This window comes from Perissodus microlepis, chromosome 20 (genome assembly GCF_051167445.1).
Source record: "Perissodus microlepis isolate ML-2025 ecotype Zambia chromosome 20, ASM5116744v1, whole genome shotgun sequence".
NCBI lineage: Eukaryota > Metazoa > Chordata > Actinopteri > Cichliformes > Cichlidae > Perissodus > Perissodus microlepis.
This window is the reverse complement of record NC_140480.1, coordinates 30,976,454-31,197,403: the sequence shown is the minus strand read 5'-3', so window position 1 is coordinate 31,197,403 and position 220,950 is coordinate 30,976,454. Positions and strand designations below refer to the sequence as shown.

Below are 220,950 nucleotides of genomic sequence, written 5' to 3'. Positions count from 1 at the left end.
AAACTGTTGGACGGTCTGCTTGTCTGTTCATTTGAAAGTGTTCCTGCATACCTGTGTCACTGTGAATGCTCAATGTGTGAATGTACCAGAACAAACAGACTAAAAATAGCCGCGGACAGTAGAGCTTCTGAACTCACACTTATGTAAGTATGTAGGTAGGTTGCCAGGTATGTGGAATGACACAGCCATGCAGGCCATTCATGGTCTAAGGTGGAAATAGCTCGAGTAGTGTAATAGTGGTTTTCGTGTGCCATCTAGTGGCGAAGTAGAAACATTGCATAAATAATTAACATTACTGCCACCTGCTGGGCTAAAATATAAGTTTCGTGTTGGGATGATTAAAAAGAGAACTTTATTTTGAAAAGAATCACACAAACTACACTTCAGGTAGTGAACAAGGTAAACAAAGAAAGAAAAAGAAAAAAGGCGCCTTTGTTCAAGTCTGCTGCTCATTTGAGGTATTAACAAGTTATGTTAATATTGTCTTTACATTAAGAGAGGTGTTGTGACTTAATTTAATCTTCTAAAAGTATTACAGCTACTGACTGTGTTCTTATTTTTCTTGCTATATTGTATATTTATTTATTTATCTTTCTGGTAATAACTTGTATTATTATTATTATTATAACCTCAGAACAGCTTGATCCAGATATCAGTCCGCTGTCTGGCGGAACGATACTATTCAGCCAATTAGCGCGGATGAAAACTGGGTTAATTGAAGCTTTGTTGCGCCTTTTGTGCAATGTGAGCGGTCCTTGAGGCTCAGGTGAGAGTGAGTTCCTGAAAAGAGTTCCCGTAGAAGCTCAGGTGAGTGCGAGAAATTACAAAGAGAAAAAAAAACCCAAATAGTGCAGACGAAGCAAATGAGTCAGCAGGAAACGTGCGTAAACAGGACTGAAACACAGCCGAGCTGCTTCATGTCCAGACAGAACTGTGAGTCAGTTTTCACCTGAGCTGTACCTGTTTCAAGGTCCTGGGAAGACAACCTGTCTTACTGCCCTAAGCTAACCAGCTGGTGTTGTGGGAAATGTTAGGTCGGGTCGACCAGGAGATTGGCTTATGTGGTTCTAGATATCTGCTGGATGTGAACCATATCCACAGCTCATCATGGCACCAGGACACGTGACAGTGGAATTTAAAAATATTCTAGCTTCTGTATTTTTAAAGATGATAACTATCAGTTAATGATGATAATGAGATAAAAACACACACACAATTTTAAAAATCCTGACTGTCCTCCTTTTCATGTCAAATTGTCTTAAATCAGCTTCACCTGTCCAGTTTAAAATTAATAAACACCTTTTGAAAAGAGTGATAGCAACACAAAACATTATTTCAGAGGTGATAAAATAAACTCAGAATAAACAAATCTATGGAAACAGATTTGTATCATATGAAATTGATATTAACATAAGATTTTGTGACAATCTGATTGCACTCAAACAGGGTTTTGTAAAGATGTTTCCTAATGTTTGGACTATAAAACAATGATCAATGTGATAAAGAACACAGTTTTTTTGAATAATAAACTGAAACGAACATGTGGAAAATATTTCAGTTAGCTCGAATCAAGATATGGCGCAATTACAAAACTGAAAATTAAATGTGCGGGAAATCGCTGTCAGTTTGGTTTGATTTCTCGGCATAAATTGCATAAAGAAAGGATATTTTCAGTCTCTACAAAGTTCCTCCAGAGCCAGTGAAACATCAGACTGCTGTTTATGGTTTTTCTCATGTCATGAAAAAGGTTGTTTTAATGTGTAACATCTACTCGACTGTGGGGAGGGCTGCACAAGCAACCTTTTTAAAGAAATAAAATCAACACTGAGCAGAATTGAGTTCAGGGTACTGGTGCAGACTTCACAGCAGTCCCAGTTTCTCATGTGACCTTGTGGGGAAAAATTGCCCTGCCCTGCTAAGTCCTATTGAGGCTGTAGATATTATAACATGATGGGAAGGGGAGGTTTCTTCCTCCCTGAATGCAACAATCTGAATAAAGCAGTAGTGACAGGAGGCTCATTGATGATCAGATCATCAGGATAAATGACAAACTGAAGCTGGATCAGACAGGATCCTCATCTGGGAGGATGTCTGTGTCTTGTGACGCGTTTAAACTGGTTTCTGATTAATAAAAGACGGCAGTCATCTTTTCTCTTTCCTAATGACACGCTGAGTCACAACACAGACGCTGATCTGTGCGATGGTTTCATATCTGAAGAGGAGTGTGTGTCTGCTCACACTGTGACATTTCTGTGATTGTGTCTGTGCTCAGTGAGGTAAAGGCATCGAGCGTTACTGAGCACAGACAGAGACTTAAATCTGCTCTGTGGGTCTGCTGTTGATAATCGGCGAGGCATTTTATCAGAAATGGCAATACGGTCCATGATGTTGTCTTTGGATCTCTTGTCTTGTCTGGCAAATGATTCAGAGTTTTAAGAAGAATGTCTTTATGTGATTTTGTGTCGCATTAGTCTTACAAAATCTTTTATTGTGGAAAAACTTGTAAAAGTTTTCTCGTATTAGCCAGGAGAAACGGTGCAGTTTCACTATAACGATTTGTGTTTGGGCATGAATTTTTCACTTTTTTTTTCTCACCTGGACGAGATATTTCTTCTGTCTGCTCCCATATGTACTGCATCATACCCATGTACACAAAGTTCATAATTTTCACTGTTAAATGATGAAAAAGTCTACATTTAGAGGTTGGAGAGATATGTTGTGATGCAAAAAGCAAATGAACACAAGCAAGTCAATGTTTTTTCATGACTCTTCAATGTTTTGCATTGACGCTGGGATGGAAGAAAACATCAGTTTACGATGAGGTGTGTGGTTTTTGTGGTAATATCCCAAAGACTGTCACTCTTTGTTTGCATGACCCTTCCAAGTTTACAACATCGAGTGGGAGTGACTTATAAACATGTCTGCAATGATTCAGGCTTAGTAACCTCACTGCAGGTGAGCCACGTGTTCTTTCCCATATGGACACAAGCCGTCATAAAACAGTCACAGTAATAAACAAAATGAAATGACTTGCATCAACGTTTTGGAAGTTTTTAAAAAAGTGCTTTGATGTAATTCTATTTTTGTTTTTGATTTTTAAATTATTACCCTGGTCGTCACCTTTCTTCTTAGCTCAGCTTCAGCAGCTCTTTCCCACAGCTTCATGGTATGGCTCATCGGGTTTATCCCTCTGTAGTCACTACAGCTCTGCACATCACTTTGTTCTTGAAAATCAGCACCTCTTCAGGCACCCTCTCACTCTTTAAGAGTGTGTATAACAATCTGGTTAAAAGTCCTCTGCTCTCTCTCCAAGACGTCTAAACACCTGCACATACACATCATCTGGACTTCGTCATAGCTGACCTCACTCTCTGCTTACTCACTCTCTACACTTCCTGATTCACATTCATTTTCTACATCCATCAGCTCGTCAACTCTACACCCTAATCTGCTGCACATTCTCTCTGCCCAGCCAATCAGTAGAAGTCCTTTTCTCCTTCCTTAGTGTTCAGCCTCACGTAAAGCTCACTGTAAGCCTTTTCCTTTGCTTTTGTCGTACATTAGATCTTATCCTACTTCTGTCTAAAGCCTTCATCTCCCGGCCTTTCCCACATTTTCTTTGCTGACCTCTTTCTTTGAATAAGTACCTGCGCTTCCTCATTCTACCGCCAGGTCTTCTAGTCCTCTTTCGTCTTTCCAGCTTCTTGTCCGTATAATGTGATGTAAAGCAGTATCTAGGCAACTTGATAACCCAATACAGCATTGCAGGGAAGCCATAAAAATGGGTTAATTTTTAATTACCAGTTTGCCAGCAGCACAAACACCAGTTGCATGGGCATGTGTTAGTAATGATAAAGACTAAATACTTTTCCTGGCTTTTCTTTTTAGCCCACATTTACCAAGAGCAGGGCTTCTCAACGTTTTGAGGACAGAGTAGCAATTTAAATACCCAACTTATGCATCATTTCTGTGTTGTGGTTGCTTTGCAGTTGTGATTTTGTGTGTGTGCATGTTTACAGTTTTATACCATTAGTGAGGTTTCATTTCTTCACAGCAGCTGTGTTTGTCAGTGTTGGGAAAGTTTAGTGAGTTACTGTAAGTAGAACAAGCTGGAGAGAAATGGATCTGTGGCTCTGCTCTGAGCTTCTTGGTAAAGAAAATTAAAAGTGGTAAATAATTGAATACACTCGAGGACCTTCATTTGCCTGCAGGCTGGAGTTTATTTAGAGGTAAAATAGGAAAACTGACAGCGATCAATTGTTCTAAACGGATTTTGTTGAAGTGAGACTTCCCTGAAATAACTTCCCTATCTTCTTGTTTCATTGTTAGTGCTGTGAATTGAAAATGAAAGTTTGCGTGCATGTTAAAGTCATTATTATTCTATTGTTTTCTGTCACAGCAGGTGAAAATCAAAATAGCTTTGTAACCTTTTCAATTTCTCTGGAATCGTACATGCAGGAGTTGTTGGGAATTTCTAAGGTAAGACAAAGTCAGACCCACATCTGTTAGGAAGTGACACTGATGGAGCTGGAAGTCTTTAGGGACACCACGAGGATGAAGTTTAATCATCCCAGAGGGCCTCTGTAATGTTCTACTCCCTAATAGGTCTCCTAATCACGTTTTTCAAACAAAGCTGGAAAACATTAGTTTAAAGGATGTCATGAATTCAGTTGAAATATAAAGTACCGTGACAATCTTCGGTTTATTGATCAATGCTCAGACAAAAATAAGTCTCCAAGTAATGGTTCCAATATACACCAAGTGTGTCAAAAAATTAACCCCTGCTGCAAAAAAAAGGCAGTTGCAATCACCAATGGCAACAGTCTCCCTTAGTATGACCAAAAACCCTAAAATATTCAAAAACCATGTAGAAGAAGGTTGAGGAAGATGATGAAGAGCCCAAAGCCTTCACTCATTCAGACTCCCTGAATCTAAAGTTCATTAAACCATCCTGTAGACCTGAAATTGCAGTTCCCCAAACGGCCACCAGAGGCTGGCTGCAGAAGTGAGTCAGCTTCCACAGACTGCTGTGTTAAAACCTCCAGATCTACAGGAGAAAAGGAGGAAGATTAAAGGCGTCTTCTGCCTTTTCCAGCTTCACTGCTGCTCTGTGGACAGCTCCTGTTTGTGTTCAAGCTTTAGTTATTTGTTATTGGTGTTGCTGCTTGGACTGACAGCTGGATGCAGACGCAGATCGTTTTCTTCACAAACAACATTTGTCCTCATTGTGTGGATGCTTTAAGGCATCCACACTATTGAGTTCCTCTTGGGACTTCCGTACTCTTTTTGGCACTTAACTACTTCCACAATTTTCAGCCGATTTTCACCGTTCAAATTTTAAACTATTCTGCTATTTCTGCTAATGTGTGCTATGTCTTTTGGTATTTTTCACTATTATACTTTTTAAAATATTAAGCTTAATTTGTCCCATTGAAATGAATGGGAAACTTCTGCAATTCTGCTAAAATTTGCTTGTTTTTGAAACTTAACTACTTCCTCATATTTTCACATAGAACAACCATTCAAACTTTAAAATGTTCTCAAATTATTGGGCTATTCAGGTATAAATCAGCTTTTTCAAATCTTTTACCGTTTTACTTTTATGCCTCTTAAAGTTTTCAGTTGCAAAATTGTGATTTTTCACAAAATACATGCGTTGTTATGGTTGCTATGCACTTGGCTTCCAGTGTGCCACTGAAGGTTTTGCAGTCTTCTCTTCATGTCCGAACAACTTCTTGCTACTTGCTCAATTTTCACTCAACTTCCACAAATTATACATCAAAACGTAGGTATTTTTGCTGGCTTTCCGAAAATGTCACTATCATTGTTGTGGGATTTATAGAATTTTGGCAAATCTCCTCAGACCAACACAAAGTCGCAAAACTCTCCATAGAAAGTCAATGGAGAGCTTGTTCAAAATCACCGCTTGATTTCTGTAATGAGAGGCATATTCGAATCGTCATATCTCCTTAACGAAGTGAAGTTAAGACATAAGGCTTGTCCCAGTATATCTTCAGACACTCCTGACACTCACAATTCAAGAGTTATTTTCTCACCTATTACCGTTCTGAAATGAGTTAGACTTGTTTGAGGGTAGGAAATTCGTCCTTCGCTCAGATTTCTTCAGATTTCAAACTCTGGAAATGAACCACTTTTTGATGGATTTCCACAGAGACCTGAAAATTTCCATGACTGTTCACCAAAGCCTGCTGTCTCTTACGGTGAAAGAATGATATCGATACTCCAAATAGATTTAGAGTTACAAAGCGTTGTTTGAGGGCAGGTCAAGGCAGTTTTTGCTTCGCCTCTACTCAGTTATGGTGCATTAGAAGTCAAATATCTTTAATAATTCATATTTTAATGATAAATTGTCAACACTGGAAGATTCCCCCATCTCTTCTGAACAAAACGGTGTAAGAATGACCGTTCTAGCCCCTACGGTTAGGAAATTATGGTCATTTGTTTGAGGGGAGTCGTCATTATGAGAAATAGACTGCAAAAATCCTGTGTCTCTCTGTGCTGCATGCACCTGTTTTGGCGGGAAAAAGTACACAGCCTCTCTGATTGGTGGATTCAAATTCAGCAGCTCCCAGGCTTTGACCTAGAAACTTACTTCTCTCTCCCTGTGTGTGTGTGTGTGTGTGTGTGTGTGACAGAGAGAGAGAGAGAGAGAGAGAAAGACTTTTTATGGGATGATCTCATTGTAAGATTCAAATTCAATATATTTAGACTGGTTGACTGAATTGGATCTTGTGTGTGTGTCTCTCTGTGCATGTGTGTTTCCTTATGTGTACATATTTGTGATTGTGTGGCTGTTATATATTTTTTTGCTGATTTTTTTTTCATTTAACAAGTATATTTGAGCATGTTCAGCATTTTTTCAGCTGTCCATTTTGCTTTTCCAATTTTTCTGTTTAAGTTATTACTATTGTGCTAAATCATACTATTTCTGCTATTTTATAAGATTTGTGCCAAATATAGTATTTCTGATTAATTATAGTTTTTCTACCAAATCATAGTACAGTATTTTTGCTTTTTATAGGATTTTTATAGGATATTTATATTGCTTAATATAGTATTTCTGCTTTTTATAGGATTTGTGCTTAATATAGTCCGCCCCGCCTCTGTTCAAAGATGGTCGCTCACAGTGGACATAGATGGCTTCTTTCACTCCTCTTTCAAACCATCTGTCCTCTCTGTCCAAAATGTGAACATTGGCATCCTCGAAAGAGTATCCTTTATCCTTAAGATGCAGATGGACTGCTGAGTCTTGTCCTGTGGAGGTGGCTCTTCTGTGTTGTGCCATGCGCTTGTGAAGTGGCTGTTTGGTCTCTCCAATGTAGAGGTCTTGCCCAGACCTCTACATTGTTTGGTCTCTCCAGAGGCGGGGGTTTACGACACCAACTCTCTGCCATCTATAATCCAGTTTTGAGATCCCTTCCCAGACGCCTTAACGCCCACTCACATCCTGGGCCATCTGACCTCAGGAATTCGCATGATAAGGTGGGGCCAGGTTTCACAATGAACACACCCGAAACTCTGGCTGATTGGGACCCACACCCAGTTTCACACCTTGGCTCAGGCGATTAGAAGATCATCAGGGGGTCCTTTTGTCCCTCTGTGGGGGGATACTCCCACTAGGTTTATATCTGGGACTCTCCACCATTTGACCTTAGAACTGAAGAAGCTTCTCGGATGAGAGGTGAAATGTCTTCAAGTAAACTTAAAGAAGTCCAGACGCTTTTCTTTGCAAGCTCCTTTGACTACGATGACCTGGATGACTGAGAACCTTCACAGACATTTGTGTATACATATTTGATTTTATGTGTATCTGTTTTTTAATTTGTTTTTATTTCTTTATTTTTTTTTCACAGGTGAACAACAATTAGTTTTGAGGGAACTTAACCATGTTCTGTTTTTTTTTCATCTTGCCATTTTACTTTTCCAATATTTCTACTTCAGTTATTGCTATTCTGCTCAATCATAGTATTTGTTCTAAATCATTGTTATTATGCTATATTGTAGTATTTAAGCTAAATCAAAGTATTTCTACTATATTATATTTTTCTTTCTAAATATAGCATTTCTGCTATATAATTGTATTTCTGCTATGTTATACTATTTGTGCTAAACCAGAGTATTTGTGCTAAAACATAGTATTAATTTAAAATTACAATATTCATAGTTCATCACAGTGTCTCTGGTAAATCACAGTATTTCTGCTCTGTTGTACTATTTTTCTAAATCATAGTGTTTCTGTAATGTTTAAGTATTTTTGGCTAAATATATTCTTTCTGTTATCTTATACTATTTCTCCTAAATTCTTGTATTTTTGAGAAGTTATCATGTTTCTGGTAAGTTACAATATTTCTGCTAAGTTCTGCTATGCTATTGCATTTTTGCCAAGTATTATGTTTCCTCTAAGATATTGCAGTTCTGCTGAGTTATTCCATTTTAGCAAAGTTCCTTTGCTTCTGCAAAGTTTTTACAATTTCTGCAACTTTTCAGCCTTTTCAGCTAGTTTTTGCAGACAGCTTCAGCTTTAAAGCATCCACACTGCATTTTCGCAGGAAATGCAAATTTTTCTAGTTCTAGTTTGTTTTTCTTTCTCCTTTTCATTTTATTATTTTGATGCATCTCTTCCTTTTTTTTCATTCCATACTCCTTTTCCTCCTCGGTAAAGTCGGCGAGTAATGTGAATGAGTCACATCCTCTAATGTCTTGACCTTGTGAGAAAGTGGGCAGCCAGGAGTCACTCAGATTCCAGGAATCCAGTGTGGGAATTCCCCCCCTCCCCCTCCTCCTCCCCCTCCTCCCTCTAGCTTGTCTGCCTTGTCGTTCGACCCACAGCCTTGCTGGTTTCACATACCTTCAGTTTGCTTTATACTGCCATTGACACAGTGCTGTTGATCAGCAGGGGAGGGGAAGCTCATACCTGCCAGGTGGAAGTGAATCCTGCTTCTTATTGGCTGAGAGGAGTTAAATAGGAGTGGTTAGTCTCCTCCTACTTCCCTTTCTTTTCAAAAGCACGAATGAAAGCAGCTGGGAAGTGAAAAGAGAAGGAAATTTTCAAGCAGTGGACTTCTGAAACAGCTGAGTCAAAAACGCAGACAGTCACAGGTTGGTGGTTTTATTTTAAAACTTTTTTGTTCTAAAGTTTTCTACAATTTCAGTGATCAGGAAGGAAAATGCCAGATTAAACTGGGTCATCTTTCTGTATCAAATTTAAAGGCGAGCATCACTGTGGTCTTTGTACTTGTGAAGTTTAAGGTCAGACATCCGGCCCCCTTATTTTCACCTCAGTTTAACTCTGTTCTTTTTTTTTTTTTTCTCAACTGTTTTTATTGCTAAAGTTCAGCTTTGCATGGGCCACCTCTGTTTTACAAGCTGCTTTGTTTGTCATCTGGCAGCAGCAGTGGTGACCTGAAACGCTCTGGAGTTGCTATCGCCCCTCATTTGTATTTTAGCAGGGAGCGCTGTGATCACATGACGTGACTGCAGCATCAGGCTAGACTAAATCCAGTGGTTTACCATTTGACTGTTATCACCTCAGTAGGGTGACGGGATGCTGCTTTTGGACTGTTTTGTTGGGTGTCTTTGAGTTTTCGAGTCACTGCTGGGCGAAACATGACATTTAAAGACATCATAATAAGGTCGACCCTGTTATTGTTGGGTCTACATTACAATATAAAGCACCTTGAGGTGACTGTTGTTGTGATTTGGTGCTGTATAAATAAAATTGAATTGAATCAGGTTGATTAACCTGGAATAGTCGCCCTCGCTTTTCTGACTTTTTAATGTAGTGCTGTGGAATTGTTTCAGTGTATTCATTCAGAAGTCTAAATCTCCTCACACCAGACTGTGCCAAGGTTAGATCAAAAAATTATAATCAAAGTTACTGGAAATTCACTTAATCATCAATTATATATATTATTTTTTCTTTTGTCAGTTTAATAAATATCCTTTTTTTCATTACTGTGATTTTAATATTGACCAAAATCAATGTGATTGGTGGGTTTTTGCCATATTTAAGCTGCCCTACATTTGTTAATTTCATTTATGTGACTTTTTTTATTTTGGTTTAATCATTAATCTAATTATTTGTTAATATTAGCATAAGATCTGAATCATTGAATCATTAAATGTAGGAAAGTTCTTAGTTTATAATGACTGGGGAAATGAAACAAGTGATTCTAAATAAGAAGCAACAGGTGACTAATGTTTTGGTAATGATGTCACAAGTTTGATGGTTTGAACCTGAATGGGTTTTTGGATGATTGGAAACGATGCAAGCTGTATCAGTATTATGGGATGGGCCAGGCATGACCCAAGCAGTCACTGCTGAATTCCGACAGGTTTTTAAATCTAAGCTGATTTGGGAATGAAAATGATAATTACCCACATCCCATTGTAGCAGCTTGGAGCACCTGCACCAGTTGTAGCAGCAGGAGGACAGTGATGGAGTCGCACTAACTCCTGACTTCACTTATATATGTTTGTGTCTGTGTCTGTCTGTAAAGGTGGTACCATTTACCTCTAATTTCTTTTATTGTCTTTTATAGTGAGTTGAGCCTAGTGTCCCCTAGTGTTTATATACAAATCCCAAGTTTCTTTGGGTGTTGCTTAACAATTCCAGTTACACTCAACAGTGTTGCAGTAATGCACAAACTTTTCCTAATATGGCAACATCCCACTATAGTCCACCTGTTGAGTGACGTAGAGACCCCCAAGGCGGCTGCGTCACCGGTCTCATTCTTTCATTCATCCAGAGCATGGATCGCTCTCTTGGATGACGTTATTAGTGGTGACGTGCCGTTACGGCTGCATGCAGTCACATGCCCACGGCCTTCAGGCTGTGATGTTGCAGAAGAGGCAAGCAGGTAGAGACGTGTGTGTCTGTGTTTCCTGTGAAAGGGAGTGTGTGTACAAGAGGGGTTTTTTTTGTATTGCAGGCGTATCAGTTGTTTTTTGTCTGCTGGTAGTCGCCCCTGGCGTTCAGTCAGAGCAGGGAACAGATGGTCAATGGCTGTGTGACGCGGTCTATTGACTTTCTGACTCGGATGCAGAGGCCGCTCCGTGCTGCAGTGGTAACATGGACCAGCTGTGCAGTGTGACAAAATGTATTGATTCTCTGTGAAGTTTTACACATGAACAAACTGCTTCCCTTGATATAAAAGCCTGTATTTAAATGCTCAGACCCAGACTGTTTTTAGCACCATGAGATGAGTGTCATAAAATTTTGAATGCACAGGAAGGGTGTTCCTCTGAGCTGGATTTAGAGTGGCAAAAGGAAGCAAAGCTGGCACCAGACGACGCGCTCGTTTGCCTTAGCTCAGTGTTTAATTGGCTGAAGGTGCTCCTTCTATTTGTGTCCCCTCCTCTCAGAGGTACGACTTGTGTTCCTGGAAAGCTGACAGGCAGACCGATCACTCAGACCTACAGCAAACATGGCCTCCGTTGCACCGTTCAGCCGCAGGCAGTGGGCATCCCAGTCGCTCAGGGTCACCGCCAAAGAGCTGTCAATCGTCTCTGCCCGGGGTAAAAACACCGCCATCGCAGAGCGCTTCTCCAAGTAAGTCCAACCTTAAGTTAATAATTTACCAGCAGCCACTCAGCAGATCTGTCATGACTTTTTACACTTCAGAGTTTTCTGCTCTCGTCATGAGCACAAATTAGGTCATAGGTTTCCTCTCAACGTTTTCTTGCCATTCAGCTTTTCTCAGTTTCCCGTTTTCTTGAAAGATGTGACTATCACATTGTCGACCTTTAACAAATTGCTCCAGTTTGACTCATCCTGTCTGGTTTTCAGACTTTACAGAGTAAAACAGGATCAGATTCTTTATGGAGGCCCCTCACCATTCAGGGCATCCCCCTTTACCGCATATCAAGTGACTAACTTGGAAAATGAGACAATGCACGGTAGTTGATCAACTTGACCACTAGGTGATAGTAGTAGTCTGTCAGTTGGTGGGGAATATGCAGGTTTTTGTGTGTTTCTTCCTGATTAACATTAATGGTGTATTTAACACTTATCCTTGCTATGTACAAAAACAAACTTTTAAACCATTGAAGTCTGCAGCCCTCTCACATCTAAAGTCAGGAGACCTTGCAGGGTCACTCTTTACGACAACCTCCTGAGATGGTTTTCCATCATGCTACTGGTGTAAATTTACATGAAGAAAACTGCTGATCAGCTGAAATGGGAGAAGCTTTTGGTTAGAGCTGCCCTTTGTGTGTGTGCAGTGGGTCAAAAGAAAAAGAAGACACTGTAGACTGTGGACAAGATCAGATAAGGAAGTGAGTGCATTTACCAGTTGTTGACAATCTTCATGCGAATGAACTTCACTATTTGCAAGAGCCATGACGACAAAAATGAAAATAATCAGGGGTTGGCAGGTAAAGGAAACCTGAGATCTGCTCTGCAGCAGGCGGAGGAGACCCACTTGGAAATAAGCCCACCACCTGCCTCGATTTGAAAGCAAAAGTTCATATTACATGAGCTATCCTATTATCTTGGCAGCTGGAAATGAAGAATGTCATCCAAATTAATTCTATGGTGGCATTATCATTTCTTCATAAATGTTTGCAGTGTCTCATTTTTCCCCTCACCAAGTAGGAGTGGAAAAAACAAACAAACAAACCTACATAACCAGCAATGTAAAATCTAGTCTTTAGGTTCTGTTAGCAAAACTTAAACATTCAGTGCAGGACTCAAGAGTCGGTCTGTAAAGCTGGCTGTTGTCCTCATTGATTAGATACAATGTCTCTTTTTGCTGTTGGCTCTGTGCAGAAACAGCAACATCTGGCTTAATAGTGTTAATGTTTCCTCAGCACAGCTGAGAGGCTTTGAGCCAAACTTAATTTGGACTCACTGTCCCAAACATGATTTTTGTCTCCGGGTAAAAACACCTGTGAAAGACAGCAGTGGTTCAGCTACGAACTGGCCGTGTTTGTTGTCAGTTTGGGGCTAAAATGTGTGGTGCAGCCAGTCTGAGGCTGAAGATCTGAAGTGTTGAACAATAAAAAGTGTCCACTGTGGAGAATTTTGTATTTTTCATTCCACATTTATTCATATTTGATGTTTTATTTGAACTTTCCCGGCGAAATCCGCTGCCACTGTTTTCCCTGTTCTAGCCTGCTTGTCAACAAATCAACTTTCACCTGACACACACGAGAAATGAGAAATTAAGCAGAACGAGTCACTTGGTTAAACTTGTAAACCTCTCAGCAGCAGACACATTAATATAAGACAGAAATTAAGGACCAAAATTCCCTGAAAATGATTAGTTTCACTAATTGTGTGATGATGTTTGCCCTTTAAAAAGGATTAGTTGTGGGTTATTAATTGATGGCTTATATTAATTCACATAGTTTTTGCTGCCATCCAGACTTGTAAATTCCTGCTGGTTATCGGGGTCCAGAAACAAAAGAGGAAATGAATCTTCAATCAATTAAAATACTTTATCTTAAATAAAACCTGGCCAATAAAATCTGTTTCACTGAAACAATGAATCCACTCCCTCTGCGTACTTTTTGCAAGACGACACGTGATGATGTTTTTCCAAACAGTTTTACTTTAACACATTAACTAATCTATTGTTTTTGGAGCGGGAACATTTATTTATTTTTCTAACGAATTTCCTGGGAAGCGGTACTGCTTCTTCCTCACTGGGCCTCATCCTCTCAGTTATTGTTTATCTGAAGCAGTTTTTGTCCTCCACAGGTACCAGATGGCAGCAGAAGAGGGCAGCATAGAGAAGAAGAAAACGGTGCGTACATTCAAATTCACTCCTGTATGTCTGTGAAGATTCGTTGCTTCCCAGCGGTGGAAGAAGTGTTTTCTATCATGGCCACAATACTTGGCCTCAAGTTAAATTTCAGAATTAAAAACAAAGTGCTTCACCCTCTCCACCCTAGTAGTCCCTGCACCAGAACCACCAGTATCTATATTAAAACACAGCCTGCTGCCATGTTTAGACCTCAGTACCTGCTAATTAATGCTGCTGCTGCCGTTAACACAGACCCACAGAAGTCGAACTCCATTCAGTGAGTCCAGTATCCCAAATGTGCCACATTTTTTAATCTGAAAAGCTTCGACACTTTCTATTTTTAATTCACAGAGGGGAAAACCTCACCCATCAGCAGCATCTCATTCCCCATATTCATACGAGTATAAACTGTAGATAAACTACTGCGTAGACCCACATGCTCTGCTGCCAAACATCTTTTCTTAACATTTTCCCAAAAACTATGTGGACATGCACAGACCAAACCCTCGTTCTCTCTCAGAATTTGGAGTTCAGTGACCTCACTTGCTCTTTGTTTACTCTGTTTCTGTGTGGAAATCTCGACTGTAGTAATGTGACTCATTCTGAAAGCTGATTAAAAGCCTTATTAAGGGAACTCCAGCTGTCAGCTAATAACAGAGCAGTTGAAAGGATAATATTTGGCCTTTCAAATGCAGTGTTAAAATATAAACCCTAAACTGCTCTCAGTCTGGCGGAGACTCAAATAACTGCTTGGAGACGTTAATCTTGGAAACATCTCCAGCATGCAGCAAGCTCCAGCAGTGAAATTATTCTGTTATCACTTTTGGCATCAGCTGTTCTGCAGCCCTGATAACAAGGAGCCTCCGTCACACCTGGTCAGTGTGGTGACTCGGGCTCTCTCCACACACAGGAAGCCTTTTCTACACTTTTGACCCATTTGTTTCTTTTAACTCATTGAAAACGAAGTAAAAAAAAAATTAAAAACCTTCTAAGTAACTCTGACATTTTTTTTTTCTTGCAGCATCAGAGGTGTATGTCTCTTTAGTGTAAGGGCATTTTCTGTAGTGGTGGATGTGAACCAAATATTGTTTCTTTTAATCTTATTATCTGCAGTTTTTACATGCTTTCTCACAAACACACACGTGTTGTTGTTGTTGTTGTTGTTGTAGTAGTACCACCACACTGCCTGTCCAAACATCACTTACTTCTTCCCCTCTAAGCTGTTGACCTGATAATATTTTCTTGCTCGGCTTTGATGCTGCTTTCATCATGATTTGTCACTATATAAAGAAAATTGAATTATTAATTTCTGTAAAGTTGGTTAAATCATCACCTGTTGCTTTGTCATTTTGTTTAGATGTGGATGGAGATATTTTTCACAACGTATCCTTGTAGGTGGGATGTTTTTAGAAAGTAAAGTGGATGTAACAGATGTAACTGTGGACGTAGCTTCAGGTTAGGACGGTAAACGGGCGGCTTTATACGCCGGTCACTCTTTGCTTTGAGTTTACTTCTTAACCAAATTAAAGGCTCATTAAATATCAAATCAGAGCCACTTTTTACAGCAGGTCTCACAGTTACTGTGTATATCATGTGGATTAGTTCTGCAAGACTTTGGTTTGAGCTGCTTGGTGTTTTTTTTCTGTTTTTGTTTTAAAGTTCTTGTAAACAGTAACAGAAAAGTGGATCCAACTACATGGTCACTATGTTAGGGCTCACGACTGTAAAACTGCTTTATAACTACGTGCAGCCAGAGGAATTATATAAGCCAAGTTTTCTTGTTGATCCTTCCTGTGCGATGAGGTCCAGAGAAGTGATCGGTCAGTAGGTGGTGGGTTTTGCTGATCTCCTCTCTCACACCTTCCTAACCCTGAAAACTTGAGCTTAAACCTGAAGTTGCCTTGTAAAGCCAAACCCAAACCCTGCCCCCTCTCCCTGGTATTTTCTACCAGGTTGCACAACATCTCATCATTAAAGACAACCTTGCATTCCTTCCCCACGTCAAACTTCTCAGGGTGTCAAATCTGTTGTTGTTGTTCGTGTAAATGCTGAATGGCAGTTCTGTCGAATTTCTCTGGCAATCCCTCATTTCCTGAGAGGAAGACTGGAGCTAAAGGTGTTCCTATCAAATCCAATCTCTAAACTAAACATCAGATGTAGATACCAGCCCGGGAGGCTTATCAGGAGATTGGTATTTATCCAGGTTTAGTCTCTGTGCAGTTCTTTGTGAGAGGTTTTTATTTTTTTTAAGGTTTCCACCTCCCTCCCCTTTACCTTTTTCACATTTCCTGTCTTTATTTTCCCTCCTTTCCCTCACCGACTGTCTGTTTCTGATTTTCTCTCCCTCCTTCCTTACCTCCCCGCCCCCTCACCCTTCGCCCCCTTCACTCCCTCTCCTTCCTTCCCTCCTTCCTTTCCTCTGTGTCGTAGAAGGGGGGGTGGGCTAGTTGCTTCATTCTGATCACTTCTCAAGCCTCTCACATCTGGGACAGCCTGTAGCACTTCCAGCCGGTCAGCAGACACCAGCACACACATTTTCACAGCATTTTCAACTGGACAGCCAGGTCGTCTGCCTCACTCTCAGGTTTTTGATACACACACGCGCACACACACAAAAGGAAAAAAGTTTTTCTAGCTTTCTTTTCAGCTCCAGGTTTATAGATGCGCATGCAGAGCAACTCACGGCTCTTTTGTCTTTCATGCAGGACTTCCTGTTTCCTTTTCATGTCTTTTCCTTTTGTTACCTAGCTCAGACTGTGCACACTCTGCTTGCAAGAATGTGAACATGTAGTTTAATGTCAGTGCAGATGCTGTTTGATTTAGTATAAATGTTTTTAGCGTCATTCAGAAATCGGAGAGTCAAAGTGGCGTGTGTCCAGCATTGATGGAATTTATTGACTAAACTAAAAACAGACTGAGAGAGCAGCTAGCATCCCTCAGTGGGAGTCTCCTCTGCCAGAGCCTCAGAAATTGTGAGTCATCGTAGTTTGTTGTGTGAGTGTTTGTGTGGTTGGCAGTAAAAATGAAGGTTATCTTCTCTGTGGTCTCTGCTGTGTTTGAATTCTTCACCCAGCAACCTTTTCATCTCATTGCATCTGCACGATACACAAAACTAGAGCTGGTTAACTCTCAGAGTTAACCAGCAAGGCACGGATGGAAGGTTTTGTGAAATGTATGCATGCAGAATTTAATTAGATTGCATTGTAATGTTTTGCAGTGAACCATGGAGTATTAAGATTTCCTGCTGCAGAAGCCTGAAGGCAGATACTTGGTGCCCAAAGTGACGATAAAAACGTCTGAAATGACAGATAAGAGCTGGACTAACTCGTGTTTAGAACAACCGTCATAGATAAACGAGGCATCTGAGTCATAAATGACCAAAACAACAGAAAGTCCAGCAGAGTGTGTGCAGGACATGTTTTACAGTTGCAGTCGGGTCAGTCCCAGGTTCTTGTAGTTCTTGTATCTCTTCATTCTCGTGCGTTAAAGTCCAGATCATTGGGTGATTTTATTTACTGAGTGGAAACATTTTTATTGCTAATTCATTTTTAAGCAGACACTCAACAGGTTTTCTGATTCAAGATTCTTAACATATAGAGTCTATATTTGTTTTTTGTGACATTTTTCAGTAAATAATAATAATTAATAGACTTTTTATGCTCAAATCAGTTTTTTAGGCTCTTGTGGCCTGGAGGGTTAAAGCCAAACTCGTCAGGTGATTTAACAGTTGATTAATTTGCACAAACATCAGACGTATTCTAGCGTGTACTCCCTCTAATAAATGTGATGCTACACTTGTTTTGAATGGTTATCTGGACAAAAATAAGACTTGAAGCTTACCATCAGATGACTTTTTTTTTTCCAGGACTTTCTTACAATAACAGAAAACTGCACTTGCACTGCACCGCATTACAGACTTGTGCATCTGACCCACATCGAGTTGTCTTTTCAGATATGAATCTTTTCTTGTTTCCTGACACAAAAACAAAATATGACAGCAGAAATGGTTTTGGATGTATAATCAGAAATGCTCTGCATTGTTTGGAAATATATTTCAGTCTTTGTATATCCAATATTTTTATGTCCATATCTGGTTTGTTTTTTGAGGATGGGAGGAAAATGAACCTAGATGATGTTAATTAAATTGACATTGAGATAAAGAGTCTTAAGATTTATTGAAACTGACAGTTATAAAACTGTTTTACCTTTGATGCTACAGAGGTAAAAAATTTAACTGAGTGACTGTTTCCTGTTCAGGTTGTGGAAGCTCTACCCTCGACACTGTGTGGCGGGAACCTGAGTGCTTTAAAGAAACGCTGGGAGCAGCAGCAACAGCAGGAACCGCCGTCCATCCAGAGATCCCAATCTCAGGCCCCTCGGACTCCAGTCAGCACGTTACCAGGCTCCAGATCTGCACCTTCATCCCAAATCAAGCTTCAGCAAGACTCCCTAAAAACTACAGTACTCTCACAGGACCAGGATACAGAGATCCAGGTTCACAGAGTAACCAGAGAGACCAGCCAGGACATGACGGACATGGAGGCGAAGCCCAGCAGAGATTCAGAGGAGCAGGAGGGAGCGGCGGCATCGGCAGCTGAAGTGCCCGAGTGCGAGAAGCCCAGCATCCCCCTCAACAGCCTCAAGATGATGTTCGAGAAAGGAGAAAGCCCAGAAAAGGCAAGTACTGCTTCTCAGTGAGTTTGCCCTCATTTCAACTTTTACGCGTTTCTGTTTCAGTGAAATATATTTTTATATTCAGTCTTAATATAGAAACTTTTTATTCCACAGCTTACTCTACTTACAATCTTCATGAGTACCTAGTTTAGCTTAGTGTGCCTACATCTGATGAAGCATCATACATTAAAATGAATCAGAAATTGAGAAGATAAGTTGGTAGTCTGGACTTCCTAAAACTGTCCACTTGTTCTCAAAGAAGATCCCCCCCAGTGCCGTCATGCTGATAGTCACATGGTGTAGCCCCACTTCACATCCTCCTCCTTTTAAAAGAAACACACACACTCAGCTGACTCGCACATTTCCCTCTGCAAGGATCCCTGAGAGATCTCTGCTTCATGCTCCCCGAGGCAGCTAATTGTTGTTTGTGGAGCATAAAAGTCGAGGAATTTGACGTCCAGTCATGCATCAGCTCAAGGCGTGTAAAATGAAAAGTGCTCGTACTCCAAAGTGTGACACATTAACAAGAGCCACGCTGTGTTTCCTCAATAGAGAGCGACCATTTTATGACGAGCCACTGTGAGGCTTTCAGAGGTGGACTGATGAGTCCGTACTCAATGTGCTTTACAAATTTAAATTTGGGGTTTAGCCTTTAACTACTGTGACCTCCCAGTTATGTAAATGTAAAAATACTGAAATAAACATGACCACTTATAAATACACCAGCAATAATAAAAGTAATAGTTAGAAATTCTAAAATACAAATGCTAAAAAAGACAAAAAAGGGTTAAAATAATAAAAATACTAATATAACAAAAACACTTCCAGTTAAAGGGCTCATTACAAACTGGAACAGTAATTAAAAATGTGGTGATTAGACACTAAATATGGAAAAAACTTCATATGTGTGAGCTAATGAGTGCTTTAATAGTGGTGAGTTAAATATTTAAGACATGACCACATAATATTTATTAATAAAGATGTGGAAATGAAAGCATGTATGACCTTCTCAAGAACGCCACTAGAAAGGGAGGAAAAAATGCATTTCATTTAGACACGGTATGATTAAACAGCTTATTTGGAAATGAAAGCTGTGTCCAGCTCCCGGGGGGGAGCAAATGCACCAGGACATAGGAAATTTTGAGACATCTGGCTCTAAATATCAGAGAGATGAGATAAGATTTGATTTAGATTACTGGGAAAATAAGTGAGTCATCAGCATAACAATAAAATGGGCGTTCTGTTTTTTCTGATAATGGGACCCAGTGAAAGACGTGTGCTCTGCAGTTCTTCTCAGTCCTACAAAATCAACAACTCGACTTACTGTTGATTCACTTTCACTCAGTTTTATTAAATTTGATTGTTTGATGTTTGTGGTGCTCAGTGGAAAGAAGAACTCAGTATTTAAAAATGTTACAAATGTATAAATTGTCATTAGGCCAGAAAGGATAAAGTGTTGACAAAAAGGTGAAAATGGTGAATTTGTTGGCTTTCTTTGGTTTATTTCTTGTCATCTTGGTTACCCCAAGAGGCTTGGTTCTTCCCGAGGTTTCTTCCAGTTTTTCCTTCCCTTTATCTCCATGTGTTTGCTCATTTTTTTCTCTCTCAAGTTTCAGCTTTCGTGTTCATGCTGCTCCCAATATTTGGAGGAGCGGGTGGACGGCTCAGTTTTCAGCTGATGCTAACATGCTTTAAAGCAGCGGTCCCCAAACTGCTTATGTCCGACAATATTTTCAAGGACTGGGCTTTAAGGTGTCGCGGATAAATACAACAAAATAAAACCAGTACCGGTACAAAAAAAATAAGATTTATTCCAAACACACGGGAAAAGATCCAGGGAAACAGAGTTGACGATAAAAACGATAAAAAAATGATAAAAACCCTGAAAACCATAAATTTCACACCTGAGCCTCAACTCTCGCGGCCTGGTACCTAACGATCCATGGACCGGTACCAGTCCGTGGCCCGGGGGTTGGGGACCGCTGCTTTAAGGTGCTTCCATATACTGATTCTAATTCTGTTGTGAAATTGGACATTTTATAATGTAGGTCAGTGGGGATGAACTCCACCTTCAAGTGGCCATTTGAGGAACTGCAGCTTTGGTTTTCAGTCCAGGAAGAGATTAAATTAATATCCAGGTGCCATTAATACAAATTTAAGGGCACCTGGATATTAAGGTCTTAATGTGGCACAGAGGAGGAAGATGCACAGATAATGCTGAGCAGGATTGACTCTCTCAGTTTTGGTTTAAAAGAGTCTGATTCTTCATGGAAACTTTTTTTTTTTTTTTTTTTGTTAACAAAGGACAAAGAAGGGGTTGTAAAGAAACATGCGATGAAGAAACGTGCAGTAAAACGTGGCGTTTAAACAAAGACATCCGCCACTCTCCTCTCCACACCCGCCTCCTATGTGGGCTTTTAAAAAGTGAGATGAAGGAGCACTCTGGGGAGCTGGAGGGAAGGAGTCTTTTTATTGCTTGCTGCATAGTTGTCCTTCCAAAGGAGGGCTTGTTTGGGGAAATCCTCGAGCTGAAATACAGGATCTATACAGTTCTGTAGACACAGTGTCCGGGGCTTGTACAATAGGCTCCACTGTAGGGCTGAGGCGGGCTCTCTGCTTCTTTGTTGAGCTCCCCTTCACGGGGCAGATGATGTCATGGTGCAGCAGGCTGGCAGACTCATGACTGCAGACAGCTGATCTGCGCTCTGAGCCTCGTCAGACAGTCTCCCCCCAAGGCCGTCAAAGCTCTCCGCCTCCCCTCCCCACCTCATCAATCATCCTTGTGCTCCACTCTCTGCTCCTCAGCCCTCCGTCCACCTCGCCCCTGTTTTCTCTCTTAACCCTCACTGCCACCCATCAAAGACCTCCACCCTTCTTTTCTTTGAAGTCATGTTATCTCGGATGGCAATTCCTTTGAGGTGAATGGTCTAATACCTCTAATGTCCACTGGCTTTTTCTCGCACTGTCATGAGCATTTTCATAACAACTACTGAATATATTTAGTATGAAATCATGGACTGATATCAGCAATCACTAAAGCTTTGACCAAAATGTGTTCTCCGGACACCAAAATGTTAGTTTTGCACTTAAGCATTCAAGTCCAGGTCAAAATCATCACAATCTCTCCTTTTACAGTCTTAAAAGTGTTACTTTATTTTTATTTTTTTAAGTACATATATTATAAATTTCCACTGTGTGCTGACTGGCGCTGACATAGGAAAAGTGTAAAAGCAACAAAAACTTGGCTTTTCGGCCAAGCATGACGTGTGGTGTATTTTGCACAGAAAGTGTTTCAAACAAGCAGCAAAATGAGTAATCCCAATGCTCCTGGACTCGGAAATTCCCCAAATGAAAAGACGGCTTATATTGGCAAGTTTGGATTCATTTCAGATAAATCTCAGATCATTATGGAGATGCTAAGCGCTCTTTATCTTGGACCTAACTTTCCTTTGGCTGACCCTGTTTGTTTGTAGTACTGCTATACTATTAGCTGAAATTTGATGTTGTGATGTTTGCACATGAGGTGGTCCTCAGCGAAAATTAGTATTTAGTACTTTTTTTCTGCGTAAATTGATGCACGATAAGTTTGTTTTTGCAAATATGGTATTGTGAAGGTTGTCTGCCAATCAATCACCGACTCCTTCATTCTGCATGCTGAAGTTTTCTTGGAGTTGCCCCTTATGAATCAGTGTGAGTGGATGTTAGAACACTTGGGCGTAGATAAAACCGTGTGCTTTAAGTGCTTAACTCTATAAGTACCACTCCATTTACCAGTAAATGAGTCTGAATTTAATTAAAACCTGATGCATGTCCTAGCATTCTGCTAATGCAGGCTGATTTTTGTGGAAATTGTCTGCTGCTGCTTGCTTCATGCCTCATATCAAAGGGGTGGGGATGCCTAATAATAAAAGGAAAAAATCTCTGCATTTGTCCAACTGTGGACACACATTAGCAAAAAATATCACCATCGTGTGAATTACTAGGAGTCCTAGATGGTGTGACAGACAGACGTAGCTTTGGGATCTGACAAATGAAGCCAGTGTGGAATTGCTTTCATTATTTTTATTTAACCCCCGTAAATATTTTCCTGATGATTTTATGGGCTTGGTCACTAGTTTTGAGTCTGAGATTTAATTAGCCAATATGTGACATCACGGTGTTTCCGCCTATTTTTTTTTATACCATCTTTAGTAACAGAATCGACATTCACTACCTATAATTTGGGGGAAGATTTACTCAAACAAAATCTACTTTCTCCAGCCTCATTTGTCGTCTGTGTGACGCACGTTAGCATCATCACTGTGAGCATGCTCACATTGGCCTCTCTGAGCTAAAAGCTAAACGCACTAACAGATCGGTAAAGAGTTTGTCTGCGTTTATTCCTCCAGCTCTTATCTAAACACCCCCCTCTACATCCACTCCCCTCTCTGGGCCGACTCGATGCACTCTGAAATTAATTGACCCTCACCCCTCCTCCCTCCCACACAGCCCAGCTCAGCCCCAGCCTCCCTATCCTCCCTGAGTCACCTCCCTGAGTCACCCCCCTTACTGCACCAGCTGCTGCTTCTCCGCCTCCCTCCTGCCCCACATTGCTCCTCTCTGTAGGCCCAAAGCTTTATTCTGATGCTGGGGGGCCGTGAAACACTTAAACAAGAAAAAAAAAAAAAAAAAAGAGAGACCATCTGTAAAACCACGGCACACTCCCGTCATCATCCCCACCTTCATCCGACCACACCCCTCTTTGAGCAGCACCCCCTAGGAACACCTGCTCCTTGTCGCCTCTAATATTCCCACCCACCCTGCCCTCCATCCTCCTCCCCCTCCCCCTCCCCTAAAGCCATCTCCAGAGGGTCCTACCCCACATCTCCCCTGCGATAAGCCACAGTCTGTGCCTCCCTGCTCTGGAGCTGCAGGTCTTGCCGGTGCTGGATTCAAACACACGATCAAACTCCGTGAGAACCGCCTTCCCCTCGGTCTCGCCGCCGACTCCTCATCCTCTGTGGCTTTTTTGTCCTCCCTCTTCATTTGTCTTCGCGAGAGGTAGCTATGACATATGGTGTTTGTGGCTTTCTTTGTTTGGCTCTGAGACAGTCTCCACTTTTACTTTCCCTGCTTGTCATTTTATTGACTTCTGTGTTGGACGAGGATGTTTGCGCAGCAGCTGAAAGGGGCCTTTTAAGGCTTCTCAGAGTCCACTTTATGGACTTTATCAGTAGCTCCTTTCAACTGTGTCAGCTCACTTTAAAAACAGTGTTATTGTGTGGCTTGAACTGGGTATATTAACACCTTTAAAGGGTGTTAACTGATGCCGCAGGTGCCTTCCTGCTCTTTGTTTGGGTAAGTCTTAGTGTAAGAAGAAGTCGTTGTCTCTGGTAGACTCTGGTGTGTGTGAGGTGGGGTCATGAGGGGAACTGAAGCTCGCTCGGTCTGTCTGTTTAGGAGCTTTAATAGTATCAGGATTAGATTCTTTGTCTGGCCCACTGATCCAGCCTTTCGAGACACAACCTGGCCTCGTATGCTTGTTTACATGCCACTCAACCCCTCATGCACACACATGCATGCAAACCAGTCTCGGACCCCCCTCCTCCTCATCCTCCCCTTCATCCACAAAGCTGCACCTCCGGTCTGTGGAAGCTAATCCACCCGGGGGAATAGATCCATTCTTATGAAGATGACTGTTTCCTTTGTTGTGATTCGTTTCTGTTCTTAACGCCCCACTTAGGGCCTGAGTGTTGGTGTGTTTTCCTGTTCACAGCAGATGATTCAGTTCTTTCTTAACCATAATGTGCATTATTAATTATTGAACTCACTCCTGACTCAGACTCTCAGATTTGCCCCTTACCCGCCCTCAGATTACATCATCTGTGATGATCTGGTTGTCACTGCTCAGTTTTTAAAGGGGTAGAGGTTAAGCCTAGAGGTGCGAGCTTTGGAAATCCTGCTTCTTTAAGCTGTTATAATCTTAATTTTTTTTTATTAGAGTCATGTGAGTTATTCAATGTGAAGAGAATTATCTGATTTTGCAGTTTCTCTAATTTTGCTGGAGGATTTAACACCTTTCCTATCACCTTTTGTTGAACTCTCACCACTTTTTTGTAATTGTGACATTCTCTGGCACCATTTAGTGAGCAGCAGTTGAACATTGTGAAGGTTTTCCCACAAAGAGTGAACACGAAAGTTTAAAGGAGAGGCTGGACTTTCCCAGTGCAACACTTTTTTTTTTCCTCTCTCTCAAAAGTAGTGAGTTTTGGACGCTGTCTCCACTTTCATTTACAGTTTAAAGATGAATCGCCTCATGTGAAACGTGATCTGATGCTATGAACTTTAGACAGGGTGGACATTTGCACTGAGTTGACCTCAAAAATTAAATTTTCTAATGTGTTTAATGTAAACATCCATCTGGGTCCACGTCACAGGGCCGTAGTCTGAGCAGAGATGCTCAGGCTTCCCCCAGGTAGCACAGTAAGGTATTCCCAAGCCAACTAAAAGACAAAGTTTCTCAAGCATGTTATGTGTGTGCTCCGGGGTCTCATCCAAGGTGTGCATGCCAGAAATGCCTCACCTGGGAGTTGTCCAGGAGACATCCTAATGAGAATGAGAATCTCCTGAGCCCCATTTCAGTGTGGAGGAGTAGCAGCGTTACTAAGCCTTCCTGAACGACTGAGCTCTTCACCTTATCTCTAAGACTGAACCCAGACGACCTTCTAAGAAAGATCATTTCCACCACTTGTCAGCGATCTTTCCTTCTACACCCAGTTTGAGGCCATAGATGGTGGGAAAGCGATCGACTGGTAACTCGAAGCGTCACTTCCACGTTCAGCTCTCTTCACCAAAACGGATCACTGCAGACGCTGCACCAACATATAAAGTCTTTGAAGACCAAAAACTCTCCAGTGTGTAGTTTAAGGAACGCATCTGTCATATCAGGAGTTTAGCACTTTGTTCTAAAACATCTTTACACAAACACAGGTTCACGGTCAGTCTAACTGAAAACTTGTTCTTGTCTTTTCAAAATACGTACAGTTCCCACTCACTGGGGACTAGTTTTCAAACGATAGGCCTCTGTGGCACATAACGAATAAGATGTACAGATAATGCTCGTTGGAGGTTTGAACGCTTGTTAAATAAAGTCTTCTTTCACCTTCATGCATTTATTTTTTTGAGAAGATAAAGTGAAAATGCATAATGTGTTACACAAATGAGGTTTAACTTGTCTGAAACATACTTTCATCCATTTTTTTTCCATGATGTAAGGCCACTCTGCCTCAGCTTTATGTTGTGAAATGTTCCTAAGCTCGACTTGCCGAAGCCTGCAGACGCTCCGAGCCTGTCAGGACTCGGGCCGAAGCCAAAATCCTCCCCGTGGCCCCCGCAGCCTAAAGGCTAAATGTGCTGTGCCGCTGTTTGTCCCGTTGCGTAAGCCGTACCTTAAATGGCATGAGACGGATGATTTTGTGCCCTGAAGTTTGGGGGAGATGTCCGACTTGGGAATTCCCCACGTTCTGGGCAGATGCTCCTTTGTTATAAAGCAGCAGGTGTTCTTTTCTGCCCTGCAGCAGAGAGGTGATCGGTTTGTTTTCTGGCTGGTGGCTGAGGACAGACTGTGTGTCTTGTCTCAGACACTGAGCTCATAAGGGGATTAAAGTGGTTTGGACTGCACAAACACTACGCCGCTCTTGACCTCTGTGATTCTCTTACCTTTGCATTTCCTCGGTCTCTCTTTGATCTTTCTGATGGTTGGGCTTTAGCTTCCAGGCTGTTGGCTCTACCAGGTGAAACATGTGAGCATCAAAGGACTGCATGTGTTTTTATCTCTTTGCCTTATGTCGGTTTGTTTTCTACATCTGTCTGTTTTTTGCGTTGCAGGCATCCAGAGAGCAGACAGGCCGAGGAAACACTGGCAGCATGGACCAACTACTAGGAGGTACATGCTTCTCTTTAATGTGCTTTCAGGGTTTTTAGGGGGCAGTTTGTTTGAGAGGTGATCGACAACACACACCAAATGACCTAGACGGCAACGGCTGATGTGAAATTAAACCTATTAGTGTTGGATGTTTCTTATTATGTGCTTTATTCTATCTATGAGCGAGCCTCGCATTTCTTTTTAGATGTGGACAAAATTTAAATGTCATCAAATACCAAAAAGTAAGCGACAGAGTTTTATTATTGGCAGAATGGAAACCTTCTGTAATACACATCTCAGCTGAATGTAAGTCGGTGAATGGCTTCATCTTCACAAACTGCTGTCGGTGGATAAAAAGACAGCTGTGCGCTACTTCGGACCTCTGCCGAATCTTAAAATATCCTCCACACCACATGCGAATCAGACGGAGCACTCAGTCATTTCATTGGCTAATGGTTCATGGTGGTTTTAATTTAAAGAGGAAGTGAAACTCTTTCCTTTTTTTTTTCTTTTTCTTTTTTTTTTTTTAAATGATGGAGGAGAAACCTGAGAAAACGAGGCCCTGCATGTGACCTTAAAGGGCTCATTTTTAGTAAAACCAGAATCCGTGACATAACCTCCTCCTCCTCCTCAGTAGAGCGAAAGCTGCTGACTCTGCGGTCCACTTCAGCTTTATAGAAGCGTGTTGTTGCTGCTCTTCTCATTGTTTAGGTTCATGATTAGCTGTCTTATTAGTCTTGTATACGAATATAGAATTCAGGTATAAACCAGAAGTGTGGCTCTCTGCTAACAAATTGGTAAACTCTGAGATGATCGTGATAGTTTTGATATTTACTTGTAGCTGAGTAACATAAGCACCAAATAAAGTAGATGCTTAAGTGACCTGATGAAGCAACAGCCAATACTTGGATATCTGCTTCCAGGCTTTTTGTTTTGCACATTGTTTTGCTCAGCTTAAAGCTTTATTATTGTCAATAGCCGTTAGGTATCTGGCGCATTTTGGCAAATGCCCTCCCTCTATTTTAATCTCTTTACCTGCATGTAATGCAAGCCTGCTCAAATGTACTTTCTAGGCAGAGCAGTTTTGACCAAACAGAATCAAGTAGATCCCTTTGAGTTCTGTTTACAGAGATTATTTTTATTCTTGAGCATCATGCTGTCTGGCTTAAAAAGAGGCTGACTTTAAACAGCTTGTATCAGGAAAATGATGAAGTGAAGGTCTGCAGTCAGTTGGTGAATAATGCGTCGGTTTTAATGTTTGGAGTCACATTTGAGTCCCCTGATGTGATATAAATGCAGAGTTCAGCTTCTTTTAGCTCAGTTTTGGTCTCCATCAAGCTCAGAGGCAAACATGGCTTCATTTTGCTCAGCAGCTGTCTGACTTTTGTGATGACAGCCAAAAAAGGCACAGAGGCCTCGTGTGCGTATGCAGTCATTTTAACCACATACAGTAAAAACATGAGCGATGGAAAAACAAACGGAAAGACATCTGCTATGTCAAAGGTAAACTGGAGCTCTTCGTTAACGGTGTCAGATTTACAAAGTCTTTGGGATTTTTCTTTACAAAGAGTCTCTTCCTGCTATCTTCCTGGATGGATTACATCCTACCCCGAAATGAAAAAGCTCAGAAGTGACGACACGGGCTGCTGTGTAAGCGCTGTGATCAGCCCACTGCTTAAGAGAGCACAGGAAGAGACAAACCCACAGTTTCCCTCCACGCTGCACGCAGCTCCTGACCCCGTGTTCCCGTCATCAGCCTGCATTCACAATGATTAATGAACTGTAACAAAAAAGTGGCGTCTGCAGGTTACAGCAAGCACAGAAAACACTGTTCAGACATGATGTGCGCACAAAGATGAGTTAAAATAGCTGAAGTGTTTGTTAGGCAATAACTTCTCAGTGTTGTGTGTTTTTGCAGATGGAAGCCTCGCCGAGTCCACGCCTCTCCGTGATCGGATGGCCCTCTATCAAGCGGCCATCTCCAAACAGGAAGTCCCTTCCACTTCAGTCAATGTGAGCTTTTTGTGCCTTACTGGAAACTTTTATTAGAAATTTATAAACCAGAAATGAAAGTGAGATTGGTGGAGTATTCATGGTTAGTGAATTTGAAATAATCCTATTTAATTGTCTTGGAGCTGAATATGAAATAACACAAATCAACCAGAGAATTAAAAAAATGTGCCCTTAAAATATCTGCATACCTTCACATTATAAAATAATTGGGTTAAGTTTCAGAGGATGGGCATTCACTGGCCTGAGCGAGCCCTGCTGTGAAAAACATGCTTCAGCTGTTATCTTTTCCTCAACGTGAAACAGGAAATGAATCATGCATGACCTTTGGGTGCATGACGCTTGTAAAACGAGCCTATTTATTATTTAGACAGCGCAGTTAAGATTGCAGAATCACACTGCCCGCTGACAAAAAGCCAAAGTATTTCCAAACAAACAGTGTAAATCGGTCTCTGTGGAGCCGAGCTGGGTTGTGAACTCTGTGCCATCACCACCACACCAATGTTCCTGAATTATTCCAGGCCTGAATGGACACCCGTGGGGTAGAGCACTGGGGAATTTTGTATTTTCTGGGATGATTTTTGGAGACAAACTAGCTAATGGAAGTGAGTTGAAACAAAATGACTCCTTACATGTGATCCCAGCAAAGATATTTGCATGATTAAAATGCACATGTAGTAATTGTGTTTTTGTGGAGCTACTTTTTCCTGGAGTTGTTGTTGCTTTTGACCAGCTGCATTATTGGTCAACAGGCAGTGACTTGTCTAGAAAAATCCCTGCTCTCTCTGATATAGGTTTAAACATCTGTTTTGTATACTTAAAAATTACTTGGAGCCAAATGGTACATATACCTAAGACACTGCAGTCCCACACAGTGTGCAGTATTGTGGATGCTCTGTTAACAATAACCCTACAGGTGATACCCAGTAGGTTTATCTCCTATGAAGCAGGTGATGCCGATGGCTTATATTCCGTTGTTAACTTTACGCTCGTCCTTCTTGATTTGCTCAGGATGATCAGCTGGATGGTTTCAGTGGGAAGCAGAAGGAGAACGTCCCCCCGTGCACTCTGGACATGGTGAGAGTTTATAGCCTGAAGGTGTTTTTGTTCCAGTGCATCAGTTTCGGCTCATCTCGACACTCATTTATCTAAAAGTGTGTCAGTGTGTGATGTTTTTTTGTTTTGTTTTGTTTTTTTTCACATCTCTTCTCCCGTTTCAGAGTCCAGAGTCTGAACCGAACACCAGGAGAGTTTTCACCTCAGAGACCAACGGTAAGTTCTGCAGATAATTCGTGATGAAAAGTTGAAGTGAGGTTCTCACGTCTCTGTATGAACTGTCCGTCCTTGGCTTTAGTTTGTAATCCTGTAAGTGGAAGGGCTTTATCAAATATGCAGATGGCTCCCTCTAGTGTTGGTTCTGCATTACTGCCTTTCTTCATTTTTAAAAATTTTTCTTATTTTGCTCTCTCTCAGGTTCAGGACCCGGCACTCCCGCGTCCTCCAATCAGAAAGACTCGTCCCAGTCAAAGACTCCCAGGGTGAGTCCTCACAACAAACATTTACACCTCTCCTGTGCACCCTACACCCATCTCCATCTCCTTATTTTTATTCTTAGACTTTAACAGAGTAGCTTTGGGGAGGTTTGATGGGCTCAGCAGTCATTGTTGGTGTCCATATGTGACTAAAAATGGGGGGAAATCATGTTTATGCGTGTGCAGAACTTCCGTCTGCCGGTGAGGGAGACCTGTGCATCGTGCCTGAAGACGGTCTATCCTCTGGAGAGGCTCGTGGCCAACCAGAACGTTTACCACAGCTCCTGCTTCCGCTGTTCACACTGCAACACCAAACTCAGGTGAGGCCACGGCAGATCGTGTCAGACGATACACCCACGCGAACATTTACAAAGGACTTTACTGCATTTAAAGCTTTTCTGCAGGGTTACTTGGAGAAAAAAAAAAACCCCTCTAAATTAAACTTTATCTCGAGGTCCTGTGTTCCCAGTAATCTAAAGAATTTAAAGATATGTTCTGCTGTTTATTTTGATTCTATTTATTCCATCAAAAATATCCAATAACCTTCTCAAAACTACTCAAAAGTATAATTTTAACCTGTTATGAACCCAGGACGTTAACAATCTCTTTCAAACCATTCCTGATCAAGACTTTGACTTCTTTTTAGAAGAGGTCTGTTTTCTCTAAACTGTCCTTTGTTTTGGTCTAGTTTGGCGAATTACGCCTCCCTGCACAACAGCGTCTACTGCAAGCCGCACTTCTCCCAGCTCTTCAAGGCCAAAGGAAACTACGACGAGGGCTTCGGCCACCGGCCGCACAAGGAACTTTGGGAGGGCAAAATCGAGAGTGCTGAGGCCTCGCCGACATCTGTAACCAAGCCAACAGCCCAGAGCCCGGCCACACCCTCAGACCAGGAAAGCCCCAGTGTGGAGGACTCACCCTTGGCTAAAGTCAACGTCCTGATGGCCACCATGGAGGCTCTGGGACAAGGTTCCTCAGAGAAGGCTGACAAACCCACAGAGACCCGCAGGCTGAAGATCTCCTGGCCACCAAAAACTGAGCCTGAGGACACGCCCAGCCGCGGTGGAGCTGCCGCCAACACAGAGGTGGTCTCCACGGGTAAACCAATCAGAGCCAAGTGGCCTCCAGAGGAAGACTCCCCATCCACACCCCCAGAGGAAGCCAGGGGCTCACCTGTTCTGCGTCAAAACACCCCCCTGAAGGAGCGCAGCATGCCCTTCACCGCAGCAGCTCAACCTGACAGCCCTCCTGCTCCTGAGCCCAAAAAGCAGAGTGCACCGGTAGAGCGGCAGCCGAGTCCTGAACCCGCCAGCATGGACCTCCAGCACGGCGGCCAGTCGTCAGACAGCCAAACCCCTACCGAGGACAGCTGTGTAGATGTGCACACCAGCTCCGGAGAGGAAGAACAGGAAGAGGAGATGAAGAGTGAAGATGCTACAGACCATCATCTCCCCACAGAGGAGGATATCGATGACGCTGCAGGAGGACAAGGTGAAGAGGAGGAGCAGATGGAGGAGGAAGACGGAGGCGTGCTGGAGGAAGACATGCCAGATGCTAAACTTCAGGAGACTCCAACTGAGCCGACTGCAGTCTCCTCTCCGGAGGCAGAGGTGGAGGCCAGCCGGTCGTCTCAGGATGTGGGCTTCTGGGACAGCGAGGAAGAGCAGGAGGAGCTGACGGTGGAGGAGCTGATTAAACGTAACCGACACTACGAGGAGGAAGAAGAGGAGGAAGAAGAGGACGTATAAAGTGAATTTTCTGCTCTCGGCCAAAACGACGACATCCACGGACGCTTAACTGATCTTCTGCCATTCCTCCTTTTTCAGACAGTTTCTTCTTCTCTTCTTGATATAAAGTTGCAGCCGTGTCCAGAGTGAATTTTATTCGTGCCTCTTTCACGACATTTAGAATAATCAAATTTTTTTTTAAAAAGATATTTAAAATGATTCCCCTTTAAATAAATATTTTTAACCCAAATGTTATGAGTCACAGAATAGATGTTTTATTTTTTTTTGTGTACGCGACTTTTGTAATTTTGTATTTTCATCGGATGCTTCATTATCAAACTGCTGTCATGAGAAACCGACTGCACGGTCTTATTAGACTGCAGCTCAGCTGTGACTGAAAAGTTTCTGAATTAAGACAAAGTAGAAAATAATAAGTTTGGTTTCTTTTTCTCAGAAGAATCCAGCTGTGACTTTTGAGTTCTTGATCCCACAGATGGATGACAGTTAAAGGAAAAACCTACAGCTTTAATGCACCTTGGCATTGACTCAGGTAGCCTAATGGTGAGCGAGTTGAGAGCACGGTCTAAAACGCTTGTTCAGAATCTCCCATAGGCGTTCATTTGGCTTGAGATGTGTTGATTGTGAAAGCCGCAGCCTATGAGTAACTTTATTTTCACCCTCAAACTGTGAGCCCTCGTGTCCAGGTGGAGGCACTGTCACCCAGAAGAAGACTTCCACCAGGATGGAAATGTTTCAGGTGGACCCAGACTAGCACACAGCCACCTCTCACTGCGTGGGTCAGGTTTTTGGGTTTTTTTTTCCCCTTTAATTTGTCACATATGTAACCATGAACGCATTGAACTGTAAGAGACTAATGATCATTTGTTTCCACTTCTGACAAGTTAAAACTGGACATGATTATTGTAACATTTTAAGCCAGGGGACCAAACAGCCTGACCTGCTACTGTATAAATAAACTGTTAAACTTTGAGTATCTTTTGACATACTGCTTAAGATTGTTTTCAAAAACTGTGATGTACTTTTGTAATTTCGCATTAAAGTTTGGCTGATGTTTTATTTGGTTTCATATTATTCAGACATATCACAGAAATCCTAGTTATAGCAACTCAAATTCGCTTGTAATGGCATCTATACGTGGGAAAGACGACGCAGTGTCAGAGGCAGATGGGAATGGCTAGAGAAACTCCCCTCCTACAGTCTTCTGCATCTGTACCCCAGACCAAAAGCTAAGATCCTAATCATGCAAGAATGAACTCCTAATTCAGGCTAGTGAAGTCATTGTCCAGGAGAACTATCACTGAAACACAAAAAAATATACATACATACACAAATAAAAAGGGACCACTGTTTAGCCCAATCAGAAAGAAGCAGGGTTGTTTCCAGAAAACCACAATAGTTGTGTTGTAAGAGTCCACAACACTGATTTAAAAAACTGTGGTATTATTTTCATGTTTATGTGCACCTCACACACATTAAGTTTGCATGGGGTCTTTTATTTTGAAATCTGACCAGACTCTCCTTGGACCCTCCTCATCTGTTCTTTGCAGCTTGACCTGGCGTCAGTTGGGGGGGGAAAATAAACAAGACCTGGCACCGTTTAAAGTGGTGCAGTGTGAATTGCCACTTCTGGGAAGTGTCAAACTCACTGCGGTGGGTCTGGTGGGACTACAAGCGATCTGCTTTAGAGCCATAACGCAGTGCAGCTGCTCCAGGTGCATCCCTGAGGTTACGTGAAAAAGCAGCACGCTTCAAGAACTTTTGACAAGTGGTCAAACAAGGAATTTAGACTCTTAAATGAAAGTTTTAATCTAAACTAAAGCAGCAGCCTTATTGCACAAAAGTTCACATTATACAGGATCATATGCAGTTATGAGGAAAGTACATCTTACTGCTCCCATTAAGAGTGTAAGTAGCAGTCAGATACTAATCAGTCACATGATTAATTGATCACCTCTAAAATGTGGAGGTTTTGGCAGTTTGCTCGTCTGGAATATGGAGAAAATCCATCAGCATCCACCTTAAAAAAGTAGTTGTTGCTGTCGGTCTGGGAAAGGCTATAACCAAACAATCTGAAGTTCATCATCCTATGCTGAGAAACAAGTGAAAAACATTCAAGACTGCTGTTAATCTTCCCAGGAGCAGAAAACTGAAAAAGCAAAAGCTACAAGTATGGCTGCCAGGAGGAAAAAAAGAACACGGCAGCACGGCTTAGTGGAGACTTCTGGAACAATGCCTCTTTAGAGACCAAAGTGGAGATGTTTGGCCATAATGCTCAGTGCCCATTTGGCAAAACCCAAACATGGCATATCAGCACAAACTCATACCAGCTGTCAGCGTGGCGGTTTGGGCTTGGTTTGCAGCCACAGGACCTGGGCACCTTGCAGTCATCGAGTCGACCATGAACTCCTCTGTGTACCAAAATATTCTAGAGTCGAATGTGAGGAGATCAGTCCAACAGCTAAAGCTGGGCCAAAACAGGGCCGACAGAGATCCCGAGCACAGCAGCAGGTCTGCAAACGAACGACTGAAAAAGAAAACGTCCTCCACAAGATTCATGTGAGAGCTTCTTTAACAGGACTAAACATTATATTACTGGATTAATAATTACTGATTCATGTATATAACGTGTATATCACTGTAATAATAGAGCTGGAGCTAAAATACTACAACATAATGTTTTAGATTTATATTTCAAATAAGTAATTAAAGCTTTGCAATACAAAACATTTGCAGGAAGCATAATATAAAAATACTTAAAAGTAAAGTAAAATTACTTGCAGGACAGGACATTTCCCTTCATTGTAACACTAACATTTTACATTTTTAGCCCTTAATAAATAACTTACCCTTGTTCATTAAACACTGACTTACCTGAGAGTGACACCAAATCCACTTATGGACCACCACCATGGAGAAATCAAAACAATCACTTTGTTACATTACTGAAACTTTTATTGACGTTTAAACATGTTTGAACAAGGCCATTATAGTGCAATTCAACAAGGCAAAGAATTTTTTATTTTTTAAACTGGTACATAAATTCTTGGTGAACACGTTTGGAGACGCTACAAAAACTTTCACTGCATTTAGCTCTAATTTGGTTGAACCGCATAACTTTTTTTGTAAACTGATGAACTGAGTAAACGTCAGTATAAGCGACTTCAAAACCCTGGACGGAGATGTGGCTAACATTGCCCACATTGGTGTCTCATTTGTATCTTTGCGCTGTCTAGCTTTACAGTTTTTAGTTATAAGTCTCTATCCAGCCCTGCATGTGAAGGAAAAAACATATCTGATTACATTTTTATATCATTGGCTCTAAAACAAACAAACACGTGACGACTAAATACAAACACGCACTCTCCAGCAGATGTGATTTAATAGGTAACCCTGTGTATTAGTTTTACATCACATTAGATTTCTAGCATCACCGTCTGCAGTGACCTGTGGATGATTTTGTGTACATGCTAAAGAAACCTGCTGCTTGCACCTTTTATGAAGGCGCAGAGGAATGTTTATTTTACAGGGATGCGGATGTTGTAATAGGAAGATGCAGAGGAATTCAGTTTGATTTGGCTGATACAGAATAACAATGATGACTTTTCTCCCTTTAACCATAAATTAGAAATGTGTGGAAACCAGCTCCGACAAACTCGACAGATTGCTTCAGCTCCGGAGTCTGTGTCCCAAAGTGCAACTTAACCTGGGTCTCGTTCTCTTTGGATAGCCAGCGCTTACTAATCCAGTCAAACATAAGGTCCGGGGGCCAGATTCGGCCTGGCAAAAACTCCAATCTGGCCGTCTGTACTTCTTTGGAAGAAGTGGAGGATAAAAGTTTTGGACTACATATCCTTTTTTCTTTTTTGTTTTCAGACTTTTACGACTGATAAAGACCTCCCTCACAGCCATTCATACTACATCAAAGTAATTAACTGATAGATAAACAATTAAATTACATAAAACTTTTGTTTTTTTTTTATAATTACAGGACATTCTTTTCTGTAATTTTACACATTTCTTTCTTACAATTTAACCTCAAAGGGTTGTGCTGACTGATTTCTTTCAATTCCTACTGTAGGATTTCGTTATCAAGTAGATAAACTGAGACATACTGTTGACATCACCCTTCTTTTCTTATGATGTCTGAGGGATTCAGTGTGTGGATAAACTAAGAAAAAACAAAACTGATTGCAAAAGTGAATTCTCCTGGATTTGCACCAAGCCGTCAAGAAAGAAATGCCAGGAGTGATCTTTCACTCAGATTTTAACTTTAGTGCTCTGTCAGGTCTGCCACCACATCTGCCTTCTATCACTTGAAAAATATTGCTGAAGTGCGACCTTTTCTCCCTCTGAGCAACTGAGAAACTGATGCAAGCTGCTGCTTCGGGTTTATTTTTTTACTAGCACAATAGAAATTAAATTACATTTAATAGCAATTTAATTAAATTACATTGCTAGATGGTGACTGGAAGGGAAAAAAAAACAATTTGGATGCGCAAAATTAGAAAAAGTGATCGAATCGAATCGAACTTTGTGACACAGACTCCCGGTGCTGCTTCTGCTCTCTGCACAGTCACACAAACACATTGTTAAAGTGCTGGTGGCCACAAACACAAAGACAAAACATTTTTCTTCTGACATGTCGCACAAACGGCAAATAAACATCAATATAGTTAATATTATATCACAAAGGGAGAGAAACTAGCAGATTGTTTCGAAAGATATCACTCAAAACTTTGAGGGAAAGAAAATGAAGATGCTGAATAATTCTTCATGTAGTGGGCAAACATGCAGAAGGAGTACAAAAATATTACATTACAGTACAGTGTGATGCAATCGAATCCAACAGCCCTGCGCCTGATGCTTGTGTGTGAGGTTTTCAGAGTTGGCTTTTCCTTTCAGAGGCGTTTTATTTGTGGTTATTGTTAGGTTTGCGGTTATTGTTATGGCTGTAGTGTGTTGTGTTGCATCAGGCAGCATTTCACTGTTTATTTCTGTTATTTTGTCCACCCGTTGTGTGCATGTGTTCCCTTAACAGCTTCCCTTTCACATAAGTGCAACAAATCGCATTCCCTGAACTTCTGACATAGAAGATAAACTGAAAAGTATATTTCACAGATTCCTCATAGAAAATATACCTGACGTGTTTTTTTATATATATTTTCATTTGTAATCTCACTACAAAACACTCACAAAGCTCTTCATCCGCTCTGAGGAAACGTCTGTGCTGCTCAGTGGCAGCGTCTTATGTTTGGTTGTGTTTACCGTACTTGCAATAATCCAGATTCAAAAAAACAAAAAGCAAAAAAATGAATGTTAATGCACGTCTGAGACACTGCTGACTTGCAGCCAGCTCTGGGAGAGCAGCGAGCGAGGTGGGGCAACAGCAGGTCTCCGATCGCTCAGAGGAGGGCACCCTCACCCAGAGAGAGGATGAGGAGAGGTTGGGAAAGAGAGTGAGAGACACAAAGAAAAGGACAGTGGCAAGGAAAGAGGAGGTGAAGAGGAGGGGGGGTGCCTATTCCCTGACACATAAACTGCGAACGAGCTCTGACTCGGCACAACTGTTGGCCTTGCTCTGCTTTGCTTGGGGTTGTGACAAATAAAATAAACTAAGTGTGCCAGACCTCATGAGAGGGATTTAACAGCTCAGTATTACAGACACACACTGCATGCAGGAGGAGGTTAGAGGAGAGGACGACAGCAGTGCAGATTGCATAGAATTAACAGTTAAATGTCTCTCTGGAGTTTCTCGCTTTGAGGTGCAGCCGTGTATTCCTGCAGCAAGTACTCTGTAACCTACACAGCCCACGTAGGACCTGTCACTGCTTCTTTACAGCCACGAGGCTGGCCGTCTGCCGTGACGGCTGTGAAATGTACAAGTCTTATAAATAAAAGTCGGGGAAGGAAGACGACAGCGATGTGCATGAGTGCAGCTGAAGTGAGTGCGTTCTGGCGAGTGTTAGTAGCATGCTAGGCTACCGTTTGTGAGCTCTACAGCGCAGTCGGCTGTTTGCAAGGCGTCACGAGTCCCAGGCTCATCCGCTGAGGGGATGCAGGTCCACCTTCACCTTCTCGCCGCTGCTCAGCATCCCCACGGTGGGGTACAGGCCCCCAGGAGGGACGACCATCTCCCTCCGGCCCATGAGCTTCCCATTCCTCGTGAAAAACACCTGCAGGGCATCAAACAGTTAAAACACACACACACACGTGAGCCTTTTGCTGATGGAGCGCTCGAATAATTGGTTGTGAAAGGAAAGTCTTCACATAATCGCCGATACTAAAATTTGAGAGCACTCAGCGTGTCAGTTGTAAACAGGAATTATGTGCAGTTAGGAAATATCGTTAAACAAATGGGTGACAGTGTAATGTCTGGATTCTCGATGGGGGGGGGGGGTCAGTGTTTACAGTACATGTCTCTACTAAATCAGCAAGTGATCAAACATTATCCAGCTGCTCTCAAAAGAACATCAACAAGCTTTTCAATCCTAATACCGAGGGCTTCTTTCCAAGTCTGAGAGCAAATACTGACACACTAAACCAACAAGCAAAGTACTGGCGAGTTTGCGTCTTCTAAAAATCAGACTGAGTCACATATCAAACATTTACTGTACCACCCACTCGAAAAAGAACGGCTTAGCCTATTTAATTAGAGATGAAGGCTGAGGGAAACATACTTCGTTAGCCTGAACAACAGCGGCGTGGCGGTGCAGTGTAACGTTAAGGAGCGGTGCATTGAGACTTAAACGTGTCCTGCTGAGTAAACATTGACAGATCCATGGATTACGCCGTTCTATTCTCACCCACTTGCGTTTTCCGTGCTCACACCCGCTCGGTGACCTCTCGGCCTCCGCGTGCACAACGGTGCAGGCGAGCGAGCCGAGCAGCTACGAGTCAAGACAGAGTAAAGAACTGCAGTAATTAAAACAATAAAAAAACAACAATTGGAACATGAAGTGGTTAGATGGTTAGAGTGTACAGAGAGCTGCTGGGTGCACATTACAGTGAGGCGTGGTGAGACGGCGCACGCGTGTGGGTTGCAATATGCAGGCCGCGGCGATGGCTCCCACAGGAGCCGTGTTACACACGAATATGAAAGTAATCATTGTGAGGCAAGTCGCTGCGGTTTCTGCTGTTGTAAGTAATATAAAATAATGACCGAGATCCCGCTGCGAAGTGCGCTCCGTGAAGAGCTGCCAGAAAATAAATAGGTTAAAGGTACCTCGAGGAGTTTTTTGAACGCTGAGGAGAGATATTTTTCTCCTCAGGAATGTTTTCTAACGGTTCTCTCTTGGTTCACACTGCTCGACTGATCAACAGGTGGCGCTAATGCAGCAAGGAAAGCACCAATGTGCCATCATTTCTCTATAATCTCATCCTGAAGGATGTCTTAATTCCTTAGATGCACTCAGAGGAGAGAGGAACCAAAACAGAACACGACCATCATCGAGATGGTGTACTGAGATGGAGTCGCAGGTTAGAGGCTGGGCAGCCAGATTCATACAACACAAACGAGGGACAAAGAGGACGTTTTGGTGGGACAACGTGAGACGTGCTGAGTGTTACGGTTCCAGGGCTTTTTGCAGGAGTTTCTTGTGTGATGGTGGAGACTACATGAAATGAGGAACACCTGGCAAGTGCTCAGGGCTCAACTCACACCCCGTCTCCGCTCCTGTGACGGTGTCTGTGCCGTCTACTGCCGCAGCACCACTGTTTTCTTGATTTGGTTTTGCACATACATCTCCTCTATGCACCGCCTTGCACTGGTGACCAGATGTTTACACATCATGATTGTTGCTAGGTTTAATAAACCTTTGGTAATCCTTATTCAAAAAGACAACGAGTCTAACAAAAAAATAAAAATTCTTTGGATACAGGGAAAACGTAAACGTTTGTACCCAGAAACAAAAACTGACATATTAGATGCTTTAACTATTTAACAGACTTGCATTTATGCCATAGTGATGCTCCTCCTTGAAGTGAGCATCATTTATCTTGATGAAAAAGCCTTGTTGCTGCAAGATGTGAGAGGGGAATTAACAAACTCCTTTGAGCTCATAAGATAGCAACAGCAACTTTAAATAACCACTTGTTAGTACCATTTCTGATCGTGCAACATACTGATCCTTAAGCTGTTTTGCTACAGCAGCAGAAGACCACACAGGGTGTACTCCTGTCAACTGAGAACGGGAATCTAAGGCAACAGTTCACACAGGCTCACAAAAAGTAGACAACAGAAACATCACCTGGTCTGATGAGCCTTGATTTCTGCATTTGGATGGATGGGTCAGAATTTGGCAAAAGCAACATGAAATCAATCCTGCCTCTTATCAGCGGTTCAGGCTGATGGTGTAATGGTGGAGACACCACAGCCGACCTGAACGTTGTTGCATTCCATCATGACCACAGCGTACCCATCGTCTGCGTCTACTTCCTGCAGGATGACGTATTACAAAGCTCGGGACAATGAGTTCACTGTACTCAGATGGCCTCCACAGTCACCAGTTCTCAATCCAATACAGCACATTTGAGATGTGGTAGAATGGGAGATTCGCATCATGGACGTGCAACCAAACAAAACTGCAGCATCTGCGTGACGTTATCATGTCTGTATGGACCAACATCTCCCAGGAATGCATGAAGAATTGGGGCAGCTTTGAAAGGACAACCTGACAAGATTTATGCAACAAAGTGGCAGATGAGTGCATTTCTGGGTCTTTTCTGTCTCTTAGTCGTCTTTGGGCCACCCATTTCTAGTAAAATGTGTTCAACCTTTTAAAAATAGAACCAATCAAAATGTGGGACATTTTTTCTGTATCAATCCCACATAAAATGGGACATTGAGTCACGAACAGGAGAGTGAAGGGCAGAGGAGACGAGGAGGAATACAATCGAGAAAAAAATACAGGACATATATATGCTTTAACTCTTATAATATGTAAACCTGCTCTGCATTTTTTAAGCTTCATGGATATACACGCTGAAGTCCTCAGGGTAGGTTTTAACAAAATATACACAGAAATTTCTGTTTACAAGAGTTCACCAACAATCAACAATCCAAAACACTACACATGATTTGTGCCTCGGTTACTTAAAGAAAATTATCCAAAGCTGTATTCAATTATTATACAGAGACAAGAATAGCCTGAGGGTCTGAACAGTGAACCTAATGTATATTTAAATAAACTTGCATTCTTTCCAGTGGCCAGCAGGTGGTGACTCTTCTAGTGGCAAAAAGAAGTTTGTGTAGTCTTAATTCTCATTTGCTTTATGGGTTTGTTAAACACTTTGCTGAAATTTTTGTGGTCTCAATCACTAGTTCACTTCCCCCACCGCTCCACGTATTTATTCCCCCTTGTTTCACCTCCTTTTTTTCCATCTCATTGTCCGCTACCCAAAAACTGAGAGCCACTGATTTATGCTAAATTAGAGTGATTCCCTTTAAGAGAAAAACAGATGACAAGCAGGGCCGCCAGGGCTGATAGCAAAATGTAAAGAAGTCGCACACACACAATAAAAAGCAATCTATATGTTATTTTCATGGACTTGAATACTCATTTTTTGTGACTCTGAAATGGATATATTTCAATTGGAAGCATATTTTGTGTCTGTAGCACATATGATGTTCAGACTATTCACCAGGGAAAAGTCAGCTAAGCAAGCAAGCAGCTCTTTAAAGAAGTGGTAGCTGCCATTTTTACCTTTTTTTTAAAAAACCTAACTGATATGGCTCGAGCAGGGCCTGCTGTGATTTTGCCTTTGTGGGTGTGTCTTCAACTCTTCCCAGCCTTAGGTGCCACCTTTCTGTGTAGCTGATTCTCCTCAGCAATTAGGCCAGAGTACTTAAGGCCAGGGAGGGGAGCGCTCCGGTGCCAAGGACACAGGAAGGGAATAGCACTTATGTGGGTTCCAGCACATGTGTGGATTCCGGGCAACGATAGGTCGAACAAACTGGTAAAAGTCACGATCAAAAAAGCTCACAGAATTAAATATTCAATTATCCATAAGGACAAAGATGGACAGCAGTACAACAGGAAGGAATTTATATTCAGTGCAAAATAAAATTTTTGTAATATCAAGAAACAGTGATCAATAGAAGAGTCAAACTCGTAATTAGCAGACTCTGGATTGGACATAAAAACCGCGAGACTACTTTATTCATGATAAGAAAACATCAATAAAGCATGTTTTTGATTATGTAGCAAATTCATTAAAGAAAAGAAAGAAATGTTATGGAAAGAGAGATTAGGTCAAAAACACAATAATGTAGAAAGTCTACTGAAGTGGACGGCAGAGTTATTATAGTTTTGTATATTGAAGAAAACCAGTAAAGATCTGTCTTGTAGACATCCAAAGCCTCAATCACAAGATCCATCAATACCTAATCAGACAGTTTGTAATAACAAAAATCAGAAATCCCAGAATATTTCCTCTATAATTTTAGTTTTTTTTTATTTGTATTTTCAAGTTCACAAAACTGTTTCAGTTAATTTTTTTCAATGGTCTAGTTTAGTAGTTTAGTTTAACCATAATAACTTTGGCAGGGCAGCAGTGGTTCAGGAAGAGCTGTAATACTGAGCAACCTCAAAATAGCAGAGAAGTGGAGAATCCTTCATTTTTGGTGACAACCACCAAAGAAGAGGAGGCAGCAATGCACCAAAAGAAGACAAAGAAGGTCGTGGCGAGGAAGGTGGCAATAAAGAAAAGGCTGGGGAAGAAGAAGGCGGCGAAGAATAAGGGAACCCCACAGGAGGCAGCTCATAGGTCACTCAGTGGTATCCTTGTTTTCTGTTCGCTTCAATCACTCGCCTCAAAGTTGAGAAAAGCTTTCATTTTACTGACCTTTCATGGTTTTTGGAGAACAAGAGCCAATTTACTTTAAAGGAATTGCACTACGCACACCTGTCCACACTTATTAGGGGCCCGGGTCAAAGGGGGAGCAGCCTGAGCACAGAAGCCCAGCTAATCTTTCAAGCGTGCCCTCTGTCTAACCCGGGCCTTCTCCAGGTAGGACATGCCCAAACCACCTCACCTGAGTCCTTTTGATGTTTAGGAGTAGCAGTTCTATTCTTAGCCTCTCTCTGCTTGCATGTCTAAACTCCTTACCCCATCTCTAAGAAATAGGCCAACCAACCTAAGAAGAAAGCCTATTTCCGCAACTTGTATCCACCATCTCATTCTTTCGGTCACTACCTAGCCTTTTCCTCAGCCGGAAAAAGGATGAAGTGCCCGGGTCGTGGACGAGTTGCTTCCCGACTGGAGGATTTTAAGTACCTCGGTTTCTTGTAAATAGAAAAAAGAAAATCAATATTTGCAGTGGCCACCATCTAATTTATAATCAGTTATCTTCAATATAGACAAGCATTTTTCAGTGTATAAGAGGGTAGGTTGTTCCTCTAGCATCTTGGAGAGTTTGTCACAATGCTTCTGAAGTTTTAGTTTGTCTCAGCATTTTCTGCGTCTTCATGTAATCCATTTGGATCAAACTATCTGCTGCAGCTCTCTCTGCCTCTCGTCCTGTTGCCAAAAGATAGATTTTTATGACTTGGGATCTGCACTTACAAAAGGAATTTGGGACAGGAAGTCCTGCCACAAGTCTAGCTAGTGAGAGGTCATGCGTTATGTCAAAGATGGTCACCACTTCACTGTTCACATTTACACATTCAGTTGGTTTCCCATAGTGGCTGGTTGACATGTGAAATCAGACGCAAACAAGTATATACCGCCTTCTTAATTCCCAGAATCAACATTAATTTAGATCTTACTGCAACAATGCTGACTTTGGATACTTGTTCAGACTTCTATGGTTCTTGCTGGCAAGTGGAAAACATCATAGCTGTGATAAATCATGTATAGCAGCATGAATGCTCAGGCAATCACAGGCACAATACCAAGCTTTTGCAGCAGAGCTCATGATCTAAAAACTCCTCCCAGCACCCACGGTCATCTTCCATTACTGTACTTAAGGATGTCTGCAGGTATAAACAAGTTCAATTTCACACTTTAGGGCATTTAAGATCAAACTTGAGAAGAAAATACAGAAGTGGAAAAAGAAAGTGGAAAATATACTCTGTACAAGTACACGCATGGATGTGAGATAAAAGTAAAAAGGGTAAATTACAATATTTGTAAGAACGTAATATGAAATGTTTATTGATTGTTTATTAAAGTGAAACGAAAAACTGTAAAAGCACCAAATGAGCCCGTTGTTCCATTGAATTGCAGGCTCAAATCAAGCTAGTTAATGTCTATGTGCAAAGGTCTTGACCTGTACTTCATTTATTATTTGTTTAACCAGGAAGTGAAACTCTTTGGATTAATAATCTCTTTTGCAAGAATTTAATGGGCTGATAGAGGCAGCTTTAACCTAGCATGTTAGTCAATAGTCGGAGAAACCAGAGCACGAGAAGTGCTCCTCAAAGAAGATCCCAAAAACTTGATTCTGTTCATCTGGACGTAGGAGAAACATTTCATCACTCATCCAAGTGACTTCTTCAGTGTCAGCTGACTGCAGGTTTCCCCAACCTTATAAACAGTACATTTGCTCAATGACTGAAACTAGCACCACTGACGAAGAACGGGCTGTGAGGTCATGACCACTGATCAACAACCACAGATCAATGGCATATGAAATACTCCTGAAATATGTGTCAGGAGTATCGACGGAGACACATTTTCTCTAAACATTGTCTCTGTGGCTTTTAAACCCCAAAACACACTGCACCAAAAATTGGTCCACCCCAAGGATCGGGTCCCCCGACACAAACAGCGTACCATAGTGTACGCTGTTAAGTGCCAGGAGGATTGCCGTGATTTATACATCGGGGAAACCAAACAACCTCTGGCTAAGCGGATGGCACTACACAGAAGAGCTACCTCGTCAGGCCAGGACTCTGCAGTCTATTTACACCTACAGGACAGTGGACACTCTGAGCGCACACATCATGGACAGGGAGGAACGCTGGTTTGAGCGGAGAGTCAAGGAAAAGGGAAAGACCCATCTCTGAATCGAGGAGTGGGCCTAAGGGTACATCTTTCACCATATTACAATGCTGTGATTGCAGCCATTCCCCAACTCATGGCCATTGGTCAATTGTCATTGATCAGTGGCTGTTGATCAAAGGTCATGACAATTTGCATATTAATGATCAAGAAACTGACCTCACAGCCCATTCTTCGTCAGCGGTGCTAGTTTCAGTCATTGAGCAAATGTACTGTTTATAAGGTTGGGGAAACCTGCAGTCAGCTCAGACTGAATGAGTGATAAAACATTTCTCCCACTGCAAACGCTACTTCCAGATGAACAGAATCAATTTTTGGGATTCCCTTACCTGGATGATTGAGCATGCATCAAGACTCCTCAAAGAAGAGCTCTAAAAACACTTCAATCACCAAAACCTCGGTACAATCCTCGGGGATGTTACTACTTAAACTGCTCCAAAAGGTACCGAAAAAAACCGCGAAAGGTTTTTGTTGCACCTGCATCAGCACAGAGCTCTGCTATTCTATCTGTTCTTCACAACAAGTATCACTGGGGTTCATTAACCAAGCGCAGCACTGAATATCCCCCCCCGCCCCAGGCCAAAGACCCTGAACACACATACCTCACCTTACATATATACAGCAAAAATTAAACAAGGTTGTGTTGTGTTTAAAACTGTTCCTCACCGTGACCTTCCTGCCCTCCTGTTCCTGTTCTCCCGCCTCCTCTCCATCCTCCCCCTCCTCCTCCTCCTCGTCATTCAGGTACAGAACATTCTGGACGCTGGCGTGACCTGGGCGGATGTCCAGTCGATCCCAGTCATCTGTGTCACCTGACGACAAAGCACACACTGTGGGGTTAAGAAGAGGCTGCAGCTTGCTGTACTTCACAGTCATTCCCTCATAAAACCTAAGGTCAGGTAACACAGTGTGATGAGACAGATATGGTTAGATGACATAAGCTGCTGTCTGAGGCCACTTGTAAGTTTGAATATTATTTCTTTCACGTGCAACACATTCCTTAATAGCAGTAAATACAAAAATCCTGGGAAACTGAACAAAATGTAAATACAAATTAAATGCAAAGTTTAGAAAAAATAATAATTTGATATTTTTTACATGAAAATGGTACAGTAAGAAGAACTGAGAATATAACAAAATATAGAAGTTGTAAAACTAATAACAGCTGGCAGAAATCTTATAATGTTTGAAATTAAATTGCAAAAGATCAACAGTGTGATAGGGTGTAAAAACAGACACAAAGAGGGGTTCACCATTCAAACCTGTGTGGGAAAATAATCTAATATGGGATTTCATCAGCAGCAGTTCATAATATCATTAAAAGATTCAGTCAACATGAATCTCTGTCTGCCAAACAGTTACACTAACTGGCTGAGATCCTGAGCCCCTTAAAGCATCAAAAACAGACCTGATTCTGTTGTGGCAATAAGTGCATTTGTTCGTGCATTCTGTTACCTAAAAAATGCACAAAATTGGAATGTTTAAGACTGGAACAGGTGCACGACTGTGAACCAGTCGCCTTCTGCACGCCTGATTCTTGCTCTTAAGAAATACTGTCAAGCAATTGTTTCACTTGTTTATTTAAATAACCTGCTTAGATGACGGCTTCGATACAATCACGGAGGTGTGTTCAGGACAAACAAACCTCTTTAATGAGTGACAGTGTAATTGCAGTTTTCCTCTCACCTTCCCCGTCCAGGATGTAGTCTCGTGGGAACATGATGCCGCAGCCCATGATGTCACCTTTGAAGCAGCGAGGACCAAAAGCATCTCCGACTCCGCTGCCGTGAAAGATCTTTCCATCATCTACGAGAGAGTGAGAGAAATAAACTGTAAGCTATCCATTTAACCAGTTTATTAAGAATTTGTTCCTCTGTTTATTTGTGCTCAGGATTTCTGCAGGATTAATTACACTGAACTTTTTTTTCAAACCACAATCATTATGACAAATTATGAAAGCATGACGTGAAACCAGCACCAACAATACAGCCTATAATTATTTCTTACACAATATTCTAGCAGTTTCCTGCAGTATCCAGCACTTTCTAAACATTTAAATAAATGAACGTGACTCGAACCGTGACGGGTAACTCATTAAAAAGCAATAAATACTGCACAATCACTTGAATCTAAGCAAAAAACTGACACTAGTAGCAGCAGCAGTAATAGTAGCAAAGGAACTTTTAGCGTCTCTGGCTTTGTTACTCCAACCCTTAAACATGCAAGCTGCAGCTTGTAACATGATTTTAGCTTCCTTCACACACCAGACAAGTTTAAGTAACCCAAAGAAACAACCACTAATGAGCATGCATGAGCACTTGCTCTAAAATTTATCTCCAACTTTCACTTGTGGACACCGCCACAGTTTGCAATCCCTTGTAAATAACTTTTGTGTGACGCATCCTGACAGGGCTGACTGCAGCAGTTCATTGGTGAAATGCTTTTAATTTGTAGGTGTTTAGTGAAGAAGTATTTGTAATATAGGCAACAAAGTTTCAAGCTGTAAGGCTGAACTTGAGTGAACTGGACCGCAGTGTTTCTTTTAATGTGTTTACCACAGAGGCCAACGTGTGTACATCCAGCGTAGCGCTAACATACAGGACATCCTGACATTCCAGCAGGATGATGACGTGTAAAGGCGGAAAAAAACCCAGCCACTACTAAAAACACTTTTCTCAAAAGAAGGGGAAAAAAAAGCATCAACAACATCTAAAGGAAATCACCAAAACAACACACACTACAGTTTCGAGCGACAATGGAAAAACGGGGCAAAAGAAAAACATTGCAGAGGTAGCCTGCAGACAAGCTTTCCTCAAGTGAAGCGGCGTGGCTGCTGCTGGTAAATATTTATGGAGTTGTCATGGGACCCGTCCCCGGCTCAGGATACTGTTTAAACAATCTCTATCTGAGCACCGGGAGGCAGACAGAGACACTGTATCATTACGGCTCCCATGCGGGCCCTTGTCACAACACCACACACTAGGCAAACAGTGGAGCCACGCCGGCATGAGGCGCAGCACAGCTAAAAATAGACGAGCAGGGCTTTGGAGAGCGACAAGGACTGACGCTAGAGGTGAGCTCGGGTGTGCAAGTCCAGGTTTGGGGCCCACGGATGGAGCTAGCTGACTGGGAGAGGAAAGGTAGGAAGAGCCTGGCAGAGCATCAAGGGCTGTGGCTGGAGGGATGTTTCCTACAGCAAATTATATATTCTTGCTCACAGTTTGCTGGCAGTTAGTAGATTTGCTATTGCACATCCACAAGAAACATAAAAAAATAATGGAACTGCAGCAGACGCCAAGATATCATAATCTGGATACTCGTGAACTTTATGTGGATGTGTTGTAAGGACAAACATGTTGAAATAAAACAATGAACTCGGCTGGGCGCCATTTGGAAAAATTCAGACTTTCAAAGTCATCGGATCCCAGCCGAGTGTAACTGCAGCCATTTAAGTTAAAAAATCTACCATCTCGTCATAATTATCATGAAGGCTTAACAAAAGCTGCCCCATAAATCAACACTCACACCTTTCTCATATCCTCAGTCCAGTTCTTCTCCATAGAGTCTTACACCTGTGTAACAATCGTTGACCTGTGACACACCTTAAGGTCAAGGTCACTGAGACTCATACCCGTGTGGTATGAATTTGAAACTCCTACGTCACCTCAATCTCAAGTTGTTGCATTCATAAACTTGGATGTCCACGCTGCCTGCCCACCCGCCCAGCAGAGTGATGGCAAAACCCCATGAGGCCTTTACGGCTGTAGTGTAAAAACCATAATCAGCATGACCATCACTCTTACTATATTTTCCACATATTTGCCCCCCAAAAAGCTCTGCTGCCAAAAATACAGGCGCTCAAAAGTACTGCAGTCAGAATGTGAGCAAATTTAAAGGCTCTGGTTGTTCAGGTAACCATTAAACGCATTTACTGTCCCCTCATTTGCCAACCAGCTGCACCCATTGGTAGTTCATCAAACTCTTGGCATGAAAAGTTGAACCTACTTTGCATCATCAGCAGTTATGTCACATGACCTTGGTTGAAGCCGCTCAGTGTCACTGAGTTTGTTTGCACCCTACTTTCGCTGCATGGCGTAAACCACTATTTATTTTACTGGCCATAACAAACTTCTTTTTCCGTGGTCTGTGGTCACTTGTACTGTGTGTCATTGTATTTGTGTGACTGTTTACGTTTGTCATTGTTAAAAGATCTTTTCATCAGGTCACTCTTGAAAAAGTGACTTTTACACGGATAAACATGTATAAAAATAACAGACATATAACTATTACCTATATATACCCATATTAGCGTTCAGTTTTTCAGGTATCTGATATTTCTTATTGACCTCTGAAGTGACTGCTGATGTTTTTTGTTTTTCTTTTCTTCATCTATGAGGTTCAATTTCCTGCGGGATCTGCACACGTGTAACTCTTTTGATGGCCTGATGAATGATAAAATGCTTTTTGGTTTCACTAAAACTAACGATGCTCACATCCCTTTTATTTGCCTTTAATATATTTGCTTTTAACCAGTTTTATTATTTATTTATTTATTTAGGACAGTGCATGTTAATGAACATAAATGTAAAAAAAAAAAAAATTACATGAATATAAACATGCCAGATTATAGCCAAAGGCTAATTTCCATCTGTTGTCCTTAAACATAAAAAAATAGACATAATAATTCATAAAAATTCATCATTCATTCATAATAAAAACTCCATCACCAAACTTACACATACACACCATTCTGTTCCCAAATAAAACATTAAAACTATACAACTCATACATGATCACACACTTGATTTGTCCATAACCAGTTTTTAACCTTTGCCTTAAACAAATTGAGTGTAGAGCATTCTCTAATGGGTTGAGGAAGACTGTTCCACAGATGGCCACCCTTAACAGAGAGGACGTTCTGCCCAAATGCTGTCCGTCTGTGGGGTATAAACAAGTCTCCTCGGATTGTAGCTCGAGTGGTCCTGTCTGAGCTTTCTTTTTCAAAGCTAATTTATGGTGGGTGTAAGTGGAAGTTAATGACCCTTAAAGGGGACCTCATCTGCTCATTTCCAGTTCCATGTTTTTATTCCTGGATCCTTAAAGAGTAGCTTTGGATGATTCACGGTTCAAAATGATTATTTATTTTATAGTGGGCCTTTCACTGCATCTGCTGTGTTTTAGTGCAAAAGAGGATGAAAACTGCTATACTGGAAAGGGGAAAAAAGGGCTGGAAAATAGGCAGTTTAAAATTAGCATAGAGGTGTTGACCAAGGAAGCTAAACAAAGCAGCAGATTGGTGATGCTCTTAAACTGGAAGTCTTGATAATAGATTTAGACTGTCAGTAGCTGTCATCACCACCAGGTGTTATATCTACAGCCAGAGCAACAAGAGGGTGAAAAATGGATCTGGGCTCAGGGTTTGGCGCTGGGCCCTCAGAAGGAGAGCTCAGGCTCTGTGGCTCCTGAGCGACTAAGAGCGCCTGGCTGATGACCGAGACCAGCTGGGAAGAGAAAAACTTTCTGGTAACACTAGAGTTTGCCCGGAAAAGAGCGGGCTTCCCTGCCCAGGGAACAATGACTTCACTGACTCCAAAAACATGAAAAATTAAACCTAAATATTTATGTTCTTTCGTGATCCCACACATGCATGTGCACATGCTGCTAAAAATGTACTTCAAATTCCATTTGCAGATGCCGTGTGGGTTTATCACAAACAAAATGCGATAAGCCCACATGGCATCTGCCGTGTGTTAAAACCGCATGGCAGATGCCGTGTGATGATGATATATGATATGACATACATCCTGGGTTCATTTTCCAGTGAGGCCCCAGTTGATGCATATGTGAACAATATACTTCCTTACTTTCTTGGTTAGAGAAACTGCACAATTAAGCAATACAGGCAGGGCTGCAGAGTCTCTGCACCAGTGAAGCTATTGTATACCTTGGTGGTTGATGGCAAATGTTATGAGATAACACTTGAAGAGGACCAGCTCTTAGTTTAATCTCTTAACAAACAGTACACATAAAATTTCAGTCAGACTATATGTTCTCAAAGAAATAAGACTTAAAGTAAAGTTTCCATCAGGTAACTCCCCTGTTACCGTCTGGTCCAAATCTGAGGCAGAGGGATGTACAGCTCAGCTGATGGTTTGGTGAGCTGTTGGATTACCTGGATCCAAACTGAGCACCCATGGCAACCTACCAAATCACACTTTTTAATCATGCTGCCAGGAATTTATAAGCTAGTGACAGGCTCTAGGATGGTCTTGCCACTTCCTGCTGTGTTTCAAACAGGTGCCTGCAAGTCAGTAGCTTTCAAAGCTTTCGATTTGGTCATTCACGGGTGTCAATATGTGGACCACAGAGTGTTATACTGCATATGCTATAACACAATAACAACAGCATATCAGCTTTTTAACTATTAATACTGTAGTGAAAGAACTGTAGCTCAAGGTTTTTATAACCAACCAAAACTAAACCAAAAATTAAAGACGAACCTGCTAGGCTCTATCCACACATTTTCATCCACTTAAATAGTTAATCATAAGGAGAAAGGTGGGGCACAGTTTGGACCAGTCTATTACAGGGCTAAAATATGATGGTAGCCCAGATTCTTTGACAAGAAGTGTGATTAATGAGCAAAAGAACCATTTTTTGAGTATGAAAAGTACAAGATATATGTCATAGCCCCATTTTTATGCCCTACTGTACACCTTAATGTACAGCAAAGTCCAATAACAACAGTCAGTTGATGATCTGATGTTCTCGTTTTCCTTGTGAATATAACAGTGTGAGTTGTGGATGTGGATTCTTATCATGAAGGTATTTTCTAGATCTTTCCTTCACTGCATAGCTGCTATTGCATAACTGTTATGTACTTCATGTACACTTATTATCAGATCAGTTTAGGCAGTTGTGGCTCAGGAAGTAGAGCATGTTGCTGTCTTACCATAAGGCTGGTGGCTCAATCTCCAGTTCCACAAGCCTGAGTGCTCTTTGGGTAGGATACCCAACTCCAAATGAGTCCTCAAAGGTATAAAATAAAGAGCTGTATACAAGATACAAAGTAAGTACCCACCTACTGTACACAACAATCATCTACTAAACCATTAATAACCAATGTACAGTTAACAGGAGATATTATTTGGTGGTGAGAGTCTCAACTCCACATGTTGCACCGTCTCTAACATGGGACATGGTCTCATGGCTACAACTGCGAGTGTCACCGGTGGCTGGAGGCTCTCCCAGTTGGCATTTGGCGAGAAACTAATAAAAACTAAAAATCTCACAGAAACTACAGCTAATGATGTAAAGTGACAAAGTCCACATAAAGACAAAGCTGTGTGTGAAGGGATCAAACATGGGACTTTTACCAATGAGTCTGGGTTTTGTGTCCCATGTGAATCTAAAAGTGAGCGTGGAGTTTTTATTTTTAGACTTACTGGACTTATTATTTAAAAAAAATCTGTTGCCAAATGAGTATGGTTAGGTTTAGGTAAAAAAAAAAAAAAAAGCTTGGTTAGGCTTAAGCACGAATACTACTTGGATTTGTTTAGGAAAAGTTCATGGGTTTGCATTAAAATAGACTCTTTCACAATCTTACCCATGTATTAAAAAGCCTTTCTGGCTTGGCTTTCAGGCAGAAAGTCCTGAAGGCAAAATTCTCCCACGTGTGGTGTTTCTTCCCAATCGGCAAAGCTATGACATTGCAAAACGTGATCAGTCAGTTCCAGTGACGATACTGTAGCAACGCTGTTGTTGACACCGTTGTAGGGACAACATCATCAACACCAGCACATCTTCAGGTGTTTCTACGATATAATGTGATGTTTAATATTTAGGTGGTTTTTAAGCTGATTAATGGATCAAGATTTAAACAAATATTTTCATATTTTAGGGTACCTTTTCAAATACTATGTGGCTAAATCTTTTCCAGTTTGACTCTCTCTGGGTTTTGGTTGGAAAAAGAAAGAATTTGGAAAATTTTCAATATTTATGACATTTTACACATGAAGTAAAACAACATCTGAAAAACATAAAAGTAGATCATATGTGGTGGGTTAAAATTAGTCATGGCCGCATGAACATAGTGCAGATACTGTACATGCGCAAACATGCTGAAAGGTTGACTGAGGAATATAATCCCCTTACAGCCAAAAACCATGAGTCAGTCAATTAATTAGTTCAAGCACTTTGAGAGAAAGATGGCAACAACTTTAATAATCCCCTGACTGAGCAAATGACTATTCTGCTTTTCCTAATTTTCTTTAAAATGTATAATGTTACAATGGTAGATGGTAATACTAAACATAACAGCTCTTTAAGGCTCAGTTTTCAGGTAGTATTCTGGTCTTGGATCTCTATGATCTCACAGATGGGTTCTCCCTAATATTTAATGGGGTCATTCCATCTCAAATCATCAAAGTTTATCTGTTCAACCATCTCTGATGATTCTAAAAATGTTATTGTCCTACGTTGAGACACATACAATTTTTTTGTAAAATTGACTTTTTTGTCTTATTTTTCTTTTCTTTATTTATCTCACAAACAGCTTCTGTCCCTGGGCCATTCAGAAAGCCATTAAACACTCTCCCCCAACACCCCACCCCTGCTCACCTACCTCACCAATCCGAGCCATGGTATGAGTAACCCCCATCACTTTGGCCAATCACACACAGACTCTATGTAGACCAAGTCTTTTCTTTGCACTACTTCCAAGCACTAAGAACTATTTTGTTCTCTATTGTGTCCCATTCTCTTATGTTTTCTGATATATTTGTCTTGATCTATGCAGCTACCTTTGAAAAAGCCTGGAAACTATCCTAGTAGTCGTCAAAATCATGTCTTTATCAATATATGCTGAGGATAAAACCTTGTCATTACGGGTGCAAGGGAGGTCATAAAATGTTGTCTTTATGGGTGAAAGAGTTAAAGGATGAGCATGAGCTAAAACAGCTTCTTTCAAATAGGAGGAATTCAGTCAACCTCTAAATGTACATTATTCAGGCTTTAGTGCACTCACTTCTCAGTCGGTGTGAATGGAGTGATGTCATACACTATGCTTGCACTGCTCACACTAAAAAGTTCAGCCAATCACATCACATTATGAAAATATCATGGGAGAGCGGTGGGCTTTTTTTGTGTAGCTCAGCATCAAAATCTAAGAGGCATTGATCTTTGCTTTAGTAATAAGCCTGCTCTATATGAACAAAGTTAGTAAGAGGGAGCTAACTAGTCCAACCTAACTGCTAATCAAGGCTTGGCTAGCTTGCCTTATGAGTGAGTGTTTATTGCTCCTGATGATGACTATACCAGCAATTATACTCCCACACCTCAGGTACACCCGCTGTAGTTGAAGCATCAACATGCGGGTTCTGCCTGACGGGCTGCACCGAGGTCGAGGATAAGGATTATTTTGAAATGTGATTCATTACTTTACTACTCTAAGAGAGTCCAAGAATAAAATTATGAAGCTGGAATGAGCAGAATCAAAAACTGTTATTATTATTACGCCCCCCTTGTTTTGCTGTGTATTGGTTGGTTGGTTGTAGTCAATGCCGCTATTATTTTTCAGTTTGCTGAGGTTTTTCTTTTAAAAAAACTTTTCCGACTCCAATCTTCCCCAGTGAGACTCTCTTTTGTTTTTACCCCCTCTGAGCTCTAGCAGATTCGGGTCGTAACATTATAAATATGTCAGATAAATTATTGCAAATGAATTCCACTGTGTGGTATAGCATTTTCTCTGTATTATTGTATGGCGTTTACCTTACAATGTAAAGCACCTGGAGGCAACAGTTGTTGTGATTTGGCGATTTGGCACAATATAAATTGAAATTAACTGAAATGAATTATAGCCACAAAGCCTAGATTCAGACAGTATTTACAAGCCTCTCTTTGTGCCCCTAAGTGGTACAGACAATGCCATCCAAAACTAATCTTTCCCAAGGTAAGAGGGTGATATTATCTCCCTTACGTAACAAGTTGCTATTGAATAATTGTTTTTGCAGAACTTGAGCTTGAATCAGATTAAACCCTGTCACTGAAGTTAGACTGAGCCCTATTATCTTGGTCGGCGTGGTTGAGCGGGATGGATGGTGGTTGTGGTGGTCGGGCACAACCTTCAGCTGCGGGTGTTGAGTCATAGCACGTGTGAGTCACTGATGGAGGGGTGTTTGGAAGAGGGGTGTGTGTGTTTGGGGCGGGGGGTTGATAGGGTTAATGAGGCTTGCTGAGGAGCACTCACTGGTTGGATGGCTGGTTACTCCTGACAGGGCCCACGGGGACCAACAGCACAGGGACCTCATGGCCCATTAATGTGTGGAGCAAGCACGAAGGATGGAGGTCCACACTGGGCAAAATTCCAATGCAAACACTCGTTGTAACACCAGCGTCGGGCATCTCTCAGACTGTACAAGCTGTACAAAGACGCAGTGATATTGTTGGAAATACAGTTTGTGTAAATACCTGGAACTTATCAGGACTAAAATAACAGCCTCAAAAGTCAATAATACACATCAAATGTGATGCAGCTCAGCACTGATTGCGTGTCCGCCGCAATGTACCGTAAATCAGGCCAAAAGAAACAGAGCTCTGGTGACAAATTGTTTATAAAAGTTTATACAAAAAATGACAAATGTCACCCTGCGTGATGCAATTTGCCATTTTTCCTGTAAATCACACAATCTACTGCGTTACCTTCTTCTTAATAGCTAATGATAAACTCCTGTACTGCCAATGCAGAGAAAAACAGCACTGATCAAAGTATAGATATCAGCTTTAAGTGTTTATTTGGAGCCAAGACCTGCCAAGAATAACTTGGCAGATATTTGCTGGTTCAGGTACTGAGGGCTAATACAAAAACACAACCATAAAATAACAGACACACCTCTGTGCAGAAACATGCCCTTCTGTGGAACTGAGCAGACCCTATTTTGTTAGACCTTCATCCTTCTTGCCCGCTACAAACTTAAATTCAATATCAAACCAAGAGATCTACAAAAAAATGCTAAGAATATAAATGAATATAAAACTATTTTTAAATCCCGGTAGCACTGCAACCACATAAGCTAGCGCAATAATTTTTTTTGCATATGAAACCAGAGGAGTTGTACTTACATCTCATGCCATCAGCTTGTGCTAGGTCACGGTTTCCTTCCACATATGGCTTTGCAAAAATTGCATAAAAAGCACTTGCAGCAACAAAAACATAATATTCCAGAAACACACTTTGCTGATCCGATCAGCTGTTCGTAACTCTTCCTACGTTGGAATAGACGTCAGCGCAAACTATCGCATGTCCGCCATTACCTGCCCGAAATCGGAAGTGACGTCATGACACGGAAATGTAGTTGTTTACCTTCAGGGCCTATACAAGCATACTGGTGTTTTTAAAGGTTATGTTTGACTTTATGACTTTCTGTGTCGTTTCTGGGATGCTTAGAATGGTAAAATGGTAAATGGCCTGCATTTGTATAGCGCTTTTCTAGTCCATAGGACCCCAAAGCGCTTTACACTACATTCAGTCATTCACCCATTCACACACACATTCACACACTGGCGATAGCAAGCTACATTGTAGCCACAGCTGCCCTGGGGCGCACTGACAGAGGCGAGGCTGCCGGACACAGGCGCCACCGGACCCTCTGACCACCACCAGTAGGCAAACATGGGGTTAGTATCTTGCCCAAGGATATTTGGCATGCAGCCAGGAGGCAGCCTGGGATCGAACCACCGACCTTCTGATTAGTGGCTGACCTGCTCTGCCACCTGAGCTAAAGCCAGAAGTCAAATTGCAGTGCTGGAAATAGTTTGTTTTGATGCACATGCTGTTTTTTTTGCAAATTTGCATTATAATATTTATTTTCGTTTTTCCTGCAGTATATAAAAATTGGTGTATTTCAAAAATAAAACTATGAAGACACTCAAAATAAATTTCCTGTGGTGGGAAACTATTTTGTGCAACTTTTTTGTATTTACAGTTTTGAGGGATAAGCATCTTAAATTTCTCTAACTAGAAATATATGTTAAAAAAAACAAAAACAATTTTTTTGTAGTTTATTGCACTTTTTTGCAATTTATGTAATTACTATGCACTTAATGCATACATATTATTAAAATTTGGGCTATAATGGTTGTATTTATGTATAGCAACTTGAAATGCTCCCAAAAATGGCACTACAGCATGTAAAAATATAATATAAGCTCTGGCGGACTTGGTTCTATGGTAGGTCTTAAAGGGTTAAATAAGCAAGGTGGAAAGACAGCAGATGATAGCTGTGCAAACCAGTGTTGTTCTGCAGCACTTTGATGTAGATAAGTGTGTCGGCTTTGTCAGAGTAAACTGATACAGTATATATCCACTCAGCTGTAGCCATGTTCTGTACATTCTGACAGAATGTTCATACTAATCTAACACTGCACGAGTGCAAAGCTATGCAAAGTGCAAACATTTAAAAAGTGATTTCATTAAAGGAAAATGTAATTAAAACTTAAGTGATTCTTAATTACACTTGAATGCTATATTTATATGGATAATGTTTAAATTCATGCATTAAGTAGCCCTTGTAAATAGGTCTCCAGTCTTGGAGGACATTCAAAGCTCCTTTTTGGATGCTGGCTGCCTTTTGTTCTGTCCTCTGTCCAGATGATCTCACACTGCTTTAATAATGTTGAGGTCCGAGCTCTGGAGAGGCGAATCCATGACTGATGATGTTACATTGTGTGTTTTTCTACACAGTTATGCTTTTACTGCACTGGCAGTAAACAATAATTTCTAGATGGCATTGAATGGTGGATCGAAATCTGACAGTACTTTTCTACATTCACAACTACTGTTCTGACAAGGCCCCTAACATCACTGAGAAATGCAGCCCCAAACCATGACAAAGCCTCCATCACTACTGATTTTCAGGGCAAATCTTGTGTAATTTGGCATACCTCAGCCCGTTTCCCTTCGTTGAGAAAAGCTTCTTTACAGTCACCATTTCACTGAGACCATTTCTGATGAGGTTTCAGTAAAAAGTTCAATTCAATTTTATTTATATAGCGCCAAATCACAACAAAAGTGGCCTCAAGGCGCTTCATAGGTACAGAGAAAAACCCAACAATCATATGACCCCCTATGAACAAGCAAAGCAGGGAACAACTGATGTATATCTGGTCCTATGTCAGATATTTGCTGGATTGTTTTCCTATTTCATGACTTTCAGATACTGATAATCTGCTGTAGATTTTTTTTAGGTCTTCCACTTCTCCGGTTTCTTTAATTTGCACACATTCTGAGATATGCCAGCTGCAAGTTTCCAGCTAACAGCCCTTTGGAAATCACCTTGTTGTTGCAAAAATACTATTTTATGCCCATAAAACTTTGGTTATCTTTGGCATTTTTCATAGATTCAACAAAAGAAATTGGAGCAAATTCTGTTTTTTGTGACAGGCTGTTAGTAGCAAAGTGCCAAAAGATACAATTTAAAATTTGCTCTTTCCTAAGTTGTCGAGCTGTTATGTGAATACACAATACGGGTGACTCCACAAAGCTAGATGCATTTTTATGTTTAATATTTTGTTTTTTTATGTATGATTCATAGTTCAGTGTTAAGTTGCTTAACAAAGGGGAAAAAAAACTCCTCTGAAAATGGTCAGGGCTGAACTGAAATGAGTGGACAAGCAGCTAATGTCCAATGAAAAACTGCAATGTATGCAACTGGCCCTGCATTGGCCACCAGCACTCCGATGTTGGAAAAGGACAGCAGGAAACCAAACATCTCTTTACATGATCACTTGATCTGAAACTGAGACAAAACTATGAGTTTAATAAGTTGATCGTAGTGTGGCATATGCTGAAGCAGTGGTGACACACTCACTGAAGTGTCATGCTAGGCCAAGTCAGGCTGTTTTAACGTGTCATCTGACAGTTAAAGGAAGAACTGTTCACGTATGAATACAGGTGTACCTGTGAACTTTAAGGTGGAACTTATTATCGAGGACAGGTTAGATAAAGCACAGGATGCTTTCAGAAGGCTCAGCTCCATTTGGAAATCTAGACAGCTTACACAGAACACAAATCTAAGCCTCTACAACAGCGATGTGAAGTTCTACCAACTAATCAAGGTCTTCTGCAATGGGTGTCTTCACTGAATATGCAACATCTTCAGACCAAAAGTGTGCCCTGAGATGGACACAATCAGGACGAGGAAGAAAGGCAGACCACAAACAACTAGAGCGTGAGGATGAAGGTCAAACATTTGCAGCTTTATGTCTCACATTTAGCAAAGAATGCTAGTAAGAGTAGTTTGGTATCCCTAAGAAACAAAATGTTGGAAAACCGTCAACGTACTCTAAAAAATATTGCTTTACTTTTGTCACCCTGCCAAAGCGTATCCATGTACAATTCTTGAGACTGACGAGCCTTTCAGTGAAAATCCTGGATGCGTGGAGACATGAAGAAAAGGCTCTGACTGTTGATTTTGAATTGCTGGATCAGAGTCTACACATTAACCGAAGCATGGAAAGCAAACCTCATATGCACAGCGTGGAAAACCACATACATCATTTTAGTCTGTAACAAATAAGATTAATGCGAACTCTACTGGGGCGTGCACATTGCTGTGGTGTTCAATGCACAGCAGCCAAACCAGGCAGACCGCAGCGCAAGACCTCTGGGACTGGCACAGTGAGCCTCTGTGAAAGACAGGCCTCGTCTGTCACTCAGCAATGAGGCATCATCCACAGACCCTGGCAGGATGCATAGCATCAACTGTTATTATTATTAATAAATCCTAAGTATAAATGGAATCTGCAAAGGGATATGGGGATTTAAGATTATAAACATTAACTCAAAACATAAATGGAATGTGCGGACTGAACAAGAAAATGTGTTTTGATAGCTTATTTGGAGGTCAAATGGAATAAAGTATATAAACATTCCTCTAAAAATAAAATCCTACCCTTTTTGTGGTGGAAAAACATGAACGGAAAGTGACATTTATAGTGTGTTATGGTGAATCATTCAGAATAAGAGCAGCAGAAACCCCCTTTGAGAAAGAATAACAATGGGATGCTTCAGAACAAAATAAAGCAGATAAAAGCCAGCTAGCTCGTAACTGCTTTGGTCAGATAAGGACTAACAAGATCTGAATTGTGACACTGGATTTTCAGATAAAGAGCTGGCTACCCACAGTAGCTTCACCAAGTAATAACAACCACCTACCTAGCTGCTTCTATTCCCATATCATGGCACAAGCGTTTGATAGCTAATCTCTTAGCGCTGTTAGTGAGGGGTGCTGAGGCCTGGAATGGGAACTGTGGGGGTTTGTGCAGATGCCTGGATAGATAATGTTCACAGGCTTGTCGTCACAAACAATCAAGACTGAACGTGTGTGTGGAAGCAAAGGGAGATAAAGATAACTTTAACTAAACTCGGCTTTTGGTTCATCACTTACAAAGTTGACCGAACTCCCACAGAAAAGCAGATAAAGAGAAACAGAGATTTGGTCCGTTTTATCTCTCTGATGCTGTCACCGTATGTTTTATCAGCCTTTGTGTCTACAATCCTCCTTGATCTCTGTTTGTGTTAGGCACCTTAAACATTAAGCCGAGTCGGCCCTCTGTGATGTTGGCATCTAAAGGCAGCAAAAGATGCTTCAGAGGAAGTAAATCCAATTTATGTATTCCACTGAAACATGACTACGGGGGTAATTCCACACCGAGAGGAAAAAAACAAGAAAAACAATCAACACATGACTTTCTTTCTGTGAAACCCAACCCTCTAAGGGGAAATAAGAAAAAAAGAGGAAACTGAGTTAAAATCTCTCACCTGCATGGTAGGCCACTGATCCTCGGCTCCACCCCGGATGTCTGTTCTTGGGGTAGTCCTGCACAAACATAGACACACCGGTCACAATAGATATCTGCACCAGGTAGCTTCAGTGATTAACAGATTAACAGACGAGCTAATGAACGGCACAAACAGCTTCCCATCGACATAAACATACGTTTTTTTTGACAGTTGGAGTTTCAAGCGGTCAGAAAAACAGATAGATACACAGACTTCAAAGTAATAAAGGTAAAACAGACTCGTGGGCTGAGTCTGTTAAAAGAAGTCCTGCTGGCCTCATCACCTGCGGGCTGGGATAAGAATTTGCATCTCAGAACTTAAGGGCTACGGTTCTCATTTACAACAGAATGAAGTGCTCAAGGTTGGGAATAAATTGAGGCATTTGGGAGGGACTGACTGATGAACTGCACTGTCTGCAGTGATGACAAAGCTGTTGCAGTAAAGAGAGAGCTGGGCGTTAATTTAATGCTCCATCTACGTCCTTATCGACACTTGCAGCCACAAGCTCTGAGTAGCGACCAAAAAAATAAGATCACTGATACAAAAAGCGGAAATGAGCTTCCTCCAAAGGGTGTGCTCAGCCGGAGAGATTTGATGAGCAGATAGGTCATTCGGGAAGAGCTCAGAGTAGCGCGGCAATCACTCAACAGTGAATAGAGCCAGTTGATATTGTTAAGAATCTGACAAGGACGCCTTTTGGGTGCCTGCTAGGTTAGGTGTGTGGGTATTTCCAACCAGAAGGAGACCCTGGGGCAGACCCGGGACATGCTGGAAAGATCACATGTCTGGGCTGTCTTGGGAAGGCCTCGGTGCTGTGACACTCTGGTGATGTTTAATAAATGATTACATTTAATGAACTTTTACTCTGTGTCAGCTCCAAACTAACAGACCACTTTTCATGTATTTGCACAGCTCAAATACTTGAAAGACATTAAATTTAAGGTTAAGCTAACTTGTAAGCAACAGCTTAAACTTTTGCTTAAGCTTTGACTACAAACTCTAGACCAGCGGTCCCCAACCTTTTTTGCGCCACTGACCGGTTTATGCCCGACATTATTTTCACAGACCGGCCTTTAAGGTGTCGCGGATAAATACAACAAAATAAAACTAGTACCGGTACCGAAAAAAAGAAGATTTATTCATAACACATGTGAAAAGACCCAGGAAAACCAAACGATAAAAACGATAACAAAATAACGCTGAAAACCGATAAAAACCCTGAAAACCATACATTTCACACCTGAGCCTTAACTCTCGCAGCCCGGTACCAAACGACTCACGGACCGGTACGAGGCCCGGGGGTTGGGGACCGCTGCTCTAGACTGTATAAGGTATGATTACCTCCCTTGTAAACGTGACTCTAAAGTGGATCAGTTTTAAAGTCAAAATTTAAAATGGTTTATTTTTTAATATCCTAAAATTTCCAAACTTTTACATTACCAAGCAAAAAACAGATTTAATCTATCCATCTGGTAATTATCTATGAATTCTTAACGTGAAAATGTCAAACTGTCTCCGTTCTTTGACTTATTGCAGCTCACTTAACTCAAACAATGAAACTTCTGGGGGGAAAAAACACCACTCGGTTTATAAGCAGCCGCTGATCAGTCACCACCTAGATACTGCTATCGCCACGGGCCAATGACAGAAATGCCTCCAGTGTCACTTATCAGAGCTGAGAGGTTTGTTCAATAAGGGTTTGAGGTAAAACAGTGCGTAGTTTATTTGCCATTTAAGCTCCAGAAACTGCTCGACAAAACCCATTTTTGGTCATACTTTTTCAGACAGCAGAGACAATGAAAAACATTGGAAATATTGAAGAGTCCGGTTGTTCTCGACTGCATGAATGCTCTGCTGTTTTTGTGCGTAGCTGGGGCTGTTAGTCTGCGTCTTTGTCTGGCTTTTTTCACGCCTCATTACATTTAAAAACACTAAACATCATGTTGTTTTAAGTAAGACTTCAAAGTAACAAATGAGACTATAATTCAACAGGAAAGTGTGTGCAGAGGCCAAAGAGGAGCAGAACCAAGGGTTGTTTTCCCAATTCTACCCAACTGGGCTCAAGCTAGAAGAGTCGCCTCCTGCTGGTCATTAGAAAGAAGGCGTGCTTAAGGACTTGGCGTCGTAAATGCAGAGTTTCCACTCATCTATTTTTATATATCATCTATGGCATGAACACATCAGAACTGGTATATGTTTCTCAAATAGGAGTTTTTAAATGGCATTCAGCCACAGCTTCACCGGCTCCATCCTGTGTCGAAACAGCAGCTCCACTCAGACTGAGCTGGATGTGAAGCTTCGTCTCTCACCAAGACAGAAAAAAAATGTCTGATTTCACTTTATAATAACAAGGTTAAAATGATTTAATAGGCTGCAAATCCTAGTTTTTTATGTCCGTTTATAATTCATTTATGCTAAACAGGCTGGCAGGTAGCGTGCACGTCACACACAGTGGCAGATTTAGATCTAGGCAGCTCTGCAAAGCCAGCCTTCAGATTTCCAGAGGAGTTTGAAATGGGTTCTTTATCCATGTTAACATGCTAATGGTGTGAGGATCATCAGTTCTGGATACCTGTCAGCGTCTGCTGAGGGTGTGTTGTGTTCTTTCTCTCTCTCTCTTTCCATCTGTCTGCATGTACAGTGTGTGCGCCTTTCTCCAGGTTTCACCATGCCAACGGTAATAACTATCAGGCCAACTTTTGGATAAGATCACAGAATGACTCAGAGGTAATTACTAAAGATTTTTATCTGTTTTCTAGGCTGCACATCCATTACTGTAGAAACACACTACTGAGCAAGAGAGAAAAGAGCCACAATGACATTATGGTTTTCTTTTATCTCTCGGTGGGCAACATCTTCTAAATGCTTACTTGTACATCCTCTCTTTTTCCCTAAAGTAAATTCTTCCCACTGCACTTCTTTTCATATAGTATTAGCACACAAAAGGCAACCTGAAGACCTTTCATTTTCATCTTGTCAAAGAAATCCAAATATGACGAGGATGACGTCCAGAAAAGAAAACAAATCAGCCTTTAGCAAGACGCTGTGAAGGGAGTTGTGCTTTTATTCAAACAGGCTCTGACTGATGACTGATGCAGACTGAATAGGTAATACATTACCCAAAGCAATATAAGCCAGATGAAATTATTACTATTAGCACCTGTGTGGGATGAGAGGTGAACAACGGGGACAGTGCAGACAGACAGCTTGGCCAGGACAGGCATTCGGAGGCCACGACATCAGGGAAACATCAACGATCCCATCTGACAACCCCATTGGGGCTGGAGGAACAGGAAATGGAGATGGATGGAGGGGGGGGAAGCGAGAGAAGACGAGAGTGAGACATCAGCAGAAGAAGAGAGAGACATGGAGGAATGCAGCTACCGCTCCAAGCCTGAAACCCCTTGATCCGCCAAGTCTGCTCCTCTTCCCCCTCGTCTCAACCACAAGCCTGAGGATTCCTCCAGCTGACTGGCATGTGGGTTCCCCGAGAAGGAAAGGAACGTCTGGGTGTTTTCTCCCTGATTGATGAGCCTGATCAGTGATTTCTAAAATAAGGCCCTATTAGGAACAGCTAAGCAAATAAGGGGAAGATTTAGAGTTTCTAATGTAAACCGCAGACATGTGTCTGATAAATGGATCAACCATTAAATGCTTGTTCTCATAGATGTCTTTGTGGTAATTGTTGTGTCCATCATTTCTAATTCAAAACATGTCCTCAGTGTATTCCATCCATCAAAATAAATATGGTGTCCCTTCCACAACCTACTGATTTAACTAACTCTGATTTAATAATGCCTATTGGCTAGACTACCACACATTTTATTCATCGATGAAAATTATCCACATGGGATAAAAAAATTATACTTTTTAGAGTAAAAAGTCTCAACAGCTGTTGGATGGATTATCAGGAAATTCAATAAAGACATTTGTCATCTTTGTGAACTCAGGTGGCTCGACTGATCATAATTTGTTAGGTCAAAGATTGAATTCATCCAACACTTTGGTTTATAATCAAAAACCTTTGACATGTGGAAAAGTTTGCACATACACGTGCACAAAAAAAGCAACCTCAACTGATGTCATCCACATAGACTGCATATGAAAAATAGATGTAGCCACTGTGACATCATCCACTGGTTTCTGGACTTTGCATTGAAAGAGTGAAAGTGAAAGGTAAAGTTTACAAGATGCTAGTGAGGCTCACTGTGGTGTATGGTTTGGAGACAGTGACACTGGAGGTGCTAGGATGGACTGGATTAGAAATGAGCATATCAGTGTGGAGTGAATGGTCTGCGGTGCCGCTGCAGGGGAGGCGGACGCACCTGAGCGGCATCTGCAATCACGCCTCGCCGGCTTAAACTGGGTTCTGTCTGTCATTTAGGGGGGATTAGCTGGGGGATTCCCATGATGCATTGAGTATTTCCTTTTCAGTCACCTTTCTCACTCAACATGTGTTAACAGACCTCTCCGCATTGAATCATACTTGTTATTAATCTCTGGCTCTATTCCACAGCATGTCTTTATCCTGTCTTCCTTCTCTCACCGCAACCGGTCGCAGCAGATGGCCCCGCCCCTCCCTGAGCCTGGTTCATTATTGTAGGGTCTACCTTACAATATTCTGTCTTTAAGTGATGACATGATGAATCCTGCTTCCAGGCCCAAACTACTCTGCCTTTAATAAGGCTTTTGTGTTTTTTACATGTTTTAATGCTTTGTATCTTGTTCTATTGAATCTCAACAAGCCCCTAAAAACAGTCAGTGATCACTGTCGGCCTCTCTCAGTTTTTATTACCGCTAATCATTTTAAAGCAGTATATTGATATCCTCGTATTGTGGATGGATTTTCTCAGTTGTTCTCCTGACTGAATATCAGCCCGTTTACAGCATCCTGCAATGCGATTGCAAATGTACCGAACCTTCGGGAACCCTCACGTTAACTTTTATTGAGTGGAAAAAAGTTAGCGTTCATCCTCCAGCTTCACTGTTTATATTATGCTAACATAGCTAGGGCGATCGTGGCCCAAGAGTTGGCAGCTCGTCTTGTGATCGGAAGGTTGCCGGTTCGAGCCCCGGCTCGGACAGTCTCAGTCGTTGTGTCCTTGGGCAAGACACTTCACCTGATGGCCAGAGGGACCGATGGCGCGATATGGCAGCCTCGCCCCAGGGCAGCTGTGGCTACAACTGTAGCTTGCCTCCACCAGTGTGTGAATGTGAGAGTGAATGAATAGTGGAATTGTAAAGCGCTTTGAGGGTCTCAAAAAGCGCTATATAAATGCAATCCATTATTATTATAGCTGTGATCACGTAGCACATCACTATATACCAGCTAGCTAAACTTCAGTAACCCTACAAACGTCACTGCTGTTTAGTTTCCTGTCTTCATTTATGTTGGAAATGATAGCAGAGCTGTACGTCTTAATTTGTTTCAGAACTCTCTCAGTCAGAACATGGTATATTTAGATGCAAACTAGCGAGCTAACTTCCTGCTAACTTCTAACTCCGTTAAACTTCATAAATTCGTTTTTTGTGGATGCCTGGATGTTAAACTTAATTGTTACACCTGGTAAAGCAGCAACGCTGATCATTTATTACAGATGAAAGGAAAGAGACCGTTTTTAACTCTCAGTGATGCTGCAGTGATCGTTGGACTTAGGGACCTGCAGAGTTTGGGCCCAGGCACGGCTAATGACGTCAGACTTAAAGACCGGATACATCGCATTGAGGCGACTGTTGTTGTGATTTGGCGCTATATAAATAAACTCAATTGAATTTAATTGAAAGTTGTTGGTGTGTGTTCGTCTGGCGGCTGAAAAGCTGCAGCCATGTCTGTAAGACACGGCAACCAGGAATAAAGAAAGTATGCTGAAATGCATTAAAATATGGTCGGGTCTACCGTGGGTTCATTATAATCAGAGGGACAGCTCAGATCAAGCGCTTTAGAGGCAAAGTTATCAAGGCTGAGGTGGTTTGGACGTGCTGAGGAGGGAAAGTGGGTATAAAGCGGACAAAGGATGTTGAATAGGGAGCTTCCAGGCAAGAAGAAAAGAGTAAGAACATAGAGAGGCTTCAAGGATGTAGTGAAGGAGGACTTGTAGAGGGTTGGTGTGACAGACGAGGATACTAGGAACAGAGTGAGATGGAGGCAGATGATTCGCTGTGGTGACCCCTAAAGAAAATTATTGTTTTAGTGCAATTTTTTTAGCTCGAAGTGACCATATTTGGGACCACAGTGAATGATCGAGTGCTAAGTGTCAATCATTTTTTTTTAGCCCTGAAGGTTGATGTTTGGTTATCCAGAAACAGTGTTAAGCTGGCCAAACACTCCATATTCTGGCAGCCTTTTACATGCAATGTTATTTATTGAAAAAATAATCACAAATTTATGATAATAGGAATATTTTTATTTCCTTTAGAAGGATGCTGAATTTTTGTTTGGTCATGCAACTTTAGCCTGGATCTCTTAGCGTGACAGTGGGCTGTATTCGCCCCATTTCCTGCTTCACATTTATTTCTTGGATTGCACCTTGGTGTCACATTTAACCTGTGCCAAGAAAACAATCTGAGCAGAGCCTGATAGTGTTTAGTTCCCCTTCATTTTGGCGATGAGTGATAAATGAATGATTTTAGTCACAGCCTTTGTATAATTCAAACTTAGCCAAGAGATAAGCATTATTCTCTTGAGGATGCCCCACTTCTCCAAGTTTCATTAAAACCATCCTATAGTTTTTGTGTAATCCCGTTTACAGTCAGACACATATGAATACATGAAAATGCTCTAAACATATAACAACAGGGAGTCCTGGAATAGCTGGTTTGGCCTCACGCCGAGCCTTGATATCAACATCAGAGCCAGTCTAGAATACGACATACAGATATATTTAAAAGAAGTTGTTTATTGCACTTTTTAGTGTAAATTAATAAACTATTTAACTTCCTGTGTTAATATTCTCCTACAGCGTTTGCATTCTTACATGTTTTTATCCCCCAGTTAGAAACCATCCATAGATATGTACTCTCTCTGCAGTGCTGCAATTTTGGTATTCAATAAGTGATAGTGCCACTAATCACATGTACACTCCTCTATTGATGACTGGATTAATTAACCAGCTGGTTTACTCTCACAAAACCCAAACTTTTGAAACATGGTCACTACCCCTGTTTGCCTAGAGCAATGCAAAGAACTGTAAGCTCCTGGAAAGAATAATAAACGGTAGACTTGAATCCACAGCATGGAAGAGCAAAAGCCTTCGATATCAGATCCACAGCTGCTATCAGAGCAGCCTGCATTTCCACACTGTGGCAGAGTAAACAAGTCTGAAAAAGTATAACTGGGAAGGTGCGGGCAGAAAGGAAAACCATGTGGAAGCAGATACCCATCACCTACTGCTGCTATCGCACTGACATATCACAGCACTGTCTAAAAATATAACTCAAGCCATGAAGTGCCGCAGATGTGCATGTACGAGTGTTTGCGTGCATACGTGTGTGAAGAAGTCACAGTTTGCGGGAAGGGAAAGTACTGTTTCTGTTTGTACGTGCCTCACCTATAGGGGTTGGACACAGGCTGTGTAGGGAACTAATGCAGGTCTGTTTGTTTAACCCCATGTCATCAGGCTAAAACCTCCAGCTGCCCACATAACAGCAACTGTCTGTCATTAGCCATTGATGTGACTCGAGAGAAGAGAACAACAGCCTATCTGTGTGTATTTGTTTGGGCATGTCCATCACTTTTTATGGATGCAAGTTCAAATGCAAGATGAAATCAGATAAATTGCTAAATTAGCTCTGTTATTGAATGAGTGCCAGAGAGAGTGCATAGCTGATGTTTAGCGTGGCAGCGTATTTTTCATTTAAGACAGGAGTGTGTCACAAAATTTATAGCTATTTTCCCAAGAAATACCAAATAGTACAATACACTAAAGCCTCTGACTGAGGTAGAGGTAAAAGTCTATTTACAAATACTACTGGAAACTACTGCAAATGGTGCCAAGGAGGCACCAGGAAACCAAAACATCTCCTCTGAGAGAATAGAAAACCAGATATAAGTCAGAGGCAGCAGACCTGTTGGTTTGTGTGAAAGCAGCTGATAAGGGGACAGAATTATATGTTAGTGGAGCTTATTGCAAAGCAAATAAATTACAGATATCGTACTTAAAAGCACCTTTATTTGTCAATACAATCAGAGCTCCCGCTATGCCACTACACAGATAACAGAGGAAATGTTCTGCAGAAATGCATTCAGACTTGCCTTCTGGTGTACCTTGGGGACAAAGTTTGAAAACCTATGTTTTAGACTACTGCATTAAAAGTTTGGGGTCACTTAGAGCAGTTATTGTCTTATTATCAGAAATGTTCATAAGTTAGTTAGTGATTTTTAGTGGAGTATCTACATAGGCCCACTTTCAGGAGCCATCACTTCTGTACTACCTAATGCAGTTTCATGCGTTCAAAGTCAAACTGCTCATGTTGGTACAGCTTGCAATCACTGTGCTGTTATAAGAAGATTTTTTTAAAAAGCTTTCATACAGCGGTTTTCATAAACAAGTTCCAGTTTGGGTTTTATGTGTACCATTTGTTGGGTTTACAACCTGCTTCTCAACTTGTATTTATACTCGTCTTCATGTTCAGTTCTGCTCTGACGTCTTCCACTTCTCTTTCTGCTTTAGTTATCCAACTTACACTGCTCATCAATCAGCTGACTCCCAGCCTAAGAGCTTCCTGCTTCTGTCCAGTGGCCAAGAAACTATTCCACATGCCAATGTACAAAAGAAAAGGACAGACTGAAAGTCTGTTCTTCATCTTTAAATGTATCCATTTTAAATAATACCTTTTCATAGTTCAAGTTAACATCTTCAGACATCATTTACGTCTTTTTCCATCTAGGCACCGTCCAAAACCCAAAAGATACACAGTTTAATCCACATTCATGAAGGAGCTGCTGCCCAGTATGTCTGAGACTTGTTTACGAGAAAGGGGAAAGTAGAGCAGGAGACTGAAGATGGATTGTCATCTGTGTTGACGTGGACGCTGTACTGATCTGCTGTTGTAAAGAGAGAGCTGAGAGTGAAAGTGAAGCTTTCAATTTACACTTCAACCCTCAACTAAAGCCAAACACTGCGGGTAGTGACCGAAAGAATGAGATCTTGGATAAAAGTAGTGGAAATGAGATTCCTCCCAAGGCTGTCTAGGCTCAGCCTTAGAGATAGGGTGAGGGACCTGTTCATTGAGGAGGGACTCAGAGTCAAGCTGCCGAGGATGCATCCTGTGCACCTCTTTGTTGAGGTGTTTTGGGCATGTTGAACTTGGAGGAGACCCCACAACAAACCCAGAAGATGCTGTGAGATGACGGAGCTTGGCTGGCTTAGCAATGCCTTGTTGTCCCATCGGAAAAGCTGGGTGGCCACAGCTTAGACCCAGATAAGTAGTAGATTTATGAAAGCATAAAATAGTCAAGTTTTAGAAAGTGGAAGTAGTGATTGTTTTAGCATTGTTGCATTATAAATGAATGATTCTTTAAAGAGGAATTTATACTAAGTAGCATCCCTGACACTGTTGTTGCACTGGTTGTGATCAGAGGCCTTGGCACAGTAACTGATCCTTTGTTTTATCCTAAGTTGACCCTGCTAGAAAGAGATTCTTGGAGCAGCACAAAAAACCCGTTAGAAGGACTGCTGCATCACAAGAGGAAAAGGAAGAGCGCTGTTCCCAGGACCTGTTCCCGGGGCACACCAGGACAGAGGAAACCGTTTTATTTCTTGTTTGTGTGTACGAGCGTGTAGGCTTTGCTGTGTGTGTGTAGCTTTATGACTGGGCTGCTGTACATTACCAGAGACTCAATACAAGAGGGTCAAGGGTGAACTGAGAAAACCATCTGTCTTTTTTAAACACTGATGGCTACTCAATCAAATACTTTCCATTCACTCCTCTGTCATATCCATTTTTCTCTCCCAGCTGCATCTATACTCCCACAGGGTTACCGTCATTTTTTGTAGGATTTTAAGCAGATGGCGGTTGTTTGTTTTTCAAAACATGAGGGCTTTCCTGCTTCGTTTTTTTTTCACCTGTGTTTTTCCCTTTCCCTTGATTTTTCTAGCTCTTGACGTTTTACCTAGCTTCCCCACCTTGCCATCTACTCTCTACACTCTTCCACCCCATAATTAATCCAAGATCTCTTTGTCCCACAGCCTAGCAACCGCTGTGTGTACCGGATGAAAAACAACTGTGCTACCAACCGTATGCATGCTGTACATTCATAAAGACCCTTATCTTCCGTCTTCAGAGGAATGAGAGAGAAAGCGCGGGGGTCATGACAGGTCTAGGAATGGCAGCGGGGTCAAAACAGATCTTAGATTATGAAACACGCTAAACAACAGCATTTACTTTACACACAAAGAACTCAGACTTATCACATAGCCCAAATTCTTCAGACTTTCCCTTTTGCAGGAAACTGGCAATAGTGGCTTAGGGGATTGAAAAATTTACTCCACCCCCGCCTCCTTTTTCGTCTTTTCTTTTGATCTGTTAAGTGTTTTTTTAAAGCTTAAAAAAATTCCCTAAACTTAACGCTTAATAAGGTTTAAAAAAGCGAGAAATGCCAAGCTATAAACATGTTTTTAACTTCTGTTAAATTTTGGCAGTGTTAACATATGAGTCTACGGAGACTGGATCACTTTTGGAGCCATCCTTCAGTGGCCACTGGAGGAACTGCAGTTTTTGGCACTTCCATGCTGGCTTCATTTTTGAGCCAACGTGTGCTTGTTTAGCACATTTGCATGCTAACTTTCACTAATTTGCATTTAACACAGAGTGCAACGCAGGCTAATAGGAATGTTATTAGCTTCAGGGGTATTCTGAAGATCTGCTCAGATAGTGATGCTCAAGTAAAAGTCATAATAATGGATAATACAGGATTCTTGGGGCTGCTGTTGATACCGTAACGTGTATTAAAAAGGGAAAAGCTGCTTTGGCATCGCTCCTGAACTTAGGCTTAAAGCTTTTATACCAAAAACCCTGATTAAACCCAACAAACAAAAGTAATGCAGCCATTTTAAAAAAGATGAGGGAACCTGAAAGCAAGCAAACTGACTTAAGTAATCGCCACTCAACCGCTTCCTCACCCAGCACTGTCTGTATGTGTTTACTTACATGTGTGAAACCCGACATTTGTCTGGTTTTATCTTTTTCTGCATATAAAATAATTCTGAAAATATAACAATAATGTCAACTAACATTTTTGACATGTGTATTTGTTGCAAAATCAGTGTTGGCTGAAACAAAAAAGAGTTCTTATCATCATTTGTGGATTCTGAAATGCTACTAAAATGAAAATTATAATTACTTATTTTGTTACTCCTTGGATCAAAACATTAGTTACTTTCACTGAGTATTGTAGAAACTGTTACAGAACTACTTATTGCACTGATTGTGAAACGAATGAATGAAAGCAATAAACTGTGATACTCCACGCTCTTACCTTTCCAGTCACAAGGCAGGCCCGACCTAACACATACCCTGCTTTATCCCCCTTTACACTCTACTGGAGATTATAATTAACAAAATGAGCATCATGTTCAGTAACTATAAACCCATCAGAAAAGTGTTTAAAGAGGTCATGGAGAAAAGTAGCATCATTTTCCCATATCATTTTTATGATCTTCCCCCTGCTGGAGATTACAAAGAATGTAGATTTAAGGCATTTTACCCATTGTCTTACACTGCATACCTGATGCCTTTGGTTGAAATATCATTAAGGAAAGGCACTGGATAAACAACTGTGTCATGAAATCAACTTTTTAACTTCTTTCGAGTCCTATGCCTTTCTTTTGTGAGTAAACAACAGCTTAACAGTAACAGTAGGCCATAAGACAGACCAACTAAACAAATAGTTGCAGCTTGTGTCTAAAAAAATATCTTTAACTTATAAAATTCCCCAATGTTTTCACCTGACAGGCTGATAGGCTTGCAGTACATGTGCAGAAACTCTGCTAATATCACAACGTAGTCCATTTAAACAATTTTATTTATTTGCCAATTTTAAAGAATTCCATAGCTACGAAGGAAACGTGTAAGTGGAGCACGCATATGCTGTCCAAGTCTATTTTTTCCACTCACCTTCTCCTATACATCTGTATAGCTCTATATCTTCCCGTCGTCCAGTAAGGTGACCTATGCATCCCCTCGTTTCTCTTCTATATAAATTCCCTGTGAAACCTTGAAAGATGTTATAGAAGTTTCATCTTTTGTTTTTGTTATTAAAAGGAGCCGAGTTTTGACCCTGGGAGAGGCAGTGCTGGCAGCTCTCTGTAGGCCTTGGCTTTGGCACTTACTAATATTTCACATCCATAACACTCAAGGCTACACTTAAAGGGTGGGAAAAAACTCACAAATCATTAACCCACATAGATGAAGAAATAGTTCCTGAGTCATCGGAGTTTAATCTTGTCTTTCATGAGGAGGGTTAAAACAGCTCTCTTGAACCTATTACTCCTTTTATTTTAAATCTCTGCAGGTGTGTATTGAAAGGTCTTGACATATTGATCGTAGATTTATTCAATTTCAGCATCTCTTGTCTATCAGTTTCACTATATTCTGCCTGTTTCGTTCTTTAAAGCCGGCCAGCACTCGAAGTGGCGGTGCTAATGCTGAAATTGGAACCGCATGTGCATACTTTGGAAAAAGAAATAGGGGTTCAAACGAGAGTGTTAAAATTTCGTTAATTGTATTTTCCTCTTAAAGGTGTTTCATCTCCCCAAAGTAGGCCATTAAAGAATGGGTAAACTGCTGGATAATGGGAATAAAAATCAATTATAAAGGCACAGTACCAATACATTTACTACTGAACTATGCTCCAAAATCTAAAAACAGTTTTACCAGCTTAGCAACTCATCCTATTTTCTCAATTCACTGGGATCTGCATGTATGTGAAAGAACTTATAAAAGGACAAGAGTGCCGCTGCTCTTCCATCAGGCCAAGATTACAACATTCCCAAGACAGGGCCTGAGGAACATTTTGTACATGGTAATTATCTGCCTAGTTCCCAATTCAGGCTTTTGTCAAAGTTTTCCATCATTAGCATGTTTTTACCTCGACCACTTGTCGAACTATGGGGAACGGAAAGGGCGCGTATGAGTGAGTAGAATCCAAGAATAAGTCAGTGGGAGACGTGTTCATGCAGTCCACATGCTCTGAAACCATTAAGCTATGCTTTTTAATATATTACAATGTGGAAAATAGGCATGGTGGCTAAATGCTGAACACCCCCTCCCCCAAAGAAAAAAGAAAAAAAAGTGAATGTAGGTGTAAAAATGTCAAAAGCTGTTCTTTTCTTAGAAAGCTCACCCTTCTTGCCAAGCCCAGGGCAATGTAGCATTTCTCCCCAGCATCGACTATCTCCACTTCATAGTAATGACAGCGGGTGGTGAGTGGCTGTCGGGCCTGGGCCAAACCCACATCCATAATACTCTTTCCTTTGCCAACATACTCCAAAAGCTGAGAAAGAAAAAAAACATGCAGAGAAGAAGAAGAATGGGGGTTAATATGCTGAGAAATAAACAACAGACTCACATTACCAACCAAAAGACTGCAGGGTTTCAGACTCTGCGTGATTGGCTCCATTCTGCAACTAACTGTATTTATGACACAAGTATTAGCCCCTGAATCGTTGTAGCGGTGCAACCAGGGGAAAAAATATAAAGAAATATGCAGCTGAGGTCTACCATTACTTTTGTAATGGTTGTCAAAGGTACAGCTGCAGGCAAGCAGGGAACTGTGGTAATGTTTTCAAAGCACATACATGTAATCTCCATGAAAACGGACACCCGTTGTTTGTTCAGCTCAGCCACTGATGTCATTGTGTTTCTCTTACTTTCTCAACTCTTTCAGAGTTTGTATTAATGACCAAGTCCTTGCAGAGGACCACTTCAGCCTCTTTGAATTTATACAGACTTTTAGCTTCCATCATTTACGTTTCTTAAACCACACCACTGGGTCATTTTTTGGACAAGACACTAACTTGTTCTTAATGAACATTGACCAAAAGGCACAAGATTTTAGACACCTATTCGGCATGAGTCACAGGCATCATATATAGTTTAGTGTAACCAATGCTCTTTTGTCGTTTTCAAATTTCACCATATTTGGTGAACGTGCAATATAATGTCCACCCTGGATGTATTTCAAATAATGTTTGGGTAAGCATTCATGGCCACTGTATAATGAAGTCTTTGGTCATCTTCTGAGGTTTTCTCTGGCAGTACCAAGAGGTTATCAAGGGGTTTTTTGAAAAATATCGCAGCAATTATTGGTGACTGCCATGAAATTTGGTACTGAATATCCATCGTGTCAAACTGGCAACATATTTGATCCCATAACTTGCTATTGGCACTATAATTGTCCTAAATATCATCTATATACATGCATTGAAATATGGTACAAATATTCTTGATTCCACACCAATGAATCCCTTTGATATTAAATATCCAGATTTTACAAAGAGGACACCAGTTTACTCCAGGTTTTGGGTGTTAGGTGAATTTCTGTTAAGGTCCCTCCTGTCCAGTCTTTAGTGTTGTTAGAGAATTGTTTTCTTTGTTTTCATCTGTGCCACTGTTCCTGGACGGTTCATTGTTAGATGGTTTTGGTGAGTCCTTCAGATCTTACGAGAATTTTCTTCTCCTCACTGATCTTCAGATAAACCTTTGCGTTCTTCAGTGGTCTAGTGCAGCAGTCCCCAACCTTTTTTGCACCACAGACCGGTTTATGTCCGACAATAATTTCACTCACCGGCCTATAAGGTGTCGCGGATAAATACGACAAAATAAAACCAGTACCGGTACCAAAAAAATACAATTTATTCAAAACACACGGGAAAAAAACCCATGGAAACCGAGTTAACAATAAAAACGATTAACAAAATAACGCTAAAAACTGATAAAACCCTGAAAACTATGAATTTCACACCCGAGCCTCAACTCTCGCGGCCCGGTACCAAACGACTCACGGACCGGTACCGGTGGCCCAGGGGTTGGGGACCACTGGTCTAGTGAACTTCATCGTTCATTGCGAAAGAATCAGCCCAAGATTGTGTAGTAACATCCCGTTTCCGCTGTGAAAGTTTCATCGGAAGTTCTGCTGAAAGATTTTGCAGGTGCGGAAAGGGCAGATGATCAAGACCCGTGGGAGTTTCATTTTGCACTTCACTGGAAATGTCTCACTATTCCATGTAATCCTCAACTGTACCAGCTCTTGTTGTTTGTGCAGCTTTCGCCTTCTAAATGAATTAACTTTAAAATGGATAAGCATGAAATCCCAACAGGTATTCATCTTTCCCTCAAGATAAATAAAAACTCTACTTATCCCCTAAACTTTCCACTGGTAGGGCTGACAAACAAAACCATGAATGCCTTAGAGGAGACACCGTTCAAAAATGTCTCACCTGTTTCTATGAAGGCAGGGTGGATAGGAAACACAGCTGATCAAGCTTGGGCAGGACCCAGTGTTGTTATAGAGGCCAGGGACTTAATTAACCACGCAACTAGCTGTTACAAGTGTATCCTAAGTGAGTGGGCATTATGATAGATTGACACTTCCAAACCCAGTCAAACCCTCACTGAATCGCCCACAGGGACTATCCTACAAGTACGAACAGCCACTCCAGACTGAAGATCCATTACGTGATGGTAATACAATTACTTTCAATTCTATTTTGGTCTTAAGCATCTAAACAGGTGAAGATGGGTGGGAACAGGTGAGTAGGTGGACAAAGCCTTTAGTCTGAGCGGAGTTTCCATGTCATGTGAGGGAATGTGTGAGCATGTGCGCAACGAAGAATACACCCCCAGGCTGAAAGTCTAGGATGACAGACGAGGTGGGGGTAGACAAAATTACTTCTGCATTAAGCCTCTGTGATTCTGAGCGTGCAACACCACCTGGGTGTGCTACGATTCCGTAGCCAGCCACTTAAAACGACACACCTGGTGGGAAAAGCTATTCAACATGTATGTCAAAAAAGTCAAGTGTCTCAATTAAGTTATTACAATTTTTTTCACTTTGTTATTTGCTGTTGCTTAGCGATCTGTCAAACTGAAAATGATTCAGAAATGGAGCTGAGGCAATCGAAGGTGATTAAACTGGTTAAATAGGACTGTACTTGTGTAGTTCATGTAGTTACACGCATTTTATTAACAGACATAAAAACCAAGAGTTATTGCAGCATTCCAAGTATGCAGAGACTAAGGAAACCACACAACCAATATCAGATTGTTATATTAGATAACCAATGTAATAGATTGCAGGATATCGATTTCAAGATCTTTTTATAGTGCTAACGATCACTACCTAGGACTTACTTTTCTTATGGGACATACAGTCGACTCTCTGCCAGAAAAACTAAGTACACCTCATGATTCGACCAGTCAGTCGACACATCGATCACTGGTTGAGGACTGTGATATCAGCATAGTGCCATGAACATTTACACTTCATTCGCTGCAGTCTTTTCCTGGCTGCTCAGAAAAAGTTATAGAAATCACAGATTCAATGATGGGATAGGAATCGAACACGCAGAAACAGGACAAAAAAATATCAGTAGTGAAGATTTTTCCGCAGTTTTATGCAGAACCCATGTTTTCCAACTGCTGCAGCAATTTCCCCCTGTGCCATCTGGGAATCCCAGCACTCGCTCTCTTTGATGTAGGATGTAAAAATGCCAGTGGAGACCAACCTGCTCACAGACCTGTGCCTGAAGCCCAGCCACAAGCTGAAATAAATTTTTGGTCCCCACTGCCATACACAAGGACAGCCACAGCAAGCATTCAGTTTTGGGGGCTACCTGGGGATAAATACCCACTGCAGAAGTCCTGCACACAAGGTTTTTCCTATATATTGGATAAATGTGCCGCCCACCAAAGACGTTTTGGCCTTCCCCCAAAGGAAAATTACCAGGACTGTGATTTTAAACAAGTTAAACAACTGGGGATGAATTTGCCCTAAGTGAGCTAATACAGACAATTTTTGGGCCAATCGCCCCTACGTGCTTAGTCAATCCGCCAAAGGCCTATTTTGAGTCAGGAAAAACCCTGACATACCTTCCATGAGTTTTTCTGTATGCAGGAAATCTGAAGTGATTTAATAGCCAGCCAGCAGTTGGTAATGTAACATCCCATCATCTTCTTGTCTTTTATTTCTTGCAGTCTTCTCCATATTGCTTTGGTGTGTGATAGATGCCTAGTAGTGGCAGCAAATATTTCCTCTTTTGTTCTGCGGAGTTAGCATCAAGTGATATTTGCTTGGTTTTATGCCAATTTTTTAAAGTTACTATATTACATACATGGAAATGTTAACTAATATTTAGACTTTAAGGCTATTTTTTGTTGTTTTATTGATAGGGTCACCATCCCAGTCCTAGTATTTCCAACTTGTGTTTGTTGTTGTTTTTGTTGTCCAAGTTCCTCTTGTGCTGAAACATAAAGCCAACACCAAAATCTGCAGTTCCTTTAAAAGCCACCAGAGGCTGGCTCCAAAAAACGACTCCAATTTGAAAATGTCCAACTTTACATCCCTAAAATTTATGCTAACAGTCTGGCATGATTAATGGTTTTGTGTCTCTCTTGATTGTCTCTACCGTCATAAAAATCTCTTTTTTAATTTTGTTATTTCCTTTTTTTTGTCTCATGTAAATATGGTCACTTCTAGGTCCAAAAGAAAAACTAACAAGGCAGGAGCCAAGATGCTCACACTGAAGCTTCAAAATGTAGAGTCCACAAACCAAATGGGTGACAGTGACCATTTTTATATAAAGTCTATGTCCAGACACAAAAATGAGGGTAACAACAACAACAGTTATCGCAACTGAAAATTTCTCATCTCTAACCTTCCAGGTACATTTACTTTGTTTCTTTCATTAATGCACTGTTGTGCACATGTACTATTAAGAAAAATAAATAAATTATTCACTCTAACGCATGTTCCACAGCAATCAAAACGCCACCAGCACTAGATCTGAATTTTACCATCTCTACTAGTGTTTTAAAATTCGATTAGATCTTTAAATGCAGAGTCTGACACTTGGTGCAATTTTTGACTTCACCAATTAAAGTGTCATTTTCTGTCTTCACTAAAAAAAATTAAAAAAGAAAAATCTGCTTTTAAGGGATCAACAAACAGGATTTCTGACATCACAAATACAGTGGATACCAATTATGGTCAAACATCATCTTTTGTGCCCAGCAATTACCTTTTTAAGTTATTCTTATATTCTGGAAATATTGTTGCACAAAAAACAAATTTGTATGCTTTAATACTCATTATTAACTAATGTCTACTTATAGTTTGACAATACTGTTAAGCGCTAACTGTAACTGTCTGCAGAAATGTGTGTGTAATGTGTGTTTGTCAACATTTTAACAGCACAGTATGTGCCTGAGCAGCAAAAAATATTAAGATTAAACGCAAACTTAATCCGTAGTGCTACTTTTTCTGCTTAACATCTATAAGTTTTTATACTTTTGAGTGATTTGCAATCAACAGAGAAGCAGTAACTGCAGATTGTTCGCCGTATTAAAGGCTGAACAGTTTCTTTCCCCTTTCACAAAGGAAATCTCCACAGTAACCGGTGCCAAAGCCTCATTTGTTTAGTCTTTGTAATACCGTGTTGATTAATTGTTCATGGATAGCTTTCAACATTAGCCTCCACCTTAACCTGCTGCAGTTCATGCCTGGACAGCTGCTTCTCCTTTGGGAGAGGAGGAAAGAGTTTCGGTGTGATGAGCACTCAGTCACACCTCTTTTTGCTTCTTGCTGCTGAGTAATGGAAGGAGGAGAGAGACAAGCGGGCAGAAAAAGAGAGATGTAGCCTTGAGCAAAGCATGCCTCACTGAGACAGCTGACAGCCTCCCTCTCCCTTTCTTTATTCTTGCTATCTCACTCCTATAATTCTAAGCGGTGAGAATGGTAATGTTGGTGTGCAAGGCCATGTTTTGTTGAGTTGCTGCCTGGGAAACAGATGTAACACCCAGACATTGGTCTTGCCAGCTTCCTGTCACAGCTAACAGGGAAACGTAAGTAGGAGGTGAAAATGAAATTAGGAGACTGCTTCTTTATCATGTGAATCAAATCTGAAGACCAAATTTTAACCCAATTAAACACAACACCTGCATTTTAAAACAGCCCTGATACTGTCACACCTGTGTGACCACATTGTGTGACCTCAGTATCCGTCAAAATAGAAAGCAGCAAACCAGCACAATTCTGCCATGTTTTTACTTGAGTGGTTTTATGTAGGCTGTCAGAGCAAAACAGAAATACACAGTCAACAAAAGCAATTCATGACTCCCTGAGTTTGAGAACAGAAGTCTGCAGATGAGAGGATTGGAAAGCCTAACAATACTGCAATATTCCACATGTCAGTGACATTTAAAGTAAGATTAGATTTTTCGCTTCAAACTGCTCACTCATCCAAGTGACTTCTTTTTCTCCCACTGAAAACGCTGCGTCCAGATGAACAGAATCAACTCTTTGGGATTTCCTTAACTTAACGCAGTGGTTCCCAAACTTTTTTTGCTAGGCCCCCCTTTGTTTTACAAGAAAAATGTTCGGGCGTGATTATTTTACGTGTAGTTGTTTGTTTTTTTCCCCTGTGTAATAATATTCAACATTGCAATCAAATCAAAAAATGTCTCTCTGTGCAAAATGGGTTTAAAAACATAAACAGCTGTGGGATACTGTTTGTCCGTGATTTGAACCAGGGGACAAATCGTTGCCGGATCAGCCTGATATTATTTGTATCCCGCTGTAACTTTACTGTATAAAGAGCTAACATCTCCAAAATGTCAGGAGTAGTTAGTCATTACAAGAAGTGTTTGTGAACTAAAAATCAAGAATGTGGGATACTGTTTGTCCGTGATTTAAACAGCCCAGCGCTGCTCCCGACAAAGGGAAAACCAATTCTGCAGGGGAGACCTACCTCGGCACTTGTGCAGGTGAAGCCAAAGGGAAGATTTGCTTCACCATATTTTCTAGTCTTTGGCTTAGAATGAAGTTGGTTTGGAAACATATTCAGCGATGCTTCATCTCCTGCTTTGCGTTTCTGTAGGCGCCCCGTGCTAACAGTGTCCAAGCGTTTTGTTTTTTTCCCCCCCTTTTCGGGCGGGCCCCACACTTTGGGAAGTTCTGACTTAATGATTGAGCATGCATCAAGACTCTTCAAAGAAGAGCTCTATTGGGTAAAACACTTTAATCACCAAAGCAATGCTCTGTGATGTTGTTAACTGCTCCAAAAAGTTAAAACAGCCCTGATACTGTCACACAGTTTGATCACCTGCTGAAACATCCTTACTACTTCTTTGGGTTTTCACTGCATTTATATATTTTATTCTTTTCATTCTGAACATGTTTTTCCTGGATTTGTTTGCTTTTCTTTTTATTGCATATGCGCTAACTTATGGACATCACGATGGTGCAGTGTTTAGTACTGTCACCTATATGAATGTAGGGTGACCAGATGACCGGGTCTTCCCAGAAAGTGACATGTAACTCCCATTGCACCCTCTTGGACTGCAGGTAGCAATGGAAGTTCTGCAGCATGCTAACCGAAGCGTGCTACAGGCAGAGAACCCATTCATGTGCCACTACACCGAGGCTGGAAAGTCCTGCTTGCATTACTTCAATAAATTTAGTTGGAAACAGTGTAATATGATAAAAGGCTAAAAGCTTAGGTTAGTTCCATTTTTTATTTATAATGAAGATTTAATTACAGTGGCACATATACAAGGGGCAATTACAATAAATACATATAAATCATTTGGAATCAGCTAAATTGTTATTTTAAAACATCATTATCAATATCTGAGCATCTCCATTTCTCATTGTTTCACCTTCTTTTTTGTGCCCTCTTACTCTCTTCTTCTGTTCATGATCCTTCTTAAAATAAATCCTTGCCATTTGTGTGCTTAAAAACTAAAAAATATGGACATAGAAAGTTGACTGATCCAGGCCAAAAGTGGCACCCTGGTTTGGAAAATATATGAGCTGGCCTTGTCCTTGGAACAGAGGCTGTGATTCCCTGCTCTAATTCATCTCTCACTTGGGTTGGATGGCCTCCAGTAGCTAAATCTGACTTGTCCATCAGTCACTTTTTTAATGCATGAGGTATCCCAGATGAAAACTACTGCCATTATGCTGCAGCTGGTCACAGCCACTCTGTCATTGCTGCTTTTTAATGGGCTTCCAGCCAACAGATTATGAGTACTGAATGCCGACACTGATACGGAACACAGTTAAAAGATACTCTGTCTTCTTCATGTCATGACTCTGTTTACATTACAAGCACAACGCACCACTTTACCTAGGAATAAATTACCTGAACAAAATTACTACAACGTACTACAACCTACTCATTAGAAAGCACTGCAAACATGCCCAAACAATGCTTAGAGCAGGTTTCCCGCTCAATCTGAAAAAATATCTTGTTTGCATTTTTGCAGAAAAACATCTCATGAACGTTCCTTTAGGACAAACTTTTTTTCTTTTTTTTCAAACCGCCTTCAAAAGTTCACTTGGCACCAACTATATGCAAAATCTAAACGCAACCTATAATTACCACAAAACTGACAACAAGCGAGGTGAAGAAATGTGAACATTTACCGTCAGAAGACAAGATGATATTTGCCTGGGTGTATGCAGAATGCCTAAAGGCAACATGCCCACCTGCAGTAACACCCAAGACAGTGAGAGAGTACGCATGAAACCTGAACACAAACCACAAGTTATTTCATGAAACAAGACAGGAAAACAATAGGCACACGCAGTGATTTGACGGTTCAATCAATCAGTCATCCCTGAGAATATTCAGCTGAAACCTTTGCGAGCAAAGACCCACATTGTTGCCCTTCACTGACACCTCATTGCTCACTGGCCACGCGGAGCTTTTCGTCACCTTTTAATACACTCCATTTATTATCACCATTACCACTGCTGAGAAGATGTTGCCCAAATTAACTCGGGGCTCCAGTGCCAGCAGGTATTGCCACCAGTGCTGATTTATTTGGACAAAGTCGTAAAAAGTTAACAGTTTCACAGGATGGTTGCCACTGCCAGAACCCCCCCACCCCCCAAAAAAACCTCAACATTACTCTTGGGTAAGAAATAAATAGAGCCCGAGAGAGGATGCCATGAAAAGATGGCAACACATAGGTTTAGAATAATAAATTCTTAGTGCTAACAATTCATGCTGCCAGACTGCTGCTGTATGTTTGAAACAAGAGCACAATTCAGAGCAATGAGGAAGGTGTTTTATAACAGGATGAGGATCCAAGTCAACACTATTGTCCAAAGACTACACCTTTTCAAGGTCTAAGCCAAACTGTATTCCCCAAGAATATTTCAAGAGAAATAGATTTACTAACATAAATGCATATATAGGAAACATTTGCACTTGAAATCTGCAAATGGGTTAGGCTGCCCTCTAGGTACATTTCATATTTTTAGGTTATCAGTAAGTATAGAAGCATTACTGCAAAGCAATACTTGCAAATGCAAACATTCAAACACATTTTCTCACTTATGAGTTTAGTTCAGCTAAACTTCATTACTTTCAGATGAGTGAGAAATTTAAAGAAAAACCAACGTAAATTGCCCAGGCCATGTGACAAGGCGCAAGACACCTCCACAATCTTTGGTGGAATTTGGCATGTCTCTGGAGCTCTACTACCGGGATTAACACCACTTGTCCAAAAGATATCTCCCGATCTGGTGCTTTGATGATGTGATGGAAAGCACCGTTTAAAACATCAGTGCAGAACAAAGCACAGGTGTTTAAGTGGGTTTAAGATGTGATGACTACAAAAGCCACCGCAGAATGGAAATATCCCCATCTAAAGGACACAAGGGGTCATTGAATGGTTTGATTGATGTGAAAATGACGTGAATTGTACAGCATTTAGATCAAGCGAGATATGCTATGTATGTTTTGTTACATCTTTTCATTAAATAAACTATTGATTTTAAAATCCTTCTCCTCATGCGTAATGTTCTGAATTATCAGTCCTCAAGACGTTACAGTATTATATTGCCCCGATAGAGCACTTGACTCTCAGACTGCAGGCTTACACGTGGTTCCTAACATATCCAAAACTACAACAGGAGGCAGACCCTTCAAGCTGTCGCATCAGCTCCTACTTTGGATTCAGGAGACAGAGACTACCTCTAATTTTAAGGTAAAGCTCTAAACTTTAAACTTTGATAAAGGTCTCTCATTAGAACATGAACCATTCCTTAGTTGTGCTGCCATAGGCTCAAGCTACTGGAGAATTTCCCATGATGCACCTTCTGCATATATCTCGTTTCATCCCATATGTTTATATACCACATGCTATCAGATTTGATCAGAGTTTTGTTCTTCTCTCTCTGTTCTCTCCCTTTGTCTTCGCTTTCCCTTACCATCCAACCAGCCGCAGCATATGGCTGTGCCTTCCTGAAAATGGATCTGCTGGTGGTGTTTTCCTGTTACAACAAAATCCTCTTTCCCATTGTTGCCAATTTTTTTGCTCACAGTGAATTGTTTGGTTGTTGGAGTTTTCTCTGTAGCACTACAGTGTTCTTACCTTACATTATAAAGCGCTTTGAGACGACCGTTGTGAATAACCTGCCTAATAATGCGCACATCCCTCTTTGTGCCACAAAACAGACTCTTCAGGACACTGATGTGGGATTTCTGCAGTGTTCTGCAAAGTCTGGAACCAGGACTTTAACGTGGGATACTGATCTGGCTTTGTGCACTTCCTGCAGGTTCATGATCAGATAAAGATTTCAAGAGTTTTCGAGGCCAGGTCAAAACATTGGGTTCAGGGATGTAGCACTGCCTTGTAAAACAACAGATGAAGAACGACCTTTTGAAAGAAGGATCCCATCCCGCTAGAAGAGTTTCATAGATTCAGAAAATCAGTGCCACACTGAAGCTGTTCTGGCAACATTTGACGGACCAACGCCTTACTACGACATCTTTTTGTTGGCTTTTCCTTCCATTTGACACCCATCTCTAACTCATAATCATCTACAACATCCTTTGGGTCAGCTATAAATCCAGCTGGGTTATCTTGTGTGAAGAGGCTTCACTCTGCCCAGCCTGGATTAAGTTATTCATAGTTTCCTCTTTTCTCACGCTGATCAGTTCAAAGAATGGGAGGCGATCATGATGGTGCCATCATCAGGTTGCAACTACAACAACTTGATGGGAAAGTTGTGAACTTTCATCCAGGAGCAGTGTCATGGTGGCGATTCATGACTATTGTTCCCAGAGGAAGGAAGGAAGGAAGCAGGCAACCTTTGAGGGGCGTTGGTATTACAGCTGGCTCTGGCAAGTGGAAAAGGTAAAACAAGGAATGGAGCAGCGATGGAGGACAGTGGTTCACATTCACATACACTTTGCTGCGTGACAGATGAGGAGATGCTCCTGTGAGGATACTGCAGTGTGTCGACAAGTTTGTTTGCTTTTGAAAAACTTCTGTGCACTAATACAGTGCAAAAAAAAGGCCTGAATATTTTTCCAATTTCTACATGTCGGGGAGTGGTGGAGGGAGATATGGGCACGAGGGGGTGACGGTACACTTGGGAAAACCGATAACTGTAGACTCAGGTGCCGTCCACTTACTTGTCGGCCTGCTCATCCGCAGCTGAGGGGATTAAGCTGGTGGGCACAGTGACTGCTGTGACAACAGGAGGCAGGGGATTGGAGGCTCATGCTCGCACTGAGCCGCACGTACGCAGTGGAAAGCCAGCCAAATGCCTCCTCTCAAGAAAAAACAGCAGAGCAGAAGCATGGTGGCGAGCGAAAAAACATCATTCATGTAGAGTATTAAACATGTTGTGTTTGCCTAAGACACCTGCTGCTGACAGTCAAGAGAAAGGTAGAAAAAAATAAATCTCCCAATGTATGTGTGAGAACTTGAGATCACTTTCAAAGGTACATTAAATTTACCAGTGTAAAACAGGAACCCTGAACCCTGAAGCTAAACAATCAATCAAGCCTTTTCTCAACAGCGGTAAAGGCCCGATTTACCAGGAGAGCCGGTGCTTGAAACAGCTGTTTTCATTTGTTAATGTCAGGTAATCCAATCACTTTCACACCTTCATTAACCCACAGGGAAAAGAAACTAAAAGGTTCATGCTGAATGTTTGTCTCATAATACGATTTAGTCGTGACAGAAGACCATCATTAAACAAAGTTATGAGAATTAAGAATGAATCAAGTAAATATTATATTATTTGAGAGAAGAAGAGAAAATGTAGAGACTCACTACCTTTCACAGTAAATCAGAAATCTGACGTGTATATAAAATATTATTAATTTTATTCATATTAATTATCTGGTACTGGAGGCAACACTTTTCTATTTCATTGTTCCCATATTAACTTTACTTGAACAGGTTGAACAGATATATTTGGCAACCTTTTTTTTTTTTTCAATTTTATTTCTCATCTTGCTAAAAGAAAAATACCCTCTGCAATCAGTTTACTAGCAACCTTTGCTTTTATTTTAAAAGCTCCCTGATAACCAGCTAGTTCTGTGGGTTAGAGATGACCAACATTATTCACGTCACCTGCTAGTGGTTTAAAATATAGGTTTAAATAGGGAGTACTTTCAGTCAAGGCATTAAGGGAAAACTGTAAACTCTACAAGTTTTCATTACATTATTTATCAAAAGGGTTGCACTGTATATGTTGCACCCTGCATGTACAGTATAAACATCAGATATGTGCTTACTGATAAAGACAAATACCATGTCTCTATGATGAAAACATCTTTAGTCAAACAGTAAAGCAGACAAATTCCCCAAACAACAGTGAATGAAATTTGTTACATTTAAAAGTACATGTAACCATGTAAAGCCAAAAACTTATCACGTGTTTGAGTCATAGTTTTACCAGTACATGCTGCAGTTTTTGTTTTGTCTTTGCATTTTATTGAAAGCCTAGATATCTTTTGTATAAAAGCTAAAGCTATCCATCAGGTAAATGATCCTTTAAGATGTACATAACCTCAACTGAAAAGGTAACATCTGCTGACTAAGGCACATCATTTGCTTCCCAAAGAAGAACTGAAGGTTTTTTTGACATCTGGATGGTAAGAAGGATAATGAAAGAAAAAGCCGAGGACATGTGGTAACATTGTCGGCCATTCTAGTCCTTGAGATACCGGTTAATATTGCCTCGTTTGTAAGTGCACTGCACGCCCCATTGCAAAAATACAGAAAGAGGGTTGTCACAACATCAGCACACCTGAGTGACTGGCATTTTCACACATCTGTTCTTGTTTATTAGAACACGTTTCTAAGTTGCAGCTTTGTTAGTGAAAGCTCTGTCAGTTTAAGACAGTTGTCATCATAGTAAGGACGAGGCTCACTTGCAAAAAACCCTTTGTGGGTTGCAACGTCCATATTCAATAAAATAACTGTCAATGACACATTTCTCTTTTTTCAGATGTTAGAATGTACGTCGTGCTACTGGTATGTTTTAATTCCCAGAAACTGATAAGATTATTAACACTATAAATGTCATGATTTGTACTCTTTCTGTAATTTGAAATAATCTAAATAATAACTGAACTTGATTGCCAATATGTAACTATTAAAGCCAACTGTTGATTTAAATTCTCCTCAGATTTTGTTTTTTGTACCTTTTCAATACTTTTTCTCAGGGCACAAATAAAACAGATTCTAAGAAACCAATCATGTCAACATTTTCAAAACTGGTGTTTTTTTGCCCTTGAGCATCGTGATTTATACTATAGTTAAATAGCTCACATACCAAGAATATGATTGTATTTTTTTTTTAATTGTAAGAGTGAGTGAGTCAGGAGGGTTTTTAAGCTTTGTAAGCATATTTACTATGTACTTACTCAACTTGTACCTTCTGTATTGCACATGTAATTCTATTTTATAGCTTATTTAATCTTGCACATACCTTTCCAGAGTCTACAGATGTAAACTGGTGGCTAAATCAAGTGCATGAAATTTTTTCTATTTTGAGATCAATGTTTTTGTAACCAACTAAAAAGCTGAAGTCTGTCTCCTTAAGCTCCTCTGTCCCACTTCCAAAGTTGTTAATTTTAGAAAGTTCCATAATCTGTAAACTTCCCGTTCTTAACAGAAACACGTGCTCATTGGCAATATCACCATTGATTTCAAAGTTTTAGGACTGCGGATCATCACTGATAATTAGAGCTTGGTCCCTGGCTACAACTTCAATCTACAGAGGTTTGCAGTTCCAAAGTTGTAGGAGGTACCATACATCTCAAAACCAATAACCCACTGGACTCTAAAGTTTCAGGTCTGGCTCAAGTTGAGTCAGTGCTGTCCCAACACAGGCACTGTCTGCAAGGCCTCACTTCCACTAACAGGAGTCACTGGACTGGATTTCTGGACTATTTTTGTGATGTTGGTGCTTTCTGGAGCATTTTTAATGGCATTATCTGACAAATATTATGGTTTATCGTGTGGTACAAACCACCTGGCTACCTGCTACCAATCAAATCAATAGCAAAGTTTTATACCTCTCTGCGGTTACCAAGCGGTCCTCGAATGTTATCCAAGTATGGGTTTCACAGAGACTGGCAGCGATCTTCAGCAACTAACCACAATTTTCCCTTGCAGCCACTGGCTCCCAAAGGGTTTCCAACTGGTCTCTGGGCCTGTGTGACTGAAGCTTTAGCATCTATTCGCAGGTTTGAGTGCTACACCCATAGTTTATAGACATAGCTAGCAAATGTTAGCTAATAAATTAGCACTACGCCTTCTAGTTCAAACATGGTAACTTACAGGTACCAAAAAAAAAGTCAATGTCTATGATCTCCTGTGATACCGCAATGGATTTGTCTGTGTTTTATACATTCTGTGGTTTTGATCCTAAAAGGCTTAAAAAAAAAGAAACGTTTTTCATTCCTTGTAAGCAGAATTTTATGATCACACTGTGCAGAAAAAGGCTTGTAGCAAAGAGAGGTCTTTGTTATATTTCCTAAACTGAAACAATTGCATCTGTTGAAAACATTCCAAGTTTACATTTTGCTTAATGACAAAGCTATTTTCGCCACATGAAACTTTCACTGAAACTCCTTAAAGCTAAATTCATGCCCACAAGGACACAGCCATTAAACTATAAGTCACTTGATTTACTTCATTTTTTCCATTAAAAGAGAAGCACGAGTTGAGAGCATTTATTACCCTCAACAAATGGCCTTCAGATGAGTGATAAAAAGTTTGAAAGGAACAAAGATTGCATCAAAATAAAGATTATTCAAAACAGAAAGAAAGAGGCCAGAGCCAAAGCAGTAATCTCTTTTATACCAGCTACGTCAGAGCCATTTCAAGGACATGCAAGATGAATTATGCAAGTGTAATATTTGGTGAAAAGACATAAAATGGAAAGAGTTATAAAAGAGAGATAGAGAGAGACAGCGAGAAACACGTGACTGCATCAAAGAGAGCAAGAGGTCTACATATTTGGCAAGGTAGGTATGAAGAGTGCTCTAGGATGAGAAACCCACCTATTTAAACAGGAGTGGCCATCCCCCTACTGTAAAATAAACAGTTCACAAAGGCAAAGACTTAGCTGCAGACAAGTCACTACCATCGCCATTGTGTTCTGTGCATTCTGCGGCTTTGCACTTCTCATCAAAAGCATACCAGCCAGATAACTCATTTATCTTGCAGCAGTCTTTTCCATCATCCTGCCTCACCACCCATCCACCCACCAAGGATGACCATCCTCCAGAACAGTGATTATCCATACTTGCTAAATAGTTAACATGTAAAAACTATTCCACCGTTTTGACTAAATGTTGGTGAGGTGTTGATGACCAATTCATCTATGGCAACGTAACGGTAGATCCGCAAGTCTTCAGAAACCAGAGACACTGGAAATGTCTGTTGCATAGCCACATGTACAAAAAAGAAAAGAAAAAATTCCATGACCTTTAAAATTTACCTCACAGCTTTAGGCTGCACTTAAAATCTACATGACTATAATAAAAATGGAATAAACAGGAAGAGGAGAAACAAAGCAGGCAAGAGTAGAGGAGAGATGGGAGAAGTAAAGGAGACTAGGATGAGAAACTACGAGAAGAAAGGAGGACATGGAACAAGGAAAGAGGATACACAGGGCAGGAAAGAGGAGATAAAAGTAAAGGCAAGGACAGGAGACAAGGATAGAGGGGGGTATGCGGTACAGTAGGTGAAAAATGAGTGAATAGGGAGAGGACAGGAGACATGTATGGAGGAGATAAGAGAAGGAACAACAAGGAGACAGGAAAGGAGTTGATGGTAGAGGAGAAAAATGAGGGCAGATGACAGGAGGAGAGATAAAAAGGAAAGTGGAAAAAACATGAAAAGAGGAGATGGACAAGAGTAAAAGCAGAATAACTGACTACAGCAGAATAAAGAAGAAGGGTAGAGAAGAGAAAAGCAGGTCCAAAGACAGCTGGAAAAGTTGAGGCACACTGAGACTGGTTAAAACCGCACAATGAAGTGAATTAAAAGTCAAAACCAACAAAGAGATTAAATGAGACCACCTTGTGGCTGACATAATTTTGAAGCATAATCCTGTTACGCAAAGAGTTCCAATGATCAAGACAAAACTGCACTTCTCCAACGAGCTTTTCATTTCCTCTGTCACACTTTCCCTTTCTCTCTCTTGCTTGCTTCCCCCTTAAACCAAAATTTTCACTGTCTTCACTGTGTACACAAAATCCTTGTATGTGTCAGAACCTGACAGCGTTATCAGTCCGAGTATTAGCACTCACTTAAACCCTCACAACGGTGATCACATAATGGATTTTAAAGGTACAGTTCATCCCAAAAACTAGACCATTCCAGTTAAAAATAATTCACAAATTGCTGTGACCACCTTCACGTAGGAGCTAGTTTCCTTTCTGTGCGTCATAGCAAAAAGATCCCGGGTTTGAATCCACCAGCTGGGGCCTTTATGTGTAGAGCTTCCACATTGTTTGTGTGCCTGTATGTGTCGTCTGTGGGCCCTCCGGCTTACTCCCACAGTTCAAAGACTTTCATGTTTGGGTTACTGGTGACTCTAATGGTTATCTGTCTCTCTGTGTTAGCCATGCAGCAGACTGGCCAGACCAGAGTGTATCCGACGTCTAACTCATGACAGCTGGAATAGGCTAAAACCCTCCTGCAACCTTGAATTGGATAAGAAGAAGAAGGTGGCTGGCTGGATGGAGAGATACAACCAAAAGAAGAATGCAGCTAGCTAATATTACAGGGACCTGCCACAGTAAGGCAAGTCTTCATGGATGAAAGGGCTCTTTCTTTTTGGGAAGCCATATTTAAGATCCTGTGTTTGTGTCCTTTGTATAATTCTTGTGTTAGGGAGAGAGAAAGGAGAAGAACTATGGATATTCTAAATCTTGAGCAGGCAGGAAACCACAATGATGAAGAAGGAAAAAAGCACACAATGGAAACAATAGCTGGAGGCGACACTTTCAGTTGTTTTACCATTCCATTCCACTTTACTACAAATACGTTTTTTATTATTACGATGACAGTCTTTTTTTTCCTTGGCCCAAGCTAAATTGAAGGACCAATAACCCAACATAAATATGGATACCAGAAGTTACTTATCCAGGTCTACTCAGACCTCCCTGGCCCAACCTGCAGCTCTGTCAGACCAGAGACATAATCTCCCCAGCATGTCTTGGGTGTTCCAAGAATCTGTTCCCAGGATATATCCAAAAAACCTCAACTAACTCCTTTCGCTGTACAGAAGTGGCTACTCAACTCTGAGCTTCTCACCAGCGCATTTCTGCTTCTTGTATCTGTGATCCTTTGCCTTCACACTTGGCATTCTCTTTACCACAAAAAACCGATAAAGAGACTGCAGGCACACAAATATAGTCCTGAAAAAAAAAAATCCTAAACATTGTCATACTTTTAAGTGCCTACTGTCACCGAGTAGGGGTACAGTCAGCTGCCTAGTGAAAGCTGTAGGTAATGGAGCGACAGCCACTTCACATACTGTGACACTGCCCTTTGTGGCAGTAGACTGTGGGGCGACCGTGGCTCAGGGGGTTGGGAAGCGTATCTGTAACCGGAAGGTCGCTGGTTCGATCCCCGGGCTCTCTGTCCTGGTCGTTGTGTCCTTGGGCAAGACACTTTACCCTACCGCCTACTGGTGTTGGCCAGAGGGGCCGATGGCGCGATATGGCAGCCTCGCTTCTGTCAGTCTGCCCCAGGGCAGCTGTGGCTATAACCGTAGTTTGCCTCCACCAGTGTGTGAATGAATAGTGGCATTGTAGGGCGCTTTGGGTGCCTTGAAAAGCGCTATATAAATCCAATCCATTATTATTATTATTATTAAAATGTATATACATGCAATTCTTTGCTTTGACTTTATAGATTACACAAAACTGTGTCACAGTTGGTGGACGCAGTTCAGTAGAGATAAAATAACTGCTGCTTAAAATTACTCCAGTTGTGATTTAAAGAGCTCTTTGAACACCATCAGTCAAGTGCAATTAAGTTGCAGTATAATCAAGAAAAGGTAGAAATCAATGCAGCTCATATCTCCAAAACCGGGCAAGACACGCCAAAAATAATATAAAGGGAAAAACAGCACTCCATACTCCAGGAATCTACATACATCTGACTTTTAGGTGAACTGTCCCTTTAAGGCTAATGTCTGTTTCTTCATGAAAGAGACTAAGAAAGGGAGGAAGAATAAAGAAAAAAATTATTGCCGGACTGCCGAGCAGCCCACACTGCCAGGCCAGGCAAGCCCAGCTGTGAAAACCTCCAACCACATGAGAAAAAGTAAAAGATTCCTTAGAGTCCCATTCCTGCACTTATTGAATTTTTACAACCTGGTGTGCTGCCAGGCACTTGGCTCCAAAAACACTTTTCGTGCCACTGCCACTCTGCGGTCCAGAAAAACAGAAAAGAGAGACAATGAGCAAGACGGCTGGCTGAATCATCCTCCTCACCCACACACTGGCCTTCATCTCCCCTGTGCCAATGACAGACCTACCTGTAGCCCTGTGGCTACTTGCTGAAGCAGAACAAAGGTGTTATAGACCTCCACTGTAAACAGGTGGGAATAAAGATCTGTGATACCTCTGATGACACAGTTGAGCCAACAATGAGTTCCATTCAAGCCGCCACCACGAACTGCTGAATCATAATCAGATTGTATATAAGAGGTAGCCACATTAACGTCACCCTCTTTGCAGCCAGAAGTTACCGTATCTGAGAGGGTGTGAGTACCAAGTTATCAGATAACATTAGCACGGTTGGTTATAAAGATGCATCACAAACTTTATGGCTGAAACACAGACATACACTGGCTAAGAAAATAAAACAATTTCACTTTACCAATCTGAGGCACTAACTACCCTACCTCACCTTATGATGGTTGGTAGGACTGTGCGATATGACCAAAATCTCATATCCCGATATAAGACAACGATATAAGTCAAAAAAGTTTAACATTTTTCTGTAAATTCTGTGAATCTCGGGCAGCTCGACTTGCGTTTAGTGTTTCCAACTGGGCGTCGTTTAACTATATATTTTTAGACATAAGTTGTAACAGCCGCCGTTTTCTTTGTATTTATTACACGGCATGCTGTGGGGAAAAGCCTGTTCATTTGTTTTTTAGCACCTGACAGCTCTTTTTTGCTTCTCATTCGCGAACACTCGGCATACTCATTCACATGATTTTAGTTTATTTTGAAAAGCCTCAACAGTATCTTTTCAAAATAAGATCCTGTTGAGCTTTATTGTGAAAGGTTTACATGGAAAATAAACAAGCGGACAGCGGAGACACGCGATGGTTTTACCATCATTTTTGCTAACGGCAACACGTAAAAACAGGCGCTTGTCCATCCGTAGTGTGGTCATATTAAATATAAGAGAAAGAGAGAACTTTAAGAAATTAATATAGCCACTACAGTGACCATCAAAATGATGAAAAAATATTGCTGTAAACAGTTTATTTTGCAACACCACGAAACAAACGATAGCGTGATAGGAAACGATAGACGTTTTTATATCATCAGCCGATATATATCATTATATCGAACAGCCCTAATGGTTGGTACGAATAACAGCTCGACCTGATTTAATCTTGGTGAAAACTTCAAAACAATATACTAGGCCTCGGGGGACATGAGTATGTAGGTTGGCTAAGCATTTGACCTTGACCTTCACTGTTAGCGCCCGAGGTCAAAGTTGACCTTGAAAAAAATGTAAAGAAACCATATCGAGTAATCCATGGAGAGAGCTGTACAACACATTTTAATTTTTCAATACCTCGCCCTATGATGTCACAGTGTGACGCCATAACAGGCTGATGTCAGTAATAAAAAAAAAAAACATCGTAAAACATCAAAGTTTTAAAATAGCCCTCGCCTTTTGTTTTGTTTTTTAAGCTTTAACGTCTAAAAGGTATAAAACCTAAAACTGATTATATCAGACAGCGAATAACTGGCCGATCTGCACCGAGGCCCAGGGTAAGATAAAGTAGGACTTTGGAATAATGAATGATGCAAAGCTAGGATAAAAACACAGAGCTAAAAACTAGCATAATAGATCAACTTCAGGCAGCAATAGATGGCTTGTTTCAGATGGTGGCTGAATTGAGTAGCTGTGTGTAAGATAAATAAGGGCAACTTTTAAACGGTAAGTCATTCAAAGCTGGGGTGGTTGAATCCAAGAATTAAAAAGAATGGAGTCTGAACTTTAAGCAGCCTTAATTTTTTTTTTCTTTGTGACTGCAAACCTGAATGAAAATGTGAACACCAAATGTTTTGTGAGTGTTGTATGAGTGGTGGGTTTTTTTTATTTTTTATTTTGTTAGACCGCTAACACAGTACTATTATGTCTGCTTATTATGATGGCAGTTAAATGATTATCATGTGGAAAGCGTTCTGCCACATCCAGCAACCTAATGGAAGTTTTGTAGATCCTGTTCAGATTCATGTGCAGATAAAAAGTTGGTGTACTGCCCTGCTTGTGTGCTTAAGCTCTGAGGGTACAAATGGCAAACTGTTGCATCACCCCAGACTCTGATGCAGCAGAAAGGCAGAGAAAGCACAGCAGACATGACTCCTTTACTGTAAGTTGGCTGTTTATCTTGTTAATGAAAGTGATGTGTGCAGGACTCAAAGGAAAATTCCTGAGCGGATGTCATGAAGCAATCTGCAAAACCCCTCCAAAGGTGACCCAAATCCCGTCACGGCAAGATGATACAACGGCTGAGACAAAATAATTCAAACTGAAGTGGTTGTGTCTGGAGCTTTCCCCGAACTTTAGAGAGCATTAAGCACAGCTGTCAACAAAGAGGGATTTGGTAAAGAACAGGCAGTTGAAGGATCTTGTAAGAGTACAGAACAAACATGGTGGAATGTCAACAACCGCACAGAAGAGCAAGCTGCAGAAAAGCCACACTATAATCTGTCCCATTCAAAAGACATATGTTCAAAAAACCACATGCGACGTGTTTGTTTTCACATACTGTACATGGCCCAAAAGAAGGAACATAAACAACAGGCAAATACTTCAACCACTTATACACGAGTACACCACACCATTATACTTCTGAAAACAGTACCAATATGTAAATAAACATCATCTCCTAAATAATTTAATGAACTCAGAACATTTCTAAATAAGGCTGACATGTTTAAATAAAGAGATTCACTTTCAGAATGCAAGAAAATCTAATGTTTTGTAGCCTTGTTGCTTCTTTTCCAGCTGCTACAACAATAATTCACTTATGTGCAATATGCTATGCAATTTTTTCCATGTATTAGACACTGTTTACTCCCAGTGTTGGAATGAATACTAATGTGGCTTCCTCAGTTCTCCCAGTTGCGTACAACCAGCAATATATTCATTTTTCTTTTTGCAGAGGACTGACAGCAGAACACAAACAGTGTTGTGGCTTCAGATAACATTTTTCTAGTGAAAAGACTCAAAAAAGCAGCGACTTAATGCTAATTGCTGGATGTTTGCCTATTTGCTAATGTTAGCAGGTAAGCTAACAATAGCCAGAGTTGGACAGGCACCAAACCTGGGACTACTAACACAAACTTGGTGTCTCTGTGATTTGGTTGTAAGTAGGGATGGGTACCGGTATTCGGTGCCATGATGGCAGCCTGCAACAAGTGCTTTAAGCTGATACTGTGATACTGTCAAAGGAGGTAACACCTCAAATCCGATGAAACACCTGGCGACGCATAGCGTTTTTTTAAAAGCCGAGAAACGCGCCGTATTTGATAGCTTGCTGCGAGACCTCACACCGTGCACATCTACTGCGGGTGGGTTGCCAGTTATCGGACCCGGAGCAACATCCCCCAAAAACCCGAAGAGGAGAGTCCTGGCCCCTAGCCCTGCCAGAGTAGCAGAAATGATGAGGATGATGATGGCAGCAGCAGCCGTTCTTCTCTGCGTGAGTAGCTTAATGTTGTTCGTGTGTAATTTACGTTGAGTAGGCTAACCACGTTATTACATTAATGCATGTAAGGTGAACTAGCAAACATCATCATAGCTACATGCGGCTGTCTTCTTGTTTGATGGCAGATACTCCCTTCACCCTGGCCAAAAAGGCTAAAATGACCAAAGAAAAAGTGGAAAACAGTTAAACATGAGAGGTTTTTGGACAAAGTTTGTGTTTTTTCCATTGTTTAAGCGCTGCTTCCAGCCCAGAGTGATACCATATATGCCCCATAGCTGCAGAAAAGGCTAACATTGTTATCTTTTTACAAAAAAACAGCTGAACATGAGAGGTTTTTGGACAAAGTTGGTGTTCTCCATTCTTTAAGCACCGGTTTGAGCACCGTTTAAGCACCGGCACCGTTTCAAAAGTACCGGTTTGGCACCGGTATCGGATAAAACCTAAACGATACCCATCCCTAGTTGTAAGTTGCTCTTAATTTGAAGAAACATCCAAGAAAGATGTTGATACAAAGAAACATCCCTTTGTATCAACATAAAAAGTTCCAGGTCTATTTTCTGTCAATAGAATCTGCATCAAGCCACATTGCAGACATCCACAGCACAGAGAATCAGGTAAATTTTCATGATTTTAAGTCACATGCTGACCTATATGCTCTACTTCTCCTGTCATTTGAGGGTCAAAACACAACCGAAAAAACGTGACACCACAGGCACACTGAAGTCTTCTGAGGTAATAGGACAAATGCATTTAACATATGCTTTAACATAAGCTATCCTATTATTATAAAGGATTATAAAGGGGATTTCATAATTATCGTCCTTATAAAATTAAAGAACCACTGAACTGAACAAATATTTTACTAAATTTTTTCAACTAATTGATTTTAGGTCTGCTGGTTAACATTTCTTCTTCACTACGTCTCACAAACACAAAAAAAATGCAGGGCAGCCATCCCATAATGGACTCTTCTGACACTGTTCATCCCATAATTAATGGCTTTGCTCTTCAACTGTGATATAAAAACAAAATTACACAGAAATTAAGTCAAAAAAGAGGTTTTACAAAATCTTCACTAACATTAAACATCAGAGCTGAGAGAGTCGGAGAAGCAGCACACGAGTTCCTTCACCTTCTCGATGTGGCTTGAGTGACTGATCAGTAATGTTTAGGAGGTAGCCCAAGCAAATTAATTAACACCTACGATAACCTTTTTCCACTAAAATTATAACCAAAAGCACTGAACTTCCAATGTTCCCAAACATCCCTTTTAATCAAGCAAAGAAGGAAAAAAAGAACCTTCTCTTACCGTGCCGCTCACCCTGACGTCATAAAGTCGTCCCCAGTCGTCCTCGTGGCTGTCAACCATCATCATACTATCATCCTCCTCCAGGAACCACTCAGCTTGCAGGTCGACCTTCACCTCCTCCCCCATAGAGTGCATCCCCACAGCGGGGAACAGCCCCTCTGCCGACACAGGAACCTCTACTGAACCCACCTGGAGAGAAAGCGGGTGTAAAAATCCTGAATAAACAACCCTGCGTGCCCATTTGAAATGAGCGTGTTATTATTAAAACAAAAATACCTACCTCTTTCCCGTTTTTGGTGAAAAAGACTGTTGTGATACCTGCTTCTATATTTTCTGAGTGTATTCCACAGCCAATGCGGTCACCACGAGCACATTTCGGGCCAAACTGCTGCCCTACCGGGTTGCCATTATACAACCTAAATGGAAAGAGGAGATAAAAATCCTTTTAAGAAAAGTCCAAGCTTCTTTGAACTACAACCGCATACTTTGTAATCTTGTACAGCTTTTACTACGTAAACCTTGTGTTGCCACAGCTGTCGCACTCTACCACAAAACAAGTAAAAGAATGCAAAAATTATTTCAAATATTCAGTAAACGCAGCCAGACAAGACGAAACGTTCCATTATCTCACTTAACATGAAAGGAAATTAAAAATATGTAAACACAATTACTTTGAAGCGCATAATTACAGCTCACTTTGGCTTGATAATTGGCCACACATCTGTCTGGTGCTGAAATTTGGTATCATCAAGTGAAATTAGATGCTGACATATGAATCAGTTCCTGAGGCAGAATGTATTGCTTTGAAAAGTAAGTCACGTGTATAAATCCAACACACAGTATTCATAGGACGAAGCAAGCAAAACACAAGAACCTGCTGCTTATTTACTTGTTCATCAAACAAAAAGAAGAAAATACTCTGAAAAAATATCCTTAAACTACTTCTGTTAAATTTCCTTTTTGCTACTATTAAAATAGTCACACAAAACAAAATATCAACAAACCAAGAAATGAGGAAATGAGCAAGTTAACACTACCGAACCAATATATAAATGCAGCAGCCAAACCATGCAAGAAACCACCACTGCCCTGTAGCGTATAGGCAACTCCAGTTTGACTTACTTGCCGTTGTCAGCGTGATAAGCTACAGAGTATGGCAGCCAGCCCGGCTGGTGGTCCAGCCTGTAGAATTTAGGCACCAGGCCCACAGCAATGGTCCCTCTCACTCCTGTGTCCACTATGGTCACCTACACAAAGACACACACATATATTGAAAACACACTACAGTGGCATCAGTTACAGTTCATTTAAGCCACAGTGCCAATAATGCCTAAAACATCGATAAAAGTCAGTGTCTAATGCCAGAAGCAAGGGTAAGGGTATAATATTCAGATATAAAATCCGCAGCCTGAACTAACTGTATCCAGGTCATTTACAATCACATTAAATTAATTCAGTGCCACCACGTCTCTTGGTGGTCTGCAGTGTCTGTTGGCAGAGGTATTTGGCTATGCAGAGCAAAGAACTATTAGTATGAACCCAATGCAGATGGTGTTTGCACGCTGTCCTCCAAATGACAAAACACATAAACCGACAGCGATTACACTATATACAAGTAACTTGCTGTGTTGCATTGGGATATTATATTCCATATACTCTCAAAAAATACAAAGGTACTTTCATATGCTCCCTATTTAAGCGCCTTGAGGCGACTTTTGTTGTGATTCAGCGCTATATAAATAAAATTTAATTGAATTGAATTGAATTTTCCCAAGGGGTCAGCACCGTGGATGGACCACATGTTTGATTTGGCACAGATTTTACACCGGATGCCCTTTCTGACGCAACCCTCCCATTTAGCCAGCCTTGGGACTGGCACTAGGGATCAGCTACGTTTGTGTCTCGAACCGGGGATTTAGCAAGAATAACTAGCTTGAAGTAATTGTTTCCTGTATGACTTTATCAGTCTCTCACAGTCTCTCAATTTTGTCCTACACTTCTTTAAAATGTCACTTCAGTTCATTGAGGTTTGTGGGCATCCATTTATGCAGAGCTATCTTAAGGTCCCACCACAGTATTTCAATCGTGTTGAGGTCTGGACTTGAAGCCATTGCAAAAGCTTGGCTCTTCATTTTTCAGTTTATCACATTCACCCCACATCACCCATCACCCAATCATGACCCAACTTTGCAAACGTAAACCATGCTGCCATGACCTTTTTAGATAGAAGAGGCTTTCTTCTTGCAATCCTTCCAAACAAACCATACTTGTTCAGTCTTTTTCAGTCACAAGCTTCAACACTTAACGTTGTTTACACCATAACAGCCATAGCCAGCTGCTTTTCGTTTCCCCCACAATGGCCCTTGACATTTTCTACTGTTACTGTTTGTGTATAAAACACTTCTGAATATCAACACTTCACAAAAATTCAGGTTAATTGCAATATTTTATGGGGGGGGGGGGGGTTGTTTGTTTGTTTGTTTTTTTACACCCAAATCACCTCATATGCTCTGGCTGGCATTCATCAGTAGCAAATGCATCCTGCCGGTCTGCAGTTTGTGAACTTTTCTCTCGGTAAACATTTTTGTGTTTTTGCCAGTGTTAGCCACTGTTAACTGGTGTTACTGAAGCTTTCTTTGAATTCTTTCGATCTAACATTGTCAGGCTCAAGCATAGCAAATAAGCTCTATTTCGAAATGAGAATGTAATGAAGCTGTTTATCAAAACAGTGTGATGTTTAAACACTCGAGCCTAACATTAGCTAGCATAATGTTAGCCAGCTATAACAACAACAGCTATGTCTGTTATATAGCTTATATATATTCTATGTAGCAGCTATCCAGAGACGAGAGAGTCGCATGTCTGTTCTGCTGATGGTATTAGTAATTACATAAGCATATTTATGTGCAGTTTTTTGCGTTAGATCCCTGCCTTGAGCTCAGAAGATGAGGCTTGTGATAAAAGAGGAAGAGGATAGGTGAAGATGAGGGAAGAGATAACAGGAGGAGGAAAAACTGATGAAAATATAAATGTACAAATCTTAAATGGTTATGTATAGTTTTTGAAAAACTGATATAACTGATAACTGATACATTCTGTTTTTGTTCAGGAATCTGGAACATTAGAATACATTTGTATTTGGGTATAAAGGGATAACACGCTAACTGGGGTCAGCAGAATCTGCTATAGCTTTTGGGGTTTTTGCACGTTCTCTGAGCATTGCACAGTCTGCTGTTGGGGAGAATTTGCTGGGACTTTTAATCCTGGGAAGACTGTGGTTTTGTTTAACACACACCTGAATGTTCAAACCTGCAAAGTGCAAAAAAACCTGCTTTTTTCCAACTGGTGTTGAAACAGTAAAGGTATACTTATTTTTTCACAGAACTCGATGCAGTCTTGTAAAAAGAATCATTAATAAAAGTTTATTTTCATATGACTACAACGATTTGCTCATATTGCCCAGCACTAGTCAGAGGTTATGCAATCCTAATCCTGTACAGGAAAATGGCCCCATCCGGTTTAAATCTGTATCAGCTCTGTTATGTTATTGGTGAACACTCCAAGTTATTTCTCACCTCTCTAGGTTTCCTTCATCCCACCTGTCTCTCTAAGTATATCAACATGTGAAACCAAACTTCTTGGGTTTCCCTTTTCTGGTCTGATTCCTTTCCAATCTGGCACTTGAGAGATTATAGTGTAGATCACTGGCTTGTTAAAAAGTACATTCTTGGCCGAGGCACAATACCACTTCTGTGCTGTTGAAATATCATTTGTGTCTGTATGATATAAATAAAAGTTACAAAAACATGTGTGACAACTAAGATTAGGAAAGAGCAGGAATGCGCGCATGATGTTCCGTTAAGTTATGATAGTTTTGACTTTTTCAAATAAATCTATTAAAACAAGTGGAATGTTGCAGATGTTCAGTCTGGGCTGAAAGAAGCGATGAGGAGGAGGAGTGGAGAGCGAGCAGCGGTACTGACAACGGAGCTGAAATGGATTCTTTGTGAAAGCTGAAAGATGGGGAAACACGAGGATAGCGGTGACGCAGACGCGCACAGAACCCCGACCTTTATCAGAATAAATTCTTCCGAATTTTGAGATATCCTGGGAACTGACAGCATGTGCGTCACAGAGTGGAGAATAATGTAGCGCAAACCTCTGGGTAATGACCAACGTAAAATCCACTAAATGTCAAAGAAATCCATCCTCCAAATGTGATTCTTGTTTCAGTATAAACATAATTATTGTGAAGATTTTCCTTGCAGGGGAGAGGAGAGAGGTCATATATGAGTTTGACATCAGATTTAAGAGAAATGTCAACTCTAGCACATATCAGGGACACCTCACAGCTATAAGAAATAATGTCAAAGCATGCTGCCAGCCTGCATAGAGTCTCAGTAGAGGAATATTTTAACATATATCTGAAATGATGCTTCTCATGTCAAGAAGAAAAGATGTGAAAAGAAAACTAGAAGAAGTGAATCATTTGAAGAAGAGTATGGTATTGCTGGAGGGTCCTGTCTTAGTATATTTGCAGCCCAGCAGAAAGAGACTGGTTCAGTAGATATCAAGCCCCGTTCAAAACGATTTGCTCGTAATGCATCGCCATGTGGCTGATGTTTGGTTGCTAGTGGACATTCCAGGCTCCCCATTGCGTCAGTAACCCTGTAACATATGTACCACCCCCCTCACATGCCAATCATCGGTATCCTACTCGTGAATCGGTCGCTGCATCAATCCCTCACCTAAAAGCTGATTTTAAGGTTCACTCGGGGCTTGTAAATCCAGTTTTTTCACCTCACTACAGGCCATTGAGATTCTTTGACATTTCATGGTCTCTGGTCACCACATGTATTCAAACAGGACCAGCAACTTCAGACCAGCAAATTCTTGGAACGGCCTCAAGGTGACTACCAGCTCAGTAGTTCCCTGAAGAACTACAGTCCCTCAAGGGTGATTTTTTTGTCTAACTTACCCATGTGGATGCTGGATTAAGGACTATAGATACGTGTGAGTATTAATGTTAAATCTAATCTACTAATAAAATATGTTTTATTATTAAAGATTAAGATTCCCAGTATATATATGTAGTGATGAAAATTAGCTTTTTGTGGGTTGGTAGGGGAAAACATTGGACACTGCCTAACTGGCTTCAACAGTGCTGTGTGCGGTAGTGAGAAGGATGTTCAGACTATAATCTGTGGTGACTGTGTCCACCCCAGGCTACCCCTTGGCTCCGCCCATGTCCGTAAGGATAACAACTATCAGAAGGGACTGACGCATCAGCTTTGCTATATAAATGTATAATAACCTCTCCTGCTGCTAGTCTGAATGCCTTCCTGTCTGCTGAAAAACACTGGTGTGGTAGACTAATCTCTGCGCTTACAGATAACCACCTAACCGACACCCCATCCCTCATTCCAAAGCAGCTGGGACATTTTTGAGGTAGTGGTTTTGCACTGGTGAACTGAGGCTGTAGGGGGGCACCGAGAATTTAATATGAAGTTGAGAAAATTGTCAGCAACTGGATTCCAGGGGATAAAATGGCTGGATGGAAAAGCAATCGCAGGCACAACCAAGGATGGTGGTATGTGGGCTATCGTATAATGAATAACGATCCACTGATTTTATATTGTTCATCCACTTCTGCTGGACTTAAACATTACAAAGAGGAAGCAAGAGAACAAATAAGTCCTGGTACTTGGAATACAATAAAACAATGCTGACATGCAGCATCACTATCCATGTGCATTACCTCAAAGTAGCAATTTCCCTTTGATAAAGGCCGGCCAGCCACATAGCATCCCACTTCTTCAGAGTTCCCTTGGTAACTAAAGAGGAGAAATTACAGGTTAACAATGGGTGATTTCTAGTAATTGCTGTATGCACAGTCAGAAAGAATACATTTCATCTCACACAAAGTCCTCTTGATTTTGATCAATAGGCACACACCGACACATGCAACAGATGTGAGAAATAAGATGGACATTAAAATGCTAATAATAACAAAAGCAGATTTATATAATTCAAATAAACCACACACGTGTAATGATTGCAATTGTTTCTGCCCTTTGTGGACTTTCTTTTGAGACTGTTGTCTGCTGCGTGTTTGATCGGGGGAGCAGATCACTGCTGCTTTATTTCCTTTGCCATTTTATTTTGAAAATTAATAAATAAATATATCCATGATGAAATGTCTCTGCAGACAGCTATACATTTGTGCAGACTCAAATCAATTCTCTTTGGAAATAAGAAGAATTTGTTGAGAACAAAAATGTTAAGCTATGCAAATAAATTAGACATGTCGCTATTCCTGGCTCAAATAGCACACATAAGCACAATGGGGCCACATATACAGTAGTTAAGGCAAGGAGTGAGCTTCCAGATATGGTGCATTATCCTGCTGGAAGCCGCCATAAGATGATAGATGGGTACACTGCGGTCAGAAAGGGATGTACATTGCAACTCCATAAAAATATTGAATCAAATTAAGAGAATCTTGAACCTCCCAGTAGTGTCAACTTTTGCCCCGATCTGCCACAATCCTAGCTTTACGCCTAGTACAATGGATGCTGCTTTCAAACAATGGCCTGTCAAAGGGTTAATTGCTATAAAGGATCTTTATATTGACAATCATTTTGCCTCCTTTGCTCAGCTTCAGACAAAGTACAATCTCCCTACAAGTCATTTTTTTCGGTACTTACAAATTAGGAATTATGTCAAGCAAGCATTCTCAAATTTAGATACCATCCCCACACAGCATGTCTTTTACAATATAATGAACAAACCTTCCACCTCAAAACACTTAATTTCTCGGCTTGTTAACCTTTTTTCTTCGGCAGCCCCCTCTTGCCATATTAAAGAGGCTTGGACAAGGGACACTGGTTTGGTTATCACTGACGATTTATGGGCTGAAGTGTTAAGCCGGATAAAACTATGCTCTGTTAACGCCTGGCTTCAGTTAATTCAATTTAAGGTTGTCCATAGACTGCACTATTCCAAAACCAAATTGAACAAGATTTTTCCTAACGTTTCCCCCAAATGTGATAAATGTAAACTTGTGGACGGTACTCTTGGCCATCTTTTTTGGTCCTGTTCTACACTTACAGCCTTTTGGACTAGTATTTTTAGTTTCTATAGCATTGTTTACGATAGGCAACTGTATCCTGACTGTCTTATGGTGATCCTGGGCTGCTCCAGCGACTCCTTGGCACTTCCCTTTGCTGTTCAACAGGCCCTCATGTTTGGTATGGTGATTGCCAAACGTCTGATTCTGGGGGAGTGGAAATCCGCCTCCCCTCCCTGCTTCAAGAGGTGGCTCGAGGAGATGGTTTCCTGTTTATACTTGGAAGAAATTCGGTTCTCTGCGTCTGATTCCATGGAGAAGTTCAGGAAGATATGGGGGCCCTTTATAGACCACATTAAGAAGGACAGTTCACGCCCTGGGTCCTGACCATGTTGTTTAAACTGCTTTCATTCTGAGCTGTTGCCCATAACTGTTATTGCATAATTGTTATCGGCTCCTCCTAGCGATCTTTGGATTTGATCTTGTGGATTGGACTCACTGGATTGTGAGTTGTTTGACATGTATACCAGTTGCTTTTTTTTCTTCTCTGCTGTTCTTAATAAGTGCTGGCTGTGTACCCTGTTGTGGGGTTTGTTGCTCTGTTTTTTTTTTGGTTTTGTTTTTGTTTGTTTGTTTGTTCCTGTGTTTTGTTTTTGATTTTGTTTTGTTGTTATTGTCTTTATTGTCTGTGTTCCTCTGTCCCGCTGTTTGTGAATGTGTAAAAATTTTGAAACTTGCATAAATAAATACATTACAAAAAAAAAAAGAAAAAAAAAGAAAGGGATGTACATGGTGAGCAACAATACTCAGACAGGCTGTGACTTTGAAATTATGCTCAATTAGTGCTAAGGGGGAAAAAAGTGTGCCAGGAAAATATCCTCCACACCATTACAGCACCACCACCAGCCTCAACTGTTGATACAATGCAGGATGGATCCATGCTTTCCTTGTTGCTTACCCAAATTTCTGATCCTACTATCCAAATGCTTCAGCAGAAATGGAGACTCATCAGACCAGGCAACGTTTTTTCCAATCTTCTACTGTCCAATTTTGGTGAGCTCGTGGCAGTAGTGGCCTCTGTATCTACTGAAGTGTCTGGTGACTTTATTTTGTATAGAAAAACCCTGTGTTTAGAGATTTCAACCAGAAAACCTCCTGTACATCTTTAGTGTGTGAACTTCCAAGCCTGTTAAACTTTCAAGTCAGGAAATTTCTACCATCACCAGTGTTGCTTTGATGATGGTTGTACTGGCCCGTATTCTTCCCTACTTATCCGTCTTAGAGTCACATGGGAGATGGAACCTTTCCCAGGATTATGTTCTACATAAATAAACTGACAAAAAAATAAATTGCCAAACTGACTGTTACTGGAAATGAAAATATTTATCATGGCACTGATAACTGTTCCTAATGTGCATCAGTAATTACAAGAGGCTCCAAAGGTCTAAGCAATACAAAACAAAACAATCCTCGCTTCACCCTGTTCAACACAGCCAAATGATCTCTTCAAGTGAATCCCCAAACAGTGGCATTTAAGAACAGGCTGACCTGAGTGTGTCTCCATCCTTCTGCAGCCTCATATATCGCTCCTGTGCTGGCCGACCATCACCGATGTCTCTGACACGACGCCTCAGATTCAGGAGGCATCTGTGGTGTAGTACGTTGATGTCATCCATCTGAGTAAAGAAAATGGAACTGTTAAAACAAAATAAGCACTTTATGATCATGTACAGCAGGCTCTGTAATCTTTACTATCAAATCACACTGGCCAATCTGTTGTCTAATCTCTTTTACAATGTACTTCAGAAACATGTACACTTTTTTTTTTTTTTGGGGGGGGGCATGTCCGGTTTCCGGTTAATGATGAATTGACTTCATTCTGAGACATGTTTCATACCCGGTTGTAATCTGTTCTCCACAAATTATTCCAAACTCTTTGTTCTTCATAGCCACAACCTGGAGTGATGTTTACATGTGCCTGGTCAAACAAATCTAAGAGTGAGGACAATTTATGTCTCACCCTTCTGCACTTGACCTAAGCACTGCTCATATAGTTCATATATTTAACCTCACTTGAAACAAATGCAAGTCCAAAAATCTGGAACGCTCGCAGCTTTTCCCATTACATTAAGGTTGAAGATCCAAAGCATCTTTTAGGCTACGTTCACACTGCAGGTCTTAATGCTCAATTCCGATTTTTTTGTCTGCTTGTTCACACTACAAATAAAATGCGACAGCAAACGCGCTCTAGTGTGAACGCTCAAAGAGGCCCGCATGCGCAAAAGAAGATGCCACACACAACGCGCTCTGTTTAGACCCAGAGCAAACAGTATTGTTTGACTCATGGCCCTTAATATAAAGACTTCGGACTTTACGTTTCCCAATTTTTGCTTTAAGTTATTTTGTTATTTACATAATAATGTAAATAACCTAATAATGATCCTTATTGCTGTTTTAGAGGAGCGGTGCTTCAAAGGATAGTTGCAGATTTCTGTCAGAATCTGCAGATTATACAGTACAAATAAAATGTTCGCGTTTCTCCAACGTTGTCTTCCCAACAGTTTCACTAACATCTACACTGGATGGCCAGGAAGCGTTCGCGATGTCTTCTCGGGCACTTCTCCGGCGCTGATAATTGGCGTCTGTCTTGTGTCAGTGACGTAAAAGACGGATTTAATGCGACATGACCGTTCAAACAGCAGTCGCTTTCTAAAACATCGGATATGTATCAGATTCAGTACCACATACGAAAGTGACCCAGATCGGATTTGAAAATATCGGATTTGTGCCGTTCACACTGTCATACCATGATCGGATATGGGTCGCATTGGGTCAAGAAAATCGGATTTGATGCGCTTTCGCCTGCAGTGTGAACGTAGCCTTAGTTGCTACCTTATTCATAAGGGGTTTCCACAGAGGGTAGCTCTGCATATTTGATTTAGCAGATTTTTACACTACATCCTCCTCCTGACACAACCCGGAAGGTATTTGTGTCTCCTCCCAGGATTGAACCAGGGATCTTTTGCTGGTTAGGCAAATATGTAAACCACTACACTACAGAGCTAACAGACATCAGCTTGAAGGTTTATTTGATCAACTCTAGCCTCCCATTTTCAGTTAAGCCCCTTCTCACATTGACGAATGCAACAGTTTGACTGTTTATCTTATTTATTCCTTGGAGTAACTGGAAAGAAAATAGCTGAGAAACAGTCTAAGAGAAGTCGAGGAAGTCAGACAGACCTCTCAAATTATATAAATCCTCTTCCAGAGGCTCCCAGAACTCTGGGAGAGGATTCTGAGGGGTCTGTCCAACAATTTAGTAGTTAATAGAGATGGACCGATCCGATATTACGTATCGGTATCGGTCCGATACTGACGTAAATTCCTGGATCAGATATCGGAGAGAAATAAAAAATGTAATCCGATCCATTAAATATCAAAAAAGCACCTCACAAAACTTGCGACACGGCGTAACTCGGTTCATAACCGTAGCACGTCGGAGCAGTGTGCTCACGTGATAGAGCGGCTGTGTGTATTTGTAGCCTCTACCAAACCAGCATTTTATCTCCGAGGAAGTGATCCCAGAGAGAAGTAAAGCAAGTGTGTAAGTTCATCTCTGAATGTTTGTAAAGCATTCCCACATTAAGCTTAACAACCGATATATGGAGCGACTGCCTCTTCTCTCTTCCTCCCTCTCCTGCTGCTACTTCAAACGTGAAACTGATCAATGATCAGCTGATCGGCTTTTCTGTCGCGAGTCCGTCTCTCTTCTTTGTTTATCGCCCACTTCGCGCCAGAAAGAGGAAACCTGCGGCTGAACAACAGCAGCACGTTTAAGCTTGATAATCTTTTGTTAGAATTTATTTAATATTACTTTCTAGACCCGGATCCTTTTCTACGTAGCTGACAGCTGGTAACTCTGCAGGGGCGGATCTAGCAAAGTTTAGCCAGGGGGGCCGATAGGGCACTAACAGGGAAAAGGAGGCACAAAGACATACTTTGACCTTTGGGGTATGAACTAACAGGCAGACATTCACCTTCAGGAATTTCTGGTAGAGAGCAGTATTCATGTTTCCATCAGTTACAGCAAGTCATGCTGAAGCAACAAAGCAACTTCAGACCAAAAGCTGTCGCTCTTCTTATGAAATGCTGTGTTAGTTTTACGCCAAATGTAACAAGACGCAAACTTTTCTTTCATCAGTTCCCAGACTTTTTTCCCCCAAAGTCTTCGGAATCATCAAGATGTTGCTGGAAAATGTAAGGCAAGCCTTTATGTTCTTTTTGGTTAAGAGTAGTTTTCACCTTGGTACACTCCCATAGTTGACATTTTTGCTCAGTCTCTTTCTTATTTTTGAATCGTGAACACTGAATCTTAACTGAGGCCTTCAGTTCTGTAGATGTTGTTCTGTGTTCTTTTGTGATCTCCTGCATGAGTCGTAGATGCGCTCTTGGAGTAATTTTGGAAGGCCGAACACTCCTGGGAAAGAGCACTACTGCTCCAAATTTTCTCTATTTGCGGATAATGGCTCTCACCGTGGTTCACTGGAGTCCCAAACCCTCAAGAATGCCTCTCTAATCCTTTCCATGACTTTGTTTCTCATCTGTTCTTTCTTTTGATTGTGGCATGTGTTGTTTTTATCCTGTTTCACTTCATCAGACAGATTCTATTTAACTGAATTCTTCAGACAAAAAGTCTTGCAGCAATCAGTAATATGGCAAATATAGTGAACTTAAGTTGAAAATGAATGTGATTAATTGCAGTATATTCGTGATTTAACGAGGGGGAATTTCTTTTTCACACAGGGCCAGGTAGGTTTAAAGAGCTTTTCTGCTTTTTCAGAGAACTGTATACACTTAATAACATGTATAAACCGCCAGTCAATCATACAGATGAGTTTCTAAATAAATCTCAGTCTTAATCGTCACCTACTTTCTATAACCATTTTATGAACTATTAAACATGTATCAGCACGAAGAAACAGGTGGGACACACACTGAAGCTAGCCAGAATAAATCATAGTTATGATAGTTATTGACATTTATTACAGTTTTAAATTCTATAAAATTCTTGCTTCCAATGACCCCAAGGCATAAGAGAAACGGTACACTAGAAATACAAACGTAAAGCTTTCGCCGTCACGGTCGCAAGAAGGGGGCGTGCCGATGTTTACATCTGTCATCCAGCTGCCGTGCTAACGAAGATGCTAGTTTTAAGTTCAGGTGATGGTCAAACAGGTAACTTGTGTATTGTTAGCTGAAGGTTACAGGTAAGGGATGATTAAACGAGCCTCCAAAATTACAAACATCAGCTCACCAGACGAAGAGGGGGGGAAAGCGGTTGAATTTGGCCAGGAAGCTAAACGCAGGTTAGCGTCATTAGCGGCTAATGCGATAGCCTCTTTATGCTTCAGCGCAAAGCAAAGAGAACAACGAGAGACTGTTCCCTAAAGCCGGAGAGCAGGAGTTTTGCGTCAGTGTAGCCGTCATTTCCAATAACTCACTCGCTAACCTGCTATCTAGGCAGTAAATGAGGCAGAAACTCACTTTCGTCCATCAGCTATCCATCCATCAGCGGCACACTTGTGTAAACTTTGGGAACGGCGCTTCCCAGTGACGTCACGCCCCATTCCGCTGAACGGGCCAATTGCAGCGAGGTTTGAGAAGTGGTGAGAAGCCACTTGGCCAATCCCGCTTCTGCGATGTATATATCAGCCATGTATTTGGCACCATTCATTATGTTCATGAATCCCTCACCACACACTTTACACTCTGTAAACCTCGCCTTCTGTTCACAGGTTCTGTTTCATTATCCCAAACTGAAACATTACTATAAATATGAATTAGGCAGTTGGCTACCTCAGTAGGGGTCCAGAGGGGATATGACCCACTCCCCACCACAGGGTTTGTGTAGAAGAAGAAGTGGCAGCAGAGAGAGAAACTTTCTGAGCCAGTTGGGACAGATCTGAACTTTTTTGGAGGAATCAAGAGAAGGAAGAAATTGTGTTTAGCCTGCCCGAAGGAGGAAAAATGAATAATCCAGGGCACTGTGGAAAACAGAGCCCCCGTCGGTCTGGCAAGTGTCTTGGAACATTCTCCTAATATGTGGAAAAGGACTAGAAGTGCTGCGGCTTGCAAGCTGATGGGAACACAAGACGGCAGGTGATTTCTGCCCTCCTTGCCAAGATTAATCAGAACAGCAGGCGGCTGATGGCAAGGCCGAAATTGGCCTCATGTAGCCCTGAATTCCAGCCAGTACAGGCCGGTGGGTATGTCTGTCTGTATGCGCTGCAGAGTCTGAGCTGCTACTGCGGGAGCCAGGCAAACGTTTTAACAACTAAATGTCTTAAGGTCAGGCACTGTATTCAAAAAAAAAAAAAGCTAGTGAGAAATGTCATTACCACTCAGCGTTGTTGGCTTAATATGAATATTTATGCCCTGTTTGTTTGCTTTTACATCTGTATGCGGACCAGTGAAAGGCAAGGTAAAGTTATAACCTTGATTATTATCACGCATAAGCACTGTTTGAGAAACAGCACTCCCTGACGGCTGCAGACTCCCCCAGCAGGACAAAGCTCCTGCCAGACTACAAAACCTGAAAGGAACACAATAAAGGCCTAAAGTGTTGAGTTTTGGCCTCCCCCAGTCTGATCAAACATCCCAATGATGTGCCAGAACAAGCCAAAACCACAGAGGTCTCACCCCTGTAACTCACAGCACCCAATCTGCTGAATGGACATCCAGAGAGTTCCCGTGTCCATGCCCTGATGGATAAGAGCTGTTTTGGCAGACTCAATCAATATTAGGCCAACCTCTACCAGTGATGTTGTAATCCTGTGATGTGTTGCAGGGATAGTTGGGCACAAGTGACAAGAGTGGCAAAAACAAAACAGAAAGAACTGCTCCCAAAACATAAATGCTTTTTCTAACTAAATGAGTATACACAAAAGTGCAGCTTTGACTAAGAATGAGAGGTCTGATCTAACCACTTCACTCTCTCAACTGCAGTAGTTGCAAAGTTACTTTTTGCATATGCCTGTAAGAAAACAAGACTTGTGCCTTTTACAGTTTTGTGCGCTGTAAAAACATCATTTAGATACACTGAATAATCTGAATCACATGAGAATATTTAACATAACTGGGCTGAGGTGTCCATTTTATTATGCCAGGGTCAAGTGTTGTACATTGAGAAGAAGCGCAGAGGAATCAGTAGCTGAAGAAAATCCTTACTGAGTGGAGCATAATTCAGTTTGGTCTTGTGCATTTGTCCCTCTCCTCCTCCCTCTAATTATCCAGATGATTACTCTTCCAAGTCAAACACCTGGCAAGCAAAAGCTCCAACTGCCATTTAATATCTGATAGCTACTGAAATATAATCTAGAGGTTTAACAGTTTATGAAAGACTGGATTAGATGTAATGCAATATCCGACATGGCAGTGATTAGGCTGATGCACGCAGTTGGTGCATGGAGTAAACTTACATCAGTGTATGAGCACGCTGTATTTCTTCTGAATCCAGCTCATTCTGTGAACTTTGACACGTGTGACAGAAAGACAGAGTATTACAGGTGTGTAGCTCAGTTTTAGGATTACATGTTTGCTCAGGAAACATTCTGTCATAACCTCAAACCGAACTCGAGCAGGAGCGAACACACAGCTGTGCATTTGTCGTGGCAAATGACAATGCAGTGGCAGCGCCGCCGATGGAAGCTCATACTATACATTTGTGTTTGTTACCATGGCAAATGTTCTTCCAGAAAGGTCTCTGACATTGGAAAAAGTGCAAATGGCTGAACGTGACTTCTACTGTTTATGCATGGGTAATGTTGAACATAAGTGGAAGAAGAAGGACTAGATGAGTGTGTTCGTATATACCAGGAAAGGGTGGGGAGATTTTGATAATTTCTGAAAGGAACATAATCCACCCCCCACTTGCTCTGTCTCCCTCCCTGCCACCTCCCTCTCTCTCTCTCTTTCTCTCTCTCTCTGAGTCCCAGCCCCTGAAGGTGTCATAACTGTGCTCTCTCTCTCTCTCACTCTCTCTCTCTATCACCGCCTTTCAGATCTTTAAAAGCTGGTGCTTTGCCGTGTCTCTCACGATCTCCATTTGTCTCATCTGGCACTGCAGGGGACTCTCGACCGGCAAAGCACCAAGGAGAGCTACTGTATAGAAGCGGGAGGAAGACTGAGGAAAGAGGAGAGAAAGGGAAAGAGAGTAAGAGTGAGAGAGAAATATACATCCAGAAATAGCATCAGCTACATTTAACTGACAGAGAGTGACAGTGTGGAGAACCTGAGACCTGGACAGAAAATGCCTATCCTTTCTAACTTAACAACCGTTGTATTGTTGCTCATTGCTCACTGCGGATCATGGACCGGGGCGAACCGCTTGGGCCCCTTCAAGGTCTGTCCTTCCTGCAAGGATCCACTGGGGGCAGGTCGGCCCCCCAGGGACCATAATGCTGCTGGCAGCACGTCAGTGCTGGCCCAAGGAGAGCCCTGTGGTGTGTACACCCTGACCTGTGCCAAGGGGCTCCGTTGTGTTCCCCCACCAAGGGAGCACAGCCCCCTCCAGGCTCTGTTGCAGGGAAGGGGCATTTGCGCCAAGTACAGCAAGACTAGTCCCACCGAGAGGCCCCACCCCACAGGTAAGATACTGTATTTACACACACACGTGCATGAAATCACATAGGCACGCACCTACAGATGCAAACAGGGGCTTGCACGGCAACTGCATATAGGCTTGATTTGAAGGGGATATATGGCGACAGCCACACATTAGTGTATATACAGTGTGCCTCCCCCAGTATTGCTATATATTGCATGTGATGCTGTGTCACTTACCAGCACAAGAAGGGACAATTAGTATGTGGCATTTAAGCCTGGTTGCATTTTGTGCACCACTAATGAATTTGCAGACCTCTGGCATCTGTTCCGCAGCACCTCTGGCTTCACTGTTGATGAAAATGTCAGTTCCTTTTATGGTGGAAAATCACCACAATCACATTAACAAAGAGAAAACTACACCTTGAGTGAGCTTTCTTCAATTTTGGGGGATCTGTAAGTGAAGATATGCACCCATGAAGTGTTATTGTTACCATCCATTTCAGTGACAGGGTGCATGACAATGATCTGTCCAACAAGCCGGCTTCTCTGTAGAGAATTTAGAATGAATGTGAAAACTGTAACAGTGTCACCTACATTCTGATCAAGCTGCTTTTTATTGCAGTGATCTCCATCTACTGTTCAAACTGAGATACTGCGATTAACTATCTGAAAAGGAGCCGTACTGACAGAAATTAGGTCTCTCATTAAATGGCCAGCACACATGCATGTCCTCTTACTGAAGGTTCATTAATGTACTACGCTAAAAGAAGCAAAGCTATATCACAAAGTGTGAGTGTATTATTTTAAGTATATAGTGTATAATCTGACCATGGGTGCTATTTTACCGGTATTATGCTTCAATGTTCTCATGTCGGCGTGTCATTTCCTCTCAGGTCCACATCCTTCACACAGTGGTGACATTGAAAAAGTAAGTTCATCCTCTTATTGTGAGATAAGCTACTCCATCTTCACCTAAATCATTAAAAATCTGACATTTCTAACCCTGTTGTGGCTGTATGTTGAGCTGCATCTACACAGTTCTTCCCATAGATCCTCTGTCGTTTGGGGTGTTGCAGTGGCATGTACACACACACACACGCACACACTGCTCTGAAGCCATGCATTATGGTGCATGATGTGTGTGCTGCTATGCGGCAGAACTAATTGAGCATGATGTGAATCAGGAAAGTTTCGAGCCGGCCGCTGCCGCTACAGATTTCTCAGTTAGTGAGCTGGTTTGCTGTGCAGTGTCTGAGCCAGTATGGATGCTATAAGTAGAATGCGATAGCCACCTAAATGGTCATATTTAGGTGACTATTGCACAGTTCAATTTCTCAAAGTGACACAAAAACGCAGAGTCACTTCAAACCATTCAGTGACCTGAAAATCAAAAGCATTGTATAACAATATGGTTATATAATGATATACAATATGTGACATCTGATCTATATATATAGAAATGTGCATTTTCTCTGCTTCTGGCTGGAATGCTGCATCACCGTAGCTAATCCTTAGTGATTCACATCGACATGTGTTCTGCAAAGAGGATTTCTGCCAACACAATCACCTGAGGGGGGATAGCAGCTTGCCACTGCCACTCTTCATATTAAGGCAGGTTCTCTCTGTTTGCCTCTGGCGGTGTTTGAAGTCACACTCTGCGTTGCTGTTTTCAGGCACCCTGTCGCAAGCTGCTCAATAGCGTCCTGAGGGGTCTTGAGCTGACAATCTTCCAGTCTGACCGCGACATCTATATACCCAACTGTGACACTCGTGGCTTCTACAGGAAAAAGCAGGTAGAGCATTATTAGTAGAGCTATCGTGAGGCATGACAGTGGAACTTTGTTGAGCTTATGTGATGGGAAAATGTCTCATTGCTGCACTGACTTGGTGTTACTGTACATGTGTCAGAGCTGCACTCCACTGCAGCTTTCTGTTCAGTGCATCCACAGATTAGTGTGTGACCACAGGGGCTGAGAATAACTGACACCTCTCTCTCAGCCTCTCAGCTGTGGGCTCAGAGAATCACTACTGCGCTATGATGACATATCATTTTCTCTCTTTGCCTCCCTCACCACCTTTCCTACCCTCTATCTCGGCGCTCTTTCCCTATAAAAATCTCCCTCTCTTTCCTTTAATTTCACACAGTGCCGCTCCTCCAAGGGCATGCAGCGTGGCCACTGCTGGTGCGTAGACGAGCTCGGCACGCCCGTGCCTTCACGTGCCAGCGAAGATGGTACCATACCATGCGATGGCGAGTGAGGGACAAGTCCGCCTGGTTGCTCTCAGCCTGGAGGAGGTGGAGAAGGAGGAGGGCGAGGAGGAGGTGGAGGAGCAGGAGCACGGGGAGAGGGGGTGGCTTTAGCTTGTGCTAGACACTGCCTGGACAGGAGGGAGCAGGGATAAACCACTTCCTATGGAAAATACACACCAGTTAATGTCCTCTCTATAAGCAAGACAAACACACTCTCACAGTCCAGCAGTAGCAACAGTAACATCTGCCTGAATGTTCAACAGTTGCAGCAATGTCCTCTGCGTCGTGTGGTGGCGCGCTGCATGCTCACATTATTGCTCCGTGAACTGCCTCAGTGATCCAAGCTGTATCTCTCCGAATGATCTCTATATTCCCTGGCTCTTGTCCTGGCTTTCTGGTAGATTTTTATTTTCCCTTTTCACTTTAGGATAGCTGACACTGCCTGTGTTTGTTCTGATCTCAGTGGGCTGAAATACTGTTACGCAGGTGATGTGACACAACCGTTCGAAAAAAAAAAGTGTCTCCCTCACCGTCCTCTCTCCCTCTCTCCAAAGATACACTGATATCAACATACTTATAATTGACAGAATATTTCTTTTCTATTAATTTATTTTTTTTTGAGTATTTCCATCAAGTACTGCTTGAATCTCACAGTATCTTATATATATATGTCAAGTCAGAGAGAAAAAAAAAAGTCATACTAATATGATCCTGGAAGCTTCTGTTCACTTTCTTTGTCAAAATAGCGTTCTGACTGCTTATTGGTTGATTGTTTGTACATATGTTGGATTTTTGTGGTCGACTGTGTGTTCTGAAGTGGCAGACAAAAAGCTTACGGCTGTTACCCTTTTCAAAAAGTTGTAAGGCATATTTTTATACACGTCAATATAATATTTTATATATGAATTGTTGGTTTATTTAATGAACTACAGTACAATGCCATGTATTTTTATATTGTCAGCAGTTTCTTATTTAAAGACAGAGATTATTTTATTTCATGTTAGGGGAAGTGTTGTGCTTTAGAGGCACTTTTATGGCAAAACTCATCACATTCATCAGAGCTCTATTCAACTGCTGTACATCTTATGGTTAGATCTCATGTTTTTAATTTTCCTTTTTGTTTATTTATGCTTTGTTCATTTGAGAATTTAAGAATGTCCATGTTACTATTATGTTTTCTTTTGGCACATCCTACTTTTAAAATTATGATTTCAATACAGAAAAAAAAGATCAAATTTGTTATTGTTATAGTATGTCTTTCCCGAGTCCTTGCAAAAGTCATGAAATTGTGTGCTATTAAAGTGTGATTAGAATTTATCTATTTCTGACCAATCTTGTTGTGCCAATGTGTGTGCCGTGATGAAAGGTCCATGCACAAAGGACCTGTAAGATTTGCAAATATGAAAATAAAACATAATGATAATAAAAAATAGAGAAGAATAAAACATATATTAATATAACAACTGGTGTTGTGTGTGTTTCTTTTGTGAAATATGTCATTTGAGAGCCATTTTAATCACCCAGGGAGTGACCATGAGAAGAAAACAGCTGTAAAGATCATTTCTTTAGGCCCAAATTTTCACAACAAGAACAAGCAATCATGTAATTAAAAAGGACGTAGCTACACTGATTAAAACACTGTACAGTAGACTGAGGTTAAGTCTCAATCTATAAGAAATAATAATACACTATGTGTACTATAAACTATACATAGATGTATGACTGCATAATGCCAGTGTTTGTAGCATTTAAATGCAAAACTAAGACTAATTAGCGCTAAAGCCAAATGTGTGTTTGGACCAACATTTGTTTACTGATAATAGCTAGAGCCAGTGCTGTGTATATAAAGACTTAATTAGGTACACTTGTTCAACAACTTATCAATGGAAATATCAAATCAGCCAATCACATTGCACAAACATCTTAAGTTTATTATCCAAATTGAACATCAAAATTGAGCAGAAAGATGATTTAAGTGTCTTTGAACATGGGATGGTTGTTGGTGTTAGTGTTTCAGAAGCTGCTGACCAACTGGGATTTCCCCACACAGCCATCTCTGGGGTTTACAGAAGGTGGTCTGAAGAAGAGAAAATTTCTAGTGAGCAGCAGATCTCTGGGTGAAAATACGTTGTTGATGACTGAAGTCAGAAGGGAATAAATAGACTGCTTCAAGTTGGTTGGAAGGCTGCAGTGATTCAAATAACCCCTCGTTGCAACCAAGATATGCAGAAGAATATCTCTGAAAGTACAATGTCAAACCTTAATGTAGATGGACTACAGTAGCAGAGACCACACCAGGTCCCACTCTTGTCAGCTAAGAACAGACTTTGGCATATACAACATGCATGCTTCCAGCATGTCACAAAACTCTAATCATCTTAAAATGATTTCTTGAACATAAAGTAAGTAAGAGGTGTAACTTGAGAGTATTTAGAAGACTTGGTCAGAAGCTTTGCGGCAGCATTCTGAACAACTTGCGGACGATCCACAGAGCCTTCACACAACACGTGAACAAAGAATTTCAATAATCCAAACGAGATGAGACAAATGCATGGATGACCATTTCTAGTTCTGAGCGTGATACAATGGGACTCAGCTTAGCAATATTTTTTAAATGATAAAAACAGGAGTGAACCAATCATTTAGCATGAGTGTCCAAAGTCAGAGCTGAGTCAAAATTTACACCAAGGGTCCTGATAGAAGGTTTGGCAAATGTAGCGAGAGGGCCTAAGTTTTCCATAACCATAGGTACCAATTTTTTGAGTTCACTGTACTCAAATGGCCCCAACAGTTCACAAGAAGCAAACAAATCTGCATCAACACTGTGATGCTACCATGTCAATATGGAGTAAAATCTCAGAGGAATGTTTCCAGCAGCCTGTTGAATCTATGCCATGAAGAACTAAGGCAGTTCTGAAGGAAAAAGTGTTAGTTAGGTGTATGTAATAAAGTAGTCAGTGAGTATACACACTGAGGACTAAAACTAACTGAAAATAGATAAGGAATGGGACATCTTATCTTAATGAACTTGTAGTACCATATCACCCCATTAGAGCACTTCGCTCTCGCACTGCAGGCTTACTTGTTGTTCCTAGAGTATTTAAAAGTAGAATGGGAGGCAGAGCCTTCAGTTTTCAGGCCCCTCTTCTGTGGAACCAGCTTCCAGATTGGATTCGGGAGACAGACACTATCTCTACTTTTAACATTAGGCTTAAAACTTTCCTCGTTACTAAAGCATATAGTTAGGGCTGGGTCAGGGGACCCTGAATCCTCCCATAGTTATGCTGCAATAGGTGTAGGCTACTGGGGAATTCCCATAATGCATTGAGTGTTTCTTCTTTGGTCACGTTACTCATTATCTGTTAATAGACCTCTCTACATTAAATCATTACTTGTTATTAATCTCTGGCTCTCTTCCACAGCATGTCTTTATCCTGTCTTCCTTCTCTCACCCCAACCGATCGCAGCAGGTGGCCCCGCCCCTCCCTGGGCCTGGTTCTGCCGGAGGTTTCTTCCTGTTAAAAGGGAGTTTTCCCTTCCCCATTTCACCAAAGTGCTTGCTTATAGGGGGGCATATGATCGATGGGTTTTTCTATGTATCTATTATTGTAGGGTCTACCTTACAATATAAAGCGCCTTGAGGCAACTGTTGTTGTGATTTGGCGCTGCATAAATAAAATTTAATTGAATTGACACAGGTAAAAAGAATCAGGAAACGTGGAAGTAAAAATAGCAGTGGATATGAAAGATACCTAAAACATGTAGTAATGACAGGAAAATACTATTCACAAAGACAAGATCCACACTAAACATAAAATCAGAGACCAGGAAACATTAGAGAATAAATCTGTGAAGGTTCTCAGTCATCCAGGTCATCGTAGTCAAAGGAGCTTGCAAAGAAAAGCGTCTGGACTTCTTTAAGTTGCTTGAAGACGTTTCACCTCTCATCCGAGAAGCTTCTTCAGTTCTAAGGTCAAATGGCGGAGAGTCCCAGATTTAAACCCAGTGGGAGTGTCCCCCCAAAGAGGGACAAAAGGACCCCCTGATGATCCTCTAATCACATGAGCCAAGGTGTGAAAGCGGGTGTGGGTCCCAATCAGCCAGGGTTTCGGGTGAGCTCATTGTGAAACCTGGCCCCACCTTATCATGTGATTTCCTGAGGTCAGATGGCCCAGGATGTGAGTGGGCGTTAAGGCGTCTGGGGAGGGAACTCAAAACTGGATTATAGATGGCAGACAGTTGGTGTCGTAAACCACCGCCTCTGTTCAAAGATGGTCGCTCACAGTGGACATAGATGGCTTCTTTCACTCCTCTTTCAAACCATTTGTCCTCTCTGTCCAAAATGTGAACATTGGCATCCTCGAAAGAGTGACCTTTGTCCTTTAGATGCAGATGGACTGCTGAGTCTTGTCCTGTGGAGGTGGCTCTTCTATGTTGTGCCATGCGCTTGTGAAGTGGCTGTTTGGTCTCTCCAATGTAGAGGTCTGGGCATTCCTCGCTGCACTGTACAGCATACACCACATTGTTAAGTTTGTGTTTTGGAGTTTTGTCTTTCGGGTGAACCAGTTTTTGTCTGAGTCTGTTGCTGGGTCTGAAATGCACCAGGATGTCATGCTTGGAGAAAACCCTCCTGAGTTTTTCTGATACACCGGCTACATAGGGGATGACAATGTTGTTGCGTCTGTCCTTCTTATCCTCCCTCGCTGGTGTCTGATCTTCTTTTCTGTGCCTCTTTGCTGACTTTATAAACGCCCAATTAGGATAACCGCATGTTTTGAGTGCTTCCTTTACATGTGTGTGTTCCTTCTTTTTCCCTTCAGGCTTAGAGGGAACATGTTCTGCCTGGTGGTGTAGGGTCCTGATTACTCCAAGTTTGTGTTCCAGAGGGTGATGGGAGTCAAAGAGGAGGTACTGGTCCGTGTGTGTGGGCTTCCGGTAAACTTCGATGTTGAGGTTGCCGTTCTCTTCAATGTGCACAGCACAGTCCAGGAAAGGCAAACAGTTGTCCTTTGTGTCTTCCCTGGTAAACTTGATGTTTTTATCCACAGCGTTAATGTGCGCAGTGAAGGATTCCACTTCTTGTCTTTTGATTTTGATCCAGGCGTCGTCCACATATCTGTACCAGTGGCTGGGTACTCTTCCTTTAAAAGAGCCAAGAGGCTTTCTTTCCACTTCCTCCATGTAAAGGTTGGCTACAATAGGTGACACGGGGGAGCCCATGGCACAGCCATGTTTTTGTCTGTAGAAGCCTTCGTTGTATTTGAAGTATGTTGTGGTGAGGCAGAGGTCTAAGTGTGCAAATCTGATCGGGTGTGAAGTTGGTCCTGTCTTCTAAGGAGCTGTCTTCTTGTAGTCGTTTCCTGACAGTCTCCACTGCCTCCGTGGTGGGTATGCAAGTGAAGAGAGAGACTACATCAAAGGACACCATGGTTTCGTCTGTATCCAGGGTAAGTTTCTGGACCTTGTTGGTGAAGTCGGTGGAGTTCTTGATGTGGTGTGGGGTGTTCCCCACGAGAGGTGCAAGGATAGTAGCAAGGTGTTTTGCAATGTTGTAAGTGCCATTTGACCTTAGAACTGAAGAAGCTTCTCGGATGAGAGGTGAAACGTCTTCAAGCAACTTAAAGAAGTCCAGACGCTTTTCTTTGCAAGCTCCTTTGATTAGAGAATAAACACAGAAAGACAAGACGAACAGGAAAAAAGACAGGCAGGAAAACACTCAAGGGAGTAAATATGAGAAATAACAAAGTCAGAATGGGAACTAGATTTAAATGAAAAATAGGAGTTCAAAACTAATCACCCTGAAATGCATCCAAAAATCCACAAATACTAATCAGAAAACAGGCTCAGTGTTATGAGAATGATGAAGCATGAAAATCTGAATCCAAAACTGAATGCATAAAAGATGACACCCTGCTTTGTAGACTCAAAAGAATGTACTCAATACCACTCTGAAGTAAAACAAAAAGAAAAAGAAAAAAAGATGAATGGCTGAACAGAGAGAGAGCACAGCGTCACTACTTAAACTGTCAAAAAGTATTTGGATTTACCAATTTATAAAACAAAAAACAGTCCATATAATATGTATTTATCTCAAAACTGCATGCCAGTACTTATCTACCAGTACTATCAACTGCTCGAGACTTAAAATCATGAACGTGATTTTAAAATGTGGATATTAAATACAATTTGATTCTCTTTAACAGCTCTTTAGTACGAACACAGGGAACTGAGTTGTATTTGAAACTTTGATCTTACTGCTTTGCAAATTTCATTGCAGTGCTTACCACAAAGCGCACAGTCACTTGTTAGTGTGGTTTAAATGATGTGCATCTAATGTGCAGGGTAAGAATCAAAACAACAGTTCACCATTGTTGTTTATTGGGGAATGAAATAAACTGCACTGTCCTGAACTGCTTGTGAAAAGTCGCTGGGTAAATTCTAATTCTTCAGTCAGTGTTGAATAGGTCATTTGGCGACTTCCTGTTTCACACTGTATATAAACGATGGACGTAGCTGACATGATGCCAGCTCTTCATTAGTGACATCCTGCTGTGAAACCTTGAGCTGACAGTGCACCCTCATTGCCAAAACCCAGACTTTCCGTCCACCGTGACTCTAATAATAAGAACAATTTACCAAAAGAACATCATGTTTCATTCAGTATGACCTGAAACTAGCAAAAGAGCCCATGAGGTCATCAGGAAAGTTTTTACTGATGCTTCAAATGAAGGAGCTGAAAACTCATTAGACTAAAGCTAAAGTCTTTTAGCCACCACACGAGTCACCCTCTGATGGATATTGAAAAGAATACAGTTTCAAGGCAGTTAAACTGCACTTATCATGACCCTGGGTCAATTTACCCGGTGTTTGTTTGAGTTTTTTAGACGTTCAAGTTTTGTTTATTTAACTACTCTATGTAATTCTTGGTTTTCTCAGTGTTTATATTTTTTACCTATTTGCCCGCATTACTGTAGTTAGTCCTGTTCTTGGTCCATTTTGGAATTTTCAGTAGTCAATCCTCTTGAGTCAAGTTCATTCATGTGTCTGCTTTCCTAGTTTAGTTATCACACTTCCTGCTTTATTTTGTTTTGCTTCTGTGATTTAGTTCAGCTGTCTCTCATTTGCAACAGTCAATAAATGGCTTGCTTGAAATTGAACTCAGTCTACCTCCACATTTCTGCATCCTCCTCTAACACCTGACACGGCCTAAAGTATCTTTCGAAGCTGACATATGGCTTCACTGTCAGACCTGGAAATGACTCCCATCTTTTATATACAGCCTATGAGTAAAACATAGTAAATCTTCAAAGCATTAAAGACTATGCTGTATAAAACTATATGTGCTTCTATCGATATAATTTGAATACACAGTAATGGCATAAAATTAATACTTTCATATATAATGTTGAGTTACACTTCCCAGTGAATCTTTGCAGAAAGGGCCCTTGAATGGGCCCCAGCAGCTTATTTGTTGTTAAACACTCTGCATATTCTGTCCTGATCTCAGGGATGAAGGCTCCACTTGAAAATTAAAACACAATTTCCACAACAGGTTTTTCTGAAAAAAACAAAACAAAACACGAGAAGCTTAAATCAAGTGTGTACCTAATGGCTATAAACACTTAGGCCTGAAAGGGAACAATAAAGTGTGACAAATCAAATCTGATCTCATAAAGGGAAAAACACTAAAGTCTCATTTTTTTGGGCACTGCTACGCAAACATTATGAACATTTTCTAATCATGAACAAGTAAGACTTCTTTGAATCATTACCTGCATGCAAGCATGGTACTGTGTAGTTCTTGGATTTAAGGCTTTGTGCTTATATCCATTTTCCGAGAATCCCCTCTGCAGTCACACTAACCAGCTGCCAGCAGCGAAACAGAAATTACACATTAGAGCACATTAGAGTCATGCTGCCTTTAAGCCATTAGTAGGCACATAAAGGATAATTTTCTTCTGCTTCTCCGCTCAGGGACCAGATACATGCCTGTTTCCAAGGTAACAGCATAGAATATCTCATATCTCTTTATAAATGCATAATATGAATTGAAGGTCTTGGAGAAAATGAAGACGCAAACATGATCCTTTGTAGAAATCACATCTGTGTCCTATTTCTATATTTGAATCAAAAGTCAACTCAATTCTCTGTTTTTAAATGAGATAAAATGATAAATTTTTGTTGAAGTTGTTGGAAACTGTTAATTATTTTCATGTGTTTTTATAACAGATACCTTGCTTGGTCTTAAGCACCTTGCAAAGCACTTCATTTGTGAATTTTAGTAACGCAAACAGGATTATGTCAGGTTTTTAGCTTTTTTAAAAACACATTTGTGTCGCATATTCTAGCTCAGAGTTTGAAAGACATGGATCTTTCATCTCTGCTGTTTAGTGCAAAATAGGATCCAGCAGTCTGGGATCCCATCAGCACATTTCAAGAGACTGTTCTGCACAGATTTGGTCCAACAGGTCCAGAGGCTTTGTAGAAGTACAATATCAATTGGCTGCAGTGTCCCTTTAAAGACAAGCTAAAGCAAGGCAGCTGTTTCTGTGAGATCTCTTAGTGACCTCCACACAAAGTAACCTCACAGAATTTTGAGGTTTTGCTGCCCCCTAGAGGTTACGCATCTAAATATGAAAAAAGGAAACTATAAAGATTACTGTATAGTGGTATAAAGGCAACGTTTTGCATTTATTTAAGTGAGTTACATATCTTTACATAGCAGTCCCAAAGTCAAATGATATAAATACAATTTCTTGTTGGGCCCCTATGGCCCCCATTATACACAGATCCATCACAACAGTAACAAATGCCTGCCTAATACTTATTAGTTCCATCTTGTGCTTTCAAAACATCTCCAGTCCCTCAGGGCATGGACACAGGACCTCTGAGGATGGGATGCTGGAGGTAAAACCTTTAGGTTCTGTTGGCTGTGCGGCTGGAGAATCAGTGTATCAGATCTGTTTTATCAGAGCATTCTACAGATGCTCAGTCAGATTGGGATCCACAAAGTTTGGCGAAAAGAGCACATATTTATGCTGAACAGTGCCAGTGTTAGCAAGGTATCACAACACCAGTTGAGCCAATGACATCAGTAGGTTCAAATGGGACAGGCTACTGAAAGAAATTCTCTAATGATAATCAGAAACAATCCATGGAGTCTGTCCATTTCTAAATTTCCACAGATATTAAGAGCTGAAAATTGTATTACGCTTGGATAAACCCCCTTGAAATGTCCAAACAACATTTATAAAACAAGTGGTAAATTACACTAACTTCTTTTAGCCACAATACATAATGATTGGTTCTCAAACCTGTCAAAATGTGGGCCAGTTCTCCGAAGATATCAACACAAGAACTGATTCTGCATCAGCACTGGCACCACAATGGTGGAATAAATATAATTTCAGCTGGTTTTGAGGAATCTGCTTTATGCAGCAGAACCTGGGGAAGAAGAAAAATCATGACAGAAAAAAATCTGTATGTTAATCTGTGTGTTTTTATGGCAATCACCCACAACTCTGTCTACTACAATTTACACATTTACACCCTTATCAACCAATTAAAAGCCATCATATATTTACTGTGTTTGTTTTATTTTTTATGTCTGTTAACTGTAATTACAAAATCATTTTTATTTTATTTTATTTTATTTTTTATTAAATAGGTAAAGACATTAAAAATAGCAACACTACTTTATTGCATTAAAACAGTTGGGGGAGGCTGTATTATATTGTAATAGCAATATTTAATGTGCCATATTCATATTCACACACACACACAGTATTTTTTGTTATTTGTAATAATAATTATTATTACGTCTTCAACTTATTCTTTTGTTCTCCACTTATCCATTTTTCTCAATTTTCCTTATTTTTTTTTAAGGAAACACTGCACACCTAGCTGAAATATGCCAAGTTTTTGGATAATTGCTCTTTAGCACAGAAGAGGATTAGAGCCACTAGGAGAGAGAAAAAGTGAGGATGTTTTATTTTTTTTCAGACTTCTGAGAAAATATTCTGAAAAAACAAAAAACACATTCCCACCTTTTTTTTCTCCAGGAGCCCTAATCCTCTTCCTATTACTTGATTACCTTGTGAAAAAAATATATAAATATATTTTTTATGTGTCAAATTGTGTTATCTTTGGCATTTTTAAACCAAAGAATTGGAGTAAATTGGAGTAAATCATGTATTATTGTGACAGACCGCTAGAAACAAAGAGCCTAAAGAAACATTGGTCTTTTGCCAGGTCATGTTATGTGTAGACACAATCCTGCTTCATACCTTTCTCATTCTTAAATAAGTCAGTTTTTGCAAACAAAATGTTCAGGAATACTGACTGGATTGAAAATGACTGAAAAACAGACTGGAGAACTGTTGCTCAAAACCACTTGAAAAAACTTTATTCTAAAGTTTGGCTGCCTAGAAGCAAAATATAAAGAAATGAAGGCTGTTTCAAGACTTTTGCACATTACTATATGTCAGTATTAAGATAATATTTACTCTCATTTTCAGATCTATGACAGAGATGAATTAACATTTGATATGATCCAGTTTTTAAGAAACTGTATCCAACTGACGGAGAAATTAATCGTACACTGACCACGTGGTCTATAATAACACAGGTGAGCTCGAGGGGGCGGTGGTGGACTGTCTGTCAGTGATTACATGGAGCTGTGAAGTCACGCTTGGGTGAAGTTAGTAATGATTCATCTCCTCGGTTTAAACGTTAAGCGGTGCTCTGGGGAAACAGCGTCAGTCTGACACCAGCTGAGTGGGTCTGGTGACCTTTAGTTGTTGCGAGCCTGGACAGAACAGCGCGAGGAAAGTTAGCCGCTTTAGCTTGAGAGCTCCGGGTGACGGCAGCCGTCAGGAAGAGGCGTCACCGCCCGCACCAGCGCCAGTCGGAGCAGGGCACGAGGGGGAGACGGTCTGCGGCCATGGCTGCCCTCGGTAACACGGGGGCTACCTCCAGTCCTATGGTGATCCTGGCGCCCAAAACGAAGACGAAGAAGAAGCACTTCGTGCAGCAGAAGGTGAAGGTGTTCCGGGCTAGCGACCCCGTGCTGAGCGTCTTCATGTGGGGCGTTAATCACTCGGTGAGTCTCTGTTAGCTAACGTATCACTAAATGCTAATGTTCGTGCTAACTCAGTGTTAGCATGAAAGCTAGCCAGAGTACAGGTAACATCCCCGGACAGGTGAGGGTGTTAGATCGAAATCCGTCTGGTTGAGTGACAGTACACGTTCACCTGGAGAAAAACACGGATGTTTACAGAGCTGCACAAACGGTGGGAACTTGTTTTGCGGCACGCAGGGCTGAAAGGTCTTTATAGTCGTACAGTTTATTTACAAAGCAGGTAAATGTGATTCTGTCCTGCTGAAGTTTCTCACGAGTGAAAATCATTCACATAAAATCCTGGCTAAAGAATTCCCGGTGTAGTTTAATATTCATGAACTTTCAGATGTATATGTTATCTGAAGGGGTGACAACACCTGTCACAATTTCTACATAACAGATGAATGAATGGCATAAACAAGCATAAAAGACAAGTATACATTAATACAAGAACATTCAAACTTGGCACATACGGGCTATAAGACCACAGAAACCATCTGTGTTTTGACAGCCTAAAATTAAAATGTTCATATTTCAAGATCGGTTTGAATTCCCCCCTTTAAAATGTGTCAAACAGGGGAGATCAGGGTGGTTCTAGTCTGTGTTTGGGTGGGGCGCTAGAAATAAACGATAGGGAACTGATGAGATGAAAACTGGAAGTTTGAGCAGCTGACTACTAAAATAAAGTAATCTCTCTCTGAGATCACTGTCTCTCCTTCCACACTATCCCAGCATCGCTGTATGATGACTTGTATAGGGTGAAGATCCTCACTTAAAGTCTGCATGTGGCTCAGTCTGTAAATCTTTTGTGCATATCTCAAAATGCTTACAAATACAAAAGGTGCATCTTTGTGGGTGGGGTGCACATGACCTCACAGGTTTCCTTCAGTATTGCCACACTGATGGGTCAGGTCCTGTAAACAAAAAAAAAAAAGAACTGTGTAAATGAACAGATTCCTGGTAGAAAGCATTTTTACGTTCTAAAAAACTTCACTTGAAGGTTAAACTTGCTGAATCATGCAGAAAGTCTGACACAGCTGTCAAATAATGACCACATCTTAACAATAAGAGCCTTTAAATTTCAACTAAAATATTGGAAACATGTTACAGCTCAAATGTCTTATTCTTCTTTTTATTCTTGTCCTACTGTTCAATGAACGTGATGGGCTGCTGAGCATTTTTTTCTTGGAGCTATTGGTGGACGCGTTAATTTATAAACTGCACTCCATGTTTTATTCAGTAGGACCTGAAACTAGTGAATGAGCCCATAAAGTCATGAAGAAAGTGTTTTCTGAGGTCACAGAGCAAATTAGCTGAGATCCATGCAGACTTTGTGCCCCCCTGCAACCCAGAGTTTGCCTGTGGTTTTGAGTAACAACAGGATTGCTCCACTCTATACTTCATTTATAAAAGTAGCTCATTCTTAACTACAAATAATAATTTTTAAAAAGTGTCAGATTGACAGAAATTTTTGAAAAGTAATGAAGTAATTTTAAACTAAACATTTGATGCTGCTTTAATCCAAGATATCAGCAATCTGGTGCTTTTTCTCTTCTTACATGAAAGACATTTGATGGCCTCATTTTGGATTCTCTTAAAATGATTAATGAGCCGCTTTAGTTGTGCAACATCAGAAAACTGACAAAAGTCCCCACAGTGCTGTCTTACAGCTTGAGAGTTACAAATGTTTGTTTTCTAAATCTCTTCTAAAAATCTCTTCTTATTGCCTGACTTGTTTTCTCTTCATTTGGCTTGTTTCTTGTCATTTCCAAGTATTTTTAATCATTTTCTTTTGAATGGTTAATGTATTTTTAATCTTTCTGTGAAGCCCATTGTAACATTAAGATCAGTTGTCTTTCATTGCTTGTAAAAACAAAATGATATTTGTCAGTTGTGGGTTTATTTCAGACACTGAATTCTGTTTAATGATTGCCTCTTTTTTTTTTTTTTTTTTTTTTCCCCTGCAGATTAATGATCTCAACCAGGTGCCTGTTCCCGTCATGCTGCTGCCCGATGACTTCAAAGCCAACACTAAGATCAAAGTCAACAACCACCTCTTCAACAAGTAAGACTCAGAAATGAGCACATTTTCACATGGAACAGATTGAAATGTATAACTAGTCAAGTGAAAATGTAACTTGCTGACCCCTTGAAGCTTTTGAGAAACTACAAAAAACCCATCGGGGTATAAATCAGTGATAAGACTGGATGTTTGTGTTGGACTGTAGAGCTGGACAAATGTTTTGGAGCTGAAATTTAGTGAGAAATAAGTCATGTTTGTCTTGGAATGAGTTAAGTTTCCTAACTGCTTCCTCTCACAGGGAAAACCTCCCAGGACATTTCAAGTTCAAAGAATACTGCCCTCAGGTCTTTCGAAATCTAAGGGAACGGTTTGGTATTGAGGATCTGGACTATCAGGTGTGTAAAGTTGAGTCGTTGGCTGATGATCACTGATGATACTGTTGAATGGTGCATTCAAAACAAACATGAAGTTTTTGCCTGGCTCGAGTACATAAACAGTCTGCTCAGCGAAGAGAATTGACCTGAATTTGCTTTGGGCTACACAAAGACAGCAAGTATTAGTTGTAATTCTCCTGGCACCACCGACAATCAGAAATGGAGGATGGCTGTACTGAAGCCATTTGAGAGGCGGAGCTTTCATTGGTGGTACTGCACGTTTGGGGTGAATGCACCATAAGGGATGATCGTAGCTTGTTTTCATAAAAAATGACAGAAATTTCTTCTTGTCTTTAGTACTTTACTAAAGATGAGTGCCTGTGCTAACCTGTGTGACGTTTCCAGGTGTCACTGACTCGCAGCCCACCTTTCAGCGTTGATGATCAGGGAGAAGGCCTGCTCCTTAACTCTTACGACCGGACGCTGGTGGTTAAGCAGATCTCCAGCGAGGATGTGGCAGACATGCACAACATCCTGTCAGAGTATCACCAGGTATGGTTATAGCATGGACGGAGTGTGTGTGTGTGTGTGTCAGGTCAGCCAAACTAGTGATGTCTGCAGGCCATTTAGACGTGTAGAAAGCTTTTCTGGCCTGCCCAAACCTTTAATTACAACTCTGATCAGCACACGTCATTTTTAAATCCCATGGGTTTATTTTCTTAGTTCTTTCTCTTCCAAATGTAATTATTTATAGTATTTTATGACATTTAAAACTTTTTTAAAAAAAAGATTATTTACCTTGTTTTCCTAGCTTGAGATTAAATTTCATGGAAGCACTGGTCTGCATATAGTTGAGGCTTAAGAGTATGTGTTGGCTCACCTTACAGAAGGCTTTGGCTTTTCCTGTTATTAACAAAACTGTATTTAAACCCTCCCAGCTACTTTCCCGGACTTGGATTAAACCTAAGACTAACACTAAAAGAAAGGTTTGAACATTGCAGTTGCTTTTATTCTAGGGTTAGGCTTATGGCATGTCTGGTAAACTAAGCCTATATATTTTTATTTGTAAACCTGAGTCTTGGTGATTTTGGATGACATTCTTTTTTTTGACAAAAATTGTATATGCAGGATAAAAAGTTTATTTATTGTTAATAAGTTTACACGCCACATTTGTTTGTGGCATGTGGCTTGTTTGTTTGTTGTTTGATGGTGTGGAACCAGTAAATGGTAAATGGCCTGTATTTGTATAGTGCTTTACTAGTCCCTAAGGACCCCAAAGCACTTTACACATCCAGTCATCCACACATTCACACACTGGTGATGGCAAGCTACATTGTAGCCACAGCCACCCTGGGGCGCACTGACAGAGGCGAGGCTGCCGGACACTGGCGCCACCGGGCCCTCTGACCACCACCAGTAGGCAACGGTGAAGTGTCTTGCCCAAGGACACAACGACCAAGACTGTCCAAGCCGGGGCTCGAACCGGCAACCTTCCGACTACAAGGCGAACTCCCAACTCTTGAGCCACGATCGCCCCAGTGTCATTAACTGAAGTCAAGTCTGACACAGTTAGCCATTTCCGGTCCAAATGCCTCTTCAGATCATATTTAGATAAATACTTGCACTGGCAGTTAAATGGGTGTAAATTCCTTCAACTACGATCGAGTGATTAGTTACAGGTGTTAACATACCATCTAGGTAACAATGAGAAACAGGGTTACTAGCAGTTAGTTTCTAAGTTTAACAATAAACGAAATCCCAAAAACCAAAACCCAAGTGGTTTATGGGACTATTTTTGTCTTTCTTAAGACACACACGCGTACAAACAGACAAAAGCTTGTGTGGTGCTGTGAGATTAGATCCTCCTGTACCAACACATGCAGAGCCAAAGATGGCTGCATATGTCTGTCAGAAAGTCTGTGTAGAGTTCCTTCAAAACAAAAATGAAAATGAGGTCCAGCCAGGTAAAGTTAGCACAACACAGGTCTGTGACAACTCTGCGCAGCTATTTCAGGTATTTGAGATGAGATGCGATCTTTGAAGAGTTCAGTGGAAATCAAAGTGGTTTTGCCTGAAGTCCTACATTCCTATTGACTATAGCTAATATCAACAAAACAACAATGGCAATGTCTGTTGCAAGTTTTATGGTTTTGGTTAAATGGTTTCAATAAAAATACACTCTGAAGGTCAGTGATGTACAACCCTATAAATGCTGATGAGCAGATTAGCCAATGTATACCTGTGGTGTATCAGAGATAACACTATCCACACACTCAAGTCAGTGACTAATATGATGTTGCATGGTTAGAGTAATTTGTTGCAGAAAAGTAGCGTTACTAGGGAGAGTCACTGATCAATCAGTGACTCTAGTTGTGTGGTTTGAGCTGACCTGCCATGACAGGAGACAGCCGATTAGCCTCTAAATCAGATTCTCATTAGACTGAGCTACGGCCGACATGTGCCTCTCGGAAGCGTGGTTGTTAGAAAGTGTAAATACCTGAATTCAATTAAATTCAATTTTATTTATATAGCGCCAAATCACAACAACAGTCGCCTCAAGGCACTTAATATTGTACAGTAGATCGTACAATAATAGATACAGAGAAAACCCCAACAATCATATGACCCCCTATGAGCAAGCACTTTGGCGACAGTGGGAAGGAAAAACTCCCTTTTAACAGGAGAAACTCGACAGAACCAGGCTCAGGGAGGGGCGGGGCCATCTGCTGCGACCGGTTGGGGTGAGAGAAGGAAAACAGGATAAAGACATGCTGTGAAAGAGAGCCAGAGATTAATAACAAGTATGATTCAATGCAGAGAGGTCTATTAACACATAGTGAGTGAGAAAGGTGACTGAAAAGGAAAAACTCAATGCATCATGGGAATCCCCCGGCAGCCTACGTCTATTGCATCATAACTAAGGGAGGATTCAGGGTCACCTGGTCCAGCCCTAAATATATGCTTTAGCAAAAAGGAAAGTTTTAAGCCTAATCTTAAAAGTAGAGATAGTTTCTGTCTCCCGAATCCAAACTGGAAGCTGGTTCCACAGAAGAGGGGCCTGAAAACTGAAGCCTCTGCCTCCCATTCTACTTTTAAGTACTCTAGGAAGTATTTAAATGTATATAAACCATTGATTTGACTCTGAAAAAAAGGGGGATATGAATTCAGTTGTTCTTGTATGCGTCTTCACATCGTGCTAATGCAGCAGCCAGTACTATCCCCACGCAGCCATTTGCCTGTTAATTTTGCATCTCCTTTACTTCAGAGAAGTCCAGACTCTCCTATGAGGGCTGGTTTTTGTGATCAAGCTAGTTTTGAAAACACAACGCTGCTAAATAAGCCTCATTCTCATTAAAAAATAAGAACATTAAAATGGTGAGTTAAACAAGATTATGACATGATGGTGAGAGAGCCGAATGATATCTCTGTGTGAAAGCTGAGAGATTTTAAGCTGACAGTGTTTGTGCTTTTTTTTCCATTCAGGTGGAGAATATAGTTATTTTATGCAACTAATGCTTAAGATTCGTGTTTTTTTTAAAAATCTTTTTCAAACCCATCCTGTTTGTGGATCACAAAATTGAATTCATAAACATTCTTTTCTGAGGAACAGTTTATTTGATATTGTAAATGTCAGTTAATATTTAACTGGTGACACGCATTCTTAACAAAAACAAACAAACAAAAAATTATATATGTTATTAAAACCGGATTCTTTGATCCCCATGATAGAACAGAGAAAACCCGACTCATAGTGGTCAAAACATTTATAATTCTTTATTCAATCATCTTTCGGAAGAGAGAGCCCTGCACAGCCCAACGCCAGTTGCAGGATCTCTAACATTAGAATCATAAAATGTGTCTCATATAGGTGTTATTTTGGTACTTTACACGTCACACAGTTTCAACAACTCCTTATATGGTACAAGTTCCTCTTTTCTGTCTGGCTTCCCGTATTTATTAATATGCTTGTATAGCTCTACACTAACTTCCTGTTTTTCAGTCTGGCTGAGCACTTAATTTGTGAGTCAAACAGACGGTGTAGATGTCAGGGCCTTTTATTGTGAAAGGAAGAAACAGGAAGAAGCCCTTTCTGGACGTTGATAGAACAGGTATTGGATTTTAATAATAAGAAGACAGCTGAGCGAACACTAATTTTAGTTAAGTTTATGCAAATTCATGTCAATACAAAGTTAGACCGATTAGAAGGCTGACTTGCTTCATATTGTCTTTTTTCCCATCCATCCATTTTCTTTCAATTATCCAGTTTAGGGTCAGGCTTCAACCTTTTTCTAGTGTCATAGGGTGAGGGGCACATCAAGAGACTTTTAACCTCACATCTTTACTGAAAGATCACGTTTCCTTCAACAGTAATCTGCTGAGAAGCTGCAGGAAGAGTGACATTAATAAAAGGGTGACATGCAAGTTGGAGACTGTCCCAGTTGTTTCTTTTTCATCCTGCAGTGCGACTATAAATAAACCTCCCCATGAGCATCTTGAGTCCTTTCTGCCTGCTGCTCATTCAGTCAGCCCTGAGTCTGTCTGTCCATCTCACCTCCTGTCTGCTTTCCTGAGCTGTGTGTCTGCTGCTGCGCGTGTCCTACTTCACGTATTTTCTCTGTCTCCTTCATTTGGACCTTTGCAGCTGAAAAAAAACAAAAGCATTTGTCCTGGAGGTCTGGAAGTAAGCATTTCGTGCAGATTATGAAAAGGATTATGAAAACAACTATTTATAGATTTGGCAGCAGGCTGGTGCTGTGAGTAAGAAAATAATTTCTTATTGTCTTGAATCATCCTTGATGGAGATCCTGGATTTGGTTTAAGGTGTTTCTCAGACACTCAGTCAGGCCGTTAACCTTCTGTGGGCGGAAAGCCCAACTGGAAGACGATATCCTTCCGCAGACCAAAGCATTTCTCATCATCAAGGTTAGCCAAGGTTGTTTTTTTTGTTTGTTTGTTTTTCTGTTACAGTCACAGGACACCTTTGCGCACAGGGCTGAACAAACACGCTATATTGTTGGTTTATTAAAGATATTCAAATGTTCATATCGCCACATCTGTGTTCATGTAAATATCAGAGTACATTTGAAGGGGAGATCAGAGCGGTGACATGCTTTCTTTCCTGTTTTGTTTTTTTACGTCAGGTTTTATTTACCATTTGCCATTCGGCCTGGTGCAGCTGAGTCATGTAGATGATTCAAAACTAGATCTCACTTCAGGCTAAACAGTCATTTGAGCAAACTTTTGGCTGCTTTGGGCTCTCGGTGGAATGTGTAGCCTGTGGTTGTGCAGCCTACATAAAAGTGCGAGGGAGATGAGGAAAATGGCAGCTCTGTTTCAGGACGTTTACTTCATTCAGCACTGAATGAACTCATTGTTTGTGTGTTCTGCATTTTAGTTTGTTTTGTAGATCAGTTTGTTTATTGTGAGTTTTCTGGAGGATATTTAACTTCTGTGCTACATTTTTAGCCTGCAGAACATTTGTTCGCTTGGACCGGGCATGAGAGCTTTGACTTTACTTTAGCATTACTCAAATGAATTTTGACAATATTTTGGGTGAGGTTTTTTGGCAGGTGTAGGGATTTTGTCTTGAGGATCTGGTCTGTTGATGCTGTGATGGACTGGTGAGCTGTCTAGAGTGTACCTCGCCTCTCGCTCTACGACAAATGCGATGGGATTCATTGGCTAAACGGTCCAAAATAGAAGGATTTTTATAGCAACATTTTTAAATGCATTACAATAAAATTACATTATATTTGCTCGCACACATAGTAGTCTAGTCCTGTGTCTTTGTCAGCCAGTAGTAACAAAAGAAAGAGTGCAAAACAAACTGTCAAAAAGAGCATCGGCACAACAGTGATGTGCATCCAGAGAATGGGCAACTTTCTTGTTTCCAAATGTTTCCTGGCGCCTGTTTATAGTCAATCTGTGTATAGTCAATCCTGCATTTCCAAGATAGTCTTGGAAATGCAGATTAACATTTTATTTGAAGTAATCTGGAAACTCATGATATTTGTTTGTTGGGTAGGTATTTGCATTATGGTTTGGGGATTCATGTATTGGTTTATTTACAGCGTGGGAAAAAGTTTAAGCATGCGCATCTGCCACTCACACCAATGATCATCACGTCATTTCACCTTACTGTTACCAGCTTTGTTGCTAGATAATGTTGTGATAATGAACAGTTGGCTGAACATGTGTAACTGGCTTCGGTTGGTGATAGAGAAAGCAAAGGTGATGCCTGTGATCACTTTGCATGTAAATCTTAACAGCACAGCTTCTGTGTGTGTAGTAATTTTATCAACACCTTCAAAACTTTAACCTCCCACACTGTAGACTCAATGAGCACTTTATTAGGAACGCATGTACACCCGCCTGTTCATTCTTATCTAAGAATGTTCTCTAGAGACACTCCAGGGTGGGGCTGGTTGGGTGAGGCACCACCACATTGAGATGTTTTATATCCCACTGCTTATGGTGCATGTTTTCTTGGTGTGTCTCCAAACTGTTTTCATTTGTACACATTACAAGTTTTTCTTAACACAGATGGGAGCAGTTTACTGACTTAGCCATAATTTTGAAATTCTTGCGTGCCACAGTGAATCAAGAGAGTGTAAAATATGAAGGCTACATGTAGTCAAGGCTTCAATTTGAACTTGAATTTGACACAACATTTATCGAGTTATGTATAAAAGTCATGCAGATAGCTGAGCTGAACAGAAAAGCATCCACATGTATGCAAGCTGCAGATCCTCTGACAGCCTCGTGGTCAGAAAATGGTGTTAGGACACGAAGAGAGATGTCTTTTTAACACTGTGAGCATCTATTGGTCTGATGGGACACTGAATGAGGCCAGTCTGAGGGAAGCATCTATTTTAACTGACTGCTATAGCGAGTGCTGAACACAGCTAAAAGTCTGACCCTGATACACTCAGTAATTGGCCTCCATCAAAAGCAACCTTTAACTTGTGAAGTTAACATTTGGGTTTGTTGATAATCTTTTGAGTTATCGATGCTAGATTTTTGGCCCATTCTCAAGTCAAAGCAATTGTTAATTCAGTAAAAATGATGGGCACTGTCATCTTACTACAGTGGGCGTGTCCTCTACCTACTGATGTGTGAATGAAACTCGATGCCTAAGTAAACACTTTGTAAACCACATTCGGTGTATTTTTCTTAGGAAAGCTGCCGTTATGCACAGCTGCTGAAATAAGTTGTTCAACCGGTCTTAGTGCAAAGGTCTGTCTAACTTTAGTTTGTTGGTGATGGAGTACTAGATGAAAACAAGAAGTACTTAGAGTTTCAGCGTTTCCCATGCATGCTTGCGAGCCAGCCAGGCTTATTAATGACTGCCCAAGTATATTTTTGCTTGTTTTTTTATGTGTTTCCATCTCATGTTTTAAAAGTTCAGTTGCTACTTACCAGCGCAATCACTTCACCTTTTGTGTTTCCTTAGCGACTGGGTCCCTAGCCCTGCCGCTGCTGTGGCGATCCTTTATCATTCAGCTGCTTCTTTGGCTGAATCAGGATTTTGTCCAGCTGTTGGATGAACGCCTTCTCCAATCACTGCACGGCTGCTATGCAGCTGCAGTCCAGGAGAGTGGAGTAAAAAGCAGAGTTTAGACTTCATCAATTTTTTTTGTGTGTGTGTTTTCAGCAACATGGACACCCAAGTTTGTAAATGAAATAATTCTAGAACAAAGCAACATAGGAGTTTTAGATTGATACTACTAGGAGGCTGTTTCTTATCAGTCTCACACCTGGTGTAGTCTTCCAGGTTTGTTCTTCAGTGGCAGTCTGCAAACACGTTGTGCTTGCATTGCAGCTGGGGGGGTCAGAGAGTAGGTTTACTTTATCCTGAGACATTTTGGCAGCCAAAGCAAGACGATATTCAGGAAAGTAGTTGGAAGTTTACTAGAGAAGCAAATAATATGTTTGCATGCAAATCAGCGTAGGTACAACAAAGGATGGATCAGTAAGAAACAGGAGCAGACCAAGCATGGCCTTGTACATAAGAATATACTCGTGTTCTACCCAAGTGTACAACACATAATGATGTGTCAGGGCTTTAAAGTTTATGATGAATCTCATTTCTCCACGCTTCTATGAAGCATTGCAAAGACCCTCAATTTAAATTTTCAGTTGAATTGAAATTGAGACATTGATTTCAATTTCTCCAGCACAGACATGAAACTAGAGTTATTAATCGCTCTTGCTTCAAAAGAGAGCTTGAATGTTTGAAGCTTTAACTTCAGTTTTTGTTCGTTGTGTTTGTGAAGTTGTTTCTGCCGTTGACATTAATCCTCCTTTTCCACCTGTCATGCAAATTCACAGTCATTTCCTCTTTGCAGCACATAGTGAAGTGTCACGGGAACACGCTGCTGCCACAGTTCCTGGGTATGTACCGTGTCACCGTGGACAGCGAGGAGACCTACCTGATGGTGATGAGGAACATGTTCAGCCACAGACTGGTGGTACACAGGAAGTACGACCTCAAGGTGAAGAGGAACTGCATGGCAGTCTGACCTTTTTTTTTTTAAATCACTACTTCTCATCAGTGATTCACAAATTAATGAGGAAGTCGTGCTAGTTTCCACAAGTTGAGATTTTGGAAATGGTCCAAATTTTACAGTATGTTTGTTCCTCAAATGTATAGAGATGCTTTGAGCATTCAGATAAAAAAAACAGCATGTTTTCATTATTTGGGATTTATTTATTCATAATTTTATTAGAAAAACAAAATGATTATCCGTTTAATTTAGTGTTTTGCTCTTTAAGATGGTCTCTCACTCTTTCTGTTTGATATGTCAGTGGTAATATTAAAAGCAGTTTCTCTTTGTAGGGCTCTCTGGTGGATCGGGAAGCAAGCGACAAAGAAAGGGTAAAAGAAACCTCTTCCTTTGTCCTCTTTTCATATCATTATGTTGTTTTCTGTCTTATCTCAAAGCCAAGAGTCCTCCTGAGATGTATAATTTATTTATTTACCCCGAAGGTCAAAGAGCTCCCTACCTTCAAAGACATGGACTTCAGGAACAACATGCAGAAGGTTTATGTGACTGAGGAGGAGAAGGAAAAGTTCATGGAGAAGCTAAACAGAGATGTCGAGGTGGGTGAGCGGTCTTGTTGTTGTTGTTGTTGTTGTTTCTCTTCTCTGCCACACAGTGGCAGTATCAGCCCGCTGAGGTTGCTCCTCTGATGCTGTTTAGGAAATATTAAATGTATTTACTTAAATTACTAGTGAAGGAGGAGAAGTTTCAGTTTTGAGGAAATTGCAGATCTATCATGTTTTAAGAGTTTGAAAATCGAAGTTGGTATTCTTTTTAAGCTTGGTTATAAAAGCCTTTTAGAAAACACTGTCCTCTCCTCGCTCAGTTTCTAGTGAGGCTGAAGATCATGGACTACAGCCTGCTGCTCGGCATCCACGACATCGGCCGAGCTGAACGGGAGGAGGAGGAGTGTGAGGAAGAGGTCAAAGAGGAAGATCCGGAGGCAGAAAACGGCCTTGTACCGGGTCCTACGGTGGGCTCTTATGGCAACTCTCCAGAGGGAATCGCTGGTTACATGTCCTCCGTCAAGCCTCTGGGGCCCGGGGAGTTCGACCCCTACGTGGACGTGTATGCAGTTAGGAGCTGCCCAGGTGAATACTGGTGGGGAGGGGATGCTTATACCTGAAAGTTAGCTGACTGCATTGATCAAACCAGTACCAGTGACTGTTTTCTGTCTTCATTTTATTTTTTAAACCAACACCAACTGTTTGTTTCTACATGTTTTGAGTCTTAATGTGATGAATCAATCAGTGCCTCACAATCAGCCGATTGTCTCTGCCACGCAAAATTATGCTTTCGTGCTATAAATAGTTTATGAGCTCCAGGCTCCAAAGTACATGGGGGTGGGTTTAGCACTCAAGCTGGTTTATTTTTCCCAGCATTTTTGAGCCAGAGCAGGAGACGGTCGTGTAATATTTAGGGATTAAAATAAACATCTGTTTAAAACTTGCACCTTAACTTGTTTTTGTATTCTGTGATTTGTTGTGTGGCGAACTTTGAGCGTGAGTATTATGGGATGTGTCATGGTTCAAATAGTACTGCACCAGTTTAAAGGCTATGACACAGAGGACGGTGACTTTTTTTACCTGTCTTATGTCTGGAGAAAACTACCAAAGGTCATATCAAGATGTGAGAAGGTGGCATGTGAAACGTCTCCTTTTTACCCGTTTTCTCCAACCAGGCAGGTTGTCTGTGGTTTGAGAATAATGTTTGAATAAAGTCATATTCTAATCCTTGTAATTGTTATTTATTGCTGTGAAAAGGAGAAACATGTTCTGTGTAACAGCCTGGAGATATCACCCTGACAACTTTAGATCCTGAAGAATTTTTTTGGAAGTTGAGCATGCATATGAGCCTGGTGTTTCAGATTTGGTTGATTTTCTTTTATTCAGTGTAAAAAAGAAGAAAAGCCTTTTACAAATGACTGTAAAGTAATAATATAGCTGTAGTGGTTCTAATTTTAATATCTGAACAGGGAACTTTTGGTTTGATGCTTTTTAAATGAGACCTGTGACTGCCGCTGTCACCACAAGCCTGGTAAAATAACCCAGATTGTTCTCTGCCTTTTAATCTCAGGAGCCCCTCAGAGGGAGGTCTACTTCATGGGCCTGATTGACGTGCTCACGCAGTATGACACCAAGAAGAAAGCCGCTCATGCAGCAAAAACTGTCAAACACGGGGTGAGTAGCACAAGAGAGGTGGAGGGCTGCTGTCAGCCGCTCGAAACACTCTGCTGTACCCGTACGGAGGTCGAGAAATTTACAGATGAAGCTGGTCGCTTAGATTATTGTAATTCCTTGTTTACTTGCTTATATAATGCCTCCCTGAAACGACTGCAGGGTGTTCAGAATGCTGCTGCTAGGCTGTTGACAAAGTATCCCAAATACTCGCATGACATTCCCCTGCTGATCCAACTGCATTGTCTCCCTGTTAAGTTCGGGGTCCATTTTCTGCTTCGGTGAAGCATTTTGTGATTTTTATCTTGAAAGGTGCTATATAAATAAAATGTTACTTTACTTACTTACTGACAATGTTATCTATTTATTTGTTTCCCCCCTCTCTCTCTCTGTGTTCCAGGCTGGTGCTGAAATCTCCACAGTCCACCCCGAGCAATACGCCAAAAGGTTTCGTGATTTCATCTCAAACATATTTGCGTAACACTGCCACAGGTCGATCCAATTGAGAGCTAAAAGTCTTCTACTATAGACTAAAAGTAGTATGCACACACACAGGTCATTCTTTAGAGTTGATGATCTGAGGCAAGACTTAAGTTGTAGCAATATAATATACTACTTCTGATGCATATATTTATTTTTAAGATGTATTTCTGTAGATGTTAACACTTAATGAATTAACTCTGGAGCAATAGGGTACCTGCTGTTGATCAGTGTTGAAAGTGTTAAACCGCATCTGTGTAAGTTCAGATATTATGTCTCTTTCCTCTGCTTTACTTTGGTTTCCCAGCTGTGAACTTAACTTAACTTAGATTGATTAAACTTTTGCTTTTGCAGAGGATTAGATGAGAACACTAATTTCATGTGTGAAATAAATATGAGATGTTGGGTTAAATAGAATAAAGGAAGTAGAGGGGAATGGGTTTCATAGCTCTTTCCAAAAGTAACAAAAATCTGCTTATATGCACCTCTAAAGCACCACAGAGATAACCTTGTGGTTAACATCTCTGGGTTGGACGATAACTGCTGATTGACGATACATTTGCAGATGAGAGGTTTCTGTGTGAACGATCCATCAGTATCTGAGTGTAATGACTCAGATTGAGGCAGACTTGAGGCACCGCATCAAGTCTGCTTTACAGATACCCCCCCAAAAATGTCAATGAGGTTTATTTCAAGCAAAAATGCTATTCAAAATTGTCCCAAATCTCGGTTTATTGAACTGGGCTCAAATCTGGTGACTGTGAAGGCCGTAGCATAAGATTTGCATCATTCTCGTGAGAGACTTCAGCGAACCCTTGTGCTCTGTGGAAGGAGGCGCTGCTATCAGGAGAAATACTTCATCACATGAAAAGACAGAAATCAGTCAGAAGAGTTTAGTTTTGACTTGCAGTGATGCTTTCATGTCACTGTCAACTCACAGACTGCATACACCCCATCTGATCTTAAATGGTTCAGTAAAATAATAACCTAGTTTAAAAAAATCTACAAAAGATGTATATCTCTTTTTAAAATAGATTTTTAAATAAATGATAAAACCAGAACTTCATTTTCTTAGACGGTTTTTGTCATTGATGAGGTTTAGAGGTGCCAGTAGGCAGATGTTCTCTCGGCAACAAAACATATTCCCTACACCCTGTGATCTTAATGAAGATTGGTATTAAAGGCAGTAGTACACTAGGTTCTGCACTTGAAGAATATTATTATTTATGTATATATGGACGCCATTTGATTTCCAGTGCCAAATGTGTGGGATCAAAGCTTTATAAAAGCAGGATTTGCACTTTGAATTGGTGTTTTGCTGCTGAGCAGGTAAATGAAACGCAGTTTGAGCAGATCAAATGCTGATTTCCACCAAAGCCTCCATTAGACTTATCATTAAAATGTGTAGAGCAACGTTGTCACAGTTAAATGACCAGAAAGAAGAAAATAGAAAGCATATGGGACGATTTGGCCTGCACACATCTCTTATCCTGTTAGGATATTTGGTAGTTTGAAGGTGATTTATGAAGGTGCAAATATTTAAGGATCATTTCTGCCTTTAAAAAAATCATGTGTTTTTGATGTTGTTGTTGTTGTTGTTGTAAAATAAATATGAAAACAGCTTCTGAGAATGAGCCCATCCGTCATGATTCTGACTCCTGGTGTAGTATTTTGTGTGTTAAAATGGCCGATATGAGTCACAGTAGCATTAGGATTATGAAGTATCATGTGTGTAATGTAATGGTATTTGAGATTTAGTGATAACCAGACCATGTGAAACATTCTGGATATAAACACTACATTTCAGTCGCTCAGCCTTACAGCAGTGGGATATTAAACAGCATTCCTGAACAGTGACAGGGCAGTGATACTCTCTGTATGATGCCTCATCTACTCCATGATTGCACATGTATTTTTACAAATCAGCTTTTGGACCAAAATATATTTTACCAAGAATTTCTGGAAAGTGTTCGACTCATCATTCTTGTGTAACTCTGTGTGCGTGTGTGTGGGTGTGTGGGTGTGTGGGGGGGGGGGCTGTATGCTCACTATCTCAACTTCTAAATGTATAAAAATGTGATAAAATGAGGGGGGAAAAAGATTTGAGGTTCTACTGTTTCAGCTGCTCCTTTTAGGAGTTGCCACAGCAGATCATCTGCCCCCATCTCACCCTATCTCTAGCATCCTCTTCAGTCACACCAACACTCTGCATACCCTCCTTCACTACATCCATGAATCTTCTCTGTGGGCTTCCTCTTTTCCTCCTGCCTGGCAGCTCCATCGTCAACATCCTTTGACCAGTGTATCCACTATCCCTCCTACATATGTCCAAATTATCTTCAGCTTGGCTCCTAACTTTGTCTCCAAGCCGCTCAACCTGAGCTGGCCTTCTAATCTTGCCCGCCCTCTTTACTCCCAGTAAAAATCTTAACATCAGTGCTTGAGATGGAGCGAGTACAGCTGGTTTTATTCTCCTGCCTTCTATCTCTAATTCTTTAAGTGGCTGGCCAATATAGTAATGGATTGCATTTATATAGCGCTTTTCGAGACCTTTAATTCCACTATTCATTCACTCTCACATTCACACACTGGTGGAGGCAAGCTACAGTTGTAGCCACAGCTGCCTTGGGGCAGACTGACAGAGGCGGGGCTGCCATATCGCACCATCGGCCCCTCTGGCCATCACCAGTAGGCGGTAGGTGAAGGACACAACGACCAAGACAGCTGGGGATCGAACCGGCAACCTTCCGGGTACAAGATGAGCTGTGATACCTTGCTTGGCAGTTTCCAAGGCCTTAGGTATGGGCAGCTTGCTGTACTTCTTAGGCACCCCTTCCTTCATTGCACCTTTCTGCAGCTCTGATAATTGGCTGACTTCCCTCCGTGCTACCGTGATCCTGGCTCCTTCTCCATGGAGGGAACTGCTGGCTGTTCATCTTGTAGCCAAGCATCTCTGTGACCACTGCTTCCATGGTGTAGATCAGCTGGTTAGTTTCCATGATGGTCGCTGTAGGGATTGTCCGTAACGCTGCATTCACATCATCTAGTAGACCTTCAGAGGGTAGTCTTGGTACCTGGCTACGGAGGGTCCAGGTACCAAGTGTGACCTGATCTTTCAGGTCACACTCAACGCTCCTTCTGTCAAACTTTGACGTCTTGGCTCACTTTTGCTGTAGCACGTGTGTTGTATATATCATCAATCTTCAGTTGTGATAGCAGTTTTGTTTTATTTTCAGAATGTTGGAACGCTGGGCCACTAATTGTTTGGATGTTGGATATTGAAGATTCCATAGGTCCCACATCCTCTTCAAGATGTTCCAAAGGCATATAATGTTACCACTAGGGATGGGTATCGTTTAGGTTTTATCCGATACCGGTGCCAAACCGGTACTTTTGAAACGGTGCCGGTGCTTAAACGGTGCTCAAACCGGTGCTTAAAGAATGGAGAACACAAAATTGGTCCAGAAACCTCTCATGTTCAGCTGTTTTTTTGTAAAAAGATAACAATGTTAGCCTTTTCTGCAGCTATGGGGCATATATGGTATCACTCTTGGCTGGAAGCAGTGCTTAAACAATGGAAAAAACACAAACTTTGTCCAGAAACCTCTCATGTTCAGCTGTTTTTTTGTAAAAAGATAACAATGTTAGCCTTTTCTGCAGCTATGGGGCATATATGGTATCACTCTTGGCTGGAAGCAGCGCTTAAACAATGGAAAAAACACAAACTTTGTCCAAAAACCTCTCATGTTTAACTGTTTTCCACTTTTTCTTTGGTCATTTTAGCCTTTTTGGCCAGGGTGAAGGGAGTATCTGCCACCAAACAAGAAGACAGCTGCATGTAACTATGATGATGTTTGCTAGTTCACCTTACATGCATTAATGTAATAACGTGGTTAGCCTACTCAACGTAAATTACACACGAACAACATTAAGCTACTCACGCAGAGAAGAACGGCTGCTGCTGCCATCATCATCCTCATCATTTCTGCTACACTGCCAGGGCTAGGGGCCAGGACTCTCCTCTTCGGGTTTTTGGGGGATGTTGCTAACTCCGGGTCCGATAACAGGCACCACACCCGCAGTAGATGTGCTCGGTGAGAGGTCTCACAGCAAGCTATCAAATACGGCGCATTTCTCGGCTTTTAAAAAAAACGCTATGCGTCGCCAGGTGTTTCATCGGATTTGAGGTGTTACCTCCTTTGCACAGTATCAGCTTAAAGCACTTGTTGCAGGCTGCTGAGTTTGCATCTTTTGCTGTGAAGTACAGCCAGACTTCTGACCGCTTCGCCTTGGGCATTTTTAATTTGTAGCTCTGCTCTAAAAGAACGTACGTACCTGGACCCGCCTACTATCCTCGGAAAAGTAAAATGATTGTCTAGAATTCAAAGTGTATCACAGCTCAGGAAAAAAAAAAAAAGCACCGAAATAAAGCACCGAAATGTGCGCTGCTTTTCGGTCTGGTTACTACCGTTTATGATACCGGTACCCATCCCTAGTTACCACGATGTTATCCAGAGCGAGAGACGGAGATGGATATAGATATACATAAAGCCCATTTTTCAGGCTCATTGTTGGTGTTTTTTGGTAACTACCATGTAGGCAGTTGAAACCAGAAGTGTATAAAATTCTAGTATTTCGCTCACTAAAGCTGAAGCACAGTTATTTGGAGCTCAAAATAATGGGAAAAACACTGAAAAAGCCCTATCAGCTGAGGTGATCGTCTGTGTTTGGACACCTGTTAATCTTACAATACTCAGTCAGTAACCATCCTAAGAAAAATGAGGTTGCTATGGGCTATACAGTCAAACGTTTGCAGACATAAAGTGATAAATCTGCAAGTGAAAATGTCTTGGATTAGAGTTGCAAGCAGTGCGAGTAAATGGTTACCCTGGAGGTAGTTTGTTAGTGGGTAAGTAGTATTTTGCAGGTCAGAATAATCAGTTAAAGCATAGGTGTTGACATTAGAGCTGTTCTTAGATAATGTGATGAAGGTCAGGGGCTGCTTTTTGTCTCACTGTTTCCAAAAGATGTGTTTCTGCTGACTGGTTCCTTCCTGTTTCATCAGCAGAGATCAAATCTGCTGACTGGTTCCTCCTTGTTTCACCAGAAAACCGAAGGGGGGGCCAGTCAACAGGATGGGCACAGAAAGACAGAAAGAGGGAGCAGTTGAAGGGTCAGTAAGCAACAAAGTGCTGACCACCCCCAGAGACAGTAGGAACGTTGAGTCCAGAGAACAGATCCCATTAATCAGTGTGAATCGTGGCCAACACAAACGTTCCTGCATTCTCTCCATATATTGCTGACCTTGGTTTAGCCCCAACTGTGAGGCCAAGGCTTATCCGGGCTCACTCATCAGGAGCCGTGCACTGTCCTCCACCATCCCTCAAGACCAATCTTAACTTTCTTTTGTCCCAGTACTTCAGTCATTAAATCACCTGATCCATAACCGCAGAGATGAAGCCAAGCTTGCTTTTAAGAGTGTTAAAATGTTGTGATGATGAGGATGTGTGCTTCTCTAGATTAAAGAGCCTCCTTCCTCAGTGAGGCTGGGGTGGCCCAGGGCTCCCACCTCACACTACACTCGGCAAATCGCAGCACAGAGTACGGCTTCCTGGCATTGTTCTCTGCTATGTGGGGCCTCTTTATACTATTTCTGCATTCTTCTTACTGGCATTATACTTACAGGATCATGTGAGATAACTAACAAATGCATCCTCCCCCTCCATCACTCAGTCAGTGCAAACCTTTTAACCACTTAAGCCAAGGCTGTTGAACAGGATTCTGCCTGCTCGACTTTGTTTATCGCTGGAAGGCCAGTTCAGCAGTCTTCTACTACAAAAGTATGCTCTACATGTAGTCTAGCATTGTCTTGCTGAAATACACAAGGCCTTCAGTCAATCTGTGTGTCCCTGCCTCCACTCTGTCTTCACCACAGCCATTTCCATGGTTTTCACGAAACCATTTCTCTCCTTAACATCAGACCTAACCAATACCACCGCCGTTCCCTTCATGTACATGTACATTGAAGTGTGCTCTCTTACCTCTGGACACTCACTTCATCCAACTTCCTCCAGAGTTTGTCTTTCACTTCTGACATCCAACCTGTGGGGCATAGGGACTGACAACATTTAACGTAACCCTTCAGTTTCTAGCTTTAAACTCATTCTTGTCTGACACCCTCTTCATCTCCACAACACTATTCTCATGCCATTCCTTCAAGGTTAGGGTTATTCCATTTCTCTGTCTACACCACTGGTGTTAAACTCCAGTCCTCAAGGGCCGGTGTCCTGAAACTTTTCCATGTGTCCCTGCTACAACACACATGAATAAAATTAGCAGGTCATTAGCAAAACTCTAGAATTTGACTGAATGCTGAGGTGGCGTTTTGCCCATTTGATTCATGTCACAGCAGCTCATGATTTAATGAACATGGTGCAATAAAACTACTTTTAGAAGGGTTTTCTAAATCCTTACATTTACCTCAGTAGGGTTAGGGGTTCCCACCTAAGCATACAGTCAGGTTCTACTATGAACTACTAATTTATGCAGGTGTGTTGCAGCAGGGACACATGGAAAAGTTTCGGGACACATGGAAAAGTTTCAGGACACCGGCCCTCGAGGACTGGAGTTTAACACTCCTGGTCTACACCTTGGCAGAGCAGCTTGAATCCACCTTGAGTGCTCCGTCCTTGCTTCCCTAACAGCTGGTAAAAACCGAATCATGACCATTTTAAATAACAGGCATCCAATACTAACTTTTGGCCTTGTTTCTTGTGCATAGAGATTTCTTTTGGTTATATTATGTATTTTATATGATGACTTCACAATTTTATGTTGAAGGACATTATTCCAAATGCATAAAATGATGCAGGACTTGCAGACAGACAGGTAAATAAAAAATCTGAGCTCTTTGTTAGGAGTCTAAAGTTTGTAAGAAGTCTAAAAGAAACAAAATCCAAACTTGGAAACTGGAGCATGATGCATACTAAGGAACAAACACAGGCAAGATAAATAAATGCTTAGACGAAGGATAAAAGGAAATTGAGACCATGTATACATATACACACAAATTGACTAATCAGGGGCAGTGGAAACGCATGGGGAGCAAAACACACCTGAACTTAATCAAGGTAAGAAGACAAGAAGCCGGAGTACATGAGACACATGACTGGCAAAATGAAACAGAACAGAAAGGATTCAAACAGGGAAACAAACGTCTAATACAAACACAGGGACTAGACACAAAAACAATTCTAACAAAACAAGAATGATTCCAGAAACAAGACAACAAAAACTCAACCTACAATAATAATCCAAACTTGAAGAGTTAACAAAGAAAACCAGACTTAAAAACTCAAAAATAAACGGAAAACTTGAAATGAGCCCAAAGAATCTCAGACCATGAAAATAAAGGAGATGTTGAAATGTTAGAAACATTATCAGCTGCGACATTGCACCATCATTGGTCTACTGTAGCAAAATAACCAGACTTTACTGCAACATTGTAGTACTGTTATGTGTAATACAACATATATATGATTTTTATTATCTTATAACAGCTTATCAAATTCGAGGTAACCCAGATGCTACCTGCAAGCTGATGTCTGACCTTTGACCTATGGCCTTGAAGCATACATACTAAAATGGTGTATTTTATTATCTTTACCCATGTGTTTGGGGCAGAATTGGCCAAAATCTTTGGCTTCTATGAGCTGTAAAAACTTTATGGCATCATTTCATTTTCATTGTGTCTCATTGAAAAAATAAAAAAGCGTCTTGTGCAGCTCTCTACGTGCATCTTCATATGGTTCTTTTTGACATTTTTTTTTCCACCGTCAACTTTAACCTTGGGTGCTAACAATAAAGGTCGAGGTTAAATACTTAGCCAACCTGGGTACTCATATCCCCCGAGGCCTAGTATATTGTTGTGAAGTAAAGTAATTATTTTCATAAAAATGTGTGGGTAATAAAAAGTTTTAATTGATTTTTTCACATTTGGTGCGACTTTAATCCAATCTACTGTCACACAACATAAAAACATATCTAAAAAGAAACTATGGAGGCTGGACAGACAGACAAGCAAACAGAACCGATTACGTTCTCCCTTCAGGGGGAGAATTACAGTTATTCTCTCTTACAGAACAGCCTTTAAACTGCCAGTGGTAAGCCCATAATATTTGAACAATGATGCATTATGTTTTGCAATTTCGCCCCTGTACACCACTACAGTGGATCTCAAATCAGACAGACACCATGTGATTCAGTTGCAGACATCCAACTTTAATTAAAAGGGGTTTAATAGAACCCACTTTTATTCTACTAGTAGAACCTTTGCATTATTCACAGCTTAATGTGTTTTTAAAATGTAATTTAATAACAATCAGCTTTCAACAGCAAATTAGATTTTTTTTTTTAGATTAAAACTGTACATTGAATTCTCATTTTTATATACTTATATGGGTTTACTTGTATGGAAGACAGCTGTGATTTGTCGAGGGCGTGAACTTTACAAAGGGAACTTGGGTCACTGAGAAACTTGAGTTTCAATATTGCACATTTCTAGCAATAATTACTTTTGGAAATCCTCCTTATATAACTTCTCTATTCATGCGCAATACATTATTTCTTTATTTAAATTATTGTATCACTAGCTTTGTGGGTGTCCCTGGACTTCAGTTGTCCTACTGAGTATTCACTGAGGACGTCATAGCTGTATGTGTGTGTGTGTGTGTTTGTTTATGGGAAATGGGAGGGTAGAAATTCCTGTTCGATTGCCCACATAGTCCTGAGCAGCAGAGCTGAAAAGGCACATCTCCCATCTGCAGACTTCACACAGAAGATTCTCCAGAAGACGATAAGGTCTCAGGAGCGACCTTCCCCATTCAGCTCCTGTGTACGCTGCCACCGCCACTGAGGTACGAGAAAACTCAGTCATTTTCAAGGTTGTTAAACCCCACTTTACCTTTAGCCTAGATCTTAAAGGGAAGCACTTTATACATCTATTTGTTGTCAGGTGTGGAAAATCATGTTATTGTTTTTACATAGAAATATATTTTTACACAGAAATACAGATAGAGATTGTCAGTTGTTAGGTTGCATTTAGGTGATTTTGAAGAGATTAGAGGCTTCAAAATCTGACACTTGCAAGTGTGAAGAGGTCAGAGATCCAGCAACACTGTTGTGTAATGCTTTACCAGCGTGTTTCAGATTGTGTTGATTTATTTCTGCATCTTATGCAAGTTTCTGGAGTTTTGACCTCTTTGGATTTTTTTTAGATAGAAGAATGTGTGAAATGAAAAGCACTTTTTTTCTTTTTCACTGTTATAGACGCGCAAAGTTGAATCCGTTGAAATCATCTCCAGGAAAAATAAGCTATCAATTGGGCATTTTCTGTTGGTGTAAAGGAAAGCTTGTCAGTAGTTTCAGGTTGCAATTTGGGGAAATGTGGGAGTCTGATTTGGATGAGAATAGTAAAGTAAAGGCACTGTGGACAAATTCACCTTCCTCCAAGATGCATGGAGGTGAGGATAAAATCTAAAGGTGTCAAAACTTCTGCAACACTTCTTGCAGAAAGATCTATTTCATGTTTTTTATTGTACATAGCATGAGTGTTTCTGAGTTTTTGACTTCTTTACAGCTTAGTGAGAAAGAAGAATGCTTGGAATGGAAACCGTCTGTGTTTTAGATGTGCAGAGTTATATATGTGGAGCGTTGTGAATGAAAAACATGCTATAAATCTGAATTCTAAACAAATCCATGCTTGCATTCACCTCAACGCGAGGCACTCCTGCTCTGAACTGAACACTGTAGGTTGTGAAATAGTTTTCTAATAACCTGCTGGGCTTTTTGTATTCACCTCTCAAAAACATTTTGAGTAAACCTCCTCCTCCTCCTGTGCCCCTCTTATGCAACGTCTTAAAACATAATCAGATTAACCTCAAAATAAATTTAAACCCTGTCAGGATATGAAACACTTTCCTTTGCTTTTCACTCCAGAACATGACCATTTTCAACCACTCGCTTGACTACTTGAACGGCACGCCATGGTTCGTCTTCGACTGCACCCTCCAGCTCAACACGAACTCCCGGCGCATCGCCCTCTTCCTGATGTACCTTTTCATCTTCATGGTGGGCCTGATGGAGAACACGCTGGTCGTCTGGGTCAACTGGCGCCGAAGGCATTCCTCCAATGCGGTCCTCTTCTGCATCATCAACGTGAGCCTGTCGGACCTGATGGTGATTGTGATCCTTCCTTTCTTCATGATGGAGGTGACCATGGACCAGGTCTGGCTGTGGGGTCGCTTCCTCTGCAAGGTCACCCACCTCATCTACGTGATCAACTTCTACAGCAGCTCCTTCTTCCTGGCCTTCATGACCCTCGAACGCTATTTCTCACTGTCAAGACCATCATTGTCAAGCTTCTTCCCTGCGGGAGGCCGGAAGCGGTGGGTGGTCTGTGGGGGCCTCTGGGGGCTCTCCTTGTTTCTGGCTCTGTTAGAGAACGTCCATGTGAATCTTCTGGAGTGGGAAGAGCCAGGTTGTTACATGCTGCCTGAATACAACTACACCGAATGGTTCGTCACTGTGTCTTTCTTGTGCCTGGTTTTCCAGTTTCTGGTCCCCGCTGCTGTCATCATTACCTGCAATGTGCTGATCGCTCGTACAGCCAACAGGGCGACGGATGTGCAGAACCGACGGGATGTTTGGCTGGTGCACGTATACTCCCTTGTGTTTGTAATGTGCTGGCTTCCCTACCACTTGGTCATGTTCTTGATGATAATAGACGACCTTGAGCCCTATGTATTCAGCTGCAACACGGTGGAAGTGCTCTACTTTTCTTTCAGCGTGGTGCAGACCATTTCGCTTTTGCACTGTGTTGCCAACCCCTTCCTCTACAACTTCCTCAGCAAGAGCTTTCGGAACAACCTGATCAACACCATGTTGAACTACATTCCCAGAGAGGGGACTGCAGAACAGGTGGGACCCAGAGCCAACGCCAAAACTGCAAATGAGGGCGGTAGAGACCCGGGGAAGCGGAGTAACGCCAGCACCAGCCATTCTGATGTTGGATCATAAGATGAAGCTGAGCTAAGGATCAAGTAAGCTCCAGCCGCGGTATATTTGACCGAACTAAATTCAGCCCTGTTGCTTCCAAGTATCACAGGCATCAATCGGGCTCATACCTTCTTCTCATAGTCCACTTCCTGTTTTGTTAAGCATGTACCTGATCAGTTTCACACACAGGAGGGCAGGAAATGTTTGATGTCTTCCTGCAAAGCTGCTCAACTCACACAGGAATTCGTGTCAACAAAATGTGCTGCAGTGCCCCACAGGAGAAATCCTCATATCAGTATACACAAATGCAAATGTGAAAATGTAACTGTTTTATTGCATAAAATCAAAGCTTAATGTTACTAAATGCTTATTTATCTGGATGCTGATGTAGTCATATCTGTAAAAAAACAAAACAAAACAAAAAAAACAATAAAACTCCCTTAAACGCTGCTTGTTTCGATCCAAGCTGGAAAAGCTGAGTTGGCTTTTGTAAGCTGATTTGATGATGACAAAGCACAGCCACTCATTTGGAAACTTGTTTATTTTAACAAGGAAATTTGCCTTTCTTGCAGATGGCTTGTCCTTTCTGCCCATCTTTATTACATTTACTTCCGTTTCTGGAATGTTTCATGTTCAACAGGTTAAACGATAAGAAGGCAGGGGGGGAAAAAAGAAGCAGGGTCTGTGTGTCCACAAACGGCACAATAACAGGAAGAGACCAGGCTTTGCAAGGGCAAAGGTCTGAGCTGCTGGAAACAGGGGAAGCAGATTTCTGCAGATTCATCACTGAATTTCTGATGATGGAGCAGCTCATCCAACAGATAAAAAAATAACAATAATTCAGAGGTGATAACAGTCTTCCTAGAGGCATTTATTGCAAAAACAATATTAAAAAAACATTCATATTTAGCTTTAGAAATAGACAACGAAAGGCATAAAAATAATAAATAGTTGCTGTCATAAATATGAGGTAAGACACAAAAATCGCACAGAAATGTGTAAATGGGCACTTCAATGTCACATTTCTACAGCACAACATACGTCACACGCTCTAAACAAGTCAGTATAGCTTGTGTTTAAAATGGAATTAGTCTGTGTAAGTTCAAACGCACACTGTTATGTTTCAAAGACAAAAATATTCTCTACTGTGGATTTGTGTTTTATCTGAGTGAAACATGCACCATAAGAACAGACTAAATAAAATTGTAGGGTTTTAAAACCGTGACTGCAAATAGAATTAGTATGCTACAAATGGCATGCTACTTCAATATGCAATCAGTGTAATTACTCTGTAATTACAATCACTGACATCAAAAACCTATCCTGATATTACAGTAGATAATATCTGCTGCATAATACAGCTGCCTTCTTTCATCTGCTAACATCAGGATACACTGCCATCAAGTGGCTTCTTCTTATCTTAGTTCAAACAGACCAAACCTGCAGTTTGAACGGCATCTAACAGAAAAAAATATGGCGACCGCATTATAAAAATCCAGATAAACGCTCAGTCGATCAACAGATACAGAAATAATCAGATGTAAGTGAAAAATAATCTCTATTTCTTTACTTCTATTCTATAAAAATACTAATTTTGTGTTTTAAAACAGTGATTCCCAGCTTTTAAAATTTATTTTCTGGCCTATATCAAAAAAAGAAAAAGAAAAAAAAGACAGAGGTTGATACTAGAGTTCTCGGAGGCCTTTTTAAGGGGGGAAGATCTCCCCAAAAACCAGCTGTAAGCAGCAGGGTTGCATCCTCCTGCAGAAATGAGCCTGTCAGCATAGGAGCATCACTGCGATGACTCGCTTCAAGCAATGAACCTCCGGTTTGCACAGGGATGGTTTCAACCATACAGTTTTACATTACTAACCACATCTATGGCCAGAAGCTCTGGCTAATGACTGAAATAGGCTGCTTCTAACAGGTGTCTGGGTGAGGAGCTTGGTCATTAAGGAGGGACTCCTCCTCCACGTCAGTGTCTCCCAGGATGAGCTGGAGGAGACGGCTGAGAACAGGGAAGTCTGAGTATATCTGCTTAGAGTGCTGCACCTGCAACCTGGACCTGGATAAGCCACTGAGGGATGGAATTTCTGCCCTTTACGGCTCAAAAAGGGTATATCTTCTCATACTTATAAAATACTGATATTGTGAATGATTAAAAGTGTCCCCACTTTTTTTTTTTTTTTTATATATATTTACTAAAACTCCAAAAAAAAATCCTTCACATGTATTGGATTTTAGGGAATCAGTCGCCATTTACAACACATACTGCTCCTATGCCAGCATTACTAAATCCTCTATATGGATGTGTGTGTGTGTGCGTGTTTTGTTGAGCATGCACCAGCATGATCTTTGCTTTAAGGACACTGCTGGCTAAACTGAAAACTAACCTTATCATCAGGAGCCACACATCACGAACACAACCAATAGATACTGCAGCTGACTTTATCCTTGTTGCCTTGACTCCTCTCTCCTCTGCTTGGATCTCTGGTGGAAGGGACCAGACGGAAGGAGAGGATGCAAGGATGTAGAAACTAAGAAATGAGAAAGGGGGGATGGAGTTGGCCAGTGGGGGTGAGGTAGCCGGGAAGACTTTGTTAATTAAAAGTCTAGGGAGATGATTCTTCCAGCTGTTTTACTCCCAAAGTAGCATCCTTCTCTGTTAAAGTTGTTGGGGAGACTCATTTATGTGCTGACTGGACTCCTGTACTGGGTGCTAACTTACATACACACCCATAATACTCCAAAAACTGTTCATTTTGTTTTAGTCAAGTTTAAATAGTGTTAAAAATTCATTTTATACAGTTATCAGTCAGTTAGTGTGGACTTTCAGCAAGAGTTGACAGTTTTTGAGGCATAACCAGGATTATTTTTGTGATTAATCTACCTGCCATTTTTGCGCTTTTTACATTTACCCGTAGCATTTTTATTAAAACTATTGTCATCATTTTAGCTCAAATAATCTTAGTCGTATATACTGATAATTTATTAATTTAATACAACCATATTTTAGCCTTTTCATGCACTATGTTCAGCTATTTTGACTAATATTTTAAAAGTCTTTACCTTACAATAAAAGGCACTTACTGCTACATAAATACATCTTAAGTGAACTGTTTTTAATTAACTAGTTGTTGTTGTGTTAGTGCAGACAGTTTTTCTATTATCGATTTGTAATTTCTAATTTTTAAATTAAATTTGGACTTACACAAAGAAGACACCGCTCAAATCGCGATGTCATTATTACGTGAAACCCCAGAGCCCCTCAAAAACCTGCTAAGTGCCCCTCAGTGTGACTCGTACCGCTCTCTGTTTGGGAATCAATGCTTTAAAACACTGTGGAAAGAAAATAATACATTTATGAAAATATTTTGTGTTTGTCTAATTTTCTACATTGAGGTAATTGCAGTGTAATTACACTGTAATTACAGTGTAATTACAATCACATATTAACACAATCATTTTGATGATGCTACTTTTTTTTTTTAAACAGACTCAGTCAAGAATCTGACCAGTGCAAATGGTCTTTAGTAGGAGAATCATCCATCTTTAATCCATATTAATGGCTAGTGTTAGAGTTTTTAGATTTTGTTCTTATGTAGTTCTGGTTCCATTTGTGTGTTTGAGAAAGTTAGCTGGACAAAATAAGCAATACTGAGATCTTTTAAAATAATTTAGAGACTACGTGATTAACTAAAAACATTAGAAAATCACTGCACTGGGCTAATACCAGTGTTTATAATAATATTTCAGCCAAAGCATCTTGTGCCAGGAAATGAAAAAATCCTCCTAATAAAAACAAGAATGGAAACTTCTAGCGCTTCTGACTTTTTTTTAAACAGTTAGCCGGCATTAAATTGATGTAACATGACAGATGTGCATGAGTCATCAGTAAATGTCCTATCTGTTGATAGGCCGATATGTTGGTGCATCGGTTAGCTAAAGCTCTAGTCTACTATCAGCAGCTTGTGGTCCACGACAACCAGACACAGAGGAGGCGTCAGGGAGGAAACGAGGAGCTGATCAGGTGTCCACAGTGGGCAGCGGTTCTTTAGAGTGATCATTGTACATGAAGGTCTGCTCGATGTTGAAGTCCGGCGGTAAGTGGTCCTTGTGGAGCTCCATGTGTGACGACACCAGCTTCAGCGTGGAGAAGTAAAGGCCGCAGACGGTGCAGCGGTACATCAGGGCGCCGGCGTGCGTCTTCAGGTGGCAGATCATGGTGGAGCGCCCCCTGAAGAAGCGCAGACACACTTTACACTGGTAGGGTTTCTCCCCGGTGTGGATACGGAGGTGGTAGGTGAACTCCCCCGAGTGAGCGAAACGTTTACCACAGTAGCGACACCGGTACCACTTCCCACGCACCCCTGCAGGTCCGACACCGCTGTCCTGACTGGAGCTTCCGTTCGTCAGGACTCCAGAGGATACGCCATGCATCGGCCCTTGAAAAAACTTGTCTGACACGCTGATGCCCATTCCCAAACCCAAACCGAAGTTGCTCATTTTAACGAGCCCGCTGACGTCCCGTGACGAGGAGGAGGAGCAGGAAGACGGCGGGCACTCCAGAGACTGATCTGCTTTACGTTTCCCTAACCACCCCTGGCCGCCAGCGGTTCCTCCGCTCCCCGTGGAGTCGCTGGTGTGCAGACTGAGGTGGTACTGAAACGCAGAGGACGAGCGAAACGTCTGCGGGCACAGGAAGCAATGCAGCTCCTCCGCTCCTCCTCCACTGCCACCTCCATCTGCTTTGACTCCGTAAGCCCTCAGCGCCGACTGCTCTCTCTCCTTAGCTGCCGCCTCCTCAGCGTGCACAGCCATGTGTCTGTCCAGCAGGGTACGCTCTACAAAGCAGCGGGCGCAGTGCGGGCAGGTGAAGACGGGCAGGGAGAGGTGGGCGAGGGCGTGCCACAGTAGGGAACACAGGGACAGCTGGGGGAGGTGACACACGCCACAGCTCAGGCTCTGGGGGCACACGTGGCTCAGCAGGTGGTCTTTGAGAGTCTGAGGAGGAGAAAAACACAAAACTAAAAGTTGAGGAGCCTCACTGAGGAAGCAGGTGTGTAGCAGGGGGACTCCTCATTCTTATTTCCTGCTCATGTTTGCCACCAAACCGGTTCTCAGGCACTGTTCATACAAACATCAGACTTCCTGTGGGTTTCACTGTGAACTCAAGTCTCACTTTTGTGCTTCTTAGACACACCTGGTCCTTGCATTATTTACAAAGTAAACGCTTCAGTTAACCTTAAAGTGAACCACAGTGAGCTCATTCATGACACAGTTTAATGAACCGAGAGCTCGACAGCATGTTGTGGCTCACAGAAAGAGCTTACAAAGGCCAACGCAACATTTGGGGCTTTTTATCTTAATAGTTCGTGAATAAAACAAAAGAACTGCTTTTTAATGAACTGCCCGACTTCATTTCAGTTCATGGAGATAGAAATGGCTGTAATTTCTTAACAATTAATGTAAAAATCAAGTCCGCATTTATCATAACTAAATAGTGTCTGTTTACATATGGAGCCATTTATGTATCAAGCAATCGTTTAAAGTGTCTGACTTACGTTAAAAACACTCCATAGATATCCACTAACCTGGAAGTCCTTGCTGAGGGATTTGGTGCATACAGCACACTGGAGCTCTTGGCTGTGGCTGCTGTTGGTCAGCGCCCCCTGTGGGATGGTGTAACTGGATGCTGTCTGGCGGTGGTGCCGCAGCAGTTTCTTTTGACTGCAGAACTGCAAGTGGCACATGTCACAGGTGAAGAGCTGCACTCCCACATGGGTGAAGGAGTGGGCGATGCCCGCAGCACGGTCTGGAAAAGAGGCTCCGCACACCCTGCAGAGCCCCAGCTCCGTCAGGTGCGTCTCACCGTGTCTTCTGATGGCAGCTGGATCTGCTGGGAGTGCCACTGTGCAAGCTTTACATGTCACCGTGCTTCCTGTCACCTGGAGGAGCAAAGACCATTATTTCCTATGTGGAAAAAAAATACGACCCATCCCTGTGTCCTCTGAAGGTCTGTAGCTCAGAAAACGTTCAGAGCACGATGTCAAATCTTGGTCGCTTCATTAGAAATACAAACATTACAGAACTTCAGCTGATTTGATTTTATACAGAATGACCTTTTACCTGAACTACTGTACTGCTCACAAACAGAAACATTACCTGGCTACTCGCATTCCCTCCATCTCCATTCTCCACACACACAAGGTCATCTTCATCCTCGTCCTCCTCCTCTCCCTCCTCCATGAAGTTCTCATCATCGCTCAGCTCGATGATCTCTCCTGCCAACTGTCTCCACTGCTCTTCCTCTGTTCCCTCCACTGCTCCATTACCTTGCAGAGCCTCCCTCTCCTCCTCAGTGTCTCCTTCCTCCACTTCCCCAAACATCAGCCTGCTGTCCTGCTGCACGTTGACCACGCCACCTTCCACCGCTGCCACCTGAAGGCTGCCTGGAGACTCTCCTGAGGATGATGTCGGGGCGCAGGCTTCAGCGCCAAGCTGAGCTGAAGAGTCAGGGAGGGAGCAAGACTCAGACGTAACAGGGTTGCTGCTCCGAGACAAAGAGTCGCCCGCGCTCTCAGAAACCATTTGACCATCTGTGTCACCGTCCTCACAGCAGCCTCCCGCCTCCCCATCGTTCAGCCCGTGCTCGGTCTTCAGCTGGAACACAGGCCCCACAGGCTGCAAGCCGTCAGCCTGAAGGGAAAGGCTGCTGCTGCTGGTGGTTAAAGGCGGTCCTCCTGGTAACTGATGATCTGCTCCCATCTGCCCGTAGCCGATATGAGACTGGACATCTTCTGCCTTTAGGTCCAGAGACAGAGGCCCGGCTTGAACTTCGCGGCCTAACCTGCCCATCCTGATTTGGAAAAGAGGGGAGGGAGCAGCAGCAGGAGTCGGGGCAGCAGACGGGCCAGCCGATGAAGACAGAGAGGAGCAGGAGGCGGCGGAAGAGCACACAGACGGCACAGAAGCTGCACTAACTGCAACCACTGTGGGTGGAGCGGCCACCATGCTGGAGTCCAGGGTGACATCACTGGGACTGCTGGCATTGCAGTTTGCAGACACAGAAGCCTGCAGGTCAGGGAAGGTAGCGTGACAAGCCTTCACCAGTTCACTAACCCCGAGCCGCTCGGCCAGCTCGTACAGGACCCCGACATCTATGAGATCAGTCACTATCTCCCCGGTGTAGACAAATGTCAGCACTTTCTCAAAGTTAGCTGGGGAGATAAACTCCAAAGAGAAGGCGGCGCTGGACGCGTTGGGAGTTCTGGTGAACAAGTTGCAAAAGTACGTCCCGGCGCAGGCCAGCACTGCACGGTGGGCTGCGAATGTCCGGTTGCCAACTTGCAGGAACACATCACAGTACTGACGTGATTGGCGGCAACGGTTAAGCTCGGAGAGAAGGCTGGCAGCGTGGCCGGGACACTGCAGCCGGATCCTCATCCCTGCCGCAGCTCCTAATGCACTACAATCCAACTGCAGGGAAGGAAATGCAGAAACATCAGAGCAGTACAGGGGACAAATGTCTTCTTTAATATTCGGTGATTAGTGATCCATCTTTTGGTGGTAGATGGATCACTAATGAAAATGTATTCATACGCTGATGCAGTGAAAAAACACAAACAAACAACAAAAACAGCGTGATAATCCAGTTGTTAAATATATAGATAAAATGTGTTACTGCATGATAAAATATGTAAAGTGGCTGTCAAAAAGCAGTCCAGTATGTGGCAACCAGTTTTTCACTCCAGCTTTTATAAAACAGGTTTAACAACAGTTTAAAACTAAATTCTGAGTTTTCAGATTTAGAATCGGTTCAGTCTTCTCCGATCCACTCTGAGGTAAGCTGTATGAGGAAGTAATGAAAGAAATCCATTAATTGCACTCTGATACCATGATTCGCCATGGCAACAGGTAAATAAAGAACAAAGCCCCCATTGTGATCGAACAAACCGAGGGTTATGAATGCATGCAGCGTCTGAAGCAGACACTGTTAAAAAAAAACAAAAAAACAAAACTTCATATCTGCACACAAAGGTCTGAGGGATCTTTCAGCAATGGTTTCTGGAGAACTGGTTTGTCAACAGGCTGTGATTTTATTACTGTTGATCTCTTATCTTAAACACAACCTGCTCCAGAGCAGCACAAGTTACCATGGTGACATAAGACGTGAACCACCATCATATCAAGTTAAACCTGAAGTTAGTTGGATGATTCATAGTACATTTCAACATGATAGTCAACATGTATGCATCTCCCATTCTGACTTTTATCTTGGACTCTCTGTCTGAAAGAAGGAATTTTAGCTCCTCCCTCGTTACAGAAACCTTATTCTGATTGGCCACTCACTACAAACAGAAGGTTTGAACTGAAAATGGGGGGGCTTCTGTGCCCACAGCTCCATATTAAGGATACCCTTTCCCTGACTTTACAGAAAGTCAAAAATAGAAAAAAAGTTATTTTAAACGAACTGTTTATAGCAGTCTGAGCTCTTAGCTGATACGGATTACTCTCATTGCTTGAAACTTTGGCCGTGTTTAACAGGAGCATTTATGTATGTTCTTTATTTATGCATGGCAGAAAATAAAGAAAAGCAGTATAGGTTAACTTTTGTAAATAACTGAGGTATTATAAAAATGATAGTTTACTCATTTAGATTCTATTTTTTAAGCATTTATGTTTTTGTATAAAGAAGCAGGATCTAACTGTTCTGCAGTAACAGATGTTGTAAATTATCGTATCTTTTTTTTCTTTTTTAAAGGGTGTTAACGCGTTGTTTTTGCTGCTTTTTGTGTTTAAAGCACAATTACTCTTAATTTTCCGCAGTTTAAAAAGAAGCTAGAGGATCCCAGACCGTTTTTTTCTCTATCGCAGACAATCCAGACACATTATCAGAGGTTTACCAGAGGTTTCATTAAAAAATAATCCTCCTACTGTGAGCGCAGGCCCGCTCGTTTCTGTTACCATCACTCACCCATTGAGACGTGTCCGCCGGCGCTCAGAAATCCCCTTTTTCCTTTTGTTTTCATTCGGTCTGCACCGCTCAGGCACTCATTCTACATTTTAGAAGCCTTTGCTCTTATGGTCCATCCATCCGTCGCAGTTTGGTGACGCATGTCAACAAAGCTGAGCGGCGTTGCCCCCTGCAGGCCGGAGGCGTCACTGCAGGGAGGAGAATTCATCACCCCTCAAGTTTCAAGACCACTTGAAAAATGGCAAAAAAAAATCATATTTTGCATGGTGGGATCTTAACAAGGTTCCAAGTTGAGCTTCAACATGCAACAAGAAGAAATGGGAGTGAGACAAAACATTTTTTGATCATGCAATTTATTGAAAACAACGCTTAAACTGAAACAGGCTGTTTTGACAGCTGATCAAAAGTTTAAGACCATATACCTTTAAAAGGCCAATAGATTCATTGTCATTTTCTGTCAGGTAGTCACACTGCCATGGCAGTCTGATGGCAAAAGCAAAAAAAACCTTTCCCTTTTTGAACATGGTCAGGTTGTTAAACTGCATAAGCGCGCCATCGCTGCTGAGGTGGGACGCAGCAAGGCAGACATTTGGAATTTCCTAAATGATCCTGAGGGTTATGGAACAAAAAGTTAAGTGGAAGACCCAAAACAATTTCACCAGCACGGAGCCGGAGGATCCAATTGGCTGTCCATCAAGACACTGGGCGATTCCCGACCCAAATTAAGACCGTTACTGGTGCTGACTGCAGCCCCACAACAATCAGATATAATCTGAGACAGAAGGGCTTCAAAAAAAAAAAACCCAAAAACCTCATCTCCTTGAACGCCACAGAACTGACTGTTTGGACTTTGCAAGAGAACACCAAACATGGGACAAATTGAACCTTGATGGTCCTGATGGTTTCCAAAGTTACTGTCACAACAAGCAGATCCCACCTGAGATGTAACCATAATGTTCTGGGGTGCTTTTTCCTTCAGTGGAACAACGGAGATTCAGGAGGTGCAGGGGCATCAAATCTCCACTGGCTGTGTGACCTCACATAAGTGTTGAAATCTCACAGCAGGACAGTTTCCAGTAGGGGCACCCTTAAGCACAAGGACTCCAAGAAGGCTGGATACTCTAAAGCAGGGGTGGGGCAACTCCAGGCCTTAAGGGCCAGTGTCCTGCAGGTTTTAGATCTGTCCTTGATCCAACACAGCTAATTTAAATGACTAAATCACCTCCTCAACATGTCTTGCAGTTCTCCGGAGCCCTGGTAATGAACTAATCATTTGATTCAGGTGTGCTGGCCCAGGGTGATATCTAAAATCTGCAGGACACCGGCTCTTGAGGTCTGGAGTTCCCCACACCTGCTCTAAATGACCGAGGACTTTCCTTAAGCCAGATTTGTCAACCAAGGCTTAGACTACCAGGGCCTATGCCCCCGACCACTGTCTAGTCCACAAAACATAGAACTCCTGCTGTTGACCGCAGGAGGGGAGTGTGGATAATTTCCCAGTCTTTCTAAAAGAGTATTTGTGAGGTCAGGCACTGATATTGAACTAGAGAGCCTAAATTGCAATTTCTATTCTAGCTTATCCCAAAGGTTCTTGATGTGGGTGGTCCAATCGAGTTCTTCCACACCATACTCATCCAACCATATCTTTATGGACCATGCTTTGTGCACGTGGCCTTGGTCATAGTGGAACAGCCAAACTGTTCCCACGAAGTTGGAAGCATCAAAATGTCCAAAATACCTTATAATTCACTTCTTTAGCAGGCATCTGTTCAGTGTATAGCGCTGGTACAATTAATAGATGTGTTTTACTAGCCAAGCTCGATAGCTTTATCTCTCTTTCTAGTATGGTCACTTGTTGGTGAGGCTTCCAAAATGATTTCTTCCATTTGCACCTTTGATCCAGGAGGACAAAATTTCATCCCAATGTATACTTGATTGTATATTGTTGGGTTGACAATAAAACTCTACTTGACTTTATATACAGTCTATATGGTGAACATACCACTCTGACCCAAATGTTGCTAAAAACAGTCAAATAAACACTGTGCAGCAGATAGGCCCACACACAAAGACAAGAAAAACAACATTTTTTTAATGCTTATTTAAAAAAAAGTTTATTACTTTATTCTGGTAACCATTTGTTTTAGCTCATGAGGGACTCACATGACTCACCTTCGGCCGCTTCACTGTAAACTCATGGGATCGACCTACACAACAGTAAGATGAATGTGAATTATGTCGCAGTCTTCACGTATCTGCTCTTGATATCCCAAATAAAACTTTATCCACATGTTTACATACTTGTAAAACCATCCGCTTACTGCTTTATGACATGTGAGAGAATAAGAAATTATAAAAGACAATGGAAAACAAAACAAAACAAGCTTTTAGAACTACCAGTAAGAAATCACTACAAAATGCAGTCTGGTTTTTTCAGTTGTGTCTTCGTTACAGAGTTTAACATTAAGCATGTAGTCTAGATACATTTATAGTAGAATAAAACGTCATATCTCGGACCTGTGGTCCTAACACTGACATAGGTCATACTCCAAACCATTCATTTTTCTAGTCTAAGTAGAATAATCTCAGCTGATTCGTTGCTGGAAAACAGTTTATACAGTCGAACTGACAGGCTCACATAACTAACACCATGACATATTGTTGGTTTAAGCCAAGGAAGAAAAAAAAAAGTAGCAGTTTTGGTCCAGTCACAGCAGGTCTGAATAAAAGCATCACCCTCTGGATGCGCTGAGTTGAGTCATTTGCGCTAAAATTTGTTGCTTTTCATCATCGTAGCTGAATTATTGCACTTCTTGCAGAGGAAGTGAAACAGAAGCAGTCCGCTACAGGTCTACTTGAGTCATTTTGAAATGAGGTCAACGGCACAATAACTCAGCAATATGCCTGCAATCAACAAATTGAATGAATATTGCTTTTTAAGATGTTTGATATGTTGTTCAGTCTTCAGAAACAATGTTTTTCATCCGTTATACTAATGATATCCAGTGCTGTCATTTCGTTATACTACACCCCTCTCCACGATCAGCTCTGCCCGTTTCCACACATTAAAAATGTTTTCTGTGGCAGCGTTTTCAGTCCACGCTACCGTTTCCTGGAGCTGGTCCGACCCAGGCTGGCGGTGCTGGAGCGGCGACTGAGGATGGGCGTGGCAGCGGTGGGCGACGTCTCGTTGGGGCAGCCGTGCTGGAGCAAAATATCGATGCAGCTTTTGCTCCCTTTTTTCGTGGCCAGCATCATGGCCGTCTGGCCTTGGTTATCTTTCGCTTTCACATCGGTTCCATACTGCAGGGAAGAGGCAAAGGACAGAACATGATATTTAAGCCTGTTTATTGATTAGATATTGATTAGATGATTGAACAGTTTGAAGTGAAGTGGAGCATATAGCTGAAAAATTATGTGCTGCTCCTCTTCTATTACTGTTGGACAGATTTTCTTTGATTTGCATAGACAGTATATAGAGTTAAGGTAATAAATAAGTCTAACCAGCATATTCATAATTTGATTTATTACTGATTTTTCAGAATTTGCTTCCCTGACGTTCAGTGTTGTCTATGATGACAGGTCATCAGATCTCAGGACCAACATTTAGTTTTTCTTAAACTAATTTGTTATTCAAACTGCTTTACTCGTTTTAACGTGTGCTGAGTGTCTGTTAACACAGACTCAGTCTAGTAAGGGAAAATTATTCCATTACAGAAGAACTCCAGGGGTAGAGCACATTTATTAAATACCACCTGAACACTGTGGAGATCCCAGCACAGAGTCCAGGTGCACTAAAAACAGCCTGTCATCATTTCTTTTGAAGGTTACGGAAGTCAGCACATTCAGTGAAGAGGCCAGCTGGCAATACTGCGATTAGCAATGAGACAGTGTTCTTCAGCTTCAGTTCTTTTACATTAAATTGGATAGAATTGCAGTTTTAACATCACTGATGCTTGGCTGAAATTACACGCACATAGTTTTTTCTTTTTGATTGAAGTTTTTGGGTCAGCTGTTCACACAGGATGTGATTTCATTACCAAACACTATTGTAAAGTGATGAATATCTCCTGCATTTGCTTTCCTTGATTGTAATCTTATGTATGCCACATGTCTGGTCAGATATTTGATGAAAGATATCTATTGGCCTAGTTACAGCTCCTACACCCTTCACTATAGACGTCGACTCTGTGGGTTTTGTGGAGAGTCTGGCACACTGAGTGCATATTATAAAGCCCTCAAACACGGAGTCTGCAGGAGTGCAGGCTTCTAACCACACTGTGCAAAGTACAGCAGCTTTTTAATGTCGTTATAAAAGCTAATAATGACAAACAAGAACAAACAATTTAATATTAAGAGGGCAGCATGTTTTTGAAATGTTGTAAGCACCTGAGAAAAACTCCAAAGGCACATCTGATAAGGGTATAAACTGGTGCAGATGCTGACTGAAAGTTCCTGTTTCCCTCAGAGAAAAAAGAGGCAGCTGCCAATATGACTCCACAGAGAGTAACACTCATCACAGAATGGCAAGGGTACGTGTCTGCAGAGGCATTCACAGTTTCGAAAGCACAGAAGAGTCCATCACTAAGCATTTACACGATCATGGTGTGCATGCATGCACACTTCTACCGGTCAATTTTTGAAGTAGTTTGTTCCACCCCTATTTCTTTTACTGTGATTTACAGGACTAATTAACTAGTTGTGTTGTTCTACACTCGTCATTGGGCCTGAGGAAATATGAAACTGATATGAATGAGTGTGAACACAAAGAAGATACGCACCCAGATGAGCAGCTGTGTCATGACCACATCTCCCAGCTGGCAGGCAGCGTGCAGAGCCGTGCGAGGCAGCGAAGGCGAACCGGCCGGCGGAGCGTTGATTTGTTCTTTAGTGCTGTGGGCCAGAAGGAGCAGGAGCCTGGGCAGATCTCTGTCGGTCACTGCAGATAGCAGCCACACCGGCACACCATCCTCTGGAAGCTGCGTCCCTGAGGCCGGCACAAGAGGCGCCACAAAGGCTCGCTGTTCATACTTGGCACGGATCCATGACTCTCGCTCCTCTCTAGAAAAACAGAAACAATACAAAGGAGACACACACATGTAAGATTACACACTCTTAGAAGCACTGCAGTGTAAGCAAATCAGAACTTTGCTTACATTTAAAACTTGACATATCTGCAGGTTTTTAGAAATTCCACTATGGGTGTTATTTGTTCACGTTTTTACACATTGGATATTGAGCGATCAGATTTTTACCTGCTTTTTGTTAGTTTATTTCTTGGGTCTGGTATTTGATTTTTCCCACAAGCACACGAAACCAACGACAACTTCTCTGCATCACTTTTGACTCCATATTTAACTATTTAAATAAATGTACATTAGATATGAGCAGATGCAGTTTAAGCATTTCATATATGTTTAATCACGAGTGCAAAAAAGTTCTGCAACTCCGGCCATAAAAACAAACAAAAAATAAAATGCAAAAAAAAAGGATTAAAATTTGTCTGATCTCCCCTTCAAAGCTGTCTCCTGGTGCACTTCCAGTACTCCTGTTAGAAGTCCTGCTCTAAGTACTCGTGTCCATTTGTAGACTTTTTGTGGCCCATAAATTTGCGCGTGCGAGTTTTAAGGGAGAGGCTGGCTTTTAGCTTTCAGTGAAAGGGCCTGAAGAAGATCGTTGGATCGTTGTCCAAATGAAATCTTTTTGATCACACTGTGATGAAAACCTGACAACATTATAATATAACATATAACAATATGATTAAATGGCTGTAACTAGGGTAAATTAAATAATATTACTCATTAATATATTTACTTTTAGCCCTTCTGTGACAATGAATCAATTTTGATTTTGACTGATGAACCTTTTTTTTAAACCTACTAATAAACCTAATAATGTATATCAATGAGTTTTATTCATAGTTTAAATCTCATTTAGTAGCTCTAAACGCAAATGTAATCATTTGTGTACAAATCTGCTTAAATAACATATTTAATATTATTTTAGACTTCATTATTATTATAATTTATTAAAGTGATTTAACATTTTTCATGAAATGTTGTCAAATGACACTTTCTGTACATTTTATCTGCTTAAAACTTGTATAGGGTGTACAGGGTTATTTACAACAGTTTTTGACGTGTGCTGTGATCTGGCTCGACCCACCGTGTCGCACTCGGTGTGGGTTTGGTCCGTCCTTGGGTGCAGCTCTCCCAGATGCTGTTGGCCATGTGGTTTCCGATGGCAGCCAGCACCTGTGTGAGCTCTCCCGGCCAGTCGTCCAGGTCCAGCGAGCGCACACGGGACAGGTGAGTCCCCAGGTTTCGGTGGATCCCTGAGCACTCGATGCAGATCAGCGCACCCAGATTGAGACTGGCCCAGGTGGGATCTGCAGGATGGGAGAAGAGAGACTGCTTAGCAAGAATTAACCATGAGCCGATGGCTGCACCACCACAGTCTGTGCAGGGTGTGAATTATGCTCCAGAGTAAATATGCAGCTGGCGAGAAACGTGCCAACGTTTAGGAACTCACTCGGTGCTTCGCAGTCCACACACTGACTGTTGCCTTTGGCATTTCGGATGGCCTGCAGCGCTACGGCCTCGCTCTGACTGCTCCTCTGCGCCTGCACAAACACCCATTTGCATCATTTATTCATATCCACACAAGTGTTTCTGTTTCATAAACAAGTGGTGCTTAAAATCCAACCGCTACCTCAGTAACACAATGAATAGTAAAACGCATTGATTAGAGCAGATTATGACACCACGTGGCATTAAAACTGCAAAACAAAGGCATTTTATATTGAACTATTTTTAAAGTTAATAACATTTACTTTCTGACATTTTATTTGAGAGCCTTAATTTGGAGTGAGTAAATGTTTTCACTTAGAAATTCTGCTTTGGCACAAACAACTCATTGCTAACTGTCCAATCATGCAAGGCTTTGTAAAGATGCCAAAATAACTGCAGCACAACATGAGGATGTTTTAAAGATAGAGATAGCCACATGGACCAAACAGACGTTCTTGTAGTTTACAGAATAATCAGTCATGTCACTTAGACGCCGACATTAAATATACTCTGCTAATTTCCCCTAATGAAGACCATAATTTACCACAACTTGAAGCTATCAGCTCAGCCCATGAAGTCATCAGGAAAGTTTTACTGAGGTCAAAGATCAAACTATACAGCTTCTTCTTCTTCTTTTTTTTTGCAACTGCAGGATTTTACAACTAATTGTAAAGTGAATCTTTATTGATATATACTTAGGTGTCATATGTAGTAAATAAGGGCACAGAGGAGGCTGTCAGAGTTTGTCTTTATGAGGGTAAGAGTTAATGACATCTGTTTAAATCAGTGCTATTTCCCCCCTCCTGTTTAGTGCATCATTCTCCTGGGTTTATATAGTTCCCTGCTTCTCTTCCCTACTTACAGTATTAAAATGTTATGATTATCTTTTAAACAAAACAGGAGAGCAGTTGTACGAGACGTATCCAGGAAAAGCGCATTCTGTGGTGTCACAGAAAGAGTGGATGATTTTAGAAACATTGTAATATGTAATTTATTTAAAAAAATAAAACAAAAACAAATAAACCTTTTAGGCATACTTTTCCCATTAAGGTTTCACTCCAACAATTAAATTAAAATTGTGATGCACATAAACTACTGTAGGTTTTTACTGGTTATTATTTGCATGTTCTTCACTTAAGAGTGCTTCCATTTGAAGTAATTTACCAGCAAAAATTCATCCACGAACCTTATCTTTCAAAACCTTTAAGTAATCTGCGCGGTAAATGCTCGTTTCCCACCCATCTGCCTTTTAAGAACCAACCTAAATTTTAACAGATTTGAGAACCAAAAGATTCATAAGGCTACAGTTCAGGGAAGTTTGATTAATTTACAGGGAAATCACCGTGCACATAACTCGTGGGCTGGATTCCTGGTGAATTTCTTTTAGGTTGCAAATATATAGCGCCTCTAAAAAAATGTGTCTTCTTTATTGGAAAAGAGGTGTGAGACTGTGCGGGTGTGATTTGATCAGATATGACTGGGATCGGTGACAGCACAGACTCAAGCACCATCAGATTTTGACTCAAAATTTGACCTGTATTCTTCCTGGCATTGCTTTCTTTTCCCGCTCTGCTCTCTGCCCCCACACTGCACTTTCATTCTGTCTTGCTGTGATCATTCAATCAAACCTTCACGCAGATATCCAAAGGAAAAGTTCAAGAGCAGGGAACAGTTTGTGGATTCTATTTTTGCCGCAATATTCTTCTCTTTAAGCCTCCAAGAAATGATGTTTTTAGACAGCAAAATCATTTTAGTTTAGGTGGAAAAATGGTGAGAATAAGTAAAGAATCCATTTCTGAAATGTGTTTTCTGTACATGTTTACCTTGTTTCTGCCACTCTCACAGGAACCAAGACTTGCCAGGATTTGGCTCTCTATAGCTGTGACCCACGAGTCCCTCTCGTCCATGCTCGGAGCCTCAAAATGCCACGTCTGCCCAGTAAACGACACTATGATGAAGTCGGCATTCTCTTCCTCTGCAAAGAGAGGGTGAAGCCGGAGAAACATGACATGAGATTTGCTGCATTCGACAAACCGAGAGAATGAATCCATTGAACTTTCAGTCGGTGGAGGAAAAATTAATGAAAAGCAAAACAAAACAAAACAGTGGTTTAGATTCAGACATGAGGACAGAAAAATCTTTGGGTTAATCACGCTGAGGGATAGTCAAACAAACAATGGGATGTAGATTATGGATGTCAGGCACACAGGGAAGGAAAACAGTCAGAGAGGACAAGCTGTGTCAGCACCATCACCCTCACTTGTTACCTGTCTTGTTAATGTTTCTCAAGCTACCAAAGCTCTTTAATTTCCACATTTTGCGTTTGGCTGCAGAGCGAGAGATAAGCAAGAGAAGAGGAGTGCAAGTGTTAGGAAAAAAAGGCAGATACGAAATATTCAGAGAAAGACAAACACATTTATTAATCTTTATCCACACAGAAGAGAAAGAACGGGAAAACAAGAAAAGCTGCGCAGGTTAAAAAAAAGTCAGAATATAAGCAAGTGTGTCTTAGTAGGAAGTAAAGACTATAAAAATCTCTCAGAACTAAAGAATAAAGATTTTATTTAGTCATTATCTTGAGTAAAATAGTTTCTGTATTTATAAAGCAAATAGAAAACCCAATTTCTTATTAAACTTAAACTTTTAGCATCAGTAGTTGCGCCTTGTGGAATGATGATGTTACCTTCGGCTTGCCCGACGGCTGCATCCCCTTTCTGATTCATGCTCTTCTTCCTCCTGTTCTTCTTCCTGTCGCTCATGGGAGATGATTGGCTGGGATCTTTTCCACCAAACGAACCGGCTGTCGCTTCCAGGGCATCTGACATTTGGCGCAAACATAACAAAACATACATGACAGAATTGTTTTCAGTCGCAGCGGAGCTGAGGCTGCACCCAGAGTGTCTGAGCCGGCGATGGCAGCTGAAAGGTTTCATTCCCTGCGGTACGTACCGACACTTTGTGCTTTGGTGGACAATGAGGAGGGGCAGCGCTGAAGCCCTCGTTCACCTCCTTGAGGGGACAAACCGCCAGACCGGTCATCGGCAACGACAGAGAGGGTAGCTGGACACAACTGAGGAACTGATGAAGAGAGGGAAAGTGAAGTGTTTATGTACAATAGGCCATATTTTTATGATCTTTCAGGCTAAGAAATATAAATTTATTGTTATCTAAAGCCTTATTTTCAAGTATAAAATTCCAGGAACAAACATATGGAAGGAAGATAAAACTAGAACCTGCAATCTTTTTAATAGCCAGCAGAGGGCGACTCCTCTAGGTGCAAAAAGCAGATTGTATGGAAGGCCATGACAAAACTAGCATTTTGTAATATTATGGTAACAGTTAAGAGTTAAAACGCATGATAAAGGAGGGTGTGTTTCAGAAGAAAGTAAACACAACAATCCTCGATTTCTTGGTCAGATCTACTCTAAATAAGTGGATTTATCAAAAAGATAAGAAGACATGTCCATCTTTTATATACAGTCTACAAAGTATGGTCTATTTATCCTCCTAAAGAAGACGTACCTGTACTGGTGCTATCAGCGGCTGGCAGCTCTTTACTCAGCCCGTTGACTCCAGGTACAGCTCCAGGGGGGGCGGGCGAGGGGCCTGTCGGTGCGACTGCTCTTGGAGGACGTTTCCCGGGAACTTTAACAGTCACACGCAGCAGATCGATTTCCTTTCCATGGGTATTCTGCGTGTAGTCCTGAAGAGGACAAGATGTTGCATGTTTTTAATCATCTTAGTGATCTGTAATGTTTTCCAAAACAGTCTTTAAGTCAGTCATGGGTTTTTTTTTCCTCAAAAGGCCCTGATTTAAACAACTGAATTAAAATATGATGCAAATAGCATCACATCTCATGAATTCTGCTAGAATACCTAAATTTCTGTAGATGTAACAAATAAGAATGGGTCTTTCTTTCAAAAACCAATAACAAAAACAATCTAAAAGCATAACGGGTCCCTTTAAATGTGAAAAGCTGCAGATCTTCTCTCCCCCCTGCTCGTTTACTGTCGCATTGATCGGTGTTGTGGTGTTTTCTTACACTGGAGCTGGAGTGATAAGACAGCGTGCCATTGTTGGACAGGGTGACATATTTCTTCTTCCACTCCTTATTCAGAGAGCTCCCACTCCTCTTCCACAGGATGCCCTGTCAAAAGCATCAACCGGGGTTGCATCAGTCACAGCAAACCACAGTCTGAATCTGCCTAAATTTAGAGCCGCCCCTTCAAAGCGTACCAGAAAGAGTTCGACAGCAATAGCTGAGAGCTCTTGTATTAATAGAACACCCTTGAGAAAGGTTGAAAAGGATGAAACAACAGACTTCTGTGCTGCTTATGTAAGACAAAATAAATAGACAAATGTATTTCTGTTCCCATCTTATTTCCGACAAGGGAATTGGCTTGTGTTATTGTTATAACTACAGTGTGTAAATACCCCCATCACTGGATATTCGGCTTATTTTTGCTTGTAACGGAAACCAAACCTGTTTGATCGGAACGCCCCGCAGGCTGCTCAGATCGCCTTTAGCGTCGCCACCTTTTTTGTCTGTGTCCCGGTTCTGCAACAAATCCAACAGAATTTAAAGTGTTAAAAAAGAATAGGAGACGATTTCAGCGGGGAGAGTCAGAGGGGGCCGAATGGAGTGAAATGAGAATGAGATGAAGGAGACTAAAAGGTGTGAGACACGAGCAGTTGGAGGTGACTGACCTTGAAGAGCGAGGGGCGTCTGGGGATGCTCTTCAGCGAGCGAGCGTTGACGCTGCCTCCCCCGTCTCCCTGTGCAACTCGCAGCTCTCTGTGGCTCACCACAGGGGTGGAGGGGAGGGAGTAGGCGTAGCCGATACTGGGGCCATTACTGGCCTGAGAGGAGGAGGAATTGGAGGAGGAGGTGGAGGAGGTCAGGAGGTCAGGAGGTCAGGATGCAGGATGGGAATGGAGATGAGAAGAGATGGAGAGAGTGAGGATGGGGTGAAAGACGAAACAGAGTCACAAAAAGGTGATGATGAGTCGATCGGTGTGATTGATGGAAACTGATGGATGAAGAACAGGGCGGGCCGTGTTTTCATTGACTAAGGTAAAGTAATCAAACACGACACAAGCGTTGGTGTACACAACTTTAGATGATCCTTTGAATGTCATTTACATTTTAAATATCACGATTAAAGCATATGTTCTCACAAATAACTTAAACAATGAGGGATAAAAACAGGAAAATATTAACAGTTGGAAGTCGTGTCCGATGTACTGTGCTCTACAGGGTGGGCTAATTTTTAACATCAGTGCCTTGATGCCAGTAATAGATGAAGATTATATTCCTGAGATAAATATAAACGCATAATATTTGGAGTTTAGGTTTTATTTTTATAGTCACTGGGATATTTCCAGGGATAATGCTTTGGTCCACCAGCAACAATTTGTTAAATGTTAGCATTCATGTCTGTTTTATGGTTATTTTCTATTTTACTTTGAAGTTTACATGTACTTCCTGTCTCTGTCTCCCCCTGATTCCCTGATTGTTTTCAAAGTAATCCAATATTTCCCTCTGAATATCACAAAAAACAAAGCAAATATCTAACATTTAGACTTATGTACCTGAGTAAATGTATCGCTTCACACCACTGCTTAAAGCTGCATAAGTTTTCAAAATGTATTTTTTAAATATACAATATATTTAATCCTCTTTTGATTATATTTGCGCTACAAATATACGAAGCCTTGAGGTTAATGCTCACTTCCACCTGCTCACACGATCAGTGAAAGTTCACTTACATGTCACATAACCTGAAACTGCTCAAGTGTCACTACTGCTGCAGGTCATCGTGAAACAACATATTTCTCAAAAATGAGAAAAAGGAGTTATGATTCCCAAAAACAGCAACATGATTTATTACTGTATGTTGCTTGCCAGAGGTGACTATTTTTCCACAAACCTGCTCTAAGAGGAAAAATGACCCCAGTGTACAAAAACTGCAGTTCCCCTAATGGCCACTAGAAGGTGGCTCTGGATGAGAGTCAACCTCCATTGTCTCTCATGTTAAAGTGTCCATATTTGTATCATTGTGTAACGTACTTACAGTCTGACAAGGGACAGTTTGGGGTGTGGTCTTGGATTCTGGAGTTAGGGGCGTGGCTGCTTTGACTAACCTCTCCACCTGTAATACCGGTGCCTTTTGGAGCATGTATGCTTTATTTGCTTTTTAGATCTAATTGGTGTCTTTTCTGTGCATTGCACCTGTACATTTTATCTATGCAACATGCGTACGTCACCCTTTTATCTAAATATGGTCACTTCTGGCTACAGAAAACAAAATGGCACCAGTCCAACGCCAGTATAAGCAACATTTTGTTATTACTCATGAAAAATACTTTTTGGATTTGTCTTTGAGCCAAAATGTGATGTATTCAATGGACGTCCTTTAACATAAAGAATATTTGCTGATTAAGTAATCACTAAAGTTATTTTGATCCAGTCTGACGGTAAGTAAATAAATAAATATGTGTGCCAAATTTCCTTGCAATGCATTTGGTAGTTGTTGAAGCGTGTGCTGCTGACTTACATCCCCAGAGTCTTTCTGCTAGCACAGCTTAAAACATGATCAGCTGGCATTAGAAGAACAGCCGGAGCGCTGCCTTATAAAACGGTGAAAGAGTGCTTTAATTTTGAAGACAGCATCAGCATAGCAACAGCAGAACACTTTCATCAGTGTCCTATATTTATCATGTCTTATGTAATATCTGTCTAGACCGAAAGAAGATTGTGTTTACTCAAACAGTCGACTAATAACTACCAAGAAGGCGTCACACCTGACTGTCATAGTCGCTGCTCTCTTTCTAACACAGTTCTTTAAATGTGCTCAACGTGCTGAACTTTTTGTTTTGGAAGTAAAGTGAATTTAAAGAAGATGTAATCAGCAACGAAGGCCAAGAAATATTCGAATCAATAATTGAATCCGGACAAATAATTATCTGAAGTAGAAAATACATGATAGAATATCCACTCAAAAATATGTTTTGTCCCTGATAAACATGAAGCAAAATAATTTGATTAAAATCCAACTAAATATATAAAATCAAAGGTTTATTCATTCAAATAATGAATCATTATAGAAAATAAGCTTAGATGATATGAATGTAAAACAATCACGTAAATTTCATTTGACCAGATTCTGTTAAATTTGATATTTTACTTTGATCATTTTATATATAATCAAATTATTTAAAATCCACAATTTGGGATAAATATTTTTTGAGTGTGTGGTGGAAAGCAATCACTACCGTTATTTCAGGTATTGCAATTTAATTTACGTCTGCTTTTCAGAGGGATATATTGCACTATTAACTCACTGGGTTTACTTAATATCCACATGTCTTTTCATCTGAAACATCTGTAGTTGGTGAAAAAACTCATGCAGAAGAAGAATGTAGAATATATAAATGTTTATCTCACAGCAAACTGTGTTGTGCTTTTTTCCAACAATGAAAAAAAAATCATACTTCTGAGAAACTAACTAGAAATTTTGATGTAATAACAGCAAATTCTGACAGAAAATATTTTTTTAAATGGCAAAGTCAAGCTTCCACAGTACACAGAATATTTTGTACGGTATATTTTTACATATTGTTCTTAACTTGAGTTTAGGTTTTGTGTGTATTTGTTTGAAAGCAATACTTTCATTTTCACTTATTTCTTACCAGGAAATGGTTACAGCACGTTACAGCGCTCTGTTTTATCCACATAAACTTAAGGATCTCACAGTTTAGCCAGCTTGGTTTTAAACACTGTGCTGTGAGATATACCTGTTACAGTGCACACAATAATTTACACATTATGGCATTAATATCAATATTATTAATGATCAAATAATAATATCTAATAGATGTAAGTTTTCAGTTAAATATATATTTATACACTTTTACATTATAGTATGTCAACTTTTCTTCCGCGTCTATGTGAAGTCAAAAGCACAAGATGCCTCAGTTATGAAGCGAGCTTTTTCATATTTTAGAGTAAAAACATAAATTAGATTATTGTCAGTCCAAAGACATTTGACATCATGCTCTAAACCTTAAAGTATAATACAGTAGGAATATAGTACTAGGTCCTTTTAATGTGTAATAATAAAGGTCATCATTATAGAAACTGGTATTGTTAAGATATGGTGCCAGACCAACAGGATATCTGAAGGTGGGGGGAAAAGGTGCCACTTCATCGGGGCTAAATAGTTGGTTTGTGGCTGTTTCACAAACCAACAAAATTAGGAAGTGTGTTTAGTTAGTTTTGGTCCCACAACAGAAAGCTTTTATTATACACGACTCCTGGCTGGTGCATTAATGCCAATCTTATTATAAATAAATAGATAAATAAACCTTTGTTTGTGCAAAACTTAATTTTGCAGAAGATGCATGATATACCTTCAGGCCTAGCCACAGTGACTGACATGTTGCTACCCTGTGATGGTGAACATTAAATTCTCCAAACCGGTGGGTAGACCATCGTTGGATATTAAGGAGAAACTAGCGCTCAGTCTAAAACGACCCCATTAAAGAATGGTTTCTTTAGTCAGGAAGAAAAATCATCACATAACTGAGCAATATAAACAAGTGAACAAGTAAAAATTTATTTCAAAAGGAAGTTACCCCCAACACCTGCTGAGCATTTTTGTGAAAAGCTCTATGTGGTGAGATAAGATCTTCTACCACTAAGTTTTGAAAACGGATCTGTTCTACTTACCAAACAAAAAACTGTTTCATTTTATTTACCACTTTTCTGCCACAGTTTCTTCAAAATGTGTAACACAAAGTCCACCGATCACATGAAAAAAGTTAGGTAGTTACTTAGAAAAAGGCTTGAAAATGTCAGGATTATCAAGATAAGGCTATCAGCGATGTGTGTTTTGTGTTTCATTAACCATTAAATGTGCAAATGCAATATGGGGTATCTCCTATGGGAGTGACCCAGCAGTAAAACCGAGAAAGGACGTGTTACCTGTCCAGGGAACGATGCTGATCCAGGTGTGGAGCCTCCCGAGTGACTGGGTGAGTTAGGCAGAGACTTGCAGGCCTGCAGTGCCGCCTGCTTCTTCTGAGCTACAATCTTCTGAGCAGCTGAAAAACAAACACTCAAACAGTTGAGTCTGTTTCAAATGTCAGTGTGTAAATAGTAGTGGGTGGGTATTTTTTAAATTTTATTTTCCTTGTGAATCACATCCTTAAGCCTGTTCTTTTGTTTGTGCTGATATCACTTATAAAATGTGAGTCAGCTCACCCTCTGAAAACACTCGGTCAACGTTGAACCCGTAGGTGGCGCAGGTCTCGTAAAAGAGGGAGTGACGCACGTCAATACACAGCTGTCTGGCTCTCTGATCTTCAATCACGCGAGGGTTGGTGCTGCTGATTTTATCTAAAGAAAGAAACAATATCAGCATTGTAACACCTGCTTGTCCCATAAGCATCTTCTTTTGTTGTGGATGTTAGGAACCCATTCATATGAATGCAACTCGCTGGACACTTTGCACATCTTGGCAGTAATCCTTAATTCTTCATGGCATAGATTCAACTAGGTGCTGGAAACATTCCTCGGGGATTCTTGTCCATATTGACATGATAGCATCACACAGTTACGGAAGACATGAAGCTGCTGCCACATCCCAAAGGTGTTCTGTTGGTTTGAGATCTGGTGACTGCGCTGGCCGTTTGAGTAGAGTGAACTCACTGTCAGGAAACCAGTTTGAGATGATCTGAGCACCACCATCAGCCTGAGCTGCTGATACAATGTAGGATGGATCCATGCTTTTGCTAGATTCTTATTGTGCCGTCTTAATGCTGAAGCAGAATTTCAGTCTCATTAGAGCATGTGACGATTGCCTGTTGTCCAGTTTTGGTGAGCTCGTGTACATTATAGCATCAATTTCCTGTTCTTAACTAACAGGACTGGCAACCAATGGGGTCTCTGCTGCTTCAAGGTTTGATGGATTGTGCATTTATCGAGCTTCTTCTGGACATTTTGATTGTATTGGGTGGTTATTTGAATTATTGCAGCATTCCTATCAGCTTGCAGCAGTGACCATTTTCCTCTGAACTCTGGCAAAACATGGCATTTACACCCAGAGAGCTGCTAAGGGAGGAGACCCTGAATCCTCCCTTAGTTAGGCTGCAATAGGTGTAGGCTGCTGGGGGATTCCAATGATGCATCCCTTCAGTTACTCATTCACTATGTGTTAATAGACCTCTCTGCATTGAATGGTACTTGTTATTAATCTCTGTCTCTCTTCCACAGCATGTCTTCTATCCTGTCTTCCTTCTCTCACCCTAACCAGTTGCAGCAGATGGCCCCGCCCCTGCCTGAGCCTGGTTCTGCCGGAGGTTTCTTCCTGTTAAAAGGGAGTTTTTCCTTCTCACTGTTGCTTACTCATAGGGGGTTATATGATTGTTGGGTTTTTCTCTGTATTACTGTGGGGTCTACCTTAGAATATAAAGTCCCATGAGGCGACTGTTGTTATGATTTGGCGCTGCATAAATAAAATTGAATTAAATTGAATTGAACTGCTGCTCACTGAATATTACAGTCTCTCATTAGTTAAGCTTAAATGCACTGAGTTCCTGTCATGTGACCGACTGATTAACTTAACTTAAGTTAATAAAGGTTTGGGCTCTGAATATTTAAGGGTACATGACTGATTTGTGCGTTTACCTTGTGTGCCGACCACTATGACTGGGATGTCTGAGCGGAAGGCGCTGAGCTGGCTGTAGAGCTGGTAGAGCTCCTGGAAACTGGCCTCATTCTCCAAGCTGAAGACCAGAATGACTGCATCAGCCCAGCTGCTGAACTGCAGGAGGAAAAGGATAGATGGACAGATGTTATCTTACTGTGCACTGATGGATGATGAAATGTGCAGTGTTACAGGTCTGTCACACTCACACACACAAACACACACATACACATCATCACAAAGAAGCACCTGTGCATCAGGTGGTCCAGCCTCCTCTCTGATCAATAATAAATGACTCTGACCATCCACCAGCACTTCCTTTTTGTACCGTCCACCTGTCAGGAACAGTGACAGTGACAGACAGGTTATTCAGCGGAGTGACACCCTGAGGATGAAGCCATATCACGCACCAGGTTTCTGAGGTGTCTCTCTGAACAGGTTAAACATGATTAAATACAAAACTCTTACCATCAGGTTTCTCGACTGCGGAGTAACTGCCTGTGATGTATTTGTTTACCAGCGCCGATTTGCCACTTTTCAGACTTCCCAGAACACCCTGATAGAAGGAGGAAGGAAATGCAGCACACACAAGTTGATTCAGGTTCAGCCTGCATGCACATTTACAGCACCATGCATCAAATATAACTCTCAGACTAAATTAAAACGCATCAGACACAGACTTTCAGTTCCTCCATCGGATAAGCTTTGGCTCCTTTTAGGCAGTTTACACTGTCTGTTATTTAATCTGTATTTTCCGCCTGTAGACTGCTTTGTCATCCACATGCAGAAATGTGCAACAGTGAGTAGGTGAAGATAATTCTGAAAGTGCTATAAAAGTGCTTCATTGTAATACAATCTGGTAAAAGTCCCGTGTTCAAAAATATACGGGGAAAGTATGATGCCCATTTTTAGCTCCATATTTTTATTTTTGGATTTCACTAGAGAGGCTTTGTACGATTCACTGCTCAGTACGAGGGCTTGGTGCAGCACCTCAGTTCATCTGGTGTCTGAAACAACCTGTATTGGCACTTAAAGAGCTTGGGAACCGCTCTGTACATGGTTCTAAAGCTCTTTGTGGCACATAACATTTCATGTGCTCCATTTTTTTTTAGCCAGACATACACAAGAGAACAATCAATAACAATAAAAATAAAAATAAAAATGGCTATAACTAAACATTAGTTAATTTGAGATCAGCATTTATTTATTCAACCGTGTTTCACTTTATATTTTTCCCTTTTTTTTTATCCTTGACTGCTTCAAGCCAACTTCCTTCTGATTGGCTGCCTCTCATAAACCGAAGGTCTCGATGGCAGGTGGGTGGAACTTCTGGGCTCACTGGCAAAGTCTCAAGTTGTTTTTTAGTCAGAAAATAGAGCTACATTTTGATGGAAGTGCATCAACATGGCGACCAAAAAAAATCAACAATGCAAAAAGTGTTGAGTGTTTTATTTTGCCGGAGGTTTCTTCCTGTTAAAAAGGAGTTTTTCCTTCCCACTGTCACAGAGTACTTGCTCATTTTTTAAGAAAACTAAAGCAACTTGAGGCAACTGGTACTGTGATTTGGCACTATTTAAATACAATTTAATTTAATTTAATCTTTTTCTAAACTAAACCCAGTAGTTTTTATGATTAAACGTGACCAGATAATTTTGGCTAAAGTGTGAAAAATATGTGGCATACGACTCAAACTTGTGAGTCTGGTGTCAGCAGGGAAATGAATCGCTATCACAGCCCCTTTGGTCTCCAACTGGGATTTTTTTTTTTTAATTGGAAAACAGGAATTTTGTTTACATGGACCTGAGTCAGTTTATATGAGAGCGGACAGACAAAATGTTTAGGGATATGAAAATAAAGGTGGGAATTTTTAGGTCCAGGACTATGAATCAGTGGTCATAATTATATAACAAAATATCGTTAAAACTGCTTTGTGTTGTACTGCCTACAGTGAAGACAGGTGTGCGGTGGCAACCTTAGCATCTCTCTGAGAATGTAGGTAAATGTACTCATTGTTTTCTTGGGTAAATCTAGTTTTGGGACAAATTTTCAGAGCTTTTTGGACTGTCTTTTCTGTTGTGATTTGTGATCCTGTACAGGGTTTATGGCCTTAGTGACCAATGAAATAAAGGTTTTGGATTTTTACCCATTCATTTATTTGGGGGGTTCAAAATCACGGCCCTGAGGTGTTGCAAAGATGGTTGCTGAGTTGCAAGACATGCTTCTGTCAGTATGCGGATTTCAACGCTCAGGTTACACACAATACCATGTCATATCATTTCTACTAACACTCAAAGGGGGTGAACAAAATTAAGATTTTCCATTAAAGCCAAAGTACTACCAATATATACATGAGCAAGTATTTTCCACCAGAAAAATCAATTAGCAGCTATTCTGATACTTATTTTCTTGCTAAAATGCCCGTTTTTAAAGATTCCGGCTTTTCTGCTGCGAGGACTTGTTCTCTTCCCTTTTCATTACTTTAATAGTTTCAGTTGTTTAAACAAAAAAGGGCATTGTTCACTTTGGACTGTGGGAAACTGTGAGAAGATTTTCACACCATTGTCTGAAAATTTGCAACTCAAATGAGAAGATAATGAGCATCAGCATCCATTATGAAAAACATGATTAGTTACAGTTAAATTTAGCGTCACATCTACCGACCAAAACAGTAAAATGCCGTTTAAATGAACTCATCAGCAAAAACAGTTACAAAATAAATTAACATGATGTTAGTCAGAGGGCTTGTTTGGCTATTTGAGTGTTTCTACTTGTAATACTTTGCCATGCTCACAGAACATTTTAATCCAGGCTTTTTAATTGTTATTTAGCATCACTGCAGTGCAATATGAGTACCTCTACTTAATTCACAGGTACATTTAGACCCTTTTTAGAGGTCCTCAAGTGCTAATTTCAGTGATGCAGATTTAAAACAGACTTTAACTAAAATATAGCAAAGTACAAATTGTTCTGATAATGTGGGGACATTGCTGTGTCTGCTTATTTTTATTTGTTCTCTAAAAAGTGTCAAACACGTTCACTAATATAGCTTAAATTACCAGAGATTATTAGCTCATTTTAACCTTCTGATCCACTAATCAGGCTGGTATATTGTGAGTTGCCAGCCAAGGAGCTGATGTGCATTTTTATTTTAGTTTGTTAAAAATTTGTATTCCTATTCTGATCAAACTGGGCTTCAATGTTTGTTTACAGTATAGCTGATATGGTTTATGTTTAAGGTTACAGTTTATCTCATTTTTTCACTGCAACATTTAAATTCACCAAGAATTATAACGCTGCAGTTTCTGTTTTACACACATTCATCGATGATGATTTCACATAACTAAACAGTCTGCTGTACTGTTGTCGATTGTGCATCTCCCTCTTGCTCTTATATTTTTGTCATTTTCTAGTGTCTAGTTGAGTGAGGAGGATGGAGAGAGAGAGGGGGGACAGAGAGGTTGAAGAACGAGAGACCAAAAAGTGAAGTTAGCTGGAAAAACAAAAATTATTTTATCGAAAGTAGTTTTTCATGCAAGTCGTGGAGGCTTTGTGTGTTTTCCAGTAGCACACAAGTCTGCATACTAAAAGGAGGGCTTGTACAGTTTGAATGAAAACACTTTAATATAAAACAACTCTATTACCAGTTAGCTTTGTGTACAGGTCTGCAGACTGGCAGGGTGATTTCCCAGTGTCTGTACTGAATACTGATACTTTAAGTGCTTGATGATTGGGTGTATGTGATTAACAGACTGAAAAAATGTTTCTTATCTTATCTGCTTTTTCACAAATGGTTCTTTAACTTCCTAAATGACTGAATCTTTGCCTAAAGGCTCCACCCTTAAACGGGTCGATTAGATTGAACTCTCTGACTTTTCACTCTAAAAAGTAGTACTAGTTTCACTCTTAGACACTACAAAAGGTCATCCACTTAACTAGGCTGCTTCTGAAGGTAACATTGTAATGTTTATCCAATTGAACTGAGGTTTGCAAATGTGGAAACAACATGTTCCATTAATATTAATTACAGTGCACTGCATGCATGACATGATTGGGAACTGAGGTTTGAACTTACGCTCGCCCCTGACTTAGTTTAAGAATTTGAATACTTTCTCTACAAACGTCCTGCCTAGTTTGGAAATTCATTCCTGCAGACAGAACTCGGGACTTAAAAAAAAAATCATCTTTACCTTTTTAAGCTCGTAATATCCAACAGATCTCTGCTGACCTGCTTTTCACGGTCCTTGACTCTTGTACAGTATTTGTGGTTCCTGTTTTGGTTTCTTTGATATCTATTCTCCTTTCTTATGTTTCTGAACTTCCTGTTATCTGTTACCCTTACCTCCCCCTGACTTGTCTATTTGTTCAGAGACAAGCGAAGCGTTTTCCACTTCCTGTTTTATTTTGGTAACTGCTTTTTGTTCTGTGCCGCCTCTGCTTTTCTTTTCATTTTAACAGTGTTAAAGAAACATTTTTTATTACCTGTACATTGAGTACACTGAGTACGGATTCATTTGGTGATGCTGGTATGGTACGGCTCAATAAGTCACATATATATAAATGAGATTCCTGCAGCAGAGAAACGATATCACACTTTTTTCATCTGATTTTAACCAAAAACTCTGAACCTGTTACACATCAGGTGATGTCTTCAGCATCAGTTACCGTGGTGATCTAACAGGTAAAGAGAGAGCCACTTTTATGACACTGAAAAAACTGACTTTAAGCTCTTTTAGCTGGCTAACCCATCCCTCCAGTTTACCTGGTGCTTGTTTTGGATTCCTGCTTTGTTTCCTTTGGTCTTTGCTAATTTTTGGATTTTAATTTGCAGCTTTTTTGTTATTTTGTTTCCCTCTTTGTCCTGGATCCCGAGGGTCCTCTCTCATCTCAAATTAAAATCTCAGATTAAGGTTAGAGGTATGTTGTACCAAAAATTGTGTAATTTTAGTATCTGTTTAACACACCAGAAGAAGAATTTTACAGCAGAACACAAGATGTGACATATTTTGTTTCTAAAAGTCTTCTCTTCAAAGTGGTTCACTGATGATTGTTTCATTTTTCATTAAATATATATATATATACATATACACATATATCTTTTTGCATTAGCCTCATCTCCAATACAGATAATTAACTATAAATTACTGTAATAAATTCCTCTTTTTCTAATGCTCTGGCAGTGAAGGGGGTTTTCTCACCAGTCTCAGCTCAGGGATGGATCTGCTCAGCGTCCACTCCTGGCTGTTGGCAATATTTACTAGAGAGAGAGACAGACAGGGACAAACAGTCAGCGAGGCGGTGACACATCATTTAGATTACATACAGTAAAAAGGGCAGCCATCTTAACAGCCTGTGGGAGGGCAATAAATCACACAGCTGCTGCGTGACTGGCCTCACGTGCGGCCTGGCAGGTCGCCTTAATGAATATAACCTTTCAGTCACGACGGGGGATCCAACAAGGTGGAGCCACACCGCTCTTTATCCACTTTGCTCTCCCCGTGCTGGAAATGACGGGCAGCTGTGCGCTGAGCGATGGAAACCTTTAGTGTTCAACTTGCTGCTGCTCAAAGATGTCAGGCACCTTTTTAGGTTTGAACTAAAAGAAATTACAGCGAAATATATTTATATTTGACTCGTGATGAAATTATAACCTGGACACATGCAGAGGTGAAACAGCTATAAATGGCATATGAGAGAAAGTAAAGTATGATCACCAAAATAGAATAACTTCAGTGACTCAACTGCTTTTCTGCCTGACAGCTGGCACAGTTTCTACCAAGCAGCAGCATCCAGAGGTAAACAACAAACAAACAAGAGTACCAAAAAACAGTGATTCCTCTAATGAACTGCCTGCAAAACCAATTAGTTCCCACAGACCCCCCCACCAGTAATAACTATACGGTCATGAAGAAAATCATGTTTACAGCCAGATATGAAAATAAACAAATAAATAAAACATTTTGGTCTGTTTAGCTGATTTCTGTTTTAGTTTTTAGAGGTCTTTGTCTTGTTTTTCCCCCTGTCTTCCTTGTTTAGTGTCAGCCCTTGTGTTTCAGTGCTCTCCTATGACCTGTTTTGGTTTTACTACCTGCTTTTTGTTCCTTTCATCTGCTTTGTGATTGTTTGTTTGTGCCTTATTCCCTCATGCCTCTCGTTTTACAATCAGCCTTCTGTCTATACATAATCTCCGCTCTCCCTCTGTCACTGTTGGATTGTCTGCTTGTCTTTTGTGGATTTCTGTGTTCCTTATCTTCAACCGCTTGTGCCTTAAAGGGCTTGTTTGGGTTTTTTTTAACCTAATGTTATTATCTGGACTTTTTATAGGCAATAAAACTGCCTTTTTGTTTTTACATGATATACCTAAATTCTAGTATATCACCAGTTTGGATTAAACTTAGGGTCTGGCTATCTTACATGACCGGTGTGCAGTTGCTACCTGTCTGCTAATCGAAGCAAATGAACTGGACATCTACACCAAACTTCTGCCTTATGGAGCATTTTTAATGGTACTAACTGAGAGATAATGTGACCTGCTGTGCAAAGTTTGTGTATATTTTATTAGTCTGTCCATCTTCGAGGCTTTGAGTCCCAAGTTCAGTGGGACACGATGCGGTGACTACATTCATATCTTAAATAGTTTACACATTATGCTGTGATTAGAAGTTTGTTTTAAAGTTCTCAAATTTAAAGGAAGGTTATCGTTAAAACTAAAACTCATAATCTATGCATGTATCTGTCTATGTCATAGAAAGTCAAGAGACCGAGATTATATAAAATTCCAAAAATCCAGTTTTTACTTTATATAAATAAAATAAAATGGCAGGAATTACTGGACAAATAAAATAAATATGAAAAGTTATTTGGGGTTCCTTTCCTCTTCAGCGACTTACCTAATCGACTAATTCTAAAATCATCAGGGGCCAATTTTAGCTGCAAACTTGGCTTGAAATTGTGTCTGTGATTGTGGCACACAGTCGTCTGCAGTGGTTCGGTCGCAGACAGCTGTGCCAGCGTTCCTATTGGGCAAAAGAGGTGGCATACACCCGATATGATGCGATGCCCACACCCAGAAACCCAGCTGCAGCTCCAGAGCCATTGGAGGGAAAGACAGACAGAAAAATTGATTCATAGACATAAAAAGCATCAGTGGCCAGTTTAGGTGCTCTGTCTGGGAACCCATCAGTGCTTGCCTAATGACCTATCCTCTGGGGGCAGTGGCTGATGTTTCACAGCTTCCGGTGTAACCAGCAGATGTTTAGAAATCTGATAGTTTGCCCTAAAGTTCCCGTTTCACAGACTGTGTGTGATTTCACCATTTTACTATGAATGCAGACATCAAAGGGAACCTACTATGCTTTCCTGTATTTTTTTTGTCATACTGTTACGATGGTGGACACTTGTATTAAACATGGCCAAGTTTCAAATAATTACATCAGTGTGGCCCTTTTATGGTCATCTCACTTTTAGCCTATCAGAGATCACAGAGGTTATAGGGAAGGAAAGAGAGCTAAGGGTTTGTTTCAGGCTGCAGACAGGTCAAATGCTGGTTTCAGTATTGTACTTGGCTCAAAATGCTCTTTTTTTTCTCCACTCTCCTCATGGATTGTTTACCTGCATGCAGCCAAACCCAGTCAAACATGCTTGGTTTATACGGCTCAGACAACAAACAGTAACCAAAAAAGACCAAACATTGCTCACAGATATCTGCAAACTCACATGCAGATACAGAGTGTGTTTACAAAGATTAGAGGAGTGAAACACGACAGTCCTGCAGTAACACCTCATAAAAAAGGTTTTACTGAACGACTGTCGTGTTAGACTGGATTCATATTTTTGTTAGGTGTATGTATTAAGGTGACAATAGAGTCTGCTGACATGGTAGCAGCTCAGATTGAGTGCACTGTAATGCTAAAGCCAGGATAAACATGCTCACGGTAGCAGCATTAATTCTGATGTTTAGCAGGTGTCAAGCAGGCTTAGTTGACAGGTAGCACTCTGGACTGAAGCTGTGATGCCATTAATCCTGCACACGCTTTGTAGAAGTTTAACATCTCCATCTCATCAAGGTGGTTATGACTCTTTCTTTGTTAGCAGGGGAAAAGTTATGGAGTCCTTTGGACGACAGTTTTAGAGGCGGGGACTTGCCCAACTTGGAATTGATTAACTTTTGGACTTTATGGACACAAATATGCATCAACTGGGAAATATTGTCCTGTTGCATAGTGTGGAGGACATTTTCAGCCTTGGTGGAGGTACATAGTCTTAGGCTATTCATGTATAGATATGGGCTTTGTCTTGTTAGCCTCAAATAGTCCGATAAGATTGAAGATGAAGATCTGGAGCCTGAAACAGTGATGACTGTGGTGCCTGATGGAGATCAGTACACACAGCTGCAAAGCTGTCTGCACAGGGCTCCATCTCCATGGTTAAAAAAAGTTTTACACTTCTTCTTGCTGTGGGTTGATTGTAGAATATCTTGGTTAGCAACCAAGATTGCTGCAGAGTGGCTTTCCTCTCAAACAACAATGAATCTTCAGCTTCAAGGACCACTAATGCCTCTACAAGGTTTTTCAGGTTTTATAACGGTAGGCATTAGTCTTGATTCAGGAGCCATGCTGCCTGTGTTCTCCTTCTTTTTTTTTTTTTCTTTTTTTTTTTGATAAAGAAAAAGCATTTATCAGAAAATACAAAGCAGGAAAGGAACTAGAGGAAGACAACGGGAGACCGGGAGGTTTTGGCAGACTACCCTGATAGATATACTGCCCATTATCCTCAGTGTGAATGTGTGATGTGTCCTTCAAAAACAGATGATGATTAAACTCAGGCCTGGTTCTAAGTCTAACACCACACACAGCGATGATGTGTTTCACACAATTAAAAAAGGCACTTACACACGAGCTGTTGCTGCAGCCGGCTCCCTCAGAAAAAGGCCAACTCCTACCACACACACACACAGACTTTGCATGTCTTTGTCTATCTTTCTGACTCAAAGCTCTCTTTATGGCCTGCTGCTGGTGCCAAAAACGATCAGACAATGTGATCCTTCTGCTGCTTCGACACACACATGCCTACGTAAAGCCAATTATCCTCAGTCCCCTCTCCAAACCAATCACGAGTGATCCCTCACATCCCTCATGTGCAGCCTGTAGCTGACATCCAAAACTTAATTCTGTTTTTAGGAAATTTTGTCTCTCAAGCATGTGTCACTGCACACACACATACATGCACACACGCGCACACACACAAGCACACCTCCTCCACCCTATGTTTCATCAGGCTCTATAGCAGCAGCAGCAGAAGCAGCAGTCCTGCCGGTTGCCATGGCAACACTTCCTCCTGCCTTGAGTATGTGTGTGAATGTGTGTGTGTGTGTGTGTGTGTGTGTGTGTGTGTGTGTGCACAGTCGGCGAGGCTGGTCTGACTATTTGAGTGAATCCACAGTGTGCATGTGTAACAGTGTGAATACACAATGAGTGAATGAATGCATAAACACACACACACACACACTCCCTCGCTCGCTGGCTCCCACGGGCCGACACTCGCTTCGTCTTTGAGCAAACATGTTGGTGAAAGAGATGCACTGTTGTACGCTGCAGCCGTTCAACTCACAACCCAACAATCCTGAAGCTTAGAAAAGGCACACGCGAGGTTCACACATGAATTTAAATTCAACCTGACGGAGACAAAGAGGGTGAGAAAGAAGGTGCAAAAAACCCCAAAAAAACAAGCTCCTTATAGTGGCAGATCATGCAGTGGGTGGACTATCAAAAACAGGATTAGAGATGTTCTTGATTCGCTGTGAATCCTCACTTCCCTTTTTTGACGTGGGTGAACGAATATCATCTTATGTCTTTCCTCTTTTCTAATCATTCCAGCTTTATGGAGCGACGCAATCCGACCACCAGCTCCTCTCCCTTTTGGCTTCATTAGGAGACTTAAAGCCATGCTGGGAACACTGCTTAACTGTGTGTGTGTTGGGGGGTGTTAGTGTCAGTGTTTGTGCGTGCAGATTACCCCTCTAGCGATGTGAAATTGGCCCCGCGCTCTGAGGGGAATTAGGTTAAAACTGTCCAAGATGATTCTATTGTCAATCCTCAGATCAAAGAACTTCATCTATCATCATTTTGCAGACGCACATGGCTTTGGGGAAACGTGACAGTGTTAAAGCCTGCAGATAGATTCTGTGCAGGCTTCTTTAAAAAGATCAACCCCACCCCACCCAAATCGTTTCTAATGGATGCCTGTGCACAGATGAAGGGGCTAGGCTGATAAATGTTTGGCTGCATACAGGAGTCCCTGTGTGAAGGATGGATTTGAAGTTGAAGAGGTGACAGTGATGATGTGTTTGTGACCTCCTACCTTCCTCCTCACTGGAGTCTCTCTGTATGTAGACGGGAGGCGCTGTGGAGGATGACCCCGCTGCCCCCGAGCTGCTCTTTGTGAAAATGCCACTGATGAACTTGAGCATCTTTCTGTCTTTAGCAGAGCCTCTTTGGCCCTGCTGTCCTTGCTGAGCTTCTCTTGCCAGGCCCAGGTCTTCAGAGAGGCTGTTCAGGTCACTGTTATCCAGCGTGCGGCTTTTGCCTTTGCGAGCCGGTTTGGGGGCCTGGGTAGGAGGTGCAGGTAGGGAGGTTGAGCCGCTCTTTAGTCTGTCCTTTCTGGGGATGTCTCTCATCACTGCAGCCATGCCACCTCCAATCTCCAGCTGTATTCCAGTTTGAGCCTCATCCTGCAGGTCCCGCCATCCTTCGGTCCTGCTCGCCTCGGCCCAGGAGGCCCTGCAGGGGCCTGGCGAGCGCGTTGTCACGCGGCAGTCCTTGCGATCGAGGCTCTGGGCTGAGGTAGGGCTGCGTTCTCTACCCTCCCGGGAGTCGCGGCCGCGGGTGGCCACGCTGCTGTGAGACTTGAGCAGGCTCACGGGCCGCTGTCCTGCAGGGCGGATAGGGAGGCTGGTCCTGGTTGGGGTGCGGCTGGGCTCGACCACCTCCATAGGGGGTGTTGTGGTTAGAGACGGAGACCTGCATTGCTTTGCCTCTGGGCTGGAAAACGGCTTCTCGACTACGTCTGCTGACTTTGTCTTCTGAATCGTGACTCTCTCAGCAGGTAAGGGGATAGAGAGGTTGCATGGTGGCTTTTCAGCCACTTTACTGGGGACATTTGAGGGTAGTTTATCTGTCAGAGGGCTGAGGGATCTCCTCTCTCCTTCCTTGAGTTCATCAGTGCCCCCTTTCACAATGACAGCATCTTCAGCTCTTTGTGGTTCCCCTAAAACCACTCCAGCTCCATTTTCAGTCCGTGTGGAAGCTCCACCTTCAGCTTCCACTCTCTCATCTCCCGGCCTTTCTCCTGGTCTGGCCTCCACCTCCTTCCCCTGGTTGCTGTTCTTGGCCTCATCTCCATTCTCTTCCACAGCCTCTACCTTGACCAGGGTGAGGGAAATGAGGTAGGTGGTGCGTTGCTGCAGGGCGCCGCCTCCGCTCATGTGGTCAGGCTTCAGTAGACACACAGTAGATGAATGAAACCAGACAGAGCAACATGAGCAACTGACGCTTTGCCAGCGTGTTCGGATGTGAAACAATCTGACGACACGACAAGGACGAAAAACTTACACGGAGGAAGATTAAGTTTCTCCTCGGAAGACACAACAGCAGAGAGACTCTTGGGCTCATCCATCCCCCAAATCCCTCTTTCTTTGTTTCGGATTTTAATTTCCGTCACGGATTTCTTCTCTCACTCTAATTGTCATTTCTCTGTGATTCAAAAACAAAATCCACCCTTCCTGACAACCTTCAGGACCACTGTCAGTACAGTGAAAGCAGCTCTTTTGTTCCTAGAAAACACCCAATTAAAATGTATCCACAACACATGCATGCAGCCACTGAGACAAAAATATCTTCATTATGGTGTCTGATGCCTCATTCTTTATGGTAATCATTTACATGACCTTATTTTATGTGCAGCACTCCCTCAGCTTACATGTTGCTCTGTCCAACCGCTTCAAAAATCTTGATTCATTCGGAATAACAGCTGCCCTGCATCATACGTCATCAAGGATGTACTGGAGAGCAGCTGTAAAGTGAAAAGGTGAAGTCTTTAAAGATTCATTAGCGTCACCCTAAAGCAGCATGGCACAGTAACCTCCAGAGCTGAATGCAGTCCAGTCCAAATCATGGGCTCTCATTGCACACCTCACATGCGTGTTGACAGCAGCATCCATTCAGAAAGCGCGGCGGCAAAAAGGCAGGCAGCCTCACGGAGACGCACAGGAAGGACACCGATGAGGGCTGGAGGGGATCGGGAGCAGAAGCCAGGAGAAGATGGATGGAATTCTGGGGAAATGCATGACCGAGCGAGGGCGCGTCCGGCCATCACGCCCCTCTCTCTGTCTCCTGGGCAGCCAGTGTCCTGTGAGCGCATCAGGCGCCAAGCACAAGTGGAGACGCTGAGGCGAGTCACAGCTCCTCGACTGCCTGTGAAGCCTTCTGACAGAGACACCGTCGCACAGGTTCAGCGAGTCCAAATCGCATCACGTACACACACACACACATGCAACACACCCTCACACATGCACAGCTCTTCTCTCTCGCACTCTGCGTTTCTCTCTCCTTTCCGCTCACTGATAGGAATCTCTGATGTCCCTCCCTCTACATGCCCCTCCTTGTTCCAATAGGCGATCCATACAATGCAGAGCGATCCTGCTTCTCTTTCCTTGCCTTCCCCTCCTCTATTTTCTCTCCCTCTGCTTTTCCTGCTGCTCCTCTCAGACGGTGCAGGGTCCCTGCTTTTTTACGGCTCATCCCCATCCCCTCCCTTCCATCTTTCTCCCTGTATGCCGGAGAGGATGAGGAGGGGGTGAGAGGCAGGGACTGGTGGTAAATCATCAATGCACACACACACAAACTGGACCTGCTAAATGAGGGGAGGCTGCAGGAGAAGAGATCAGTGGTAAGGAGAGGCAAGTGTGCAGGGTTCAGCCAGGAATGACAAAGAGTGGGAAAAGGATGTGTGTTTGTGGGCTGGGTGTGTTTTCCAAGTGCCAGAAAATCTTCATCAAGATCATTCAGCTGTCTATTTATGTGAATGTGTGTGTGTGTGTGTGTGTGTGTGTGTGTGTGTGTGTGTGTGTGTGTGTGTGTGTGTGTGTGTGTGTGTGTGTGTGTGTGTGTGTGGCTTCGTGTAGCTCCTCCTCAGTAGGAGGCTTGGCTTGTTTGTTGCTAAGGTGTTACAATCTTCCTGGCTCTGGTGGCACAATCATCTCCTCCATGTCCTTCCTCCTCCTCCTCCTCCTCCTCCTCCTTCTTTGCCTCTGTACATCCTTTATCACAATTGCTCCCTGGATATAAAAAAACAGTCTTTGTGAACATGTGTGTGTCCATGTGTGTGTGTGTGTGGGTGAAAGAGATTTCCTGTGAGTGTATTGATCTGTAGTGTATTGCCTTTTACGGCGTGTGTTCATTAGCAGAAGTGGGTGGGCTCACAGCATGAGAGGATAAGAGGGTATTGGACATCAATTTTTGAACCGCAGAGTGGAAAATATGACCAGAATAATTAATCACACATGTTTTATTTGCATTTTTTTCATGTGATGAAAAGATTTTCTTTGTGTTTTAAGATACAGGAAATTGCCTGTGAGTGAAACTTGTGCACAAACAGCACGTGGAAAAAAGACTTGTCTGCTGTTTTCATAATTACACCTTCACTGTTCGGAAACTAGTGCAAAAATGCAAGAACATCTGAATGAAACGCCATATATAATAAAATAATTGGTTTAAAAACTTCCAAACATTCACTCTGATGACAGAAAATTCACACATTTGAAGAGATTGAAAGATAGATTTTTGTCATTGTTCTCCTTCAAAACTGAAATTTAATATCAAAATAGTTGCTGATTGATCTTAATCTCGCCGGCGAAGACAAAAGCGCAAGAGGAACTGCTGCAATTATGCTGTGTGCAACACCAGAAGCACTGCAGCAAACATGATTACACATCCATCTCGTGAGTTATTACCGGGTGTAATTTTGTGTTAATTACTCTCTGACTTAAAAAAAAAGTGAAAACAGACGATGTCTCCCGGCACGGTTGCACCACTCTCAGCCTCCCACCATCATCCCATAATACAGGATGTGACTGTCCACCTGCTCAGCCCGCTCCCCCTCCCTTCCACAGTCAGCGAGAGGGCAATAACTACTCGCGCTGAATACAAAGGACCTCTGACAACCAGCCTTTGGCTCAAGGGGAAAACGCACGACCTGAGAGGAGCAGCGGCCGATGAATCAAACGCCGAAGAGGAGTCGTGATAAAAAACCTCAGACAGGAAGATCAAGCTGAGCTGCTTTTTAAATGACACACACACACACACACACACGTGACATTATGTGAGTGTAAAATCCATTTTTAACAAGTGCGAGCAGGGACACGACAGTGCAGGCTGGGTTGCTGCAGTTGGTGAATCTCATTATTGGGAAAAAGACACCCACATGTAAAACAAAATTAGGCAGACACACATAAATACTGTCACTGGCATGCATGCAGACAAAGCTACCCCCAGACAAACACATACACACTGACACTCATGCAGCGGGTGCTGTCAGATGGACAGTGGCCAAGGGCAGTGGTCATGCTGGGTGCTTTTTTATTTCTCCTTCACTATGAGCTGCCCTCACTCTCTTCCCCCCACCTCAGCCTCTCGCTCTGCTGCCGTGCTGCAGTGAACACCAGTCAGATTCACATTTAAATGTCTTCATTTAGCTCCCAGGAGCACCTTTTTCTTACGCCTCGCCTCTGCCTTTTTTCAGCCTTTTCCTTGGCACACAGTCAGTCGACCACGTCCCACTCACTTATTAAGTCCAAACGAGTGGTGGCTCTCTTTTTAGCAGCAGTGAACTCTCACACTCACAGATCCAGGCCCCCGCCGAGGATACGCTCACTACAGTGCCAACACTCCAGCAGCCTAATTACACAGAAAATTCAGCTGAATGTTTTTAGTGGTAGGGGATACCTCTGAGAGTGAGTCAAGATCTGCCAGGCCCTAAAAAGACCTCAAAGCTTAAAAGAATCCATCAGGGAGCCTACTGACCTTCAGTTCACAGACGAGCAGAGCAACAGGCTAGCATGTAACCCCGTTAGCTCATCATCAGTGACCCAAATGACAATGGAAACCACCTAAAAACTGTGGGATTGCTGGTTTTTGCGCATCTTGTTGAGCTGTCACGTGACAAACAAACAAAAAGTTAACAGCTGTGTTTCACTTAATTGAATGGGCGAAATGACACGCCATGTTGCTCAAATGCATTTTCCCCAAGTTTTTCCATACTTTTAAAGTGAACAAAGATCCGATTGTTTTAGATTAGTTATTTTACAGAAAATAAAAAAGTGTGCATAATTGAGATTTGCTCTGAATAAAGCAGTGGTTGTGATTTTTTCTTTTTCATTAGAGGGAAAAAATGATAATGCGATCTAACCCGACTGCACCTCCTCTTGGATCTGTTTTCAGGCATCAGAAAATCTATCTGGTTGTGTTGTGTTGATACAATGGATTAAGCAAAGGGCTTTCACCTGATAGGGTGGAGTTTCAATCCTACATGAAACAAAATTAAGAGACGAATCTTTTATTTATTGTGACACACCTGGACAGGACTCTGCTTTTCTGGGAGGAGATGCATGAAGAAAAAGGAGGAGGAGATCTGCTTGGGTTTGTATTTTGGCCTTTTCTAGATTTCTGCTTAGTTTAGCTTTAATCATGTGAGAAAGATAAGAACAGTGACCAAAGAAATGTAAGATTCTGAAACTTGAAGCAACGACACGAAAAAGAATCGCAAGCAAGAAAAAATGGGCGAGCCCCAAGTTAAACTTCTCTCAACTCTGAGGTGATGACCAAGGTTAGCAAATGATAGCTATGATTAAATTGAGAGGGTGGTTGAATTCATTAGGTCAGTTAATCCCAAAGTGCATTCTCTGCCCCCCTTGTGGACCATGAAGGTACTGCAGATAGGCCTTGACTAGCGATTTACAATACAGGAATTAAACATTTCTATTTTCAGTTAACTGAAAATCTTAATTCTTATTACAAAAAAAAATCTAAATAGATATGTATATATACTTTTTTTCACTTTTCAAGCTTAATTTTACAACAAAAAATTAGAAGATAAAATTCATTTTTGTAGGCTAAATTAAACGATAATTTTGGCTTAAATCTCATGGAGAAAATTCATTGGGACTGGCTCTAATACTTAATGATGATTAATGTATTAATTAATGTAATTCATTAATGTAATACTTAATGCTAAAGAAAAATATAGATGCATAGAATTCATACTCAGACCGAAAAAAACCTCTAACCTTAAAGCCTGGATCTGTTAATTAGTAAGTTAATGCTATTTCAAAATAACAAGGTCAGTTCATATATATATATATATATATATATATATATATATATATATATATGTATATATAGATAGATAGATAGATAGATAGATAGATAGATAGATAGATAGATAGATAGATAGATAGATAGATAGATAGATAGATAGATATATTTTAAATTTTGAAAACCAGCCCAGCAGTTGAGAGGATTTATGCTCGGAAACTAGATGCCTCAAATCCACACCCCTGGTCTCTATGCAAGCATAGTCTCAGTCATTCCCATTTTAATGGTGATCTGTTGTCCGTCTTTAAGTACAAGCTATGGATGGAACTGTGAACAGTGAACTAAACTGTGTACGTTGTTTAATATCAAAATATCCTTTAAAACATTGCCTCTCACAGTCGGTCTGTGGGCCTGTGGGAAGCAAAGAGAGACTGATACTACTCGCATACTACTGCACATTTCATTCATCCACAGCTGCACAGGATGACACCATGTGAGCGTTTCCTTTCATCTTGAAACTCCTCTAGCTGTCACAGCAGACTAGACAGTTCACCACACTGCTAGTTAATGGTAAATTTCTCATTAGTTCATTTTTCCACTTTTGTTTTCGACTCAGTCCGTTTCCGAGGAGTGTTGAGTTCCTCCTGTTTAGTCCACGTTTGTTTAGTTTGATTACGTTTTTTCAGGGTGACTTTGCGGTTCATCAGGGGAAGATCTAAAAAGAATTGGTATCAAAATCAAAACTATGCTCAGTGAAACTATGAGACCCAAACTATATATCAAGCCTCTTCATGTTTGTTATACTTCTAAAATTATATTGACTGGCCAAAACTAGAACTAAAGATGTTTCCTCTTTTTCTTTTAAAACCTGTTTTACTCAATTGCCAACATAAACCACCATCATCTGAACAGAGGACTAACTGAAAGTGTTTGATGTGTGTGTTTTTCTCAGTCACACAGAAGCAATGACTCAGTGATCAAAGCTTTGAGAGTCCATCACGTCCTTCACAGGTAGTGAGAAGCAGGGTACACAGTGGACCAGTCATCGGCCAATTACACTGATTTAAAAATAACCTTTAACCTAAATGCTGGTCTTATGTGTAGTAGGTAGTGAGGTGGGGCAGAAAGCAACACCAAAGTGTGGGAATCGCAGAAAAGTAATGTATCATTCAAATGTTTCAGGAAATTGCATTACTACTCCTGTTGTTTGTGACGCCACTAGTGTTAAACAGAAACGGAAATCAGTGGAAAGCATCTCAGCAAGTTCTCTGAATCTTAACTAATAACAAAATGTGAAGGTATTGTGCCTTTAAAGAGTCACATATAGTAAGAGCAGGCTGACTTAACTTCCACATTAAGTCAGACTTTTTGCTTAAGATGTCTGAGGCTCCTAATCATCAGTTTTATAAATGTGTGGTTAGTGAAATTTGACCTTTTCTTTAGGATTTACTTCATTACATGAAAGGAAATGGAAACACATGAACGTGTTTGGTTTCTGATGCTTTTTCTTAAATATGCAGTGGTTAGGCCAGCTGAGATTAAGATGAGCTGTGTGTTTGCCATGCACTAAATTGACCTTGCCCTACTTTGCACCACTTATATAGTGAGTACAATTAATTGGCATACTTAAATGTGCTTTAAGTATTTATTGAGCACTTTGAGCCAACTGTTGTTGTGAATTGGCACTATACACATAAAAACTGAAGTGAACTGAACTGACAATGCAACATCAAATTGTGAAGCCGGGGCCTTTCCACGCAGCAGTGACAAAAGCTTTTTTGTGCTCTTGTTCCTTTAACTTAAACATACAATTTTAGTACTTCCCCTACTTTTATATCTCACTTACTGTGCACTACCTTTCCACAGAAATCTAAAAACAAAATCACAGGTAGATCAACAGTAACTCATGTCACATTAACAAGAAATGGTGGGAAGTAGGATGAGGAAATGATGTAAAACTGATCAGCGTTACATGTAAGGCCCTGTTTATTTGAAAGGAAGTGGCTTTGAGGGCAGTTGCAGATTGGCAGAAAGGAAGTAGGCCACACAGCAGGTTTTATGCTGCTGCCATGGCGATGGCTGCTGAGGTGGTGTCGCCATTGGTTGCCCATGTCCAGAGCCTGGCTGATAAATAAATGCCAGTACACACCTGCAGCAAGGTGGTAAATTTTTTCCTTCAGAGTAAAACGATAATGGAAATGAGCCTCTCTTCCACTGAAGAGTCACACCGACTGACACAGGAAGTGAAGGGGAAGATATAAATCACCTAAACTGTCTTGTTCTCACCCACCATAGCATTAAAACTTATAAAAGGAAGAGAAACGTATCATTTGTAAGCTGTTTTCCCATGTTAACACGCAAAGAATAACACTAAAATGAATATCCTGTTATTGTGACAACAGCTTTTGCAGTTTACAGGTAAAGGTCAATCACAAAGAGCAGCCAAGCTTAAGAAAGAGGAGCTTACCTTGAATACTGTGGAGGTAAACTTTAAGGCCTGAGCGCAGCTGTTGATCCCCCACCCTTTCAAACTGCTTGGCCAGTCTGTTGATTGCAGTCTGAAGGGAATCATGCCTCTTGATCTCTGCTTTTATTGCAGCGGAGTTCACCGTTTTGCTGTTGCTGGTCATCCTGACACATGGATCGGTGGTAAAGTGAAGCAAACAGCTGCTTCAGCCCATTTGAACTCCTGGCTGTTTGTTCCACAAGAAGAGCTCCAGACGCACAGATGCAGCAGAAACAAGAAGCAAAGGCGGCTCGGGGTGTCTCTCTTTCACTCGCTCTCTCTCGCTCTGTCTTTCTAGACCACAAAGTCGGATCACGACAATGCGCGTCTCAGTTTCCTCTGCAGGTTTGAACTGAACTGAATTCACTTCCTTATTTCAAATCTTCACTGTGAGGCGGCTCTGAGTGCTGTCATTTCACACGACAGAAAAGGCGTCTGAAGCGTCCATGTAACTCACATAACACCCTAACCGTTACTACCAAGGAAAGTATATTATAAAGCATGATTATCTGAGACACAGTTTATTATTACAGTTTGTGTTAGTCACATATTGAACCTACATTAGAGGACTCTGTGTTTTAATAGTTAAATATGTCACTGTTTTGCAGACTGGCTGGCATCTGAGCAAATATCCACTGCTGTCAGACATGCTGGTCACGTGCACAGGATCTCACCATAACCAGATTTTTGCCCAATCTTTGCAGCAGCTTTGTAGCACTGATGTTGTTGTTTGGTGCATACAGTATTTGTACTGTTCTCTAATTAGAGAGCAATACAGAAAAGCTGTACCATGCATTTGTTACTTACAGGCTTTATTAACAGGACACCCTAAAAGCTCCCTGAAAAGCCTTCAGTGGATCCAAAATGCTGTAGAGAGAGAGCTAACAGGGACCAGAAAGAGGGATCATATTTCTCTCTTATTAGCTTCTCTTCACTGGCTCCTTGTTAAGGTTGGAATTGAATTTAAAATCCTTCTTCTCACGTACAAAGTCCTGAATCATCGTGTCTCATGTCTCATAACATTATATTATCACAAAAGAGCACTTTGCTCTCAGGGTGCAGGCTTACTTTCACTTTGTGAAGCTTTGAAAAGCAGAATGGGAGGCAGCGTCTTCACCTGTCAGACCCCTCTCCTGTAGAACCAGCTCCCACTTTAGGCCCACCCTCTCTACTTTTTGGCTTAAAACTTTTTATTTATCAATTTTCTTGAATTTATCAAATTCAGGGTTGCGAGGAGGCTGGAGCCTATTCCAGCTTTCATAGTCTGAAAGGCAGGGTACAACCTGGGAGGATACTGAGACAGTAAATAGGCTGGAAACATCCACACCTAGAGAAATGCCAGTTAACCTAACCCATACATATCTTTGGACTGTAGAAGGAAGCCAGTGGACCTAATGACAACACTTGCAAGCCGGTGGAGTCAAACCCAGGAAATTCTTACTTTGATTGGACAGTACTAACAACTGCCAAGATCACCACAAAATAAGAACGAATGATCTGTGAAGCTCTGTAGTGGCTCCTCAGGGCCGAGAGATTCTGCTATGAGGGAGGATTACAAATAGGAAAAGAGGGAGGGAGAAATGGGTGGGGCAAGTACACATTTTGAGGCCTATGAGAGGTAGGTGTGTGTTTGAACTTAAGATCAGTTATTTCCAGTGTACAGCCAACAGGTGATTCTTAACCATCCCTATCAGCTCAGACTACTTGACCATGTAATGCAATGATTTACCTTTAGGGGTTGTGCTAAAGTCGGGGCATCCTGGAACGTTTCCTCTCTTCAAAATCGTGGTTTCATGGGTCAGAAATTAGCTTTAGCAGGGCAATAAAGGGAACAGTGTTGCCCTCCTTGCACATCACTGTCGGTATATCTATCAATTCATATTACTCACAGCTTATATCCAGATTATATGCAGTCCTATATATATATATAAGTATATATTAGTAGACACAGAAAGCTTTTGTGCTATCTATTGGTGCAAAATATGTTTTTAAAGACAGACTCGTCCTCACAGGCCTCACAGTGTTTTTTACCCCTGCCACCCCATAAACTAAAACATTATTACAGTCAGGACCAAATTGTTAGCTTCCTCACAGTCTTTGAATCTTGTGTTTCACTACATTGGTCATATCATCATGGGGCAGTTGTACCTCTTAATTGCCCGTTTATGCAGGCAGGAAGGTCTGTCAACTGCTTGTCTACCGTCTCCTGTGGTTTGTGTTTAGTCCTGTTTGTCGTACGTCTGTTTTTATGCTCTTCTTTTTTGTCTTCTCTTTCTCTTAATCCCCCAGCCTGTCACGGATGGCTTCCCCTCCCAGAGCCTGGTCCTTCTGGAGATCTCTTCCAGCTAAAAGAAAATTTTTTTTAACCCCACTGTCACCAAGTGTTTGGTCATTTGGCATGAATGGATTTTTGAGTTTCTAGCTATAATGTTCAGCATCTTCACCTTATAATATAAAGTGCCTGCATGAATAAAATTAAACTGATATTAAATATGAAAATATCTTTGGGCCTATCATTATTACAGAGTTTGCTCACATTATGTAAGTGTACTGGATCCTTACAGGTGATCTTTTTAGCAACAATGGTCTCATTTATGAAAAATCTCTGGCCACAACCAGAGGACAGAATAAGTTTTCTGTACTTTTTAACCTTCAGTTCTAGGGACACTGTTACTCAATCGATTTCAGATTAAGATTCAGTTTTATTGTCACATCACAGATTAACAAAAGTAAAAAAGTGGGTGAAAAAACTCTGGAATAGCAAATCACAATAAAAAAGAAACACACCAAGACACCGTTAGATACAAAAATATTGGAGCGTGTCTGGCAATAGACTACTAATAAAAATAAATAAATAAAAAGGTCATAATGTGTTCAGAAGCCTGATAGTGGTTGGAACATTGCTCTTTTGCATCCTCCTCATGTGACTGAAGATGTTCACTCATGATCTGGTGGCAGGTTTACAAAATTCTCAAGCTTTTTATATAAAAAGTAAATCTTGCTTCCTTAGAAAGGAAGCCAGTGCCAAAATGCTTAGTCCTGTAGTTTTTCTAATGGTCAACAGGGGGCAACACTTGCTCCAAAAAGAAGTCTGATTATATGGAAGTCCATCGAAAAGTAGCTCTTGGCTCACTTGACTTGTAACCTGAGTAAACGCCGTATTGATTGATCCATTGGTTCAGTTGCTGGTTTGAAGTCTTACTGAATAAAGTGTAGTATAAGTATTAACTGGAAATCATCTCCTCTTTATTGTTTTTGCTTGTCGTTTACAATGGATTATCTTTATACCTCCCCTATTCTCCTTTGTCACACCAACCCTCTGCACATCCTCATTCACTTCATCCATGAATCTTCTCTGAGGCTTTCCTGTTTTTCTCCTGCCTGGCATTTACTTCTTCAAATTTTCTTCCTTCTTCAAATTTTGTCTCCAAACTGATCAAACTGAAAGTTTGTCTGATGTACTCATTTCTAATCCTGTCCCTCTTGGTAACTCCCAATGAAAATCTTCACATGCTTAAGATTACCCCTGTTTCATTTCACTTCCTATCTACACAATGTTAATACAGTTTGGATCCACTGGCGATGCTTCTGGCCTTATTTCCCTTCCACCTGATCTCCTGTGCAGGCAACACATACATATGTTCCCTTTTCTGTTGCAGTACGGACATTTAAAACCCTACTCTCAGACCCACATGCCTACCTTTCCTTCTCTCTTTGCTTCTGAATACACCTTCCCTCTCTCCTCCTCACCCTCCTCTGGCTTCAGTAGCATAGTTTCTACCTGTGTCTTGCTAGAATAGAATAGAATTCAACTTTATTGTCATTGCACATGTCACAGGTACAAGGGAACGAAATGCAGTTTGCATCCATCCAGAGATGCTTTAGCCATGATATAGATATATTACAATATATATTAGCAATAATATAGATATGTAAGTATATTACAGAAATGGGTCTGTTATAGGTATGAGGGTACAAAATATGGGTCTATTATGGGTATGTTATAATGTACACGGTATGAAGGTACCGTGTACCGTATGCTATAACTATAAGTATGTGCAGGCTGTAGTGGTGTACAAGCTATGTAGAGGCCATGAACAGGATATAAATATGAAAAACTATACAGAAATGTGAACTATGCAAGTTATAAACAGTTGTAGAATTAAAATTATCGTATTATACAGAATGATTATTTATACAGAATTATACAGTAGTGCAGGTAAGATAAGTGAAATATGTGGATAATTTCTAAAGAGGCTAAATAAAGTGCTAGTGGTTGTGAGTGGTGGTTCAGTCCATGTTATTATTGTGTGTATGAGGGTACAGTTGTCCATTATTTGTTTTTGTCCATTGTGGGTGTGTGTATGTCCTGTCCATGTGTTTAATGTGGGTCAGATGTCAGGAGGCAGAGTTCAGGAGTCTGACAGCTTTGGGGAAGAAGCTGTTCCGGTACCTGGTGGTCTTAGTCCGGAGGCTCCTGTAGCGCCTCCCAGAGGGCAGGAGGGTGAAGAGTCCATGTGATGGGTGACTGGGGTCTTTGATGATTTTCCCAGCCCTTTTCAGACACCGCTTCCTGTAGATGTCATTTATGGCAGGAAGTGGTGCTCCGGCGATGCGCTGGGCAGTTTTCACAACCCTCTGCAACGCCTTCCGGTCCGAGGCAGAGCAGTTCCTGTACCAAACTGTTATAGAGTTGGTCAGGATGCTCTCGATGGTGCAGCGATAGAAGTTCACCAGGATGTCTGAGGACAGGTGGTTCTTCCTCAGAGTCCTCAAGAAGAAGAGGCGCTGGTGAGCCTTCTTGACCAGCTTGGAGCAGTTGGTCGTCCAGATGAGATCCTCGGAGATGTGGACTCCCAGGAACTTGAAGCTGCTCACACGCTCCACAGCCGTCCCTTTAATGTAGATGGGTGGATGTGGGTCAGCATTCCTCCTGTAGTCCACGATGAGCTCCTTGGTCTTCTCAGTGTTAAGCAGCACGTTGTTTGTGTCGCACCACTCAGCCAGACGATCCACCTCCCTGTAGGCGGCCTCATCGCTGTCACTGATGTTGGAACCATCGGCAGGTCTGCAGTCGTGGGTGAAGAGGGAGTAGAGGAAAGGGCTCATCACACAGCCTTGTTGTACACCGGTGTTCATTGTGATTGTATATGAGCAGTGGTTATCCAGCCGGACATGTTGGGGGCAGTTGGTCAGAAAGTCCAGTAACCATTTGCACATGAGGGAACTGATGCCCAGGTCTGTCAGTTTCCTGATGAGTTGTGAGGGGAGGATTGTATTGAATGTTGAACTGAAGTCTATAAACAGCACACTGGCATAGGTGTTGTTGTTGTCCAGGTGTGAGAGGACAGAGTGCAGTGCGATGGAGACTGCATCCTCTGTGCTCCTGTTCTGACGGAATGCGAATTGGTGGGGGTCCAGGGTGGGGGGGAGACAGGATTTGAAGTGTGCTCTAAGCACTTTGTGATGATGGGAGTGAGGGCCAGAGATGGGCAGTAATCTGTAATCCAATTACTTTTTTTCAATTAACAAGTAAAGGGATTACTATTGCAAAAAAGGTAATTAGATTACTGTTACTTTCCTGTGAGCACGCTGCGTTACTGCGTTACTAAAACCGTGATTTTTTTGCGAGAGTGTCTCATGACAGTGACGTAAGCGAGTGCGACGTTCGTGGCAACAGCTGTGTGCAGATCAACAATGGATAATATATCGAATGCGGGAGAGAGTATGAGCCTGCAGCGTTTAAAGCGTGGAAGTACTGACCTTACTTTGAGTTTGATTCCATAAAAAGTGACAAAAACATTAGCGTCCGCTGTTCACTGCGTGGGAAGAAAACTTCTTTTTACAGCGAAAAAAAAAACCCCTTAACTTCCAAGCAAGCACCGAGTGCGCTACAACGTAATGGGAAACTCACAGACAAACTCGCGGATTCTTCCACTGACCGCTGCGGCACACCTGCACCAGGGCAAACATCCGCCTGCTATACAGGTGAAAACAGAGCAACAGGACCGCTGAGTCTTTGATTTTGTTTATTTTCTGCTGTGTTTCACTTGCATTTATTTGAAAGACTGAGAGTAAACACAAAAACTATTTTATTTTATGTGCTGGAATGTGCAAAAAATAGGTTTAAATGTTAAACAAATTTCTTCCAGTCAGAGAATGTTGCATATAATTAAATTTTTGCTTGATGCATAAAGTTAAAAGATTAAAACTAATAAAGCTAGTTTTAAAAAGAGACTTTTTCATTTGATTACATTTTGTATGATAGATTATGCAGAAAAAGTAGAATTGGGCTGAAAGCGCTTTATCACCTGTTCAGGTTGTAAATCGTGTTTTAAAAACTAACTAAGTAATTAATTACTTTTGAAAATAAATAATCAGTAAAGTAACGGGATTACTTTTTGGGGGAAGTAATTAGTTACTGATTACTTTTTTCAAGTAACTTGACCAACACTGGTGAGGGCGACTGGGCGGTAGTCATTGAGGCTTGATGGGTTGGAGTTTTTGGGTATTGGGACGATGGAGGTGGATTTGAAGCAGGCCCCTCCAGTTGCTCCAGTCAACACCAGCAATGGTGGTTGCTGTTAACCCAGGCTTGACCCATCTGGTGTGAACTCTTTTCACATATTTGATTTAGAAAATATTTTACACCAAATGCCCCTCCTCCCAACTTAACCTAGCTTGGGAGATGCACTAGGAGTACACTGGCTTATGACACCAATAGCTGTGTTATCCATTTATCTATATATGCCTACATGTACCTGTATAATGTTGTCAAGGAGAAAAAAGGATTACTATAGTTTAGTTTACAAGCTCAAAATCAGTGTCATGATGTTAATTGATGATTCCTATTAGTCTGATTGTACTTACATCAGCTAATGTCAGCTGTTGGAGGTGTATTAATAATAAAAATAATGAATGACTTTTCTCACACTGCTGTTTTTGATCTGCTGAATGCATCAACCTCCTGAGGCGCCTAAAAATGAAGCTGCCTCTGAGGGAAAAGTTACCCATCTACATTAAGGTCAGTGACGTGAGGTCACAACAGCACTGTTTCTCCATTCAAAAGCATCACACGCACCAAAGGGTTGTGACCTACTGCTTTAAACTGTGGCTTTTAAACACTGTGGGGGATTTTATTTTATTTTTTTTAGTCAGGCAGGCTTATCCAGCGGAACTGAACATATCTGTGTTTCCCTTTGTCATACGCTATCACACACATACATCCCTGATGTATTAACAAGCCTGTTTTGTAATCTCTCTGTTACAACAAGTGTCCCACCATCACTACAGAGCTCACACACTGGGGGCTGATAAGACCTTTTCTATCCTTTTCTATACATTTTCTTTTTGTATTTGCTTTGTTTCCTTTTAAAAATAACTATATATATATATATATATATGCAGTAACAAATGTTTTTCCTGACACTCCTGACAAAGTGTTTTTCAGAGATATTGATCTCTGAAAAACACTGAGTTACTGTAACTGCATTCTAGGGAAAAAATGAATCACCAGCAACATTTTGCAGGTGATGTATATTTACATTTCTATCCAGTATGATACATAAAAGTTGACATTTTCTTTCTTTCTTTTTCTTTTTCTTTTTTTTTTGTATTTTCTTGACAGAGCTTCAGTATACTGTGAAATGTTTTCATTTATTTACATTTAACAGAAGCATACTATTATAAAAAAAATTCCCTGACAGGATTATAAATATAGTCCAATCTGCTTATTCAGTTCGTGGGGTGGGGGGAATCACCGGGTCAGTGGTCACCCTGGTCAGGAAACCATTCACACTCACGCTTGTGGTCAGTTTAGAGTCAGCAGTTAACCCCACGCATGTATTTGGCGTTTAGGAGGAAGCAAAAAAAAAAAAAAAGGTTATTCAACTTTACACGATGACGTGAGTCGCTGCCCTGACGTCACGCACCATCGTCATCCGCCCTCGGTGCTGTTTGTTCCCAGTAATCAGCGCAGCTGTTTCTCAGAGCGAGCTAGCAGGGATATTAGTTCAGGTTGTTTGTATTTTTTCGCTTAGCTGGAGGAAGTGTTTCGAAGATGGTGTGCGGCGGGTTCACCTGTTCCAAAAACGCCCTGTGCTCCCTGAATGTGGTTTACATGGTGAGTATGTAACATGGATGCTAAGTCTCAGCTGGTTACATTATCTTGTAGCTAACTAGCTTGTGAATGAAGAAGCGAAACACTGGCGAAGAAATGTACTGACCTGTTTTAACTTTTTGTTTGGCATGCCTCTTTGTTCATTCTACAGATGGTTATTGGTATGTAAAATATTCTGATATTACCATAGCACAGTGGTAATGTGATGTAGCGTAGGTTAGCTGAGTAGAAGTAGCGGCTAGCTTGTTAGCTATCGCCATTATGCGTATGAAAGATCCCGTTACCTGCGAGGCCAGCTGACCTAAAACGTGAAACTAATACGTTTCAGCTTGTTATGGTTTCATGAGCTCTGCTGTCGGTCACCTGGGTGTGTGTTAGGAGAATATAATCAGCTCGCGCGTCTGCCTTTGTCCTTTGTGTCAGTCATGTGAGTGGTGATGGTCAACATGTTGTCTTCAGTTCAGCTAGCATAAACTCTTATCAGAAAATCTGCAAACGCATACTTCCTGCATTGACAAAGTCCAGATCACCACTTCTGAGAAAGTGCTACATTTCTTACATTCAAAGACTATAAATGTGAAGAACACCAGAGATAAGACTTGACTGGTCGTTGTCAGGCTGAAATTTGCTTTGTTTGCATAATACGCTATGTTAATTTCCTTTCTGATTACTATACAGTGGTGTCTGTTTAGCCACTTAACACAAACCTATGATTTATTAAAGCATAAACCTGAAAGGAAGAGTCTGTCGTCTACACATAAAGAGGCACTTTTTTGTCTGTTAAGCACTCATTCTGCTAGTAAATGCCAAATGTTCCATGGTGTTAGAGGCACAAAGCATTTTAGTATTTTTACAAAAATAACGTGATTCCCAGAGAGCCTAAAACTTGGCATGTCTCACTATGGTGTGCAGTGTCTCCTTAAGGAAAATTTGAGGAAAGTGGGCAAGTGGAGGACACTGCAGCATATAATAAGTATTTAAAAATCAATTTTCTTTAGAAATAAAAAAAATCTACTGTTTGCTGAATCATCATCAAGGGGTACAACTGTGAGCTCCTACACCATGTGGAAAACACGATGGAGGGTCTGTCATGGTTAAGAGCTGCATGTCAGTCAGTGGTGTGGTGTAGGAGATCTCGTCAAAACTCTTAAAAGTACAAAGTTTGATCCACGATGCAGTACTGTCTGGAAAGAGTCTGGCAAAAACTTTTTCATCATAACTATGGTCCCAGACATGCTGCCAATAATTGGCCAGAGCCAAGACCTAAACATTACTGAAGCAGTGTGGGATCATCTTTGCACAGAACATGACAAAAGCCAGCCAACATCCAAACAAAAGTTTTCAGTGCCCTTTAAGAATCCTGGAGAACCTTTCCTGAAGATTACTTAAACAAATTACATTAAGCTTGCTTAAGATCTGTGCTGAAGAATAAAGGTGGTCATAGCAAATATGGACAGATCACAAACTCTGTTAGTTTTATTGCTTCATTTTACATGTATGTTTGCACATGTTTCAATGAATCTCTGGACCTAAATCCCATTTTACTAGCAAAATTGGTTCAAGACTTTTGCACAGTACTGTAACAGTACAAAAACTCTGTAGGTTTAAGCAGGATGTTGTTTCTGTTGTTCCAGTCACACTCTGTGTAATCAATAGGGATGTACCAATCCAGCAGTTTCCAGTTTCAGTTTGATGTCTCGGCTTTGGGTGTCTGCTAATATGGAGTACTGAACTGATTCCAGTGTTAAATTTAATAATCTGTCTTCCTCACTGTGAGGAGGAGAATGTAAATCATCCTTTATGTACAAGAAAACATCAAGCTCAGCCTAAATGGATTTCCTACTCTGTAATTCATGTGACAAAATATGCATCCACAAATATAAATTTACTGAATTGTTATTTATTGGTAAAGTGAAATAATGAAAATGGATCAAATATTTTAAGAAAATTAAGTTGATCAGCAAATGTATTTGCAGTTGACTAATTTTGCCTCATAAGGAGAGACCTGCTGCAGGGTCTCTCCCTATGAGTAAAAATAAAATGCAAATTTTTGCTTCAATGCTTTGTTTAATGCATGATTTCTTAGAATTCACCATCTGAGCGTGGGCACGTTCAGGAGAACGCATGATAATATTGTATTACAACATTAAGCCCAAGCAGCCCTCAGTTTTCTTAACAAAAAGGGCTGATAACACAACAGCAGCAATTAAGTCGATGAAGTCATAGTTTAACGTGACACTAGAGTCTGTCTACACACAGCAAAGAGGTGGAGCTGTTACCAAGACAGAGAACTCAGCTTCTTCCTTTAACCACCATTAAAACTACTGCTGGCAAAAGGTGGCCATGAGTTCTTCATCTGGCCACCTGTTTGATGTGAAGTAAAGCAAACTTTTCTTGCAGTGAAACAGTGAAAATCTACAGTAAAGCTAAAGTATTTGTTATCCCATTACTTGGAGTAGTTGATAGAATAGTTTATTACTAAAATAATCAATACCTGCAGCCCTGCTCTGCTTCGTAATGCTGTCCTTCTTTGAAGTAGCTTCTGCCATTTATTAAGTCTCTCTGACCAAATATGATGAGTGAAAGTAACCCAAAGTATTTTTAGGTGGTTTCAGTGGTTAAAATGGTTGCCGCAGAGTAAGAAGGTCCTAGTTTGAATCGAGCGGGTACCTGTCGTTTTGGAGTTTCTTCTCGCTGTGTCGGTTTGCGCCTGGTAATCTGGCTCCTCCCATCGTCCAAAGGCATGTTTTTAAGGTTAGGATGCGTAGTAAGTGTGAATCTGTTTGTCTGCCTGTGGTGTACCCTCCCCCTTGCCCAATGACAGCAGGCAGAGGTTACTTTAAAAAATGAAAAAACTGAGGTTACCAGGTGTAAAAAATAAATGAAGCTAACAATAAACTAGTCAAGAAAGCAAGCAAAAGGAAAAAAAAAAGCTAAATTAACATTTTTGAACTCTTGAACGTCTGTGCTGTGTGCCATTGGTGAAAACAGGAGTAAAGCTGGTGCTTGCATAGCTGTTACTGACACACCAGGACAGAGAGCTCGCTGTCCCTGTTGACTCAATGCCCAGTGAAATACTTGTGACACGACCTGCCCAGTCAGAAAGCTTTAGAACGTGATGCCGCCAGTCCTGTTGATGGCTGAGTCACCGCATCTGTCACGAGTTTGATGTTTTTTTTGGTTTTTTGGGGTTTTTTTTGTTTCAGGATTGAATCAGAACAGGCGTCAGCGAGCTGTGGCATGAATACACGAACACTTTGATACCTGCGATGCTTATTTAAACGTCTGCACTGAATCTTTGTAGAACCTATAACATAACCTATGTAAGTGGCCATTGGTATAATTTATGACGTTTTTATATGTGATGGCAGCCACGGTAGAAACAAAATGCTCCGGTCGCCCTTAGCATTTTTTTCTTCTTCATTCTTGGTACATTTCCATGTTGCGATGGATTCTGCAGTCTCCATCCAGGAATTTGCTAACATCCTTGTATTGAAGCGATGATTATTCAATACCTGTGGGGAAAAAAGCCAGAAATGCATAGATGATGGACTCGATGGAACTGAACAGATCAATCAAAATAGTCCCAAGCTGCATCGGTCGACTTGTACTTGGGTTTCTATTGAGGTGCATGTCAGGTTATGGTGTAGAATTTCAGAAGGATCTGTGATTATGATTTACTGCTGAAATGGATGAAAGTAGAGAGAGAAAGTAAATATTAACACATTAATTGTGGGGAAAAAAGTACAAAAAGTTTAAGTCAATAGGAAAACGCATAGATTTCTTTAAACAGTGACTCATTGCTTTAACTATATAATAATAATAATAATAATAATAATAATAATAATAATAATAATAATAATAATATAGATTTGTATAGCGCCTTTCAAGAAACCCAAGAAGGAGAGGGGGAAAAATATGCAGCTTGATCATGGTTATACTCGGTCAGCTGACAACGACCCATTCCCAACTGGGGAAATGTCGGGATGAAGAATAAATGACTCCTTCAACAACTTTAAGCAACTGATTATTTATAGAGTACAGTAGAAAAAAGTATATTCAGGCATTATCTGCATTTATTTACAGTCTCCTCACTCACACACACGTACACGCTTCATGTCTAGAGCTGACAGGAGGCAGCAGTGAAATATCGAGTTGACGACAATGTTTTATGTTACTGTAAGTGCAATAAGAGCTTTCCAGCAAGTGTTGCTAACTTGCATTCAACCAGAAAGACATTATATAACAAGCAAAAGTAAACGTGAGAGGGGAAGGCCAAAGCATTGACCTTTGACCACAGTTTTCAGTTATATAAAGTTTTGCAACATATGAAGAATATCTGTTTGTGTCACAATGTGAAATGCCTGCAGACTGCTGCTGCTTTGCTGTTAGCTTCCTTCATGTTACATTAGCTCTACTTGTATTTCCCACTGTTGTGTGGCTAAATGGATCAACACTGACGTTCAGTCCAGCTTTTTGAGTTCGCGTTGGACGTGTATCCCAACCAAATATCAGATCTGAGCATCCCTATTTTTTATATTTAATTTGTAGTTTATTCTTTGCCAAAATATCACTCATGCAACATTTTAGTGGTGAGTTTTTGCTAGTTTCGTAAAGCTCATATGATTGTAAGTCAATATTTTTGTATTTTGAACTGAAAGAGCAGGTTGAAGTGTTGACTTCAGTTTTTGATGTTTTAATTTCCCTGTTTGTTCCACAAATACAGAAGTCACATTTTATCATGTAGTGATTTCGTGTCTTTCAGCTCTTTGACATGCAGTTCATGCGTCATCACAAAATTGATGTGACCAAGCAGAGATCAGTCAATAGGGTCAGAGTCGGCAAACATATCAGCTCAACCCTGAAGACATTTGTTTACCAGGCCAGCTTGTGCTCAATTTAAATAGATGATTTTGTTTTTCATTTCAGCAATTTTGAAGTGAAAGAATAATAAAAAATTGCTCTAAAATATAACTGTGTTTGGAATTGGTTACAGATGATTTAAAAATACATTTTTAAATACATAAAACACTGTCCTGGACCAGCAGCTTCATGTCCTCAAGCTGTGTGAGGTATTTAACACTAAACTTGTTTTTTAGTCGGCCTCTTTCTCACACTTGAACTCCAAAGCAGAACTCTTCTCTACAGACTGAGCTGCGTTTGTAGTAATCAAACCACAGTGCTGTGACCTCGTGATAAGCTGTGATCCATCTGATGCACTCTGCCTCAGCTGACTGTGGTTAACCTCTTTCCCTTTGCTCCCTTCAGCTGGTCGGGCTGCTGCTGATCGGAGTCGCGGCATGGGGGAAGGGCTACGGCCTGGTGTCCAGCATCCACATTATCGGAGGGGTCATTGCGGTGGGCGTCTTCCTGCTGCTCATCGCTGTTGTAGGACTGATCGGAGCCATGCACCACCACCAAGTCATGCTTTTCTTTGTATCCTTTATAGCTTTGTTGATGCACAAGTTCACAGTAGATCTGGGTTATTTGGGAAAAATTACTTATCTTTTGGTTTAAATGTTTGTCCTTCCTAAGTCACATCCAGTCCTCTTCCATACTTTTGAACTGTCTCAAGGTTTGCGGTGCCCGTCAGACCTAACACTGGATGTAGTTTATGTAGGTGCTGGGTTGTATCACCAAAAATGTTTGTTAGTTTTTTAAGTTTTTGGCAGCATCACAGTGTACAAAAGAATTATTATTCCTGCATAAGTGGGCCTTTATGTAGGTTTACTGTGACTCATTCTTCTGCCTGAAGTTGAGAGAATAAAAAATGTTGGTATTGGCATTAAACAAGCAGAAGCAGCAGAATTTTAAAAGACAAAACTACACACGGAAAGTGGCAAATGATCTTCTCTTAGACTCTGTTAAACAAAACTAAATATTTGCCACTGGGTTATAAAGCCAGTCTTTTTAAGCCTGGAGCGGCACATTAATGCCACTATTTGTTGTGTCAGATCTGGAGTGTTTGTGAATAAAGAAACTTCATTTGGAATTACAGCCCCCAAATTCTTGGCCCAAGTTCTTCTGCCTTCAGGTAAAACAACCTGTTAGTAACAGTTTATCTTTGCTCCTCGACACACAGGTGAGGTAAAGGCCTCAAACTTCCCAACAGTGGACAGAGCTCATCTCTGGGCAGCAAGATAGTCTGGAGAACTAAGCCTGGAATGTAAAGCCAGTGCTGAAGTGCCTTAACCCTCTCAGGTTAAAATTAAACTTTTTGTTGCTAATGCACAACCAAGTTCTGCAGTGGTACTTCTGAGTAAAACAAACCCATAAAATATGTATGTGGGGTAATCAGGTTGTTAGTTTTTAACTGTTGCAAATTGGCAACGCCTGCCTCGAGAGGGTTAATGGGCAGCATGGTTTTATAAAACTCGATGGGGAAACGGCCCTACACTTCCCTGATCTTTTTAATCTGATCAGCTTTTTTTGGGGCTCGGCTTTGAGCTACAGTTCCAAGTCTTATTTGATTCACCATGAAGTACAATTTCTGAAGTTGGAACAGAGCTACAGTGTAATTAACAAATCACTGCCATAAGAGCATGCAGTGTACCCATGTTTCTCAGTCATGTCCATCCTATGCTCTGATCCGGTTTCACATAGCTAGGATGCAGATGGGAAAAATACTCCGCTTCAAAAACAGGATCTTGCAAACCGCTGGATGACGTCACAGTGGCTACATCCATCTTTTACATACAGTTTAACAAATCAGGGATGAAATCCCTCACAGTTCACAGATGATTACTCTGTGTTGTTTGAAACATGGAGTTTGTTGCTGCCGTTGTTTCTTTGACCCCTGCTTCTCAGTACATGGTCATTCTCTTCATTGTCTTCCTCTTCCAATTTGGAATTTCATGTTCCTGCTTGGCAATGAACCGTGGGCAGCAGGTGAGCCAACATAATGTCTATTTCAAAAGCTTTGCCAACATATCTGCATTTCTGAATTCATATAAAATGTATATATTTAATGGCTTTGGCTTTTATTTGTCATGTTTACATTTTCCAGGAGACATTTCTGAACTCTGCGTGGGGAATCATGGAAAATAAGACCAAGGAAGACTTGGAGACCCAACTCAACTGCTGTGGGCTCTTCAACACCACTGGCAAACTGCAGCAGTTTAACCAGGACTTGGGGAGCTGTCATGCTGTAAGCCTCAAATATCACTTTTTTTTTTCATTAACTAAAGAAAAACACAGTCATGGAAAAACCCACTAGAAAGGTTTAGGTGCATACTTCAGTTGTTGCTTAAATAAACCCTAATTTATTTCTGGTTTTTACCCACTCTATCAATGATTTTTTTCTGTATTTCCAGTTACACAATGAGCCTCAAGCAAAAATCACATAAGCATTTCCTTTAGGAAAAAGTAGGGCACTTACTGTTATTCTCAGAATAGATTTTGGTAGCTAACACTGGCTTAGCTGACAACCCGTTGAGTCATAGTGCAAAAAGACAGAACGCCTTTCTCTTTCACTCTAGCCATGCACAACGAAAGGTAGATGTGTGCCCTGTGGAACGAAGATGCTGGATCATGCCACAGAGGCTCTGAAGATCCTCGGAGGCGTTGGGCTCTTTTTCAGCTTCACTGAGGTTTGTATCTGATCCTTTAAATGGACTTCATCAGGTTGGCTTGACAACACCTATATGTCTAAATGTATTGACTTACTGTCATGTGATTGGCTGATTAGATGATTGGGTTAATGAACAGGTGTATCTAAAAGTAGTAGGTGAATGTGCTTTTTTGTTTTCTGTGTAATTCACCGTTTTCACTAATGAACAGTCTAAGCACATATTCCATGTGCTGTTTCATGATGACACACACATATAATATAACACATATATATTTTCATATTGTAAAATTCTGATATTCTGCTCTAAAGACCTACTTTCAGAACTGTTATTTTCTCATTTCCTTGGTGCTCTATGGAAAACGGAACATTTTTGGGCTCTGTTGGAATAAAGATGAGTTATACAGTGTTGGAGTTGTTACCGATGTCCTGACCAAATATAAATATGCAGTCTTTGAAATTCATTTTATGCAGTCTCCACTCTATTGGACTGTGCTGAAGGTTTACCAGATGGCTCTCATGCCAAACCATGAAATAGTCGTGTTTCATGACTGTTTTTAAGTAGTTAAGTGTAATTAGAGTGAACAGCATGAATGTTCATGAGACTCTTCAGGAAGACGTGTCATTGTGGCAAACCAATAAATACAGCCTTGGACAAAGTAGCAACCACTGTATTTTGAAAGTTAACTGAGTAGTTTTATTGTGTAACCTTAAGTCATTTTAATGCCTAAACCATAATGAGTCAGACTTCCACTTTTTTCTGCCTTCGTCTCGCCTTATTCCTCACATCTTCTTCATCGATCCTGTGCGTGTCCTCCTTCACTACATCCATGAATCTTCTCTAACGTGTCTTTCTCCTGCTGTGGCTGCTCCATACTTGGCATCCTTAGACCATTATATCAGCTATCTCGCCAATGCACATGTCTGAACCATCTAAGCCTTGCCTCTCTAGTTTTGTCTGTAAAACTGCTCAACAACCTGAGCTGTCCCTCTGATATTCTTATTATTTCTTTCAGTCCTTCTGTCACTAATCGCTCCTGACACTGCTCTCCACCCTGCCAGCACTTTCCATCACCTCTCACATGCTCTCTGTTGCTTTAGCTGGTTGATCCCAGGTATTTAAATTCATCTACCTTTGCTACCTCCTTGCATCTAAACCTCTGTCTCCTTCTCACTTCTACTCACTTACATTCCTCTTCTCTCTGCACATACCTCCACCTCTTAAAATTGTTCCTGTAACTCCAACCTTTATGTTTCTGCGCATAGACACATATTAGTACATAGGAGGCTGGCTATCTGTGATCAGAGACACACATTAGTAAAAACCCACAAAGTATCAGTAACACTAAAGGGAAGAATTTGCTGGTGCTAAGCACACATTCATACACCCTGCATGCCTAAGTACTCAGTAAATGAATGAGGGAAAATTCAGGTGTCAGTGTCCTGCCCAAGGATGGACTTGGGGGGGATGGGGATTTTTTTTTTTTTTTTTTTTTAAATAAAAATGACTCATGATTGCTACACATTTGCTCCCTCCTGCACAGACTGGTTGCAAATGACGCTGTCAGTTTGTTCAAGTTTGTCCAGTATTTTCACTTCACTGTTGTCCTTCCTTTTTGTGTTACATGATGAGCACATTTGTGGTGAGTTGTGGTCTAGCTTTGGTGAGAAAAATAACTTCTAAGGGCCTTTTTAATGCTGTTCTCTTACATGTAAATCCTCTGTTAACAGATCCTGGGAGTGTGGCTTGCTGTGCGCTACAGAAACCAGAAGGATCCACGAGCAAACCCAAGTGCTTTCCTATAGTCTGTCTCACATCACGGCGCAGTAGGTGCAGTTTCAGATACACTGGTACACACAGAATAACGCACATCTAGAGGCAGACACTCGGGCATATAAATACAGAGCCACAACCATCACAACACCAAATGGACAAGCGCACGCAGCACCTGAAAAAAAAACACTGAGAAAAACAAAACGCACACACATACACCAGAGACTGAGAAACTCCAACAAACTGTCCAGAAATGCAAGCTGGAAGACCTGGATACTTATGTGTGAAAGGATGAGAAGTGGTACTTGTTGGTATCACAACCCAGCCTTGATTTGAGTACCAGATTTCCCGATTGCACCAAGATTTCTCTGCATGCATCCTCTCATGCGTGCACAGACCAACAGCCTCTTTGTTGATCTTGTTCCACAATCCAACCCAACGACTGTGCGGTGTCCAACAGATAAACTTGTATGCACCTTGACTTTTCCTCTAATGTAGTGCCACCTCTTAACGACAAATATACTCCTGGTAATGTGATGTGTATCCAAACATGTCCCAGCATGATGAGAAAGTCAGCAAGGTGGGTGAGAAGGCACACACTGGACATGTGGTGTAAAGTAGTTTTTGAAAGGGTTAAAAAAAAAAAAGTATGTAATTTTTTTTTTTTCTTTCCACAAAAAACAGGAATTTGGATTAGGTAGTTTATTTTAGGAAATGTAGTTGCTAGTCTTTGAAGTTCAAATATTTATGAACTGTAACTGAGCCAACTAACTTTTAAATGCCGACGGGCTGCAGCCTCGATGTTGTACATAGTCTTTGCATACTGTAGTTCACAGAAAGTGTACTTGATGGGTTTGCTGTGTAGTTTCCCACCTCTTGCTATGAGGTTTGCCTGCAGTTTCAGTCTCTGAAAGCCTGAATTATCCTCACCTCTTCCTATATTTAACATTTTCTTCAGTGTCGCACAGTGACGTCGCTTAGCGTAGATTCTGGTTGTAGACAAGTGGATTAAGGTACATCTTGTTACCTTCTGTATAACTGGAAGAAATCTCAAAAACACGAAACTTGAATACGTGCTTTTTTTTTAATTTGAAGTAATTGAGTGAATTTGGCCAAATCTGTTTATTGAAAATCCAGTTTGGTTTTTATAGTGTTAATTGTGAGAATGTGCTTTTGGTTGCCATCCTTTTCTCTTTTTCTTAAATATTTTAAAACTTGTGATTCTTTGGTGCAGTTTTTTTCTTTTTTGTTTGCCATCAGCTTCTTTTTTTCATCAGTGTTAAAATGCTTTGTAAAATGTGCTTGTTAAATATTTTCCGTATCTATTTAAGTTTAACGATGCACAGCCATTTTGTTGTAGTTTTGATATCGCTTTGCTCGATATGGAACGTTTCCTGTTGATAAATAATTGCTCAGCCTCTCTTTAAACTTTTTTATTTTCCCCTCTTTTGAATTGCTTTTAACTTAAAGGACTAACGAGCTGTAATTACATGTCTTACTTGAACCTGTCGACTTTAATGATTACGGATTCCTCGCTGCTGCTTTGGAGTTCTCGTCGTAAGCAAAACATTATGACAGATGTTAAGCATTATTATGCCATATATTACACCTCAGTTTGAATTTGCGTGCAGTTGTTATTCAAATGTAAGTTGAATTTTTGAGACTTAATTTTTCCAAATAATAAAAATCTCAAATTGGAAGCTGTTTTTCTTTGAGTCATTGTTTGAAGGACTGGGTCCACACTGGCCATGTTAGCTCTGATAAAGCCAGCCAACATGATGCTTGCAATTCCACCAGACGCCCCACGGCCGGCCGACTGTAACATGTAGCAAATGAGGGCAGCAGGAAGTCAAAGATAGAAATGGAGTGGTCAATTTTCAAAAAAGGAACCGTATCTAAATTCATTCCTAAAATGGTACTAGTGTGATCTGAATCACTAATGTAATGTCACGCACCCAAAGCCAATATATTTCTGCAGTTATTAAAACAAGACAGTCAAAATAAATAAAAACTAAGAACTGTTTCATCTTGCCAATAATCAACACACCTGTTTTACAGCAGTGTTGTAAAAAACACCTAAGACACTCACTGCTTTGTAAAGGTATATTTAACATTCAATATTTTTTTTTATTGCGTATTTGTGGTTCCGTTTGGTATAGCATTTTAAAGTAATAAGTAAGATCAAATGACCATTTTAAAAGGCCAATTAACTGTTAAAATCAAAGATTGTTATGAAAGATTTCCTGTTCTTGTGACAACGAAGCACTCTGTCCACTGGGTCATACTGGAGGGGGAAAATAAAGGTATTTATGAGACGTAAAAGGTTTCCGTAGATAATTCTGTAGGAGGATTGTTAATGTTTGCCTTCATCTGCCTGTCAGTGGATATCAGAGTCTCAGGTGATGTATTTTGGGTGGGATGTGACCAAAGTGTCAGTTGATAAGGACTGTACCTTGTAAAATGAACTTTTCAGTCAAAAACAGCGGCTATTCTGAGCCAACCTATCGGACAACTTCAAACAACTAAAAAATCTTATTTAAAATATTTTTCTCCAGTTATTTTTTTAAGTTCAAAGGAATCCTCTGTAAAAATGCGCAGTTTTAAAGTTTAATAAATGCATGATGTTTAAACTAAGTTCTTGGCAGCCCTTCTACAATTAGGGTTAAATTTTGTTTTGAATGCAGCAACCAAATGGAAAAGTATTAAACAGAAAAACTGTAACGCTAAAGAAAAAACTTGTTTTGAATGTTTATCTCATAGTTTCTGAACATTGCAAAATAAAACTCAACTGTTATCGTGGGTTGCCAGTGACCTGGTGGGTGATAAGGGAGTCGGCTGATGAATAATCATTAATAGAATTATGGAAAACAGGCATTTGTTAGGGTCCACGTGTAAATTGAAGAAATGTTTCGGATCCTGTTTCAAGGCCATCAATCAAGCTGAAGCAGGTTAGCAACACTGAGCTTGTTAACTACATGCAAAAGGTCAGATTTCCATGAGTTGTACCTTCCCGTTGTAGCGGTGCTCAGCTGAGAGTTGGGTAGATTTCACTGACTCATCAGAGCTCTGTTCAAGTAAATCAATCTGCAGCCATTGTTCACTTGTGATTAACATCCCGAGGTATATTTTCTCCAGAACATTGCTGACCAGGCGATATTGTAACGGTGAGAAACATCTCATCGGACCCTATGTGAAAGTACTTTAAGTAGGGTCAGTGTGAATCACATGCAACCCAGACTTCAAGATAATATTCAATACAGGACAGCACCAGTGGCGGATCCAGGGGGGGGCAAGGGGCAACTGCTGTAGAGCCTCTCTTCCCCCCTCCCAGCTGCCCCCCAACTTTTGTCCTTAAAATGCTTTAAAATACCAGTTGTCTAAACCTAAAAAATTGTCTGTTTTCTTAGAAGAAAAGATACAATAAACAGTTTTGTGGATATTTTGTTGATTTAATTTGCATATAGGGGATTTTCACATACTTCACTGAAGAGGTATGCGCTACCCTACCTAGACCTCTCGCCCCTCCTTTGCCCACCCATGTAAAATTTTCTAGCTCTGCCACAGGACGGCACAGTGGTTTAAGACCACTGCCTCACAGTAAGAAGGTCTTGGGTTCAAACTCAGAGGGACTGTCTTTCTGTGTTAGCCCTGCCTATCTAGGGTGTCCTGAATTGTATAAGTGGAAGAAAGTGGAGGATGGATGTTAGTAGTTAAAAAAAGGCAGTGGATTAAATTCTGTGCTCCATATTAGGCACGGCCCTGCAGGTATCACTCCTACAAATACCAGGGTGACTTGCTGACAGCTGCATCTATCCATTTTCTGTCAGTTATCCTGGTTTGAGTTTGAGCAAAGATGCCCATACCTACCTCACCCCAGCCACCTCCTCAGCTCTTCTGGGGAGACACTGAGGAGTTCCTTAGCCAGCCAAGAGATGTAATCTCTCTGTTCTGATGCTGCTCAGGAGCCAACCTGGTCAGATGGCTGAATGACCTCAAATGGCTCTTTTATGAAAGGAGGCTCCACTCTATAGTTGAGGAAAGCCCAGACCCTCGCAGCCTTCATCAGCTGATAGATTTAAAGATTGTGACAAAGTAAACATTTTTACTGGGTACAGAACGCGTTCATTTTAGCTTCTTCTTAGTTTATTTATGCTGTCACTGTGTAAAGCAACCCGGTGGTGGAAACAACACGTTTGCACCTTCATAATGGTAATGTGAATTTTTCCTTTAAAGCTGATTTAAACTGTGGAGCCAGCTTGCAGTTGAGACTTTCAATGTGCCACCTTTCGCCACATGATGGCAGTATAGAGTCTGTGCAGCTGCCATTTCTTTTTCTGCCATTCACTGCTATTTCAGCCCTGCTCTGACATGTATAAATACCTCAAGACAAGCAAAGAATCTCTACACAGAGGTGCCTTTTCCCTGTGACTGGCATCATACAGATTGATTTCCTCCCAGCTGAAGGTGGACTGCATCGATGTGGCAGCTGTGAAATGAATTCATTCTGGTAGTAGGTTTTGTTATATCCTGTGATATTCCTTCAGAAGGCCATTAATCCCTTTAGCTGGGATCGGTCCAGAAATGTGGTGGTGGGTGGGTGGGTGGTTGGGTGGGTTGGGGGGAGGGGGGTAGTGTGGCGAGAGCAGAAGGAGAGCTCAAGAACACTCTGATAGGAGAATAGAGATAACACACAAGGAAATTATCCTGATACCTTTCAACCAAGGTTATCCTAAATGAGGATAAACTGCTCTTCTGCCCTCATCTTAATGGCCCATGGCAGACTGTCACCAGCACCACTGCCCCCCGCTTCATGAAAGCCGTGACCTAATCTCTGGTGCTGGATGAAGCCCGCCAGCGAGCACCTGCGGGTTCATTTTCCTGAGACGCAGGAACATTTATGTAAGTGAAATATGCCTGCTAAGGGCTTTGGGTCTTGAGTGTGGCTGGGAACCAGCATTTTAGAAACTGTCCCCTGTCCTGTCAGCGTGCTGTCCCAAGGGCCCGGTGCCAGTCCCCCACCCTGTGCTGCATGTCCATATGCCGGGTGTATTAGTTTGGAGAAGCTGTGGAGAATCACACCAACAGGGATGGCCATCTGTCCTCTTACGGATATAGCATGGGCTCTGCAAGCGCATCAAGACAGGATCTTAAAACATTTGGTCCATTATATCACAGCGCTCTGGTGAATGGATTTTACAAGGGCTTGTCCGTTAGGCAGAACTAATTATGTATAGCTTGTCAGCATGGGGCATGGTATTCAGATCAGTAGGGACCAACAAACTGCTTCCTGTTATATAGTATTTCCAGCAGAGGATACTCTACTATTACAACTAAAAGCCCTGCATTCAGAATCCACTGGAGTTCACAGTGCAAGGCTCAAAGATATATTAAAATGTTTTTTTCAAATTCAATATAAACAAACCAGCCCCTAAGGTGAAAACAAACTGGCAAACCAAAGTTTAAAAATAAACCTCAACTACTGCGAGTTGCACTCAAACAGTTACTTTTTTAATGAAAGGTTCACGAATGCTGTTCTTTTCTGCTCTGGGATGAAATAGTTGTATCCGTCCCAAGGCTAAATTTGAGCACTAACGATGCAAATTTGATTTAGGCCACAAAATAAAAATCTTTTAATGAAGAGATCCAAAAGAAATATGTCGGGTTGCACAAATAAAACATACTCTTTGGTATTAAGAGTTGTTCAATTAGGTACTGATTCTGAAACTGGGGTTTAAGCCCATTCAAAGGGACATTTATAGACATAGAGGGTCACAATATGATAAATGCTGAAATGTAAAAAGGTAAAGATAAATGTTCATTTTGGAAACTTTATCATTCATAATTTCCCAGTTCATGTACATACTAAAACTGATACCAGATGACTTATGATAAAATATAAACTGACCTCACTGACCCTGTATTATGACGTCTCAAACCAAAAGACCCCAACAAGCTGTTAGTTTAATGGAATTCAGTGCTTAAGAGATTTATGTGACCGCCTGTCATAAAACAAACAAACAAACTAAAGCAAAACACAAATATTTTAGAAATCTGCCAGAAACGTGTTTAAAAGTAAAGAGATCACGTTTTTATATCCAAATTTGAGCTGACGCTGGACTTCTCTGAGAAGTCAAAAATTAATCAAGTGTATTCAACTGTTAAAATTATTTTTTTCTGTTCAGGGAGCCAAATAAATAACTGTAATTTGGCATCTTAATCAAAAGGTAATAATGTGCCTTTTTCAGCTTTTTAGTAAACAAGTAAATTTTAAAATTCATGGACAAAAACAATTATATTCTATCATTAAAAACTTTATTTTGATAAAAGAGTTTGTTCCTACTGGTGGATTAATCATTACAGCAACACTAAACATTATTTTGGTAATTACCAATACTGTTAATTTAGGACAGCTGTGGTTTAAACCTTAGATTCAGTGGTAGTCTAATAAATTTGTCTTTATGTGTTTTTGTATACATACCTGCTGCATCAATGGTGAAAGTTTGTCCTCGATGCTGGGAGTTACTGAGAATAAACCTGTATGCTTTTATTGGGTCTGTATCTAGATTCTTCTCACAGCTCAGCGAGGACAAACAGGAAGGTAAATCATTCTCATCAGTTAAGAGAGACAAACAGGTCAATATTGCCTATCAATAATGAAACAGAGCAGGGATGCATGTTGTTAGATCTTAGATGGAACGGCAGTGCAGGTGATATAAGAAGTTATTCTGAGCATTCAGGTCTTGAATTGGTATTTCACTTTCATAAGATATTCCATTTTCATGCCTTCACCTCCACGTGAAGAAACAATCCCCAAATTATTTAGTTATGGGAGATTCTCTGATTCATTTTGCCTCGCTAATAGCAAAGAAATTATTGACATCATTTGCATCATTTTCTAACCACTGGGCGAATTATCTATTCCTTAAACTGTTATTAATCTTTAGCTATGTTTTTAGAAACATTTACAACTAGTTTTCGCTAAGGTAAAAGTAATTCAAGCATTCAAGTTAGCTGAGACTAGAATGAAGAATAAACTAAATTATAACCAAAAGCTATCACAAAATTTTAAGATATAGTTTAAAATATTTAGAAATGTGTAGAAACTTTTAAATGTGTGAAGTTAATAAATCAACCATTTTTCAGCAGTTAGCAAAACATATTAAATGTTGAATGAATAAATATTCTAATATTTACTAAAAGTAACAATTTCAGTAAGTTTGCTAAAAACCCATGAATTTAGTATGTTAGCTAAAAGTAACAAATAAACCATTTTAGTGAAATAGCTCCAAGTAACAAAATTAGCTCAAAGTTTCAAGAGTTAGTAAGCTCTGTGAAAGTAACGCATTTAGTGAGTTAGCTTTAAATAACAAATAAATCAATTTAGTAATATTAGCTATAACTAACAGTAAGTTAGCTAAAAGTAATA

At 41.1% G+C, this 220,950-nt stretch overlaps 8 protein-coding genes across 13 annotated transcripts; 5 read left to right on the top strand and 3 right to left on the bottom strand.

Annotated features, from left to right (window-relative positions):
- Positions 1-711: 711 nt before the first annotated feature.
- On the top strand, positions 712-32,692 carry lima1a (LIM domain and actin binding 1a). Of its 2 annotated transcripts, none has more exons than XM_084918352.1 (11): positions 712-807; positions 11,386-11,572; positions 13,724-13,769; positions 18,027-18,446; positions 26,310-26,367; positions 28,265-28,359; positions 29,368-29,433; positions 29,577-29,628; positions 29,830-29,894; positions 30,075-30,208; positions 30,577-32,692. In XM_084918352.1, exons 2-11 carry the CDS (start codon positions 11,448-11,450, stop codon positions 31,634-31,636), a joined length of 2,121 nt encoding a protein of 706 aa, XP_084774478.1. In that variant the 5' UTR covers positions 712-807; positions 11,386-11,447; the 3' UTR covers positions 31,637-32,692. The 2 variants fall into 2 exon arrangements, with proteins under 2 accessions (XP_084774478.1, XP_084774477.1); XM_084918351.1 differs by lacking the exon at positions 712-807 and adding an exon at positions 8,915-9,120.
- Positions 32,693-34,562: 1,870 nt separating this feature from the next.
- spryd3 (SPRY domain containing 3) lies at positions 34,563-109,944 on the bottom strand. Of its 2 annotated transcripts, XM_084918353.1 has the most exons (11): positions 109,857-109,944; positions 105,861-105,988; positions 103,002-103,077; positions 98,366-98,490; positions 97,524-97,659; positions 97,244-97,432; positions 73,819-73,968; positions 60,456-60,513; positions 46,325-46,444; positions 45,305-45,450; positions 34,563-37,809 (listed from the first exon to the last, which is right to left on the bottom strand). In XM_084918353.1, the coding sequence occupies exons 2-11, from the start codon at positions 105,986-105,988 to the stop codon at positions 37,675-37,677; spliced, it is 1,263 nt and encodes a 420-aa protein (XP_084774479.1). In that variant the 5' UTR covers positions 109,857-109,944; the 3' UTR covers positions 34,563-37,674. The 2 variants fall into 2 exon arrangements, with proteins under 2 accessions (XP_084774479.1, XP_084774480.1); XM_084918354.1 differs by lacking the exon at positions 73,819-73,968.
- Positions 109,945-112,313: 2,369 nt separating this feature from the next.
- On the top strand, positions 112,314-116,073 carry igfbp6b (insulin-like growth factor binding protein 6b). The gene is made up of 4 exons (XM_084917894.1): positions 112,314-112,957; positions 113,810-113,844; positions 114,590-114,709; positions 115,062-116,073. Exons 1-4 carry the CDS (start codon positions 112,621-112,623, stop codon positions 115,173-115,175), a joined length of 606 nt encoding a protein of 201 aa, XP_084774020.1. The 5' UTR covers positions 112,314-112,620; the 3' UTR covers positions 115,176-116,073.
- A 9,717-nt stretch (positions 116,074-125,790) lies between these two features.
- pip4k2ca (phosphatidylinositol-5-phosphate 4-kinase, type II, gamma a) lies at positions 125,791-141,843 on the top strand. Of its 2 annotated transcripts, XM_084917317.1 has the most exons (10): positions 125,793-126,268; positions 128,254-128,351; positions 128,608-128,704; positions 129,089-129,235; positions 137,032-137,178; positions 137,523-137,561; positions 137,673-137,786; positions 138,053-138,317; positions 139,303-139,406; positions 139,804-141,843. In XM_084917317.1, exons 1-10 carry the CDS (start codon positions 126,110-126,112, stop codon positions 139,882-139,884), a joined length of 1,251 nt encoding a protein of 416 aa, XP_084773443.1. In that variant the 5' UTR covers positions 125,793-126,109; the 3' UTR covers positions 139,885-141,843. The 2 variants fall into 2 exon arrangements, with proteins under 2 accessions (XP_084773442.1, XP_084773443.1); XM_084917316.1 differs by having other exon boundaries at positions 125,791-126,268; positions 137,523-137,786.
- A 6,449-nt stretch (positions 141,844-148,292) lies between these two features.
- On the top strand, positions 148,293-151,387 carry ackr5 (atypical chemokine receptor 5). The gene is made up of 2 exons (XM_084916119.1): positions 148,293-148,798; positions 149,880-151,387. Exon 2 carries the CDS (start codon positions 149,883-149,885, stop codon positions 150,957-150,959), a length of 1,077 nt encoding a protein of 358 aa, XP_084772245.1. The 5' UTR covers positions 148,293-148,798; positions 149,880-149,882; the 3' UTR covers positions 150,960-151,387.
- A 1,725-nt stretch (positions 151,388-153,112) lies between these two features.
- zbtb39 (zinc finger and BTB domain containing 39) lies at positions 153,113-160,125 on the bottom strand. Its single transcript, XM_084916118.1, has 4 exons — positions 159,916-160,125; positions 157,104-158,417; positions 156,533-156,886; positions 153,113-155,942 (listed from the first exon to the last, which is right to left on the bottom strand). Exons 2-4 carry the CDS (start codon positions 158,382-158,384, stop codon positions 154,965-154,967), a joined length of 2,613 nt encoding a protein of 870 aa, XP_084772244.1. The 5' UTR covers positions 158,385-158,417; positions 159,916-160,125; the 3' UTR covers positions 153,113-154,964.
- Positions 160,126-162,013: 1,888 nt separating this feature from the next.
- Positions 162,014-190,172, bottom strand: agap2 (ArfGAP with GTPase domain, ankyrin repeat and PH domain 2). Of its 3 annotated transcripts, XM_084916115.1 has the most exons (20): positions 188,801-190,170; positions 187,551-188,682; positions 182,390-182,448; positions 177,663-177,750; positions 177,444-177,529; positions 177,176-177,311; positions 175,751-175,885; positions 175,472-175,590; positions 171,193-171,345; positions 170,969-171,043; positions 170,528-170,632; positions 170,007-170,187; positions 169,434-169,562; positions 169,168-169,302; positions 168,752-168,811; positions 168,308-168,459; positions 166,447-166,537; positions 166,081-166,303; positions 164,697-164,976; positions 162,014-163,218 (listed from the first exon to the last, which is right to left on the bottom strand). In XM_084916115.1, the coding sequence occupies exons 1-20, from the start codon at positions 188,858-188,860 to the stop codon at positions 163,018-163,020; spliced, it is 3,600 nt and encodes a 1,199-aa protein (XP_084772241.1). In that variant the 5' UTR covers positions 188,861-190,170; the 3' UTR covers positions 162,014-163,017. The 3 variants fall into 3 exon arrangements, with proteins under 3 accessions (XP_084772241.1, XP_084772242.1, XP_084772243.1); XM_084916116.1 differs by lacking the exon at positions 168,752-168,811 and having other exon boundaries at positions 188,801-190,172; XM_084916117.1 differs by lacking the exon at positions 171,193-171,345 and having other exon boundaries at positions 188,801-190,167.
- Positions 190,173-203,987: 13,815 nt separating this feature from the next.
- Positions 203,988-215,224, top strand: tspan31 (tetraspanin 31). Its single transcript, XM_084917362.1, has 6 exons — positions 203,988-204,186; positions 209,452-209,619; positions 210,991-211,071; positions 211,190-211,330; positions 211,662-211,772; positions 213,482-215,224. Exons 1-6 carry the CDS (start codon positions 204,124-204,126, stop codon positions 213,554-213,556), a joined length of 639 nt encoding a protein of 212 aa, XP_084773488.1. The 5' UTR covers positions 203,988-204,123; the 3' UTR covers positions 213,557-215,224.
- Positions 215,225-220,950: the final 5,726 nt, after the last annotated feature.

Coding starts and splice junctions, on each gene's coding strand:
- agap2 (XM_084916115.1), bottom strand. CDS start 188,860: ATGAGCCCAAGAGTCTCTCTGCTGTTGTGTCTTCCGAGGAGAAACTTA. Junction 177,312..177,443: donor CTGGACCACCTGATGCACAG/GTGCTTCTTTGT, acceptor TTCCTCCTGCAG/TTCAGCAGCTGGGCTGATGC. Junction 164,977..166,080: donor CCCACACCGAGTGCGACACG/GTGGGTCGAGCC, acceptor CTGTTTTTCTAG/AGAGGAGCGAGAGTCATGGA.
- spryd3 (XM_084918353.1), bottom strand. CDS start 105,988: ATGGATGACATCAACGTACTACACCACAGATGCCTCCTGAATCTGAGG. Junction 60,514..73,818: donor CCCTGGGCTTGGCAAGAAGG/GTGAGCTTTCTA, acceptor ATGTTTGTGCAG/GACTACCCCAAGAACAGACA. Junction 37,810..45,304: donor AGGAGGGCAGGAAGGTCACG/GTGAGGAACAGT, acceptor GATGCCCTGCAG/GTGTTTTTCACGAGGAATGG.
- pip4k2ca (XM_084917316.1), top strand. CDS start 126,110: ATGGCTGCCCTCGGTAACACGGGGGCTACCTCCAGTCCTATGGTGATC. Junction 128,705..129,088: donor TTGAGGATCTGGACTATCAG/GTGTGTAAAGTT, acceptor TGACGTTTCCAG/GTGTCACTGACTCGCAGCCC. Junction 137,179..137,522: donor ACAGGAAGTACGACCTCAAG/GTGAAGAGGAAC, acceptor TTCTCTTTGTAG/GGCTCTCTGGTGGATCGGGA.
- lima1a (XM_084918352.1), top strand. CDS start 11,448: ATGGCCTCCGTTGCACCGTTCAGCCGCAGGCAGTGGGCATCCCAGTCG. Junction 13,770..18,026: donor GCATAGAGAAGAAGAAAACG/GTGCGTACATTC, acceptor TTTCCTGTTCAG/GTTGTGGAAGCTCTACCCTC. Junction 28,360..29,367: donor TCCCTTCCACTTCAGTCAAT/GTGAGCTTTTTG, acceptor TGATTTGCTCAG/GATGATCAGCTGGATGGTTT.
- ackr5 (XM_084916119.1), top strand. CDS start 149,883: ATGACCATTTTCAACCACTCGCTTGACTACTTGAACGGCACGCCATGG.
- zbtb39 (XM_084916118.1), bottom strand. CDS start 158,384: ATGAGGATCCGGCTGCAGTGTCCCGGCCACGCTGCCAGCCTTCTCTCC. Junction 156,887..157,103: donor GAGGGAATGCGAGTAGCCAG/GTAATGTTTCTG, acceptor TTGCTCCTCCAG/GTGACAGGAAGCACGGTGAC. Junction 155,943..156,532: donor CCCTCAGCAAGGACTTCCAG/GTTAGTGGATAT, acceptor TCTCCTCCTCAG/ACTCTCAAAGACCACCTGCT.
- tspan31 (XM_084917362.1), top strand. CDS start 204,124: ATGGTGTGCGGCGGGTTCACCTGTTCCAAAAACGCCCTGTGCTCCCTG. Junction 211,072..211,189: donor CAATGAACCGTGGGCAGCAG/GTGAGCCAACAT, acceptor TACATTTTCCAG/GAGACATTTCTGAACTCTGC. Junction 211,773..213,481: donor TCTTTTTCAGCTTCACTGAG/GTTTGTATCTGA, acceptor CTCTGTTAACAG/ATCCTGGGAGTGTGGCTTGC.
- igfbp6b (XM_084917894.1), top strand. CDS start 112,621: ATGCCTATCCTTTCTAACTTAACAACCGTTGTATTGTTGCTCATTGCT. Junction 113,845..114,589: donor ACAGTGGTGACATTGAAAAA/GTAAGTTCATCC, acceptor TGCTGTTTTCAG/GCACCCTGTCGCAAGCTGCT. Junction 114,710..115,061: donor GCTTCTACAGGAAAAAGCAG/GTAGAGCATTAT, acceptor AATTTCACACAG/TGCCGCTCCTCCAAGGGCAT.